The sequence below is a fragment of the Bos mutus genome, chromosome 13 (assembly GCF_027580195.1).
Source record: "Bos mutus isolate GX-2022 chromosome 13, NWIPB_WYAK_1.1, whole genome shotgun sequence".
In the NCBI taxonomy this organism is placed as follows: Eukaryota; Metazoa; Chordata; class Mammalia; order Artiodactyla; family Bovidae; genus Bos; species Bos mutus.
In genome coordinates this window covers 49,028,494-49,286,705 of record NC_091629.1, presented here as the reverse complement: position 1 = coordinate 49,286,705, position 258,212 = coordinate 49,028,494, and the positions used below count along the sequence as shown (strand labels likewise).

General features: G+C 45.3%; 9 protein-coding genes across 26 annotated transcripts; 5 read left to right on the top strand and 4 right to left on the bottom strand.

The window, feature by feature from the left end:
• Positions 1–20,760: 20,760 nt before the first annotated feature.
• Positions 20,761–46,686, top strand: RBM39 (RNA binding motif protein 39). 6 transcript variants are annotated; one of them, XM_070381650.1, is made up of 18 exons: positions 20,762–21,072; positions 21,692–21,755; positions 23,504–23,553; positions 26,686–26,761; positions 27,891–28,082; positions 30,602–30,667; positions 30,764–30,817; positions 32,910–33,027; positions 33,340–33,492; positions 35,599–35,736; positions 37,649–37,714; positions 38,617–38,821; positions 39,373–39,450; positions 43,135–43,185; positions 45,389–45,470; positions 45,907–46,012; positions 46,263–46,341; positions 46,431–46,686. In XM_070381650.1, the coding sequence occupies exons 3-18, from the start codon at positions 23,535–23,537 to the stop codon at positions 46,529–46,531; spliced, it is 1,584 nt and encodes a 527-aa protein (XP_070237751.1). In that variant the 5' UTR covers positions 20,762–21,072; positions 21,692–21,755; positions 23,504–23,534; the 3' UTR covers positions 46,532–46,686. The 6 variants fall into 6 exon arrangements, with proteins under 6 accessions (XP_070237753.1, XP_070237755.1, XP_070237754.1 ...); XM_070381651.1 differs by lacking the exon at positions 20,762–21,072 and adding an exon at positions 21,982–22,054; XM_070381652.1 differs by lacking the exon at positions 26,686–26,761 and having other exon boundaries at positions 20,761–21,072; positions 27,888–28,082; positions 43,153–43,185.
• A 2,426-nt stretch (positions 46,687–49,112) lies between these two features.
• ROMO1 (reactive oxygen species modulator 1) lies at positions 49,113–50,709 on the bottom strand. 2 transcript variants are annotated; one of them, XM_005900034.3, is made up of 3 exons: positions 50,568–50,709; positions 50,248–50,378; positions 49,113–49,310 (listed from the first exon to the last, which is right to left on the bottom strand). In XM_005900034.3, exons 2-3 carry the CDS (start codon positions 50,376–50,378, stop codon positions 49,202–49,204), a joined length of 240 nt encoding a protein of 79 aa, XP_005900096.1. In that variant the 5' UTR covers positions 50,568–50,709; the 3' UTR covers positions 49,113–49,201. The 2 variants fall into 2 exon arrangements, with proteins under 2 accessions (XP_005900096.1, XP_014334990.1); XM_014479504.2 differs by having other exon boundaries at positions 50,248–50,476; positions 50,568–50,700.
• NFS1 (NFS1 cysteine desulfurase) lies at positions 50,595–68,282 on the top strand. The gene is made up of 13 exons (XM_005900035.3): positions 50,595–50,827; positions 51,440–51,549; positions 52,259–52,375; positions 53,075–53,158; positions 56,931–57,083; positions 59,927–60,020; positions 61,324–61,458; positions 63,037–63,194; positions 63,798–63,903; positions 63,983–64,064; positions 64,701–64,784; positions 65,383–65,472; positions 67,543–68,282. Exons 1-13 carry the CDS (start codon positions 50,731–50,733, stop codon positions 67,604–67,606), a joined length of 1,374 nt encoding a protein of 457 aa, XP_005900097.1. The 5' UTR covers positions 50,595–50,730; the 3' UTR covers positions 67,607–68,282.
• A 2,710-nt stretch (positions 68,283–70,992) lies between these two features.
• RBM12 (RNA binding motif protein 12) lies at positions 70,993–82,518 on the top strand. Of its 4 annotated transcripts, none has more exons than XM_070381647.1 (4): positions 70,993–71,169; positions 73,227–73,336; positions 76,473–76,525; positions 79,128–82,518. In XM_070381647.1, exon 4 carries the CDS (start codon positions 79,150–79,152, stop codon positions 82,009–82,011), a length of 2,862 nt encoding a protein of 953 aa, XP_070237748.1. In that variant the 5' UTR covers positions 70,993–71,169; positions 73,227–73,336; positions 76,473–76,525; positions 79,128–79,149; the 3' UTR covers positions 82,012–82,518. The 4 variants fall into 4 exon arrangements, with proteins under 4 accessions (XP_070237748.1, XP_070237747.1, XP_014334988.2 ...); XM_070381646.1 differs by having other exon boundaries at positions 76,441–76,525; XM_014479502.2 differs by lacking the exon at positions 73,227–73,336.
• CPNE1 (copine 1) lies at positions 80,805–108,752 on the top strand. Its single transcript, XM_014479499.2, is given in 17 exon segments — positions 80,805–80,944; positions 100,241–100,369; positions 100,469–100,648; positions 100,793–100,867; positions 100,955–101,026; positions 101,174–101,254; positions 101,421–101,510; positions 101,624–101,710; positions 101,842–101,884; positions 101,887–101,927; positions 102,021–102,080; positions 102,161–102,294; positions 102,398–102,452; positions 102,711–102,762; positions 106,021–106,154; positions 106,303–106,539; positions 106,750–108,752. Coding segments are annotated over 17 exon segments (1,626 nt in total). The 5' UTR covers positions 80,805–80,929; the 3' UTR covers positions 106,891–108,752.
• A 1,545-nt stretch (positions 108,753–110,297) lies between these two features.
• On the bottom strand, positions 110,298–114,835 carry SPAG4 (sperm associated antigen 4). 2 transcript variants are annotated; one of them, XM_005900030.2, is made up of 12 exons: positions 114,526–114,835; positions 113,903–113,986; positions 113,508–113,574; positions 113,262–113,323; positions 112,984–113,027; positions 112,650–112,675; positions 112,413–112,521; positions 112,150–112,225; positions 111,889–112,004; positions 111,156–111,323; positions 110,564–110,653; positions 110,298–110,447 (listed from the first exon to the last, which is right to left on the bottom strand). In XM_005900030.2, exons 1-12 carry the CDS (start codon positions 114,833–114,835, stop codon positions 110,298–110,300), a joined length of 1,302 nt encoding a protein of 433 aa, XP_005900092.2. The 2 variants fall into 2 exon arrangements, with proteins under 2 accessions (XP_005900092.2, XP_005900093.2); XM_005900031.2 differs by having other exon boundaries at positions 113,903–114,007; positions 114,545–114,750.
• Positions 114,836–117,372: 2,537 nt separating this feature from the next.
• LOC102288206 (fer-1-like protein 4) lies at positions 117,373–164,054 on the top strand. The gene is given in 47 exon segments (XM_005900046.2): positions 117,373–117,379; positions 118,740–118,913; positions 119,194–119,249; positions 119,616–119,704; positions 119,801–119,900; positions 121,484–121,575; positions 121,744–121,785; positions 122,049–122,207; positions 122,751–122,811; positions 122,928–123,059; positions 123,345–123,407; positions 123,487–123,571; positions 123,837–123,996; positions 124,117–124,300; positions 124,386–124,572; positions 125,435–125,796; positions 126,179–126,287; positions 126,474–126,651; positions 126,746–126,866; positions 127,248–127,348; positions 132,915–133,002; positions 133,076–133,192; positions 135,000–135,109; positions 135,111–135,150; positions 136,264–136,417; positions 136,566–136,690; positions 136,920–137,054; positions 137,179–137,352; positions 137,798–137,914; positions 138,001–138,162; positions 141,852–142,047; positions 142,193–142,248; positions 142,337–142,468; positions 143,317–143,359; positions 144,104–144,204; positions 144,281–144,418; positions 144,523–144,639; positions 158,220–158,347; positions 158,528–158,698; positions 159,123–159,277; positions 159,858–160,018; positions 160,516–160,601; positions 161,698–161,796; positions 162,036–162,277; positions 162,930–163,207; positions 163,304–163,404; positions 163,517–164,054. Coding segments are annotated over 47 exon segments (6,081 nt in total). The 3' UTR covers positions 163,710–164,054.
• A 1,407-nt stretch (positions 164,055–165,461) lies between these two features.
• Positions 165,462–179,398, bottom strand: ERGIC3 (ERGIC and golgi 3). Its single transcript, XM_005900027.3, has 13 exons — positions 179,240–179,398; positions 179,032–179,102; positions 178,831–178,918; positions 178,501–178,620; positions 173,402–173,495; positions 172,381–172,546; positions 172,177–172,234; positions 167,841–167,872; positions 166,993–167,089; positions 166,852–166,916; positions 166,025–166,161; positions 165,893–165,948; positions 165,462–165,696 (listed from the first exon to the last, which is right to left on the bottom strand). The coding sequence occupies exons 1-13, from the start codon at positions 179,325–179,327 to the stop codon at positions 165,617–165,619; spliced, it is 1,152 nt and encodes a 383-aa protein (XP_005900089.1). The 5' UTR covers positions 179,328–179,398; the 3' UTR covers positions 165,462–165,616.
• Positions 179,399–201,709: 22,311 nt separating this feature from the next.
• On the bottom strand, positions 201,710–256,408 carry CEP250 (centrosomal protein 250). Of its 8 annotated transcripts, none has more exons than XM_070381638.1 (33): positions 256,182–256,408; positions 248,684–248,972; positions 248,166–248,222; positions 246,258–246,340; positions 245,867–246,032; positions 244,980–245,086; positions 244,478–244,732; positions 242,953–243,049; positions 240,365–240,466; positions 239,703–239,864; positions 238,983–239,161; positions 238,225–238,407; positions 236,168–236,312; positions 235,211–235,357; positions 233,869–234,099; positions 232,703–232,896; positions 232,354–232,481; positions 231,750–231,919; positions 229,261–229,428; positions 228,716–228,850; positions 226,810–226,953; positions 225,820–225,953; positions 224,559–224,697; positions 223,104–223,446; positions 222,373–222,494; positions 220,756–220,876; positions 219,435–219,556; positions 216,397–218,982; positions 212,974–213,087; positions 212,628–212,783; positions 212,080–212,181; positions 210,999–211,061; positions 201,711–209,674 (listed from the first exon to the last, which is right to left on the bottom strand). In XM_070381638.1, the coding sequence occupies exons 2-33, from the start codon at positions 248,867–248,869 to the stop codon at positions 209,411–209,413; spliced, it is 7,305 nt and encodes a 2,434-aa protein (XP_070237739.1). In that variant the 5' UTR covers positions 248,870–248,972; positions 256,182–256,408; the 3' UTR covers positions 201,711–209,410. The 8 variants fall into 8 exon arrangements, with proteins under 8 accessions (XP_070237742.1, XP_070237744.1, XP_070237745.1 ...); XM_070381639.1 differs by having other exon boundaries at positions 256,187–256,408; XM_070381641.1 differs by lacking the exon at positions 256,182–256,408 and having other exon boundaries at positions 201,710–209,674; positions 245,867–246,037; positions 248,684–248,893.
• Positions 256,409–258,212: the final 1,804 nt, after the last annotated feature.

The window sequence follows — 258,212 nt, the reverse complement described above, 5'->3', positions numbered from 1 at the left end:
GTCTGTACTAACTTGCCTCTCTCATATTCACGCGCATTCAACTCCTCCACTTTCTCAAGCCTCTTTCAAGTCCTCACACAAGTCAGGTTCCTTCCCGACCTAGAGTCTTTGAACCGCTCCTCCTGCGCTTTACCTCATTAACTCCTTGGAAGGGATTCCAATTGCTGGTGTGAAGAGAAGCTGTATTCTACCTCCGGGGACCAAGGTCAGAGTTGCAGCCACCCACAAAGGGTCTGAAAAGTTTTCCCAGTGGGACTTGGGAAGTTCCAAAGAGGAATGCTAAATATTTGTTATTTAGGAAGGCAATAACGATTTTATTTTACCTTGGAAAAACAGGGCAGCTAGATTGCACCTCTTCAAATGTAAATGTAATCATGTCACCGCCCGGCTTAAAACAACCAACCTTTCCATCACATCCTCCACCCTTGCTGTCTGGCCATACTAAGTTGCTATCATTTCTGTGGTTCTCTGCAAGGTCTTTCCAGGCACTGGGCCATGGACTAAGCTGTTACTTTTTGCAAAACTGACTCTTTAAAAGGTCTCAGTTTGTCATCTCCTCAGTAAGGTACTCTTTGACCACATAATCTAGAAGTGCTCCCCTTGATCTCCTGCTTCAAACAGGGCAATTGCTCTCTACCTTATCAATGTTTGTTTTCAGCAGAGTACTTAACACAGCTTGTAATTATTTAATTGGTTTGTTCTCTTTGTTTTATTTTTTCCCCCCTGAGTTAGAGTTAGGGACTATCTTGTATCTACTGCATTGTCAGAACCTGACAAATAGTAGATGTTCATTGTTTATCTGTGGAAGGACTGAAAGGGAAGAGAATACTGGGGCGGGGGGATGATAATTGAAAATAACGAGTAGATGGGACTTCCCTGGTGGTACAGTGGATAAGAATCCATCTGCCAGTGCAGGGGACATGGGTTCCATCCCTGATCTGGGAAGACTCCACATGCCACAGAGCAGCTAAGCTCAGTACTAAGTACTGAGCCCACATGCTGCAACTACTGAAACCCTCAGATGCAGGAAGAAAGGATCTTCCCAGGACCCTCTGTGTTTATGTTTATTAACATGAAATTGCCCAGATTTTAGTGGCTATTATAGGATATAGAGAATTTTTTGCCCCACCACCACAGTAATGTCAAGAATTCATGACCCCATATAAATACAGCATGTTTCTTTACTTATTCAACCTGTACATATTGAGACCTAGGCTTGAGCTGGGCATCAAAGATACAGAGTAGGGAACTTCCCTGGCAGTCCAGTGAATATGACTCAGCACTTCCACTGCAGAGGGAATGGGTTTGATCCCTGGTCTGATCCCACATGCTGCGTGGTGCAGGCAGAAAAAAAAAAAAAAAGATGCAGAGGGCTTCCACGATGGCTCAGTGGTTACAATGCAGGAGACTCCAGAGACAAGGGTTCAATCACTGAGTCATGAAAGATCCCGTAGAGGAGGAAATGGCAACCCACTCCAGTATTCTTGCCTGAAAAATCCCGTGGACAGAGGAGCCTGGTGGGCTACAGTCCAAAGTGTCACAAAGATTGGACATGACTGAGCATGAACACAGGACACAGGACAGAGCAGCATGAGGTTTAGGCCCTGCTGTCAAGGAGTTTACTTCCTGGTAAAGAAATCATCACAATTTGTAAATTAAAATTCTTCTTATCTATTGCAAGAACAAATACTGACACTGTTGCAAGGACAAGCAAAAGAGAAATATATTACAAGAATGTTTGAGGGCCCAGACCATGGATAGGAAAACAAGAGGCACAAGAGCAGCTCTGTCAAGAAGCAACAGCTTCTGCTGCCAGCAGCACCACAGGCCACAGCTGGGATTCAATCCCAACATCCCTTTGTTTCTGAGTCACTCACTCAAGAGGCAAAGTCTTGACCAGGGGCTGATGGTGACTGGTCAATCTCAGGTCACATGGATTAGTCCAGGCTGTCAGGGGACAAGAGGAATAATTTGCCCCCAAGGATATCCCCCCAAATGAAAATGAGGGGAGGACTGATGCTGGTCAGGCAAAAATAACTCTATACAAATATGAATAAAATACCTTGGGAGTCAAGCCGAAGCTCCTGATCATCAAGTCAAACCTGTGGAAACCTGGTTTGCTAGCTTCTGAACAGCCACTGGCTGCTTGCCATAGAGCTCCAATTTGCAAAGTTCTGGTCTAAAGTCCAGGTCTTAGGACTTCCCTGGTGGTCCAGTGGCTAAGATTCTGTGCTCCCAATGCAGGGCACCTGGGTTCTATCTCTGGTCAGGGAACTAGATCCCACATGCCTTGACTAAGAGTTCACATGCCACAATTGAAGATCCCAAGTGCTGCAACTAAAACCTGGCACAGCCAAATAAATAAATAAATACTTTAAAAATCAAAATTAAAAAATAATAAAGTCCAGGTCTCATCACTGCCTGTTTAGCAGCATCCACCATTCTGCTTTAAGGTCTTCCCCATCATTTCACTAGTAGTTGATTTCAACCATCCAATTGTTTTAAACTTAGAACCTTTCTTTGTTGAAATAGGCGCTCAAGTAATAGTTGTGACTCTGTGAATGAGTGAAAGAATGAATGTACAGCAGCCTCAACTACAGAAAATAGTATCTCTCTAACCATTTTAGAACTGTGGTCCCAGGACATAAGATGACAGCTCCACATACACTGCATACACATAAGCATATACAGAAGCACCAGAGACTACTATGTCTCTGCATGGAAGAGTCCTTTCTCTCCCTAAGCATCACTTTTCTTCAACTACAAAGTGGGATGATCTTTACTCTCATTCACGAACTTGTCACAATTAAGTGAAACATGTGAGAGTGTATTGTAAACTGCAAAGTTCTGTGTAAATGATTTTCTGATTGCTTTCTTACTAGATTCATTGTCTGCTGCTGCTGCTAAGTCACTTCAGTCGTGTCCGACTCTGTGCAACCCCATAGATGTCAGCCCACCAGGCTCTCCCGCCCCTGGGATTCTCCAGGCAAGAACACTGGAGTGGGTTGCCATTTCCCTCTCCAATGCATGAAAGTGAAAAGGGAAAGTGAAGTCGCTCAGTCGTGTCTGACTCTTAGCGACCCCATGGACTGCAGCCTACCAGACTCCTCCATGGGATTTTCCAGGCAAGAGTACTGGAGTGGGATGCCATTGCCTTCTCCGGATTCATTGTCCAGAGTATTTAAAATGTCCCTAGTAAAGGAACAGCAGAACTAAAGATCTGAGATGGGATATTCAGTTAGAAAACTGATCTTTCTCAGCCTCTACCCAGCAAACCTTTATACTCTGTCCTAAGGCAACCCCAAGGCATTTACAATGAATCTGTCAAGGGGAAGGGGGAAAGTTAAAACAGAAAAGCAAGTTCTTTGGCTGTGATTCACACCCACAGACCCCATGTACACAGAGTATCACCAAGCTTGAGGATGTCAGTCTCCAAAGCAGGAACTGGGGTAAAATATCTGCAGCACAAAGCCGAGTGTGAGAACTCAGGAAGCCGGAAACCACAGTCACAGCTGTATCTGAGAAGTCCAAGAACCTCCACAAGGCACCAGGGGCCCAAGGGAAGTGGATTGAGTTGACCCTGGCCTGAGGTCTCTCCAATCTGAGCCTGATGGAAAGTTTCTGAGCTCCTCAAGCCTTATTGCTCTCCAGTGAGGGGGAGGAGAATTATGTAGGAATTCCAATATATTTCCAGCATTTTGCAAGATTCTAAGGAGGGAGGGAGAATGAGGGGGAGAGGCAGAGAGAGGAGGACATTTTTTGTTCTTGTCCTGGCCACTAAAGAGACTGATAAAATCCACCTGGACCACTTCAAGGGCAGGGACTGTGTCCTGTTCTCTGTCCCTTGGGAGTCCTAGTACCTAGCACAGTTCCCTGTAATTTAATACTTCAAGCTTGTTTCTTGTGGTTGACACTCCTGCCAGTTTAGAGATAAAGAGACAAGGGAGGAGTTTAGCCCCAGGGACTACTGGAATGGAGATTATAAAGAAGTCCATTAAAGAAACAGTCTCTAAGTCTGCTAGACTCCGGATGACTCCCCAAATTTCTTGCAATTTAATTTTAGATAGTGATGCTATCCCACGACTCAAAGGCCAAAAATTATATAAAAGATAAACAATACAAAATCTCCCTCAAATTTTTGTTCCTCGTTTGTTTTGTTTCTACTGGTAACCACTTTCTTATGAATCCAGTACCCCACTCCTTTTCTTTTGGCTGCTCTAGGTAGCATGCTGGATCTTAGTTCCCTGACCAGGGATGGAAACCTGGAACTACTGGATTGCCAGGAAGTCCCCCTTTCAGCATTTCTTTATGAGGATATGCAAAGTTGAATATAAGTTCAAATCTATTATGAACCTTTTACACAACAGAAAGCTTTGATACATGGTGTTCTACACCTCAATTTTGTCACTAAACACATTTTGGACCCCTTACACTACATCTTTTATAATGATACAAAAATAACTCTCATTATCTTGTTTTATTTTACTGCTACGCAGTATTTCTTGTGTGGATGTACTGTAACTTGCTTAATCAGTCCCTTATTTGAGGACATTTGAGTTGTTTCCAATCCCTGGTAACTTAAAAACTATGTTCCATTTACAAATAGTTCAACACATGTGTGCAGAGAGAACTGTAGTCTAAATTCTCTGAAATAGGAGATCTGAGCCACAGTGGTGTATATATTTATAATTTTGATAGAGTTTGCAAGTCATCATTACTCGTAACATTTAAAATCTCCAATGTACTTACAGTTTAAGGATTATTTCAAGATTATTCCCATAATGTTATTCTCACTTACTTGCATTCTTGATAGAAATGAGTGAAGTTGCAGTTATCCAGCTAGGAATGTGTACAACCTACTGCCACATATTTGTCACACATGTCATCATCATGCGTCTTTTTTTTTGGCTACACCTCACAGCTTGCAGGATCCTAGTTTCCCAACCAGGGATGGAACCCAGGGCACTGGCAGTGAGAATGGACTAACCACCAAAAAGGGAATACACACCATGTGTCTTTAGAAGAAATTATCTTGATGTAGGGGGAAATGCAAAGGACAAACATTAAGGAAAATACCATTAATTCGACAACATAAAAAAATTCTATTCTATCCATGAAAATATGTCTACACATGGATGGATGGTTGGGACTATGGGGGAAGAAGAAAAGGAATGGAGGCTAAGGAAGAGTAATTCAGAGGGACCATTTACTTTGTTTCCAATGTTTATAAACAATGTTGCAATGAGTAATTCCCTTCCTGGTGATCATTCACAATGTTTCCAGTTGCTACAGACAATGCTACAATAAAGAGCCTTGGACATTCAAAAAAGGAAAAACAGGGACTTCTCTGGTGGTCCAGTGGCTAAGATCCCCAGCTCCCAATGCAGGAGGTCCAGGTTCAATCCCTGGTCAGGGAACTAGAGCCCACATGCTGCAGCTAAGAGTTGGTATGCTGCAAAAAATGGATCCCACATGTCATAATGAAAAGATCTTACCTGCCACAACTAAGACCCAGTGTGGGGAAATATATAGATAAATAAAATATTTTTAAAAAGGAAAAAGAGGGAAATCTGGGGCTGTGTCTCGATTATCAATTATCAGTTGAAGCTCTGCCCCTTACATTCCTCTGCAGTCCTTCTTGCCTGCTTATTGACTCACTAAGACCCCAAAACTCTCTCCTCTTCCTCTTCTATTACACAGTTGTAAGTTTGAAATCTCACCTCCTTGACGTCACCCTACTCGACCCAGCCCATAGTTCCTCTGGGCCTAAAAAAGTATCTTAACTGCAATCTCAATTCCAAATTCTAGGCTGGAAATAGTTATCACCAAAGAAAGTCCCTAAATGACAATTATGGAAAAACAGGTAATCACAGGTTCGCTCACACCTTACTCTACTTCCCCTGATATCCTTGCCTATATCATGGTCTTTTTTTTCCCCCTCTCTACTTCATAAGCTTTTTTAAGCCCTTTATGCTTTTCAAAGGTTTATTTAACCTACACGCTGAATCATCACCACTTCCCTTCCCACTCATCTCCTTCTATTTCCAGGGGAGCCTTTTTATTGTAGGAGGTAAAACAGAAACCTGACTAAAGTAGAAGTTAAAGGTGCTGTGAAACTCCCAATGCTGAAACCTTATGAATCCAGAGAGCACTGGCTCTTGTCCGCTTTGAACTCTTCCTGCCCTAGAGAGCCTGTATCTTCCCACCATGTAAGTTGGGGTAAAACCACTGGCCAAATGGAGAAATAAGTTATATTTCCTGCAGATTTTCCAAATTTCCCTTTTATCTCTACATACCACACCTACCTTTGCCTGTCCCCCCTTCCGATTCTACTTCAAATTTTTATCCCTTTTGGAAAAAAAAAAAATAACGACAATATTTATTGAATTTTCACTGTTTGCTAGACACTGTGCTAAGTGAATTATTTCATTATAAATTTCATTATAAATTATTTCATCATAATTACATGAATTATTTCATTTAATAACCCTTGAAGAAAGTCCCTTGTAATGGAGCCCCAGAGAAGTTACTTGTCTAAGGTCACATCACTAAGAATAATTTAAGTACCAACAATTTAATTCCAGATCTCATGCTTATTAATCCTAAACTAACCAGATTCTGAGGAGAGTCTTCCTCTTGTTCCTCTGCCCTCAAACTCTTTCCAATCTGGCCTATTCTCCAAACTATTCAAATTGCCATTCTAACATAACAGTAGTAATAAATAAAGTGATGCTTTAAAAACAGGTTGGGACTTCCCCGTCGGTCCAGTGGCTAAGGCTCTGAGTTCCCAGTGCAGGGGGCTGGGGTTCAATCTCTGGTCAGGGAACTAGAATCCACATGCTGTAACTGAGTTTACATCCCACAACTAAAGGATCCTACATGCCACAGTGAAGATGGAAGATCACTTGTGATGCAACTGAGACTCAGCACAGCCAAAATAAATAAATATATTTTAAAAATAATTTTAAAATAACCATATCATCCACTCCCCTACACAAATCCCTCTAATGCTATGCCCTCTCTAACTGAAAGTAAATCCAAAATCTTTACCCACCAGCCATTCTTGATCTGCCTCTTGTGTTCCCCAGCTCTCTGACCTCCAATTCTCTTCCCTCTGCTTTGCTCACTCCAGTTACATGAGCATCCTTGCTTTTTCTTGAGCAGGCTAAGTTCACTTCTACTGGGGTTTTGTACTTGCTGTTCCCTCTACCTGGAAAAATCTACCCTCAGATACTCATAAAACTTAGCACTTTGTTTCTTTCTGGTCTCTGTTCAAGTGTATATATATATATATATATATTTTATGATATATATATATATATTTTTTATAGAAGCTGCCTCCTAAATACAACAGTATCCTGTCTTTCTCTCTCTCCCTTAATCTCATTTATTCTTCTTCAAAGCACTTATCACCATCTGGCATATTACCTATGTATTTTTTGTTAATCTGTTTCATATCTTTAGAATTTAAAAAATTCCTGAGGTCAGGGACTTTGTTTTGTTTACTGCTATATCCCCAGTGCATGGAATGATACCCAGCATAAAATAGGTGTTTAATATTTTGCATGAATAATAAAATTAAACTATTTTTTGAGTACTTCCATTACACCAGGTATTCTATATACATCACCTATGAATTTTCTCATTTAATCTTTATAATAATCTTATGAGATTTAACCTTTTAAATATGATGTCCAAAACTTTTCAGTAGTTTATGAACAACTAATTCTCTGAGAAAAAAAAAGAAAAGATTGAGTTGTAGCATTTGTGATATCTGTGATATAATATTCACACTCTGGCTGATTTAAGACTACCAATATGAGGTCAATCAGCTCACTAAATTTCTGGGCACTTATAGAATCACAAACTGGTATGAGTCTGCTCCAGCATGCCATTGCTACTGCTATTAGGCAAGCATAGAAAGCTCTTCACAAATTACCCCTTACTCATCTTTCCAATGGAATCTCCTCTGACTCTCCAACTCACCCACACAGCCCACTTTCAAATCATGAAGAATTCCTATCTGTGTAAGAACATGCCCTGCTTGTTCTATATTTGTCATTGGGCAATGTGCTTTATTTCTGAGAAGTTCTTTCATCCTTCCTTAGTTTGGCTCTGTACTGGTGTGTCTTCAAAGCAACATCAACCAATTCAACAAATAGTAGTTAAGCAACCAGCCCATTCCAGGCAGGATGTTAGGAGCTGAGGGATAGAAGTAAAGGAGAAGCAGTTGTTGATATTCCCAGAGTGGCTCACAATCTGGTAGTGAAGGCAAATGCATAAGCAATGAAGCCGAATTATAGCCTAAGAGAAGTAATAATGAGGGATTAAATGAGTCTAGCAAGGGTGGGCAGGATCAAGACCAACCTTCTAAAGGAAAGTAAAGGAGACTTTACTTCCTTTACTTCTAAGGAAGTAAAACACAGACATCTTTCCAGATAGACATTTCAAGGCAGGGAGATACAAGCAATTGGAGACTTCTGGAGAAGATCGAGAAAGTGCTATAGGATGGACAGTTATGCTTCCTGAACTCCTTTTTGCGTCCCAAACCCTCAGTGGGTAACTCGATTCCACTCCATTATAGCAGAATTGCCAATGGGCAAGAGGTCAAAATCGATGAACAGTCACAAACACAAGAGGAAATACAATAATATCAACATTTTGAGAAATGTTTACCAAAATTTTATACATACTGTTGGGTTACTAGCAAACCATGGCCAACAAACTAGGTGGCCATGGATCAAAGAATACCAGAGAACTCAATTGACCTGTTCAATCAGTTACAAACATTGGAAAATATAGCAAAAATAATTGGAAATGACAAATCAATATTGGTGGGATGTGGAGAAAAGTACATTTAATAAATATGTACTAAAATTAAACTATGTGTCAGCCACTGATTTGTGTGCTTTACTTGTTTAACTCATTTAACTTATGTCACAATTTTATAAAACAGGTTCTCTTTTTTCACTGATTTCAATTTATTTTTGTGACTGTACTGGGTTTTTGTCACTGTGTGGGCTTTTCTCTAGTTGTGTTGAGCAGGCCTACTCTCTAGTTGCGGTGCACAGGCTTCTCAATGCAATGGCTTCTCCTGTTGCAGAGCACAGGCTCTAGGGTGCGAGTGCTTCAGTAATTGTAGTGTGAGGGCTCGTAGTTGCGGTTCCCAGGCTTTAGAGCACAAGCTCAATAGCTGTGGGTCGTGGGCTTAGTTGCTCAGAGGCATGGGGGTCTTCCCGGACTAGGGATCAAACTTATGTCTCCTGCATTGGCAGGTGAATTCTTTACCACTGAGCCACCAGGGAAGCCCCCAAAACAGTTTATATTATTATCCCACAGATATTTCACTAAGAAAACAGAACTTAAGACAGGGCAAATAACCCATTCAGTGTCAGACATTCAGTGGGATGCTGGATCAGTCTGTACTGGCTTGTAAGAGCTGATTATTATTAATAAATATTCAGTTGGCAGCTTAAAATAGGCCCTAAGTGAAAATATTTACACTACGAACATTGGCAAACATCAGACCTCTTTTTTTTAACAGCAAAATTATCTGCACACCATTAGTAGTCTTTGGTAGTATTCCAGGCCCTGGGGATATAACAATAAACAAAATAAAAATCTCTGCTTTCATGAACTTTATAGTCTAATGGTGGGAGATAAATAATGAACAAACACATAAATAAAATACATGGTATATCAGATGATGACAAGGGCTATGGAGAAAAATAAGTGAAAATGGGGTAAAAGTATGCCATCCCTTTTTATTTATTTTTGGCTGTGCTGCATGGCATGCAGGATCCCAGTTCCCTGACCAGGAACTGAACCCATGCTTTCTACATTTGAAGCATGAACTCTTAACCACTAGACCCCCAGGGAAGTCCCATGCTCCCATTTTTTAAAAATGATTATTACTGGAGTACAGTTGCTTTACAGTGTTGTATTAGTTTCTGCTGTACAACAAAATGAATGAGCTATACGTATACATACCTATCCTCTTTTTTGGATTTCTTTCCCATTTAGGTCACCACAGAACAATTAATAACATTCCCTGTGCTATAGTGCAGGCTCTGAGTTCTATTTTATACATACTCTAGTATGTATATGTATACAGATACTAGTGTATGTATAAAATTGGGATTGCCATCAATCCAAATCTCCCAATGCATCCCAACCTCAACCCCATGCTATCATTTTAAATAGGATGGTCAGGGAAGGCCTCACTAAGAAGGTAATGTCTGATTATGACCTTAAGGAAATAGGAAGGAGCAAGACATGCATCTGTTTTGGAGCAGAGTGTCCTACGTAAAGCTTCAGCAAATGCCAAGACTCTAAGAAGCACAGACATGCCTTGGGTATTTAAGGAATAGCAAAGAGGCCAGTTGACTGGAAACAGACAGGATGAGGGGAAATCTGCAAGGGAGAGTGTGATAAGTGTACCTAGGTGTTATTTTTTAACTCAAAAAAAAAAAGACCTTGGAACACATAGCTGGATAAACCACAAACTAATAGCAAAAATAATAACTCATGTGTGTGTTTTTTTTTTCCAAATTTATTGACTATTTCCTGTGAGTTCAGCTCAGTTCAGTTCAGTTGCTCAGTCAGGACTCTTTGAGACCCCATAGATTGCAGCACACCAGGCTTCCCTGTCCATCACCAACTCCTAGCGTTTACTCAAACTCATGTCCATTGAATCAGTGATGCCATCCAACCATCTCATTCTCTGTCGTCCCCTTCTCTCTCTGCCTTCAATCTTTCCCAGCATCAGGGTCTTTTCCAATGAGTCAGCTCTTCGCATCAGGGGGCCAAAGTATTGGAGTTTCAGCTTCAGCATCAGTCCTTCCAATGAATATTCAGGACTGATTTCCTTTAGGATGGACTGGTTGGATCTCCTTACAGTCCAAGGGACTCTCAAGAGTCTTCTGCAACACCACAGTTCAAACGCATCAATTCTTCGGCCCTCAGCTTTCTTTATAGTCCAACTCTCACATCCATACGTGACTACCAGGAAAACCGTAGCTTTGACTAGACAGACCTTTGTCAGCAAAATAATGTCTCTGCTTTTGAATATGCTGTCTTGGTTGGTCATAGCTTTTCTTCCAAGGAGCAAGCGTCTTTTAATTCATGGCTGAAGTCACCATCTGCAGTGATTTTGGAGCCCAAGAAAATAAAGTCTCTGTTTCCACTGTTTCCCCATCTACTTGGCATGAAGTGATGGGACTAGATGCCATGATCTTAGTTTTCTGAATGTTGAGCTTTAAGCCAACTTTTTCACTCTCCTCTTTCACTTTCATCAAGAGGCTCTTTAGTTCTTCCTATGAATTAGGCCACTGTAAGCATTTCACGTACATTATCGTACTAAATTTTCTCCATATTATTTTACTTAATCCTCAGATCAGACTGTGAGGCTGGGGAAACTGAAACAACTGTGAGTTTAAGTAAATTGAACAGAACTATACTATGTAGGGGAACAGATGAGAGCCCATATCTATTCTTGCTTGCTCTATACCTACCCTTCTCTATTAGAATTGTTGGGTGAATCTATTATATTCCATATGATTAATCTGCGTGAAGATGCTTCACTGTAATTGTAGGGCATTATTATTATTAGGTACATGGATGTGACTTGGCATATGATCATGAAAACAAAAGCTATAGACCTTAAGAAGGGCACTAAGAATTAAGTGGAGATATAATTTTAACTGAGGGTAATTGGAAAAGACATACAAAGCAGGTAGCATTTGAGCTGAACCTTGAAGAACTTCCCTGATAGCTCAGCTGGTAAAAGAATCTGCCTGCAATGCAGGATACCCAGCTTCAATTCCTGGGTCAGGAAGATCCACTGGAGAAGGGATAGGCTATCCAACCCAGTATTCTTGGGCTCCCCTGGTAGCTCAACTGGTAAAGAATCTGCCTGCAATGCAGGAGACCTGGGTTTGATCCTTGGGTTGGGAAGATCTGCTGGAGAAAGGAAAGGCTACCCACTCCAGTATTCTAGCCTGGAGAATTACATGGACTGTGTAGTCCATAGGGTTGCAAAGAGTTGGACAAAACTGAATGACTTTCACTCACTTTCATGTATTAGTCAAGTTCATGGAGGGAGGTAGAGACCACCTGTTACCTGAAGAGAGACAATTTGATATAATGTATTATCAACCATGTAACTGAAGAAGTAAAAGAAGAAATCTAAGCTATCGTGAAGGCAGTGATTGTTAATTGTAGGAACACCTACAATGCTTAGGGCTGAGAGCAAAGGGAAGAGGTTGGAATGATTAAAACGCATACACTTAGAGGAAGTGCTAAACAGAACTGAAACAGACCTCTGAAGAGGAGGCCATACTTGGTGTGTGCTTGTGTCTCTGAACTCAGAGGGGTTGGGACCAAGACCTTTGTGAAGGAGTCACTGGGCAGTCAGTGCTAACGAGACTGATCCTGTAAGCATTGTAAAATTACAAACTGGTTTCCAGAAGGGAGGGAGATTGGGAGTGGAGAGAAATAAATAAGGAGATTAAGACATACAAACTTTCAGTTGCAAAATAGATGAGTCATGGGTATGAAATATAGTGTGACGAATATAGTCAATAATTATGTAATATCTTTGTAAGGCAACAGGTAATAACTAGACTTATCAAGGTGTATATTTTGAAACATACAGAAATGTTAAATCATTATATCGTGTAACAGTAACTAACATAGCCTTGTAGGTCAATTATACATCAAAAACAAGCAAACATGGGACTTCCTTGGTGGTCTAGTGGTTAAGACTGCACTCCCAAAGCAGGAGGCCCAGTTTTGATCCCTGGTCAGGGAACTTGATCCCACATGTCACACCTAAGGATCCTACATGCCGCAACTGAGACCTGACACAGCCAAATAAATAAACAAATAAAAATGTATATTAAAAAAAGAAAAAAAAAACAAGCAAACATTTCTTTAAAATGGATAACCAACAAGGACCTACTGTATAGCAAAGGGAACTCTGCTCAGTGTTTTGCGGTAGCCTGGATGGGAGGGGAGTTTGAGGGACCATAGATACATGTTTCCGTATGGCTGAGTCCTTTGCTGTCCACCTGAAACTATCACAACATAGTTAATCAGCTATACCCCAATACAAGATAAAAAGTTAGGAAAACAACAAAAAGCAAACAAACATAGGGCATGAGATCAGATTTGTGGCTAACAGAGGGAAGGAGTTCAGGGGAGAGGAAATGGGGTGAAGGAAGTGAAAAGGTACAAACTTCCAGTTATAAGATAAATAAATGGACTTCTCTGGCGGTCGAGTAGTAAAAAATCTGCCTGCCAGTTCAGAAGATATGGGTTCAACCCCTGGTCCAGGAAAATTCCACATGCCTTGAATCACTGAAGCCCATGTACCACAACTATTGAACCTGTGCTCTGGAGTCTTCCAGCCACAACCACTGAAACCACAGGCTGCACCTACCGAGCCTGCTGCTTAGAGCCCACACTCCCTCACAAGAGAAGCCACCACAGTGAGGAGCCAGGGCGCTGCAACTGGAGAGAGCCCACACGCAGCACTGTGTGCTTGTATACTTGTTTACACAATGCAAACATACACTGTTTCAATATCCTGAAAATAGGGAAACATACGATGTGATCCAGGAACCAGGGATTTGGGGGACTTTCATCTCCCTGCAGCATTTTGTTATAGAATCTAGGGGTCCTTAGATGACCGTTCTCTTTCTTTCCTCCTTTTTAAGACTGAGGTAAAATTCATATAACACAAAAGAAAATTAACAATGAGTCATGCTAAACTATACATTTTTTGGCATTTCCTACATTCATAATATTGTGCAACCATCTCTAGTCATTAGTTCCAGAGCAATTTCAACAGTCTAAAAGGAAATCTCATACTCATTAAGTAGTTATTCCCCACTCCTCCTTCTTCCTAGCCCCTGGAAACTGCTAATCTGCTGTTTTCTGTCTCCATGAATGTATCTATTTTAAATGTTTCATATACATGAAATTATGTGACATTTTGTGTCTGGCATCTTTCATTTAGCAGAATGTTTTTGAGGTTCATCTACTTGGTAGCATGTATCAGTACTTCAATAGTTTTCATGGCTGAATAATACTCTCCTGTATGGATATAGCACTTTCAGTTTATATAGTTATCACTTGATGGACATTTGTGTTGAGTTCATTTTTTACTATTATGAATAATACTGTTATGAATATTTGTGTACAGCTATTTGTTTGAAGACAGGCTTTCAATTCTCTTGGGTCTATACTTAGAAGTGGAATTGCAGATCATATGATATTTCTATACTTAACTACTTAACTTTTTGAGGAGCTGCTGAATTGTTTTCTACAACAGTTGTACCATTTTACATTCACACAGCAATGTCTAGAAAGTTCTACTTCCTCCACATTCTTACCAAAATCTCCTTTCTTTTACAGCAACTGCACACAAGTCATGTTCACACTGCCCATATTGCAACTCTGATGCTTCATCTCTATACTGAGTTAGGACTTGCTTGTTTAGAGATGTTTGTGCATATCATGTCCCTTTGGGTCTCCTCCAGAAAATGATTGTTAAGGACTTTTTTTTCCTTGCTCAAAAACAAACAGAAAAATTGAGACTATTAGATACACCCTTTCAGAGATGTTGTCTTTCTGGGCTATTCATTTTCATTCACTCATATGGAATTACATGCTTTTTATTTAAAATCACTGTGGTTTGATGATTCTTTGGTTTTTCATCCATCACTTTCAAGGTGTAGCTCCATCTTGTGATGCTTATCAGCAGAATCTTCCTCTCCATTGCTAGATTTGCTTAAATTCCAAATCTTTTGCAATATTATGTTTGATTGCATTTCTTTTTGCTTCTGTGAGCAGATGTTTTAAACAATACTCTGCCTCCTAATTTTCAATGTTTTATCTATTTCTCTGGTTGTTGAATCATATTTTGGAATAAAACATATTGCTTTTGTGGTCCTCTAAGCTTGCTTCTGCCATTCCTTCATTTTAAAGAAAATTAATATTGCCCAATTTATATGCATTTGTGAAAACTCATATATTAGCACAATTAAGATTTTTCATTTCACTGTATGTAAAATTTATCTCACTAAAAAAAAAAAAAAGTGAACAACTACTAAATTCTCTGGATAAGGAAAGGCATCCCACTCCAGTGTTCTTGGCTGGAAAATTACATGGACAGAAGAGCCTGGTGGGATATAGTCCATGGGGTTGCAAAGAGTTGGACACGACTTAGCAACTGAGCACTGAGCACTGCTGCTGCTAAGCTGCTAAGTCGCTTCAGTTGTGTCCGACTCTGTGCAACCCCATTGACGGCAGCCCAACAGGCTCCCTGTCCCTGGGATTCTCCAGGCAAGAACACTGGAGTGGGTTGCCATTTCCTTCTCCAATGCATGAAAGTGAAAAGTGAAAGTGAAGTCGCTCAGTCATGTCCGACTCTTAGCGACCCCATGGACTGCAACCTACCAGGCTCCTCCGTCCATGGGATTTTCCAGGCAAGAGTACTGGAGTGGGGTGCCATTGCCTTCTCCAACTGAGGACTAAACTCTAGTTAAAAATACGCAATGCTGAAGAGTTTAGAGATGGTATGCATTAATGTCTGAAATTGTGAAAAGCATTAAAAAATTAAGCTGAATACCTGGATGGAAAGAGGGATAGGCCGATGAATAGATATGTAGTAAAACAAATATTGAAAAATGTTAAATTCAAAATCATTGGTAAGCATATATATTATTTTCTCAGCCTGTTTCATAATTCTCGTTGTAAAATTAAAAAAAAAAACTTCTTAATTGCTCTGATGACTTATGTCAATCAGTTCTTTGTAGAAGATTCTGTGATGATTTCCATCATAGTCTGAACCCATCAATTTATTTCATCCAATTCAAGTAAATAAACAACATTTAGAGGAATAAATGAGAATGTATAGAAAATGGTTTGTAAACTGTGTAAACTATATAACCATGCCATTATTAATTCTATGATGGTCAAGGGATTGAGCCTGTGTAAAATCTTAATACAAAACACTATCCCAAACATATTCCCTGGCGGTCCAATGGTTAGGACTCTGAATTCTCACTGCCAAGGGCCCAGGTTCAACCCCTGACCAGGGAACTAAGATCCTGCAAGCCACGTGGTATGGCAAAAAAAAAAAAAAAAATCAAATAAAAAAAAAAAAAAGAAGAGTTCTCTAACTAAACTGGAAAGTCTTAAAGGAAAGAGATTGTGTTTTTTATTTATTTGGTTCTCACAAATTGTCCACTGAGTACCAAAAATTCAAAAGGTACTAAGCACAGAATGAATCAGTAAATGGCACATTTCATAGATAAAACTCTAAAAGAAAAGGGGACAAGGGACGTCCCTGGTGGTCCAGTGGTTAAGAATCTGCCTTCCAATGCAGGGAGCCTGGGTTCTATCCCTGGTTGGGGAACTAAAATGCCAGATGTGAGGGGGCAATTAAGTTCTTGCAACCAGAACCCATGCATCACATGAGGAGGAGCTCATGCAACTCAAGGAAGACCCAGGGCAGCCAAAAACAAAAGGGGAGGGGCAAAACAGGGCTATTAAGAGGTACTAACTGTTCTTTATAAAATAAGCTATCAGGATATATTGTACAGCATAGGCCATATAGCAAATATTTTATAATAACTATAAATGTAGTATAACCTATAAAAGTTTTGAATCAATATATAGTGAACCTAGAACAACATACTTCAATCAAATAAACCTCTAAAGGAATGTTTTAAATTTGTTATGGCTTATTAAATTTTTGCCATTTTTATGTTTAATCTAAAATAATGTTTGTTTTTTAAATAGTTTTTTGAGGGAGTTCCCTCATAGCCTAGTAGTTAGAAATCCACGTTCAATCTCTGATCAGGAAACTGAGATCCCACAAGCTGGGTGGTGTGGCCAAGAAATAAATAGTATCTTGCATAATCTTTTTTATCATGGGATGGAGAGATGGACAAATAAGTGGCTGTTGATATACCCCTGAAACAGCTCTTAAGGACGAATTTATGCAAATTCCTTTTGGATATGTCACTACAATGCCCCTGACATTATGGCCAGCAGTCAGGCAAGTATTTGAAATCAATGCCAAATTCAACCTTTAAGTAGATTGATTATACAATCAAGTCTAAATGAGGGTGGAGGGGGATGATTTGATCCTCCCAAATCAGGCAAAAGTCATAAGGCTGGCAAAATTACCTCCACTAGTATGAAATGGGATTAAGTTTCTCATTGTTACAGAGACATTGTTACAGAGGGAAAAAAGAAAGTTCACAGTGTCCCCAGCGGCTCAACAATTGCTGGAATCTGTCAGGTAAAGTATGCAAACAGTTGTTGGTTCAGGTCAGAAACTCTGGCCAATCAGAAACCTTGGTCCTCTGAGATAATATCTGAATTCTCTTGGAATGTTAATATCAAAAATTTTTGAGATAATAAAACCTTTCTGTTATAAGCATCTTTTTATACAGGGAAATTTCAATTTAAAGACTTAAAACTTTCATATTAAGAATGCTTTGTACATATATATGTTATATGTTAGTCACTCAGTTGTGTCTGACTCTTTGTGACCCCAAGGACTGCAGCCTGCAAGGCTCTTCTGTCCAGGGAATTCTCCAGGCAAGAATACTGGAGTTGGTAGCCATTCCCTTCTCCAGGGGACCTTCCTGACCCAGAGATCTATTCAGGTCTCCTGCATTGCAGGTGGATTCTTTACCATCTGAGCCACCAGTGAAATCTACTGTATACATTTCTGTATTTAAATTGTAATGTTTAAAGGAACTTGAGGTACTAGAGATTCAGGTAAAAAAATATGATTAAGTAACTGACGAGGTTTGTCATTTTAATTGGAAAAGTATAAGACTACATTAGAATATTTTAAGAAATTTAAAACACCATATTTGTGATTTTAATTTTTTAGGTTTAGAAGAGTTTATATACTTGTAAAAGTTTTAAAGTACTCAAAAATAACACATTAAAAAAAAACCACCATGACAAAAGCATACTAAATTTGAGGACATTTATCTAACATAAATGGGACTGATTTTTTGAAGGGAGTTTAGTCCATTTAATTTGAATTCAACACAATATTAACAGAAAAAGTGAAGATGATTCTAATATTCTAGTTAGATTTATAAATAAAACAAATTTTCTAAGTCAGTCTTAAAGTCTCAAGGAAACTAGATTAAAATGCACTTATTCTATACATTGAATGTTAACTTTTAAAATGCAAGTATGAAAAATAGCATCTTCTGTCCATAGAAGTCATACACGAATGTTAAAAAACTCACATTGGCAAAATATATTTAATTATCAGCCAAATTCTCTAAGCATAACATCTGCTACCTTCTTTATCCCAGGCCCTTAGTTAGCCTGTGGTCCTCTCTTCACAAGTTTTAAGATAGAGTGATATTCTTGGTGGTGATGATTTAACCCAATTAACTTCGAGGCAAAAGAATTGAGAACATAATGATGAAAGGGGAAGGAGTCCATGAGCCAGACAGAGTGAGAGTTTTGCATGGTGAATAAAAAGCATATCATATTTTTAATATTTTTTTAAATACATAAAAATACTTTCATTTTAGAGACTGAGTTTTCCAGTTGGTGTTTCTTGTTTGTGTGCTAAATTGCCAGGTTCACTCTGATCATTCTGGGACAGAAAACAATTTAAGGGATATTCAATACTCAAGTACGGAGAAGGCAGTGGCAACCCATTCCAGTACTCTTGCCTGGAAAATCCCATGGACGGAGGAGCCTGGTAGGCTGCAGTCCATGGGGTCGCAAAGAGTCAGACACAACTGAGCGACTTCACTTTCACACATTGGAGAAGGAAATGGCACCCCACTCCAGTATTCTTGCCTGCAGAATCCCAGAGATGGTGGAGCCTGTTGGGCTGCCGTCTATGGGGTCGCACAGATTCAGACACTGCTGAAGCGACTTAGCAGCAGCAGCAATACTCAAGTAACTGAGAGCTTAAAATATTTCTCTTCTCAAATAAGTCTAGAGATTAAAGTCAGATTCTGTGCAGTCATATTCCCAAACAAAATTAAGTAGGGGCCACCATCTATGTTTTAATATTTTCACAATTAACAAGTCACAACACTAGAATTAAAGGGAAAAACAAAGGCAAACGTTAGCTTGTCTTTTCTAAAATAATTGTGTTTCAATATAATGTGATGATTTTCAACATTCAAAAAATGAAAAGCATCTGAGTTTTCAGGAAAAGAAGTTAAGGGAATATTAATAATTATGCAAAATCTACTAATTCTCTAAAAGAAACACCTAAGTGCAAAGTTAATCTGAAATGCAAAGCCTCTTTACACCAAGAGTTTCTCTAAATATTTTATTCAGAGATAATAGAAGTTAACTTTTTTGAGGATTAAATATTTGCCAGGCATTTTACATGGCAAAAGAGGCTATTACCTCATTCAATCCTTTCTATACTCCTATTAGCAAGCCTTCATTCATCCATTCATTGATTTAATGAGTTTCTACCTGCGCATCTGGCTAAGTGCTGACAGTTCACTAGTGAGCATTACTGGCCTTCCTCACTAACAAGCAGTTTAGTAATTATACTCTTCTTCACAGAAATGGAGGGCAGGTTCATTTACTTGTCCAAGGTCACAGTATTGGAGCAGCTAGACAAACTCATCTCAAAGCTTTGCAGTCAATCATTAAGCTGTCAACAGACTTCTAGATTTTCTCTCTCAAGATTTTTTTGTTTTTAATTTTTTTCTCTCTAAATTTTTTCAATCATTTTTATCTTAAAGTCTTGTAGACAATGATCTCTGTGCTCTCCGCTTTTTCACCGTGTAGACCAAAGAACAAGTGGTGACTGTACATTGTAACTGCCATGCATCTGGGAGACTTCAGGGACAAGGAGCCAAGTCCCAGGGGATTACTGTTCACTCGCTAAGACGTGTCCAACTTTTTGCGAGCACATAAAATGCAGGTTTCCTTGTCCTTCACTTTGCTCAGCTTCATGTCCATTGAGTACATACCCAGGGGAATGGGGTACATTTCTGAAGAAACAATAGCAACCCCCACACAAGGTCAGATTATAAATTCGAGGGGCACAGAACTGGACCACGCCAAGGGATGCAGTGTTTTTTCACCTTCTCTTTGCCTTTGCCCACTACTTCCAAGGATATTTTGAAGCTAGGCAGCCAACGCGGTGCCTGGTCCACTGGCTCCACAGGCCGAGAAATCTTTTTGTTTCACACTCTTAGCCCCCTACCCCTGAACGTCTCTTTTCATCTTCTCTCTTGCTTGCTTTTCACTCCGTCTTCACCCTTGGCAGATAATCTGTATAAGAGCCTTTTCGTTTTATTCTAGAGCCATATGGACTAGATTGGTTTACGGCGACCTTGACAGACACCTGGGTGGGAGGCCCGGGGGAGGGGGCAGCCGTCATCTCAGAAACCTTCTGATAGCTCTGGGGCGGTGGCCACGAGGAGGCGGCGACCACTGAACTCCACTCAGTGATGAGTTTTCTGGAAGATTGACAGTACGTGTACCAACTGTCTTTGCGCTAGCAGGTTGCGCGATCTCGCGAGATGTGGACGCTGATCTGGAGTATGGACTCAAAGGCGCCTTTCTGAGTGGGGGATGGGAATATCTGTGGCGCAATCATTGCGCGAGATTGGGCCATAGTCGCTGGGGGCCGATGCTTAAATCTCGCGATATTTCCGCTGCTCCGGACTGGAATTAGGAGGTGCTTCTCGCGAGAGCCCGTGCTGAGGGCTCTGTGAGGCCCCGTGTGTTTGTGTGTGTGTATGTGTGTTGGTGACTGTGAGTACGGGGAAGCTGCGGCCGCCATTTCAGAGAGCTTGCCGACACTGTCGCAGGGGTGGATCCTGAGCCGCCGAAGCCGCCGTCCTGAACTCCCGCGCGGGCTCCTCTAATCCCATTGTCTCTTTTAGATTCGCTTGGGCCTGTCCGCTCTCTGAGCCCGAAATTCGGGCTGGGTGGTACCGCGGCCTGGGCCTAGCGGCTTAACAGTAGCAACAGCGGCGGCAGCCACAGCCCCCCTTTTTCTGAACACGAGCACCGCAAGGACCCGGAAAGCCCGCACAGGTGAGGAGGCATCGCGGACCCGCGTATTTTCAGGGCTTTTTTGAGGTTTGGTTCTTTTCTGGATTGAGGGGCACTCTTTAGGCGATTTTAAGCGCCCGGGTTGGGGGTGGGTGGGGGGAGGTTTTTTAAAAATCGTCGTCTTTTCGACGACCGCGCCCTTTTCCGGCCGAATATTTTTCAGGGTTTTCGGGTGGCGTGGGCTCGAGAGAGGCTTCGGGCGGATGGCGACCTGTCCCTTCGAGGCCCGGGCCGACCGCGACCTCCCAACATGGCGCCAGCCGAACGCTGCCTTGGCACACAACCCCTCCCAGCCGAGGGAGTTTCCCTTTGCCCCTAAAATGGCAGCGCGGGGTTTTGCGCGAAAGCGGCGCTTTGGCTCGAGATTCTTGGGTTCTGTTTTTTGAGGCGCTGTAGGCTTTTTAAAAATACAGTACCTAATCTGTCTAGCGTGTTTGATGTTGGGGACATTTTAGATTAATTTCCAAGCCTACTAAAGTGGTCCCGCTTTAGTCATTCTGTGGCACCTCTTTGAGGTTTTGGAATATGTCCGGTAAAAAGGAAATTTAGCACAATTTAAAATTGTTTACTCACCAAATTTTCATTCTTGCTTTTTACCTAGTCGTTTAGAGAAAATGGCAGACGATATTGATATTGAAGCAATGCTTGAGGCTCCTTACAAGAAGGTGAGAAAAAACAAGTCGGTGAGGTTTATCTATTTCTTAATTTAGCATTATTCACGAAACTACTGCTGAAATGTAAACTAACCTCCCCGGAGCCCTCTTGATTTACCTTATCAGAGATGCATTACATGTAACTTACAAAAGTAAATATATGCTATTGATGTAATAATATTGTGCAGTAGTTTCACTTCAGCGTGATGAATAAATGCCCATCTATCTCTCTTTGTAGACTTGCCTAACGATATCTCACCTCTACTCCCATGAATTCACCTTTGATTCCAGTGTGAACTGTCAATCATAAGGTAGTAATTGAGTGACTTATCGCTGTACCGTGGTCCCCTAGGTAAAATGACTCAACTAAGAATTACCAGCTCCAGTTTGGTATAGCAAAAAGGTGAATGTAGTGGTTTGGGAAAACAGCAGGGGTCCAAGAATAACCAAGCATAACCAGTCTGTGGCAAGTAAATCTTTAAATAAGACAAGTCTTACAAGAAGAAATGGGTGAGATTTAAAATTTATCCTATACATAAGACTGGTGATAGTAAATATTAAAACAGGCAGGTGATGATCTGCTGCTCAGTTAAAAATTACTAAAATTCTTGGATCCCTGAACAGAAAAAATTTAAAGCAAAAGAGGCAATATCACAACTTAGAGTCACTTGATGACTGTTTAACTGTTCTCCATATTGTTTTATTTTTAATTCGTCCCTGCCATAATATTTCACACTAAAAACTACAAAGGAGTTATTTTTGCTAATAACGTAGATCCATTTCAGTATCACAGTAAAAGTAAAGTGTCTTTTCATTCTTTCACCACCAGTTGGTGGTGAAAATAGCAGTATGCATGCGTTATCACTGATGTCACAAACTGTAAGCTTTGTAAGTTAGCACTTATACTCTATACTCCTTTAGCTGATGTGATCAAACTTGAAAATAAACATTTCGCTAAACCTTTTAAAAATAATACATTTGTTTTGGAGTGTATAGCTCGACCATGTGGTACCAATTTGGATGAATTCTTTAAAGCTTTGAATAGTGTACTTAGTTTGTAATACTTAGACTCTTGAAGCTCTACTTTCTATTTTAATGTTAAGATTCTGTCTTAGTTTAACATGGATGTAATTCCATGTGAACAGGTATGGAAGTAGGACTGGTGGATTATTAATTGACTTTCTTGGGTTCTTGGGAGTCAACATTACTAAAGCAGTGTGAATCCCTGTTTGCTTCAGGGCGAGATGTGTGACAGAGGTGGCATCAAGCTCTTACAGTCCCAACCCTCCAACGGAAATGGGCGAAGATCTCAGGAATGGCATCGGTCACAGGAAATCGATAGTGGCTGGCTGCTAGCATGGCCACTTGGGGCTTAGGCAGAAATAGAGCCATGGTACTGATCAAAGGGGCCATAGCACATGGAATAAAACTCAAAACAGGACTTCATTCATGTTTTATAGAAATTCTATTTAACCACTTCAACACTGTAAATCTGGATAACTTAATATCTAACTATATAAGAAAATTTAACATGTTAATATGCATCTTTATTTTTGTATCTTGATGACTTAATTTGTAAGCAACAAAGTGGTTAAACATACATCCATCTAAATTTTTTTATAGCCTTCCATGTTAAACTGTAAATAAGTAATTAGTTTTAAAATTGTTTTGTATTTTCTTATTCCTATTCCCTTTACCCTTTGACAACTTGAAATGTTACCACTTCGTCCTCATGATGTTCTTCTATCAACCCTGCTTAGGATGAGAACAAGTTGAGCAGTGCTAACGGCCATGAAGAACGTAGCAAAAAGTAAGTTTCAAGAAGGGACCTGGGTTGGGGGGGAGGTGCTTTACATGATTGAGACTTTTAAGTTGTACCCCTGTGGTTAAAGCGTTCTCTCCTGAAGCTTTTCTTTGCCTGTTTTAGAAAAGTGGGTTCTTTTGGGAAGAGACTATTTGAGGATGTAAAACTATGGACTCTTTCCTTAGATTTCAGGAATTGGTGTCATTGGACATCTTCCCCTCCAAGTCCATCCATGACAATCTGGAGGAGTTCTTATATTCGAACTTGTCTAAAATTCGTTAACTTTGGCTTAATATTTATTACTTAATGTCATCAATAAAGCTATTATATCCACTGAAGATGTGTTAGAAAGAAGGTGATAACTGTGAGAAATGTATTTTGCCCTAAATTACTGAAGGAGTCAGAGCTATGAATTATTCATGCTCCTTGATGTTTTAAGATTCTTTCTGTAATAATGTTACAGCATACTTTAGTACTTCTTAATCTTAATGTTCTTACATGGCTTTCATTGTCTTAAGCTTTTTAAACTCCGATCGAGTTAATAGAATGGAATTTCAGAAAATTATGCATGTTATTTGTGCAAATAACTAACCCTTAATAGGAACTCAGTGACAGATGAGTACAGAATACAGTGTGAAAGAAGTTTAAATAATAGTATAAACCAAATGCACTTTATAAGATTTGATCCTATTGAGTTTTCTTTAGCTCTGAAGTAAATGATGTTAGCATCACATGTTCTATATCATAAGCATTAAGATGTTTTATTATTTTTGTGATGTCATACTCAAATGTTTTGTTACATTCATGACCTCATAATACGTAACAAAAAATGATGGTAATGTGAGTCACTTACTTGATTCTTTTTGGCTCTTCCAAGAGCTCAAAGTGTTTCATAGTATACCACCTCAGTATCTCACAAGAAGTTTGTAAGGTAGGTTAATAAAATTTCATAAAATGGTTGAGATTGTCTAGACTGGATTGTTCAGGCTTTGCTGCACCAGTATTCTTACCCTCTAGAGTATTGTAGGAATTGATAAAAATGGTAAAATTTGTAGGATATTTCCTGTATTTTTTCTGCATGGGTGGGAGTCTGTTATCTCTCTTCACTAATCACATGTTATGGGTATTGAGTTGGGTTTAGTCTTGAATTGTTTGAGGCAGTCAGCCAACCAATCATTGCATGGTTTAGTGTCCTTTAATTTTATACTTTTTACCAAAGTATGTTTCCTAATTAACAGTTCTGATTTGCAATTCTGCAATTAAAAGGTAGGAAGGGGTATCTATATAAATTGAAATTATCCAGTCTCTAGATAACATGCCTAGTGGACCAATAAAGATCTCATCTATAATGAAGACATTGGTAGTGCACATGCTTTCTTTGTTGTACCATCTTTAGATGTCTTGTTACTAATACCATCTTTACCTGTTATCTTCCTGCAACTAAAGACTACCAAACTTTTACCAGAAAATTGAGCATCAAGCTCTCAATGGCTGGTGCTTAGTGGCTTTTATATAAAGTGTGAAGTCTTACAAGACGAAATAGAAGAATGGACAATTTTCTTTAATTGGCCATAGGAGTCTTTAAGGAAAGAATATTTACAAAACTTCAACTGTCATCTGGTTTCTTTTTAAATGTACAAATTATTTCTGTCAGACTTCTCATACTCAGTTGAAGCTGACTCCCTTATTTTTCCTGAAGGGAATTAATCTTTCAAATTAATTTGAAAGTTATTTAGAAGAAAATTTTGTTTAGTTATAAATCATAAAACAGTGTCCTGTGCATTAGTCTTTAGTGTGAATAAATTAAGTCTCTTAACCAAAGGAAGGTGCCACGTTGGCAGATTTTTCATTCTGAAACTTCATTGTTCTTTAAAAGCCATTGGGTATTGGGATGTAGTTTTAAGGTAGTAAGAAAATGCACATTCTGAGAAATTGAGAGTTGACTGACTAGTAAATGTTTTCTTCTAAAAAACAGTATAATTCTCAGTACATACACTCAATTGATTTCAGGTAATAAGCTTAACACAAATTGTTTATCTTAGTCTTTCTGAAAAGCTATATCCCTGAACTTGGCAAGACCTCAAAGTATGCCTTTTTAAGTACCTGAGCTTGCCTTCGTAGGAGTATTATTAGTATAACCAGTTCTGCAAAGTCTCAACCAGCATCCATTCAGCTCTTTTGGAATTAATTACTCAAAAAGGATTAAAAAAGAAAAAAATGACACAGTTGAAATATATTGGCTACTGTGGTGTGGATTATCTATAAATTTTGGAATAAATGACTTTTCTATTTTTTTTTCTTATTTTCCAGAGTACTTTGCATTTAATATTTAGATCTTCTTACATGGAAGAGGTCAAATCCAGTTATAGCAAAACACCTTTTCAGCAGAGACCATATAACCAAAAAGTCCAAAGGCCCAGCCCAGTGGACCATTTACTTCAATGATGTTCAGTACAAAATTCCACTGCCACTAAAGACTTTGGAAAGTCCCTTTTAAGTTGTAACAGGATTTGACTATTAGTATGGATTTTGATAACCCTTCTTTAGTTAACTTAATAAATGTTCTTTGAAGCTTCATTATATTGTAGAGAAGTATTCTGCTTTCTTGCACCCTTAAATTTTTGTCTGGGCTTTCATAAAGAGGATTATATTTCTGAATGTCTTAGTATGTTGCTGTCTTTTTACCTGTCTGGGGTTGCCTTCAGATGTGCGTGGGGGCTCATTTATGAAAAGTCCTAGGAAGACCTTAAGTTGAAATTAGTTCTTCAATTTTTGAGTCCTTTTCCTTTGGCACAATAAATTTTCTGCCTAAAAAGAGGTAAATTGGAAGGTTGGCTGCCTCTATGCAGTGGGCCATCTATGAGCAGAGCAAATCTTTGTCCTTTTTGTGAGGGATGGAGTGTTAACTTTGTCCCCTACTTGATAATATTTAGGATTTTTGATAGCTATCTCACAGAATTCTTTAGTCTAAGAGATAGTTTCAGGTTTTTAGGTAACAAAAATGGAATGTTATCTGTTGCCCTTCTGGGCATTGCTTTGATAACGTCTATAAAAGTAATGAGTGTAGCCTAATTTTCTGTCATGTGCTACCTAGCATATACATTTCTGACAGTCAGGTGGATTATCTTGAAATTTTAGACAAAGTTTCTGCCTCCTTGGAAAGCTCTACATCTCCTTGTGATTGGAGTGTGGGTTTCAAGATTCCAGAAGGTGGGTGTCTTCATTTTCTATTTTCAATGCACTCTAAGATGACCTGCTTTACAGGTTCTCTGAGGCAGACTTCAGTTGCTCGTTGTGCTAAGCTTGCTTTGCTAAGGACTAAGTTAAATTTCCAAATGATGTAGTTGTCACAGTGTTTAATCTTTTTGCCACTACAAAATGACCTTTAAGTGGATAAGTTTAATTTGAAATGTCTTTCAATTTATATTGAAATATCTGAAGGCACCTCTAAAATTTAGGTGATGACAGAGGTATGAAATAGATGGGTGGTATGCTGTGAGGAATACAGAAATGAACAGGAAAAGATAATACTGACAGACTTTTCTACCTTTCAGAGTTTGAAAATTTATAATGTAAAGATTTATAAAGGTGTTGATTCTTGTTGATTGTATCCCACAGGCTTTATAAACTGGCATAAAAATGGCATGCTCCAGTATCTGGTGTACTCACTGTAACTTTAAAAAGAAATTATTTGAAATGGTCACATTAAAGTCTAGGAGTGTCAGAGTGCATTTTACTGTGTTAGTTTGTCGTTTATTGTTATATGTAACAATTTTGCCCATGAACTCCAAAACAGTGATGCTTGTATGGCCCTTTGAAAGTATAAAATACTCATATGTGCAAATTGGGTCAAAATAGGCTTTACTTAAGAGAAATTAGTGGGTTAATGACAATTTTTATGTATGATCCAGCACTAATACTTGATGTAAGAGTATTCTGTCGTTAACTTTGATTTCATATTTTGTGGATTACAGTAATACTGGGTTGGCCAGTTACATGATTGGACTTCCTGTTTAAAAGTTCAGATTTGGATTTATACCTACCAGCAAGTCCTCTCCTTGTTAAAGCTATAGCTGACTCTCAAGAAATATCATTACAGTATCTGTCTCTCTCTCAAATGATTTATTATCAGCTGACTGCTGATTTTCAGTAGTAGAAGGCAAAGGTGGGGTGTTGTTTACCTTACCTTGGAATTATTTTTCCATAAGTGGTTATTATGTATCATTGTATGATAGGAAAAATAGCAAAATAATTTTACAAAGATGTTTCTGACCATAAAGGGAAGTATATTTTGGCAGATTCTTTAATCAGCAAGATGATGGTGACTTTTTTCTTCTCAGGAGGAAAAAAAGCAAGAGCAGAAGTCGTAGTCATGAACGAAAAAGAAGCAAAAGTAAGGAACGGAAGCGAAGTAGAGATAGAGAAAGGAAAAAGAGCAAAAGCCGTGAAAGGAAGCGAAGTAGAAGCAAAGAAAGGAGACGGAGCCGATCAAGAAGTCGAGATCGCAGATTCAGAGGCCGCTACAGAAGTCCTTAGTATGTAACTATAATTATGATGATACTGGTTTGAGAGATTTCTCTCGGTATCCAGAGCAATGTAACCAGAGTGATTTGAATTGTGGAATTTTATTTCTCACTATTATATAAGGATTTGGGCATCAAAAAAATCCAGTAGAAAAATAGTGTGTGGACAGATAATACTGGTTTTACTAGGCATACAGAACATTTTCTGTTTCTGCCATCTAAAAGTATTTTAACTGTGTGCCATTCCAAACTAGACTAAAGCACTAAAGTGCTTTTAAAAGAAGATTTGATATTGTAGTGCCAAATATGTGAAAGCTTAAAGTCTGTGAGCTATTAACAGTATTTTTTACTGAACATAAATTATTTAAAAATTTAAAACTCAGTTGGATACAAATTATAAATATATATAATTAGTCATGTACTTAATTAGTTAGCAATCTTGTCTGGCTGTTTTCAGCTGAAATGACAAGCTAATTGTGAATTTTGTGTATGCTTTTTTTATATTCGTGGGGGGGTGCTCATCACACATCTTAAAGGTATTTTAATAGCAAGAATGCAGTAAAAGTGCTCTTGAAGGTTAAATCACTGTGGAAATTTGGATGTGGTTATTTGAACCAGTTGGAAATGTTTCATTATAGTTATTTTTTAAAAAGCTAAACTGTACTAATGACTTTGGAAAGAGCCTTACAACTCTTAAGCAGGGATTGAATCTTAACAGTCCCTAGTGCTTTATAATGTTCTTTCGTATTAATAAATATATTGTTGTAAGCACTGGACTATATTAAAATTAAGTTTTAACTGAATTTGATTGAATTCAGAGAGAGTCCTCGATCAGAGCCTTGGCTTTTTCACTTGGTTAAAAAGGATTCTTAAGCTTTAGTTTTCTCATCTTTTAAGAAGGAGGTGTAACTACTGATATAAGCTTTGAATGAGAAGAGGTTGTAAATTAAAGCACCCACAATACTTAGTGCTATTGATGAAATGTTTTGGTATTACTTGAAGCAGATAAAGTTAGTAACACTTAGACTTCTGATTCTGATTCTTCAATGAAAAGAATTCCACTCCTTGTTCTTCAGGGTCCTCTTAGCTGATTATTTTACAAACTTTGTAACAGTTTAAAAAGGACCACAGTGTTGTTTTAAGTGCTCTTTTGGGAAAATACTTTGCTTTTTGTCCAGTTTATCGAAATTTACTTCATTCTTTTTTTACCGGAATGAACTTAATATTGGGGAAGATTAATAATTCTGAATACTGTTATTTCTCATCCGTGATGGATACTTAAAAGTCAGCCTGTGATTCTGGTCTGACTTAAAATTGACTTGGTTCTTATGTTTGGTTTCAGGTGATTTTTAACTACCAAGGCAGTAATTGGAACTTTTATAATTAAAGGGGAAAGAAAGAAAATAGCTTATAGACTTACTTAACCACTAAATGTATATTCTTAATTGTCACTTTAAGTGTGATTTGCAAAGGACCTGTTTAATACAATTTTATTTGGGACTTCTTGGGTGTAATAGGTACATGTAGAGTCCATGACAACAAATCTCAGTGTGAATTGAGGACCACCATATATTTTCATTTTGCTACCCATCTGGTAAAGGATAGCAGGATGAGCACTAAGAGACATCTGACCTGACCTTTTAAGTTAGTTTGGTCTTTCAAAATAAAAGGGCCATAAAATACTGGGCCTTTTTAAAGTGTTTCAAATTACAGAGTAAAGCTTTGAAAACACACTTTTAATATAATCAAGTTCTGAAAAGAAATTTTCCTGAGGGGTTGATGAACTTCCCTCACATCTTCAGTACTGACTGTTTTGTCACTAAGAACTGAAGTCTACGACATGCTTAAATATGCCTATGTGCAGTTTTGGAGACTTAACTGTTAAGTGAAAAAATTGGAATTGAATGTAAAGAATTAGTCCCCTATTTTTTAAAAGAAGCTTCTCAAGGGAATTCCCTGACAGTCCAGTAGTTAGGACTGTGCACTTTTACTGCCTGTGGCCTGGATTCAATCCCTGGACAGGGAACTATGATCCCACAAACCATGCAGCACGGCCAAAAAACGTTAACTCAAAACATGAATATTGTATATGTATGTATATATAAACATGTATATTCCTGAGGAAGGATCTGCAGAGATGCACACCAAGTTGTTAATTATACTTATTCCTGGTGTGAGGGAAGTTCAGGATAATTTTCACTACATGTGCTTCCCCCAACCCCCAAACCTCAGGAATGTACTCATAAATATGTAATCAGAGAAAACTAGACTGAAAATTTAAGCATTTTCAGAATATTAAAAATTTTGAGGCTGTAACCTTTGGTCTTGGCACCTCTCAGTGGTCCAGGATGGATAACTGTAAGAACAGTTTGCCTGGGATAGAGTTGAAAAGAAAGTCTTTTATTTCCTCTTCATAATTGAGGTGGAAAACAAACAGCCTAAACAATGTTAAACTTGCTGGAGAGCGCATGAACGCGATCTTAGCAAGACCCTAACCCTGTAACTAGTGTAATTTTGTGTTTCCTTTTTAGCTCCGGACCAAAATTTAACAGTGCCATCCGAGGAAAGATTGGGTTGCCTCATAGCATCAAATTAAGGTTTTTAAACATACTTCTGAATTGTTTAAATTGTTTTTCAAGGAACTAATGTGGTGTACTTGCTTGGGTAACTTTTGAAATTTTTTAACTTTGCAGCAGACGACGTTCTCGAAGCAAAAGTCCGTTCAGAAAAGACAAGAGCCCTGTGAGGTAATTGTCTCCATTTCTTTTCTTTTGCATTTTTAGCTTTTATGCTACTGCAAAATTTAATGACATTTGCTAACTTGGATCATATTAAATCATTATTTGGTTTGCAGTCCTAGTGTTATTAATGTGAATTGCAAAGTTTTCAGTAACTTGTATCTAAGAAGAATGGGCAAAAATGATCACTTTAATTGTAGATATTTCATGTGCTTTTATTGCTCTTTATAGTAACTAAAAATTTTTTAATGGTAGCTATTGGAAACTTCAGACTTGATTTACCTTTGGAAATAATGAGTTTTTGAAATAACTTCCTGTAGGAAAATAGTGAAAATAGTCATGAGTTTTATCATTTGGCTCCCTTTACATGAGAGAAGTGTTTAATCTCCAAACTCTTAACTGAATTGACTTGTGCTTTTTACTGTTTTTGACTTTCTGTGAGGTATTTTTCTTGACTGACCTAATGCAATCTACAATTTTGGTTCAAGGAACATTTTGTTACATGATAGGGTTGTTTTTTACTTCTGGTTTCCCTTAAAGGGTGTCTTTTAACTAAGTATCTTGTTATTTGGCATATAATGATTTTAAAGGGTTTCTGTAACAAATATTGAGTTTTTACTCTTTTAATAGTTTTCTCTTGTGAGAAGACTCATTTTTAGTTCTCATTCTTTGGATCTAGTCGGCTTTGTATCTCTGTTTTATAGTAATAGGTTTAAAATAACTGCAGATTTCCCAAGGGATGTACCTGAGGTTTGTAGGTGGAGTGTTTCAAAAATACTTCCTGAGAATGTCAGAACATGGTTAAGAAAGAGCATATTTATGTTTATATTTTTAAGGATTAAAACCTTAATCATAGTGAAATTTTATAATAGTTTTAGTAGTGGACATTGTTATTTTTCTTTGACTTTCATGATGTTAAATTTCATCTACTATGTTCTTTTCTCACTTATTGGGCATTTAAGTTTGCTCAGTCAATTTAGAAGTATAAACATTTGTAAATATGAGTAAATTAAATCCCACTGTTACTTGTCTCCATACCTCCTGCTTTTTACTTTTGATTTGCTCATTGTTAGTGTCTCTATGCTATAAGAAGTATAAGTGTTTTTTTCAGTTACTGAATTTGTAGTCTTAGTAAGACCAATCTAATCTAGTAAACAGCTACCTCGCTATTCTTTATGATTATCTGAGTTGGTGAAATAAAATTCTTAAGAGTCAAAATCAGTTCAGTTCAGCCACTCAGCTGTGTTCGACTCTTTGCGACCCCATGGACTGCAGCACACCAGGCTTCCCTGTCCATCAACAACTCTGGAGCTTGCTCGAACTCATGTCCATCGAGTCTGTGATGCCATCCAGAGTCTGTGATGCCATCCAACCATCTTATCCTCTGTCATCCCCTTCTCCCACCTTCAAGCTTTCCCAGAATCAGGGTCATTTCCAGTGAGTCAGTTCTTTGCATCAGGTGGCCAAAGTGTTAGAGCTTCAGCGTCAGTTAATGAGTATTCAGGACTGATTTCCATTGGGATTGAATCTTTGATCTTGGAGTCCAAGGGACTTTGAAGAGTCTTCTCCAACACCACAGTTCAAAAGCATCAATTCTTAAGCGCTCAGCTTTCTTTATTGTCCAACTCATAGAGTCAAAGTAGTTTTCATCATTTGGGGTTTACTTTCAAGTTATTGTTTGTGATTATGAAACTTAGTTTTATTTTATGATTTCTTTTTGGGGAAACATCCTTTCTGCTAGTTTGGACCAGTTAAACATTTGTGTCTAGTCGGGTTATTAATTGTGAATGTCAAACTCTTTGGCTTCTGATTGGCTGTTTATTATGCTGGAGAGAATAACATTTGTAAGATTGAAAGACCAATGGACTTTGGTTCTGATAATGTAAGATAGTATCAGAAGAAACTTTAGAAACTCATGTTGAAGGCGTTTGGGTCACATTGAATTATTTTATGAGCATTTTTTATATATTGTAGTGAAAATGGGCTTGGGGGTAGTGACAGACTGGTTTCAGGAAAGTTTATTCTGTTTACTAAAAATAGGTATTAAATGTTACTTTGAAAGACGTTATAAAGTTAATTCTATACTTTTTATTCCTGTTAGGGAGCCTATTGATAATCTCACTCCTGAGGAAAGAGATGCAAGGACTGTTTTCTGCATGCAGCTGGCAGCAAGAATTCGGCCAAGGGATTTGGAAGAGTTTTTCTCTACAGTTGGGAAGGTAATCTAAGCTTATCTATGGAGCTAATTTAAGTAGAAGTTGCAAGCCACAGTTTAATAATTGTCAGTGTGACAGATGAAATGAGAAAAAAATCTAAACCAAATGTGTTTGGTGGAATTTAGTTAGGGAATTTATGTTTATTTTTAGAAATTGATGTATTTTGATAAATGAATTGAACCTACGAATTTGCCTCTTTTTAATTGCTTGCTTCATAATATTGTTTATGTGCCTCTTGTCTTTTGAAATGATTATACTTAATTGTGAATGGTTGCATAAACAGAACCCTGTGTTAAGTGTGTGTTTTCTTTTTAGGTTCGTGATGTGAGGATGATTTCTGACAGAAATTCAAGACGTTCCAAAGGAATTGCTTATGTGGAGTTTGTTGATGTTAGCTCAGTGCCTCTAGCAATAGGATTAACTGGTCAGCGGGTTTTAGGAGTGCCAATCATAGTACAAGCATCACAGGTAACTTCCTATTTAAGAATTCGAGCATTGATAGTGCTAGAAACCTGCTGTTGCTTAGTGTTGTAGTGCCTTGAGCCTTATAAAATCACCTCTTACTACCTTGAATTAGATGTTCTCAGGACAGCTTTTAAAAACAAAAAAAAGCTGATTCCTTTGATGTATTTGTATTCTCACAATTCTCTTTTTCTGTCTTAATATAAGTTGTAAATATTTATTTCATGCTGAAGAATTGAACTTGTTTTAGAATTTTATTGATTTGTGATGACTTGGGGATAGAGGCATCTAAGCACATGTTTTCCTCTTTCTAATGGAATGTTTTTCACATTTTTAATATATTTTCACAATTTTTATGAAATTCTAACATTTGAAAGTAAGATGTTTCAGACTAATTTAGAAAATGTTTTTTAAGATAATCCAAGTTATAATGTAATTTCTCTTTGCTGATTCTTCACAATGATTGAGTGTTGCGTTTGGAAAAATGAAATTAGGGTTAATATTTTAGTTCATTTAGATATGGAAAAATTGAAATACATTGCTGCTGCTGCTAAGTCACTTCAGTTGTATCCGAGTCTGTGCGACCCCATAGACGGCAGCCCATCAGGCTCCTCTGTCCCTGGGATTCTCCAGGCAAGAACACTGGAGTGGGTTGCCATTTCCTTCTCCAATGCAGGCAAGTGAAAAGTGAAAGTGAAGTCGCTCAGTCATGTCCGACTCTTAGCGACCCCATGGACTGCAGCCTACCAGGCTCCTCCGTCCATGGGATTTTCCAGGCAAGAGTACTGGAGTGGGGTGCCATTGCCTTCTCCACTACTGAGTATCTAATATGGAAATACTTTTAGGATTTATCATCAGTACCTATTTATACTAAGAAACAAGTTAGTTTCTGTGACTACCAGATAACTTAGCTTTTTAAAATGGAGAATATAGATCTTAAAGATCTTTTTTTGGTCTCATTGCATGGTTTGTGGAATCTACATTCCCCAACCAGGGATTGAACCTGGGCCATGGCAATGAAAACACCCAAATCCTAACTACTGTACCGCCAGGGAATTCCCAAGGATTTTAAAAATATTTTCTGAGCAATATGAGATAACGGTATAGTTATGCTCATTCCTTTTCAGACCCCAGAAATAAGTACTTCACATAACTTCTGAAAAATCTGGTTGCTCACCAAAAGCTTTTAATACTTTATAGTTAGGCACAGGATTTAACCGAGTCTGAAGTGAAATTGCAGTTTTCACTGTTAAACTCAAAATTTGGTCAAGTTACTACCATCTATCTAATGTTTTAGGATTATGTAACATTGTTGAGTACCATTTGATTATAGGTAAACAGTAGGAGCCCAGGGCTTCCTTGGTGGCTCAGATGGTAAATAATTGTTAAGGAGCAGGCTGTGGGTATCATTGTTCAATTCATTTCATGTGACGGAGGACAAACCTTATAATAGTGTGTACTTTGTCCTGGCGAAGGCTGAGAAGAATCAAATTTATAAATGAGGTTTTGAATTCATTTTTTTAACCTCCTGTGGTGCCCCAGTTTGTTAGAGTTTGTGTTAGAATGTAAATTGAGAACTGTTTAGTTTGAGAAGGACTTGATAGGAGAAAAATGACTGCTAAACTGAATGGTTTAGTTTGATTTATATTGCAGAAGTTCTTTAAGATGGATAGCCAGTTGGTATACTGTATATTGAGTAACAGTGATCTTGAGAACACATTTTAGTGAATGAGTATATTTAGTTCCAGGAAGTAATCTTAAATTTCTACATTTACTACATCTGATACCAGGATGCTGCTTTATCAGTTTTATATATGCTCTTAAATCTAAAATTTTTTTTTTTTTACTGGAAAATACAGTAAAATCTAAAATTTTAATTTAAAAATTTGGCTTTGGAACCATTTTAGGTGTACCATTCAGTCAGTGTCAGTACTGACAAGCATATGAGGTGGAATCATACAATATTTGTCCTTTTATGTGTGAAGTAACACTTAGCATAATTTGATATCAGTTGTAATTAAGCAAAGCTAAGATGTGTGTGGGATTTACTATGTTGAAAACGGTACTTACTCATTGTAAATTGATGTGCATTTTGTCTTATCTAACTTGTAGGCAGAAAAAAACAGAGCTGCAGCAATGGCAAACAATCTACAAAAGGGAAGTGCTGGACCTATGAGGCTTTATGTGGGCTCATTACATTTTAACATAACTGAAGATATGCTTCGAGGGATTTTTGAGCCATTTGGAAGGGTAAGTCTCAAGTTTTTAAATGGATCCTAAATAGGTTCTTGAAACAAATGTAGCTGCATAATTTATCTGCTTTGTGATGTTTCTAAGACACTAATGTTAAGATGGGAGGGAGTGGTTCTATTAGAATTTTTTAAAAGTCAACCTGAATGATAAAATGTACTGTACATTGGAGCAAGAGGGTTTCCCCCCCTTGGTTTATTTTGGGATACTTTTCTTACTGAAAGTTTAGGAGTGTGTAATATAATTTTAGCATAGCACTATATAAGCTTCAGCTGTAAATGCAATAGTTTGACTTACATCATGAAATTAGTACTGTAATAGGTGCAGTGAACATCTATCATCTCATCCAGATACATTATTAAAGAAATAGATAAAGTTTTTTCTCTTGTGATGAGAACTCTAAGCCTTACTCTCCTTACTCTAAGCTTTACTCTTGGAGCCTTAGTTTATGACATATAGCTGTGTAAATATGTGTAAATAAAAATATAGCTGTGTAAGTTCTAGACATTGCATTTCTAGAACTTAAAACTGGAAGTTTGTACCTTATGACTACTTCAGTCTAACTCTTCTCCACTCATACCTCTGTTAGCCGCAAATGTAATGTTATTTTTCCATGAGTTTGTTTTTGAAGTACAGTTAAACTGCAACACTATTTTCCTGGTACACAGCATAGACTTTTTTGATATTTCTATATATTTATCAAAATAATCACCAGGATAAGTGTAGTTCTCATTTTAGAAGAATGTTTAGAATAAATGTTATCAGTAGGCTGGTGTGGTGGTGGAGGAGGATTAGTGGCTAAGTTGTGTCTGACTGTTTGCGACCCCATAGACTGTAGCCCACCAGGCTCCTCTCTGTGCGTGGAATTTCCCAGACAAAAATACTGGAGTGGGTTGCCATTTCTTTCTCCAAGGGATCTTCCCAACCCAGGAATTGAACCCACCTCTCTTATTTGGCAGGTGGATTCTTTATCACTGAACTACCTGGCTGCTCTGGATTAAACTTTTTGTGTGGCCATGAATAAAAATCTCAGTTCCTGTTGTACTTTATCCACTACTTAATCTTTATTGCTTTTGGATATATAGTTCATTGTTTTCTTTTGCTATCCCACTCAACTCCTTTGTTAAATTGTTTTGGGAAAAAATAGAGAAAGTGTTAGTCACTTAGTTGTGTCTGACTCCCTGCGACTCCATGGACTGTAGCCTGCCAGGCTACTCTAGCCATGGGATTCTCCAGGCAAGAATACTGGAGTGGGTAGCCATTTCCTTCTCTGGGAGATCTTCCTGACCTAGGTGGAGCCCTGGTCTCCTGCATTGCAGGCCCGTTTTTTGCCACCTGAGACCAGGTAAGGCCTAAATTGGGAAACCCTAAATTATTTTAAGTGTTAATAATGAGAACATTTGGCTGTTGATTTTTAAGTTTTCATGCTTCCTCTGTGTGGCTTGCTTTGTTGCAATATTGTGATGTAACTACAGTTCCTTCCTTTGTAATAACACAGTTCCCTCATTTAAGGTGCATAGTCACTATGTAGCAGATGCACAGAGTTGTACAAACTATCAACCGCATCCAGTTGTTATTTTTAATTATTCCAACATTTGTGGCAGTCCATTATGTCTGGCATAATTGCATATTAATGTTTGGTATATTTTAGCATAATGTGAAGGAAACATGTTGATTTGGTTTTTTAACATATTCTCCAAAGAATTTCAGATTGTGTTTTTTCCTAGGAAAGATTAAAGGTTGTTCCCCTGCTTAGTATGTTCCCAGGCCTCTGGAAAGAAGATATTCTGGGCATGAGGGATTTTTATGTTTTCGATTTCTTTCAGGGGAGACATTTTAAAATTGTACTTTAAGAAATTTTTTGCTCCTCCTTTTCACTTGCATAAATAATAATTATGGTTTTCATTTTTAGATTGAAAGTATCCAGCTCATGATGGATAGTGAAACAGGTCGATCCAAGGGATATGGATTTATTACGGTAAGCAGTTAACCATGATTAACATAATGACTTGAACTTTTTTTTTATCTGAGTAGCAAAGTGTAAAACTTGATTAGTTATTCATAGTGGGGAAGGGATAAAGTTACTATTTTCAAGTGGTTTAAATTAGTTTGCTGTTAGTGGCCAATTTTTAGTAGTTGAAAATATCTTCTCAAATGCAGAACTTCCAAGTACTTTGCTATCTTCTTGTTTATGGACAGTTTGTTTAGCCAACTCCTCATGTAATTGAAGGCAGTCACTTCTTCAGTTTGACTAGTGTGACCCAAGATGTTAGTTGCATTAAAGTCTTTTGGAATTCATTTTTACTCTTTAATATAGACATAATATGGTTTGACATACCATGACCAGAATTTCCTTAAGTAGCTGACCATTGAAACCCTGTCCTTGATAGGGTATGAAGTGGCAGCTGGAATAATTGTGAATAGAGGTGTCCTTTTAAAAGTAAACTTGTACTTGTAGTTAGTTCATTTAGTTTTGTACATTTGCAGTCCAATTACATGATAGCAATTTTTCAAATTATCATTTATCCCTGGAAAGTACTGGAAACACATTTTTAGTTTAAAATATAAATACTTGTCACCGTTGCCACCTTTATAGATAAAGTTTTAAAAATAGATCCCAGATTTTATCAGGAAATTACAATTGGATCTTATCCAAATTCAAGTAAAATTTAAACCTGTTCTGTACAACAGATAGCAATCTGTTGCATTGATTGCTTTAGTTTACATTTAGGTTACATTGATTACATTATGTGACAAGCCTGAGCTTGTTACTCTTATCATCCTTCCAGATGTAATTATTGAATATACTAGATTAATAAGTTGAGGTTTCTTTGCCTTGCATATAAGTAATTACCTTTTATCCCCCTCTCAATTGTATAGTTTTCTGATTCAGAATGTGCCAAGAAAGCTTTGGAACAACTTAATGGATTTGAGCTAGCAGGAAGGCCCATGAAAGTTGGTCATGTTACTGAACGTACTGATGCTTCCAGTGCTAGCTCATTTTTGGACAGTGATGAACTGGAAAGGACTGGAATTGACTTGGGAACAACTGGTCGTCTCCAGTTAATGGCAAGACTTGCAGAGGGTAAGTTTATCCTACTGTTGTGAATATAGTAACGAGAACCATAACTGTGCAAACAACTGGAAAAGCATGCAAACAAATGGAAAATGATTTTTTCTTATTTTGAGGTTGACTGTTTTCATTGAGCAGCACACATGGTTTCATAGGCAAAATCCTTTGCCTTTAAGTTCTAAAGTTCTAAGAATCTACTTTATGATGGTGCTTTTTGAATGCCACAACACGTTACAGGATTCCTTTTGTGTTTTATAATAATTAATACCCTTCTACTTTAGTTGCAGCGTTTACTCTATGTCCTGCTTGTACAGTTGGCCTTCTGTATCTGTAGGTTCAGTATCCTTGAGTACGGAGGGCAAACTGTACCACAGCTCTTTAAATATGGGATTTCAGCATTTGTGGAGTTTGACAACCAACGGGATCCTGGAAACATTCTTACCCACCTGGCTACCAAAGGGCCACTGTAATTTTTAAAAATTGACTTTGGTATTAAGCAATCAGAAAACTAGGATTTTCCCACTCTTAACGAAGCAGGAACATTAAGACCTATTCTTTTACAGGTACAGGTTTGCAGATCCCGCCAGCAGCACAGCAAGCTTTGCAAATGAGTGGCTCTTTGGCATTTGGTGCTGTGGCAGGTAGGAATTGAATCTTTTCTATTTGAAATCATTGTTTTTTTTCACCTAATTCGAAAATTTTCCAAATTTTTGCATTTAAAAGGACTTACTGAGAATTCAATTCATCAAGTACTTTTTTAACTTAGAAATTTCAAGAGTTAATGTAAGGAAACGGTGATATAGGACAGACTTAGCTACTGATCATAATCAAATGTCAGGGTATTATTGAACCCTGCATACCAGTTTGTTTTTAGTAGAAAGTGATGTAAATTGTTAAATCTTTAAATGTATCACTTTTGTTGAAAACCAGAAAGCTCCTATTGTTTCAAAGGAAAAATGTTTTATAATGTTTGAGATTAGAAAGTTTTATTTTAAAGGCCTTTAAATAAAGCTTTATTTTAAATAATTGAGTGCAGAAAAAACCGCTTTTCTAATTAGAACATAACTACAATTGACCCTTGAACAACACAGGTTTGAACTGCAAGGGTTATTTAGACATGTGCCTTTATTTTCAATAGTAAGTACTACTGTACCATATGATTTATGGTGGTTAAAAGCATGATTTTGGAAGGACCAAGGATATGGAGAGCCAAATAAAAGTTACATATGTATTTTAAGTTACTCAGATGGTTGGTGTCTCTAATTCCTTAAATGTGAAGGCCAACTGTATTTTGAGATTTTGACTTATAGAATGAAGTTCCTAGGGAGGTGAGGGGAAGGAAAAGGGAGTTGATAGTTTGTTACAATTATGTAACAATGGGCTTAGTTTATGAACACTTTGTTTTTTGTCTTTTTGTGGCTCAGTTACTTGAAATTAACCCAAATCTATTAGCTAAGATAACATTAAATTTTAATGTTAGAAGACTTGCTTGCAGAATATATGAGAGTAAACCATTGTATTGGACTTCAGATGACAAACACTAATCTAAGAAAGTATGGTCATTTTCAGTTACACATTGGTCCTATGATCTTATCTAGCTATAAAGTGAGACTCTGTCAATATGTAAAATATATAGGATCGTGGTACCACATCTGAATATAGGGAAAGTTCCATGTCGTTGCTTCATGATTTCCGTTTCAATTGAAAACCCATTAATTAAAGGAGACAAGATTATTTCTGCCTCTATATTATTATTTATTGTGGGCGCTTCTGTGTTTTCCTTTTTTTAGTTGAATATTTGAGAGCTTGTTTTCTCTTCAGCATCTCATGGTTCCTCTCAAACTGACTTAAATTTTGAAATCCGATAGGTAAAGTTCTTTATAAACAACCATGCTAGTGTATCCACATAAGAAAAATTGCAACTATTAAGCATTTCTGTAATTAAGAGTCATTTGGTGACTCCAGGTTTTTCTGTATTGTTTTGGTTTGACTTTTTGAACAAGTATTAGTCATTTCATTTCTTCATAGTGAACACGTAGTTATTGAATGCCACCTAGTGTAATTGAAGATACTAAATAAACCCATCACTGCAGAAATACATCGTAGTCTCTGGTTTTCAGTTACTGTTTTCTGAAAACATGTGTCCTCCTATTGCTTCCCATTGTTAGGTCATTTGAATAATTTAGAAAAATGCTTGATGATTTACCATAGTCTTGGTTTTTCGATAGAGGCTGATACCTTTAGGGATTTAATACAAAGACACACAATTCATTTTTTAAACAATCTTACCTTATATCCTGGGTGCTGTATCAAGTATATTGATTTGGTTTGTTAACAGTATCTTTGCCGAATTATAGATTCTCTGTGTTGTGGACGTTACTTCCCTCAGTTCTTTCTTCTGGTGAATGAAGAATGATTACACTTGCCTGGGCACATTTATTGTGTAGTTTACATTAAGGCTGATAATGCTAAACATCCATATGGGTTGCTTAAAAAATAGCCACATAGTTACCTATTTGTTATATTCCCACTTTTTCCCCCCACTTTTTATTATTTATTGATGTGCTGTACTTAATGAGTTGCTCAGTCATGTCCAACTCTTTGTGACCCCATGGACTGTATATAGCCTGCCAGGCTTCTCTGTTCATGAGATTTTCCAGGCAAAAATACTGGAGTGGGTTGCCATGCCCTCCTCCAGGGGATCGTCCCAATCTGGGGATTGAACCCAGGTGTCCCGCATTGCAGGCGGATTCTTTATCGGCTGAGCCACTAGGGAAGCCCATTGTTCATTGATAGATGAGTCTGTTTTCTTAGAACTTCCAATAAATTGCTATTCTGAATTAGTAATCACATATTTGCATAACTGGGTATATTTCTCTTGACTGTCATTAAAATTGTACACATTCGGTATTAAGTCGCTGAATGTTAATGTATTTGAGGGCCTTGGTCTCCTAAGTTCTTTAAAGCTGTTTTTTGAAACCCAAGAGTGGCCCATCCCTATATCAACGTGTCTTTTGTTCTGAAAGTATAATAGCTATTTTCTAAGATAAGTTCTTATCTTTATGAAACCCATGCTTTGTTTCCTAACTGGTTACAAATGACCTGAAGAATCATTTTTGAAATTTTGATTTATATACACTTAATATAGCATGGATTTCTGATGCTTATACATTTTTTCCCATTTTAGGAAAAAAAACAAATTGTGTTAAAATTTAAAGTTTATTCCTATGGTCATATCTTCAAGTTCCTTCAGTATACACCAGTTACATTTCTTCAACTCCCTGAGATGCCAATTTTGAGCACCTAGGACCCAGGTATTCTTACATCCCTGTATGACTTGGGCTGCTGATCCCTTTTCATTTTTGCCCATGTTTTATGATTTTCTATACTCAGCAAGAAACCCAGATAGTAATAAAGTATGCAACTGAGTCACATGTTATTGAAAATTAGGTAACGGAATCCAATTTCTTTGTTGTATTATTTTAAACTTAAAAAGATAGCTTAAATACTATGACATTCTGTTTACTATTCATATTTCTGTTTTCATTTGAAATTAAGAAAGCTGCAGCTTTCTCTTAATTTGCCTTCTCATGTAGAATTTTAATGATTATATATGAGAAAACTATATTAGAAATCACTATTATGTTCATTTTTAATAGAGACTAGATGCTTAAATTTTTCTAGTAATACATAGATTATAGTAAATCTAACTAGATTTCATTCATGCCTCATTAAATTTTCAAAATAGGCTAGGAAACCAGGCCTAACAAAACTATCACCTTCTGGGCTGGACATGACAATTTAAAACTTAAAGGACTTAAAAAATAGTATATACATATGGTTAGAGTAGTGTCACTACTTATTGACAGTGTTTGACATTTACTGTTGCAGTATTTATTCTTTTACTAGTAACTTTTAAATGTAAAATGCTTACCGACACTGATAGAATAATAAAAAGTTGAATAACCCAAGTACTTGGAATTGAATTCTCAAGATCAGGGTTTTCATGCATTTTCTGACCGGTGTGCTTCCCTTTCCCCATTTCCCATTATTCCCAAATGAATAGTAGTATAGTGGAATCCATTGAGATGTGAAAGAGTTATAGGACTAGGAAGAGAAAGGCATAAGTAAGTTTCCTAGGATAGGAGGAAAAGAAAAAGGCCCCAAAGCCTTGTCAATGAGGAATGGGGAAGGAGGTTTGGCTGCCAGGTTTTACTATAAGTTCGTTTTGATAAACCCTGCTACCATAGTCCTCTTTTATTAATGCTCTCCTGACATTTACCCTGTTAGTTGAGGCTCTTCATTGTTCCTGCACTGAGCTGTAGAATTCTCTTTTGTTATAGATTTGCAAACAAGACTTTCCCAACAGACTGAAGGTGAGTTGAGTTTTTTATTTGTTTTTTTTGTTGTTCGTTTGTTTTTAAAGTGGATATATAAATGTAGTATAAGACATAGTTGTGTGTATACATATATCATTATTATTGTAGTTTGTCTTTTTGGCCCAATTTTGTCAGAATGACATACAGTGTCATTAACCATAAGCTATCTGGTAATTCATACAAAGAAGGCCTAATATGCATCATTAGAGTTACATGGATAAAGATGGTAAATGTCTGTGCCTTTTTTTTTTTTTTGCTGTAACTTAGAGTTTTTTTCAGCTTTGTATGCTTATCTTTGTGTTCTCATTATAAGTTTTATATAGATATCAGACAATGAAACTTGTCATTTAAGTAGACAGGGAGTCTGAATTTAAGGTCAGGAATAACTTAACTCCAGTGATTTGCATTAACAAATCACTGATAGGATGCAACTTCCTGTTGACTCCCAATTTTGAATGTAATCTTTAGAATTATCTAGTATCTTTTTTTTTTTTTTTAGAATTATCTAGTATCATTTTAACGAATGCGAGTTTTAATTTCGTTGCATCATTTGTTGTTACTCCATTACTATAAACAGTACCAAGCAATGAGAAGATTATCCAGAACTAAGTTGCATGCAGATTTCAGAGTTTGAAACAGTTTATAAATAACCTGTTTTTTTCTTGGTCTTTATTATCAAGTAAATTCTGCCATTTTATAGAGTATTCTGTTACAGTAATTTGGAATCTTACAGGATATACTTTAAAGTCTTCTGAGTAAATCTGTATTATAAAGGTCTATCCTTATTACTCGACAGTCAGGAATTGAATGTGTATCTTTTTTGGCAAATGAGACAATTGTATTCAATCTTTTTTTTTCCTAACAGATTTTTGAAAGTAGAATTGGTGGATTTTCCTTAGCTATATATTTCTATGCTGAATTCGTTGTGTTCTGCATTCATCTAGGCTGAGCTGGAATATTTGCATCATACATTTTCTAGTATTTTTCAGTATTGATAGTCTATAATGACCTTGTAGTATTTTTTCCAAGCATACTACTTTGTTTTATGATAAGGTACACCGTGGGCTTCATTTTTTTTTTTTTTTTTTTTTGTAATACAGGCACACTTGCATCTTTAAATTTCTCCAGTAGAATTTGACGTTAGTTATTTCAGTATTTTTATTTTCATAGTTTTATGAAAGACAAATATTTGTTTATCAAAATAAAGAAGTGAAAAGCAGTTGTTATTCTACCAGAAATTTTTATGATGTATTCATGCACAGCCCTAATTTTTATTCAATGGAATATTTCTGATACTTCTCAGGTTATTGTTCAAGTACCATAATTTCTAATGTACTGTTTTATCCGTAGCTTTTTTTATTGTTGTTATGTATTGGAATGAAATTTGATCAAATATTATGATTACGGTGAGTTCTGTATCAGTTACTGGTAATGTTTTTTAAGTCACGTAAAAGCAATGGATCAAATGTCTTGGAAAATGCTGTCACTTCAAAATTAAAACCAATATTGGTTTAAATTTGCTCCTAAATATGAGTATCAGTAGTTTTTTTTAATTTTCAACAGTGACTATTAGAGATACATGTTACTCTTTTTAGTGTTTCAAGACTGTGAGACTTTGTTGTGGTAGATTTTATAGTCCCAGGATATTAAATCTTTAATAATCTTTAAATGCTTGGATGATTTTTATGTATATTATTTTTTAAATGTCATCCTTTCTTATAATGGTTGTATATTTATAAGAAAATATGTGACTATATATTCATGGGCAGATAACCTAACAAAATTTTTATTTAGATTTAGTCAGGATTTTAAAGATTGTGTTTTCATCACCCCCTGAGTATAAACTCTTAACAGTCAGTACTGTTTCCTTGAACTGTATTGATATTTGTCTAACTGAATTAATATTTGCTACACTTGAGGTTTAATTTCCCTTATAAAGATAAAATTCCCAATTTATTCAAGATCAATTATCTGAAATACTAAGTTGCCTCTGCTTTCTGGCAACATTTTAAAATAGAATGTTGATATATATGTTGATACTTGATAGCATTATCAAATATGGGGAATTAGTAAATGAACTGATGGCCCTATTTTCACTTGGGTCCAGTGGTTATATTTGGTTTTGTTTTATTCATAGGGATATACTCTGATGCATTTTCCATGAAACTAATTTCTGGTTTTTGGGTGTTTTTTTTTTTAGCTTCAGCATTAGCTGCAGCTGCCTCTGTTCAACCTCTGGCAACACAGTGTTTCCAACTCTCTAACATGTTTAATCCTCAAACGTAAGTAATTTACTTTGGTCGAGTTCAAAGGGTCTTAAATTATCTGTAACTTGTCTAAGTTACTACTTAGGGTGTTTCAACATATTTCATAGTTCAAGTATTGCTACAATTCTGGTCATTTTACTGCCGTTATTTTTATGCACATAACTATTTCCCTTGAATGTGTTAGTAAGGTTGGAATTCAGTTGAAAACTTTGCATTTTGTTTTCCATTTATACCTAGTAGTTTTTCTGTGAAGTTTGTATCAGTATTTAATTTGTATTAACAGGATAGTGTTCCTAATCCTGTGAAATGATGATAAACTTGGTATAAGTATCTTTTGAAAGATGTCAGTTAACCATTTTAAAAGGCCCATGATTTTTAAAATAGATTAGAATATATATTGTATCATTTCATCAGTTTGAGTTGTTCTAATGGACTTAATACTTTGTTACAGAGAAGAAGAAGTTGGATGGGATACAGAGATTAAAGATGATGTGATTGAAGAATGTAATAAACATGGAGGAGTTATTCATATTTATGTTGACAAAAATTCAGCTCAGGTATTTTAACTGTTACTTTCTTGTGTTTAATTTTCAAACATACTTGGGTTGTGGTTTTTCCTTAAAGAAGATAGTTACATGGCTAGTTTTGTGGATAATAAACTATTTTCAGTAAATTTCTAGGTACATATTAGCTAGTGGGGCAATTATATGGTTATAGAGCTGTTTTTGTACAGTCAATTTGAATAGTCCTATTGGTATCCATGTTGTATATATCACAGCACGTTAAATATTTTTTGTTGTATTTTAGGGCAATGTGTATGTGAAGTGCCCATCAATTGCTGCAGCCATTGCTGCTGTCAATGCATTGCATGGCAGGTGGTTTGCGGGTGAGTTTGACCTTTTTCTGAGTGATTTTTTTTTTTTTTTTGACGGTCTAAGTGAAGATGCTAATCATCATATCTATTTCTTTCAACAGGTAAAATGATAACAGCAGCATATGTACCTCTTCCAACTTATCACAACCTCTTCCCTGATTCTATGACAGCAACACAACTACTGGTTCCAAGTAGACGATGAAGGAAAAGATAGTCCTTTATGTACATAGCTTTTTTTCTTTCTTGAGAATTCATCTTGAGTTATCTTTTATTTAGATAAAAAATAAAGAGGCAAGGGTCTACTGTCATTTGTATACAATTCCTGTTACCTTGGAAAAATAAAAATGTTAACAGGAATGCAGTGTGCTCATTCTCCCTAACTAGCAAATCCCACTGTATACAAAGCTGTTCTCTTGTTCTGCCTTTTAAATGTACATGTAGAAAATTACATTAAGGATCTATAGGAATAGTTGTAGGGGAACAAATGTGCTTAACATAAAAAGGCAGACAGGGATGTAATATTTTTAATGTTTCAGAAGCCTAACTTTTTACACAGCAGTTACATTTCACTAATGTTGATATTTGGTTAATGGTTTAGCAGAGGTTTCTGGAATACCTAGTTTATGGAAATTCAAGACAGCTAAACGGGCTGTTTAACATGTCATCTTGCATTCTGATCAATTGGCAAGAAAAGGTTTCAAAAATACATTTCTGGATGGTATCTTTTCAATTAATGTATCTGTAAAAGTTTCTTTGTAAATATTATGTGTTCTGGTGTGTCATAAGATTCCAAACAAAATGATCCCTGCATTTCCTCAAGATGTTTAGTGACAGTCTGGTAAGCAAAGCAGTCTGAGCAAGAAATAGGAAATGCAGAAATAGGTTTTGTCTGGTTGCATATAATCTTTGCTCTTTTTAAGCTCTGTGAGCTCTGAAATATATTTTTGGGTTACTTCAGTGTGTTTGACAAGACAGCTTGATATTTCTATCAAACAAATGACTTTCATATTGCAACAATCTTTGTAAGAACCACTCAAATAAAATTCTCTTAAAAAGGCCACAAGAAATCTTCATTTTTGAGACGTTTTAAAGTCATAGAAACTTGGAAATTACAATAGACTATTAGTTTCTCTGACTTTTTTAGTTGATTCTTCAGAACTTAAGTGAAACTGTTGTCCTCAAGTTGTCCCTCTACATTCCTCTGTATTAGTTTTAATACACTTGTTATTTAGGATAGTGTATAAAAATTGAGGGATTTATGATACAAAGAAAAGCCAAACAGGTTTGCTCAGGCTTCAAATCTGGGCATTAAGTTTCTCCTGTGTTGTCTGGGCATTTTGGGCCAGGCGGGCTTCATTATTTAAATAATTGGGTAGATTCAAAGTGGTTTCCCAAATTAACTGCAGTTTTAAGCTTTAATTTCACTTGGGCAGCAACCCTTCCCAATTCATACTCTGAACTCTGCTTCAAGTTTTTGTATCTAGATTGAATCTGAGTAGGTGGTGCTACTCCTAGTTACACCTTCCAATATGGATTTCCTCACCTGATTTCTAAACCCTTAAAATTGTTAGGGATGAAGGACAAGTATTACAAATTTAGTCAGGTATCAAAATAACTGGTTTGACTTTGGAGGCATCACAGTTTTCTACCACCCCTTTTGAGAGATGTTTGTAATTTCTTTTCAATTATTTAACCTGGAGAAAAAAATTCAAGATAATCTTTATTTGTGAACACGGAGCCTCAGTTTTTGGGTAGCAGAGACATGACAACTTTTTTTTTTTCTCCAAACTATCAGTATCTTTGTAATTAAAGACTTTATTCTTGAATCAAGTACTAGCAGGTTTCTTTCTAGGGAACTGGGCCAGCAAAGGTAACTTCAGGTATTTAATCTCATGAAAACAGTTAACTACCATTTTTTATTGTTTTATTTGGCTGTGTAATGAGGCATCTTAGTTCTGGACCAGGGAGGGATTGAGCCCATGCCCTGAGCACTGGGAGTGTTGAGTCTTAACCCACACACCCAGGGTAGTCCCACCATTTTCTTAATGACAAATACTTGAGGGGCAACTTAGAACAGTATCAAGGAATATGTTGCCTGTACAGGTGAGGAGCACATCTCATGATGGAGAAACTACCTTAACAAGCCAGTTAAAAGGAGGGAGAGTCAGCTAATAAGTTTACATCCTCATTGATGACTGGTTAGAAAATCATCTGAGATGAACCTGTGTGAGCTGCGTGCCAGGTTGCTTAAGTTGTGGCCAGCTGCAAACTCAGGCCTCTGCCCATGGGATTCTCCAGGCAAGAGTAGGGTAGTGGGTTGCCAGGCCCTGCTCCAGGGGGTCTTCCCAACCCAGAGACTGAACCTGTCTCATGCCTCCTGCATCAGCAGGTGGATTCTTGACCGCTAGTGCCATCTGAACTTGTGAGGCTACAAAAGTGGTTTGAATTTGTTCTTTTCCTGATCAAGTCATATCTGAAGACAATATTTGGGTATACAACGTAATAGCACTGGAAATACGGCTGGTTAATCTTGCACTGTGACCTTGAGGAAATGTAGACTTAACAGTTTAAAGGTGAGAAACTAAGCATCAACCTTAAAGGGCTGAATAATAAGGATTTCCAAGAATCTATGAACAGTCTTAATGCATGATAAATCATTCCAAGTTTGGATTAACAGAGAAAGCTCTTGTGAAACAAGAAACCAAACCTCAGGCCACCTCCGAAGATCTTTAAGCAAGCTGGGTAACGGGCTTTGAGAGGAAAAAATGCTTCTAAACAGAAACTCCGAATACTCAAAGACTTGCTTTATTATAGTACACATGGGATGGAACTGGTGGGATGGGGTGGATGTTGTGGGCAACCACTGCCCTGATTAGCATCGGATGCCCATCCCGATGGCCATGAATGTGCCAAAGGTGCCGCCACTCTGCATCATGGTTTTTCCGATGCCGCCCATCAGCTCCCGACCCCGCATTCCGATCCTGAGGGAGGAGGAAACCAAGATGGGGCCACTTGAGAACAACAATACAGGGAGGAGCATTAACCCTTTCCAATTCATAATCAGGCACTGCTGAAGTCTGGCAGGACATTATTACCTCTTGACACATGGAGTGAGTAATGCTAAGGACAAGGATCCATTAGGATCTCTGGGCAACTGACGGGTTTGTGGGAGGCAACAGAAGCAGTATAAAGTACAGAAACAGGGAAATCATTTTTGGGTGCTGGTTTTGCCTCCAGGGTATACATGATCCAATACAACATTTTTTAGATGGTGTTAAAACAATGATTGGGGGCTCAGACCTGGGGTCAAGAACTACGTGCAATTTACAGGCTGTGTCAAGTGTATAATGAGGCTCTTAACATTCACAGCAGTGTTGTGATAACAGGGCATTCACTGACAGTAGACGCTCGGTAAACGATAATTTATTTACCAGGAACAATAGCATCTTTTATGTGTGAAAACTAGAGTGTAGAGTTTATCTGCTTAATTTCTACATCCTGTTCCCAGTGCAGTGAAATTAAGTTTGTTTCGCCATGAGCCTAACAGGAGTAAAACAGAACAGCCATTTATTGAGCACTTAATATGTGCCAGGTTCTCTGTTAAGTGTGGTCTGATTTGAGCTTAGAATTCTACATGATGTAGAGGTTTACTGACCTCATTTCTACGTGAAACCCGGGCTCCTACTTGCCTAAGGTTACAGAATAAGGGTCAGAAAGCAGTTTGAATCAGAGCTCGTATTCTCAACCATTTAGATTATCAACTGTCCTCCCAGACTGAAGGTGCTTAGGAAAATAGTCTCGTTCGTTACAGGGCAGAGACAGAACTGGAAAGTAGTAAGCTCTATTCGGGCTGTAGGCCGAGAGCTGTGGGCTGGGAAAATCAGGTAGTCCCCAGAGATCACCGCCCGCGCCCCTCACCTGAGACAGGAAAAGGTGCCGAAGAGCGCCCCCGCCGCCATGCCCACGGCGCAACCCATCACGAAGCCCATCTTCACGCGGTCGAAACAGCTTGGCTGGGACTGTCCATAGGGACCCACGGCCACCGGCATCTGCGGGGTTCGAAGGTTAGGGAAGTGTGGGCCTAGCCGCCAGCCCGAGACTCCAGCAGAGGCCAGAGGAGGTGCGATAGGGAACCGGCCCAGGGGTTCTGGGAAATCCGAGAAAGAAAAGAAGGGTGTAGCCCGACTCCATCACCCACTGTGCGTTCGAGTCCCCGCGCCACGGTGCCCCCACCTCACCTCGTTCGTGGCTTCGGTCGCTCAGATCTACGTCTTACACGGAACGCGAGCTGGTGCGCACTCCAGATCCGAGGAAGCGCTTCCGGGGCGCGGAGTAGTACTTCCGGGATCCTGTAGCTGAGGACTGTAGCGGCTTCGGGCGGGGGGCTCTGCCACCGGGACCATGCTGCTGCGAACCGCTTGGAGGCGGGTGGCCACGGCCGCGCCCGCGGCTCCGGGGCCGAGGGCCAAGCCGCCCATTCGGGGGCTGCGCCTGCGCGGTACGCTCGGGGGCCCGCTCGCCGCCACCTTCCTGGAGGCGCGGAACTTTCTCCTGGGCTAGGCGACTTACCTGCATATTCAGGAGTCTTCCTCTTCCGCTACCCCGACCCTCTGACCCTTCCTCTTGACTGCATCCCTCAGGTTTTCTCATACCGGCTCTCTGAACCGTTGACTTCGCCGCATCCCCCCACCCGCACTTCACATCCTGCACCGCAGGCCCTCAGAGCCCTAAAACTCGGCCATCGGACCTCTCCTGACCCAATTGTAGAGATGCTAGTGGTCCAGCCAGTAACCTCTGAAGGAGATCTTACCTACCGTCTCCACGTTCCTTCTCAGGGGCTTTGCCCTTTCGGAGATTTCCTCACTCCAACGACGCAATTTGAATGTTGTCTCAGCACCCTACCCTAAGAACCCTGTCTCTCTCCCTTACCTCTTTTTTTACAGTTTGCTCAACTTTTCCGATGTTCTGTTTCCTTTTGCGTTGAGATTCGCTCAGCATCGCTTAAACTTATGTCACCTCCGTCCAGCCTTTCCATTCTGTTGTTTGGGATGCCCTGTGTGCAGAGTTGGATCCTCTCTCACCTGGCCCCTCCGTTCCATTTTTTTGTCAGGCATAGACCTTACTCCCCAGTCTGCTGTTGCCTCTGATGCAGCCATTGCTCTGGAGGCGGAGTCAGTGCTGCGACCTCTGTACATGGATGTGCAAGCTACAACTCCTCTGGTAAGGATGGAGGGGCAGCTTTCCCTGAGCTGTTTAGTGGAGTTATACTGTAGAAGTGGCAGTACACAGAAATGGCTGAATCCCTGTAGAGGTGAGAGCCATTGAGAAGTGTGTGCTGGGAAAGCAATGAGCCAGGAGACTGGAGGCTTACATTGTAGTCCACTAGAAGTGTCTTTACGGCTTACTAGCTATTGATCTTGGTCAAGTCACTTCATTGCCGGCACTCTCCTAGTAGTTAAAAGCATAGGGTCTGGAATTACTGGACCACTGCTTACTATACGCATTTGGGCAAGAATTAAATAGGTTAAAAGATATAAAGCAGCCCTTAGAATAGTGCCTGGCACATGATGAGCACTGGAATATTAATACACGTTTTCATCAACATCCTCTCCTAGATATCACATTGCTTGGCAGTGAAAACACCTACAGACACAACTGTCAGGAAAAAGCAGTGTTTGTAGATTATCTGAGGAGATGGTAGAATAAAATGATTTAAGACAGATTGGGAAAAAAAAGACAGATTGGGAGGAGAGTGTATTAAGATAATATTTGGTTAGAACCTGAGGGGATGGGAGAATGTTTGAGGCCTAATCTAGGCAGGGTCTGAAGGATTGGGGGTGTGTTGAGGCAGGTTGGGTAGGTCAGGGGATGGAGTGGGGCCCGAGTTAACTATGGGCTCAAGGAGACTGGTCTGTTCTGTTTTGTCCAGGACCCTCGGGTGCTTGATGCCATGCTCCCTTACCTAGTCAACTACTATGGAAACCCACACTCCCGGACACATGCTTATGGCTGGGAGAGTGAGGCTGCCATGGAATGTGCTCGCCAGGTTAGTACAGAGGACTCTAGGAAGTTCTGATGTCAGAGGTTTCAGTGACCTGTGGGTGGCTTTTTTTTTTTTTTTTTTAGTATCTGTGGGTGAAGGTGGAAATGGTTTGGGGCTCTCTCAGCAAGAGATTCAAAGGACAGGCCTTTGGAGTCCCTCTGAAGGCATTCGATTAGTTTCCACATTTCCTGGCTAACTGACCTTTGTTATTTTGTTATCTGACTTCTCGAAGCTTCAGTTTCCTCACATTGAAAATGGAGGTTGAGGGGAGTCCAGTGGATAGAATTCTGGGCTTTCGCTCCTGGGGGTCTCGATTTGATCTCTGTTCAGGAACTAAGATCCAGCAAACTGTGTGGCATGTCCAAAAGAAAATGGAGATTGTAGTAGTTCCTACTCCTTAAGGTTTTGGGGTGGATTAAATCAGACAATACTAGTGATGTGTTTGTAGACATGATGCCTGTGCACACTAAGAACTCATAAGTGCTTTTTCAAAAACACCAAAGTTGTTATTAATTGGATTTGGGATGTAGTTGAATATATCCCTTTGTCTGATCCTAGTGGGTACAGAACTGCTTCTTGAGCAGTTGACAGATTGCGGTTCAGCTCTTCATGCTCCAGACTGCTGTCTTAGTTGTCACCACAGCCCCATTCCTGCTGAGGAAACTAATGCTCCTTATTTCTGCTTCTTGTCTTGACTTGCAGCAAGTAGCATCTCTGATTGGGGCTGATCCTCGTGAGATCATTTTCACTAGCGGTGCTACTGAATCCAACAACATAGCAATTAAGGTAAGAGAACCAGAAGGCATATCTGGGCTTTCCTGACCTGGGAGATGGTTTCCTGCCATCAGTTAGGCTCATGTGTCTTTCCCAGTCACCCACCTTCATCATATCATGAAAAAAGACACAGACACATCACCCTTTTTCTAATTTGTTGCTTCCTTCAGCCCTGTGTAGTTGACTGTATCTAAAGTTTGCTCCTGGTGAACTGAATTCAGTCACGTAGTTGGATAGGAAAGGAGGTGGCTCTTGGGTCATCAACCACGTGGTGTTTTGGATGACAGCTACTTCAGAGGATAAATGGTGACTCAATCCTTTTTCCCATCCTTTAGATCTACTCACAATGAAGTCCAGAATACACTCGTAATTGAATAGATTTCTCTGCTTCTTATTACCAAGTTTACCCTTATATCTATGATTTCAGGGCTGCCTTTTTCTCAGCCTTCCTTTTCTCTCCAGTGAGATCTGTTTGCAGCAAGTTCTTCCTGTTTCTTTAGATGTCCCTGTTTTTAAGTCCTGGTTGCCTAGGTGCTGTCTGAAGACATTTACTTAATCACCTGTTCTGAGATTAGTCACTCTGTCCTTGGGACGTCTTTGATGCTAACGAAAGTAAAATTCCACTCTCAGTAATCATGTCAGTGTTTCATAGAACATAGTCATGCCTGACTGGGGCCTGGTTACCAGGGTCACTTGTGTAAATACCAAGGCTCTGATAAATTGTGGGCTGCTGTAGGTTCAGTGCTGGCTCTATCCCCTCTCATCATGGTCTCTCACCTGTGTTGCCAGTATTGTTTTTTCTGACCTTGGACTCTGTAGGAGGCCTAGGCCTGGGCCAGGTTCCAGAGTCATCAGCACTCACCGGATCCTGTTAACAGGAGTGTCCTTCCTTGGGACTGCAGAGACCTCAGAGCCATGCGTGTGGTCTCTTCAAAGATGAGGATGGTTTCTGGAATGGGGAGCGTTTTCAAAACTTTGAAAATATTTGCTTTGAAAGCTTCCACAGATTCTCAGACCTCAAGGTCAAGGATTGCTAAGAGTGGTTGTGACCGTTTTCCCCTTAGACTCCTGGATGGGTAAATATCTGTCTGCTGGTAGAGGATTCAACATTCTGGGTAACTGAGATAGGAGGAGGGGGAGGGACCTTTTAAATGTTTTCATTTTTATGTTCCTTGTCCCTAAGAACATTTTTATGTAGTCATAATTTTGGCCTAATTAGTTTCATATTCTGCTTTTAACATAGTACCCTGGGAGGGGTGGGGTTGCACCTTTTATTTAAGTTTTTTAAGGAATTCATGTATATGCAGTGAAATTTTTTTAACCCTATGGAAAGATTTATTTATTAATTTTTACCAGAGTATAGTTGCTTTACAATGTTGTGTTTATACTGTACAGTGAAGTGAATCAGCTATAAATACACATATATCCCCTCTTTTTTAGATTTCCTTCCCATTTAGATCACCACAGAGTACTGAGTAGAGTTCCCTGAGCTATACAGTAGGTTCTTATTATATGGAAAGGTTTAAACTTGAGTGTAGATCTTCCATTTCCTCGTCCCTACCAAAGAGACCTCAAGTCTGTTTAGTATTGTTCCAGAAAACAAATTGTACACACATATGCGTTTGCTTTTAATAGTTTCACATATTGTAGCATCCACATTTATTTTTCCATAGCCAATAATAACATATGTTTTTCCATTTTAAACTCCATAATATTTAATATACCTACGTTATTTTTCATGGAGTTGTATTATTGCAGTTTACTCTTTATTCCTCTATTGTTGGATGTGTTTAATCTCTCCATTTTTTTTAAGGATTGTGAATACAATGAAAGCATATTTTGTCTCTATAGTATCATCTATGCTTTGAAATATTTCCCTAAATTCCCAAAAGAGGAGTCACAGTAAAGAGTGCTAATACAGCTTTTTAAAAAATTTATTTATTTTTTAATTGAAGGATAGTTGCTTTGCAGAATTTTGTTAATACAGCTTTTAAGACATCTTTATAAATAATTCTCTGAAGAGTTTGTAGTGTAAGTACTGCCATCAGCAAGGAATGAGTATATGAGTTTTACTTCTACACTGCCAGCTTTAGGTATCAGTATCACCATATTTATATGTTTTGTTGTTTACACAGAAATAAAACATATATACCCTACCATGTGTAAAATAGATAGCTAGTTGGAAGCTGCTATAATAGCACAGGAGCTCAGCCCCGTGCTCTGTGATGACCTAGAGGGGTGGGATGGGGGTGGAGTGGGAGGGAGGCTCTAGAGAGAGGGAATATATGAATGTTGTTGTTTAGTCTCTAAATTGGTCTGACTCTTTGCAAACCCATGGACTGTAGTCTGCCAGATTCCTGTGTCCATGGGATTTTTTTAGGCAAGATACTGGAGTGGGTTGCCATTTCCTTCTACAGGGGATCTTCTTGATCCATGGATCAAACCTACTTCTCTTATACTGGCAGATGGATTCTTTATCACTGAGCCACCAATTCCTGCTGATTCATTTGTAGTACAGCAGAAACTGTTACTAATACAACATTGTAAAACAGTTATCCTCCAATTAAAAAAAAAAAGAAATAAATGAGAAACACTTTTCCTGGGATACAAGGATAGGGATGTTTTCCATTTTCCATCTATGATATAATAAAAAATGTATTTGGTCTTTGTTCTCTGTTCCTAGCACAGGGCTTCAAAAACCCTTGTAGTTTCCTGAATACTAGGAATGTCTTTGTTATTCATAATAAGCCCCCTTGGACCATAATGTGTTTCTGGTGATGAAGTGATTCTTGGTGGGCCCTTAGATAGTTTTAAGATGTAGGCTGGTCACTCCAGAAGGACGAAGAAGATGTGATTAGAGGGTTGTAACTTTGATCTGGGGAAGAAAGGGGGTTGGAGATTGAGTCTAGTCATATGGCCAGTGATTTAATCAGTCACGCCTGTGTTATATGAAACCACTGTAAAAACTGGAAAATGAGGGGGAATTCCCTGGTGGTCCAGTGGCTGGGACTCCATGCTCCCAATGCAGGGGGCCCAAGTTCGATCCCTGGTCAGGGAACTAGGTCCCACATGCCACAACTAAGACCCCAGTACAGCCAAATAAATAAATAAAAATAAATATTAAAAAACAAAACAAAACTGGGAAACAAGAGTCAGAGGAGCTTCCAGGTTAGCTAACATGTGGATGTCCTGGCGGGTGGCATGCTTGATGCTCTGAGCCCTTCCCTGCCTCAGACCTCATCCTGTGCAGCTCTTCCGTTTGGCCATTCATGGGCTCTATCTTCTGTGATAAAGCTATGATAGTAAGTGTAGTGTTTTCAGTGAATTCTGTGAATCATAGGGGATTACTGAATCTTAGGGGGCTATGCATCACCAGCTCAATGGACATGAGTTTGAACAAACTCCCTGAGATAGTGAAGGACAGGAAAGCCTAGAGTTTTGCAGTCCATTGTGTCACAAAGAGCTGACTTAGTGATTAAACAACAACAACAAGGGGGCTGTGGGAGGTCTTTTATTTGTAGCCATCTGGGGAAATATGGATGGGGAGCTTGTGACATCTAGGCCTCACAGCTGGCATCTGAAGTGGAGGCAGACCTGTGAGACTGAGGCACTTAACCTGTGGGATTTTCACTAGTGGGATAGTTAGTGTCAGAATTAAGTTGAATTGTAAGACACACAGTTGTCAGAGAATTGATGTTGGGCCATACCGCCCTTATCCACTTACTCAAGTCACTGCTGTCTCTCTGAGTATATTCTTCATTTTTCCACCACCACCAACTTCTAGGGAGTGGCCAGGTTCTACAGGTCCCGGAAAAAGCACTTGATTACCACACAGACAGAACACAAATGTGTCTTGGACTCCTGCCGTTCACTGGAAGCTGAGGGCTTTAAAGTCACCTACCTCCCGGTGAAGAAGAGTGGAATCATTGACCTGAAGGTAAGAGGGCATGATAGGGGGAGCCTGGCTTCAATCTATAAAACTGTCTCTTTAGCCTCAGCTGGAGCTTGAAAGACTAGATCTAATGGTGAGGGAGGGCTTTAGAGAAATAGGTCTCTCAGTGGGACCCAGAGTATGTTCTCCTTGAGAGGGCACCATCTTCCTTTTGTCTGGAGGATTTGTTTCTCAGCTTAGTTGGTGCTTCCTGGTCTGTGTGAGAGCCACTGACCATGTATGCAGGATGCCAGAGACTATCACTCACCGTGGGAAAGCTTTGGCCTCCTTCACCCTTCACTGATGTTTCTCATCCTTCAAAAGGGTAGGTGTAGTTTTGTGAAGAATATTTCCCTTTGGGACCCGTATAGATGTTTTTAAATTTTATTTATTGATTCATTAATTTCTGGCTGCGCTGGGTCTTGGTTGCCTTGTGTGGGTTCCCTGTAGTTGTGGTGCACAGGCTCCTCACTGTGGTGGCTTCTTTCGTTGTGGACGATGGGCTCTAGGTGCATGGACTCAGTAGTTGCAGCACATGGGCTCAATAGCTGCAGCTTGAAGGCTCTAGAATGTGGGCTTAGAAGTTGTGGTGCACAGCTTAGTTGCTCTACAGCACGTGGGATCTTCCCGGACCAGGAATCGAACCCTTATCCCCTGCATTGGTGGGCAGATTCATATCCACTGTGTCAGGAAAATCTGATTCACAATTTTCAAAAGGTATATTCCATTTATAGTTATTACAAAATATTGGCTATATTCCCTGTGTTGTACAATATATCCTTATAACTTATTTTATACAGTTTTTGCCTATTTTTATTTTATTATTTTAAAATTTTGGGCTGCACCCTGTAGCATGTAGGATCTTAGTTCCTTAACCAGGGATCAAACCCACACCCCCTGCATTGGAATTCTTTAACCACTGGACTGCCTGGGAAGTCCCTTATTATTTTTATTCCAACAGGTTTGTTTTTTTTTTTTTTGCTGCACCTTGAGGCATGTAGGTTCTCCGTTCCCTGATCAGGGATCCAGCCATTCCCTTTATTTTATTTAATGGCTTTTTACTTCTTTGCTCTGTTGTGTGCCTGTGCCTATTTTTCCACTAGGCTTAGCTTCCTGAACTTGGGGAGTGCATATTTTCTGTATTTTCATTTCTCGTAATACTTAACATAATGTCTTTCTTTCACTCTCTACTATTTATTGTGTCATAGTGCCAGGCACTGGGGATAAAGGGACGAATAAGACAAGCCTAGTCTGTGCTTTCAAGGAGCTTATATTCTAGTGAAAGGACAGGTAACATGTAAACAAATGTATAAATAATTATGAATTGGGATATATACTATAAAGGAAGTAAAGAAGAAGCTGAGAGAAATGAAACATTGAGAACTTCCATTAGACCAGTGTCAGGGAAAGCATCATAGATGCTGGGAGGTTGATTACTAGTTTCTTTAGGATAAATGTTTCCGTCAGATGTGGTCCCTATGTCAATGTTAATAGTAACCTTGTTTTTTACTACTTATTTTGTTCTTTGCCACTTACTCTGACAACCTTATGTAGGAAAGGCTCCCCCTCTTTTTTTTTAATGAAGTTTTTAATTTTTAAATTATAGATTCTCATGTAGTTGTCAGAAGTAATATAGACAGATCTCATGTATCCTTTATTCATTTCCCTTAATGATAACATCTAGCAAAAGTATAGTATAATATTACAACCAGGATATTGATGTTGATACAATCTCCTGGTCTTGTTCTGATTTCCCTGGTTTTACTTGTACTCACTTGTGTGTGTGTGTTTAGTTCTATGCATTCTAGTTTCATCACATGTGTAGGTTTATGTAACTATCACCACAGTGATGCCTTATTTTTTTTTTCTAAATATGTATTTAGTTTTGGCTATGCTGGGTCTTCATTGCTGCCTGGAGGCTTTCTCTAGTGGTGAGCGGGGGCTACTCTAGTTGTGTTGTATAGTCATCTGATTGCAGTGGCTTCCCTGCTGCAGAGCACAGACTCTGTGGTGTGCGGGCTTCAGTAGTTGAGACATGTGGGCTCAATATTTGTGGCTCGAGGACTCCAGAGAACAGACTCAGTAGTCGTGGTGCATGGGGTAGTTGCTCCATGGCATGTGTGATCCTCCCGGACCAGGGGTTGAAGCAGTGTCCCCTGCATTGCCAGGTGGATTCTTAACCACTGGACTACCAGGGAAGTCCCATGGAATTCTTTTAAAACCACTAATTTGATCACCATTTCTTTAATTTTGTCATTTCAGTAATGTTATGTAAATGAAATGTTAGTAATATAGTGTGTAACCTTTTGGGATTGGCTATTTTCGCTTAGCATAAGTCTTAGGCGAATCGTTTAAGTTGTCGCCTGTCTCTGTAGTCTGTTCCTTTTTGTTGCTGAGTAGTAGTCCACAGAATGGAAGTACCACAGTTTCTTTAGCCATTTCCCTATTGAAGGACCTCTGGCTTGTTTTAGATTTTGGCTATTAAGAGTAAAGTAATCATGGTCATTTATAGGTTTCTTATGTGAATTTAAGCTTGCATTTCCCCAAGGTAATGCCCAAGAGTGCAGTTACTGGGTCATATGGTAATTTCATGTTCAGTTTTATAAGAAACCAAAGCTGCCAAACTGTTTTCCAGTGTGGTTGTACCATTTTATATTCCCGTCAGTAGTGTATGAGTGATTCGGTTTCTTTGCATCCTAGCCAGCATTTTGTGTCATTGCTATTTTAATTTTACTCACTCTTGTAGGTGTGTAGTGAAAGGCCCCTGTTCGCAACTAAGCTTGCTTACATTCTGAGTTAGAGACGACTCTGTTCATACTATATGGTCTCTTTACTCCTGATATTCTTAGGAACTAGAGGCTGCCATCCAGCCAGATACCAGCCTGGTCTCAGTCATGACTGTGAACAATGAAATTGGAGTGAAGCAGCCCATTAAGGAAATAGGTAAGTATCATGGGTGGACCCTGATGCTTGCCCAGCACTGGGATCCATCTGAGGAGCAGGACTGGACTAGGAGCTGAAAGACTATATAGAGTGCAATAAGGAAACCTAGGGAAAGAGGGCTTCAGTTCCTTGTTCAAGGACATATTGTAAATGGCACAGCTAGTATTTGAACCCAGGTCTTATACCACTTGAGCTTCCCAGATGGTGCAGTGGTAAAGAATCTGCCTGCCAGTGCAAGAGACGCAAGAGCCTTGGGTTCGACCCCTGGGTTGAGAAGATCCCCTGGAGGAAGAAATGGCAACTCATTGCAGTATTCTTGCTGGGAAAATCCCATGGACAGAGAAGCCTGGGGGGCTACAGTCCCCGTGGTCATAGAAGAGTGGGACACGACTGAGCACACATGCACTGCACTGCTGTCCTTTTCATTTTACCGCAGCTGGTGCAGAAAGCAAAACAAAGAACCTCCACCTTTTTTTCTCTTCCTCTTTTAACTTTTTCGTTTTAGAACATCTGTTCACTGTGCTCATTTGGAGCCAGAGACATGTACCCCGTAACTTCTTAGGTACATTAGCAAATAGATCTATTAATTTTTGCTTCTTTTAAATCAATAAGGATCTAAAAATTAATCTGGTATATTGAAAGGCCAGTGTTAATGAGGTAGGAAGAGTCTTATGAATCAGAATATTGGATGTATTTTGATTTGATGCTTTGTGCTTTTTTTTTGACCACCATAACTTTTATTATTTTTGTAAGTTGGACTGTAATTGCTTTACAATGTTGTGTTAGTTTCTGCTGTACAATGAAGTGAATCAGTTGTATGTTTACATATGATCCCCTCTTTCTTGGACCTCCCTCTGACGCCCCTCCCCCCAACCATCCCACCCATCTAGGTCATCAGAGAGCACCAAGCTGAGCTTCTTGTACTTTACATTGGTTCCCGCTAGCTATCTATTTTACAGGTGGTAGTGTATATGTGTCAATCCTAATCTCTCAATTAATGGACATTATGTGGAATCTAGAAAAATGGTACAGAGGAACCTATTTCCAGGCTAGGAGTAGAGATGCAGGCATAGAGAATGGATGTGTGCACTTGCCCTTATTTATTCTAGTCAAGGACACGAGAGCTGAGAATGAGAGAGAGAGAGAGAGAAAGAGAGAGAGAGAAAGAGAGAAGTGATTTACTACGTGGCTAGGGCCAATACCAGATGTAATTTTGCCTCAGAACTCATAGTATATTATAGGACCACTGCCAGGTTACTTCCTAACATTGTGTTCTGGTTCTTCCCCTCTATTGTTTTCTCAGGGCAGATTTGCAGTTCCAGAAAGGTGTATTTCCATACCGATGCAGCCCAGGCTGTTGGAAAAATCCCACTTGACGTCAATGACATGAAAATTGATCTCATGAGCATCAGTGGTCACAAAATCTATGGTCCCAAAGGTACTAGCCCCTCCTAGATTTCCTCCTCTCTGCACCACCCAACCCTTTGACAGGTGTTCCTGAGATTCATTTGGGACTCTCACTGCTCTCAGAGGAAGAGTGCTCTGCAGAATGCAGGTGTCATTTAATAATAGCCAGGAACAGTTGCCTATTTGCAGATTCTAGCAGTTACTATAAGCAGTCCATCCTTCACTGGTCTCTTTAGAAAATCCTTTCATGTAGATGTTAATTCGGTTGAGGAACAAAGGTTTTGTCATATCAAATTAGCTTGATAAGTCCAGTTATCTTGTCTAATCAACTGTGATTTGCAGATCAATATTCTTTTTTTTTTTTTTTTTTGACTGTGTGGCATGTGGGATTATAGTTCCCTGACCAGGGATTGAACCCATGGCCCCTGAAGTAGAAGCCTGGAGTCCTAACCACTGGACCTCCAGGGAAGTCTCAGATCAATATTCTTTGAGTCCTTTATTCCCTCGTGTTTTGCTTTAGCCTTAGGGGAAGATTGTATGGGCTTTTATGTGTTTTGGTGTTTGTTCCTAGCTTTATTAGTCTTTGCTCCTGTTAATCTCTCAAGGTACTTGTCTGTGTCCTATGGTCCTATTGGCATAGGAATATTTTCCAGCTGGAATTCTGCCTTTGCATGCCAGCCTTTGGGAAGAGACTGTTGTCCTCTGTTTTATGGAGGTAGCCATCCAAAATGAACAACTCTTCCTCTCTTTCCTGGGTGAGGGCCTGTGGTGGTTGGTTATGCCAGTATGCTTTCTGTGTCTGCAGGGTGTGTCATCCAGATGGACACCCTATGGGAAAAGGTGTGATAATTCCTGAAAGTACATAAGATGGCTTCTTCTAAAGCAGTAGTCCCCAGCCTTTTTGGCAGCAGGGACCAGTTTCATGGAAGACAGTTTTTCCATGGACCAGGGATAGGGGGCAGGATGGTTTCAGGATCCAAGTGCATTACATTTAATGTGGACTTTGTTTCTGTTATTAGTACATCAGTTCCACCTCAGATCATCAGATATTAGATCCCAGAGGTTGTGCTTCCAGAGGTTGTAAACAGTGTGTTTTTAAGTTAATTGTTTTTAAAAGCTCAACAGTCATTCTATCTTTAACTAAAATTGGCTTACTGGCTTTTATTGTAGATAAATTTGTTTTAATAAAACTAATTAACTCATATTGAGCAGAAGCTCTGTTCAGCACTAAAATGTATGCAAGTATCCCTCACTATCCAAACTCTTGCTTTTTGGACTCAGAATCTAAATAGATTTAGACGACATGGTAGCCCTCACTCTCCAGATGTAGTGTCTGAGCCCTTACTCTCTGAACTTGGGAACTGCAGAGACTCAGATAGTGTCAGATACCTGAATATGATTTTATTTTCATGGGGAAATGGAATATGTCTTAATAAATGCAGTTTGGTACATCCTGCATTAGTGTCCCCCACCCCCAACATTTTTTATTTTGAAAATTTTGGAGCTAACAGAAAAGTTGAAAGAATTTTTTGACCCCTTTGGAAAGTGATATTTTGTTTCATCTGCCTTTTCCTTTTTCTCTTTTTTTGTAACAAACTTTGTTTCCCAGGGGTCGGTGCCATCTACATTCGCCGGCGGCCCCGTGTGCGTGTGGAGGCCCTGCAGAGTGGAGGGGGGCAGGAGCGGGGTATGCGGTCTGGGACAGTACCCACACCCTTGGTGGTGGGGCTGGGGGCTGCGTGTGAGGTGGCACAGCAAGAGATGGAGGTATGGGGAAAGCAGTTCCCTCCCACAAATTCTTCCCCTGTGCTGGGTCTCCTGTTTAGCAGCTTCTTGGCATGACTGGGTCAGATCTTTGCCAGAAGAGGTGGTTTAAGAAAACCGCCTTTCTCTGAGTGCTGCTGGCATCCTGTTCTGAGGGAGGTGTCGTCGTTGCTGTTTAGTCACTCGGTCGTGTCCGACTCTTTGCGATCCCTTGAACTGCAGCCCATCAGGTTCCTCTGTCCATGGGGTTTCCCGGGCAGGCATACTGGAGTGGCTTGCCATTTTCTTCTCTAGGGGACCTTCCTGACCCAGGATCAAACCCGCATCTCCTGCATTGTAGGCGGATTCTTTGCTGCTGGGCCAGCTGGGAAGCCCTGAGGGAGGTCTTATGGGCTCCAAATTCCAGGTGCTTTACTGGAACCACGTGTCCAGTATTTGAGCACCTCTGTGCTCACTGCTGTGGATACAGTGGTCTCCATGAGTAACACAAGACCATAGATGGTTAAATGCACAGTCACTTCTGGGCACAGGGTAGGGTTCCTCATCCTTTATGTCTCTGAGCTGTTAATGGTCACTATGCTTAGTCCTCCCTTGCCTGCTCCTCAGTATGACCACAAGCGAATCTCAAAGTTAGCTGAGCGACTGATACGGAAGATAATGAAGAGCCTTCCAGATGTGGTGATGAATGGGGACCCTGAGCACCATTACCCAGGTATGGTTGTGCCCATTCTGTCCTCGCCTGGAAAAGCCCTAGACTCTGAGCCTCCTCTCACAGTAGTTCTCTCTTTCAGGCTGTATCAACCTCTCCTTTGCGTATGTGGAAGGGGAGAGTCTGTTGATGGCACTTAAGGATGTTGCCTTATCCTCAGGGAGGTGAGTTGGACTGGATAAGCAGGGTCTGTGGCAGGACCAGTTAGTCTGGCTTTAAGTGTCGGGTTAATAAGCTTCCCATTGTGGAGATGACACGCACAGGAGCTTTTGGTTGAGAATAAAAGTCATTTTGTAAGCACCTATTTTTAGCCAGTTGGGCACAGGCTAAAGTTTGCCACCTTCGGAGGGCTTCCTGTGGTAGAGCTTTGTGCCTTTTGTGGTCCCAGGAGATGCCTGTATCTGTTCTAATGTTATTCTAGTAGTTCTGTTATAGCCCTCTAGAATTCAAGGATGTTCCAGAAGATACCAAGTGTTTAGCTGCTGTCTAGGCTGCTACAGATGATGCATTTGGTTGTAGGGAAGTGATCCCATGGTTCTCTGCCACTTCTTGTTACACTCAGCTCTTGTGGTATCACACTCTGTCATGCTTTGGCTGTGTCCTTGCTCATGGAAGATATCCTCCACAGGGGCCAGAGGAGCTCGATCCACACACTAGAAGGTGCAAGCAGCATCTGTCTCTTTAGCTCTGTCAGATGAGAATGTCTCTTTTGTCGTGATATGACTTCAGGGCTCTGGGGGTTTGTGGCCAGAAGGAGATTGGATGCTGAACTGAGCGAGGCTTTGTGTCTTTCTCCTTAGTGCCTGCACCTCTGCATCCCTGGAGCCCTCTTACGTCCTTCGAGCAATTGGCACTGATGAGGATTTAGCTCACTCTTCTATCAGGTTAGTCAACTGAGCTGCAGCATTTATGAAAGGTGTGCTCTTTTGTATTATTCATTTCCTGTTAGAGTCTTCCTCAGTCTAGTGTTTTTTTGTTTTTTTTTTTTTAACAAAAAAGTACCTATTTTTTATTTGGCTGCTCAGGGTCTCAGTTGTGGAATGCAGGATCTTAATTATGGCATGTGGGATCTAGTTTCCTGACCAGGGATAGAGCCCAAGCCCCCTGCATTGGGAGTGGAAAGTCTTAGCTGCTGGACCAATCTAGGGAAATACCCAATCTAGTTTTTCTTATCCCTTCATTCTTCACGAGTTTCTCAAGCAGTGGTTCTCAGACTTCACTGACTGTCACCTGGGAAGTTTGTGAATGATGAAGAGGTCTGAGTGCTGCACTCGAGATTCTGATTTGCTAGGTTTGGAGTAGGAAACTTCTTCTTGGATGATTCTCAGGTGACCCACAGACCATGTTTGGAGAAACTGTCCTGCAGGGGAAGGACTGTGTCTCTCCACGTCTTGTGGAGTAGAGCCTCATTGGGTACTTGCTGAATGAACTTACCCTGGTGCCACAGGTCTGATGCAGAGTTCCTCTCTGCGTCTTTTTCAGGTTTGGCATTGGCCGTTTCACTACAGAGGAGGAAGTGGACTACACAGTGGAGAAGTGCATTCACCATGTGAAGCGTCTTCGAGAAATGAGGTATGCACTCTTGTTCCAGAGACTCTTTGGAAGAAACTGCAGTGGTAGCTCCTTTCTTGTCCTCAAGCTATATATTCACCCTGCCAGAAACCAAAGTTTGAAAATCCTTGGCTTTCAGGATTTAGAGGAAGTCCTAAGGCAGGAAAGTGGATTTTCTTGGCTGCTTGTAAGAAAATGAAAAGGTGTCTTTAAAAACTAAAGAACCACATAAATTCAGATTGTTTTCATTATTTTATTAATTTATTTATTTGGCCTTGAGGCTTGCAGGATCTTAGTCCCCTGACCAGAATCCAACTGTGCTCCCTGCAGTGGAAGCACAGAGTCCTAACCACTGGACCTCCAGGGAATTCCCCGTCATTTTATTGATAATATTAATCGTGGTCTTGCATTTACTGATAATATTAATCGTGGTCTTGCAGCCATATCAATGCAGAATTCATGACTTGTAGACTAAGTTTAGGAAAACTCTATGAGATAGGGATTCTTAATTTGGGTTCTGTGGCTGAACTTCAGGATAACCCTGAAATTGTATGCTGTGTTTTACAGTTGTGCATTTTCTATGGAAGAAAGTCCATAGTTTTCATCAGATACTCAAAAGGTTAAGAACTTTTACTCAGTTTGCTTTGTAAAGATGCTTACAAAGGTCAAGATCCTTTACCAACCAGCTGCTACTAGGGGTTCTCCTAATAATCATAGGCTCTATGTTCATGGGAACATAAAGGCCTCTGGAATTCTTCAGAACTCTGTTCTGGTTCAGTTTGACTTTCAGGATTTTCTTGGTCTAGTTGGCAAGAGTGAGGTAGTTCAGGTACATACTGCTTTCCTTTGTGAGCTCCCCAGCCTTTCTAGGCTGTGAATTTTCCTTCACAGAGTCTGGTTGTATTGCTTAAATATCTATAGCTTGCTTAGCTTTGTTAGGCTCAGGAGTCCTCCTTGGCTTGGCTCTCTCGTACTCTCTCACTTGGCACACTCAGGGGGCATTTCTACTGACTATGCTGCCAAGTGAGACATTCCTCATAACTGTGTGTTTTCAGCATCTTCACCCTATTCCTTCTGATGCCTTGCAAACAATTTCAACCTCGTCCCATTAGCCCTCAGCCAGAGTTTTATTTTGTGAGCCTGTGATATTAAGTCACCTTCCCTAAAGAGAAGGCTAACTTCAGAGTCTTGGAAAATGTCAAATAGAAAGGTGCTGGGGGACTTCCCTGACAGTCCAGTGGTTAAGACTGTGCTTCCACCGCAGGGCACACAGATCTGTACCTGGTCGGGAAATTAAGATCCCAGCATACCATGTGGTACAGCCAAAAATTTAAAAAAAAAAAAAAAAAAGTGTGCTTGGAATGCATAGTGTAATGGAGAGAGATAAACCAAGTTAACTGGAGAACTCCAAAATCCTATGGTTGTAACACATTGAAGTAATATCTGGTCTGGGAACATTATCTAAGGCATTCAAGCTGAAGGGGATCAGAGTTTAGCAGAGATCTCTCAGCAGCTGTTCTTGTATGAAATGGGATGCCCAAGTCCAAGACTCAGAAGATCCTTTTGAATTGGAGGTGGGGATGTTGGAAGTAGAGTCACCTCTGGGGAGATGAATCTTGTGGGAGTTGGATAATGGTGATACATACCCAGGTGATTTAGGGCCAGGTTCTGAGAAGTAGAGCAAAACCAAGAAGCAGGTGCCGAAAAGTCCATTTGTGTTTGGGGTTAGTAGAGAGGCTGAAACTTGCTGCTTATACTTGCTCTAAGGGTCTTGGTTCTCCCAGGGAAACTGTGTCCATAGCCTCTCACAAGTGGCTTGAGAGCTCCATGAATATAACCACACTTGACACTCTTGGAGTGGCTTCATTGGAGCTGAGCCTGGGGTACCTAGTTATTAATGTTGGCAGCTGGGGAGAGGCTAGAGCTGACAAGGACTTTCTCAGACATCTGAGAAAGACTTGATAACCTCTTGTTTTGGGGTTATCAGGGTAGGAAGTAGAGGACAGACAAGAACAGATGGAGGCAAGTTAGGGCTCAGTGCTATCTGCTTCCTAAGCCTTCACTCATCCAAATACCTCTTCTCTTTGGCAGCCCTCTCTGGGAGATGGTGCAGGATGGCATTGACCTCAAGAGCATCAAGTGGACCCAACACTAGAAGAGTGGGCCTCTAAGTTTGTGCTGGCTCCTCCTGCCTCATCAACTCATGCACAGCCAGGCATTTCGTTACCCCAGTGGCTGCTCCATGTTCAAACCAGAACTGGTGTAGCCCACCTGACTTCAGCATTGGCCTGCCTCTAAGACAGAAACATGAGAAAACTGTCTTTCTCTGGCCTCAGCTCCTTTGGTGGGGAACATTCCCCATTTCTTTCCAGGAATCCTTCTCTGGTCTTATAGTGAGTGGATGTTCTTATCCTGAACCAGGAGGGACATTTGCTATGAGCTGCTGCTGGACACATCTGTATCCTTGGTGGAGAGAGCCAGAGGAACTACAAAAACGCTTTTGTTCAGGGACCCTGATGCCCTGGGTGGATGGACATTTGAGTTGTTGCTTACCGCTGCTGAGAGACTCACTTCTTCCGATAGAAGCATAATCATCTATGACTTCATCTTTTTTGTGGCTCCAAAGACTACCTCTTCATATCGTCTATAGACTGAACTGCAAGTTTCTTAGAAGGCTTGTCTCCTCTGTGTTCTTGTCCTTCTTTTCTTTTGACCTAATGGAGCTAGAAATATCTGTATGACTGAGTCTACCTAGTCTTGTAGTAATTTATGTTTCTTTTTAAAAAAAATTGTTAATTTGAAGATTAGAGGAATAAAATCATCTTCCTGTATTTATTCTATGAGATGCTCAAGGAGAATTCCTGGAGAAGGAAATGGCAATCCACTCCAGTGTTCTTGCCTGGAGAATCCCAGGGACAGGGGAGCCTTGTGGGCTGCCATCTCGGGTTGCACAGAGTCGAACACGACTGAAGCGACTGAGCAGCAGCAGCAAGGAGAATTCCAAGCTTGGGAATCGTAGGGCAGACTACTTCTTGATGTCAACAGATGAGTCTGCTTGCTTATTTCTTTAGTCAGCAATTATTTGGGTGCCTCTCAGGTGCCTGACATTATTCTGGATATTTGGGATACACTGGTTAACAATACCAAAAAGTACTCTCGGTGAACTTTCATTCTAGCAGACAGAAAGAAAATAATAATTAAATAAGGCTATTATTATAGACTGTGATGAGTGCTGTGGCAGAAATTGAGTGGTAGAGAAAGTAACAGGGAAAGAACCTACCATGCTGGGTATACTAGGAAAGCTTTTTTGAGGAGGTGTTACTTAAGCACAAACATGATTTCTAGCCATCAAAAGAACTGGGGATTGGTGAGGAATAAGAAGGAACAGTAACAGCAAAGGGCCTGAGGCATGAAAAAGCATGGTGTTTGAGAAACAGAGGTCAAAACAGCCAGAGTAGAGTTTTGCGATTTGCGGGTCTGAAACCGTAAGTGGGAGGTTACCAGCATTAAAAGGGGGAAGAAAGAAATTTTATTAGAGTACATCACATGTAAATATTTAAAAATTTTATTGAAGTATAGTTGATTTAAAATGTTACATTAATTTTTGCTGAAGAGCAAAGTTACTCAGTTATATGTATCTTCGTATTTTCCATTATGGTTTATCACAGGACATTGAGTATAGTTCCCTATGAAATACAGTAGGACTTTGTTGTTTATCCATCCTGTATATATACTAGCTTGTATCTGCTAATCCCAAACACCTGATCTTTTTCTTCCCTACTTGCCTTCCCCTTGGCACCTGCAATTCTGTTCTCTGTATCTTCCTCTAGTGTACAACAGGTGGTCAAGATGACATCTATGTCCTGCCAGTTCAGACCGAAAGCCACTCTGAGTCCTCTGAATTCTCAAATAAAATTGGTGGGTTCCTGACTAAAAGATCTGAATTTAGTTTCGACTTGTAACATATCAGACATAGGAAAGGAGAAATGAACTGAAACAGTGTCCGTTTCTCCATCGGCCATCTCAAGGAGAAGCAAAAGATTTTCAGGGAGTTGAGGGTGTTCCTGAGGGGAATCTTAGTTTCTGATTCAAACCCCTGCAGGCATGGCCCCCCCAAAAAAATCAACATATGGGTACAAATATCTTTCTGAATTATAATTTTACTTGGGTATATGCCCAATACTGGGATACTGGATCATATGGCAACTCTAGTTTTAGTTTTGTGAGGAAGTTCCATACTGTTTTCCGTAATGGCTGCACCAATTTACACTCCCACCAACAGTATAGCACATATGTTAAGTATCTTATTTTTATCACAGATTTTAATGAGTTTACAGGTTGCAAATATATTTCTTATGTGAGTGATACTCAAAGTTTGAAGGCCACTAGGCTCAAGTATGGTAAATGCAGACAAATGAGGAGGAGGAGATGGAATTAATAGTTTTCTGAATAAATTGTTTTATTTTGAATAATCTTAGATTTAGAGAAATGTTGCAAAGACAGTATAGAGTTGCATGTCTATCACCCAATTTCCTCTAATTTTTAACATCTTACTTAAAACTATGATGTCAAAACTAAGAGACTGACATCTATACATCAGTATTAACTAAACTTCAGATTTCATTCAGATTTCACCAGTTTCCCCACTAATGTCCTTTTTCTACTCCAGGATTCAATCCTGGGTACCATGTTGTACTTAGTAGATTTTGTTCTTAACGCACTGCATTTTACCTGCAAAAAGTATATATAATGAAGTACCAGTCGCTCAGTCGTGTCCGACTCTTTGCGACCCCATGAACCCCAGCATGCCAGGCCTCCCCGTCCTTCACCGACTTCCGGAGTCCACCCAAACTCAAGTCCATTGTGTCGGCGATGCCATCCAACCATCTCATCCTCTGTCGTCCCCTTCCCCTCCTGCCCTCAGTCTTTCCCAGTATCATACATTTGTTTAAAAGCGTGATCTGTTTTAAGTCACACTCAGCTAGCACCAGGCTAGTCTGCAACACAAATCTTCCCCAAACTTGGGAGTTTTGGGGAATTTAGTCTCTGATTTTGTTAGTCAATTGCCTCTTTTTCTGCCTTGGAAGATTAGTTCAATTATGGTAACATTAATCAAGAGATAGGATATATACGAGCGAGTGGAGTCTGCGAGGCTTAGGACCTAAGCAGCACAAGAATAATTTTTTCTATAATAAAACCATACCAAAGTGCAGTCGTGGAGAGGTTAACGAGGACTGGTAAGGCTCCCCGGGCTGAAAATTTTAAATTTCACCACCTGGTCCTTTTAATCTCAAAACAATTCTGCGAGGTAGGCAGTATTTTCCTCCTTTCGCAGAGGCTCGAAAAGAAGAAACTGCTTGAACCCAGGCGCCAAATACTTGAGCGGATCCCATCAAGCAGCGTCGCTCCCCTAAAGGCGAAGCTAGTGCGCAAACGTCGCAAACTTCTCACAAGAAACACAGGCAACTTCCGGGAGCTTCCCGAGATGCTCAGCCCGCTTGCGCCGCTCCGCCCCGTGACGTCAGTCACTCCGCCCCGCCCTTTCTGGAACGCTGAGCTGCGGAGCGGGCCGGCGGCCATCTTGTGAAGCGGAGAAGAAGGAGGTGGCTGCTCTGGGCTCCGGGAAGCCGTTCGGGCTGGGGCTGCCGGCCGCGGGGCGGAGGCACTCGCGCGGGGGGTAACTCGGGTCTGGGTTCAGGTGCCGCGCAGCTCTCGCCGGTAAGACTCCTGCAGCCCCGGAACGGGCGGGGCTGTGCGGGGCTCGAGCCGCCCCTTGATGGCCCGGGGCGGGGCCTTCGAAGGCCTCGGAGCCCGCCGCAGCGAGCGCCCTACACAAAAGGGTCGGGGCTTAGCTAAGGGGGTCTTGGGGCGCCACTTGCGCCTCTCAGTCCTGAGAGGATGGTCTGCCTATCGAAGAGGGCCCGAGGCCATAGCGAGGACGCCCCCGTTGTCTGAGAGGGGAGGAAGCCAGAGCTGGGTGCTCCAGCTGCCCGCAAACGAACGGGAACTGCAGTGAAAACACGCTACATTCCGAATGAACAAGATTCTCTATGCTCTCATGTGGGGCAGAGATTATATCTGTGTCCCGAAGTAAGGGGGTAATCATTGTGAGGACACTCCCTCCACCGGAAGTGGGATGGAGGCCCCTGAAAAAAGGGACTGGACACACCTGTGGGGAGGGAGCTGTAGTCGGTTCTCTCCCTTGAGTGTAGGAAGGAAGTCAGAATTGGCCGGCCGCCATGGAGGCCTGAAGGTAGAGGGGGTTGCTTGAAAAGCTGCTGAGGCCCAGCGTTGGGGCGGGGCTTGTTCTCCGGTGTGTAGTTAATTGGAGAAGGCCGCACGGGTAGCATGGGGTTGAGTCCGCCTCGCGAGCCTTATGAGAATTGTTAAGACGTTAGGCCCTTGGTTCCCGCGTAGGGAAGGGTCTGCTAAGAGCATCACTTTACGTGTCCCTTGGGAGAGATCCTCCAGCATTTAAGGTGGAGGAGGTTCAATGGGATGCGGAGACTGGGTGATTTTGATGGAGAGTGAACTGAGTTTTTGATTGAAGGCTGGAGATGGTAGTTTGCGGCCACGTGAAAAAAATGAGTGGGAGCGGCTTTGATAATCCACAGGTTAGTGACAGGAAGATCACTAGTGCAGGGGGCTTAGTTGCTAGATTGTAAGTGCGTGGACTATGTTTGCCGTATAGTGGAAAATTTGAGCTCCTGTGAGGGTTACTCTGGGTTATTCAGCTCTGAACGTACCGAAAGCTGTGTAGTGGAAATAGACAACATAAGCGAGGTTTCTGGATCTTAAAACCCTTCTTGCTCCGGATTCCCAGAGATGACATAATGTAAATTGGGATAGTTGACAGGAACCAAAATATACAAGATTAAGGTGATGCCAGTCGATATAACCTACTAAAAAACTGATTGCAACTGAAGGTTTTGTTGAAGGAGAGACTTCGGACAAGTATTTGTTTTAGAGCTTCTTGTATGGTTTTAAATGGTGTAATTTTTGTAAAATGCAGTACTAACATGAATTTCCTTGGATTTTATTATCTAATTTACATTGTTAATGCATTTCAGAGCATTTGCAATTGAAAAAAATAATCTTAGAAGTCTGGACATATAGGCCATTCTCGTTGCGTTTTGTATTTTAATTATAGGCATACACTAGACTGGGTCGTACTTGGTAGTTTTGATAGCGTGGAGGATTTCTGGATTTAGTGGAAGGAAATTGTGTTCAGCCGTTTTCTAAGAATATTAAAAAGCTGGGAGGAACTGTTACAGGAGGTTAAAAAATTATGTTTATGGTAATTAATCCCTGAAGAAAATGGTATGTTTGGCTTGTTTTGTAAAAGTTGAGGATGTGCTCGGGATTATTACTGGAAAATTTTAATGAAGCAGGGAATACATTTTTATATCACTTTTATATGCTCTATTATTGGTTATTTTGTTTATGGATTGTGATGCATAATTTCAGTTTTTTTATGTTCATATCTGTTAGGTGAAAAATGTGAAGCTTTAGAAACCATCATGGTAGTTACTTGGATATATTGTTATACGCTGATTCCAGAAAACTCCAGACTTCTTTCATTTTTTTTGACATACCAAATGACTTGATTTTTGCATGATGAGTTTGGGGGTTGTTGGTACAATTTTTAGACGTGAAACTTGATTTTGTGGGCCAGTGTTTTCCAGGTGTTGAAATTCAGCGACAGTATTCATGGTGTTTTTATTCCATTTTGTAGATAGTCACTCCATCCTTCTATTGAATATTTTCTTCTCTAGATGAAATAGGAAGAACTTCTGTCAGTAACGGTTGCGCAAAAGATGTTTTTAGATATCCCTGCCTAAAACGCAGTGACTATCTTCCATTTCTCTGATCTTCTGCCTGGCCAGTAAGTGCTTGATAAATGTTTGTGGGAAAAGTGAATGTTGTTGTGTTTTAGGTCAACTAAGAAAAATCACTTATAGTTTTGTCAGATTTTACTACCACCACACATACACCTTTTGGTTTGCATAGAGTTTAGTTCATTAAATTTAAAGCCTTAAAACCAGTAGTGAGGGTGAATGTGGTTGGCTAGATTAGAAGAAATATTGTTTCTTTGAAGTCTAAAGCCAGTAAGACAATGAACTTTGTTGGCATTTGGGGGGATATAAAAAATAATATAGTCTTTTTTGCAAGAGCGTAAATATCATATTTAGAAATGTCTTTTTGATTCACTGCCTTTGAATACTGACTGGAGATAAATGAGAAAGTGGAGAAATATGCTATTAAATGTTTATATCTCCCTCAATGTCAGAAAATTTGTTTTAAGACTGGTCCCAGAACCTGAAATGTGATCCATTTGGGGATGGAGACAAAATTAAGTCGATGAAGCTATGTTCTTTTTCATAATGCATACCATGATATGGTTATGTTGCGTGTAGCATGGTGCCCGTTGTAATTGGTTCTCTATTACTCATCTGTGTGGTGAACATTCAAAGGGTGCTTATGTTTGTTTTCTTTTGAATCTGAAGATCTTAGATTGTACCTGTACCCTGGTTCTTGTGATCAAAAACTGATTAAACCAAGTTAAAATTCACTTTTGGATGTTTATTACCAAATGAATAGTGGAAATGGTCAAGTTCCTATCTATGCCTTGGCTTCCTGGTAAAGAAGATTGTTGTCAGACATTTTATCCTGAAATTCCAAGTTTTTTGAATGGCTAGTAAATAAGAAAATCTGTCTTCTCATAATAATATGCTAAAATTTTGTAGCAAATATTTGTGCGTGTATCTGGTATTTGTAAAGTGGAAACAAAGCCACTGTGAGTTAATCCTCAAGATAAAGTGCCAAAGTATACTAAAGCAAGCTTCTTGTTTTAGTTCTAAAATATATGAGTGGATTTAATGGCAAATCAAGCCCATTTTCTCTTTCCCTTAGCTCTATGAGAAGGTAAAACATGAATTTTAGATGTTTTGTTGCTTAGAATTGTTTCATTGCTTAGAATTGTTTTCAGTCTTTCTAAAATTCATTAAAGCTTAAGGTGATTGGAATGAATATTTCATTTTGGTATCCTACTTTTAGTTGCTTGCTGACATTTAGAATGCAGGAATGAGTAGGTTCCTAATGCTTCTATTAAACAGTAATGCTTCTATTAAATCATTGAGTCCCTTTCCAAGTGAGATGTTGAAAACAAAAGTACTTTAGTTCTCAGGATTTCTATTTGAAGGAAAGGATGTAGTACGAAGAGTTCTGAAGTTCTGGCTTCTAGCCTGAGCTTCCTGTGTACTTTTCTTTGGTATGGGATGAGGTGGAGCTTCTCTTTTGCTGAAATAGTGAAGATTAACAATTTATGTCTTGATTGATTTTGTAACATGTAAATTCAACATGTTACATACACTTCAGCTAGAGATTTGTCAAATTCAGCTGGTTCTTTTAACTTTTCTCCTTGTTTAGTAATTTTTGGCAACCCTGTAGACATTTTTGGGAGTAGATATAGCATGTTCCCTTTGGGCTTAACTGGCTGATACCAAGCTTGTTCCTCTGTGGGTGGACATATCTTACTTACCTTCTCTGGTCTGAAAGGGAGGAGGCTGAGGAACTTGTTTCCCTTGCCTTCAGGGCACATGGACTGACACCGACCCCCCTCCCGTACCAGACCTTTTGAATTGGAATCTCCAGTAGGAATCATCACAAGTGCTTAACTAGAAAATTACCCTAGTCAAACTTGTACATTTAGGGGAAAAAACCTGCAATAATTCATGCTCTTCTTTGAACATAAACTTTATGTAAAGCAAGCTTTTTTCTGTTTTACATTGCCTTTTGTGACCTGTTAAACTACTGGATGTGGCTTTTTAAATAAAGAGTTTTAGAATTCTACACAAATTAGTATTGATTGTACAACTATTAAAAGATTTAACACAATGCTCTGGACTTTTGTAAGTGTTGTTTATGACATACAGCATAACTTTGTGGCAAAACAATCTCAGTGTTCTTTAGTAATTTGAGTGGATGTTGATGTTTATTTTAGCTTGTTCTTCAGAAAAGTTTGGAGTAACACTGAAACTTTTGAATATGTCTTTCCAGTGATGCATATTAAGCTCAGTGGTGGTATCTTGATCTTGACAGATAGCTAAAAATAGGCATCATCATTCTAAGTAGGCTTCTGTGGGTAATCTTAATACCTAACAGTGACAATTTTCTTCTACTCTTGAATATAGTTGTCTAATCGTTTGGTCATATAAATTGCTTGTGAATTGTTCATAACTTCACCAGTTTGGGAGAAATTGCAGTGAAAGATGAGTGATGTGTTTTTACTTTGGAAGTACTCTTTAATATGCTGGATTTTTTTTTTTTAACAAGTTTCTTGGGACAAGTTTGGTATGTTAGAAGAAAAAAACTTTCCCTTAATATTTTGAACTCTGGTGGTTTTAACTAGGAATTACTCCTACAGCCAGAACTTTTACTTCATTTGTGTTTTTTTGTTGTTTGATTGCTATTTTGGTGCAAAGGAAAATATCTTGAAAGAGTAACGGCAGTAATTTCCATGAATACGCTTGAGTTGATGACTTAATTTGTCCAGTAACTGTTACTTTGTGAATTTGTGCTTTTTCGTAAAAATTTGATGGGAATCTGAGGAGATAGATTGCAGTTGGACTTGTGTTATGGAATTTTCTGGACTGGTTTAATCATCAAGTGATTAAAGCAATTACCAGATGTGAAGTTGAGCTTTGTGACTGTTTTAGTTTTCAATTGATTCATTCTTCTTGGGCTAATTTATGACACATTCTTGATGTGTGTAAATATATAATATTTTGAGAGAAAGCATTTGAAAGCAATACCAAATAATAAATAATAAACATGTGGGATTTTGGTATCTATATTTTTTTCTAATACTTCATAAAGATGTACTCCAGTGGTTTCATACTCGCCTTCGTAATATACAGTTCAGTGTGGCCTGTGCGTATTTTTGTGTTTCCTGCATTGATTTTTGCCTCCATTTATTCTCTATTGCAGTCTAAAAGTTGGTTTTAATTGGTTGCCCACAGGATTGACTTGACCTCTACTTCTTGTTAAGAAAATACATCTCTTGTTTTATCAGGTAAGAGAATTTGAATAGAGGGTTTGTTTTTATACAAAATAAAATGAGATAGCTTATTAAATAACATGAAAATACATATAATAACTGTGTTTTTTATTCTTTGTTTTTAAACAAGCTTATTTGAGGGATGGTTTTGGGGTGGATGGGTGTCTTGAACATTGTTGATTCCTTTGGGAGTCAGTTTCCTATGGATGCATTTCTCCTGCTGAATTCCTCATTATTAGGAAGTAAGTCGCTGTTTTCTTTCCTCGGTATCATTTTAGACCACCTACAAATAGAGGTGCTTATTATTGGTATGGTTTTTTTAATATTCCTTTGTGGAATAGGTAGAGAAAATGGTAGAAGTATATATGTCATATGTTTTAGAGTACAAATTGACTTTAGATGGAACCTTATTGATTGGAATCTGACCCTCTTGTTAAATAACTAGGATATGCTCAAGCAAGATAGATTGAAATGACTCATCTGTCAGACAGGTACTTTGTAGCAGAATAGCAGATTTTATTTCATGTTTTTTCAGAACCTAAAACCTTCTCCCTTTTTGGATGGCTGTGTGAATAAATCTTGTGCGCTACTTTGGTTTACTCAGCCCTTTTCTAGATGGTAATCTGGGCAGACCTTCAACATCATGTTTTCGTATGTACCTTGTACAGACTTTGACTAAATCCCCTCTCTCAGCGGCAGATGGTTTGAAGACTTAACTGTGTATGTCACTTTAGCCCTGTGTTTAATTCTTGGGACATATTAAAATTCTCATCTTACTGTCCTAATGCAAACTAACATACTCTTTGTCTCTCTCTCAAGTTTTGGGGATTTAGATTACCCAAGATGTTTCCCCCAATTAGTGATTAAGTGATTTTTGAAGTTGAATGGATTATTGTCTTAGCTTTGCTGTATAGCCAATCTTTTAGAATTAGTAAGGAACAAGAATTTGATTTAATGAATCAGAACCTTCTTGATGAACTTCTTAGAGACTGCTAAATAGTAAATAAGGGCAAAAGAGTCTATCAGTGTGATGTGTTTAGTATTAATTTTTCTTACTGATCCTTTCGACCAAAAATGAAAAGCTTCCCCCCCCTCTTTTCAGATTTCTAGTGTTTTATATGGTTTTATTTTGTGTTTGCCAATCCATCTTTCTAGGTTAAATTTGAAGGTGGCTTTTATTTTTGTGTAGGTGTGTGTGAGAAAAGCGTCTGAAAGCCAAACAATGTATTTCTCTTGTGTACAGCAGTCGTAATATTGAGATATAATTGCAGATTTTGTTGCCTCAAATTAGTATTCATGTAATATTTGACATTGGAAAGCTGCTTTCATGGAGTTAGTATCCTTAGAACTTGCAGCAGGAAACTTTGCTCTTCTTTGTTCTTATTTGAGAAGTGATGAAGCCACAGCTCACATAATTTATCATTTTCCTAAGATCACAGAGCCAGTTTAATAGATTTATGTTTCAAAGTCGATTTTTAAAATGGCTTGGAAAACATCCTATGTTGTTGACCACATAAATTTCAAATTAATATATTTTTTCAGCCCCAAGAATTTGTTTTGGATCACTTTACAAATGGCTGCTTTTGCACTTATTCTTAGAAACTATACGAACTGAAATACTGAAATTTTATTTAAGTCTGGGAGAAATTTTTCTTTTTGATTATATCAAAATGGACATTATCTATGGAGATGAGTGAGCACCCAGAAATACCATAGGAGTTATGTTGGGTCACAATCACTGAATAAAGTTCATTCACTAGTTCAAAAACAAAAAATAGCTCTTTTTCATTATCAGCCCTCTCTGTGGGATAAACAAGACCTTATTAAATGAGGGTTTGAGAATGAGTCCTTGGACCTGAGTTTTAACTGGAACAGCCATGTTGAATGGCGCTGTAACCAGGTTCTACTTTTTGGAGTGATGACTTCAGATATCTAACATTTTGGCTATTTTATTCAGTATTTCTTTGGGATACTTAGTATGTGTTAAACTTATATGTAATGCATAATCCCATGTATCATTTTTTTAATAAAAATATTTTTTTAATAAATTGTTTCATCCTAGGGTGAAATATGGAACCACTTATTTGAGACTTGAATCTGCTTTAGTGTTATTTGAAATTCATTGTTATGAGATCAAGCCATATAGAATAATTTTACAATAGTTCTACAAAGTTATTAAGTTTATAAGGAAGATTCTGAGCCAGTTTTAACTATTACCTTTGACACATTCTTTGTATCTTTCCCCTGTAGATAAACTTTGTTTCCTGATTTGACATGCACATTTCTTTTAAATCTTATTGAATAATTAGTGGCCAGACTGATGAAATAATTGGTGGTTTTATTGTCCTTTGGTGGTTTTTTCCCCTGAAACTTTTGAGTCTTGAACTTTTAATTGTTTTCAGAATTAATGTCTTTTGGACGTTGAAATTGGGTTTTACATTGTAAATGGCATATAGTACCCAGTTTTTAGAATATCCACATTTTAAAAAATGACATTGCTTGTGATAGTTTAAGGGACTACTTGAGGGCCTAATACGGTAGCTGGTCATTCTTATAGCTGAAAACTTGGTGTGATAAACAGGAGTCTGACCTGGCCGTTGCCTTTTCTCATCTGCAGGTGTGTGTGGTTTCAGCGCAGCATGGCTGTGGTCATCCGTTTGCAAGGTCTCCCAATTGTGGCGGGGACCATGGACATTCGCCACTTCTTCTCTGGATTGACCATTCCTGATGGGGGCGTGCATATTGTAGGGGGTGAACTGGGTGAGGCTTTCATCGTTTTTGCCACTGATGAAGATGCAAGGCTTGGTATGATGCGCACAGGTGGTACAATTAAAGGGTCAAAAGTAACACTGTTGTTGAGTAGTAAAACGGAAATGCAGAATATGATTGAACTGAGTCGTAGGCGTTTTGAAACTGCCAACCTAGATATACCACCGGCAAATGCTAGTAGATCAGGACCGCCACCTAGCTCAGGAATGAGTGGCAGGGTGAACTTGCCTACAACAGTACCCAACTTTAATAATCCTTCACCCAGTGTAGTTACTGCCACCACTTCTGTTCATGAAAGCAGCAAAAACATACAGACATTTTCCACAGCCAGCATAGGAACGGCTCCTCCAAATATGGGGGCTTCCTTTGGGAGCCCAACGTTTAGCTCAACTGTTCCGAGCACAGCCTCTCCGATGAACACAGTCCCACCTCCACCAATTCCTCCAATCCCAGCGATGCCATCTTTGCCGCCAATGCCGTCTATTCCCCCAATTCCAGTTCCTCCTCCGGTACCTACAATGCCTCCTGTGCCTCCTGTGCCCCCAATTCCCCCAGTCCCTTCTGTGCCACCCATGACCCCACTGCCACCCATGTCAGGCATGCCACCTTTGAACCCACCGCCTGTGGCACCTCTACCTGCTGGAATGAATGGCTCTGGAGCACCTGTGAATCTGAACAATAACCTGAACCCTGTGTTTCTGGGTCCATTGAATCCTGTTAACCCTGTCCAGATGAACTCGCAAAGCAGTGTGAAACCACTTCCCATCAACCCTGATGATCTGTATGTCAGTGTGCATGGAATGCCCTTTTCTGCAATGGAAAATGATGTCCGAGATTTTTTCCATGGGCTCCGCGTTGATGCGGTGCATTTGTTGAAAGATCATGTAGGTCGAAATAATGGGAATGGATTGGTTAAGTTTCTCTCCCCTCAAGATACATTTGAAGCTTTGAAACGAAACAGAATGCTGATGATTCAACGCTATGTGGAAGTTAGTCCTGCCACAGAGAGACAGTGGGTAGCTGCTGGAGGCCATATCACTTTTAAGCAAAGTATAGGACCTTCTGGACAAACCCATCCCCCTCCTCAGCCACTTCCCAGGTCAAAATCGCCCAGTGGGCAGAAAAGGTCAAGGTCAAGATCACCACATGAGGCTGGTTTTTGTGTTTACTTGAAAGGGCTGCCATTTGAAGCAGAAAACAAACATGTCATTGATTTTTTTAAAAAGTTGGATATTGTGGAAGATAGTATTTATATTGCTTATGGACCCAATGGGAAAGCAACGGGTGAAGGCTTCGTAGAGTTCAGGAATGAGGCTGACTATAAGGCTGCTCTGTGTCGTCATAAACAATACATGGGTAATCGCTTTATTCAAGTTCATCCAATTACCAAGAAAGGTATGCTAGAAAAGATAGATATGATTCGAAAAAGACTGCAGAACTTCAGCTATGACCAGAGGGAAATGATCTTAAATCCGGAGGGGGATGTCACCTCTGCCAAAGTCTGTGCCCATATAACAAATATTCCCTTCAGCATTACCAAGATGGATGTTCTTCAGTTCCTAGAAGGAATCCCAGTGGATGAAAATGCTGTACATGTTCTTGTTGATAACAATGGGCAAGGTCTAGGACAGGCATTGGTTCAGTTTAAAAATGAAGATGATGCACGTAAGTCTGAACGCTTACACCGTAAAAAACTTAATGGGAGAGAAGCTTTTGTTCATGTAGTTACTTTAGAAGATATGAGAGAGATTGAGAAAAATCCTCCTGCCCAAGGAAAAAAGGGGTTAAAGATGTCTGTGCCAGGTAATCCTGCAGTTCCAGGAATTCCCAATGTGGGAATGCCCAATGCGGGATTGCCCAGTTCAGGAATGCCCAGTGCGGGACTGCCTAATGCGGGAATGCCCAATGCAGGAATACCTGCTGCGGGAATGCCCAATTCGGGAATGCCTGCTGCAGGAATGCCTAATGCAGGAATTCCCAGTGCAGGAATGCCTGCTGCGGGAATGCCTGGTGTGGGAATGCCCAGTGCGGGAATGCCTAGTGCAGGAGGTGAAGAGCATGCCTTCTTGGCTGTAGGATCTAAGGAGGCCAACAGTGGGCCTCCATTTAACTTTCCTGGTAATTTTGGTGGGTCAAATGCCTTTGGACCACCACTCCCTCCTCCAGGATTAGGAGGGGCCTTTGGTGATGCTAGGCCTGGAATGCCTTCAGTTGGAAATAGTGGTTTGCCTGGTCTAGGACTGGATGTTCCAGGTTTTGGAGGTGGACCAAATAATTTAAGTGGACCAGGATTTGGAGGGGGCCCTCAGAATTTTGGAAATGGCCCTGGTAGCTTAGGTGGCCCCCCTGGCTTTGGAAGTGGGCCCCCTGGCCTTGGAAATGCCCCTGGGCATTTGAGTGGCCCTCCAGCCTTTGGTCCTGGTCCTGGTCCTGGCCCTGGCCCAATCCACATTGGTGGTCCTCCTGGCTTTGGATCTAGTTCTGGAAAACCAGGACCAACAATAATTAAAGTACAGAACATGCCCTTCACTGTGTCTATTGATGAGATTTTAGATTTCTTTTACGGTTATCAAGTGATCCCAGGCTCAGTGTGTTTAAAGTACAATGAAAAAGGTATGCCCACCGGTGAAGCTATGGTGGCTTTCGAATCTCGGGATGAAGCCACAGCTGCTGTCATTGACTTAAATGACAGACCTATTGGCTCTAGGAAAGTAAAACTTGTATTAGGGTAGCTGTTCACATCATTCTTCATAGGGTAGATATAGTCTTCATAGTGCTGTGATTAATGCATTCAGATTGTTTTTCTAGTGTTTCCAGGTTAGAACCTGTGGATTGTTTCAATTGCATATAGATTGGTTTCCATGACATAGAGTGTTGGTTGACTGTTTACAGAAGACTCACTACCGAGATAAACATTGCTGTATGTTATAGTAAAGCTGTCTCGAGAGAACACAAAAATGATTTTGGCATACCATTAGAGAAACCATTTGTAAAACTCAAATGACCACATAAAGCTTATCAAGGAGTCTAGATTGGTTTTTGTTTTATACCATATGGATGAAGAAGATAGAAATGTCAATAGAGCTCATTAAGGGTGCTCTTGCCAGCTGCTGAAAAATAGAAGCTGGCTACTCTTGGAATTTGGTTCAAAGCTGGACAGATTTGCTTTGTTATAGGGTCAAAGCATTGTCTAAAGTTCTCGTTTTCTTTTAAAATTGAATAAAATCTCTGTATACAGATTCACTGTATGTACCTTTATTGCTTCTTGAGGGTTCTTGCTGTATAGACAGTCCTGCTTCTGAAGTTGCTGCTTTGTTTGCCTCATTGACTCATTTGTAAATGAGCAGAACTGCTTTGTTGTTGTTTTTCTATTATAAAACTCCACACTTGGTTTCTGCTATAACCTTGAACTTTTAATTTCTATTGTCACACTTAAAACTGTGTGGAATAAGACATTTGCCACAAAAGTAAAACAGAGTCCTCTACCTACCAGAGCCTTTTTGGTTTGACCGCCGAGTTGTAGTTTAGTCAGTTTAAAAATCGTGCCTGTTGTTTGGACGGCATAAAAAACCAGAAACCACTTTCAGTAATCATTGTTTAAGATGCCTAAGTTGAAATCCTGCCCAAGATGGACTCTAATGTTCTGGCAATTTCCTCCTGTCCCAAATTTATCTGAAATGACTTATAAAACTAAATAATCGTCCATTCATAAGAAAGCATCATTATATATAGGTTTTTTAAATTGAAGTTGCAGTTGTTAGTTTTGTTAACTATTAATAGTGTGATAGGAAAAGATCCATAAACTAGCCCATAGATTGATATGTACTTAATCCTGTTACTTGGAGGCTTTTTGGTCTAGTTGATTGATCAGGAGCCTGTTTGCAAAAATTCTAAAGAGTACAAGTGCCGCTGTTAGAGGGGAGAGAACTGAGACTTCTTGCCCTTTCATACTTTGGCATTCAGGACACTAAGGCAGGAGGACCACATGGGTTCTGGTTGGTGAGTGTCCTTGTCATGAAAACATTTGCCTTACAACGTCCTACTCACTGCCGCAAAAGGCTCTACTTATGGTTACTTTTCTTAAAATGCTCTAAAGATGTGTCACATATTATAAACGGAATGGGAGATTGGTGAGATATCATGAAAAACAAATTTGTCTTTTACATGGGCCTCTGTCTTGGTTTGAAACATCCCCAACATTTCCTACAAATCAATGTACTTGTAAAGGGGTCAGCCTTTTAAAAGAAGTATTTTCTATTTAAGAAAAATAGTGCCTTTTTGGTGTTGCAATTCAGCAGAACGCTTAAATACAGCGTCTCTTGTAATTTAGAGTTAAGAATGGCAACAGTTTCATTTGTGTGGTAAGATTTGGAAAGCCTTTTCATCACTACAATCTTAGAGGATTGACAGTACAGGATTTTTTGTTTAGGGAAAGGATTATTTAGACTTTCAAAGACGAGATGGCTGTGTTGTGGGTCTTTTGGTAATTCACGAATACAAATTTGCTTTGACAGATCACTAGATAATTGCCTCCTCAACTAAAAAAGCAATATGTTTATATATGCTGTTCAATTTAAGTTTTCTGTTAAGTAATCATTTCTCATTCCAAAGACAGAGAGTGCAGAAAACTTCAGCACTGCTTGGGAATCTTATTTCAACTGCAGATTTTTTTCCCAATTGGAAAGCTATTTTCATTTTAGAAAAATGGGTTGTTTGAAGATGAAAGTCTTTATTTTTCACAATTTATTTTGGTTATGTGTTCATAAATTCTTATTAAATATTTCATATACTTCATTGCAACTACTTTGTTATTCCTACATTTTAGATAAATGCTAAAAAGGAAAACTTGATTTCATTGTTTACCAAATTAAATAAATTTAAAAAATAGTGGTTTGTGTAGAAATTGGAGAGAATTGTGTTTCATATTTGGTCTCACAACAGTGCTTCTCTTGTTGTGAAATGTAATTAAATACTTTGCCCTCTGGAACTTGATTTTTGTGTATCTAAGACTTATTAACATAGTGCTAACTGCTAAGCATACTGTTCATCTAGTTCTGATTGGAGTTTGAGTTTTTAAAAAATTCTTGAAAATATGTTCTGTGAAACTATTCATACCTCTCTTCCTGCAAATTTTCTCCTAAGAATAAGGTTTGGGATGAAAATTTACATTATTTTCTCATTTGCTTTGTATGGTATGAAGGATTTGTAAAGCTTTGCTCAAAGTTTTGTGCATTTGTTAACACTATCATGATGTTTTCAATCTTCTGTGTAAACTTTATTGCCTGTTTTTGGTGACTCTGACATTAATAGAAGAGAAACTTTTAGATTTAGTGGGTCCCCCCTCCATTTTTTTTTATGTTTTTTATTTTTTTTTTTAGTTTAAAGGGTTAGTGAAATCTATAAAATGTATTTTATAAATAAGCAAACTTGTAAACTTTTCTTGAACTTCAGTGAAACATTTAGTTCCAAAGCAACATTTGGAGGTGTGTTCTGTGTGCACTGTAGTTTGGATGTAGAATTAGTGGCTTTTTTTTTTTTTAACAACACTACTAAGTGATAAGTTTCTAGTTTTGTGCTTCAAGTTGTCAAAGCATTGATAGTGGAAATTCCATTAGGAAACTTTATTTGGAATTTCAGAGAGTAATACTCAGTGTAATTAGGTCAGTCTTAACCCACTGGATGAAAATATAGGGCTGTGTATGGAAGTAAACAGACATACATTTTGGATGGAAGTACCTTGGATGAAAATAAGGATGCACAAAAGCCTTAATCAAGCTGAGTCCCTTTTATTGGGTTCTGTCATTGTGTACAGGTGTGGGTCAAGTGTTTAAAAATGAATCCACCAATCAGTTGAAGAACACTTTAAAAATGAGTAAAGAAGATGTAAAATTGCTGCTAGTTAAATTTTCTGGAAGAATTTCTGGCAGTGATTACTTTAAAAAATTATTTCCCACTCTTGCAAACATTTAAATTGTTTTACTGGCAGTTCTATAGTAGTACAAACTTTAGAAAGCAGACACAATAAAATGACTTATTGCCAATATGGCCACAACATTGCCAGCAAAATACTGCCTTGGCTTCATTCAGCAGAGACTTTTGTTTTTATAGATGAAGTCTTGAATATTGTTCAATAAACTTGTCACGAAATAAAACAGGCTGATGCTTTTAATGCTTTAACTGCACAGACGTACTCTATTGAGCTATACCATTAGATATTTTGGGGTCTTTTAAAAACTCTTGAAAATATTTTGTGCCTTTGGAAACGTGGCTTTGGTGATCTTGGAGATAACGATTGTTGCTTATCCTTGTCTGCTAATGCTGAAGTATGGAAAGAAGAGGATACCTGGAACTGCAGGGAGGAATCTTGATTCTAGGTCGTATCTGTGGTATCCACTTTTTCAGACTTACTATGTGTGTTTTGCTAGCAAGCCACTTTTTTAATGTGGACTGAGAAAGAACTGGAAACCAGATGCTCCTTTTCATGAAAGGAGTCTTAAAGGGGGCTGTGAATTTTTTTTTTTTAATGGTTAGGAAATGGGAAAAGAAATATTCAGAATATATTGTCACTTGCACATATCTTTAAAACTTTGTTTTCCTTCTTTGTTTTTGCATGAGTATGTTAGGTATTTGAAGTGGGGAAGTGGGGCTAGAAATCAAAAATATTGCTGGTTTCTGACACTGATGCTCTGATTTTGTCCATTCCACGTTTGTTCAACTTCTGGAAAAAAATTAGCAAATAAAAAGTTTGCATAAACTCCATAGAGTCTCTTTAAAAAACAAAAAACTGAATTGGAGTTGCAGAGAAAATAGCGGGCTGTTCCTTTTAACCAGAACTCTTGAAAAATGTTTATAACTTTTTTCTTTATCTTAAAAGTTTTAGCCTGAATTTGAGTTTGAATTCCCAGCTTGTTTGAGAAAGTTTTAGACTAGACGTAATAAATTCCAGATAGTTGCTGAGCTGTTTTTAAAATCATGACAGTTTGACTAAGCATTTGAAAAATTACAGAATGAAATCAGCTGTTTGGAATATCCAGAAATATCTAGAATGGTCTTTACCATCTTAAAAGGGTGGACTGTGTGCTAATATGTCTCCTTTTCTTGCTCAGGAGAGATTACTCAATTTCTATAACTCACGGTTGTCTGCTTTCCATTGTTTTACAGCAAGTAATTATCTGTCAATTATGTACATTTCCACCATTCTCCTTACTCCCAAAAGTGGAGTTTTTATGGGATATGGTAGACTCCAAACTTAATGGCTATTCTTTTTAATTAAAAAAATTGCTTGATATTCCGCTTCTTCTTTTTAGCATGGAATCTGGTAGATGACATTAACTTATTTTAAAATGCTCTTGGAAGAGTGTACTCTGGTGGTGGCACAATCCTCTGATGCTGTGGTGACTTTAGGGAACCTGTTCAACCAGTAAGCAGGCTCATCTCTTGTTGGTGCCTGCTTGTGTAAATCTTAATTCTTCACTGTGCTGTTCTTGGATTTGTTATTGGTGCCTTAGCTATTTTGTGCCAGAGGATCTCACAAGCGTATGGCTCCTTTTTTGCATCACCATAACTAGCAACTAGCAACCAAGGCACTGCTTTTCTACATACTGTTCTCCTACTGAAGGGGAAAAAGCCACCTGGGGCAAACATTCCAGCCCCAGCGACCAAAGGGCAGCACTCTTAAAACTCCGGAGAAAGGAAAGTAGTGCTCATTAACCATATTCCATAAATTCTGTTGAGAGCCCCAGGAACCTCTCGCCAGCAAAAATATTGACCATTAGGTCATAGAGACTAAACAAACACCAGCTGTAGAGAAGTGGGTAAACAGCACAGCAGAACATTGGAGTTGGCCCTCTAGCTGCTCCAGACATCTGGACTCGGATTTTAGCGACTTAATAGTCTTATCAGTTTTCCTAGTCAACCGATGGCTTGCCGTTTCATGTCAAGCAAAGGAGGTGGTGCCTATTTGGGGAAAATAGAGCCATGACCAGGCAGAGAACATAATTCAATATGGACAGAGTCAAAGATGTTAAATAATCATAACACATCCCAGTATTCCAGTATCACACTGCTCCTTGGTGTTCGATTCCCTATTTTGATGCTGTCAATTTTACCCTTTTACATGCTTATACAGTAAGCTTGCCTAGTAACCAGCACTATTAAATTTTACTTAGACTGAAGCCCCCTCACCGCTCTCTCTAACCCTAACTTAATTGAGTTGGAGTGAGTGTGAGTTCACCTACCGCTCTTGATTAGTGAAATAAGATTTGTCATTTATGCATTTGCGCTACACATCAAATGTAACCACCACATTGTACAAGAAGTCACTTGTTAGCCCTTGCAGAGTGGGAAAGTCTTAAGGAAGTTCAGTTACTTAGGGTGGTCTTAAACCATACTAACAGGTGGTATTGCTAATTTCCTCTTTTGTCTTTTGTTCCGCACTTCCCTATGTGTTGGGTTGCAATACAAAAAATGTCATATCCTTTATACATAACTCCTTTCTGTGGTGTGGGCCCGGGAGGATCCCTCTGCTATAAATCTGGCTTAGGTGGTAGAAAGACTTGCATTAGTTGCATTACTCTTACTGAAGTAAATAATGCTAATCATCTTTGCTTCTCTGACCACTGAATTGGCAGGTTGGAACTGGAAACATATTTTACCGACAGTTTCATATGGATATACAGCCTAGCCATTTAACTCATGCTAAGTAAGTGTTTTGTGCAGTGTTGTGCATCTAGCACTTACACATTGTTTTGGAAAAGGGAGTATAAAAGATAACCTGTTCTTCAGTGTCTTAAAGACTAAAATGATTTAAAAAAGTCTAAAGACTTAAGTTTTAAATGATACAAGTGCTCAGTTGTGCTTGTATATATACAAGGTATATACTCATGACCCACTGGAACTTTCAATAGATAAAGGGATTCCTAACCAGTTGCTAAATGGTGGGACAGAAACAAGTGTAATGGAAGCCTTACGTGTGATCTCTTAACTAGGGTTCTTGGGGACACAATATTTGTTAGTTTAGTAGAATGAAATGATTGAGGCAACACAGTGGCAGTATCTCAAATTCTGCCTGTCCTGAGAGCTTTTAAGTTATCCCATAACAGCATAGCTTGAGGTTCCAGCAGCCTAAAGTGGTATGACTGAGCTGAATGGTCTGCAGGGCAGGCAGACAAGGCAAGCGTTGGTTCTAGGGATGTGTTGACCTAGCCGAAGGCCAGAATCTTTTCCCTTTTTAACAGTCTTTTGAGTATCTGCCAGATTACACTTTTTATAAACAAGCGGTCTAAGAAGACATTGATAAACACTTCAGAATTGTGAATTTCTCCTTCAACTTAACCACTTACATGCATAGTAGTTATGCATTCCTTTCTGGGCTTAGATACATTTCAAAACAGTCTTAGCTTTTCTGTGTAAAATGTCTACCTTTTAGTTCTTGTTCTTAACCAGCACTGTCCAGTAGAATTTTCTGCAGTGGAAGTGTTCTCATCTGCACTAATGCAGTAATTGAATTATATGTGACTAGTGGCTACAGTACTGAGCAGCACAAGTGTAGAGATCTTGGGCAGCACTGTCCAATAGAAAAAAGAATCAGTGTCATTTAAAATTTTCCAGTAGCCACATTTAAAAGGTTGAAACAAGTGAAATTTAAGGATATAATTTATCCCAGTAGATGTTAAATGTTACAATTTCTTTAAATATACTCAATACAAGATTATTGAACTATTTTACATTCCTTTTTTTGTACTAAGATTTCAAGATTCAGTGTATATTTTATAGCACATTATGACTTGAACTAAGCATATTTTAGGTGGTGAACAGCCACATGTGGTTCAAAACTACCCTTTCGGACAGCCCAGATTTACAGTATAAAAAAAGTTATTCCCTGTCATTTCTCTCTTAGTTCTGCTGCCTCTTTCAGCTGTTTCTTCACTTTTGGGTGTTCAAATGTTGTTGCATTCCTGCTCACTTTTACCCCTCCTGTTGTGTTTGCAGGTTTGTTTTTGAGAGCTTGCCTCAGTTACCTTTCTTATTCGTTGCACTGGAGGTTAACTAGGTGACAGCTTTATATTGTAAAAGCCCTGATCCTGCAACCAGCAGCAGCCACAGAGCTAGAATCTCCCTCCACCCACACCCCATCCACAATGGCAAGTGGGCAAATCCGCGTGTGTCTGTAATGTGTTTTCATTTTTCAAATCCTCATTTTAACTTCTCAACTTCCCTAACATAGAAATTCTGCAGATCCACCCATCTTAAGTTCTCCTGTGTATGCCTTGTAAATTTATTCCAGTGAGGGGGCTTACATTATCAACTGTAGGTAGGACTCAAGGGCTCTGGTTCTGCTGCTTTTGTTCATTAACTAAGCTCCTTTTGTGCCGTTGGTCACATTGCACACTGCAGATGCACAAGTTCTTGTTGATGTCCTTGTCCTGGAGATGCTGAGGAAGGTGGTCTAGTACTGTTGTCTCAGACATACACTGCAGGCAATAGAGGCAGATGTCTCATTTAAAGAACATGGATTAATACATAGATTCCAGCAGGGCAGGTTGAAGGCAGAAGTGACTGCCCAGTTGGTGTTCTTTGAAATTTTGGGTATAATTCATTTTCTGAAGCAAATTCTACTTTATGTGCTATATTCATGCTTGTAATTTAAAGTTTATTCCTTTGAAAAAATGTAATAAATATGGAGTACCACAGTGTCTCCATTCCTGCCTTGGCAGACAAATAACGAAAGAAAACGTGTGGTGGATGCAGAATTATTTTCGATCTGTGTGCGAAGTTAGTGTAGATGGAGGCCACATGAGCCCACTGCTCTTTCAGTGGCCAAGTGGGTTTTGGATTGAATTGGATTACAAAGTGTGGGGGATGTTGGTAAAATGGGTGGAAACCACATCCTCAGGGAGTCAAGTTGTGGTTCACCCAAGTTACTGTGTGTCCCAGGACTAATCATTTCCTTTCTCTGTCTTCAGTGGGATTAATAGGATTAATAAACAAAATGGGATTAAGTTAGATAATCTCATTATATCTGGTTTTAAACTTCTGTGAACCCAGCCATTTCATTTCTTTCTGGAAATCTGTAGTTAATTTGAACCTTGAATGAAACACCAGTGGAACTAAAAATATTGGTCTGGCTATCGCTTTATGGCTTTTCCTGAGTGATAGCATTTTCACATTTAAGCTTGAAGATTTCATTAGGAGAGGAAAGGGTCTTCGTTTCCCTTGCTGTTCCTTTCCTGCCAGTTAAGTTCTCTGGAGCAGGTAGACCAGAGATGTCAACCACCAAATAGGTAATTAAACAGTAAAAGGAACCATTTATGAGCACTGAACAGAGGAGTAGTCAACACATGTAGGGCACTTTCCACAGTTGATCCCATTAAAGTCTCACAACGATCCTGTAAAGTTGATGTTATTATTATCCCCACTTTACAGATGGAGAAATCCAGGCAAAGAGAAGCAAAATAACTTGCCCAAAGTCTCTTTGATAAGGGAAAGAATTAAATGATCATCTGTCTGTGTGACTCGAGGCAGAGCCCCTCCTTTCCTTAGCTGTTTCCTGCCTCTCCTTGACCTTTGGGGGTTGGGGTGCAGGGAGGTGCATGATGCCATTGGCATCACTCTTCTCATGGATCCTGAGCCAGCTGGGGAAGGGGCTCCAGCCTTGTGCCCATACTCCAGTTGCTCATTTTGAAGTTAGAAGGTGGAGGCTTTGTTTAAGCTCATTCAGTCATGAGGAAAACCTTCCACTCTGATACAGCCTTATTTTGCTTTGAAGGCTGTGTGTTCCTTGGTTTTATTCCTTCCCCATATTCTCTCCTTAAGCTAGATTTCCTTTGGAGAGTTGGACACAAATGGTTGGATTTGCCCATATTTGGACAAGTCTTTTTGGGACATTGGCGTTGGATCAGTGGCCTTCAAACTTCTTTGACCGCAGAAATATAGCAGGATGAGAAACCCTGCGACCATTTACTATACCACATTTTCCCATTTTTCACTTTTTATGTAAACATGCATATCTTAAGCTTTTTAGTATTGCCAAGTACTGCATGACAACCAGACTTCTTAATATATGGATCTAAACCAAATTATTGTTTATGATTTTAGTTTATAAACACAATTTTAGTAGCCATTAAATGAATAAAGAATTTTGTAGTAAGGCTTTATCTATTTGGTTCAGCTTGTGACACAAGAGGACTGTCCCTTAGGCTACTGATTTAAATTTGGGGGATTCCTGAGTTACAGAGGGAGAGGCAGGGGTAGAAATACTTGTCCTCCTTCATGTCCCTTGATGCAGAGAAGGAAAGGAAGAGTGGTGGCGGTGGGTGTAATTTGTCTTTTCAATCTTACGAGAAGAGAGTATTCCATGAGTGGTCTTCTCCCCATTGGGAGCTTATGGAGACCTTCCTGATGGGTTTTCAAGATTTGATCCAGCATGTGAGCTGCTGCAGCGTGCCAAGGTAGGCAACAGGAGTGAGAGCATGGCCCTGGTTTGTGAATGAGTGATCCTGCCATACAGATGGGTGCTCTTTTCTTCCTCACAGCCTGGAAATAGGGTTGAAGGCTGGTGCCTTGCCTTGTTAGGCTTTTGGGAAAGGAGGAAGGCAGTGAAATAACTCCTGAGTGTGAAGGACTGATGAGTTTCAGCTCGATTGGCACTGAATTGAATCCATCTGGATCCAGGAGGAAAGATCTGTTCTTGGTTTATGAAGAGCCAAGTTAAAATCTCACAAGGTAGGGGTAGGGGAAGCCAAAGAAAATACAGAGTGAGTTACTCCAGGTTGGCAGACAGTGGGATTCCCTATCAACAGTTGAGTGCTAGTTAACTGGCTCAAAGGGGAAGGGAAGCCCTGATTTTAGCATTTGCCCGGTTTCTGTGGTTCAAACTTTTAAGGAGGCCACCTACTTAGAAAATTTGTTTACAGTCCTCTCGTAAACTATACAACCCTGCCCCAGCACACTACTGCAAGCCTCCCTCAGGTGTTTTGAATTCCCATTGTGTGCTCAGATCTGTGCCCTGTGACATAGATACTGAAGCAGTATCTTCTAAAGAAACTTGTTATTTCATTGACAGGCCAGGAGGGTTGTGTGGATCGAGTATAGTAGTCCCGAGTGAGAAGTTGAGTGCTGGAAAGATCATGACAAGGGGACATTTGAGAGCTAGACTTGAAGGATAATAGTAACAGCTAACGTTTATTGGTAATAATAGTATCTGAGTCTGTACTAAGCATCTTGCATACATTATTTATGATGTTGTTCTTTTTTTAGAAATAGATAATACCTCCCACTTTACACATGAGGAACCTAAGATTTAGTGAAAAAGAATTCTGCCCAAATTGCATAGATGAGACATTTTGGTGGGTGTGTAGTAGTATCATTGTGGCTAGAAAGGAGTAAAGCGAGTACTTGCAGCCTGGTCACTTCACTGCAGAACTCATACTCTTGCCCACTGTATCATATCACTATTAATAGAAGAAGGAAGGTTCTTTCAGTGGAGAAGGGTATAACTACAGCCCAAAGTCTTGGGACTAGATGGGAGTCAGCATATTTGAGTTCTAGTCCTCATTTTACTTACCCATGGATGTCTCTTTACCAAATCACACCTTTCCTCTTCATCTTGAATTGAGAATCAGATGATCACTCAGTTTCTTTTTATTTCTAACGTGAGTTTTAAGTTATAAAAATGAGAGTATAGTTTCTTTAAGGAGCAGTGGGAAAAGTATCCTGTCGGTATGAGGCGTGGGAAGCTCTAAGTTTGGCTGGTGATGGGGTAAGCAGAGGAAAGCAAGCTACAAGGGCAAATGAAAGGAATGAGACTCCCAAGTGGTGGAAAGCAGAAGCAGAAAAAGTGGTTGCTGAACACTCAGTTGTTTCCATTTGCAATTCCCCAGGTGGAAAGATGTGAATTGTGGGTGCACAGAGAGAGAACAAGCTAGTCTTTTGTATTGGATGTTCCTAGACTGCTCACTTCTCCCTTGATGGCTTTAGCATCAGGCCAGGGCTTTATTTGGGTTATTTCTGAGGATCCTTAAGTTACCACTCCTTTCTTTTAGCATTAACTTAGCAGTTATTTATAAAGCACCTGCTATGTATGAGTCACTGGAATGGAAATAAGACAAATCTGGTCCATCCCCTGTTGAATTTATAATTTGGTAGGGGGAATAGATAGTATGCAAGTAAGTTACACATTTTGATAGGTTTGTGAGAAGCTGGGATTTGTTGGTTGGAGTCAGGGAAGATTTCTGACTTCACCGTGGAAAACAGATGGGAAAGGACCAAGAGTGGAAATGGGGAGACCAGTTAGATGATTACAGACATCCAGGCAAGATGCGCTGATTCAGAAGCAAGTACACAAAAGACCTGACAAATATTAGCCAGATCTCTTGCAAAAATAAATGAAAAAATTCTTGAGATTCTTTTATTGACACACTTAAATCTTATATTTAATAAAGTTTTATAAAATTCCAATCTCTATAAAGGATACTGAAAATCCCATGAGATTAATGACCGTAGTTGAAAAGTAAATGAGATTGGTGTAAAGTATGTGGCTGTTAAAGGGATATGAGATAGAAGAGTGACACGGACTAGTTTTAACTGTAGAAAATTTCCAAATGGGCAGGTTTGGAGATGAAATTTAAAGGAGATAAACAGGATTTAGGAGAATAAACCCATGCATTTGAAAGTTTAAAGGCAATATGACTCAAAGGATGGAAAACTGCACATTATAAAATTAGCTTATAAGAAGCACTATGAGAAAGTAAAAATCAGATTTGTGAAAAAACAAAACTAGTTATCCAGGAAGCTCTGACCTCTCAGAATGAAAGCCAGCCCTGTATGCTTCTGAGACAGATATGGGCCCACAGCACTCCGATTGTGGTTTTAGTTTGGGCAGAGAAGAAACAAACAAGATTAGGACCAGCTGTGAAGAAGGTGGTTTTGGTAACAGACCAGAAATAGAAGGCTCTGGCCTACCAGAAATTGAGGCCTGGCACAAGAGGAAGCTCCTTACTCCCCCCATGTGTTTGACTCAGCTCAAAAGCATCTTTTTCTGGGATCTTTTAAGAAGTTATAGAGGGGAAGAGCCACAGGTCCAGTTGTTGTCTATGATCTTACCACCACAGTTAACTGCTGCTAATGCTCTTATAGTTCACTCAGAGTATCAGGAATAAACCTGTAGTCTTCCATTTAAGTTTTTCCCTCATCATTGTTTTATTTAAAAAAAATTCTTTTGATTGTATCAGGTCTCAGTTGCAGCACACAGGACCTTTGTTGCATCATGCAGATCTTTCATTGCAGTATGCGGGCTCAGTAGTTGTGGCAAAAGGGTGCTCTAGTTGTGGCGCACAAGCTTCGTTCCCCCATGGCATGTGGGATCTCAGTTCCCCAACTAGGGATCAAACCTGTGTCCCTTGAATTGGAAAGCAGATTCTTAACCACTGGACCACCAGGGAAGTCCCCTTCCATTTTTCTCCCACTCCCTAGCATTTTATTACGAAAACTTTGAACAAACAGAAAAGTTGGAAAAATTATACAGTGAATTCCCATATACCCACCGCTTAGATTGTATAGTTTAAAATTTCGCATATTTTACTACATCTATCCATTCCATAAATCATTTTAATTTTTGGTGCATTTCAAAGTAGTTGCAAGCATCAGCGTACTTCACCCATAAACATTTCAGTATGCCTTGAGTTGAATATAGTTTATGAGTTTTGGGACAGAGGTTGATACAATTTACATATAATAAGATGAATATAACTTCAGTGTACCATTAGATGAAAAGGGCAAATACACCTGTGACTCACATTCCCATCTAGGTGAAGAACTTACATTCTCCCTAGAATTGTCTTCTGCCTCTTCACAGTTAATACCTGCTTTTCCCCTGGGCAACAGGGGAAGAACAATCACTATTCTGAATTTTTTTTGTAATAGTTTTTGCCTGTCCTAAAACTTGATAGAGTGTAAGTGCATTTTATGCTTCTGATTCATTCATGTTGCAGATATGAATAGTCTGTTTCTGTTTTTGCTGAGCAGTTTTCTCTTACATATCCAAACATACCGTTCTTATACTGATGGATACCTGGGCTGTTTCAACTTTTTGGCTATTATGAATAAAGCTGCCATGAACATTCATGTACAAGTCTTTTCGTGAACATAATGTTTTTATTTATTTTGGATAAAAGACTAGGACGTGGGTGCTCTTAGACTAGGTATGTGTTTGGTTTTCTAATAAGCTCCCAGACCATCAAAGCAGTACCTTTCACACCTTCGCTTACACCGTGTGAGGGTTTCACATCCTTGCCAAGATTTGGCGTTGTCAGTTTTTTTACTTTTAGCCATTGTGACGGGTAGGTAATAATATCTCACTGTGGTTTTAATTTTTATTTCCCTGGTAACCAGTGCTATTAATGACTTCTTCCTTAGATTATTTCCAGTTCATATGTTTTCCTTTGTGAAGTATCAGATCAGAATTTTTTTTTACCCATTTTTTAAGTTGACTTGTCATTTAACATTGAGTTCTAGGAGTCCTGCCTCTAAATTGTAAAGGCTAGTTTGTAGAAGAGTACAACTTCTGTGTTACTGCCTGACATTAGTTCAAATGGAAGAGGCCTGAAGGTTTGAGTTGAGCAGAAGCTCTTAATCAGTGAATGTACCTTTTAATCAGTGAATGGTTGAGTACCAACTAAGCACTAGTATTAAGGATGCAGAAATAATACCTACCCCTAGCTCCAAGGAGTCCAGATTATGAAGGTAGACAAAAATAAAAATTCTGATGTAATGGTTTCAACATTAAGTCACTAAATATTTGCTGAGTTCTTACTATAGGATGGGTACTATTGTAGGTATTATACATAAAGAGATAGGCAAACCAGACATAGTTCCTACTCTAATACAGCTTATTTATTTTCTGGAGTATATATGGGGGAAGTATTCTTGCTTGGAATCTCCCATGGATGGAGGACCCTGGAGGGCTAGAGTCAGTGGGGTCCCAAAGAGTCAGACACAACTGAGCGACTAACACTTTCACAGGGGGGAAGATAGTGCAGAGAGGCTCTGAAGTGAAGAATGAGATGGATGTTGAGTGTATGTGGATCAGAAATGAAACCTGTCTGGAAGGTACATAACAAGATGATGAGTTAGGTGAGGGTCAGCTCTTGCAGGGCCTTGTAGACTGTGGTAAGAACTTTGGATTATTTTATTTTGAGCATTTTGGGAAGCCATTCCAGAGTTTTAAGCAGAGAAATGGCATGAGCTGGTTTCTGTTTGGCTGATGAATTTTGTGTGTGTGTATGCCTGCATGTGTGCACATGTATATACAGAAAAGCTGCTGAAGAAACTGCTGCAGTCATCCACAGGAGAGAGAAATCCGACCTGGGGAAGGTGGGCAAGACTTCGGAAAGGAATAATGTCATAGCATAACCATGGATGACAAGGCATTTGCTAGGGAAGAAACTCAGAGGTATCAGCAAGTGTGTGTGGCTGTGTGTGTGTTTGAGGATCAAGAAATAGCCTTCAATGACTAGTTGGGTCGGTGGTAGAATGACAGGAGGTAGAACAATCAGAAAAGGCTTTGAAGGTTGCATTATAGATGCAAAATCATCATGTTACACAGTTACTTAATTCTGTATAGATTGGTCCTCTAGAGTTGGGCCACGAGGTGGCTGTGCTAGGGAATTAGGCTTTGAACCTAAGGGCCGTGAGCAGATATATATACAGGGCTTCTAGTTAGCGTGGAGACTTTCAGGAAAGTGTCAAGGACGACTAGGTAAGACACTGAGAGGATGAAAAAACAGGAGGCAGGAAACAAAGCGGTCTGGAGTTATGTGCAAGGTGTTATGTGTGGAGGCTTGGGGTTAGGATATTGTCAGGAGGACCTGGAGGAGTGGATTGGGGGAAAAAGTTGAGTCCCTTTAAAAAATACAAAATAGTTTGAAATATTGAAATAATATAGAAGTGTCTGTGCGTGAGAGTTGCTCAGTTGTGTCCAACTCTTTGTGGCCCCATGGGCTGTAGCCCGCCAGGCTCCTCTGTCCATGGGATTCTCCAGGCAAGAACACTGGAGTGGGTTGCGATTTCCTTCTCCAGGGGGTCTTCCTGACCGAGGGATCAAACCTGCGTCTCCTGAATTGGCAGGCAGATTCTTTACCACTGTGCCACCTAGGCTGTTGTTTAGAAGTGTCTAAGAGTATATAAAATTACCACCTTTATTCTATTCCTCTGAAGTGTACCTAAAAGTTGCATTTATTTGGTGTGTCTTCCATTTTTTAATGTGACTGTATTTATTTTGCATATATATTTAAATCTATTGTGTATTCACATACAACTGAAGTTTGAAATGGGGTTAACTTTTCTTACCATTTTTTGCAACTTTATTTTTTCATATGCTATCAATATACTTCTGCCTTAATTGTTTATTTACTTGCTGCTCAGCATTCCATTGACTAATTACCGTAATTTACTTAGTCACCACCTAACTGATAGACCTTTAAGCTGTCTCACGTTTTCCACTTTTTAGCAGTAGTGAAATGAGCATTCTTCCTTGTCTCCGTACTGTGCGAACACTGCCTGAGAGAACGTGCAAAGTGAGAAGTGTGGGGTCCAGTTATGACCTGGGCTTAAGTTACAGTCCCATTCCCTTAGGGAGTATGTGTCGTTCTCTGAGATCTGTCCTGGGGAATCTGCAAAGCAGTGACTTCTGGTCAGAAGTCTAAAATCCACATTTTGGTGGCAATATTCAAAAGAACTAGGGCTATTTCTCCAGATTTTAGCTTGGGGTTCACTGCTTCCAGGTTTTAGATGGTTCTCAGAGGGCGATGAAATAAAGCTTTCTTGTCGAATTTTAGATTGAAGAAATAGGAATAATGTATAGAAGTGAGAATTCACTTGGGTTGATTTGGATAGAACTTGATAGAGCAGGACTTTCTGATAATTGAATTATAAGAGTGGTGGGTTTTCCATCATTGGATACATTCAAGCAAAGGCTCAGATGCTATGGAAGGACAGTATATGAAGCAGATTGAACTCTTAAAAATCATTCCAGTTTTGCTTGATAACAGCATTTGAGATGGAGACCGTGAGGCACCAAGATAGGAATAGCACTGACTGTGGGCTGGGTTGGGCAAGGGATTGACTTGAGGGTTGATTTAGGGGAGGCTGAGGCTAGAGGCATCCTGGGGTATAGTGCTGGGAAACCTGGGATGCTAGATGAGGCTAGGTGAGGGATCTGACCTCATCTGCACTCTTGGCACAGATGGTCTGCAGGTGTATTGGTCAGCGGGGACAGAGGGTTAGTGAAGAGTCTGAGGATAACTGTTATAGTGACTTAGGAAAATGGGTTTATATGGATGTCATGGTGATCCATGCAAGAAGATAGTGTTTCTAGCAAAGGAGATGGATGAACCGGAGATGCTTTGGTGCTGTTTGACAGCCAATCAGTTTAGACCAGGCTGAGATGGAAGCAGGGGCTGGAGATGGCCTTTCAGATTTCATGCAACAAATACTATCTAGGTGCTTGAGATAGAGCAGTGGAAAGAACAGATAAGTATCCCTTCCCTCATGGAGTGTACATTCTAATGGGGAAGACAAAGCATATAAATATATACAGTATGTTGGTGATAAATACTAAAGAGAAAAAAAGCAGGAAATAAGTATGTGATGTATCAGTAGAAGTAGAGTTGAAATTTCAGAATGGCCAGAAAAGGAGAACCTTTTCATTCAAAATAGAGAAGATGGTTTTGAATAGAGACCTAGAGACATTGTAAGGCAAAAGCAAGCCATGTGGATTAAAAGAGGGAAGAACCTTCTGGATGTTGAGGTAGAAACAAGCATATTTGTGGAATGACAAGCAGACTGTGTGGCCGGAACAGAATGAGCAAGAGGGGTCAAGTCAGATCTAGATCTTTCAAGACCTTGTTAGTGTGTGCTTGTGTGTGTGCACAGTCACTCAGTGGTGTCCGACTCTGAGCAACCCCATGGACTGTAACTCACTAGGCTCCTCTGTCTGTGGGATTTCCCAGGCAAGAATACTGGAGTGAATTGCCATCCTCCAGGGGATCTTCCTGACCTAGGGATTGAACCTTCATCTCCTGCAGCTTCTGCATTGGCAGGCAGATTCTTTACCACTACATGACCTTGTAGGCCAACACAGAGTTTGGGTTTTTTCTAAGGAATGGGAAATCTTTATTGGGTTTTGGTAGAGGTATGACATGACCCGTGTTTTAACAGGGTCACCATAGTTGCTGTATTGAGAGTAACCTGTTGGTGTGAGGATGAGAAGAGGTGAGAATGGCATAGGTAGGCTAAGGAGACCTCTTAAAAGGTGACGCAGTAAGGCTGGTGAGAGGTGATGGGCTTGGACTAGGTTGTGCAAATAGGAGCTGGACCTGAACAGCTGATTAGAGGCTAGGAGAATCAGCATGAGGATTGTAACACTACCTCAAGATGTAGATCCCCAGGGTTAGTGGGGAATCACTGAAGGAAGAGACTTTGGGAAGCAGAATCTGGATCACGGTTGTATTTTGGGCAGTGTTGGGCTTAGAACTCGGACTCAGGTCTGATCTGAGGCCAGTAAAGGCATCAGAGTGAGATTGATTGGTCTCTGAGAAGATCAAGTTTGGGGTCCAGGTCCAGGGAGCATTATTGGGATTAGGACCCAATTTGGGGCTGAGGACTAGTTTCGGGTCAGAGTTGTTGATGGAGGCCAGTACACTGTTTGTGCATTTTACCGTAATTTTCTTGGATCAGGGTTGGCTGTAATCGCCATCTCCCATCCCATTGAGCCTACCCAAGGGGATTGGAGGAGTTTGGAACCTATAGGGCCGTCTTTTCCTTAGGTGTCATGGGGATAGACACAGGCTCAGCCTTGCCTGGCTAAAGCTGACTGGCTTTACAAGTTGGGACCTACAGTCAGGGAAAGGTGGAAAAGGGTCCTCGGTGGCTAATTTGTGTCTTTTCCGACCCCCCCGCCCCCAGATGGCCCACTGTGTGACCTTGGTTCAGCTGTCTGTTTCATGTGACCACCTCATCGACAAGGACATCGGCTCCAAGTCTGACCCACTCTGTGTCCTTTTGCAGGATGTGGGAGGGGGTAACTGGACTGAGGTGAGAAGGACTATGGGGGTTAAAGTCGTGGAGGGATGCTAGGACTGTTTGAGGGTGGAAGGTACATGACTGTAATGCTTATTGGCTTCTTGCCCACAGCTTGGCCGGACTGAGCGAGTACAGAACTGCTCGAGCCCTGAGTTCTCCAAGACTCTGCAGCTTGAGTACCACTTTGAAACAGTCCAAAAGCTCCGATTTGGCATCTATGACATAGACAACAAGACACCTGAGCTGGGGGACGATGACTTCCTAGGAGGAGCTGAGTGTTCCCTGGGACAGGTATGTAGGTCCAAGGATTAGAATCCTTCAGACACAGGTTGAGTCAGAGCCCTGTGAAATAACCCAGAAAGCCTAGAACTTGGAGGTGGGGGTCAACAGGACCTAACCTTGTCTGAGATCTTGTTCCCCCATCCCCTGCCCTAGATTGTATCCAGTCGGATGCTAACTCTGCCCTTGATGCTGAAGCCTGGAAAGCCTGCTGGGCGGGGGACCATCACGGTAAGGCTGGGGTTTGGTGGGGGAGTGTGCTCATATCAGTGAGGAGGAATTCATGAGACGATACAGTCTCCTGCCTCCCCTACCTAGGTCTCAGCTCAGGAGTTGAAAGATAATCTTGTAGTGACCATGGAGGTGGAAGCCAGAAACCTGGATAAGAAGGTGTGTATGGAAGGAGGCCCTGGGGGTTCAAGAATTAAGCAGACAGGGGTGGTGCATTGGAGGTGGGAGGGTGGGAGGGGATAAAGGTCTTTCATAGTGTTTGTCTCTGCCTGAGTCTTATAACTAGGGTCTCTGTGACATTGACAGGACTTCCTGGGAAAATCGGATCCGTTCTTGGAGTTTTTCCGTCAGGGTGATGGGAAATGGCACCTGGCATACAGATCAGAGGTGTGAGCCCCCTGGGATTGGGTGTGATGGAGCAGGAGAGAATCTCCTGGGGTTTGTGACTACCAAGATTTGGAGCACAGGGAGGAGCCTGCTTATGGCTAGGGAAGGATGGCAGCTCCCACATGCCAACTCAGCGCTCACTGGAAGCTTTGTACTCCACCCTCAGGTCATCAAGAACAACCTGAATCCTACTTGGAAACGGTTCTCTGTTCCCCTTCAACATTTCTGTGGGGGAGATGCCAGTACACCCATCCAGGTGAGGAGCTTGCCTTCTGAATGGACTGAGCAGGGGCAGAGTCTAGGGAGGGATGTATTCTCACCTGCCACCCGCCTCCTGGTCTTTACATACACACACGCCTTCCCTCCTAGGTGCGATGCTCCGATTATGACAGTGATGGTTCACATGACCTCATTGGTACCTTCCACACCAGCTTGGCTCAGCTGCAGGCAGCCCCAGTGAGTGCTGGCTCAGGGATATTGAGGTGGACTTAGGGACTGCAGCCTCAGGAATAGAGGGAATGCACGGCAGCTCCCATCCTGGCTGAGGCTCTGGAAGTTTTCTACTCTAATTTTTCTTTCCTTACCAGGCTGAGTTTGAATGCATTCATCCTGAGAAACAGCAGAAAAAAAAAGTTACAAGAACTCTGGAACTATCTGTGTCAAGATGTGTCAGGTGAGACAGTAGCCCATGTGACCCAGCCTTTGACTCCTAAGGTTCATGACCCCAATCCCTTCACTCCAGCTATAACCCTGGTTTCAACTACAGGTAGAAACAGAACATTCATTCCTGGACTATGTGATGGGAGGCTGTCAAATCAACTTCACTGTAAGTTGCTTCATCAGGGGCAAGAAGACAGATCTGGGGCTCGAAGATGGCCTTCAACTCTGCTCCTCCCTTCCCCGCAGGTGGGCGTGGACTTCACAGGCTCCAACGGAGACCCTTCCTCACCTGATTCTCTGCACTACCTGAGCCCAACAGGGGTCAATGAGTACCTTACAGCACTGTGGAGCGTGGGCAGTGTGGTTCAGGACTATGACTCGTAAGCAGCTTTGTCTTACTCCTCGCCGCTCCCTGCAGACGCTCTTAGCTCTGGGCTTGTGGTCCTCTCACTGCCTCTTCCCCCCTTTGCTGTCTTCTCACAGGGACAAGCTGTTCCCAGCATTTGGATTTGGGGCCCAGGTACCCCCTGACTGGCAGGTGAGTGTTTTCTCCCCTCCACTGCTCCTGTTTTTGGTTTCATGGTCCTGATCAGGGGGGATGTGGTAAACTTGCTACTTGGCACCCAGCTTTATGTGGAATTGCAGGGAGTCATCCGTACAGGCATGTATACAACAGATGCTCAGGACTGAATACCTCCTAAATAACACTTTGTACATATCCTAGTGCCCTTTTTCTTAGCACACAAGTGGTCATGGGGAAAGAACCTCATTACCTCAGTTCTATTCTTGCCCTCAGGTTTCCCATGAATTTGCTTTGAACTTCAACCCCAGTAACCCCTTTTGTGCAGGTAAGCCCCCCATCCTCCAGCATAAGGTGTATCTGTCCAATCTCTGCCAAGTTCGTGTGGGCAAGGGAGAATGAGGGTGGGGAGACAGACACCTGACTCCATTGTCTAGAGTAGTGGATTTTACAACTAGGCCTCTGGAGTCAAATCTTCATCCTGCCACTTGATAATCATGTGACTTGGGGCCAGTTGCTTAGCTTCTGTGTGCTTTGGCTTCTTAGTAAGAAATATTATAGGATATTGAATATTTTAAGAAGATGCATATAAAGCTTGAAGCAGTAATCCTGGTACATCATAAGTGTTCTCTAAACTATGGTAGCTGTTATATTATCATTATTATCTTTGCCTAGAGGCTCACAGGTACTTACTTGGGCATCAGTAGAAGCATTGGTGCCTCCTTGCAGCTCTATTCAGGGTACTTTTTGCTCCAGGTTCTTTTGTCTAGAGAGGACCAAACCCCATGTTTCCCTAGCCTCCCGCATGTAAACAAGCTGAAGTTGAAAACTTGACTTGATCTAATCTGATTTTTACTAAGATTACAGGTCAGTTAATATGTAGAATGTCCTTCAGTTTGGGTTTACCTATTTCCTCATAGTTAGATTCAAGTTACGCATTTTTGGTGGGAATACCACAGAAGCCATGCTTTATGTTCCGGAGGCACATGTTGATTTCTCCTCTTACCAGTCTTATTAACTTTGATCATTTGGTTGAGGCGGAATCTACCAGGTTTCTCTTCTATACAAGTACAGTTTTTTTCTTTATATGTAATTTTAAACATTTTTAATTGAAGGATAGTTTATGTACAATGTTGTATTAGTTCCTAATGTACAGCAGAATGATTCAGTTTATATATATAAACATATTCTTTTCCATTATCATTTATTACAGGATATTGAATATAGTTCCCTGTGTTATAAAGGAGGACCTTGTTGTTTATTTTATATATAGTAATTTGTATCTGCTGATCTCAGACTCCTAATTTACCACTCCACTATGCTCTTTCCTCTTTGTTAACCATAAATTTGTTTTCTTTGTCTGTTTCTGTTTTGTATACAGGCTCATATGTATCGTATTTTAATTCTAAATACCACACATCCTATGGCATTTGTCTTTCTGGATTACTTAGTGTGCTAATCTCTAGGTCCATCCATGTTGCTGCAAATGGCAATATCTCATTCCTTTATACACACACACACACACACATTTAACTAATTTTTATTCATTTTTAGTTTAAAAAATATTCTCTTTTTTGGTCGTGCCATGCAGCATGTGGGAACTTAGTTTCTATGGATCATACCCAGGCACCCTGCAGTGGAAGTGTGGATTCCTAACCGCTGGACCACCAGGGAATTCCCTTTGTTTTTTTAAAGAAACAGTTAAGACACATTATCTTTCTCAAAATTATTTGAATCTATTTTTTATTTTAGTATTTTTTAATTGAAGTATAGTTGATTTATAATGTGTTAATTTCTGCTGTATACCAAAGTGATTCAGTTATACATATATATATATTCTTTTTTAATACTCTTTTCCATTATGGTTTATCATAAGATATTTAATATAGTAATCAGTGCTATTATATAGTAGGACTTGTTTATCCATTCTGTATATAAAAGCTTAAATCTGCTAACCCCAACCTCCCACTCGCATCCCTCCCCCAACACCTTCCCGCTTGGCAACCACTAGTGTATCTCTCTGTGGTTCTGTTTCTGTTTCGTAGACAGCTTTATTCATATACCACAGCTTTCTTCATCTGTTGATGGACATCTAGGATGCTTCCATGTCTTGGCAACTGTAAATAATGCTGCTATGAACATTGGGGTGTATGTATCTTTTTGAATTAGTGTTTTCTTCAAATAATATGCCCAGGAGTGGGATTGCTGGATCATTTGGCAACTATATTTTTAGGTTTTTAAGGAGCCTCCATACTGTTTCCCTAGTGGCCGCACCAATTTTACATTCCCACTAATAGTGTAGAATTCCCTTTCTTCCACATCTTTCCAGCATTTGTTACTTGTAAATTTTTTAATGATGGCCCTTCTGACTAGTGTGAGGGGATACCTTACTGTAATTTTGATTTGCAGCTCTTCACTTGTGGGGGGCCATGCCACACAGCATGCAGAATCCTAGTTCCTTACCAGGGATCAAACATGTGCCCCCTGCAGTGGAAGCAGAGTCCTAACCACTGGACCGTCAGGAAATTCCCTGCATTTCTCTAATAATTACCAATGTTGAGCATCTTTTCATGTGACTACTGGCCATCTGTATCTTCTTTGAAGATTTGTCTATTTAGGTCTTTTGCCCACTTTTTGATTGGATTATTTGGGTTTTGATACTGAGTTGTATGAGCTATTTGTATATTTTGGAATTTAAGCCCTTGTTGATCACATCATTTCCAAACATTTTTTCACAGTCTGTAGTTTGTCTTCTTGTTTATAGTTTCCTTTGCTGTACTGAAGCTTGTAAGTTTGATTAAATCCCATTTGTTTAGTTTTGCTTTTATTCCTATTTCCTTGAGAAATGTTTTGCCTATATTCCTTTTTAGTTTTATGGTGTCATGTTTTATATTTAAGTCTTTAGGCCATTTAGAGTTTATTTTTACATATGGTATGAGGGAGTGTTCTAACTTCATTCGTTTACTTGTGGCAGTTGAGCTTTTCCAGCACCACTTGGTGAAGATACTGTCTTTTATCCGTTGTATGTTTTTGCCTCCTTTGTTAATTGACTGTGGGTGAGTGGGCCTGTTTTTTTTGTTTTTTTTTTTTAACTAATAATCATCATCCTTTGGGAGGATGCTTTAAGACTATATAAATATCCAATCACTCATCAATTTTTACCTTTTGGCATCCATTGATGATCCTTGCCTTAATCAATTATCTCTGATTGTCAAATGATTCTATAATTTCTTCTACATTAAGAGCTTTTCCTTGTCTATTATATCTCTGTGGATTCTTATTTTATAAAATGGGTTATAATTCATTAGGTGCATTATAATTTGATGCTCAACTCTCCTGCATTTGTTCAGGGGATTCCCCCAATCTGGATTTTAATTCAAGCTGTGGTTCAGGGCACGTGCCCTTCCTCTCTTTGGCCCTAATTTTTTCATCTGTAGGGTAAGGTTAAGAACGTTGGGTTACAGGGGCGAGTGAATGAAATGCACCCAAGTTCCCAAATCTCCATGGCCAGGATAAAGTGTCATCAGGGCTGGCAGAACCCCAAGAGGCCCAGTGTCTTATGGTATTTTTTGCTTTGCTTCTCTAGGCATCCAGGGCATTGTGGATGCCTACCGCCAGGCCCTGCCCCAAGTTCGGCTCTATGGTCCCACCAACTTTGCACCCATCATCAACCATGTGGCTAGGTTTGCAGCCCAGGCTGCAAATCAGAGGAATGCTTCGGTGAGGGTTATGGGATGTAGTGGGCGAGGAAGGGGAGGGGGGGTGCTCCCTTGAGGACTGTTTAACAAGAGACTTCTTGTCAGTGTGGGAATGTGTAGCTGGGATGTTTAGAGGGTCTGCCTCAATATATGAATGGACTTGCTTTTAGCAATACTTCGTGCTGTTGCTGCTGACTGATGGTGCTGTGACAGATGTGGAGGCCACACGTGAGGCTGTGGTTCGTGCTTCCTACCTGCCCATGTCAGTGATCATAGTGGGTGTGGGTTGTGCTGACTTCGAGGCCATGGAGCAGCTGGACGCTGATGGTGGACCCCTGCACACACGCTCCGGGGAGGCAGCCGCTCGTGACATAGTGCAGTTTGTGCCCTTCCGGCGTTTCCAGAATGTGAGTAGGGGCAAGCTTGGGGACAGAACAGAGCTGGGAGTTCAGCCTTCCACCTCTCCCTGATGTGTGTGGGGATACTTATCCCTTCACCTGAGCCTGGGGCAGGGTTAGGTTTTGGATTCTGTATCCTTTCTTGGGTGTGAAATGTAGACCTTGTACAAATGAAGCCGTTATGGCCCATCACTGAACTTGCCCCTCTTCTCCTGGCAGGCCCCTCGAGAGGCACTGGCGCAGACTGTACTTGCAGAAGTACCCACGCAACTGGTCTCCTACTTCAGGGCCCAAGGTTGGGCCCCATTCAAGCCACCTCCACCTGCAGCCAAGGGCCCTGCACAGGCCCCCCAGGCTTAGATTCCCTTGAAGGGGTCGACCGTGGCCATTTCTCAGTCCCATGTTAAGGTCCCCAGCCCTGAATACACATTCCCTCGTGCTTGTACTTAGGTTTTATACTTTTATACTTAATCCTGCTGTTGCTGCCCTCGATCTCACCTGCTTGCCCCTGGAATCCCTCATTCAATAAAGATGAAGACCACTCCTTTGCTACTACTCTGTGTTTTAGGTGGGAATCTGCTATTAGCCATGGTTAGTTCTCCTCTCTGAACTTACTTGTTGACTTTAGGGGTTGTTGGAGTGAAGGAGTCCTCTGACATAATAGCCCCCACTCAAAGAAATTGGGTATTCCCTGCCAGATATCTAGAGACACTGACTCTGTTTTGGAAAATGCAAAGACTGAGTATAAGCCAAACACCTAGCCTAACCTGCGTCAGAAAAGACTGAGTATAAGCCAAACACCTAGCCCAACCTGCGTCAGAGCAGAGCTGAGCTGGGAACACAGACAAGGTGGAAAGTGTTAGGGGAGGGGATCAAGGGCTATGCCTGACTCCTTGGAAGGTGGAGCAGTGGTGGTTCTAGTTCTAAAAATAGGCTACAAGCCTCACTTTTTTTATTAGCTATTCTTTTTCTTACTAGAAAATTAATATGTATATTCATTATAGGGAAAAATACCACCCAAACTCCCGTGTCCCATTAAAATATTTGGTGCATATTTTTTAATACTTTATACATATTTACAGTGATGCATGTTTTTTTACAGAATTGGGACCATACTGTATGTACTATTTTTGTATGCCTTAACTGTGTTTTAAATGTATGCTAGTTAGTACAAAATGATTTCACATGTATGAGATAGATAATGGGCAGGGTGTTATTTCCTACGTCTGACAAATTTTTTTCTCTAAATTACTACACTGTTTGCACTTTGTTTTATTGTATTTTGGGTATTTTACCCATTAGAACTTATTACTGACTTCATTCTTTTTAATGCCTATAGATTACTCTGTGTATGAGTGTATTATAGCTTACTTGCTGCTGCTGCTGCTAAGTCACTTCAGTCGTGTCCGACTCTGTGCAACCCTATAGACAGCAGCCCACCAGGCTCCCCCATCCCTGGGATTCTCCAGGCAAGAATACTGGAGTGGGTTGCCATTTCCTTCTCGAATGCGTGAAAGTGAAGTCGCTCAGTCGTGTCCAACTCTTAGCAACCCCATGGACTGCAGCCTACCAGGCTCCTCCATCCATGGGATTTTCCAGGCAAGAGTACTGGAGTGATAGCTTACTTAGCCAATCCCTAATTTATCAAGATTTGGGTCCCTTCTGGTTTTCTTCCATTACAACAAACAATGCTGTAAGGAATATCCTAATACATTTATCTGTGCGTTTATATAGTAATATTTCTGAAAATTTTATTCCTACAAGTGAAAATGTTCAATCAAAAGATATGAATACGTAATATTTTAATAGATACTGTAAATTGCATTTCATAACAGTTTTTTACCCATTTCATTAATATGACAGGCAAAAAAACCCCTCAGTTTTAGTTGAATTTATTGAATTACAAAGGCTGGGTATCATTTTATATGTTTACTTTTCAATTGTATCTCTTATGAATAGCTTTATTGTTATAGTTATTCAGCAAACCTTTATCTCTTATACATGTCAAAAATATTTCCTCCCAGGCTATTATCTTTTCAGTTATAGTGTCTTTTGGTCTATGTAACTCTTTTGATATGGAAATTTAAAAATTTTATGTATGTCAGCCTAGCTTGCTTTTGTGTATGTATGTTTGTGTATGTAACCTAGCTTGGTTTTTAAAAAATTATCCATGTATTATTACTTACTTTTCATGACATTAAACAGTCTCTTATATTACCATTTCTATTGGCTACATATTATTTTTATAGTGTACTTTATCTTCTTAGATACTATTTCCATTTTTTCCTTTATAAACAATAGTGTGTTCGACATCCTTAAAGTAGTAACTTAGATTATATCTGTGTATCCTTTGGATCCATTCTTAGAAATGGAATTGCTGTGATTAAAAAGTATAAAAAAGTTAAGACTTTTCAGCACCTATTGTGAAAATGCCCCCTCCAGAAAAGTTGTATTAGTTCATTAGTTAGAAAACTTGAGACTTTTAAGAGTACTCAATAGATTCTTTTCCCTCTGTCTTCAAATTACAAAAGTAATAATCCCCAAACTTAAAGGGATACATGTTCCATCCTCACACATACTCTTGCATTCCACTTCCTAGAGGTACAGCACTGTTGATAGTCTGTAGATTCTTCCAAAACATGAACACACGGGAAAGGATCCTAACAGTCAAGATGTTGCATGTGTTTCTTTGACACTTCCCCTTTTCGAGCCCTCTGCCCGGGTAGAACTCATTACTCCTTTGATGTGCGTCTCCTCCATCTTTTTCCCTCCAATTCTACTTTTGACCCTTGGAATGAAGAGTTCTTGGATCAATAAATGAATGGTCCCATTTTCTGGAGCGTCTTCTGTTCCCTGTCAGGCTTCTGGAGGGCAGGGACTGGTCAACACTCTACCACCTGTACTGTTCCTAGCATAGTTGAACACTCAAGTTTTAGTGAAAACAGCCTGAGTAGGGACAATCAGGCCTGCATCATTTCTGACTCAAATGCCCCCTACAGGTTCTCAAGTCTCCCTAGGATTTTACCTGAAAAAAGGGAAGGTTCTGCCTCCACCTGCACCTAGCAAGAGTTGGGGTGAGAAGTGAGGGGCACAGCACAGCTTCATGCCGACTGGTGGCTCTGCAAGAAGGCAACCTCCAGAGAAAGGTCGGAGAAGGCCATGGCACCCCACTCTTGCCTGGAAAATCCCATGGATGGCAAAGCCTGGTAGGCTGCAGTCCACGGGGTAGCTAAGAGTCAGACGTGACTGAGCGACTTCACTTTCACTTTTCACTTTCATGCATTGGAGAAGGAAATGGCAGCCCACTCCAGTGTTCTTGCCTGGAGAATCCCAGGGACGGGGAGCCTGGTGGGCTTCCGTCTATGGGGTCCCACAGAGTCGGACACGACTGAAGCGACTTAGCAGCAGCAGCAGCAGAGAAAGGTAGGCTCAGGGTCCCACTGTGGCTCAGGTCTTCACTAGCTGTGTGACCTTGCAACTTTCCTGATCTGAGCGGTTTCTCCCTCTGTGGTTGTGAAGATTAGTTAGAGAAGGCATGTAACATCCAGAGTACTATCTTAGGTGCATGGTAAACACTCCACACACACTAACTACTGCTGCTGCTGTACTGATCTGGGCTTCTCCAAGAAGGCACTTTGATAGACGCCCCCCACCACATTTATGTACCAAAGGCAACTAGAGTGCCAGCCTCCCTGCCCACAACAGACCTCCCAGCACTGATCAGCTTCTTTCAGCAGACTTCCACTCTACTCCAACAATCAGCATGTTTAATGGGCTCCCCCTGTGGCACTGTCCCCTGCCCCCTCTGAGGTTCGAATACCATGGGCTCGGACTCGATACAAGCATGTGAAACGAGGGTGGCCCCAGTTGCTTAGAATCTGGATCTTCACCTTGGGAAAGGCAGCTGGGGGGTCATTCTGGAGAGAAAAATGGATGATGCCAGTGTCTGCTCTCCCAAGGGGCTGCCTTCCTCCCCTATCTTCCCTTACTGTCCCATTCTCTTAGACCCTTCACCTCCCAGAGACCAACATACCTGTAGGTGGAAAGTCTGAATCTCAGATTTCTCCACGTCAAAGGTAAATTTCCCCAAGAAGACCTCAGTCTCGCCGTCAACTTGGAGGCCCTGATAAGTGAAGAATGAGTGGAGGAACAGAGACAGGTGAAAGTGGAGGTGTTGAGAACCTACTTTGTGTTCAGTAGTTGTATGCACACTCTCATTTATTTTTCAGTGTTAGGATGATAGAGTGTGGAATCTGGGCTCAAAGAAATCAAGTTGCAAATTTAAGCCTGACCACTTGTTAGCTGTGTGACCTTGGGCAAGTTACCTCCCCTATCTGAGAATTACTTTTTCTCATCTATGAAGGGGGGAGATAGCACTTCATAGGTTGTGTGGATGCAAGGATATATAATCCATGTAAAGTACTCAAAACAGATTAAGGACTCAATAAACCATAACCGATATTTGAGTATGGTATGGTTATTTAAGACCTATGGCAACCCTGAGAGGCAAGTGGTAGTATCTCCATTTATGGATGAGCAAGCAAAGACTCAGTAGCCCCAGTTTTCATGCCTGCCTTGTGCTCTGTAGGAAAATCCCCCACCTCCTTGGCCTCAGCCCCACTTACATAGACTGCAAAGTCACGGGGGGCGCTGTTAGCTCCCCGGGTGTGTGCCACAGTGGGCGGTGGATGCTGCAGAGTGATGTCGCTCAGCTGCACACGACCCGGCAACCGGATCACCACCTGGCCCTGGTCGCCTTCAAAAGCCCAGCAATTTCCAGGGAACACGTCTGGCTGCAGTGGGGGTGGATAGATCTTCAGAACCACAGGACTGAGCAACTGTGGCCCTTCCCCACCCTCCCGGGCATTTGTTCTGGTAGGCCCCTCCATCAGTTTGACCCTATCAAGGGCCCACCCAGGACTCCGGTCCCTAGCAGTGCCAGAAAGTGTTAGTTGCTCAGTCGTGTCCGACTCTTTGTGACCCCATGGAGTAGCCCGCCAGGCTCCTCTGTCCATGGAACTCTCCAGGCAAGAAAACTGGAATGGGTAGCCATTCCCTTCTCCATGGGATCTTCCTGACGCAGGGATCGAACCCAGCATTGCAGGCAGATTCCTCACCGTCTGAGCCACCAGGAAGCACTGCCAGGTCTCTCCAGTATTATGTTGTCCTCCACCTCACCCAGAGTCTCACCCCAGGCAAGCCAGGCCCGCCTCCGCCTCCGGGCGGCCAAATTATGCCCAGCAGGGTCTCCCTGGTGCCACACCCTCAGCTAAGTCAGGTCCAACCCCAGGAAGCTGTGGGATCCTTTCTCCAGAATCCGCCCCTGGTTCCTTTTTGGGATCTGCGTTCCAGGCCCACCTCCAGGATAACCGTGGGCGGTCGCGCGTAGTTCCAGAAGCTGAAGCGATTCCAGAAGTAGGCAGTGTTCGCATCCTCATAGTCCTGGGATGTCTTCTCTAGGTCGATGGAGGCTCCTAGAACAGGAAGAAGCAACTAGTCAGGGGCTCTCAGGCCAGACCCACAGCAAAGGCAGTGTCCGTCTGAGGTCGGTCTGTCTGGGCCGATCTTGTGCATAGTTCTGTCTGCGTCTCTGAGTCTCAGTCCCTGCCTGGGTCTTACCGACAGAACTCAGCGCATAGTCGGGTTTCCGCACAAAGTCCTCACTCAGCCTCTGGAATACGAGTTGGGCCACTCTCTGAAAAGAGAGAGGGCGGAGCCTGGAGGGGCGGGCTTGCGGGCAGGTTTTATACAGGTTCTCCGGGGCTCTGGTTCGGGCCTTAACACTCTGGAGGGCCTTAAGACTCAGGGCGGAGGGAGCATGGTTCCCAGCTGCCGAGCTCCTGGACCGGGTTCTGAGGGCAGGCTGCGTCTGCGGGACTCACCTCGCTGTTGGCGGCGCGAACGCTGGACATCTCCTTGTGGAGTTTAACCAGTTCAGCCTGGAGCTGCTGCAGCTGCTGCCCCTGGGAGCGCACGCGCTCGTGGTATTCGCTGCAGGCAGAAGGTTGGCACGCTGCAGTTGGCTCCCTGTCCCCCTGGCCACTTTCCGTAGGATCTCCCCACCCCCAACAGAAGCACCTTTGAGGCCCCCAATTCCCCACCCCAGTGCCCTCTTTCACCTTAAAGTCAGCATCTCCTTAGGTTCCTATTGGAGGGAGGGACAAAAAACAGCAATGCTTAGCTCCCACCTCAGAGTGGGAGTGGCCAGATACAAAAGGCCTTCTCTCTGAGGACTGCCTACCCCTTTTTCCTGATCTTCCAGCATCTCTCCAAGACAGACCCTCAAGCACCTCTGCGCACAATCCCCCAGAAATCTCCTGTTTATAGCCAGCCTTTCCTTAGGGTGATAGCCTCCGGCACTGTCCCCCTCCCCAGTGGCCCAGGGGACTCCCCACAACCTCCAGGTTTATAGCCTGCCAACCATCCAAACCCAGGACAGTTTCCCCGACTCACATTTTCCAAAGGAGGGGCGAGGTATAGGAGTCCCCACCAGAGTGCTGGAGAAAGAAGGAGTGGTCTCAGGGGAAGGGAAGGGAGGAGGTTTCTCAGTCGAAAAGGGGACAGTGGGGGCAAAGAGGCTTGAAGGAGCTCGGTCTGAGGAGGGAAGGCTCTGAAGGGGAGTGTGAAGAACTGTGAGCCTCTGAAGGGACTGAGTGGGCTGAAGGAAAGTGTACCAGGTTTGGCTTCAAAGCTTCCAGGGCTGGGGCCCTGGGAACTGATCACCCTCTCACCTGCCAGAAAGAGGCTCAGCAGTGACACAGCCGTGAGCAGGAAGCGGATGGAACAGACCTCCCTGAGGAACCGAAGGGAGGCTGAGGCTGGGAGACCCCAGAGAATCCCCAGCCCCCACCCCAGGGTCCTAGACCCAGCTCCTGTGAACACAGGTATGAATCGGCTCAAGCCTCAGCTGGGTCTGGCCCTGCTCCCCACCCCCTCCAAAGAGCAGCCCCTGGGGCTCCCCCTTCCCTCCCTCTGACCTGTACACACTGACCAGCACGTCTCCTACCAGGGATAACAACACGCTCAGCACCTGGAAGAGTAGGCCTGAGAAGAAGAAAGGGGGCTCAGGGAAGGAACTAGGCTTAGGGAGGGAAAGAGATGGTGGGGGAGGAGCTCACAGAGTGGTGTTGGAGGTTCAGAAAAACCTAGGAAGTGGACTCAGGAAGAGAGGGGTGGGCTAGGAGACTTAGGTGGGGAGAAGGAAAATGGATTCTCATTCTTGGAGAAGGTGGGTCGGGCTCTGGGAACGGGCTAGACAATCAGACATGGGCCGGGGGCTCAGAACTGAAAACAGGGCTTCAGAGGTGAGAAATGGAGTTCGGAGAAGGGAGCCAGAGGGGTCAGAGGGGATCTGGGCTGGCTTGACCCGTACTCAGGAAGCTCTTGGACACTTGCGGGGAAGGCATCTCCTGCCTCAGATCCAGAGTCGGGAGAAGGTCGAGCTGCTCCTCAGAGACTGCGGGAGAGCCAGCCGGTTCTGTGGGAGCCCAAGGGCTCCATTGGGGCCTTGTGCACCGCAGGCCCACTGTTTCCTCAGGACCTGGCTGCAGGTTCTCTTAGCCCAGAAGCAGGGCAGCCTCACAGGTTTTGGCCGCACAGAATCCACAACCCTGGGGTCCTGCAGCACTCTGAGGCCACCCCCACCCCCACCCCCCACCACCCCGGGAAGCTCAGTCTAGCCGTTGTCCCAACCCGCAAACAGTGGTGCCGCCCCCAGCTTTAGGTCTTGATGCGGCCCTATTTGCCTGGTAGCCGCTGAAGCTAACAACCGAGGCCACGCCTCCTAGGCGGTGCCCAATCACAAGCTTTTCCACGCCCCTTCCCAGGACCATCCACCTCACCAAGACCCTCTTATTCATTGCCTACTCTTTTTTGCCCCCTTCAGGCCCCGCCCCCTAGGTGGTGCCCAGATAGTTTTATCCCACTTCCGCGCCAAACCCCACCCTCTAGGTCCCAGCCCTTCCCTCCGCTCACCCGGGTTCGACCCGCCCGCACCCGAGGCCCCGCCCCTCACGGTTGCCGCGCCACAGGCGGTCTGCCCATTGTGGCTCCGAGGCGCCGGCTTCTGCCGAGAGCTTCCAGCCCATGTGGTTCCTCCGGGCACTCCAGCGCTCAAGGCGGGCTCACCGCAGCTCGAGCCCCGGGCTCGTCTGCCCTCGGGCTCCCCGGGCCCCGGCCCAGCTGACCGGTGCCCGCAGCTGTCCCCCGAGGTGACGCTCACAGAGCTGTTGCTGTTGTCGCTGTAGAAGTTGGGCGTGTGCTTGTGCTGGGACGCGGCTGAACCCGGGCGGGGGCTTCGCCGCATCCTGACCCGGGGCTGTGGCCTTCCGACGCCAAAGGCACCGTCGTGGCCTCCAAGGCCCTCAGCCCTCCAGCTGGTGCGCGCCGCCCGGACCCCTCAACCCTGCGTGCAGCCGGTGGGCCCCGTGGCCTGCCGCAACCCTCTCCTTTGTAACTGGGCCTGGCTGCTGACTTCATAGAGGAGACCACCGTCTCCGAGGAACGCCCTGGCCGGCGTCACAGAGCCAGTCGTGACGTCCCTGGGAGCCTTGGCAGTCTCCCTTATTCTTTCCCAAGTTAAAGCAAGCAATGACATTACAGCATTTTCCAAAACACCCTGTCTAAAACTACTGCTTAACATGAAAGAGTTTCTGTCCCCTTCCTGCTTTGTTTTTCCCCTTAGCACTTAGGTGTTTTATTTCATTCTTCATTACGTGTCACTCCCAGTAGAGCAGTAAGTTTATGAAGGCAGAGATTTTTGTTGTGTTCACTACTGTATCTTTCAGCACCGCGATAGATAGTTTCTATCTAGCATGTAGTGTCGATCAGTCGCTCAGTGGTGTCTGACTCTTTGTGACCCCATGAAATGTAGCATGTGGTAGGTACTCATGTATCTATGAAGGAACAGATGTTAAGAAGGGGCAAGGGCTCACCCCCATGTGGCACTTCTCAATACAGTCTTTTTAGTCTCTTTTGCTCTAAAAACACTTCAGGCTCCTCCTTCTCTCATCCTAGTCATCAGGCCAGAGAACTCTGACCTCAGGGATCTGTGATCTCTTCTGGACCCATATTCACCAGGGGTCTTTGGGGAATTCAGTACCCCTCAATCACCATATCTTTTTGTTCTTTTATACAATTGATACCTTCAAACTGTGATGCTGAAGACTCCTGACAGTCCCTAGGACAGCAAGGAGATCAAACCAGTCAATCTTAAGGGAAATCAACCCTAAATACTTGTTGGAAAAACTGATGCTGAAGCTGAAGTATTTTGGTCATCTGATTCGAACAGCCGTCTCATTGGAAAAGTCCCTGATGCTGGGAAAGATTGAGGGCAGAAGGAGAAGAGGGCGTCAGAGGATGAGATGGCTGGATGGCATCACCAATGCAATGGACAAGAACTTGGCAAACTTCGGGAGATGGTGAGGGACATGGAGGTCTGGCGTGCTGCAGTCCATGGGGTTGCAAAGAGTCAGACACGACTGGGTGACTAAACAACAACAACAATCTCCATACAGACACTCAGACCATCTGAGTCACCTAGAACAGAAAGGAACCACACTTAGTCACAGTCAAGAGACCAGATGTTCCCAAATTCCTGCTGTGCAGCAGAATAGTACCAGAGTGGCTTCTGAAAATTTAGGTCCCAGCCACACCTTAAGATACTACGTTAGCATTTCTAGAGTGGGAGCAAGAATGTGCATTTTTAACAAGCACGTATGATCCTGACCACACTTTGAAAAGCAGTGCAGTTCATCCTGTGCATATTACACAGTGGGCAACCAGGCCCAGAGAGGAGAAAGGATTTTCTGGAAACCACACAATAAGTGACAGCAGTTGGAATTCCAAAACCTTGCCCTGGAGTTTAGTATTCTTTCCACCACATCCTATTTTTGTTGGAATGTTAGGACGTGGATGTAGGAGTTCTTAAAGGGTCGAGGCCCAGGGAACCTGCCACGGTGTGTTTCAACCCAAAGAGGAGCCACCTGTGTTAGCTTCCAGAGGCATCAATAACTCACTTGAGGGACTTCCATGGTGGCCCAGTGGTTAAGAATCCACCTTCCAATGCAGGGGAGATGGGTTCAATCCCTGGTTAGGGAACTAAGATCCCACATGCCGTGGGGCAACTAAACCTACACTCTGCAACTACAGAGCCCGCTCACCCCAACTAGAGAGAAGCCCACAAACTGCAGTGAAAGATCTGGTGTGCTGCAACTAAGACCCCATCCAGCCAAAAAATAATAATAAAATAAATTTAAAAAAAGAAAAAAAAAAAACAAAGCAAAAATACCTTGCTTGACTAGATGCCACAGAGCTCAAGGGAGGGAGGGAAGACAAGACCAAAGCAGTGACACCTAATAATTCTGGACCCCTTTCCACCCTCCTTTGGGTCCCAGTGTCTCTATCTGTCAAATGGGGAGATGAAGCCCTCAATGTCTGAGAGCTTTGAGGTGTAACCTTGTTTAAGAATAGACTCACCCATGCCTCTTGTCTGGTATTGTATAGGCCCAAAAACTCATTTGAGCATGTTACACCTGGGGAATAGGCAGAATGAGACTCTCTCTCAGTACAGTTATCCCTTGCTTTTTACAAAAGACCTATTTTAGTACTGGTTTTTGCTGACCAAAAGAAACCCGAAGATTTTCACTCTCACAAAAAAGGCAAAAAGCAAAGATAGCATTCCCAGTGAGCTGTTACAAAGGCATCTCGCACCCAGAGCTGCAAGACTGGCACCGCAAGCTCCTTCCCCAAGAACTACAAACTCAGCATAAAGCCTCCATAGCCTTGAACTGTCTGTGAACGTCTGTGCTTCATTCAGATTTATTTTAAACATCCAATAGCAAGATGTATCGTAGGGCGACTGCTTTTTCACTTTCTGCCACTTTGCCTTAGGACAGCAGGGGAAATCTGTGCTGAGATGGAGCAGCCGAAGCACAGGAAGTGACCACCTCTGGTTCAAGGAACCAGCAAGACCCAGCTCCTCTGACTGCCTCCTCTTATCTGCTGCTGCCGCCTGATACATTCCTTGTACTCTGGCCATACTGAACAAATCATAGGTCCTGGAACATGCCCGGCATTCCTTCCCACTTCCTACATGCCCTTCTCTGCTGAACTGCTGTCCTCAAAGCCCAATTTAAGCAGTCGCTCCTCAAGGAAGCCCCTTTGGCCTCCCTCCCCTGAGTAGTGTAGCCCTGACCCTCTCCCGCTCTGATGGGGATCTAGGCTTTGTTTGGTGTTGGAGTCCGTGAAGCGATTTGGAAGAAATGCCTGAATCACCTCTGTGGTGGCACCTCCTCCCCGCCTCCGCCAAGAGTGACACAGCATGTGTTCTGTATACAGGCAGTGTCACCGATGGCCCTGAGATGCACTCAACACAGAGTTACCGTCACTCATGGGTTCAGACTGTGAGACACAGTCATTCCTTCATTCATTCAAAGTACTTCACATCTGTTTCAGGATTAATAACCTAACCTAGGAGGACTATGTCCAGAAAAATGCACACATGCTCAAAATTTTAGACAATTTCAAGTGTTTGCACACTCCCTGGAGACCATCTATGGTCCCACCAGTAAACCCAAAGATATTGGTTAAGAAATGTTCTGGGACTTCCCTGGCGGTCCAGTGGTTAATCTGCCTTACAATGCAGGGGACATGTGCTCTATCCCTGGTTGGGGAAGATCCCACATGCTGTGGAGCAACTAAGCCCATGTGCCACAACTACTTTGCTGCGTGCAGCAGCAAAGACCCATGACAGCCAAAAAATAAAAATAAATAGCTAAATAAATCTTAAAAAAAAGAAGAAGCGTTTTGAATACCTGCTATATGCAAGCTAGGGACACACGTTCAGTCATTAATTCAAAAATATGTTGAGTGCCTACATGCTAATGTTGGGGGCTAGGGGATTTACTTTTCTTTTTTTTTTAATGTTTTAATTTGTTTGACTGAGAGGTGAACAGGGAACAACATGAGGCCCCATGTCCTTGAGTCCTCACAGGCTAGCAGAGGCCAGACTGGGTCCAGCCCTCTCCCCTTGCCTCCATCCCCACCTGGTCGCATCTGCCCCTGCCAATAAGGATGCAGGACAGAGGCTGAAGCTGGGGAAGGCAAAGAGGACTAAATTGACCACAGGGACCTTACTTACCCCTATCTTTCTGTTCTTTCACTCCCTCCCTACTGACCCCCAGGCCTGCTGATTTTGTGTTTGACTAAAGGGCAGGGATTGCTGAACCTGCTGGGTGAGTCCAGTGAGTCAAAGGCGATTCAGGTGGGCAGGAGGGCAGGCGGGGAGAGGCATTGCCCTGGGACAGTGGCTCTGACTGTGTGTGTGCGGCGACTAACAGGGCTGCCAGGCACCCACGACCGACAAGTGAGGCTCAGCTTTCGAGGTGAGGTCTGCAGGGATGCTCTGAGAATTTTTAGATACGGGAAGCTCTGGCCCCTCCTATCCGCAGGTCCCCCACTTCATCTCTGGGCATCTCTACAGTTTGTCTCCTTTGTCCTTGAGCCCAATGTCTCCATCTCTCTGCCTCCCTCCCTCCGTATCTTCTATGGCTCTTTGAGGGTGAGTCCAGGGAGTTCGGACTCTGGGCCAAGAGTGGATGGAGAGATGATTTGTGTGTGTGTAGGGGGAGGAGGTGATAAATGACTATATTCAATTCTGAGTAGGTTTTACCCAGAAAACGAGGAGAATTCACTGTGGTCGAGAAGCAGATATAGGTGAGGTGAGTGGGGTTGGGTTCTGGATGGGGAAAAGCTGGTCTGTACCCCATCTGAGTCCATCCTTGGGCTGGGAGGCTTATTCCTGAATTTGGAGAGGTGGTACAGTTTCAGGAGGTGGGGTTGTCTAATGCTCTAGAGGTTAGACTCAGCATGGGACAAGTCAGGATCAAGACTGGGGAGATTAGTTCTTGATTGATAGTTAGCCCCAGATCAGCCCTAATTGGGGAGGACTGGTTCCTGGTTTAGGAGATCAGCCGTGGAGTTAGCTCTCAATTTGTTGGCTCCTATTTCAGGTTTGGGAATAGGCTATGGATTGGGGGTCAGTGTCAGCCCAGCACTGGGTGTTACAAGGTTCTTCCTATTCCCAGCTCTTCCGTTGGCCACACTATGGGGCTCCTCTGGCTGGGGAGTGTCTGTCTGTTCAGGTGGTCAATTGTAGCTGTGTGTTCAGCCCCAGGTGAGTAGGCCTGGGGAACCAAGGATGCAAACGGGGTAGAGGGGGCCTTGGGGCCATTCTCCTGGGTCATTCTTTTATTTCGTGCCGCACCCCCAGGTCTCTGGGGACACTTGTGATCTCCCTGCAGCAGCTACAGACTGCTGGGCATTTGGTGCTGCGGGAGGCCTTAGTGGACAAGAATCTGTGTGTGTCTCCAGTGAGTTCTGCCAGCCCCCCAGAGCCTGAGGGTCCCTCTAGAAGTGGGTTCCATTTCTCAGAGAGGAAAATTCAGACTGAGACAGGAGTGGTAACACGGCCCCCGAGTCAGGGTGTCTTGGATTACAGCTCTGGGGGCCAAGAATCAGGTTCAGCTCTGAGGGCCAGGGGTGTGGCAAGGGGAGAAGATAAGAAGTTCTCGCCCGTGACCCTGCACCAGGCGCAGTCCTTGTAGGGAGGCAAAGATGAGCCTGGATGGATTTTTCTGGTGTTTCACGGGGAGTCAGCGTAGCCTCATAGAAGTGAACTTGGGTTCAAATCTCAAGTCCTCCACTTCCCATCTGAGACCTTAGCCAAGTTATTCAGCTTCTCTAGGCAGTTTCCTCACTTACCTTATGTGGAGTCCTACAAAATGTCAAGCTTTTCACTCAGCCTGCCGTCATTTGTTATGCTCCGATTACAAGCAAGTGCAGTTCTAAGCAATGAGGATTGAGTGGTGAGCAAAGCCAGATAAGGACTTGCCCTCTTAGAACTCCATATCGACAGAGAGAGGCAAACATTAAACAAATATTCAGGGACTTCTCTGGTAGTCCCATGGCTAAGATTCCATGCTCCCAATGCAGGCGGCTGGAGTTTGATCCCTGGTCAGGGAACAAGATCCCACAAGCTGTAACGAAATGTTCAGATGCTGCAACTAAAGATCCTGTGAGCTGCAATGAAGACCTGGCACAGTAAAAAAAAAAAAAAAAAAGAGTTAAAAAAGAATATTCACAAAAATGAATGTAAAAATGCCTGTGAAGGATGTTATAAAATAGCAGATAGGGGGCTGGAAGAATGTATATCGGAGAGACGTGACCTATATAGGGTTCAGAAAAGGCTCCCTGAGGAAGTAGTGTTTGAGCTTAGAATTGAAAGATATGATAGGAGTTAAATACATGGGAGGAGAGACTGTTCCAGGCGGAAGAACCAGCATATTCAAAAGCCCAGCACCCTGAGATAGCGTAACTGGGGTGCAGGGCAAAGCAGATCCCCTAACAGATGCGGCTGGAAAGTTTGGCAGGGCCCAGACCATGCAGAGCTGTGAAGGCACATTAGTGTATTTCCAAGAGCAATGAGATTATTTTGGAGTTGTGTTGGGCCCCTTCAAGAAGTTACTTGCGCTTGGTAAGTTCTTAATAGCTTGTGAGTAGTCACTATTATTTGGGGCTTCCCTGGTGACTCAGATGCTAAAGAATCTGCCTGCAGTGTGGGAGACCTGGGTTTTGCCCCTAGGTCAGGAAGATCCTGGGAGAAGAGAATGGCTACCCACTCCAATATTCTTGCCTGGGAAATCCCATGGACAGAGGAGCGTGGCAAGCTACAGTCCATAAGTCCATGGGGTCACAAAGAGTCAGACACAACTGAGTGACTAACACTTTCACACTTTCACCCACTACTAGTAATGATCAGAGAGGAACCAAAGTCACCACAGATGAGGCCAGGAGGGTCTCTGTTTATAGATAGAGAAAAAGGCACTGTCTTTGGGGTTTTCCTAGCCTCAGGGTAGCCTCAGTAGCCTGAGGCCCACTGTGGATCTGGTTTTAGGTCCAGGTAGAACTTGACCTGAAGTACCAGCCTCCAGAGGTTGCAACTGGAGTCTGGGCACAAGAGGACTTTGGAGCACCCATTTGGGACAGGTAAACCTCCCACCCACCTAAGCAAGACCCAGGCAGGCCTCAGTAAAGGACAATGGTAACCAGTTGCCCTGTGGATCTGCTGGATGTGATGACTCTTGGACCCATGCTGCCCAGTTTGTAACTCTGTAGTCAGACCTGGCCCTCTCCTGTCATTCCTCTTTCTCCCAGCTCAGAGCTGATCATCCCCAACGTGGGCTTCCAGGAGCTGGAGTAAGTATGTGGGGATGACCTGGGTTACAGGGTCAGTCTTGGGATTGGGACCCAGTGATATGAGGTCAATTCCTGGGTCTGGGATCAGTACTGGACCAATTCCAGGGTGAGAAGTCAGTCCTAGAATAAGGGGTCAATTCTGGAATTAGAGGGCTCTCAGGTTCAGAGTCAGAGATGGGTCCTAGAGTCAGGGACATCAGAGATGGGTGTCCAGAGATGGGTGAGAGGTCCCAGACATGTTCCTGGAGGGCCTTTCCTGTCAGACCTGGGGAGGCCCAGCTGGAGCGGCGGGCAGTGGCACTGGGCCGCAGGCTAGCTCAAGGAGCAGGTCAGCAGGACGATGAGGACAATGAGCTGGCGCTGGAGCTGGATGATGAGCCTGATGTGGAGCTTTCTGGCGTCGTGTTCAGCCCACTCAAAAGGTAACTTGTAGCCCTGCACACCTGCTCCCACAGCCTACCAGTGTGTCTGTCAACCTCACCTGCTCATACCTGCAGGCCCATGCCTGTCCACCCTCACAAACACAAGGTTCCAAGGGTATGGGTGGGGAGTGGATATCCTGGGGTCAAGGGTCATTCACTCTTCGGCATAGACACTGCCACATTCAGACAGTTACACTGACTCACACATGGCTTCTGGAACCCATGAAGGTGATGCCAGCTTGATGAGGGCAAGGAGTTTAACCTCTTTTGTTCTCTGCAGTGTTCCAGTGCCTAGAACAGAGTTGGTTCTAGGCGCCTGCATATAGCAGGCGCACCATCAGTCTTTGTTGAATGAACAAACGGTTTTAGGGCTCCAGAAATGAGTCGAATTCTGAGTGTAGAGTTGAGATGGCGGCCAGACAAGACTGGAAGGACTTAGAAACCAAAGTTTAGGGGGAGAAATCTCAGCACCAGCACAAGCAAGAGTGTGTGTACAGAGGGGGAGGAAGTGAAGTGAGAGCTGACCCTAACCCCTCTCTGCAGCCGAGCTCGGGGCCTGGCCCGCGGGGATCCTTTCCAGGTGTCCAGGGCCCAGGACTTCCAGGTACGGCTCTCCCTCCAGGCCCAAACCCTTGGGGAGTACCATCAGCTCTCCACACACGTTCTTCCCTCAAACCATGGCAGGTTGGCTTCCTTTCCTCTTCCTTCCTCACCCTTCAGGTCGGGGTCACGGTGCTGGAGGCCCAGAAGCTGGTGGGAGTCAACATTAACCCTTATGTGGCCGTGCGCGTTGGAGAGCAACGCCGAAAGACCGCCAGGCAGCGCGGCACCAATTGCCCCTTCTACAATGAGGTGGGCGCAACCAGGGAAGGAGGAGACTGAGAGAGTGGGCGGGACCCAGGGGAAGAACTGTGAGCCGAGGGGACGTGGCCTGGGGCTGGGGAAATGAGCCTATTGGCTGGCCTGGGGCCAAGCGCTCGGTGCTGGAAAGGGTTCAAAGGGGTATGGTCACCGAATTGGGGTGGAGTGGGGAAGGGGGAAACAGGGCCTTCTCTTTACAAGGGCTAGGGGCCAGAGGGTGTGAACCCTTCACGTATAACCTGCTGTCAATTCTCTTGCTTCCCCACTTTAACCCAGTACTTCTTGTTTGAATTTCACGAGACCCGGCTTCACCTCCAGAACTGGCTCCTGGAGATCACGGTGAGAGGGTTAGGGGTGAGAGGTTGCCGTCAGAAAAGGAGAGATGCCGAAGATCCAGTCTAAAGCCACCTTTCCCCAGGCTTTTCATTCGCAGACCCTTCCCTTTATGGCCACTCGGATCGGCACCTTCAGGATGGACCTGGGCATGATCTTCGAACAGCCAGGTACTGAACACCCCCTGCCCCTGCCCCTGTCACTGAAACTCCTCTGCGTGGACAAAGGAAGCAGACCCGCTGGCCACCGAGCCCAGAGTACTAACTTGTAAGACAGCTATCTCTTTCGACGTCTGACTGGCATGTACTCCTGCTCCTCCCTCCTGAGCCAGACTTGAACCCAGGCTATTGTCCAGCATTCTAATCCCAGCCTCCACAACCACCCTGCGCATCCCGCCGGGCCCCCTGACCCCTGGGCCCGCTCCTCTGTCCCCAGATGGCCACTTCTATCAGAAATGGGCCCCACTGCACGACCCCCGGGACACCCGCGCCGGGACCAAAGGCTTCGTCAAGGTCACTTTGTCCGTGAGTGCGCGCGGGGACCTGCCCCCTCCACTGCCACCCCCGGACCCTGGCCACAGTTCGAACATCGAGAAGTGAGCTGGGGTGGAGAGTGGGGAGGGGGAAGAGTAGGACCGGGCGAGGCTTCCTGGATGCGGAAAAGGCAAGGGGCCGAGCCTAGGGCTTCTGGGCCCCTCAGCGCCCGGCTCCCCTAGGAACCTGTTGCTGCCGCGTTGGGTGCCAGCGGAGAGGCCGTGGGCGCGCCTGCGAGTGCGCGTGTACCGCGCGGAGGGGCTTCCGGCGCTGCGCCCCGGGCTGCTGGGCAGCCTGGCCCATGCCCTGCTGGACCAGCGCGTCCCCGTGGACCCCTACGTGAGGGTGTCTTTCCTGGGGCAGCAGGTAAGTCCCTCCCGTCCCCATTCAGCGGAGGCCCAGGCCGGGATCCGCACAGACCGCTCGCCGCCTGTCTTCACCGCATGCTCAGGGCGAGACTTCGGTACGCAGTGAGACCACTGCGCCCAAGTGGAACGAGCAGCTGAGCTTCGTGGAGCTCTTCCCGCCGCTAACGCGCGGCCTTAGTCTGCAGCTACGGGACGACGCGCCCCTCGTCGACGCGGCCCTCGCCACGCACGTGCTGGACCTGACACAGATCTCGCATTCCGGCCGCGCAGGTAAGTGCATCCTGCCGACGCGTGCCGCGCCTCCTCCCTGGCCCTGTGTGCCCAGGGTCCCGCCCCCGACGGCAAACCCCATCCTCCCGACCCAACTCCGCTTAGAAAGTCTGGTCTATGCCAAGTGACTATATCGCTCCAAGCCGACCCCTCCCTTCACAGTCCCACTTGTTGCCCGCAGACTACAGACCCTACACTTGGTTTGGTTCTGTTGACAAGAATCCTAATTACAGCTGAATATCCAGTAATCCCTGCAGCCCAGTTCTTCTTACAGATTGACCTGCAGGAAAACAAGCCCTGACCACATTAACCGTTTACTCCGGACCCCTACCGGGTCACCCGTAGCTCCACCCCAATGCTGACTCCACCTCCAGGTCTTTGGCTCCGCCCCCAGGGCATCTTTCCTGTTGAACTGCTCCCAGGGCACTTCCCTGGTGGTCCAGTGGTTGGGAATCCTCCTGCCCATGCAGGGGACACGGGTTCAGTCCCTGGTCCGGGAAGATTCCGCATACCCGGGGCAACTAAGCCGGTGCTCCACAACTACTGAAGCCCACGCCCTAGAGCCTGTGCTCTGAAGAGAAGCTACGCTAATGAGAAGCCAGAGCACCGCAATTAGAGAAAGGCTGTAGGCAGCAACAAAGATCCAGTGCAGCCAAAAGCAAACGACTAAATAATAGTTGTTTTTAAAAAATAGTTCTCCCAGGTCTTGGTCCTTAGCTCTTGGGCCCTAACTGTTCGAAGGCTTTCCTTCCAGAGGTCCAGAGGTTCAATCTGACACCCCTCTTCCTTAGCATAGACTAGTACCCACCTGCTCCACACTTCCCTCCAAAACACTGTTTTTGTCCCCTTCATTTCCCCACAGCGGGGTTTAACCCCACCTTCGGCCCGGCCTGGGTACCTCTCTATGGCTCACCCCCCAGTACGGGTCTCCGGGATGGTCTTCAGAATCTCAATGAAGGCATTGGCCAAGGCATTTGTTTCCGAGGCCGACTGCTGGTGGCCGTGTCCATGGAAGTGTTGGAAGGGAGAGCTGAACCCGAGCCTCCCCAGGCCCCACAGGTGTCCAGGTTGTCTCGGCTCACAGGAAAGAAGAAGAAGAAAGCCAGGCGTGGCCAGATTCCTGCAGGGATACAGCCGCACCCGGATGCCAGCTCCAGTGTTGATGCACCTGAGATTCCTAGTGCCATGGAGGTGGAAGTGGAGGAATTGCTGCTGCTGCCAGAGGTGGGGCTGAAGTTTAGTAAGGGGGCCGGGTACACATTCTCAGTTCTGGAGTGTGTACCCGGCTCCCAGGCCTTTAAACACTGGGGCAGGGGGGTGTCTCAACTTGGTGACCTGGGTGAAGACTGCACTGTGTGTACACATGTGCCCCTATGTATATTACACACAGGGAAAGAGGAGGGTGACGACTCAGAGATGAACCAGAGAGGAACCAAGTCCCAGGTCCGAAGAACTGGGACAACAAGGGGCAGAGGGAGGCAGGACGCCAGCAGCGAATCTTCTAGGCCTTCATTGCATGTCCTTCTGTGGGCATTGTGACCAAGCATAGTCCAGGCTGCAAACTGGGAGGGTGGGGGCTGACTCCATCCTGACCCGCCTTTTCCAGAATGCCCTGGCGCCCTGTGAAGATTTCCTGCTCTTCCCTGTGCTCTTCGAGGCCACCATGATCGATCTGGCCATGGCTGCCCAGCCCATCAGCTTTGAGATCTCCATCGGTGTGAGACCTAACCAAAGCCCTAAGGGCAGTGGGTTTGAGGGTGGTCACTCTTGTTCCAGACTTAGGCCACTGGAAGGAACAGTTGACCTTCAGTAAGGGGTGGGCTCTGACTTAACTACTGAGACAAAGATTGAGGGAGGGAACCCTCAGGCTGGTGCCCACTGACCCTTGTGGCTCCCGGCAGGTGATGCAGGTCACAGAAAGGAGCAGTTGAGCCAAGGATCCAGGGTGGGGGAGGAAGCAGAGGACACAGAAGGGGAGAAACAGCTCCTGCTGGAGTCAGACATGGGAGTCGGGCCAGTGGAGGAGGAGGAGGAGCTGGGAACCCCAGCTCAGCGGCCTGAGCCCATGGATGGCAGTGGGTGAGTGCTCCCGGTGGCTGGAAGGAAGGCGTTGGGGGATTCCCAGCGGCCCAGGACTGCCCGTTACAGACTCTGCTCCTCTGCATGTGCCCAGGCCTTACTTCTGCTTGCCCCTACGTCACCACAAGCCTTGTGTGTGCGTGTGGAGCCGCTGGGAGAATCACTTGTGGCGCCTGCAGAGCAGTAACTGTGTGCGGAGAGTGGCCGAGAGGCTGGTGAGAGCAAGGCGGGTGCTCACAGGGCGAGGCCAGGATAGAGGGGGCATTCCGGACACCCTGACCTGTGAAGGGGGAGCAGATGGGTAAAGCAGCAGGGTTACCCAACACCTCATCAGGTGCAAGCTTCCGGGAGAGCTGAGAAGGCCAGAAACTGTGGGAGGGCTGGAATTCAGAACGTTGGACCCAGGAAGAACAAGAGTAGAGCTCCTGGGGCCTGGACTCACAGCCATGGAGCCAGCCCAGGGCTTGAGAAACTGAACCCAGAATTAGTTGGCGTCAAAGAAGGGTGGGGCCAAGAGGAAGTCATGAGTGGGCGGGGCCTTGGGATGAGGGTGTGGTCTAAAGGAGGTGGAGGCTGACCCTCTCCCTTTGGCACAGGACCAGGGGTTGCAGGAGGTTGAGACTCTGCAGCGCCGGCCAGGACCTGGGGCCTGCACACGGCTGAAGCAGGCACTGGAAGAGCTGGTGGTAGGCAGCAGGTGAGCGGAGAGCCTCCCCTTCCTTGCTGCAGACTCTAGGGTAAGGGAAACCCATGATAGCTGTCTGGACCCAAGGGCCCTGGATGCTGCAGTCTGATCAGCACTTTACAGGAGAGTGAGGAGATGATTGTGGAGGGAACTTGATGGAAATTATTGGGTGTTAGGCCACTCCCCTTCAATAAACTCTTTCCTCCTCTCCTCTAATCTCCACACACCTTCCAGTTCCTCAGATGAGGAGCCACTGAAGATTTTGAAAAGAAAAGGGATGTACTCTAACCTATCCCTAAAAAGGATCAGTGGGGGAGGGATGATATGAGAGGAAGCAGAGGTAATAACTGAGGTGATGGTTGAATTGAATCTAGGATGGACACAGAGTGACGGGACTGGATTCAAAGGCAGTGTAGGTCTGTGAAAGTGACATCTCAAGACTCACTAATGAATAGTCTTAGGGGACTTGGGAAATGTGCAGAGAGGAGTTATGAATGACTCCTACGATTTTGACTTGAATAACTATGTAGATGGTGCCATTTACTGAGCTATGGAAAATGAGAGGAGAGAAGTTATGGTGGGAGGGGAGGGAATATCATAAGCTCATTTTGGGACTTGTTAACTCTGTGAAGAGGAACTAAAAAGCCTCTTGATGAAAGTGAAAGTGGAGAGTGAAAAAGTTGGCTTAAAGCTCAACATTCAGAAAACAAAGATCATGGCATCCAGTCCCATCACTTCATGGGAAATAGATGGGAAACAGTGGAAACAGTGTCAGACATTATTTTTGGGGGCTCCAAAATCACTGCAGATGGTGACTGCAGCCATGAAATTAAAAGACACTTACTCCTTGGAAGGAAAGTTATGTCCAACCTAGATAGCATATTCAAAAGCAGAGACATCACTTTGCCAACAAAGGTCCATCTAGTCAAGGCTATGGTTTTTCCTGTGGTCATGTATGGATGTGAGAGTTGGACTGTGAAGAAGGCTGAGCGCCGAAGAATTGATGCTTTTGAAGTGTGGTGTTGGAGAAGACTCTTGAGAGTCCCTTGGACTGCAAGACTCTCCATTCTAAAGGAGATCAGCCCTGGGTGTTCTTTGGAAGGAATGATGCTGAAGCTGAAACTCCAGTACTTTGGCCACCTCATGGGAAGAGTTGACTCATTGGAAAAGACTCTGATGCTGGGAGGGATTGGGGGCAGGAGGAGAACGGGACGACAGAGGATGAGATGGCTGGATGGCATCACCGACTCAATGGACTTGAGTTTGAGTGAACACCGGGAGTTGGTGATGGACAGGGAGGCCTGGCGTTCCGCAATTCATGGGGTCACAAAGAGTCAGACACGACTGAGCGACTGAACTGAACTGAGCTCTAGGGAGAGTTCAAAGCTTAAAATGTAAAATTGGGAGGTGTTAATACAGAGATGGGACTGGATAAGATCATCTAGAGAGCAAAAAAAGGGAAAAAGAAAATTCCAGGGACCTGGCAAGCTCCAGCGTTTAGAGGGAGGGAGGAAGAGGAGAACTCAGCTAAACTTGGTTATTGGTGGTTACTTTTCTTTCTTTATCTCGATCAACCTTTCAGTTCAGTGAAACACTGAGGTGAACACAGTTGACCCCACCCTCCTTCTTGAAAGACTCTCCTGTTGACTTCCATGTCCCTGGTTTTCATTGGGCTTCCCTGGCCATTCTTTCTCATCTCTTTTGCTGGTTCCCTATCTTCTTGACCTCTGAATGTTACAAATTTCATATACTGTGTCCCTGGGCTTCACTGTAAGGCTCTCTTCTCTGTCTATGTTCTCTATGTCTCCAAAAGAGCAACCATATTTAATCCAGTTTAATTACTTGCTTGATTTTTTTATATGATGCAATGAAACTATTTCCATTTTCACTTCACTGATTTATTTTTTTGAAAGTTTTAATTGCTTAGTCGTGTCTGATTCTTTGTGACTCCATGGAACTGTAGCCTGCCAGGCTCCTCTGTCCATGGAATTCTCCAGGCAAGAATACTGGAGAGGGTTACCATTTCCTCCTGCATTGCAGGAGGATTCTTTACCATCTGAGCCACAAAGGAAGTCCTAGTTATCTTATTACTAAAATTATTCTTTAGCAGGGAAATTTCAATGAAAGATTTACTCATATAATATTTCACTTTTTATAGCTTTATCCAGTGTGGTTTTGTGTGTGTGTATGCTGCTGTTATTTCTATCACATCTAATTTTCCTGAATCCAATTTTGTGGATCTAAATCTTATTAAGAATATATTTTTCTCTTGTCAATTTTTAATCAATAGCAATGTTAATAAGTGAAGTTTTAAAAATTATACAGTTCAGTTCAGTTCATTTCAGTCGCTCAGTCTTGTCCAAATCTTTGAGACCCCATAAACTGCAGCACGCTAGGCCTCCCTGTCCATCACCAACTCCCGGAGTCCACCCAAAGCCATGTCCATTGAGTCGGTGATGACATCCAACCATCTCATCCTCTGTCGTCCCCTTCTTCTCCTGCCCTCAATCTTTCCCGGCATCAGGGTCTTTTCAAATGAGTCAGCTCTCCGAATCAGGTGACCAAAGTATTGGAGTTTCAGCTTCAACATCAGTCCTTCCAATGAACACCCAGGACTGATCTCCTTTAGGATGGACTGGTTGGATCTCCTTCCTGTCCAAGGGACTCAAGAGTCTTCTCCAACACCACAGTTCAAAAGCATCAAATCTTCAGTGCTCAGCTTTCTTTATAGTCCAACTTTCACATCCATACATGACCACTGGAAAAACCATAGCCTTGACTAGACAGACCTTTGTTGACAAAATAATGTCTCTGCTTTTTAATATGCTGTCTAGGTTGGTCATAACTTTCCTTCCAAAGAGTAAGTGTCTTTTAATTTCATGGCTGCAATCACCATCTGCAGTGATTTTGGAGCCCCCCAAAATAAAGTCAGCCACTGTTTCCACTGTTTTCCCATCTATTTGCCATGAAGTGATGGGACCAGATGCCATCATCTTAGTTTTCTGAATGTTGAGCTTTAAGCCAACTTTTTCACTCTCTTCTTTCACTTTCATCAAGAGGCTCTTTAGTTCTTCTTCACTTACTTCCATAAGGGTGGTGTCATCTGCATATCTGAGGTTATTGATATTTCTCCTGGCAATCTTGATTCCAGCTTGTGCTTCCTCCAGCACAGCATTTCTCATGATGTACTCTGCATATAAGTTAAATAAGCAGGGTGACAATATACAGCCTTGACGTACTCCTTTTCCTATTTGGAACCAATCTGTTGTTCCATGTCCAGTTCTAACTGTTGCTTCCTCACCTGCATACGGGTTTCTCAAGAGGCAGGTGCAGTTTTGACCCTTGTCAGTCAAATTGTGTCTGTCAGTAGAAGTCTTGGAGTAAAGAGCATTATAAGTTAAAAAGATAAGCTCTGGGAGCAGTATTAGGTGAAAAATCCTTGAGTCACTTATTTTATATATATATATATAATATGTATATATATTTAAATTTCCACAATAAAAAGTTAAGAAATCATTGAGGAGGGGTCAAAAAGGGGCCCAAATTCCATGGATTAAAATCATTTTACTTAACCCAACAAGTGTCTTTTGAGCATCTATTAGGTGCCAGGCCCTGAGGATACAGTGGTAATCAAAATGAAGTCCCTGCCATAGCTAACATTCTATTTAGAGAGACAGAAAAAGCAGAGATGAAGATGGAGAAAGTGGGAGGGGTTGTTGAGATGGGATGACCAGGGAAGGTCTGTGAAGAGGTATTTGAGCAAAGCCTTAACAAAGAAGGGGAGAATGAGCTATGGAAAGGTCTAGGCCAAACATTGCAGCATAGGGAGCAGCTGATAAGAGGCCGTGAGGTCACAGGCTTGGGGTATTCAAGGAGGAGCAAAAAGGCCAGGGTGACTGTAGGGCTGAGCTTGAGGGGAGAGTAATATTTGATGAAGACAGGGAACTACAGAGAAATAGAGCATGTAGGGCCTTTTAGGCCATTTAAAAAATATTTTTATGTGTTTATTTTGCTTCACCAGGTCTTAGTAGGCCTGTGGGATCTTCTGTCCTCATTTGGCTTATGGGGTCTTTAGTTGTGGCATGGGAACTCCTAGCTGCAGCAGGTGGGATCGAGTTCCCTGACCAGGGATTGAACCCGGGGCCTCTGCATCGGAAGCACCAAGTCTCAGTCACTGGACCACCAGGGAAATCTCCCCATTAAGACCATTTTAAGTCTTTTGTTTTTAACTCTGAGATGAGAAACTTCTGGGGAGGAGTGAAATGGTCTGAAAAGCATTGGATAACTCATTTTGGACGCTGTATTGAGAACATTCTGTAGGCCCGAGGGTAAGAGTGGAAGAAGTGGGAACAGCCAGGTGGCTCTTGCAATAATCTTGGTGAGAAGCGATGGTGGCTTAGACCTGGGTGGGCCTGGAAAAGGAGGAAAGTGGTCAGACTCTGAATGCATTTTGAAAATAGAGCCTAAGTGATATGCTAAGTGATATGACATGTTCATTAGATCTCAGAGTCAGACACGACAGCAACTGAACAGGAAGTGATATGCTGATGGGTTGATGTGGAATGTGCGTGAGAGAAAGAGCAGTGAAGGAGACTTGGAAGTTTGGAAGTGAAGCAGGGTTTGCTTTTAGACGGATAGGGCGGGGCAGTCACTGGAACTCGTGCCCTTGGTTTGGGCATGCATTGTCGGAACTATCTTTAGTCCATGTTGGAACTGTCAAGTACAGCCCACGTGAGCCTTTAATATGCACTTGAATCCTCCGAGTATAAACATGCAGATTTCTGACAGAGAAGGTCAGGGTGGGGCTGAGATTCTGTGTTCTCACTAAGTCATACCAGTCCTGTTGGGCCTGGGCTACACTGAGTAGCCAGGGCAGTAAATAGTTAATTTCTAGTACATTCTAGGGCTCCAGAGTGATGCTGGCCTTGATGAGTTGGGAAATGGTCCAAATACAGAAGGCATCCTTAACTGAGGAAGGATGCCTGTTATTTTTTACTTTTTAAAAAATTAATTTAATTGGAGGATAATTACTTTACAATCTTGTGGTGGTTTTTGCCATATATCCCCATGAATCAGCCTCGGGTGCATGCATCCCCCCATCCTGAACCCCCCTCCCACCTCCCTCTCCACCCATCCCTCTGGGTTGCCCCAGGGCTGTTATTTTTCTCTTTTAAAGATTACTTTATTGTTTGGCTGTGGTGGATCGTCCTGGCTCTGGTTGCGGCGTGCAGGCTTCTCACTGTTGCGGCTTCTCTTGCTGCAGAGCATGGGTTCTGGGGGCCTCAGTGGTTGCAGCTTGTGGGCTCTAGAGCACTGCTTCAGTAGTAGTTGTGGCGCACGGGCTTAGTTGTTCCATGGCACGTGGTGGGATCTTCCCAGACCAGGGATGGAACCCACGTCCCTAAAATTACAAGGCGGATTCTTAACCGCTGGACCACCAGGGAAGCCCCAAGGATGCCTGTTTGTGAACAAGACTGAGAGGAGCTGTGAGGGAGGCTGGTGTGGGAGGCCTGCTCTGAGGAAGGTGGCCCCTAACGGACGGTGTTCCCACCTGCCACGCCTGCCCCTGCTCACGCAGACAGTTTTGCCACGGTGCTGAGCGCAGGACGATGACCCGGCCCAACGCCCTGGACCGATGCCGAGGGAAACTGCTGGTGTATAGCCTGGTACGATCTGGGGAAGGGGATCAGGGGCACCCAGCAGAGACCCGCCATTCATGTTCTCTTCCTGACTTTTCAGAACCTGTTGGCAAAGCAAGGATTGCGGCTCCTACGGGGCCTGAGGCAGAGAAACGTGCCAGAGAAAGTGGCACTGGCCAAGAAGCTCCTGGTGAAATTGCGCTTCCTGGCCCAGGAGGTAATGCCTTATGCATCCATTTTTCCACCCTGAATACCCTTTCTCCTAAGCCTACCAGGGCCTTTGGGTAGGACTGACCTAATATTAGTCCTGTGGATCCATGCCCGGCCATAGGATCCGTTGCTCTGAATAGAGGACCAAGTTCCATTTGGAGCAGCTAAGGGTACTGTACATTCTGGGACCCAGCAGGGATGCAGGGAACAGTCAGGATCTCTTCGGAAGAAAATTTGAGAGTACACTCCTTGGCATGACTTCCCTGGTCCGAAGCTCTGAACACAACACATGGGAAGGGTAAAGGAAGTTCACATTTTGAGAAAGTTTCCTTTGCTGAGTATCTGCATGTGTTATCCTATGTAATTCAACAACCTTGGGAAGACGTACCTCATTTGACAAGCGCAGACACTAAGGCTTAGAGAAGGAAAGTGACGGATCCACCATGTCATGGCTGATTAAGTGGCAGAGTTAGACTTCAAAGCCATTTCTGCTCCACTCTGAAGCTCAGTCATTCCAAAGGCACAGAAAGTTTTGACCACCAGAACCAATATGTCCTTAGGGTCAATGAGTGAGGAGCTGGATATTGGTCTCAGGTTTTGTTTTTTTCAAAAAATCATATTTATGTATTTGTTTATGGCTGGGCTGGATCTTTGTTGCTGCATATCAGCTTTCTCTAGTTGCAGTGCATGCGTTTCTCATTGCGGTGGCTTCTCTTGTTATGGAGCATGAAGTGTGGGCTCAGAAGTTACGGCACATGGGTTTAGTTACTCCTTGGCATGTGGGATCTTCCCAACCTAGGGATAGAACCAATATCTCCTGCATTGGCAGGAGGATGCTTAAATATTGGACCACCAGGGAAGTCCTTGGTCTCAGATCTCGAAGGGCATGTTGGAGTTTGGCAAGTATGAAAGAATAAAGAACATGTGCAAAGGGACAGCTGGAAAGCAGAGTGGTGGAAGGAGAGGTGGGGATCACTGCAGAGAAATCAGGCTGGGAGGAGGGAAAACTAAGGAAATCAAGCTAACCCATGCTCCAACATGGTGAACCTTGAAGACTTTATGATAAATGAAAAAAAGCCAATCAGAAAAGGGCAAATACATATGATTCCACTGATATGAAGTACCTAGAATAGTCAAATTCATAGAGAGATAGTAAGATAGTTATTGTCAGGGCTGGGAGGGGGAAATGGGAAGTTAGTGTTTAATGGCTACAGAGTGTCGGTCCTACTGATGAAGAAAGTTGAAGAAGCTTCTGGAGGTGGGCAACAGTGATAGTCTCACGACAATGTGAATGTCCTGCCTAGCTGTACACTTAACAGTGGCTGAGATGGGAAATTTTACATTATGTGTGAGTGAAAGTGTGGCAGTGTTAGCTGCTCAGTCGTGTCTGACTCTTTGCAACCCCATGACTGTAGCTCACCAGGCTCCTCTGTCCATGGAATTCTCCAGGCAGGAATACTGGAGAGGGTTGCCATTCCCTCCTCCAGGGGATCTGCCCAACCCAGAGATTGAACCTGGGTCTCCTGCACTGCAAGAAGATTCTTTTCTGCCTGAGCCACCAGGGAAGCCCATGTTTTGTGTATTTTAACATAATTAAAAAAATAAATAGAGAGAACAGGAAAAAAAAAGTCAGGCCTGTAGGGGTATGGCATCCAGGGGAGAGATGTCCAGGACGTAGGTGGCCAGATGGACCTGCAGTCTGGGGAGAGGTCAGGGCTGGAGGTGGACATCTGGCCCGTCCGTCCAGTGGAAGCTGCGGGAGCAGGTGGTCTCAACTCCAAGCTCGCTGCTGTAACCCAGTTCTCTGCCTGCAGCCCCAGCCGCCCCTCCCAGATGTGCTGCTCTGGATGCTCAGTGGGCGGCGCTGTGTGGCCTGGGCCCGGATTCCTGCCCAGGATGTGCTGTTCTCTGTGGTGGAGGAGGAACGGGCGGGACTGTGGGAAGATCCAGAGCCTGCTGCTCACAGTGAGGGGTCCTGGGGGGTGAGGGTGCTGGGGATTGGAGTGGGGTGAGGCTCTTAGGGTGGCACAGGCGTTGGGGTGGAGCCACACGGTGCACAGTAGGAGTTCCAAACTCTTTATTTTTTTATTTATAATTGTTGGCTTCACCATGTTGCCTGTGGGATCTTAGTTCCTGGACCGGTGATCCAACTCGTGTCCTTGGCAGTGAAAGTGCTGAGGCCTAACCACTGAACAGCCAGGGAATTCCCTTAAAACTCTTTATTTAATTTTAAAAATTTTTTTAATTAAAATTTTTAGTCAAAAATTCTAATTAAAAATTTTTATTTGATTTTTAAACTTTTAACAAATTAAAATGTTTCCATTAGAAATTTATTATTATTAAAAATAAAGTATATCACATGTTGTGCCATTGGCAAAAAAACTTAAAAAAGGATACCAAACTCTTAATTATCTAAAATGCCAAAAGGAAATTGTGCCTTTACCCAGGTGAGCTTTGATGTGAGATAAACAGCAGATGTTGTCATCTCTGAGCATGAACTTGCCCAGACTAGGCTCTGACAGATGGGCTGGGTTATGAAAATGGGACTGGTTGCTGATAAGTCCAGCTGATGTGGGGTAGAGTATTTCTAAATGAGGCGTCCTTGGGACAGACACCAGCAGGGGTCCCTGGTGGTGAGTTGTGACCTCTGGGTAAGGGACAGGGAATTTCATGTGCTGGGAATGAGGGGACACAGGGCTGAGTGTGGGGTAGCAGAGTGCAGAACTCAGAGCATGGTTTGGGGTCTGAGGTTTGGGGCATAGGAGGGGCAGTGTTGGCGCAGGGGGGACAGGGAATGGAAGTTAAGGATAATGGAGTCTCAGGTGGAGGGCATGAAGAGGGTCAGGTACAGGGAGTGCTGTTTGTTTTTTTGTTTGGTTTTTATTGTGGCCATGCTGCCAGGCAAGTAGGATCTTAGGTTCCTGACCAGGGATCGAATCCATGTCCCCTCCATGGGAGTGCTGTTTGGATTAGGGATCTGGTGATACAGAGAGCAGAGCCCTGCCTTGGAGGAGCAAGATGATTGGTCTCGCAGGGGTAGTAAGAGGTGGGGCTCTAACATGGCTCCTCCCACAACAGGCACCAGGGGCAGCCCCTGGTGAAGTCTGTGCCAAGCTGGAGCTCTTCCTGTGGCTGGGGCTGGGCAAGCAAGCCAAGGCCTGCACTGCAGAGCTCCCCGGGGACCTGCTGCCTGAGCCCTCAGCTGGGCTGCCCCACAGCCTGTACCGGGACGGTGAGTGCAGGCTGTGAGGTGGGCAGGCTGGCTCTCCATCTGCCTCAGGTGTGGGGCTAGATGCTTAGCTGGGGATTCGGAGGGGTCTGAGGTCAGGGACTCCAGTGGTCCCTGAGCTCACACTGCCCCTTCCTTCCCTCCACCCCAGACTTCAGCTACTTCCAGCTCCGGGCCCACTTGTACCAGGCCCGAGGGGTGTTGGCAGCAGATGACAGTGGGCTCTCGGACCCCTTTGCTCGAGTCCTCATCTCTACGCAGTGCCAGACCACGCAGGTGAGGGCTGGGCTGGGAGGTGGGTGGTGGAGGGGCACTGGGAGACAAGGTGGGTGGGAACTGAGTTTCTTCCAAGGCTCCCAGTCTCTCTTCTGCCCTCTATTTTCAGGATGGGATGTTGGATCAGATCGCCCTGATTTAGGGGGTGGTGTAGAACCAGGGGCTCTTAGGGGTGATGGGTTCTCCTGATACTACCTGCTGTTACCTCCCTTCCTGCACGGCCGTCAAGGTCCTGGAGCAGACGCTGAGCCCTCTGTGGAATGAGCTCTTGGTATTTGATCAACTGATCGTGGACGGGAGGAGGGAGCACCTGCAGGATGAGCCCCTGCTGGTGATTGTCAATGTCTTTGACCACAATAAGTTCGTGAGTGTGACCTGGGCCCCACCTGGGTTCCCACCCCAAAGATCCTCCTCTCCTCGTCTCGATGCACCCTCCCGGGGTTCCTGAGCCTCTTCTACTTTTGTCTTCACTGCTCTGCTCCCCGCAGGGCCCCGATGTGTTCCTGGGCAGGGCGCTGGCCGCCCCGAGGGTGAAGTTGATGGAGGACCCTTACCAACATCCCGAACTGCAGTTCTTCCCCCTGAGGAAGGGGCCCCGGGCAGCGGGGGAGCTAATCACCACCTTTGAGCTCATTGAACTGGACTACAGTAGTGGGCTTGAGGTCAGAGTGCTGGGGTCTAGTTGGGACACCCCGTGGACCACTCCTGCAATTCCTCCAGGTCCTCTCGCTCTGGGAATGTGGGCACATCCCAGGGTTACTCCTCCAACTTCTGTACCCCCATAGAATGCGGGCTGCAGGTCTGTCCTGGGGCCACCTCACTGGACCTCCAGACTCCAGCGAATACTCGAAGTAGACCTTCCCTCGGTTCACCTTGCCAGGCCTCCAACCCCAGAGGACCCAGGCTATGGGTCGATCCCCTTGCTCAGACACCCATCCTCTCCCTGTACATGGCTGTTCCTGACACAACCCCCTCCTGCCAATCTAGCCTTGTCAGGTTCCTCTGGATTTCTATCTCACCAGCAGTCCTCCATGTCTTTACCCTGAGTCCAGACTTGCCCTCCTCCTGCCCAATTCCTCTCTGAGCTCTGATCTCACCTCCCTGCAGCCCTCAGTGCCCAGCGATGTGGAGCTCCAGGACCTGAGCCTCCTGGCTGAGCCCTTCTCTGGATGCCTGTCCTTGCCACCCCACGTGCACCCGGTGCTCAGGGAATTCCGCGTTGAGGTAGTGAACTCACTACCTGCCTTCCCCCCGTCTGGGTGTCCTTCAGTGAGGTACAGGCCCCTGAATCTTCCCCTTCCCAACTTCAGGTACTGTTCTGGGGTCTCAGGGGCCTTGGCCGCGTGCATCTGTTCGAGGTGGAGCGGCCCCAGGTTGTGCTGGAGGTGGCGGGTCGGCGAGTGGAGTCTGAGGTCCTGGCCAGTTACCGTGAGAATCCCAATTTCACCGAGCTCGTCAAGCATCTGACGGTGGTGAGGACATGGGCTGGGGCCAAGAAGTGCTGGGCTGGGAAATGGAATAGGCAGTGAGATGGTGCATTCCTGGCTGGTTATACTAGATTAACCCAGGGGTCACCAGACTTTCTATAAGGGTGTGTGTACTCAATTGCTCAGTTGTGTTTGACTCTTTTGTGACCCCACAGACTGTAGCCTGCCAGGCTCCTCTGTCCATGGAATTTTTCGGGCAAGAATACTGGAGTGGTTTGCCATTTCCTCCTCAAAGGGATCTTCCCAACCCAGGGGTTGAATCTACATTTCCTGTGTCTCCTGCATTGCTGGTGGATTCTTTACCACCGACCCACCAGGGAAGCTCCTCTATAAACGGCAAGTTAGTGAAGATTTTAGGCTTTGTGGGCTATACAGTCTCAGTTGCAATTACTCAACTCTGCTTTTATACACAGTCTTAAGAAACAAGGAAATGAATGAGTATGACTGTTCCAAGAAAACTTTGCTTACAAAAACTGGCAACAGGCTAGACTTGGTTTAAGGCAATGATTAGCCAATCCCTGGATTAATCCATGAACTGGTGATGCTCTATTGGCTCTATTGATTGAGTGGATTAGCCAAAAGTCATGTGTGAGTCTGAAGGAAACTGAGACACCAGGGAGTTAGAAAGATAAATACATTCTTTGTTTAATTTATAATTACCATACTGTAGTGTGGGCTTGGAGTCAAATTCTGGCAGTGTCACTTAAGTGCTTGTCAAATCACTTGTCTGATTTGAGCTTTAATTTGTCTGCTTGTTTGTTTGAAAAAGGGACAGAAGTGTGTTATGAGGAGCCAATGAAATAAGGGCTCTTTAATATTTATTTATTTATTTTCAGGTGCACTGGGTCTTCGTTGCTGTGAGCAGGCTTTTCTCTCGTTGCAGCGAGCAGTGGCTACTCTCTAGTTGTGGTGACTGGGCTTCTCATTGCCCTGACTTTGCTCACTGTAGAGAACGGGCTCTAGGGCACGTGGGCTTCAGCAGTTGCCGCACACAGGCTCAGATGCCCCATGGCATGAGAATCTTCCCAGATAAGGGATGGAAAGGAACCCTTGTTCCCTGCATTAGCAGGTGGATTCTTAACCACTGGGTCACCAGATCAGATCAGATCAGTCGCTCAGTCGTGTCTGACTCTTTGCGACCCCATGAATCGCAGCACGCCAGGCCTCCCTGTCCATCACTCCCGGAGTTCACTGAGACTCACGTCCATCGAGTCAGTGATGCCATCCAGCCATCTCATCCTTTGTCGTCCCCTTCTCCTCTTGCCCCCAATCCCTCCCAGCATCAGAGTCTTTTCCAATGAGTCAACTCTCCCCATGAGGTGACCAAAGTACTGGAGTTTCAGCTTTAGCATCATTCCTTCCAAAGAAATCCCAGGGCTGATCTCCTTCAGAATGGACTGGTTGGATCTCCTTGCAGTCCAAGGGACTCTCAAGAGTCTTCTCCAACACCACAGTTCAAAAGCATCAATTCTTCGGCACTCAGCCTTCTTCACAGTCCAACTCTCACATCCATACATGACCACAGGAAAAACCATAGCCTTGACTAGACGGACCTTTGTTGGCAAAGTAATGTCTCTGCTTTTTAATATGCTATCTAGCGTGGTCATAACTTTCCTTCCAAGGAGTAAGCGTCTTTTAATTTCATGGCTGCAATCACCATCTGCAGTGATTTTGGAGCCCAGAAAAATAAAGTCTGACACTGTTTCCACTGTTTCCTCATCTATTTCCCATGAAGTGATGGGACTGGATGCCATGATCTTCGTTTTCTGAATGTTGAACTTTAAGCCAACTTTTTCACTCTCCACTTTCACTTTCATCAAGAGGCTTTTGAATTCCTCTTCACTTTCTGCCATAAGGGTGGTGTCATCTGCATATCTGAGGTTATTGATATTTCTCCCAGAAATCTTGATTCCAGCTTGTGCTTCTTCCAGTCCAGCATTTCTCATGATGTACTCTGCATATAAGTTAAATATACAGGGTGACAATATACAGCCTTGACATACTCCTTTTCCTATTGGAACCAGTCTGTTGTTACATGTCCAGTTCTAACTGTTGCTTCCTGACCTGCATACAAATTTCTCAAGAGGCAGATCAGGTGGTCTGGTATTCCCATCTCTTTCAGAATTTTCCACAGTTTATTGTGATCCACACAGTCAAAGGCTTTGGCATAGTCAATAAAGCAGAAATAGATGTTTTTCTGGAACTCTCTTGCTTTTTCCATGATCCAGTGGATGTTGGCAATTTGATCTCTGGTTCCTCTACCTTTTCTAAAACCAGCTTGAACATCAGGAAGTTCACAGTTCACATATTGATGAAGCCTGGCTTGGAGAATTTTGAGCATTACTTTACTAGCATATGAGATGAGTGCAATTGTGCGGTAGTTTGAGCATTCTTTGGCATTGCCTTTCTTTGGGATTGGAATGAAAACTGACCTTTTCCAGTCCTGTGGCCACTGCTGAGTTTTCCAAATTTGCTGGCATATTGAGTGCAGCACTTTCACAGCATCATCTTTCAGGATTTGAAATAGCTCAACTGGAATTCTATCACCTCCACTAGCTTTGTTCGTAGTGATGCTTTCTAAGGCCCACTTGACTTCACATTCCAGGATGTCTGGCTCTAGGTCCGTGATCACACCATCATGATTATCTGGATTGTGAAGATCTTTTTTGTACAGTTCTTCTGTGTATTCTTGCCATCTCTTCTTAATATCTTCTGCTTCTGTTAGGTCCATACCATTTGTGTCCTTTATCGAGCCCATCTTTGCATGAAATGTTCCCTTGGTATCTCTGATTTTCTTGAAGAGATGTCTAGTCTTTCCCATTCTGTTGTTTTCCTCTATTTCTTTGCATTGATCGCTGAAGAAGGCTTTCTTGTCTCTTCTTGCTATTCTTTGGAACTCTGCATTCAGATGTTTATATCTTTCCTTTTTTCCTTGGAAGTCCTTAATGTTATTACCGATATGGTTGGATTTACATTTGCCACTTTGCTATTTGTTTTCTATACATTTCATTTATTTTTTGTTCCTCCTTTACTGTCTTCTTTTGTATTAAATAGACATTTGTTAGTATACTACTTTAATTCCTTAGTTGATATTTACTTAGTTGCTCCAGGGATTACAGTATGCATACTGATTTTTCACTGTCTGTTTCAGATTAATACTGATTTAGTTTCAGTAAAATAGAAATACTTTGCTCAATTATAACTCCATTTCTCTCTCTTTTGTGCTGTGATTGTCACATATATGTAAAATAAAACCAACAATACAGTATTATAACTGTGTTCCCCCTCCCCACTCAGGATCCACTGATAGACATAGAATTTCTGGATTAAAGGGTATATATAATTTTTATGGTTCTAAGTCTATATTAGCAAACTGAGTATTTCTCCTTTACATAATAATAACAACAACCTCATGTTTCTGATAGCACTTTGTAGGCTCCAAATTACTTTTGTATCTGTTATGTCATGTGATGCAATAGCCTTTCCAATCCAGGACTGTGTCCCCTTTTTAGCTGGGGAGTGGATTGGGAAGGCAGTGACTCACCACAGATGACTCAGTGGGGCTGTGGACTTCGAATACACATTTAGCTGCCTTGTTTTCTCACCTGTCTCTGCTGCGGCCTTTTCCTCCTCCCCGAGTCTGCGGAGATCCAGGTCCCCTCTCCCACCCCCAGGACTTGCCGGAACAGCCTTACCTGCAGCCCCCTCTCAGTGTCCTGGTGATCGAGCGCCGGGCCTTTGGCCGCACAGTGCTTGTGGGGTCCCACGTTGTCCCCCACATGCTGAGATTCACTCTCCGGGGTCAAGAGGATGCCCCTGAGGAGCAAGAAGAGGACGAGACAGGGGACTTGGTCCCCAAGGAACCTCGAGGTAAGGGGCTCTCCCCCTAGGGGCCACCAGACAGAAGTCTTCATCTAATTCCTGGCTGAGATGGCTCCCGGAGACCCTCCAGTGGGACATGGAGTCTGATTTCTACCTGCCTGTCCTTCTCCTGGTGTCGTTTGTCCCCTCTCAGGACAGAGGTCCCTGGACCCCTTCAAGGCCGACAGGACACCCAGACGGCTCCTGAAGGTGATGGAGTGGGGGGAATGTATGAAGAACGGGCTGGCAGGGCTTGGGGTGGTACTGGGCTAGGGGCACTGAGTTCTTGCTCCCCCAGGCTCCTCTGAAGAAGCTGCCTCTGGGAGGCCTCCTGAATCGAGGCCCAGGGCTGGAGGAGGACATCCCAGAGCCTGAAGAGCTTGACTGGTGGTCCAAGTACTGTGCATCACTGCAGGAGCTCCAGGGCCAGGTGGGAGCAGGGGAAGGTTCTGGGGGTGGGAGTGGTGGAGCTGGAGGCAGAGGAGGGTGAATGGTAAGAAGAAGGATCTCATCAAACATGGAGCTCTACAGATTTTCAAAACTGTTACAGCCATCTTTGCTCATCTTTACCACAGTTTGAGAAGTTGGGGACTATTAACTCCATTATCTAGAGCTGTGTTGTCCAACAGAAATATCATGTGAGCCACGTATGCAATTTTAACTTTTGTAGCAGCCGCATATTTAAAAAAGTGAAAGGAACCAGTTGAAGTTGATTTTTAATAATATGTTTTATTAACCTAGTATAGCTACAATAGCATTTCAAGAAGTAACTATCAAAAACAATTAATAATGAAATAATTTACAGTCTTAATTTAGACTAGTCTTTGACATCCAGTGTGTAGTTTGCACTTGGAGCACAGCTCAGTTTGGACCAGCCACATTTCAAGTGCTCAGCAGTTCCACATGTAACTGATGGTTACATATCAGGACTACATGATAAACTAAGGCTTTGGAAACACGAGGGCACTAAGGCTGTCACCAGTATACCAGCTCCAAATAAATATAATATGCCTAGCTGCTGTTAACAGAGAAGGCAATGGCACCCCACTCCAGTACTCTTGCCTGGAAAATCCCATGGATGGAGGGCCTGGTGGGCTGTAGTCCATGGGGTTGCTAAGAGTTGGACATGACTGAGCGACTTCACTTTCACTTTGAAAACACAAGTAGGCTTACCCAGCTGGAACTTGAACTAAAGTTTCCCAGCTCCCTATCCTGGGAAGGGGTAGATGAAGGAGGTGAAAGGAAGGGAAGGATCTCTGACCTGCCCATTGATTTCAGGCCAACTTTGATGAGGATGAAATGGATGACCCTGGGGATTCAGGTAAGAGATGGGCTTTCTCCCTTTTCCTCTTTCTGTCTCCCTCCCTTTCCCAACACCATGCTTCTTTCTTTCTCTCTTTTTAAGATTTATTTATTTATTTTTGGCTGTGCTGGGCCTTCGTTGCTGTGTGCAAGGCTTTCTCTAGTTTCTGGGGGCTCCTCTTTCTCGTGGAGCACGGGCTTCTCATCCTGGTGGCTCCTCTCGTGGAGCACGGGCTTCTCATCCTGGTGGCTCCTCTCGTGGAGCACGGGCTTCTCATCCTGGTGGCTCCTCTCGTGGAGCACGGGCTTCTCATCCTGGTGGCTCCTCTGTCTCGTGGAGCACGGGCTTCTCATCCTGGTGGCTCCTCTCGTGGAGCACGGGCTTCTCATCCTGGTGGCTCCTCTCGTGGAGCACGGGCTTCTCATCCTGGTGGCTCCTCTCGTGGAGCACGGGCTTCTCATCCTGGTGGCTCCTCTCGTGGAGCACGGGCTTCTCATCCTGGTGGCTCCTCTCGTGGAGCGCGGGCTCTAGGCACATGGACTTCAGCAGTTGCAGCGTGGGGGCTCCGTAGTTGCGACTTGCAGGCTCTAGAGCGCAGGCTCAGTGGTTGTGGTGCACGGGCTTAGTTGCTCCACGGCACGTGGGATCTTCCCGGACTAGGGATCAGATCTGTGGCCCCTGCATCGGCAGGTGATTTTTAACCACTAGATCACCAGTGAAGCCCCACACCAGTTTCTAATGGGGCATTTCTGCTATTCCCAGATGGGATTCACCCCATTTCTGTGGATGGGGAAGCCCACGACCAGAGTGAGCCTGAAGTCAAAGGCCTTGTATCCCAGAAAAAAGCACTCACCACTCTCAAGGTAACTGGGTCTTGGGAGAGGGAATTTTGCTCCCATTCTGAGACATCGGGCTGTCACTGAGGCCCTTGCCTTTCAGATTTACAACACCTCCCTGGAGGAAGAGTTTAACCACTTTGAAGACTGGCTGAATGTGTTTCCCCTGTACCGTGGGCAGGGGGGTCAGGGTGGAGATGGAGAGGATGAAGAGTCTGGAAAGCTTGTGGGCAAGTTCAAGGTATGTTTGGGGGAGGAATGGGAGACCAGGGAGCACAGACAGGAATGCAGGAGGAAGTCTCTCTTAGCAGTGTTTTTTCTGCTCCCCACTCCCATCCCACCCAGGGCTCCTTCCTCATTTACCCAGAATCAGAGGCAGTGTCCTTCTCTGAGCCCCAGATCTCCCGGGGAATCCCACAGAACCGGCCCATCAAGCTCCTGGTTAGAGTATATGTTGTAAAGGTGAGCATCCGTTGACCCTGCACGCCTCTAAGTCGAACAAAGGTAATGTACACAAAACCTACAGACAGAAGGGATCGGAGTCCAGCTTTTTCACTTTTCAGGTGGGAAATCTTAGGCACAAAGTTAAGAGACTCCCCAAGGTTACACAACTTGCTCATGGCAGAACCTGAATTTACTGCTTAGATCTTCTGACTCCTTATTTGTAGTTCTAGTCTCATATTAAAAGAATGGGGAGAGTAATTCCAGGAAGAGCACAACCCATAAAGCTTCGTGATGGCCTCCCACCAAAGCCTTTGTACAGGTCTTCCCATTGTTGCAGGATTTTTTTTTACTTAAAAAAAAAAAATCAATCATTGAATGAATTAACTACTTTTGGCTGCCCTGGGTCTTCATTGCTATGCGAGGGCTTTCTCTAGTTGCGGTGAACAGGGGCTACTCTTCGTTGCAGCGCACAGGCTTCTCACTGCGGTGGCTTTTCTTGTTACGGAGCACGGGCTTCGGTAGTCACAGCACGTGGGCTTAGGTGCTCCGTGGCATGTGGGATCTTCTCGGACCAGGGATTGAACTTGTATCCCCTGGATTGGCAAGTGGATTCTTAACCACTGGACCGTCAGGGTTTTCACTCAGCAGGGCCCTGAAGTTTCCTTAAAAGCATCTCAGAGAATGAAGGGAGTGAGGGGGTTGCTACACATTTACTCCCAGCACAGAACAGATGCTGTACTTTTATCTAGTTTAAATATAGGGATTCTAAGGTGTAATTTAAAGAAACATTCTGTGGCACTCTTCTGCCATAATCTAAGCATCCTAGTGCATACACTAGATAATGTGAATTACTTGGCTGTTTTTCCTTTAATGTTTCATAGGCAGGGACAATACAGTATGTTCTGTATCTAATTATAATGGCTTATTTTCTGTGAACAGTTTTCTTTTTGTTTTTTGTTGTCTCTAGCCCTGAATACAAGCTGTAAAGAGGAACAGCTTTGCATCACCTATGAACTGTGTAACTTTGGGCACAAAGCTTTGCTTTTTTAAAAAAGCATTTTTATTTTGGTTTTTTTTTTGGGCTCAGCTGGGTCTTCATTGCAGCGTGCAGGCTTCTCTAGTCATGGTGCAAGGGTGACATGTAGGATCTAGTTCCCTGACCAGGGATCAAATCTGGACCTCCTACACTGGGAGTGCGGAGTCAGCTCCTGGACCACCAGGGAAGTCCCACTATGCTTTGTTCTGGGACTCAGTATCCTTATCTGTCTACAGGCAGGTAAGATATGCTGTCTTCAGAGCAATTGGAAAATCAAATGAGATGATGCATCAGTAACTTGGCCTAGTTTGTTAGACTACTAGTAGACTAGACATACTAGCTTGGTAATTATCCTTATTTTATAGGTGTTTTGGTACCTGTGGAAAAATCCAGACTCCCTTGGCCCACTCCCCTCTTCCTTCTGCTCCCACTTCCCGTATCTCAGTCCCAACAGTACATTCATCCTAGACAATAGGAAAGAAGGTCCTTTCCCTTCTATTTATTTATTTATTTATTGTTTTTCAAATTTTGGCTACACTGGGTATTCATTGCAGTGCTTGCGCTTAGTTGCCCCATGGCATGTGGGTCTTAGTTCCCTGACCTGGGATTGAACCCCGCATAACAAGGTAGATTGTTAACCACTGCAGCACCAGGGAAGTACCTCCCTTCTATTTATATCATAAAACACCTGTTTCCTGAAGTCTCTGGAGACCTTGCAGTCATCTGGACCTTCTGCTTCTAACAGTATTGCAGCATAGATGGTCTGAAATAACTTCCTGACATAATGCATCTAGAAATACTAGATAAGCAGTCTTTTATACAAATGCTGAACTCATAAGAAGGGGAATTCTCAACGGCCAAATGAGGAATTGGCAGGAATCCCTGAACAAGCCCTGAAGTCAGATTCTCTTGAGAAGATTTCTCCATATCTGGACCCCAAGCCTTAGGTTCTAATACCGAACATCCTATACAAGGTGGGAGACACAACTAAGAAACTTGCCTAAAGCAGGACCCAGGAAGGGCTCTACTGTCAGCGAAAGGTAGTCAAGAGGAAGCCCACCCACTGGAAAAGGAGCCTGTAAGGTAAATGGTCTGTGTTAGCCTCTGTTCCAACTGGGTGAAACACAAAAAATACTTTTCCTGAGGATTTAGTATTAGAGTTTTGCCCTCACATTGATTTAGGACTTGAATTTTTTTTTTAATGTATTTCTTTACTTGGCTGCGTCAGATCTCAGTTTCGGCATTCGGGATCTATGTTGTGTCACGGGGCATCTTCGTGTTGTGATACAGACTCTAGTTGTGGTGCACGGGCTCAGTAGCTGCAGCTCACTGGCTGAGTTGCTCTGCAGCGTGTGGGATCTTAGTTCCCCAATCAGGGATCCAATCCATGTCCCCTACGTTGTAAGGTGAATTCTTAACCACAGGACCACCAAGGAAATCCCTAAGACTTGAGATTTTATTGTCTGCATAATCCAGAAAACTCAAAGCTGAGAAATCGGCTTAAAGTGGTTCCAAATCAGGCTTTACAGACTCCAGAGATTTAGACAACCAAATTTGGGTTCACAATCCCAAATGACAATCTATATAAGAAAACAATCATCAGGAAAAATTGTGAGAAAGAAATAACACAAAGAAGAATTAGATCTCTAAAGGCTTTGGATGTTAGAGTTTTCAAATATTAAAATACAAAACAGCTGTTTAAAATGATTGCACAGGCAGAGAACAAAAGGCTATAGAAATTGACTGGGCAGGACTTCCCTGGTGGACTAGTGGCTAAGACTCTGCTCTTCCAATGCAGAGGGCCCGGGTTTGATCTCTGATCAGGGATCTAGATCCCACAGGCTGCAATTAAGACCCAGTGCAGCCTGGTGAACTATGGACGGAGGTTCGTGACATTGTACAGGAGGCAGGGATCAAGACCATCCCCAAGGAAAAGAAATGCAAAAAAGCAAAATGGCTGTCTGAGGAGGTCTTACAAATAGCTGTGAAAAGAAGTGAAAAGCAAAGGAGAAAAGGAAAGATATAAGCATCTGGATGCAGAGTTACAAAGAATAGCAAGGAGAAATAAGAAAGCCTTCTTCAGTGATCAGTGCAAAGAAATAGAGGAAAACAACAGAATGGGAAAGACTAGACATCTCTTCAAGAACATTAGAGATAACAAGGGAACATTTCATGCAAAGATGGGCTCGATAAAGGACAGAAATGGTATAGACCTAACAGAAGCAGAAGATACTAAGAAAAGGTGGCAAGAATACACAGAAGAACTGTACAAAAAAGATCTTCACGACCAAGATAATCATGATGGTGTGATCACTGACCTAGAGCCAGACATCCTGGAATGTGAAGTCAAGTGGGCCTTAGAAAGCATCACTACGAACAAAGCTAGTGGAGGTGATGGAATTCCAGTTGAGCTATTTCAAATCCTGGAAGATGATGCTGTGAAAGTACTGCACTCAATATGCCAGCAAATTTGGAAAACTCAGCAGTGGCCACAGGACTGGAAAAGGTCAGTTTTCATTCCCATCCCAAAGAAAGGCAATGCCAAAGAATGCTCAAATTACTGCACAATTGCATTCATCTCACACATTAGTAAAGTAATGCTCAAAATTCTCCAAGCCAGGCTTCAGCAATACGTGAACCATGAACTTCCAAATGTTCAAGCTGGTTTTAGAAAAGGTAGAGGAACCAGAGATCAAATTGCCAACATCCACTGGATCATGGAAAAAGCAAGAGAGTTCCAGAAAAACATCCATTTCTGCTTTATTGACTATGCCAAAGCCTTTGACTGTGTGGATCACAATAAACAGTGGAAAATTCTGAAAGAGATGGGAATACCAGACCACCTGACCTGCCTCTTGAGAAACCTATATGCAGGTCAGGAAGCAACAGTTAGAAATGGACATGGAACAACAGACTGGTTCCAAATAGGAAAAGGAGTACGTTAAGGCTGTGTATTGTCACCCTGTTTATTTAACTTATATGCAGAGTACATCATGAGAAACGTTGGGCTGGAAGAAGCACAAGCTGGAATCAAGATTTCTGGGAGAAATATCAATAACCTCAGATATGCAGATGACACCACCCTTATGGCAGAAAGTGAAGAGGAACTAAAAAGCCTCTTGATGAAAGTTAAAGAGGAGAGTGAAAAAGTTGGCTTAAAGCTCAACATTCAGAAAATGAAGATCATGGCATCTGGTCCCATCACTTCATGGGAAATAGACGGGGAAACAGTGGAAACAGTATCAGACGTTATTTTTCTGGGCTCCAAAATCACTGCAGATGGTGATTGCAGCCATGAAATTAAAAGACGCTTACTCCTTGGAAGGAAAGTTATGACCAACCTAGATAGCATATTCAAAAGCAGAGACATTATTTTGTCAGCAAAGGTCCATCTAGTCAAGGCTATGGTTTTTCCTGTGGTCATGTATGGATGTGAGAGTTGGACTGTGAAGAAGGCTGAGTGCCGAAGAATTGATGCTTTTGAACTGTGGTGTTGGAGAAGACTCTTGAGAGTCCCTTTGACTGCAAGGAGATCCAACCAGTCCATCCTAAAGGAGATCAGTCCTGGGTGTTCATTGGAAGGACTGATGTTGAAGCTGAAACTCCAATACTTTGGCCACCTCATGCGAAGAGTTGACTCATTTGAAAAGACCCTGATGCTGGGAGGGATTGGGGGCAGGAGGAGAAGGGGACAACAGAGGATGAGATGGTTGGATGTCATCACCGACTCGATGGACGTGGGTTTGGGTGGACTCCAGGAGTTGGTGATGGACAGGGAGGCCTGGTGTGCTGCCATTCATGGGGTCTCAAAGAGTCAGACATGACAGTGACTGAACTGAACTGCAGCCAAATAAATAAATAATATTTTAAAAAATTTGCTGGGCAGTTTTGAAATAAGGGCTTCCCTGGTGGCTCAGCTGGTAAAGAATCCACCTGCAATGCAGGAGACCTGGGTTCGATCGCTGGGTTGGGAAGATCCCGTGGAGAAGGAAATGATTTCCCACTCCAGTATTTTGGCCTGGAGAATTCCATGGACCACAGTCCATGGAGTCGCAAAGAGTCAAACATGACTGAGAGACTTCCACTTTCACTTTTCACTTTCCCTTTGAAAATAATAAAATTTCTAAAGCTGGAGTCCCATTAAAAATCAAATGTCATTTTTTGTTTTATTTTTTAAATTTATTATTTATTTTGGCTGTGCTGGGTCTTCTTTACAACATGTTGTACTTTGCAACATGTGAGCTTAGTTGCAGTATGTGGGATCTTAGTTCTCCAACCAGGGATTGATCTTGGGCCCCCTGCATTTGGAGCGCAGAATCTTATCCACTGGACCACCAGGGAAATCCCCAAATCAAATCTTATTAAATGCACATACATAGCAGAATGGGTGAATAAACTATGGTAAGTCCACACACCAGTGTACCATGCAGCTGTAAAAAAGAATGAAGAAGATCTTGACCTGAGATGGAGTGATTTCCAAGACACGGTATAAAGTGAAAAAAGCAGAATACAAAGAATACCTACAGGGTGCTGCTCTCCATGTAAGAAAGAAAAAGATCCAAGGAATTTACATAGTTGTTCCTCTGTGCACCAGAAATACCAGAAGAATAAACTAGAAACTAAAGGGGCTGGTTTACCTAAAGAGTGTGGATGGTTAAAAGTGGAAAGAAAGCGAGAATGCAATTCAAATGGTGTGGTGTGTACTATAAGCCAGGCACAAGGCTAAGGGTTGCTACCCTGGAATTAAAAAGCTAATTCTAAAATTTCCATGGAAGAACAAAATACCAAGAGTAGTCAAGACAGTTTTGAAGGACAGTGTAGGAAGACAAGAATTCTTATAAGCTATGGTAATTAAGGCAGTGTGGTTTTGGCATGGGAACAGATGATTAGGCCAATGGGACAGGGTAGAAGTTAAAAAAAAAGACAGACACAGATGGGAATTCCCTGGTGGTCCAGTGGTTAGGACTCCATGCTTCCACTGCTGGGAGTCCAGGTTTGATCCCTGGTCGGGGAACTAAGATCCTGCAAGCTGTTCATCTGACCAAAAGGGAAAAAAAAAAACCAGACATAGAAATTTACACCAGAGTTGGCACTGCAGATCATTTGGGGGGAAAACGAGACTGTTCTGTAAGTGGTCCCATGAAGATGGATTATTTGTGTGGAAAAAATAAAATGAAATGAAATTCCTAACTTGTAGCATCCACAAAAAAATCCAGCCAAATCTGATATTTGATTGTGAAAAGCGAAACTATAAGGAAATATTAAGATATCTTTATGATCTTGGGTGGGGGGAAGTTTTCCTAAATTAGGGAAAAAATAATACATGTTGACTCCATTCAGACTAAACTTCTAGGCATCCATAAACATGTTCGATTAAATGACAGCCTAAACACAGGCTGGGTCAGATATTTACCCTATGAATAATCAATAAAGGGCTAGTGTCTGCAATATACTTAAGTAACTCCTGCAAATCTGTAAGAAAACCAAAAAGAAAAATTGAGAAAAAAATATGAAAAGGGAATTAACTGAAGAAGAAATTCCAATGATCAATAAACATATTAACAAGTCTTACAACTTAGGACTCCCCTGGCGGTCCAGTGGTTAAAACTCTGTGCTTCCAATGCGGGGGTGGCGGGTACGGGGTGGGAGGTGGTGAGGGTTCGATTGATCCCACAGGCTGCCCAGGAACTAAGATCCCACAAAGAAATAAAAGAACAACAACAAAACCTGCACCTTAACTGTAATCTGACAGGCAAATAATTGAAACCATCAGAAATTTCCCTCCCTTTGATTGGCAAGATTAGACCGGGGAGGGGCAGCTGTAGAACTCTACCGCAGTGCTGGTAGAAGGAGGCATTAGTTCTCTTTGCTGCTGCAACCAGTTACCACATACTTACCATCTATCATCTTACTGTTCGGAAGAGCAGAAATCCAAAACAGGTTGCACTGGGTTGAAATCAAGGTGTTGGCCCAACTGCTTTCCTTCTACAGGCTCTTGCAAACAATCATTTACTTGTCTTCTTGACCTTCTACAGGCAGCCTGTGTATCTTGGCTCATGACCTCTTCCTCCATCTTCAAAATCAGCAGTGTAGCACCTTCAAATCTCTCTCCCTGACTCTCTCATCTCCCTCTTTCACTTATAAAAACCTTTGTGATTATATTGGACTCACCTGGATAATCTAGGCTACTTCCTTCATCTTGTGATCTTTAATCGCATCTGCAAAGTCTCTTTTACTATGTAACGTAAGATATTCATAGGTTCAGGGATACTTGGATATCTTGTGGGGTGATTTATTCTGCCTGCCACCGAATGTAAATTGTTATAACAACTTTGGAGAACAGTTTGTAGTAAGATGTACAATATGTTGTCAAATGGAAGATTCTCATAGCCAATACCCAGTAATTATGCTTCTAGATAAAATCTTAGAAAAATTTTCATATAATGTGTCTAAGAAAGCATATATGTTCATTCTAGTATTATTTGTAATAATAAAAAATTTAGAAATAACCTATGCTATGCTATGCTATGCTAAGTCACTTCAGTTGTGTCCGACTCTGTGCGACCCCATAGACGGCATCCCACCAGGCTCCTCCGTCCCTGGGATTCTCCAGGCAAGAACACTGCAGTGGGTTGCCATTTCCTTCTCCAGTTCAGGAAAGTGAAAAGTGAAAGTGAAGTTGCTCAGTCGTGTCTGACTCTTCACGACCCCATGGACTGTAGCCTACCAGGCTCCTCCGTCCATGGGATTTTCCAGGCAAGAGTACTGGAGTGGGTTGCCATTGCCTTCTCCTAAAGTGTTCCTAAATAGGAGAGAGAGTGTGTGTGTATCAGTCATATAACAAATACTACAGTTAAACTGAACGAACTACAGTAACATGTGTCAATAAGGATACATCTCCCAACAGAAATTTGGATGAAGTAAGCAAGTTTCATGATTTCCAGTTTGTGGAAGGTGGCACCAATGGGGCATTTCCCCTTCTTTTTCCTGAAAATCACCCCCAAACAAGAACAATTAACAAAAAATCTGAGTTCCAGTTATGCTGAAATCAGAGCCTTAAAACTGCAACCACCAGGGCAGCTGAAGAGCCTCCAAGAGCTGTGCAGATAGAGTCATGTGCATGAAGGAAGGGAGAGAGGACATCACTCATCAGAGCTCAAGGTCAGCAGAGTCTGTGTCTCAAGAGGGAAGAGCACACCCTGAGGATTAAAGCTAGCATCACTCACCAAAAGCTAAAAATGCTGGATCAAATTTTAAAGACATCTTAAAAATTTTTTTTAAAAATTCATTGAATCATAGCTGATTTACAATGTTGTGTTAATTTCTGATGTAAAACAAAGTGATTCAGTTATACATATATATATACATATATATTCCTTTTCATGTGTCCATTATGGTTTATCACAGGATATTTAATACAGTTCCCTGTGCTACACAGTAGGACCTTGTTTATCCATCCTACATATAATAGTTTGCATCTGCTAATCCCCAACTCCCAACCCATCCCTTCCCCACCTGCTCCCCCTTGGCAACCACAGTCTGTTCTCTATGTCTGTGAGTCTGTTTCTGTTTCATAAATAAGTTTGTTTGTGTCATCTTTTAGATTCCACATATAAGTGATATCATATGGTATTTGTCTTTCTCTTTCTGACTTACTTCACTTAATATGGCAATCTCTAGCTCTATCCATGTTGCTGCAAATAGCAGTACTTCATTATGTTTTTATGCTGAATCGTATTCCATTGTGTGTGTATATATATGATATATATATATGTGTGTATATCATATCTTCTTTATCCATTCATCTGTCAATGGAAATTTAGGTTGTTTCCATGTCTTGATTATTGTGAATAGCGCTGCTATGAACACACGAGTGAATATATCTTTTTTGTTGTTGTTATATTTTCTCTATTTCTTTTTGGCCATGCCAAGAGGCATGCAGGATCTTAATTCCTTGACCATGGATCAAACCTTTGCTCCCTGTAGTGGAAGCAAAGAGTCCCAACCACTGGACTGCAGGGAATTCCCTGTATCTTTTTGAAGTGCAGTTTTTTTCTGGGTATACGCCCAGGAGTGGGATTGCTGGATCATATCGCAACTCTATTTTCAGTTTTTTGAGAAACTTTCAGACTTCAAAAACATCTTTTAAATGCAATGCTGAGCTTCCAAGAAAGTACGAGATTTTTAGAGTAGAAAAAAACCCAAAGTAAAAGCAGGAACTGCTTTAAAATGCACCCACGGTTTTGTTATTATCCACGTATGGCGAAGCTGACAGATCAGATGGCTGCCATTGAAAAGATTGTTGTTTGTTTCAGTTTTCTAGAGGTGGGGCAGGCTGTGCCTTGCAGGGTTACCCAGGAAACATGAGGCCAGTCCGAAGGCAGAAGGAACAAGGGAAGTGTGAGGGCCAGAGCCTTTGTTGTGCGTGTTTTTTTTGTTTTTGTTTTTGATGGAAAGACGGGGCAAGGCAGCATAAGCAGGTTTATGACTGGCTAGTTTGAATAATTCCTATAGGCTTTAGGGTACAGGAGTTGTCTCGCTGTCTCTAGCTGTCTGAACCTGGCCGTGGAGATGATAAAAGCAGAGGAATATTACTTTCTGGAGTAGAAAGGCCAGATAGAGGAGGTGGTTGGATGTTGTATGGGGTCTGGATTAGTTGGTTTGTATATGAAAAGTACTCTGGCAAATATGTTGCCTGCTAACTCTGGGAATTAGTAGCCTTGGCAGGGGCAGTCTCTCCAGCGTCAGTACAGCCCCAGATACCAGAGCATCAAGAATACAGAAAATCAGACTGGTGGTCCAGTGGTTAAGAATCTGTCTGCCAGTGCAGGGGACACAGGGTTCGATCCCTGATCCGGGAAGATTCCACATGCCTTGGGGCAACTGAGCCCTCCACCACAACTCCTGAGCTCCAGAGCTGGGGAGCCATAACAAGAGAAGCCACCACAATGAGAAGCCCACAAATCACAATAAAGAGTAGCCCCTGCACAGCCAAAAACAAATAAAAGAATACAGAAAACATGGAAGTGTAGCTAATACAGGAACTAAGAGAAAAGGAGCGGTAAAGCAGGCTTTCACCCCACACTCACTGCTGACCGGAGAGACCTCCTCTTCCTCATGCCAGGCAGTGAGGACGGAAGATGAAATCCCAGGGCCACCTGGAGCCCCCCCACCTACACCTTCAGCATAAGGATGAACGAAGATAGAAACTTGCAAGGCAGAAGGAGACACCAAGGCAGCTTGCCTGCCTTAACCCTGGCATTGGTTAGAGGGGAAAAGTCTCCCTAAGCATCCACGACCACACGCTGCCTTCTCACCTCTGGTGTGATCCCCACAACCTCAGTTAGAAGATTTCATTCATCATTTACCTGCTTCTTGTTTTTGGTTGCTATGGGCCTCTGTTGTTGTGAGAGGTCTTTCTCTAGTTGAGGCGCACAGGCTCCTCATTCTGGTGGCTCCTATTGTGGAGCGTGGGATCTAGGGCAAGGGCTTCAGTAGTTGCAGCACTCAGGCTCAGTAGTTGCAGCGTGTGGGCTCCAGGGCTCCAGGGCTTGGAGGATTTAATTTAAAGTGGCTGCAGGTTGGTAGTTTGCCTAGGGAACTGGCAGAGTGAAAACAAACCCTCTTTGGCAGAGAACACCCACAACAAGCCCTCAGCATGAGTCATACCAAATATGAGTCAGGATTAAAAAGTACCCAAAGAAAAAGACCATCAGGAGTAAGAATTAGCAAAAATAACAGATTCAGACCCCAAGGCCGTTGATATTGGAATGACTAGATAGAGAATGTGAAATGTTTAAAGAAATAGAATGAAATTAAAATGATCAAGGAACAAGAGACCATTACAAATAAACAGCAAGTTTGAAGGACCAGTTAGAATGTTTAGAAATTAAAAATGTAATATTGAAAATTATAAACTCAATGATGGAGCAAAAGATTTGAAGTCATTTCACAAAAGCAAATATATATATATGTGTGTTTCCCTGCTGATGAAGCACGTTGAGCTTTTTTTTTTTTCACTTTTGAATGTGCTTATTAGCCTTGTGTGTGTCAAGGCTAATAAGCACATTCAAAAGTGAAAAAAAAAAAAAAAGCTCAACGTGCTTCATCAGCAGGGAAACACAAATTAAACCCCAGTGAGCTTCAATTTTACATGGATGAGAATGATGAAAATAAAAAAGATTGACAATACCAAGTGCTGGGAAAGATGAGGAGCAACTGGAACTCTGCTGTGTATAAATTCTATTTCAGTAATTTATGCATAAGTTATATATCTACTAAATTACATAGTTTTCAAAAATATAAAAAGTAAGTTTACTACATACAGTTTAAACCATGAAAGATGATAAGATCATGCTGTATATTGCTTAGGGATGCATGTATATGTAACAGAAGTATATTTTCTTTTTGTGTGTGTGTGTGTGAGAAACCCTAATTAAAAAACCCCAAATAAAGGGTTCTCCCTACTTTAGAGATGTAAAGGGAATTAAATCCACTCAGGGACTGAAGACATTTGTCTGTAGTGTTTTATTTACGAAGCTGGGCACACACATGCTCATTGTATTATTTTTTTATTTAGCTAAAATATTCTTAATTTAACAAAAGAGGACTTCCCTGGTGGTCCAGTGGTTAAGAACCAACCTTGCAATGCAGGGGACACGAGTTTGATCCCTGGTCCTGGAACAGCCCACATGCCATGGAGCAGCTAAGCCCGGATGCTGCAGCTCCTGAAGCCTACACGCCAACCTTGCAATGCAGGGGACACGAGTTTGATCCCTGGTCCTGGAAGAGCCCACATGCCATGGAGCAGCTAAGCCCGGATGCTGCAGCTCCTGAAGCCTACACGCCCTAGAGCCCGTGCTCCACAAAAGAAAAGCTGCTGCAGCGAGAAGCCCGAGCCCCACATGAAGACTATTGCCCCCTCACAGCGCAGAGAAATCAGTGTGCCCAGCAACCCAGACTCAGCGCAGCCAAAAATAAAAAAATCAAATAAATTAAAAACAAAACAAAAAAAGGGATAAAAAGTAAAATAAAGTAAAAATAAAATGAAAGTAAAATATGCTCATTGCGAAAGAGTGAAACTCAAATGATATGGAAAGTTATGAATTGAATAGTAAGTCCCTTGTACAATGGAAAGAGTGAGAAACTTTATTTTTTGGGGCTCCAAAATCACTGCAGGTGGTGACTGCAGCCATGAAATTAAAAGATGCTTACTCCTTGGAAGAAAAGCTATGATCATCCTAGACAGCATATTAAAAAGCAGAGACATTAATTTGCTAACAAAAGTCCGTCTAGACAAAGCTATGGTTTTTTCCAATAGTCATGTATGAATGTGAGAGTTGGACTATAAAGAAAGCTGAGCACTGAAAAATTGATGCTTTTGAACTATGGTGTTGGAGAAGACTCTTGAGAGTCCCTTGGACTACAAGGAGATCAAACCAGTCCATCCTAAAGGAAATCAGTCCTGAATATTCATTGCAAGGACTAATACTGAAGCTGAAACTTCAATATTTTGGCCACCTGATGCGAAGGACTAACTCACTAGAAAAGACCCTGATGCTGGGAAAGATTGAAGGCAGGAGGAGAAGGGGACAACAGAAGAGGAGATGATTGTATGGCATCACAGTTTGAGAAGGCTCCAGGAGTTGGTGATGGACAGGGAGGCCTGGCTGGAGAAGGCAATGGCACCCCACTCCAGTACTCTTGCCTGGAAAATCCCATGGGCGGAGGAGCCTGGTAGGCTGTAGTCCATGGGGTTGCAAAGAGTCGGACACGACTGAGCGATTTCACTTTCACTTTCACTTTTCACTTTCACTCATTGGAGAAGGAAATGGCAACCCATTCCAGTGTTCTTGCCTGGAGAATCTCAGGGACGGAGGAGCCTGGTGGGCTGCCGTCTATGGGGTCTCACAGAGTCAGACACGACTGAAGCGACTTAGCAGCAGCAGCAGCAGGGAGGCCTGGTGTGCTGCAGCCCATGCGGTCGCAAAGAGTCACACACAACTGAGCGACTGAACTGACTATACATGTTTCCATGTATTTTGTTTCATTATATATATATTTTAAGTTTATTTATTTATGGCTGCACTGGGTCTTCGTTGCTGCACACAGGCTTCCTCTAGTTGTGGCAAGCAGGGGCTCCTCACTAGTTGCGGTGTGTTGGCTTCTCATTGCAGTGGCTTCTCAGTTGAGGCTTGTGGGCTCCAGAGTGCAAGGTCAGTTGTGGTGCACAGGCTCAGTTGCCCCTTGACACATGGAGTCTTCATGGACCAGGAATTGAATCCGTGTCCCCTGCATTGTCAGGTGGATTCTTAACCACTGGACCACCAGGGCAGCCTTCATTATATTCCTGTTATACCTATTTGTATGACAGTAATTACTGTATTTCAATAATTAAGTTAAAAGAAAGTAAGTCACCTCATCCAACCTCTCAGCTAACATCTTGCAGTGGAAGAATTTTCTGTGGTAACTTTCTGTTTTTACTAAATGGGAGAGTAGGCCCAGCAAGGGCAACCTTGGGTTTTGACGTTTCTCTCATTTCCACCCCGTACTGTCTCCCTAGGCTACCAACCTGGCTCCTGCAGACCCCAATGGCAAGGCAGACCCCTATGTGGTGGTGAGCGCTGGCCGGGAGCGGCTGGACACCAAGGAACGATACATCCCCAAGCAGCTGAATCCCATCTTTGGAGAGTGAGGCTGGGCCCTGGGCTTGGGGATGGGGAGTAACTTTGCCATCTGGCCCTGTGACTCTCACTCAGGCAGCTAGTAGTGATGGTGGGGGAATGGACAGGGGTGCTGAGTCCACCCCTTCCCCCGCAGGACCATCCCCAGGGTGTGGAGGTGTTCTCAGCTGTGCTCTCTACTTGCCAGGGTCCTGGAACTCAGCATTTCTCTCCCTGCTGAGCCTGAGCTGACCGTAGCTGTGTATGATCATGACCTCGTGGGTTCTGATGACCTCATCGGAGAGACCCACATTGATTTGGAAAACCGATTCTATAGCCACCACAGGGCGAACTGTGGGCTGGCATCCCAGTATGACATGTGAGTCCCACAGGGCCCTCGGGAGTCATTCTAAGTCTGACCAAAGACTTTAAAGTTCACATCCCACCTGAAGGTCCAGATCCTTTAATTTCATAGCAGGGGACTCCCCTGCAACCAAGACATTATAGCTTATTGGTCAAGAAATGGGCTTGGGAGTTGGGATCTGTAACTAATAAGTCACTTGACTTCCTTGAGCTTCAGTTTCCTCATCTGCAAAATGGGGGTAATAATATCAGTATCTCTTTCATAGGAGCATTTGGCATGCATACTTGATTTTCGCCATTACTGTAAGCGAGGACTAACCTGTTCTCCAGGGAGTTATGAACCTGAATCCTAAGTCCTCAAGGGCCCCCATCCCTGCCCCTGTGCCCAACTATGTTTACGTGCTGGATCCAACTGAGGCACCTTCCATCTCCGCCCACAGGGATGGGTACAATGCCTGGCGTGATGCATTCCGGCCTTCACAGATCCTGGTGGGGCTATGCCAACGCTGTGGCCTCCCCCCACCTGAATATCGAGTCGAGGCTGTCAAAGTGGGCAGCAAACTCTTTCTGACACCGCCAGAGACCCTGCCCTCGGGTACCAGTCTCTCTCTGTTGGACAATCCAGAGGGGGCAAGATGGTAGAGCAAGGTATGGGGGAGGCCACTGATGATCAGCCTAATGTGTCCCCAAAGATGCCACCTCCCTCTGCAAGCAGAGGAGGTGAGTTTGGCTGAGTAAGGACAATAGTGGAGAGAAAATGGTCTTTGTTGGTGAGTGTGAGATCTCCGGGGAGCCCTAGTGAACCCCTCAGAGCCTTAGCTAATTGAGGACACAGGAGTCCCATGCAATATACAATATGGTGCAGAATTTAGCTTGTGCTTCATACATGGCCAGTGGTCTGTACTCTAAACAAGGTTTGCACAAAGGCCACAGCCCCTCCAATCCCACTGTCCCCCTACTGCTGGCTTTTCATTGGCAAAAGTTGTTACAGCAGCATCCGCCACTTTCTATGCATTGTGGACATGCCCTTCCAGGAAATGGGTTTGTCCAGTACAGCAGTTGCCTCAGCCCAGAGCGTCTATTGAGGGCAGGGGGTGGGGGGGCGGTGGTGGTGGGAAGGAGGGAGCAGAGTTGGGAACTGTGTGGAACCCAAGCTCATGAACCTCTTGTTGTAGGTATCAGGGGCTCCAAGGCGGCAAAGGATGTCTCTGAGGAGGCCCAGGCATTACTGGTACTGCGGCGCTGGCAGGAGATGCCAGGGTTTGGGATCCAGCTGGTACCTGAGCACGTAGAAACACGGCCCCTCTACCATCCCCGCAGCCCAGGGCTGCTGCAGGTGAAGGAGGGCTCAGGGCACATCCCCAGAGCCCCAGGACTCCCACCTGGTCCTGGACCTGGGCACGGTCACTTCTGACTCTGGCTCTTGATCCTGGTCCCCACCGTCCCCATTCCAGTCTTGGACTTCCATCCTGGACCCCCTCCCCTCATCCCAGACTCTGGTTCTGAAGGAGTCCCAGCCCTGGCCTACCAAGGCTCAGATGTGGCACTCCCAACCTGACCTCTACCCCAGATTTCTAGGATCTGGACCTGGGAACACTGGATCTCACTTTTGATCTCAGCCTTCCACTTCCAGGGCCTCATCTCTGAACCCCCAGTCTAACCTCAACCCTGGAATCCCCAGTTCAGACCCTGCCTTCATCCTCATCCCCCAGGATCTACCCCCCTGACTCCAGCTCTCCTTTCCACCTGGGGCAAGGCACAACCTCCGGCCCCAGGGCTGTTAGGGGAGGTGGGACCCCTGGAAGACCCTTCAGCCCAGTCCTGTGCCCCCAGGGGTCTCTTCACATGTGGATTGACATCTTCCCCAGAGATGTGCCTGACCAACCCCCAGTTGACATCAAGCCTCGGCAGCCAATCAGGTAAGAGGAGTCCTGGCCCCTCCTCCCATGGGGCGGGGACATCTTGGCCAGCCTGGACAAGGGCCCCTGGTGAAGCAGGCAGAGCTGACCCAGGCTTCAGGTAGGTGAGCCATTATTCTTTTTTTTTTCATAAGCCACTGTGAGTTGGGTGACACTTGAAACTGAAGAGAGTCCAAGTACCAGTTAACTACCTTCTGACCTAAGCTGGTCCGAGTGGGGAGTGTGTGCACTTCAGATTTCATCAGCAATCTGTCACTTCCTGCCTCTGGGCTCTGCTTTCCTTGGTGTCAGTCTCATGGAAGCTTTCGCAGTCTGGAGTCAAAGTGACTTTTAACAGCGCAAGCTTATATCTTACCAACCAGACCACTTGAGCAGAAAAATAAACACCTCTTTCCCAGTTAGAGCAAGTGTCTTGGGCTAACTATCATTGGACCAGCTTGGGTCAAATGGTGATTCCTGAACCAATCACTGTGATCAGGGGGCTGTAATACACTGATTGGTCAGTCCTGGGTGATGTCCCCTAGGTGACAGACCCACCAGTATGACACAGTGGACAGTAGTGGGGGTAGGGTCACCCACAGAAAATCAAGGTGCTGTCGACAAATGAGGGGAAATTAACACTGGGCAAAACAACAGATGAAACCATTTGACAGCCCAGGACAGGGCTACCTGGGGTAGGATCAAGAATGTCACAGCCCCTCCTCTGTCCCTTAGGGGCTTCATGCTCTCATCCCCACTTAGTGTTTCTCTGCAGACTGGCTCTCTCCGCTTGCACAGCACTTAAGCTTGTGGTAGCTCCAGATCTACATCTGATGCTTTGGGACTCACGTTTTCAGGGTCTTGATTCCAAATTTATGGGAGGGAAAAATCTCATTGACCCAGCGTGGGTCAGCAGACCATTCCTGGTGCCAACTGCAGTGGCTGGGGTGGTCAGTGATACCTGGGGCTGCCCCTTCAAGGGACCACGGACATCTGATCACCTGGCTAGGCACACTCCGGTTGCTGAGTGTCAGTGGCCCTGCCCAGGTCCTTCCTGCAGCTCCTCCCAAGACCCCTCTCGAGAGTCTGAAAACCCTCCCCCCAATACATCCCTCAGCTATGAGCTCTGAGTCATCATCTGGAACACGGAGGATGTAGTTCTGGATGACGTGAACCCTCTCACTGGAGACATGTCGAGTGACATCTATGTGAAAAGGTAGGCGTGCAGGCCGAGCTGGGCGCATGGCTGTGTACTGAGGTGACTGCGAACAGGGCCTTGGGTCCTGGGCTGAGCCAGAGCCCTGCCTGTCCTCTGGGCCCTGGATGGCGCCCGGAGCTGGGTGGAGGGACCGACCTGAGGGTGAGCGGACGGGCATGCTGGGTGAGGAGCAGATTCTGGACTCGGCCCTGCGCGCATGCCCACCCTCTTGGCCTGTACCTTTCCCCCGGTCCCAGCTGGGTGAAGGGGCTGGAGCACGACAAGCAGGAGACAGACGTTCACTTCAACTCTCTGACTGGGGAGGGCAACTTCAACTGGCGCTTCGTGTTCCGCTTTGAGTACCTGCGCACGGAGCGCGAGGTGAGCGTCCGGCGCCGCCCTGGACGCTTTGCCCTGGAAGAAGCCGAATTCCGGCAGCCGGCTGTGCTGGTCCTGCAGGTCTGGGACTATGACCGCATCTCCGCCAACGACTTCCTCCGTACTGCTGAGCTGTCCTCCCACCTCCATCCTAGCTCCCATTTCTGCCCTCATTGCCGCGCCCTTGGCCCCTGGTTTCCCTACTCTAACCAACCCTGAATCCTGGATTTCAGATCCAAGTCACCAACTTTTGCTTTCTGGCCTAATAATGTATTGAGTTTATTCAGCTCTGAGCATCATAAGCTCCATTCCCACCCAGTCTCCAATTCAATCCTCTCATTTGACCTGAGCTCAGGTTACTCTGGCCCCACAGCTGTTAGTCCCTGCTGTGCCTTGTCCCATAGGACAACCCGCTGACATTTGGGCTGCGGTGTGTGGTGCATAGCTGTGGCCTGACAACTACATCCTAGCTTCTTAAAAAAATGTGTCTTCGGGAGGTGTCATAGTTGTCACGCCTGGGACTTTTGTTGCAGCATCGGGATCTAGTTCCTTGACCAGGGATTGGACCTGGGGCCCCTGCACTGGGAGTGCAGTCTTAACCACTGGACTGCCATTCTAACTCTACATGCCTTGCCTTCCGTCTCCAGGGATTCGGTCAGGCATCAGTCACTTTCTAGCTCTGGGCTCTGCTTTCCTTGGAGTCACTCTCAGGGATAGGAGGTTGGCTCAGACAGACCTGCTCCTGCCTAACCTGGAGCGCTCTGGACTTGCAGGATCCCTGGAGCTGCAGCTACTGGACATGGTGCGAGGGGCCCGGGGCCCCGAGCTCTGCTCCGTGCGGCTGGCCCGGGACGGGGCCGCACCCAGGTGTAACTTGTTTCACTGCCACCGCTTGCAGGGCTGGTGGCCGGTAGTGAAGCTGCGGGAGCCGGAGGACGAGGAGCAGGAACAGCGGGAGGCTCAGACCGGCAAGAAGAGGAGGAAGAAGAGGAAAGGCCGGTGGGAAGACTTAGAGTTCTCGGACTCAGGAGGCAATGTCTACTTCCTCACGGTGGGCAGGAATGGGGATGGGAGGGGTGGGAGGATCGGGGGTCGAGGGTCGGCCTGAGGCCACCCAAGAACTTGGCTTCTGTCCCTTCTTTTCCAGGGAAAGGTTGAGGCAGAATTTGAGCTGCTGACTGTGGAGGAGGCTGAGAAATGGCCAGTGGGGAAGGGGCGCAAGGAGCCTGAGCCCTTGGAGAAGCCCAAGTGAGTGGGGGGCGCAGGAGGCGGGGCCAGATCCGGGGTAGGGGGCGGGGGTGGTGGTGGTGTAGACAGGTGGGGGTTTCCTCCTCATCTGACACCACCTGCTCCCCGACAGCCGCCCCAAAACCTCCTTCAACTGGTTTGTGAACCCGCTGAAGACCTTCGTCTTCTTCATCTGGTGCCGGTACTGGCGCATCTTGGTGCTGCTGCTGCTGCTGGCACTGATCACTGTCTTCCTCCTCCTCGTCTTTTATACCATGCCCGGGCAGATCAGCCAGGTCATCTTCCGCCCCCTCCACCGCCCCTAACTCACCGTGGACACTCATCCCGTAATGCCAGCTCTGGCCTCCTTCCCACCAACAGGAGCCATCCTGGAGTTGCCCTGTTTCCTCTGCCCAAACCTTCCAGGGAATCCACTCTTGTTACCTGCACACCCACGGCAGATAATAAATAACGCTCGGGGCAGAGAATAGAGGTGTTCCTGGGTGACCTTGGGTGTTGGGGGTCACTGGACTAATACACAGGATGGGGGCGGTGCTGCCCACATGGCCCTACTGCCAGGAGGAATAGGACCCAGGGGAGGTTCCCTGCTGAGGAGGCCTGGCCACTGAGGGGTCAGGCCCCCTGAGCAGCCCCCCTGCCCTGCCAGTGGCTGCTGCTGCTCCATGACAGCTAAACCCTCGGTGTGCTTCATGAACTTGTAACCGTGAGAGTAGGCAGGTCACTCAGGACACTTGGTTCCAAGTGACAGAAATCCCAACCCAAGCTGGCTGAAGCAAAAAGGGACTGTTGTGGCTTCCACAGTGGTAATTCCCAGGATGTGGTGGGTTTCAGGCGCTGTTGGTCACAGGGTTCAGACAATGTCACTGAGACTGGTTCTCTGCCTCTGAGCCTGGCGCTGCTGTTCTCAGGGGAAGCTCATTTACGAAGATGGTCTGTCCCTGGAAGTATAGGATGGCTGCAGCAACCCCGACTCTCCCCATCTTCACGTCCAGGAGGAAAGATTTCCTAGTCCTGGTGGAGCCTGGCTTGTTCTGGGTCACTGGGGCCAGCAGGGATGGGGCATGCTGACTGAGGCCCTCCCCTGGAGCTTAGGGTGGGAAATCAACCCTCCTCAAAAATCACACAAGCTGACGGGGTGGGCAGGGAGGTGCCCAGAGGAAACCCAGGATACTGTTAATAGGGGAAATGGTTCCTGGGTGACCAAAAAAACAGGACTCACTGAAGTTGACAACATCATCCACAATTTATAGACAAGTGCCCATCAATAACACGTCCAAGGTCACAGCTCACAAGTGGCCAAGTCAGAGCTGGGTCTCATGTCCGTCTGCTTCAAGAAGTATTCTGGCCATTGCTCTACTTTGTTTCTCCCCCCTCTACTGTCTTACACTGAAACTCCCCAGCTTTTAAAATCCCTGGTTCCCTAGGCTGTGCAGTAGTGAGGTCTTACGACTGGTTCCCCACACGTCTGAAGGGCTCTGATGAAAAGCCCTGACGAGGCCCAGAGCCAAGGTCTAATGCTGGCCCTGGCAGCACCACTACCTTCCCTCCCTGTTTTTCAGTTCTGTGTCCACCCAGGGAATTGCAAAGGACCTGGCTGGACCCCCCTTGGACACCAGGAGCCAGGAGGGGCTTGGCACGGAGCAGGGTCATTAAGCAGGAGAGGATCAGGTGACTGTGCCCAGGGTGGCAGGGAGGGGCCCCAGCTTTAGCCACCACTAGGGGGGCAAGTCCCAGCCTGCACACAGGACCCGTAACCAATAGGGTCGGAAACTCACAAGCTTGGGAGCTCCGGTGACTTGAAGCTCATCCTGGAAAGTTCCATCTTAGCCCTGGGGCTGAACCCAAAAAGCCCGAAGACCACAGTGGGAGGACTGACGACAGGGCTGTGGAGTGGACATCAGTCTGGTTTGAATAATAATAAGCTGGGGATGTCCACATGGGGCTCCCAGAGCCACCTGCTCTGATCTGCTAGTCCTGACTGCCTTCAGTAAGTGGCTGCAATGAGGGGTTGTTCCCACACTCCAGCGAGACCCAAGAACCACACTGAGACCAGCGAGTATATCACAATCAATAGATTTACCAACAACCGGGAGCTGCAACTGCCTCTTTGAATGGGGGTGGGGTGGGGGAGTAGGGTAAGAAGAGGCTGGGAAAATGACCCCAAAGTCAAAGAGAAACAGGAAAAAGAGGGGAGGAGTGGGGAGACAGACAACTATGTTGTCTTCCCTAGATCAATTTTCTTCTGGATGGCTCGAGCTGAGTGGTAGATGAGAGAGTCAATGAGTCCGGCCACTGGGGAGAGAGACAAAGGCTGGCACTGGCCCAGGTGGGCCCTTGGTTTGACCTCCGGGCCTTGTCACCTGACTGGCCAGGGGCCCTTCAAGTGCCCCTCCTCCCTCCACCAAAACCCGATTGGGCGGAGGGGGTGTCAAGCTTTCCACTCCCCACCACGCCCTCAACCCCAGACAGACACCCCACAGCTTCTGACCTGTGAACATGCCCCCGATGATGGCGCACACGCCGGTCAGGAAGTGTGTGAAGGACCTGGCAGAAGGGCAGGGGAGGTCAGCAGGCACCCTGCTCCCTGCAGGCCCAGGCCCCTCCCTTCCCCGGCCCTCACCTGTGCTTCTCTGTCAACTTCACCATCATGGGCGAGAGCTCGTACAGCACGAAGACGCCGGGAAGCCCCTGATCGCCCATCAGCCCGTTGGCGACCTTCTCATGTCTAGTCACAGAGAACTGATTTGTCCTCAGCACCTGGCACAGGAGGGGAGACTGGACCAGGGCCAGGTCTGTGACCTGGCTCCCAACCCCGCAGTCCTACCCGCTGCTCTGGGCCCTGGTTTGGCAGTGCCTTGACTGTGTGGAGGAGAAAGCGAGGCCCCGTGCTGGAATCAAACACCGCAAGGCCCGGGGACCACCTCAACGCCCTCGTGCAGCCTGACCATCCCCGCTTTCCCTCCAGTCACCAGCTCTTTATGGGTTACCAATCCCAGCTCCGCATGGTGGACCCTCTTAGCTGGGGAGAATAGCAACTCTTCAAGGCTGCACCGTGAACCCCGGGCAATGCTAGGCCTGGCATCCTCTCCACTCAGTCCTCACACATTCTACCCGTCTGCAGAGATGCTGCTCCACAGGCCACAGGAGAGACAGGAGGGAGGGGCATGGAAGGGTCAGCCTGGCTAGCCCCTGGCCCAGGGCAGACTGTGGGGGACAGAGAGGCGGACAGTGTACACGGGAGGAGTGGACGGCAAGTAGAAAAAGTGCTCTGAAATCTGACAGCCTGGGGCCTGAGCTCTAGCTATGGGGCAAATCACCCAGCCCCCTCCGAGCCTCAGCCTGTCACCCATCATATGGGGTAAGAGCAGGCCGTCACTTCCCAGGTTGAAGGAATTCACGGGCTTGGCACCAGAGGGTGCCCTGAAGTCTGGGCCCCCTCGGACTCACCTCTCCATCTACCTTCATGTACACTGTGGGCACCACCTTCACAAAATACTGAAACATCATGGAGGCTGTGGGGAGAAGAGGGCACTGGGCGTGGGTGCGAGCAGGGCTTGGGCCGCTGGGGGCTACCTCCCGGGCTGGTACCTTGGGGTGCCGTGACATTGGTGTGGTCCAGGGGGTTCACAATGCCCGGGTAGTCCTCCCCAAATGACAGGTGCCGGATGTAGTGGGTCATGTTGATCTGCAAGCAACACCAGCCCTGGGCCTCCGAGCACCTGAGGCCCCAACAGGCCCCACCCTCTCAAAGGCTTTTCACACAGGGGCCCCTGGGTCTGGGGAGTGGGTGTGCGGAGATGGGTCTTCCCTTGGAGAACCTGCCTGAGACAGACACTCCCAACCCCCACCTAGGAACTCCTTCCTCAGGGTCTGGGGGCTCATGGGGCTGCAGAGTTTGAGGTTGTGGCTGCACCCACACGTGAGACAATCACAGCACACACTCTTGGTCGCCTAGGCTGAAGGGGCCCCGGATCTCCCAGCTCCCTCCCCTGTTCTGCTCCTGTTGAGTCAAACAGCCACTAGAGGGATCTTTTAAAAACTATGCAAATCTGATTCCATTATGACCCTGCTTGAAGTAGGCCAACAGCCTCCCACTGCTCAGGAAAGACACAGACTCCCCTGAATAGCACATGGCCTGTCAGCCCTCCAGGCTCATCCTCAACCAACCACACAGCCCTGTTTTTCCTCAGAAGTGCCCCCTGACCTCACTCCAGGCTCCCTCTGCCCGGATGCTCTTGTCCAAGCTCATCCCCCATCTCCAGCCTATGCAGGTCTCAGTTCAAAAGTCACAGCAGTGATCCTCACACTGCACCCGTCAGACCGTGGTTCATTGTTCTGTATCTGCTCCCCCATCCCAGGATGTCTCTACAGAGAATGAAGGCAGCGACTAGGCCTCCACCTCCATCCACCCTCCATGGTTTCCACCTGGTACGTACGTTGTCGAGGCCGAAGCTCTGCAGGTCGTGGACTAGGAGAGAAGGGAGAAGGTGTCAGCAGGGGAGCAGGCTCTCCAGACCCTTGCTCGGGCCTCCCCACTCCTCCTGCTGGACCATGACCTGCCTGGCTCGTCTTCCACCCCTCAATCACTCACCAACCCGGCCCTGCTTGAGGGCAGCCAGAGGGCCTGCTGTGGGCCTGCATGAGAGGTGAGAGTTCATGCCCTCTACAGGGCCCACTTCTTCCCTCGCATGTGCAGGGAGCCCTTCATGGGCACCACTCCAGACCTCTGCTCCCACCAAGGCCCGAGGCCCTGCATCTCAGGAGATAAAGCCCATTGACTCAGGTCTTTCAGGACTAGAGCCGATGGGCCAGTCACTGAACCCCAAAGCGAGGTGGGACTTAAGAATGTGGTCTAATTTCTTTCCAGGCCTCCTCTGCTCCCACCCTCAAGCCACCAAAGGGAGCCCAGCAGGCACCCTACACCTCCTGTTCCAGAACAAATTCCTCCTGCCCTTGAACCCTGATCCCTCCCACTACAAGGAACCCCAGCTAATGGATACACTTACTGCTAGTTATAGTCACCCAGCCGTCAGGCCAGAGAAGGCCCCCCACCCAGGCCCACCCACACCCACCCCTCTTCTTGGGAGGACAGGCTGCCCCAGAAATGGGGGCTTGGCTTCCCTGGGGGTAGGGCCACTTACTCTCCACAGCGTGTACTGCAGCATGGGGGAGAGAAGGAGAGAGAAGGGAGGAAGAGAAAAAAGATTCAAAGCTTCACAGTGAGAACCACAGAGCTGGACATGTGGTAGAAGGGAGGACCAGATGTTCCTGCCTCAGTAGCGGGGTCTGGACTCAGCTAACAGGCCTCCTCCCAGTCCCCTCCCCTGGCCAGAGAAGAGTGCAAGGGGGCTTGGGCAGAACTGTGGTCGCCTAGGAAGAACAAAAGACCTAGAGCCCAGAGGGTCACTTCCTAGCTGTGTGACCTTGGGCAGGTCACGTATTCTCTCTGAGCCTTGGTGCCCTCTGAAGACCAGGTAGGATCTAAGATAAACTTTACAATCTTCCCCTCTCCTCCCCTAAATCAACATGATGTCAGAAACTAGCTTCCAGGCCTTCAGTTCAGCCTCTGGCCTTGGGCATCTGTAGCTCTGTGTTTCGAATATCCCTCGAGGGTATGGCGGACCCTTTGCCCTGGGCTCCCTGCTCTGACAACAGCCAGACGGAGAGGCAGAGATGGGTCACCTCTCACTGAGTGCCCACAGGCCCTATGCCCACAGAGCCACATTAATCGTCTTCCTACAACCCCAGTGAGACCACCTTCCCTGGCCCCTCCAGATGCACCTGCCTGCCCCAACGTTCAGGCGCACCCCTGCAGACCGCTGTGAAGACCAGCGAGGCCATCTTCACCAAGCCCGTTACTTCTGTCCTTTGTTACCAGGCAGCTCAGGACTGCCGGGTCATCTCTTCCCTGGACTCTTACCACCATGTGGCTCTGTATGTCCTCGAGTACAATCCTGACTCCCATCCCTTCTAGGTCCTTCCACACGCCCTGTTACTCATCAGCAAAACCCCAACATCTCCAACCTCCACACCTCCCTCCTGCTCACACTTTGGCCACAGCCCAGCTTGCCCTTGCAGCCCCCAAGCAGTGACTCCTTCTCTCCCACACCTGTCCTCCTTCCTGGCCTAACAGAGGTCCTCCTTGCTCCTCAATGCCATTTCTAGATCACTTCATTTCCCTTGATTTTCCCTAAAAATCTCAGGTCTACAGCTCATGGCACTGCACCACCTTCCATCCCCATTTGTTTGAATCGCCTGGAAACCCACACAGAACCACCAGTCAGTCCTCTCACACTGGCGCCCGAGAGTTTTGGCCACTCGCTGTCACACTGTCTTAGACAATGGCCCTGTCACAACTCCTGATGATTTCCATGTCACTCTGCTGCCAACCGACCTGTACCTATGCAGGTCCGCCTTCCCTCCTGTTGCCAAATTGGGACTTTCTACACCTCTAAGGCATTACATTGTCTTCCTTTTCCTTCTCAAAGACTTCACTCCAGCAAATGTCCCTCTCGGCTACAGGGCATCACTTCTGTTCTCTCCACTAGGCAATTTCCGACAGCATGTTGACACATGGCTACACCACACGTCTTACAAAACTCCCGCCTGACTTCCATTCTCTCCAGCGACGGGCCCCTCTCCCCTTCCCCTTGAGAGCAAGCCCCACAAGGGCTGCCTCTGTTCACCGCCTGCAGCTCCTCTCACACGCCCTCCTGAACCACGCAGTGGGTGCTTCCCGGCCCAAACTACTCTGTTCGGGTCACAATGACCACTGCCGCATTAGACACGCCACGGTCATTCTACCTGACATCCAGAAGCACCCGACAGAGTTCTGGAGACACATCCGCCCCTTAGCTTTCAGGATATCACCCTCCGGGTCACACTCTCACCTCCCCAGTGTCTCCGCTGCTGCTTCCTTCTGTCCTCTAATTTCGGGGGCCCGGCGCTTAGACCCCTGAACTCTCCTCCTCTACATCTACCCTCACCTCCATCTGAAAGGTGACTCATCCAGTCTCATGGTTTTAAACACATAGATGACTCCAACATGTGTATCCCTAGGCCAGACCTCTCTCCTGAACTCCAGACTTGGAGTGGCCAATTGCTTACTTGACATCTGGGGTGATATCCCATTGGTCTGAACATATCAAAGGCGGCTTCATGTTCTCACTCCAACCGTCTAAACCTGTTCCTCTGAGCCTCCCCTTCTCACTAAATAGTAACTTCATCCTACAGAGTCATCTTTACTCCTCTTTTCCTCACCTTCTCATCTGTTGGCAACCCCTCTCAGCTCTACCTTTGAAATATCCACGGTCACTTCTCACCACCTCCACCCCCACTCCAGCCCAGCCCCCAAAATCGGGTGCCTTGACTGATCACTGCGACAGCCTCCTAACTGGCCTCTCTTGCCCACTCTGCCCCCTCACCCACAACCCACCAGTCTCCTTAACGAAGCAAAATGCTGCCTGTCAGAGTTAAGTCAAAGTTAAGTCAGATCACATGAAACTTCCTCAGAGCCCTACAACACCCTCCCATCTCACGCAAAGTAAAAGCCCAAGTCCCTGCAATGCCCTCCCGGGCCCTACACGACAGGGCCCTGTTACCTCCCTCACCTTATTTCCTAACCATGCAGCTCAGCTCACCGTGCTCCAGTCACCCTAACTTCCTCCCTGCACCCTGAGTTCACCAAGCGCATTCCTGCATTCGCTATTCTAGGGCTTTGCATTCGCTATTCTATTTGAGAAGGAAATGGCAACCCACTCCAGTACTCTTGCCTAGAAAATTCCATGGATGGAGGAGCCTGATGGGCTACAGTCCATGGGGTCACAAAGAGTCAAACACGACTGAGTGACTTCACTCACTCATTCTATTTGAAACACTTCCCCACAGTCATTCACATGGCCAGGCCCTGTACTCACTTCAGATCTTCACTCAGATGTTACCCATCAGTCTTCCCTGACACCCTCCATGGAACAGCACACACATACCATCTCACCCAAGCCTCTCACGTCACTCATTCTTATCCTGGCTTTATTGGGTTTGAGTTGCTTAAATACATTCTTGATATACCATATCTTTATATGTACTTGTTGACTGTCTCTTTCTTTACTAGAATGTTCTGAGGGCAGGGATTTTGTTTGGATTGCTGCTGTATCCTTAGCACCTGGACTAGCACATGACAAGACAATCACGATAGGTGATTACTAAGCATCTAGTGAATGAATGAATGAAAAAAGGAATGAGAATAAATCTCCATTTATTCATCCTTGTGAACAACACTGTAAGGCAAGTACTATTTCAGGCCCATTTTACAGAAGAAGAAACCGAGTAGGGCTCAATATGTCCCAATTTAACACAGCCTAAGAGCGGCAGAACCTGGGTTCCAAACCGGCTCTGCTTCCGTCAAAGTCTCACACGCGGGTTACTTGACGCTGGGGCTGCCACTGGAACAAGTACCTACCACATGCCAGGTTCCCTGCTGTCATCTTAAACCTGCCCAAACAGCGTAGGAGATAAGTACTATCATCGCCACTTTAGAAAGGAGGAAACTGAAGCTAAGAAAGTAAAGGAACTTTCCCAAAGTTGCAGATAACCTGGAAGGTCTAAGACTGAACTCTGAAGCCAGACAGTCTGGCTCCTTGGCATGTGCCCTTAACCGTTTACCAAACCACTGCCCTGAGACGAGGCTCTGCTCTGGGCCAAGACAGAAGTGCATCAGGCAGGGGAAGGGACCCTCCAACTCGCCAGGTGTGCCGGCTGCTCTGGGGCGCTTACCGTGCACGTGGGACTGCTGGAAGCTCTTCCCGGGGGCAAAGTGGAAGTTTCCGGCCACCTGGGGGGAGATGCCCGCTCATCCTCCAGCGTTTCCTCCTTTCCCTTTGTCCTTTGTCCCCTGAGGGCAAGTGTGCCCTCGAGTCACAGTGGACTGGGGCCCACCCACAGCCCAGCTGGCCTGTCCCGCCTCGGGTCCTCCTGTACCTTGTTGACCTCCAGGAAGCCGTACACCTGGCAGCCTTCGTTCTTCTGCTCCTGCATTTTCTGGCTGAAGCCCTCCCGCCGGCACTGCTCAATGGTGTCCGGGTTCTTGAAGGCCCAGCCTCGACGGCGATATGCCTCCCGCACGTCCTCACAGGAGTTACAGCACCTGAAGAGGGGAGGTGCGGGGGGAGCGTCAGAGAGGCACCCGAAAAGTGCTGGCACCTTGGGAAACAAGGCAGTGCCGCCCACTAACAAAGCCTCCCCCAGCCTCATCTTTGATCATCCAGCGTCCTCCAGGTATGTTTCCTCAGCGGCAGCAGGGCTGTTGAAACATACATACTCCCATTCTGTTTGGGGTGATGAGAAGTTTAAACCGGATCATGGTGATGGCCACACAGGGCTATGCATGTAGTTAACACTACCAGATGGCACATATGAAAACAGTCAAAATGGTACATTTCATGTCACGTATATTTTACCTCAATTAAAAAAAAGATTGTAAATGCATACTCCCAGGCTCTACCCTAGACCTGCTGAACCAGGGGTCTCTCAGGGGTCAGGGCCTGAGAAACAAAACAGCAGCTGCCACATAAGGAAGGCTTAAGAGCCCGGGCTGAGCCTTCCAATCTCAGTGCCGTACATAGAAAATACATTTATTCCCTAGGTAAGTCTTCTGAGAAAGGCGTCCTTTTCACCCCCTTCACAAGGATTATGTAGTTTGGCCCAAGGACACATAGGTGGAACCCAGGCAGCTGGACTCCAGAGACTACCACTGAGCCAGAACAAGGATCACTTTGACCTCGTCCCCAGCTCTTGAGCCTGACACCTGACCTGGGATCAGTGATCAGGGCACATAGCCCATGCCATCTAAATTCTTGGCCAAGACCACCACACACACACACACACACACACACACACACACACACACGGCATCCAACAGAGGCTGGGGATGACTGACAAAAAGCACCTGATGGGAGCCCTGCTCCCCACCCCCCAGCTTGACCCCCTGACCCTGGCTCACTTGATGTCTTCCATCTCAGCACCATAGCAGCTCTCACAGCGATCAGGGTCCAAGGAATCAGGGTCAAACACCTTCACCTCGACTTTCCCGAGCTCTAAGGGGAAGGCAAGAGGCAGGGCCATGAGCCAGGGGCAGGCGCAGTGAAATCACTACCCCTAACCCTCGCATGGACTTCCCTGGTGGCTTAGACAGTAAAGAATCTGCCTGCAATGAGGGAGACCTGGGTTTGATGCCTGGGTTAGGAAGATCCCCTGGAGGAGGGCATGGCAACCCACTTCAGTATTATTGCCTAGAGAATCCACATGGACAGAGGAGCCTAGAGGGCTATAGTCCGTGGGATGACAAAGAGTCAGACATGGCTAAGTGACTAGGCACAGCACAACCCTTGCATGGGCCCTCTGGCCTGTGGCTTAGGAATAATAAACATTGTAATACCTAATATTTACATAATGCATACTATGTATGTGTCAGACACTAAGCATTTCCACACATGTTGCATTTCTTTTAATAAAAGGTAATAGCAATAAAACAATAAAAGTGAATACCAAAGATTAGCTGAATACAGGTCACTGTACTTTACACAGTCTCTTTTCAACCCCACACGACTCTGTGAAGGTGGAGGTTACTATCCCCACAGTACTGAGAAGGTGCTGAGGCTCAGAGTGAAAAGTGATTTCGCCAGTGCAACACTGTAAGCGGCAGAGTTCAGTGCTGAACCCCAAGTGTAAGCCCTAACCCCTTGCCCTGGTGCCTCTCAGACTGCTCTCTCTGCACCTGGCTCCCCGCCTTTAACTACCTCACTGTAACTGGCGGTTTCAATATTCAGAACCCTGACTTCTAGTCCTCCAGTAATCTTTTTATTTTTGTCAACCATCCTCAACCAGCCATTTCCATACTCAGTTACTACCAGTGGTCACAAACCTTCCAGAATTCAATGTCATAATCCCAATCTTAAATCTTATCTTTTTTTCCAGCTCGCTCTCTCTGGTACCCAGAAGCCACCGATTCTTTGTTACCAATATCACCCCTTCATACTCTCACTTCCCTCTTTATTTAAGTTCTATGGTTCAAATGGGTAATGAACTACCTCCTTATTAAATGGTGCTGGAAAAAACAGATATTCACATGCAAAAGAAGGAAATCACACCCCTATTTTACACCACTTGCAAAAATTAACTCAAAATGGATTAAAGACTTAAATGTAAAACTTGATACTGCAAAACTCCTAGGAAGAAAACATAGGGAAAGAACTCCTTGATACTGGTCTTGGCAATGATTTTTTGGATACAACACGAAAAGCACAAGCAACAAAAGCAAAAAGAAATAAGTGCTACTACATCAAAAGAAACAGCTTCTGCACAGCAAACAAACTATTAACAAAATGAAAGGGCAACCTATGGAACAAAGGAAATATTTACAAAAAGTATCTCTGATAAGGGATATCAAAAACATTGGAGGAACTGATATAACTCAATAGCAGAAAACCCAATTTGTCCAATTAAAAATGGGCAAAGCAGTTGAATAAACATTTTTCAAAAGAAGACATACAGATGGTCAACAGGGACACGAAAAGGTGCTCAACGTTACTCATCATCGGGGAAATGCAAATCAAAACCACTAGGTATCACCTCACATCTGTTAGAATGGCTATTATTGGAAAAAACAAAAACAAAAAATAAAATAACATTGTCGACAAAGCAGAGAAAAGGGAACCCTTGTGCACTGTTAGTGGGAGTGTAAATTGGTATAGCCATTATGGCATCCGGTCCCACCACTTCATGGGAAATAGATGGGGAAACAGTGGAAACAGTGTCAGACTATTTTTCTGGGCTCCAAAATCACTACAGATGGTGACTGCAGCCATGAAATTAAAAGACGCTTACTCCTTGGAAGGAAAGTTATGACCAACCTAGATAGCATATTCAAAAGCAGAGACATTACTTTGCCAACAAAGGTCCGTCTAGTCAAGGCTATGGTTTTTCCAGTGGTCACGTATGGATGTGAGAGTTGGACTGTGAAGAAGGCTGAGTGCCAAAGAATTGATGCTTTTGAACTGTGGTGTTGGAGAAGACTCTTGAGAGTCCCTTGGACTGCAAGGAGATCCAACCAGTCCATTCTGAAGGAGATCAGCCCTGGGATTTCTTTGGAAGGAATGATGCTGAAGCTGAAACTCCAGTACTTTGGCCACCTCATGCGAAGAGTTGACTCACTGGAAAAGACTCTGATGCTGGGAGGGATTGGGGGCAGGAGGAGAAGGGGACGACAGAGGATGAGATGGCTGGATGGCATCACTGACTCGATGGACGTGAGTCTCAGTGAACTCCGGGAGTTGGTGATGGACAGGGAGGCCTGGCGTGCTGCGATTCATGGGGCTGCAAAGAGTCGGACACGACTGAGCGACTGATCTGATCTGATTATGGAAAACAATATGGAAGTCCTTCAAAAAATTAAAAATAGAATTGCCAGATGTCCCAGCAATCCCCATCTCTAGGTATATATACAAAAAAGAAAGAAAGAAATCACCATCTTGAAGAGATATCTGTAGCTCATGTTTACTGTAGTACTATCCACAATAATCAAGACGTGAAAACAACATGAGTCAATCAACAAATGAATGGATAAAGAAACTGTGACTTGTGCGCCTCTCTGTAAGTGTGTGTATGCATATATATATACATACACACATATTTATACACATACAGAGCTATATACATATATATGGTATATATATGTAATGTTCCAATATATATATAGGAATATATTGGAATATTATATATTCTGAACATCTTATGGAGAAACCTGAACAAAGTTTTTGCCCAAACCAATATATATTATGTATATGTATACGTGGGTGTGTGTGCTTAGTCATTCAGTCACGTCCAACTCTTTGTGACTCCATGGACTGTAGCCCACCAAGCTCCTCTGTTCACAGAATTTTCCAGGCAAGGACAATGGAGTGGTTGCCATTTCTTCCTCCAGGGGATCTTTCTGACCGAAGGATCGAACCTGTGTCTCTTGTGTCTCTTGTATTGGCAGGTGGATTCTTTACCATTGGGCCACTTGGGAAGCTCTGTATGTGTATATATTGGAATATTATTCAGCCATTAAAAAGAAGAATATCCTACCATTTTCAACAACATGGATGAACCTGAGGATATTATATTAAGTGAAATAAGTGAGACAGAGAAAGACAAATACTGTTATGGTCTCATTTACATATAATCTAAAAATAACAAATTCATAGAAAGACAGTAGATTGTTGGCTGCCAGGGGTTCAGGGGTAGGGAAAATGGGGAAATGTTGGTCAAAGGGCACAGACTTTCACTTATAAGATGAATAAGTTCTGGGGATCTAACAGCATGGGGACTATAGTTAACGATGTTGTAAACTTGAAAGTTGCTAAGAGTAGATCTTAAATGTTCTCACCTCATATACAAAAAAGGTAACTGTGAGGTAATGGCCGTTACCCTACTACGGTAATCATCTTACAATATGTATGTATGTAAATCATCATGAACTTACATGATGCTACATTCCAAGTACACAGCCACAAAGCTGGAAAAAAAATCTCTAGTCCTCTGCTGTAATTCTTCTCTTGCACACAAGCACAAGTCACTTGTTCCTCTCTCCCCTCGTTGTATAAGAATAGCAAAACCCACCTTCCAGCTGAGTTCAACTCTCTGTGCCTACTTCTTCCTGTGCCTCCCTTAAGACTGCCTGGCAATCCTACTTCCTTTCACTAATGCCTTTCACTCTTCCATTCTCTGAGATGACTAATTTATATCTTTTCCTCTCTCCTTAGGCTTCCAAAATCCCTTCCCCTTTCTCCACTCTCAGCTAATGACCTTGCTTTCAATCTCCACTAAAAAGACAGAAGCAACAGGACCTGGCTAAATCTCAACACCAAACCAACCAACCCACATGCACTCTCTTCCAGTCCCCACCCCACTTTTCTGCTTTCTCTTACAGCTAAACTCCCAGAAGGGTTATCTATACTTGATGTCTCCATTTCCTTTTCTGCTCTGTAATTAGATTTTCATCCCCAACAGTATCAAAACTATTCTATTCAGTTTCCAGTGACCTCCATGTTGCCAACTGCAATGGTCAGAACAACCCAACCAAGCTGCTCCCAAATTCCTGACCCACAGAAACTGACAAAAACAAATGTTTGTTAAATTAAATCACTAACTTTTGGGGTTACTTGTTACACAGTAGTGGAGATATATATATTCCCCCACCTCTCCCACCCATACACAAAAGTCCTCTTCCTTCTCTGGTCATTAAATCATTCACTCACTCAGACCAAAACCTTGGAATCGACCTTGACTCCATATCCAATCCTAAAGCAAATTCTATTTGTTTTACTGGTGTTCAACATTTGAATGAACAAATGATAAAGCTGACCAACAAAGCAATCTCTAAGGTGTGAAAAAATCAGAGCTTTCAGGAAGGTTTTGTTATGGAGGGAAACTGAGTTAATGGAGGCACTGGGAGGACACAGAGAAAAGAAAGGAAGCTAAAAGTGAACAACACTCTGAACTAGGCATTATACATGTATTACTTCATTTGATCCTGCAATTCCATGTGGTAGGTACAACTGTTTATCACCATTTTAAGAGCCAAGGGCACGGACTGCAAAAGACAAAGCTACATCTGAACTCAGGCAATCTAATTCAAGGACAAAGACTTAAACTTAAGCCTTCCTGCATTCCAAGAGGGAAGAGCATTATGGGCTGAAGTCAGTCTGTGGGACAGGGAAGTAGACAGCCAGAGAAGCCTGGGTCCACCTACAGGAGTTCCGCCAAGGCACATAGGACTCATCCTCCGACTTCTGTTACTAAACCACAATAGGCAGGGATTCGGGACCTTAGAATGACAGCCACGTAGAGTACTCTCCTCAATACACAGAGGCTAAAAAGCCAGCATTTCAGCCCACCCTGACTCTTAACAGCTGGGGGACCCTTGGAAAGCCACTTGACTCCTCTGGGTCCTAGATGCTTCACGTATCACTGAGTCAGTCACAGCCCACTTGCCAGAAGGTAGGGCTTGGGCATGTCCAGCTCTGGGATTTGAGATCTGGCCTCTTCCCCCCAAGTTACCATGACGCTCTGCCTCTGAGCTCACGGGAAAGCCATCCTTATCAAGCCGTTTTTTGAACAGGTTGTGCTCCACATCCAGCTGCTGCTCCCCAGCCACATCCATGGCATCGATGCTCAGATCTGGAAGCAGGAGGTCAGGGTAAAGGGCTGTGTCCTAAGGGTAAGGGTTTTGGAGAGTAAGGGGACGCTGAGCTTGTTTCGGGGCGGCAGTGGACTAGGGGAAGGAGGCTCTCCTGGAGTCCAGTCCAGAACCTAAGGCTGGAGCTGTGAACCTGGAAGCCATCTGAGAACCCTGGGGCTTGCCATTCCCACCCATGGTGAGGTACTCACAAGCACAAGGCATGTGCGGAAAGAGCACATTGATGTTGATCTTCAGTTTATCCCCCCGTGACTTGTCCACGTAGAGTTCAGGATGCACCTGGGGCAGGACTACCTTAGTAAGATTTCACCTCAACCCTCTCTTGCCCCATTCCATAAGCTCCTACCACTATAATGCCAAGCCCCGCCCACCTACTAGGCCCCGCCCCTTACCTCTGTGGTGAGGTAATACTGCAGCTCTGACAGGAACAATAGTAGCATAAGAAGGCCACTGACAATGGTCACTGCAGGGCAGGGAGCGAGGGTCAGAATGGCCTCTGTCCCTCTCCCTCTGCCCCCGGCAGGCCGGACAGGTTCCAGGCGCCCCGGCCAACCTCCAGGACACCCCACTCCCCGCGACCTCGACCCCGCCACGCCCTACCCGTGGCGCCCCCGCAGGTCTTGACCCGGAAGTCCTCCAGAGTCTTGGGATAGGCATCGAACTGCTTCAGCTTCCCCAGCGCCTCCATGGGGACCAGCCGGAAAGGGGAAGCCAGAGGGCCCGCCCCGGCAGCCTCCCGCTTCCGGCCTGGAGCTTGGGCCACGCCCCCTCTTTCGGCACGCAGGCGCAGCAATGCCCACGCTTGGCCCCACCCCTTGCTGCGTTCTCACTCAGGCCGCCCCGCCCACCTGTGCTGCTCCTGCCTTTGGCGGCTGGAACCGGCTCCGGTGGGGTGGTTGAGGGGGTGAAGAAATAAGGGGTTAGGTTTTCTGTGGAGCAGAGTGCCTGGAAGAGGACTCAACCGGATAGACACAGTAATAGCAGCATTCGCTTGCCTTGTGCCCCGAGCTGCACCTCGAGTTTCACATCAGACTCTTGGAACCTCCTAGAACAGTGGTTTTCACAGTGTCCTCAATGGGCAGCCTCATTATCATCTGAAATTGGTTAGGAATGCACACTATTGTGCCCTGACACAAACCTGCTGATCAGAAACTCTAGGAATGACTCCCAGGCGATTTCCTGCAGTTAACAGCTTGAGAATCACCTCTGTAAAGTCGGTGTGACTTTTATATCCATTTTTCTCAAGGATAAACTGTGGCCGTGGAAAAGCTAAGTAACTTGCCCTGTGTGTGTGTGTGTGTGTGTGTGTGTGTGTGTGTGTGTTGCTCACTAGTGTCTGACTCTTTGCTTTCCCATAGACTATAGCCCGCCAGGCTCCTCTGTTCTTGGGATTCTCTCAGTTCAGTTCAGTTCAGTCGCTCAGTCGTGTCCGACTCTTTTCGACCTCATGAATTGCAGCACTCCAGGCCTCCCTGTCCATCACCAACTCCCAGAGTTCACTCATTCTCACGTCCATCGAGTCGGTGATGCCATCCAGTCATCTCATCCTGCCCCCAATCCCTCCCAGCATCAGTCTTTTCCAGTGAGTCAACTCTTCGCATGAGGTGGCCAAAGTACTGGAGTTTCAGCTTCAGCATCATTCCCTCCAAAGAAATCCCAGGGCTGATCTCCTTCAGAATGGACTGGTTGGATCTCCTTGCAATCCAAGGGACTCTCAAGAATCTTCACCAACACCACAGTTCAAAAGCATCAATTCTTTGGCGCTCAGCCTTCTTCACAGTCCGACTCTCACATCCATACATGACCACTGGAAAAACTATAGCCTTGACTAGATAGATCTTTGTTGGCAAAGTAATGTCTCTGCTTTTGAATATGCTATCTAGGTTGGTCATAACTTTCCTTCCAAGGAGTAAGCGTCTTTTAATTTCATGGCTGCAGTCACCATCTGCAGTGATTTTGGAGCCCCCAAAAATAAAGTCTGACACTGTTTCCACTGTTTCCCCATCTATTTGCCATGAAGTGATGGGATCAGATGCCATGATCTTCATTTTCTGAATGTTGAGCTTTAAGCCAACTTTTTCACTCTCCTCTTTCACTTTCATCAAGAGGCTTTTTAGTTCCTCTTCACTTTCTGCCATAAGGGATTCTCTAGGCAAGAATACTAGTAGTGGGTTGCCATTCCCTTCGCCAGGGGATCTTCCAAACCCAGGGGTTGAATTCAGGTCTCCTGCATTGCAGGCAGATTCTTTACTATCTGAGCCACCAGGAAAGCCAACTTGGCCTAGATGGTAGGAATTAATGGCAGAGCCTGATTCCAACCCATTTCTTCTGGACCTCAAAGTACTCTGGGACCAAGAGGCTTTGGGGTTAATTCTACCCAAACAGCCTCTCAGTGCTTTTCCTCAGCATGGCTAGTGGAGGTGCCTAGCTCAAATCATTTCAGTAGCATTAGATCAGAGCTTCTGGGCTTTCCACGTGGCTCTAGTGGTAAAGAACCCATCTGCCAAAATCCCATGGACGGAGGAGCCTGGTGGGCTGCAGTCCATGGGGTTGCTAGGAGTTGGACACGACTGAGCGACTTCACTTTCACTTTTCACTTTCATGCATTGGAGAAGGAAATGGCAACCCACTGCAGTGTTCTTGCCTGGAGAATCCCAGGGACTGGGGAGCCTGGTGGGCTGCCATCTATGGGGTCGCACAGAGTTGGACACGACTGAAGCAGACTCAGCAGCAACAGCAGCAGCCACTGCAGGAGATGCAGGTTCAGTCCCTGGGTTGGGAAGATTCCCTGGAGTAGGATATGGCAACCCGCTCCAATATTCTTACCTGAAAAATTCCATGGACCGAGGAGCCTGGTGGGCTACAACTTATAGACTTGCAAAAAGTCAGACACAACTGAGCAACTAACACACACACACACACAGACCAGAACTTTGTAAAGAGGGGTTCAGGGAACTCTGGAGAGTCCATAGAAGAAAATTACTGACACATTGGGTCAGGGAAGGCTTCCAGGAGAAAGAGAAGGGACACAAGCTGGGTGCATTGTGGCAGTCCGACTCAGGAGAAGCTGAGTCCCCCTTTCTGTCTGCAGGCTACAGCCTGCTAGGAATGGAAGAAGGAAAGGGCTAATGCATATTAATTGAAAACTGACAACATGCCAATTACTGTTACCCATTCTGCATCAGCCTGGAGAAGGGAATGGCAACCCACTCCAGTATTCTTGACTGGAGAATCCCATGGACAGAGGAGCCTGATGAGCTACAGTCCATGGGGTCACAAAGAGACATGATTGAGCGACTGAGCATATTCTACATCAGAACAGCCCTGGCAAGTCGATGCTATTTCAAACCCCATTTTGTAGATAAAGAAGCCAAGAGTTGGACTGACTTTGCCCGAGGTTGCAGGGGGAGTTAACAGGGCAAAGCTGGGCTTCAAGGCCTGATTTTTCTGACTCCAGAGCATGGGTCTTTCCCACACATTAGCTACCACCACCAAGTGCAAGAGAAGTCTATGCTCAGTTGGATGCCCATGAACAGTGTTGACAGAAATTATCCTCTCCTCTCTGTCATATGTCCATTCTATGCCCATTCATGTTTGACTTCCAAGCCCTCCTTCCTCAGTGGGGTTCCCCGCTAAAACACACTTCTTCACTCCCTTTTCTTGTATCCCCTGTTATGCAATACCATGGTGAGTAACAAAGATGTGAGTCATACTTACTCTTGAGGAGCTTTCAGTGGGGAGTAGGAAGAGGTAAACAACAACAAAATGTATGGATGTTATATAAACCACTGAACTGTGCTCTGAAAATGGTTACGATGGTAACTTTTATGTTATGTGTATTTTACCATAATAAAATTTTTTGGAAAAAAAATAAAGTAATTAATTAACTACCTAAATAAAGGAGAATGTGCCTTGCACTGTGAAGGAAAAATCAGGGAATGTAATAGGGACAGCAAAGTGGAGAGACTTTCTGCTTTAGGAATTCTAGAAGTAGGTAGTCCTTTCTCTTCATAGAGTTCTTCTAGGTGAGCATGATGCAGAAGTCACAGGATACCAAGACGCTGACCAGTTGGAAACTTAGCTCTTCACAATGTCAGGCTTCCCCTTAATGCTTCCAGTCCTCCCCCATCAACATGAGGTCCTTTGGCCACGGGAGCAGTTGGATCCTGTACGGGAGTGCCTCACTGCACACTGGGTTGCAGGAAGAGGGGGTCACTGGTCACATGTAGATGCAGCCTAAGCCTGACCAGAGAAGGGAAGGTTTCAGGCCCTTTCCTTGGTTCATTCTGCCCAGTCACAGCCTTCTTTCACCTTACATGAGACTCGGATAAATGAACTTTTCCTTAAATCATCGAAGAAATAAGTATATTTGAGGGTTTCCCTGGTGGTCCAGTGGTGAAGAATCCGCCTACCGATGCAGAAGATATGGGCTGGGAAGATCCCACATGCTGCAGAGTCACTAAGCCCATGCACCACAACTAGTGAGCCTGTGCTCTAGAGCCCAGGGGCCACAACTAATGAGCCCACGCACTCTGGAGCTCATGCTCCACCACGGAAGACACAGCAATGAGAAGCCTGTGCACCGCAGCTAGAGAATAGCCCCCTCTCGCCACAATTAGAGAAAAGCCTGAGCAGCAGCAAAGACCCAGCACAGCAAAAACTAAATAAATATTAATAAAATTATTTTTAGAAGAAATAAGTATATTTGGAACTTTCCTGATGGTCCAATGGCTAAGACTCTGGGCTCCCAATTCACGGGGCCTGGATTCAATCCCTGGTCAGAGGAAGTTCAACGAAGTGCAACAAAGTTCAAAGATCCCATGTGCTGCAACTAAGACCAGGCACAGCCAAATAAATAAATAGATAAATATTTTTTTAAAACAATGAAACTGTGCAAAATTATCAGAACAATCACCTTCAGTTCAATTCAGTCCCTCAGTCGTGTCTGACTCTTTGCGACCCGATGAATCGCAGCACACCAGGCCTCCCTGTCCATCACCAACTCCCAGAGTTCGCTCAAACTCAATATGGCAGCAAATTTGGGAAACTCAGCAGTGGCCACGGGACTGGAAAAGGTCAGTTTTCATTCCAGTCCCAAGAAAGGCAATGCCAAAGAATGCTCAAACTACCGCACAATTACACTCATTTCACACGATAGTAACTGCTACTGCTAAGTCGCTTCAGTTGTGTCAGACTCTGTGCAACCCCATAGACGGCAGCCCACCAGGCTCCACCGTCCCTGGGATTCTCCAGGCAAGAACACTGGAGAGGGTTGCCATTCCCTTCTCCAATGCATGAAAGTGAAAAGTGAAAGTGAAGTTGCTCAGTCGTGTCCGACTCTTTGTGACCCCATGGACTGCAGCCTACCAGGCTTCTCCACCCATGGGATTTTCCAGGCAAGAGTACTGGAGTGGGTTGCCATTGCCTTCTCCGAAGGCAGGTCAGGTTGCTTCCTGACCTGCATATAGGTTTCTCAAGAGGCAGGTCAGGTGGTCTGGTATTCCCATCTGTTTCAGAATTTTCCACTGTTTATTGTGATCCACACAGTCAAAGGCTTTGACATAGTTAATAAAGCAGAAATAGATGTCTTTCCGGAACTCTCTTGCTTTTTTGATGATCCAGCAGATGTTGGCAATTTGATCTCTGGTTCCTCTGCCTTTTCTAAAACCAGCTTGAACATCTGGAAGTTCACGGTTCATGTATTGCTGAAGCCTGCCTTGGAGAATTTTGAGCATTATTTTACTAGCGTGAGAGATGAGTGCAATTGTGCAGCAGTTTGAGCATTCTTTGCCATTGCCTTTCTTGGGACTGGAATGCAAACTGACCTTTTCTAGTCCTGTGGCCACTGCTGAGTTTTCCAAATTTGCTGGCATATTGAGTGCAGCACTTTTACAGCATCATCTTTCAGGATTTGAAATAGCTCAACCGGAATTCCATCATCTCCACTAGCTTTGTTCATAGTGATGCTTTCTAAGGCCCACTTGACTTCACATTCCAGGATGTCTGGCTCTAGGTCCGTGATCACACCATCATGATTATCTTGGTCGTGAAGATCTTTTTTGTACAATTCTTCTGTGTATTCTTGCCACCTCTTCTTAATATCTTCTGCTTCTGTTAGGTCTATACCATTTCTGTCCTTTATTGAGCCCATCTTTGCATGAAATGTTCCCTTGGTATCTCTAATGTTCTTCAAGATATGTCTAGTCTTTCCCATTCTGTTGTTTTCCTCTATTTCTTTGCATTGATCACTGAGGAAGCCTTTCTTATCTCTCCTTGCTATTCTTTGGAACTCTCCATTCAGATGCTTATTATCTTTCCTTTTCTCCTTTGCTTTTCACTTCTTTTCACAGCTATTTGTAAGGCCTCCTCAGACAGTCATTTTGCTTTTTTACATTTCTTTTTCTTGGGGATGGTCTTCATCCCTGTCTCCTGTACAGTGTCACAAACCTCCATCCATAGTTCATCAGGCACTCTATCAGATCTAGTCCCTTAAATCTATTTCTCATTTCCACTGAATAATCATAAGGGATTTGATTTAGGTCATACCTGAGTGGTCTAGTGGTTTTCCCTACTTTCTTCAATTTGTCTAAATTTGGCAATAAGGAGTTCATGATCTGAGCCACAGTCAGCTCTCAGTCTTGTTTTTGCTGACTATATAGAGCTTCTCCATCTTTGGCTGCAAAGAATATAATCAATCTGATTTCTGTGTTGACCATCTAGTGATGTCCATGTGTAGAGTCTTCACTAGAATAGCTATAATCAAAAAGACAGACAAAACCAAATGTCATTGAGAATGTGGAAAAATTGCAACCTTTATACATTACTGGTGATAAGTGTAAAATGCTGCTGCCACTTTGGAAAATACTTTGAAAGATTTTTCTTAACTTAAATATAAATGCACATGTAAACCAACAATTCCTAGCTGTCTACCCAAGAGAAATGAAAATGCATGTTCCTGCAAAAACTTGTAAACAAATGTTCATAGGAGCATTATTCATAATAGCCAAAAAGTGGAAACAATTCAAATGTCCATCAGCTGGTGAGTGGATAAACACAATGCGATCTAGCCACACAGTGGAATACTACTCAACAGCAGGAGTTAACTCCTGGTGCATGACACATTATAAATTTTAAAAATAATATGCTGAGGAAAAGAAATCAGATATGAGAAACTGCATATTGTATTATTCCATTTATAAACACGGCAAATCTTTAGGGAAAGTGGGGTAGTGGTTGCCTGGAATGAGGAGTGGCATTGACTGCAGATGCAAATAGGGATTTCTGATGGAAATGTCCTAAAACTGGGTTGTGGTGATGCTTATACAGCTGTCTACATTTATTGAATCATACACTTAAAATGTGTGAATTTTATGGCATGTGAATTGTGCCTTGATAAAATTGCTAAAACGCAAAACCAAAGCTAATGTTTCAGGATGTTTTTAAAAGGTTATATTTTGCTAGGGCTGCATAAGAAAGGAATGGGGAACGACTGCTTAATGGGTATGGGGTTTCCACTTGGGATGATGAGTATGTTCTGTAATTAGGTAGTGGTGATGGCTGCATTATGGTGTGAATGTCCTAAATGTCATTGATTTATTGTATACTTTAAAAAGGTTTAAGTGGTAAGTTTTTGAGTATTTCACAACAAAAATATTATGTTAGTTCATGTAAGTGAAACACCAATAAAGCTTACTATGCATCTATTTCTAGATGATTTTTTAAAACCTTTTTATTTTAAAATAGGTATAGGCATATAAAAAATTATAAAAATAGTAAAAAGAGATCCCATGTACCCATCACCCCATTTCTCTTGATGTATCGTCTTACATTACACAAACCAGGGAATTGACATTGACACAATTAATTAGTCTGCAGTCAGTTCAGTCACTCAGTCGTGTCCAACTCTTTGCGACCCATGGGCTGCACCTCTCCAGGCTTCCCTGTCCATCACCAAATCCCAGAGCTTGCTCAAACTCATATCCATCGAGTTGGTGATGCCATCCAACCATCTTATCCTCTGTCGTCCCCTTCTCCTCCTGCCTTCAATTTTCCCCAGCATCAAGGTCTTTTCTAATGAGTCAGTTATTTGCATCAGGAGGCCTAAGTATTGGATTTTCAGCTTCAGCATCAGTCCTTCCAATGAATATTCAGGACTGATTTCCTTTAGGATTGACTGAATCTTCTTGAAGTCCAAGGGACTCTCAAGAGTCTTCTCCAACACTGCAGTTCAAAAGCATCAATTAGTCTACAGACCTTACTCAAATTTTTTGGTGATTTTTTTTTGTTGTTGTTGCTGTATTTATATGGGATCTAGTTCTCCGACCAAGGGTCAAACCCATAGTCCCTGCAGTGGAATCTTGGAGCCTTAACCACTGGACTGCCAGAAAAATCCCCTGGTGAATTTTTTAAAGCAATAAAATACCCACTGCAGATTTTCACTAGTTATGACAACTGTTTTCCTGTTCTTATCCCATGGAAGAAAACATTTTGATTTTTTGAAAAAATGGGTTTCTAACCCCACCCCTTTATTAAAAACCTTAAAAACAACTCAGTTTTTCATTTTGTTTTTTAACATCTTCCACAGGCCAGGGTTGAATTAAGAGAGTGACGCTGGAGATGAGGAAGGTTGTTTGGAGACAGAAACAAAAGGATTAAAAATGGATTTGGAAATCATGGGAGAGGGAGGAGTCAAGGATAGCATATGGGTTTCTGGCTGCAGCAAGAGGTGAGTGGAGGAGCATCTGCTGAGATACAGAAGTCTTGGGAAGGGTTTGGTTTAAAAGGAGCAACATGAGTTCAGTCTCAGGCTTGTCCGGGGTGATGGGTCTCTGAGACAGCTAAGTCAGGGTGCGACAGACTGCCGGGTTTGGGGGTCTAGAGGACAGAAGTGAAGTCTGAGACGAAGTTGAGCAATTGCAGAGGGGCCGTCACACATAAATAATACTTAAGTTTCCCTGTCCACTCTGTTCCTATATCCCATAAATATTTATTAAATGATTAAGTCTTAGGGATTCAGAGGTGAAAAAGGTAATCACAGGACTTCCCTGACGGTCCAGTGTTTAAGGATCCACCTTCCAGTACAGGGGACGTGGATTTGATCCCTGGCTGGGAAACTAAGATCTCACGTGCCATGGGGGCAATAAACCTGCTTGCCGCAACCACTGAACCTGTGTGCTCTGGAGCCCACGTGCCACAACTAGAGAGAAGCCCACACACCATAATAAAAGATTCCGTGTGACACAACTAAGACCCGAGGCAGCCAAGAAAAAAAAAAAAAAATATATATATATAAATATATATAAAAATGTAAAGGTCAGTCCTTGTCTATGTGGATCTTGCACTCAAGGCAGGCAGCTTGAGTGTGACAGACAGGATAGGGTGGTGGCTTTGTGCCTAAAGGAGGGAGGTCACAATGTGTACTTTGTGATGAGATCTGTAATATACCCCTTGGCAGGGAGGACCCCACTGAGAGCTCAACCTCCTTCTGTGGGAAGGATCAGGGACACACCATATGTTACCTCTCTGCCCTCACACCTTCCATCCCAGGCCCAGTTGGAGGGCCCTTTGGGGATAAGCAAATGGACAGAGAAGTGGGAGATGAGGGCTTGGCAGGAGGTGTGGTGTGGAGGTCTGGGGAGCCACGGAGGCCCACAGGACAGAGAGTTGGGGGGCTGTCTACGACCTCAGGTCCTCACCCCTCCCAGTCCCAGGTAGAGGAACCAGTTGGCCACCTGCCACTGGAGCCATCGCCTGGGCCACACATAAGGCGCTGGTGGCAGATTTTTGTCCTGTGCGTCTTCTGGATGCTCCTCTTGTGGCTGGTGACCCCCTGCCTGGATCTGAAGACTGACTCGGCACCCCAGGAAAAATGGATGGACGTGGCACCACGGCGTTGCAGCTGCCCTTGGTTCAAATTCAGGCAATGTGGCTGCCCGTCCGGGAGTCTCAATCACTCTGTCTGCCACCACACAGCTGGAGAGCACCAGTTTGATGCAGGCTATGAAAAGATGAGGGGGTCCCTGATGGGAGGAGCAGAGTCTATGCGCCCTGGTGCTGTGCTCTGGTGGTCGGTCAGTGGTCAACACTGGGGTGTCCCATCCCGTCCTCCCCTGGGCCCAGGTCACCTCCCACTTTCTGTCCCAAACCTCTGCCCTTGGCCCTGACTTAGAGTGCCTCCCATCTTCACAGCTTCAACTCCCGATCTCCCGATGGAGGTCTCACCCACTCAGATCTGCTTCCCGTCCTCCAGGAGCCAATACCTGGGTCTTGGCCCCCCATCTCTTCTCTCCTGCTGTTTTCAGGACCTGAACGCAGCAAGTGAGCTGGGCAGAGTGTGGAAGAAGCTGCTTGAGGTGATTCCCCAACTCTCAATGAGCTATTTTGATCTCTTCTGTGGGACTTGTGCCCTGATGGGGAATTCGAAGATCCTGCGGGCTGCCAGTATCAGCAACAATGTCAACCAACTCAGCATGGTCTCCAGGTGAGCCTCGAGGAAAGGGCAGGGGACTGGATGGCCAGACCTGCCCCTAGAGTTCTTTCAGTTTCTATTCTCTTTTCTCAGGATGAACCAGGTCCCTGTTCAGGGCATTGAGATGCTGGGGAACCAAACCACGAGATGCTCCGTCTCCCATAGGAATGCCAGGGGCCAGGGTTCTTGGAGGCAAGTGCTGTTGCTGCTCCTGCAGCTCTTTGATCTCGCGTGGACTTCAGATGCTCTGAGTGAGGAGATGGTGGTCTGGGAACCCAGACATTCTTAGTATGGCAGGTAAGGAGAGGGCACTGCAGCAGATGACAGAGGGGCCTCCAAGGAGACTCTCCTGGCTTACTGGGCACACCTGCCAGAGCTTCCCAGGTCTCAGGGGCTGCTGAAACCCCTCCACTTCCTAATTCTTCCTTAGATTTCTGAAGGTGGTCCAGTTCCCTAGCAGAATGGAAGAGAGAAAAGGCCAGGTAAGGGTTTGACAGGTGGGAAGATGTGGCTGTGGGTCGCTGTGGACTGGGACCCAGGTTGGCCACCTCCCATTCCTCTCCAAGTCCTGGCGATCAGCCCCACCTTCCTCCAGTACAACCGGGGCACTCTCCATCTTGGGGGCTCATGGCTCTGTTCTGGGCCTTGCGTACCTGTGACTCAATAAAGATTCTTGTTCTTTCCTCACTTAAAACTTTTCCCTGCTGGTGGTCCAGTGCTTAAGGCTCCACACTTTCAATGCAGGGGATGCAGGTTTGATCCCTAGTCGGGTAACTAAGATCCTACATGCTTTGTGGTATGGCCAAAAAATTAACAAAACAAAACTTTTCCAAGCTATGCCTTCAGCATAGAGTCTAAAAGTTTCTGCCTAGCTTCCAAGACCCTGTGTGGTCTGACCTCTCGCCTCCCCTCATCTCTCCCAGGCTCACACCACGGGTTTCTCAGTTCCGCACACATGCCAGCTGCCTCATGCCTTTTCACACGCTGCTCCCTCTGCCTGGGATGCCCTCCTCTTGTCTCCCCAAAGAACCTTCTCTTATTCCAGTACGATGAGAATCATATGATGCTCTTTTCCAGGGTCTGGGGTCACACTGTGTGCTCAGACTCTGTCTCCCCTGGGGAAGGTGAGCTCCATTCTCCTAGCTTCAGGAGGCAGCTGGTCACCCTTGATGTTGAATGAAGGGCGGTGGGATGAAGACAGGATTCAACCTGCTGATGCATACATCCCTCTCTCATCCACTAGGATTCCCGCTTTGGATCTGGATCAGAAAAGCAAAGGAGGTGGTCCCCTTACTGGGAGGATGCTAATCAGACCAACAGAGATTCTGTCCATGCTCAGCAAGAAGCGGAAATGGAGGTCAGCTAGAGTGGACAAGCTCGCTGTTCACACAAGTCCACACAAGTCCTTGTCCTTTGGGCCTGAATGCAAGGGAGTCTTGGAGTTGCGGCAGGACTCTGGGGACATTCAGGGATAAAGGGCAAGAGGAAATTGTATAGTGATCAGTCTGATGCTGAATAAAATCCTGGCCTGATTCTCCTCCCTTCGAGGACGGTGTTGGGGAGGAAGGGCCCGACTTGACTTTCGTAGCTCAGGGACAATATCTGTATTAATTTCTATGCCTGGTCCCCTGGATCATGCAGGTGGTGTAAATTAGAGCCAGCTCCATGCCAAGTGCAGACCCAGACTGAGTATCCAGAGAAGTTCATTTCCCACTGGACAAAAGAGATAAGCTTGCTTATATCATCCTATGCTGGTGGGTGAATTTTGGGGGAGCCCAGCTTTTCACCAAAGATTCAGCTGTTTGAGGTTCCCAGTGTTTTGTGGGGGCCTCTGTTCTGATTCTCTGCCTCCCCTAGGATCAAGGTCCTCTGCCTGCATGAGCATTAAACTTCTAAGTTTCTGAGCAGCCCCTTAAGCATCTTAAGCACCCCCCCATACTGTTTTTCAGTTCTCTCTTCATTTCTGACATCTAGGGACTTCCTGTTTTCTTTTAACCTCTGGTCTGCATTTAAAATACTTTTTATTAAACACTATAGATGTACATGCTTGCAAAATTACCAATTAACTCAGGAAAGAATTAGACAAGACACTTGAGTGGTAGTTGCCTCTGGGGAAGAGACTGGGTAGGAGGGGAGCAAGAAAGGGACAGAATCCTTCTTTTCACTTACTTTTTATACCTTTTGGACTATGTCCCACAGACCCATATTATACATTCAATAATAAATATAATTTTTAAAAGTTAAAACTATGTTTTGACCAGCAGACTGGATTTTTATTGTAGGAAAGTTTTTAGGTTATCTTTTACTTCATTAATTTGCTAGATCTGGAATCAAAACTAAGTCTTTGTAGCTCTTCTGCAGTTCCATGAACTTGGTGAGTATGTGATAAAGTTAGTGAGTTCTATGGGCAGCAGCTCAGTGCCTCATTCCTATGGAAAATAACCTGGCAGTTCATCAGAAAGTTAAACATAGAATTACCATGTAAGCCAGCAATTCCACTCTTAGGTAGGTCCCCAAGAGAAATGAAAACATGTCTGCCCAGAAACTCGAACCCAAATGTCTATAGCAGTACTATTCATGATAGCCTAAAGGTGGAAACAATCCAAATGTCTCTCAAATGGTGAATAGACAAACTGTGGCATGTCCATACAGTGGAATATTATTTAGCCATCAGAAGAGGGCAGAGTATTAACACATGCTACAACTTGGAAGAACCGCAAAAACATGATAAGTAAAAGAAGCTGGAATAGGAGGGAAGGGGACAGGGCATAACTTTTAAAAGAATGACATAGCCATTGAAGATACAATATAAATTGGTTAGAACCAACTAGGTCCAAGAAGGCAGAAGATTCAACTTCCAGTGGATCTTGAGCCTCATTATACACTCCTTGTAATACATCAACATTTGCTAAGTGACACCGCCCACAGGCACCATGACAGTTCTAACAGGGCTAAAAAGTGAGCAGTGGCCTGAATCCTGGAAATTTCTGTGCCTTCCCCAAAACAGTTGGAATGAGCCTCCCTTTTGTTAGCCTATGAGCTTACCCAGCCCGTAAAAACCGATCTAAAGCCTTTTGAGATGGATTGCATTCTGTCTATGGAATGTGTAACCTTCCAGGGTTTTGCCTCTGAGATGGCTCACACTCTGTCCATAGAGAGTGTATCTGTCTCCACAAACAAATAAATCTACTTCTTACTTATCACTTTGCCTCTTGCTGAATTCCTTCTGCACTGAGACATAAAGAGCCTGAGGTTCATTAAGTCCTGAGACCAAGTGTGTGGTTTCAATTAAAAGGCAGTTGTAAAGAAACTAACACAACACTGTAAAGCAATTAGGCTCCAATTAAAATAAATAAGTAAATAAAAGGCGGTGGATTCGAGGGAATCCCTGGTGATCCACGGTGAGGACTGGATGCTTTCACTGCTGAGGGCCCGGGTTTAGTCCCTAGCTGGGGAACAAAAATCCCACAAGTCATGTGGTATGGCAAATAAAACCAAAAAAACACAGATTTCTCTGGTAGTTCAGTGGTTAGGACTCCATGCTTCCAACGCAGGGGAAGTAGGTTTGATGCCTGGTCTGGGAAGTCATATCCCATATGCCACGTGGTAGCACCATCCCCCCCAACCTGAATTTTGCCTGGGTTCGAATCCCATCTGAGTTGTGCAGTTTCAAAGACAGACACAAAAGGTCACATATCGTATGATTCATTTTGTGTGATGTACCCACGATGGGCAAATTCTTAGAAGCAGGAAACAGATGCATGGTTACCAGGGGTTGAGGGTTAGGCAGAACAGTGAGTGATTATTTGATTGGCATGGTGTGTTTTTATGGGGTGTTGAATGAAGAAGTCTTGAAAGTAGAGGGAGCTGCTGGCTGCGTGACACTGAATACACTAAATGCCACAGAAATGTGTTCTTAAATGGCTCAGTGTATGTAATGTGAATTTCACCTCAAGAAGAAAAGCACTTGCATGAAAACACATATGATTATATCCATAACTTTTAAAAACACAAAATTAAATAATATATTGTTTAGTTATACATAGATTTTTAAACAAATTTTGGCTGTACTGGGTCTCTGTTGCTGCACAGGTGCGGGCTACTCTCTAGCTGCAGTGCGCGGGTTTTTCATTGCAGTGGCTTCTCTTGTTGCAAAGCATTGGCTTTAGGGTGGGCTTCAGTATTCAGCTTGAGGGCCCCAGAGCATGGACTTAGTTGCCCCTTGGCATGTGGGATTGAAAGGTTGTTGTTGAATCACGCGAATACACCGGGATTCTTGGCCCCCGGAGGAGAAGAATTCAATCCCGGGCCAGAGACGAGGCTTGATCGCTCAGAGCTTTTGTGTAATAAAGTTTTATTAAAGTATAAAGGAGATAGAGAAAGCTTCTGACAAAGGCATCAGAAGGGGGCAGAAAGAGTACCCCCCTGCTAATCTTCAGCTGGATGTTATATAGTCACTAGCAATCTGTTAATGAAAGAAAGGAATGTCTTAAAATTCAGAATGGCACCAGGCCCCTCACCCATAAGATGCATTTTGGGATAATCTTGGCGCCAAATGGTTTCTCCTGGGCCATAAAATGATTAACTTGAATCTTGAAGAAGGGCAGACCACCATACAAATAGTTTCATTTACATAGATTAGGGGAACAATATCCATACTGGTTTGTCAAGTAGGTTCTGGGCCGAGAGGCGGAACCGACTTGGAGACAGAGTTTGAGGTAAAGGCATAGTACATTAGCATAGCTTAAGACGGACATTTCCATAAGAAAAAGGCAATGGTTATCTCTAGGCGAAACCAGGTGTCATTATGGCAACACAGTATTTTAAGAGAAACCTCCCTTTAAATTTGTATAGAGAAGGAAAAAATATTGCTAGTTTGTTTCCTCCTGCCGCTTAAGAGATAAAAATGTCTGACACTTGCAGGCTATTTCCTCCATTTGGAGACCCCTGGCCTTCCTGCCTGTTACCCTCTCAGGATCTTCCTGGACCAGGGATCAAATCTGTATCCCCTGCATTGGCAGATGGATTCTTAAACACTGGACTACTAGGAAGTCCTTGTTATATATAGATGTTGCAAAAAGAAAAAGCCAACGGAATGAAAAACACAAAATTCCTGGTGGTGTTATCATCTGGTGGGGGAAAAAGAGCACCCAGTGTCTTCAATGGTATTAATGTTCTTTAAAAAAAATTTTTATTGGAGTATAGTTTATTTACAATTGATTTACAAATGTGTTAGTTTCTGCTGTACAGCAAAATGAATCAGTTATACAAATACATATATCCACTCTTTTTTAGTTTCTTTTGGAATGGATGGCTGGAGTTGTTGGAGGCTAAGCCTCTCTCTCTGTGAAATCTTTCACCGCAGACTTCTTCAATGATGGAGGAGGTATTATAAGATTGGAAACTGCAAGGCTGAGGCTAGACATCACACAGTGTCACTGACACAGTATTCCATTGGTTACGTCAAGTCATACAATGACTCCAGATTCAAGAATTGGGGAAATGGACTCCTATTCCTAATGTAACAAGCCAAAAAGAATTTGTGGCCATACTTAAACTACCATTGTGTCCCACAGCGTCAAGGGTTCTATTTTGTTATCCTTGGCCCTTCCTGGAAGAGTCATTGGCTACATCTTGCCTCCTTTGGTTAGAGCCTCACCCCGGTTCTCTAGCTTTCACATCTATTCTGTAAGCTTCTTGATATTTAACCAGTGAATTGTCTTTCTAGTTAAGTTTACCACAGTCTGTTTCTGAGACCAAGAATTCCAACTGCTACAGTTAAAAAGGATCAAAAAATCGTACTCTCACCAACAGTAATGAAGGTTAGACGATGACAGAACATTCTTTTTGGTTTTTGTTTTAACCTATACTCCTTTATACCCAAACTATCAATCAAACCCAAAGGCATTGTATTAGTTTCCTAGGGTTGCCATAACAAATTACCACTAACTAGGTAATTTAAAGGGGCTTCCCAGGTGACTCAGTGGTAAATAACCTGCCTGCCGATGCAGGAAACGTAAGAGATGTTGGTTTGATCCCTGGATCAGGAAGATTGCTTGGAAAAGGAAATGCAACCTGCTCCAGTATTCTTGCCTGGAAAATCTCATGGACAGAGGAACCTGGCAGGCTACAGTCCATGCACGCATGTTAAGTCACTTCAGTTGTGTCCAGCTCTTTTCGACTCTATGGACTGTAGCCTGCCAGCCTCCTCTGCCCATGGAATTCTCCAGGCAAGAATACTGAAGTAGGTTGCTATGCCATCCTCCAGGGGATCTTCCCAACCCAGGGATCAAACCCACTCTCTTGTCTTCTGCATTGGCAGGCAGGTTCTCTACCACTACCGCCACCTGAGAAGCCTAGGTTACAGTCCTGCTGCTGCTGCTGCTGCTGCTGCTGCTAAGTCACTTCAGTCGTGTCCTACTCTGTGCGACCCCATAGACGTCAGCCCACCAGGCTCCCCGTCCCTGGGATTCTCCAGGCAAGAACACTGGAGTGGGTTGCCATTTCCTTCTTCAATGCATGAAAGTGAAAAGTGAAAGTGAAGTCGCTCAGTCGTGTCCGACTCTTAGCGATCCCATGGACCGCACCCTACCAGACTCCTCCATCCGTGGGATTTTCCAGGCAAGAGTACTGGAGTGGGTTGCCATTGCCTTCTCCGAGGTTACAGTCTATGGGGTCGCAAAAGAGTCAGACACGACTTAGCGACTAAGCAACAACAACTGGTAGCTTAAAACAACAGAAATTTATTATCTTACAGTTCTGGAGGCTAGAAGTCCAAACTTCAGGTTGATGTCCTTTGCGGGATCTGAGTGAGAATTTGTCCCATGCCTCTCTCCCAGCTTCTGGTGGTTGCTAGCAATTCTTACCATTTTGATCTTGTAGACAGACACAGCAATCTACTCTCTGCCTCCATCTTCACATGGCACTCTCCCCCTGTGTCTTCTCTTCCTACATTTTCCCTTTTTCATAAGGACACCAGTCATTGGATTAGGGCCCTTCCTAAACCAGTATGAACTCACTTTAACCTGCAAAGACCTTATTTCCAAACAAGGTCACATTCACTGGTACCAGAGGTCCAGACTTGAAGCTAATTTTTTGGAGGGGGACACAGTGCTACTCACAATAGGCAGAATAATGACTTTTCTAGATGTACAAAGATTTAGAAATTTCATTTCTTACATAGCTTTTTTCCTAGGGAATTTTAATGAATGACTACAGATGGTGACTGCAGCCATGAAATTAAAAGATACTCCTTGGGAGGAAAGTTATGACCAATCTAGATAGCATATTCAAAAGCAGAGACATTACTTTGCCAACAAAGGTTCGTCTAGTCAAGGCTATATGGTTTTTCCTGTGGTCATGTATGGATGTGAGAGTTGGACTGTGAAGAAAGCTGAGCGCCAAAGAATTGATGCTTTTGAGCTGTGGTGTTGGAGAAGACTCTTGAGAGTCCCTTGGACTGCAAGGAGATCCAACCAGTCCATTCTCAAGGAGATCAGCCCTGGGATTTCTTTGGAAGGAATGAAGCTAAAGCTGAAACTCCAGTACTTTGGCCACCTCATGCGAAGAGTTGACTCATTGGAAAAGACTCTGATGCTGGGAGGGATTGGGGGCAGGAGGAGAAGGGGATGACAGAGGATGAGATGGCTGGATGGCATCACTGACTCGATGGACGTGAGTCTGAGTGAACTCTGGGAGTTGGTGATGGACAGGGAGGCCTGGCGTGCTGCAATTCATGGGGTCGGAAAGAGTTGGACACGACTGAGTGACTGATCTGATCTGATCTGATCTGAAGAGGAAAGTAGCCCTAGTTTACTACTAGATTATTTAGGAAACAATGCTTACCTAGTTGCAATATTATAAACACTAAGAACAGACATTTGACTTTCAGAATCAGCCTATAATCCTCTGCCATTCAGTATGGTGGAAGAGTTAGTGAATGTATCTAGTGAGAAATTGAAATTTTAATTAATTATTTTTGGGGGCTGTGGCACACAGCATGTGGGATCTTAGTTCCCTGACCAGGGATTGAACCCATGCCCCCTGTGGTGGAAGCATGAGGCCTTAACTGCTGGACCACCAAGGAATTTCTAACTGAGACTTTCCCTGACCTTCCAGTGATTAAGAATCCATGCTTCCACCACAGGAGCTGTGAATTTGATTCCCTGGTTGGGGAACGAAGATCCCAAATGTGGCATGGTAAGGCCAAAAAAGAAATACAACAAAAAATTAATTTTAAACAATCTAAAATTTAAGATGAATGCAATTCAGTTTTTGGAACACTTCTAAGTATACTTTGTTTAACTGGAGTTTGCAGATCTACTTTTCAGGTTGTAAAATTTTTTTAAATAGATCATGTATTTTTGATGAAAACTGAATGTTAAGATTTAGATATACTGTGAATACTGTGAGTGTAAAATACAATTCTTATTTAGAAGACTTAGTTTCAATAAAGAATGCAAAATTTTAATATTTTGTATCAAGAACGTGTTGAAATGATAATATATAGACATACTGGGTTAAATATATTATTCAAATTTATTTTCTCCACTTCCTTTTATTTTTTTATTAGACTACGGCCACTAGAAAATTATACATGTGGCTTGAATATTTCTTTTGGATGGCATTGCTATAAACAAAGCATGTGAAAAGTAATGATACAACAGATTGCTTACACAACAGAATCTGAATGTTATCCTTGATGATGTAAAGTTTCACTTGCCAATGTTGGGAAGTACAAAAAGGAAAAAATTGGCGAATAGAAGTATACAGACACAGGGCTCCCCTGGTGGTCCAGTGGCTAAGACTTTACACTCCTAATGCAGGAGGCCTGGGTTCAATCCCTAGTCAGGGAACTGGATCCCACATACTGCAACTAAGACCTGGCACAGGGAAATAAATAAGCACTTAAAAAAGAGAAGCGTACAGACACAATATCCTCATCTCAGAGAACAAGGCTTTAAGAAACCTTGTCTTGATGTGACAGAATGAGAAACAGAGAGTCCAATGTGTAAAGTCACGAAGTGAGCAGGTGGTTATTACTAAACATAATGATATGATTATTTACAGCAGGTAGTCTGTATGTAATATCACGATACAGTTATGTAAGCATATTATTTAGACATATGGAAACAAATGCCCGGAGAATAGTTAGAAGAGGAGGCCTCTGAGGAGGGGCCTCAGGGTAAGAAGTCAGGGAGGCTGGGAGGCTGGGAGGCTGCCACTCCACATTAGAAGTCTTTCTGAATCCTGCGATTTTTTTGGGAAAAAGTTTTCAAATACTTATCTTGGTAACAACCTTAAAGGAAAAAAAAAAGAAGAAATTCAACTCCTGAGAGATTTCAAGGGGTGACTACACCAAATATTCACTTTTGTCAAAATGGTAAATTCTCTCTGACCAAAAAAAAGGTTCCAGGGCTTCTCTGGTGGCTCAGATGGTAGAATCTGCCTGCATTGCAGGAGACCCAGGTTCAGTCCCTGGGTTGGGAAGATCCCCCTGGAGAAGGGAGTGGCTACCCACTACAGTATTCTTGCCTGGAGAGTCCCATGGACAGAGGAGCCTGGTGGGCTACAGTCCATGGGTTCAGAAAGAGTTGGACATGACTGAGTGACCAAGTCATGTCCTTGCCTTCTGGATCTCCTGTTCCTCCACAGCAGACTTGGCACATGGCCACTGCTCCCTCACCCTCCTGTCCCCTTGAGCTTAAATCCATACCTCCTTTGTCAGCCTGACTCTGTGTGTGTTGGTGGGGGTGGGGCGTTTGTCAAGAGGCCTGTGCAGAGGAGGTCACAATGCATTCTCTGTGATGAGGCCCCGGATATAACCGGGCCAGTGTGAAAGACCTCATTGGATACCAGTCTCCCTGGGAGACCACCGAGCTCACCAATCGACACCTCTCCTGTCCTTTCAGCCTTGAGCCCAGGCCTTGGCAGGGTTCCTTCCAGTGCTTAGCAGGTGGCTGAGGAGGTGAGAGGTAAGGTGTTGAGAGGGTGTGTGGTGTGAAGGGTTGGAGAAGGAATGGAAGCTTCTAGGACAAGGGACGCTGGGGATGTCTGATGACCCCAGCCCTTTTTCCTTCCCAGTACATGATGTCAGAGCCAATCTACTGCCTGCTGGGGCACCAGCGTCTGGGCCAGAGATGAGGGTTCCATATCTGAAGCTGCATCTGCTAGCCACCTGTGTGCCTACCTTGTGGATGATGGTCTTCCTTCTGGACCAGAAGTCTAGCCAGAATGACCTTCGTAAGATGCCCGGAAATCACTCAAAGACCTGCGACTGCCCCCAGAACTCTTTAAGAAAGTGTATCTGTTCATCTGAGGTCCATGAGTGCTCCACCTGCCTCGGCATTCCCGGAGAGTCTGTCTGGTTTGACGAACGCTTTGAGATGGACACTGAGCCCTTGATGAGGTCAGAAGTGCCCATGTCCTTTGATGCTTTGCTATTGTGGTTGGTCAGTGCACATTCTTGGTCTCTGTCCAGTCCCCACCCCCAAGCCCAAGCCCTGGCTGTCTCTCTCTCCATGGCCCCAGGCTCTAACCTTCTTCTATAGGTGGTGGGAGCCTGGGAAAACCCCCTATATCTCTCCCTCCTGCATTCCTATGAACTTTAGGGCATGGAGTCAGAGGAGTTTGGGAATCAGAATCAGCAGCCACCCAAAGGGCCTTCCACACACCCACTGGACCGTGTGGGGTGCTGGACTTGTGCAGGTTGGAAACTCAAAGTTCCTATTGGACTCTGGCCTTGGCCTAAAGATTGACCAACATGACGTGGTCCTCAGGTGAGTGCAGGGTGAAAGGTGGAGATCAGGAAGGTCACGACAAATCCTCCTCCTCCCCAAAACGTCTATCCTGCTTTTCTCTCCAGGATGAACCAGGCACCTGTCCAAGGCTTTGAGGCGGACGTGGGAAAAAGGACCACTGTGTGCATTACATACCCCAAGATAGACAGCCCTCAGGATCCTGGTGCCCAGCTGCTGCTGCTTCCTCTGAATTCATCTGGTCTGAAGTGCGTCATGGACACAGTGCAGAAAGACAGCATCATTCAGAAGGCAGAAAATCCTGGGTATGGTGGTGGAGGGTAGGACATTGTAAGGAGGATAGTGGGAACTCTGGAGAGACCCTTGCTATCTATCAGGGCACCCCCCAGGCTTACCTAAGTTTGGGGACGGCTGTGTCAAATGATGCTGAAACTCCCCCACCTCAATCTTGTTTTAGATTTCGGATAGTCCAGGTCACCCGTGGAAGTAATGAGAAGGAAGACAAGGTGAGGGACCCAGGAGGGAAAAGGGGAAGGAGTAAAATGCAGTGGGTCGGGTTGGGCGGCCACTGGATGGACATCAGGTCACCACCCTCCTCCGTCTCCCCAGGTCTCAGTGATCAGCCTGAGCTTCCTTTAGTACATCCAGCGGAGATGGCTGGGAAAACACGGTCACTTTCCATCTCTGGGGTTCATAACTCTGTTGTATGCCTTGCACACCTGTGACCAGGTATAAGACGCGGTCTGCAGCTCATAGAACTTCATCCCTTTGCCACTAAAAGTGTTTGTTTTCCCAGGGACTTCAGGTTAAGCCCAAAGTTGTCTGGCTGGTTTTCAAGATCCTGCGTGGTCTGACCCTTCCACTCCCCTCATCTCTACCAGCACTCTCTATGGGCTTCTCGGTTCTCTAAACATCTGCCTTGGGCCTTTCACATGCTGTTCCCCTGCCTGCAGTGCCCTCCTCTTGTCTCCCCAAGGAATCCTCTCTTTTCCTTCAACATGATGAGAATCAACTCTCTTTCCTGGGCTCTGTGTGTTCAGAGTCTTCCCTGGGGAAGGTGAGCTCTGTTCTTCTCCCAGCTCCAGGAAACAGCCTGTCGCCCTTCACGTTAAGTGAATGTTTGGTGAAGGAATGCTCAGTGGGTGTGGAGGCAGCCTGGGATCCAGCCTGCTACCCCAGAGCCCTCTTCTCTCTTACCCCATCTCCCAGGTATCCTTGTTTGGTTTTGGGACAGACCAGCTCATGAGGTGGTCCCATTACTGGGATGATAAATATTGGTTCAAGACCAACACACACAGTTTTAAAGAAGAGCAACAGGTCATCCTTAAGCTGCAGTGTGAGGGGAAGGTTGCTGTTTACAACTGAGATGGCCTCCAGCCAGTTCAGCCCACTGGAGGCCCCCGGAGGCTGACAGGGGGTCAAGAGGACTCTGAGTGTCAGAGAGGGATAAGGGCTTCAGAAGTACCCTGGATGAAGATCACTCTGCTAGGAAACCCCACATGGTGACATTAAAGGACTACTTTCTCTTCTAGATTCTCAACAGTGAACATTTCATTATGTCACATATATATTTTTACCTTATCAAAAAGTAAAATTAAATGAAAAAGAGGAAAAAGCAAAGCCTAAAGTTGAAAACACATTAAGTGAACCCAACTATACATCAAATTGCTAACACAATCACCAGGGAAAGAGGTAAAGTTCCTTTAAAATTCAATACACTGTATATCCCTTGTAGCATAGATTCTGTGGACAAAAAGAACCACAAAGAAATTTTAAATTTTACTCAGTAGACTTTGATTATAATACTGTAATATTTTAATTTATTATAATATTATAAACTATATAATAAATACCATACAATAAATACGTAATTTTATTAATATTATTAGGAACCAAATACAAAATTGGACAGGGAGAGTAAAACCCCTGGGACATTATGAATTCAAACAGGAAATATCACTGTGAGCTCAATTTTATGTTATGTTTTATGGTAAAATATACATAAAAATGGTCATTTGAAGGTATACAGTTCAGTGGCATTAAGCATATTCACATTGTGTGCAACCACTCCCATCTCAAACTCACAGTTTTCAAAATACGTTGTTTGTGAGTCCAAAAGCCACACTAACATCCCAGAGACAACGATCAACTCTGGAATGTGGATTTCATTTTCTAAATACTTTTCCCCACTAATCTAAAAGTTTCAGGCCTGGACGAGAAAAGTACAAGGAAAACCTGCACAACAAATATGGGACAATTTGAGCATCAAAAATAGCAACTGTCACAGATGAGTCACAGTAGATATATAAAAAATCCTTGAGTCCATATTGACACTCAGAGAGATATCAAAACAATCAGAGGAAACTATTATATTAAATGGGACTGGGGGAGAAGCATTTATCTTGCCTTTTTGGTAGAAACAGTATTCAAGGTGAGCCAAGAACCTGTCAATGAGGGTTTTCAGTCACTGGGTATCCAAAACACACCCACTCCGTTCTTACTTTGGCCGCCCCACAACCACACATAACCTGACAAGATGAAAACATCCCTGGTACAGCTGAGAGCATGTTTACCTGCTCCCCTAAGGGCACAGAGGTGTGCTCAGTGTCTGGCTCAGAGCTAGAGCTCAAGAATTCCCAAAGGTGTGGGCAGTGCGCTTGTCACCATCTTGTTGCAGATAACTGGACCCATATGGCATCGTATAATCATCATTTAGAGGAATAAAGTTATCCACGATGAAAGCAGAGTTTAAAAAACTGGTTGCCCGCCTGGAAAGTGATTAGAAAAGAATGGAGTGGGAAACTGCTGCCTTCTTTTCTATTTCATTTTTAACCATGTGTGTGCAGTTGTTTCCTTGGAAATAAATGAAATCAAGGGTATTCCCTGGGTCCAGGGATTCCCTGATGGCTCAGATGGTAAAGAGTCTGCCTGCAATGCAGGAGACCTGGATTTGATCCCTGGGTCAGGAAGATCCCCTGGAGAAGGAAATGGCAACCCACTCCAGTATTCTTGCCTGGAAAAATCCCATGGATGGAGGAGCCAGGCAGTCTACAGTCCATGGGGTTGCAAAGAGTCGAACATGACTGAGTGACTTCACTACAGGTTTAGGACACCACGATTTTACTGCTGCAGCCCTGGGTTCAATCCCCGACCAAGGAACTAAGATTCCACAAAGTGAAAATGAAGTCGCTCAGTCGTGTCCGACTCTTTGCGATCCCATGGACTATAGCCTACCAGGCTCTCCCTCCATGGGATTCTCCAGGCAAGAGTACTGGAGTGAGTTGCCATTTCCTTCTCCGGGGAATCTTCCCAACCCAGGGATCGAACCCGAGTCTCCTGAATTCCAGGCAGACACTTTAACCTCTGAGCCACCAGGGAAGCCCGATTCCACAAAGCTCGTGACAAAAAAGCGAAAGCAAACAGAAAAACTACCCCCACCCCCAAAGTTTGGTTGGATAGAAATTTACTTTAACCACATTATATTTTCTTGTAGGTTCTTTGCTCAAGAGGGAACAAAGGCCCTCCTTTCCCCTCTCTGCCTCATACTTGACAAGTTCGTTTTGGGAGTAGCCAGCACCCCCTCACGGAGAAGGCAATGGCACCCCACTCCAGTACTCTTGCCTGGAAAATCCCATGGACGGAGGAGCCTGAAAGGCTGCAGTCCATGGGGTCGCTGAGGGTTGGACACGACTGAGTGACTTCACTTCCACTTTTCACTTTCATGCATTGGAGAAGGAAATGGCAACCCACTCCAGTGTTCTTGCCTGGAAAATCCCAGGGACAGGGGAGCCTGGTGGGCTGCCGTCTATGGGGTCACACAGTCCCACATGACTGAAGCGACTTAGCAGCAGCACCTCCTCAGAGAGGCACCACACAGGCCTTTCTTGCCTTTTTCATTCCTGTGCCCATTGTACTTGATTTCCATGCCCTCCCTTGTCAGCTGGACCCTGGGCTGAATGCCAAGGTGAAGGCAGTCTTACCCACAAAGCCTATATGCAAAAGCTCACAGTGTGACCTGTGCGGTGGGGTCCCTGATACTACTGGGCTAGCATGAAGGATCCCACTGGGCATCAACCCCTTTTCCTCTGGGGAGGTCACAGGATACACCAAAAGCACCTCTCCCCTCCCTCCTCTCAGCCTCCAGCAGAGCACCCTGCAGGGCTCAGCAGGTGGCTGGGGTGGTGAGAGATGTGTTATAAGGAGGTGTGGTGAACAGGGTTGAGGAAATGATGGAGGCCATGGGGCCGTGGATACTGCTGGAGTCTGTGGCCACAGCTTCCTCCTTTTCCAGTGCCTGCTGTCTGAGTCAGCCTGCCTCTTGGCCTGTGAGTTGTCCCATGGATAGGAATGAAGCCTTCATGATGGGCTCTAGGTTGGTGTGCTGCCTTGATGGCTCACCTGTGCCTGGTGCTTCTGCTCTTTGGTTGGAAAAGTCTCACCTGACGGGCTAGCTGGTACAACTCCCAGAGTGGCCATTGGTCCCAGGACCCACAGATGTAGCCCTTGACGCCACATACCCAGTGTACCCAACTGGCTTGGCAAACACTTTGAAAGGGCCCTGAAGCCCGCTCTTCCTCCAACATGTTCTGTGATGGTCTTCCTGGCCAGTGAGTCTCCTCCTGGCACCCAGGTCATGCTGAGTTTCTCTGCCACCAGGCCCTGGAGATGAGCTCCTCCTTTCAGTATGTGTTGTGAAGTTCTGTGACACACAGGTTTGATGAGTATTTGTCAAATGAATGAAAAGTTGGATTAGGAGCAGGGGGGAAGCAAGCAGCCCATTTGATGTCATCCATTGGATTTTCCCGTTTGGGCTTGGGCGGACTATCTGAAGAGGTGGCCCCGTATACAGGGAGGAGAGCTAGAGCCGAAGACTCCTGCATGGCTTGCAAAGCACCTTGCAATGGCAGAAGGCGAGAGATTCCACCAGCTCGTGTATGAGACAACTCTTAGCCAGCAACCAGCCTCAGACTCTTGGTAGGATTGGAATATGAAGAACAGGAGAGGGAATGACAGGGAACCAAGACAGGGGGTGCAGGAACAATGTACGGGTTATCAAGCCCTGAATAAGAGCTTCCCCTGACTCCTGCACCCCAACTAGTAGCAGTAAATAACTAAGGAAGAGCTAAATTTAAATACACATTCTTACCCTCTCCTGCCTCCACACAGATGACCACTAGCTGGGAACAGAGAGTGCCCGAACTCAGATGGACACATGACTGCCTTCCCTCATATCTCTCCTCTGACCATTGATCCATTCAAGGGGGTCAACTCTTTGCTTCCAAGTCCTTCCACCTGTGCCAAGCTTCAGGTGCTACGAAGGCATATAAAGAGCTGGGGACGTTAGTGACAAAGGACTAAGAAGAAAGAGGTCCTAGGGCTTCCCTGGGGGTCCAGTGGTTAAGACTTCGCTTTCCAGTGCAGGGGCTGTGGGTTCAAACCCTCAATGCAGAGGTGTGGGTTTGATCCCTGGTTGGGAAGCTAGGACCCCACATGCCTTGGGGCCAAAAAAAAAAAAGAAGGAAAAAAGATGTCATAATGTCCACTCCATACTGGGCTGCCAGTGTGTCAGGCAAGACTCTCAGCGGGGCCAGAGAACACAGTCCTTTTTTATCTGGAGAAGCCTCACTCCTCGCCTTCACCTCCGTCAGGGTCTAGGCAAATCCCTCTGGTCCCAGGAGCATAGAAAGTAAACTGCAGGGGGTCAGGGCCTTGAGACCCCTTGTTCTTGTCTTTCCTTCTCCTTGCCTGCTTTCTCAGCTTCCTGAGCAGAGCTAAGCTGCACCCCAGCATCAAGGGGTTGGGGGAGGGATCTCATGGCTCAGAGAACCCTGATGGCCCCTGCTCCTTCCTCCTCCCTGCCTCTGCTCACCATCCCCCAGGCTCTGCAGGACTCAGCATTTCCATATTGCTCAAGTAGTCCCTTCCTCAGCCATGGGAGTGAGTAGGTGGTCAGTGGGACAGGAAGTAGGAGGTGAGGTGTTGGGGGGAACAGCTAAAGGCCTCACGTGTCCTAAGATTAAACAACTAAACCAACTAGCTGCCCCAGGGTCTGGTTCCGTGAGCTGAGATGAGAGTAAAAAACCCTTAGATGCTCAGTCACGTCCGACTCTTTGTGACCCCACAGACCCACCTCCACTTCTATGCTGGCACACAGGGGTGAAGTGGTGAGTGGTCTGTCTCTTCTCCATGGGTATAAATGCTGGGAAACCTAACCCAGGTCCAGCCGGCCGAGGAGGAGCTATTCTAGCTGATACACAGGTCACAGCCATACCGAGTCCTGTTCATGCCTGTCCTGGGCTGTACGGTGGGGAATTCGGGATTACCATTGATGAGCACTGCATTGCACTCTGGGAGAGCAGGTGGGAGGGTGGTAAGTAGTGTGAGGCTGAGCCCCAGCACCTCCCTGACATTATCCTTTCCTATCTCTGCAGAATGAACCAGGCTGCATGTCTAGGCTCTGAGAACAGCGTGGGCAATGGAATCTCCCTGCACATACCCCACCGGAGAATGCCCTCCACCTGGAGGAATGCCCATGTTCTCCTGGAGTCAAAGCCTCCGGAGCTAGTGTGGGCTGCAGAGGGCATGAGCCAAGATGAAAGGGCTCCTTTCCTCAGCTGGAGACACAGAGTTGGAGCAGACAGCCCTCAGCCTTTAGGTGTAAGTGTTGATCTTGTCCTCACTCTGCAGTCTGATCAGACTCTCCCCACCGTCTTCACCGTCAGTGTATACTACCAGCTTTCCCTTCTCTACTTCATGCCAGGCAGCTTTTTCAGCCTTTAAGTTGCTGCTAGTCCCACATGGGGAAGCAGATGAGCAAAGTTAATTAGGTTGCGATGTGGTAACTGTTGCTCTTACATGCAAAGCATGAAGCGCAAGAGAACAGGGTGCAGCCCTCACCAGACCCAGCGCACCCTGCAAACAAGAACATTGCCCAGACTCCGACTCAGTTCTCACGTCCTCTGCTCTTAGGACTCTGGGGCCTCGAGCAGCTGCTATCAACGCAGAAAAGGAGAAGGCAGGATGGAGGGTGGGGATTTGTGGATGGAGAAGACCCACATGCTCAGCTCTGATCTCCATTCCCCTAGGTTCTGGAGATCAATCACACCGTCCTCAAGTGCACCCTTGAGAACCGGCTGGAAGATGAGACAGTGAATTCCCATCCGCCAGATTCACTGCACTTGTTATGACCTGTTGCATGTGACAAGAAGGAAAAGGACCTCTGGCCTGACGCCCTGGAGCAAGGTGGGGTGCTGCCCCGAAGACCCATACGCTTTCCTCCATGCTTCTCCAGATCGGATCTCTGGGTTTGGAGCAGATGAGAAGAGCAATTGGCTCCATGACTGGTAGGACTATCCAAACAGATGACCCTACTGTTGGCTAAACAAAGTGTATTATAGGGACTTCCCCAGTGTTCCAGTGGTAAAGAAACCACCTTCCAGAGCAGGGGATGCAGGTTTGATCTCTGGTTGGGGAATCAAGATCCCACATGCCCTTTGGCAACTAAGCCCATACTCTATAACTACCGAACTTGAGCTCTGGAGCTACAACTAGAGAGGAAAATCCCATGTGTTGCAACTAAGACCCAACACAGTCAAATAAATAGATATTAAAATGAAAAATGTGTTCTAGGAAGTTGGAGCAGAAAAGCATACACAAGCTAAGAAGGTGAAAGCAAGACGACAGTTAATAATTGAACAGAGGACTAAGCCTGATGGAATATCTGCTGGAGAGGGGAGCCCCAGGCCTGACATCCAGAGTGGGGTGAGGGGCTATTGAGGATTGGATGGGGAGGCAGAAGCAGGTATAGATTAACTATTTACTGGATGAAGACTTAGCTTGGCTGCCTCCAAAATGCCTTTCATCTGCTGGAAACTCTCTTCCTGGTCCCAGAAGGTGTATGGGGCTTAATGCCTCAGCTTACGACCTATAGATAATGGAACTGAGAAGAAACTCCAAGGCAGACAACAGGGTCCCTCTGTGAGCCTCTAAGCTAGAGAACCAGAGTTGGGGACCAAACAAAGTTAAGGACCCTAGAGAGATCAAGCTTGTCCCTGAGAACTTCTAGAGTAGAAAAGGCCAGGTAAGGATCCTGAGCCACGGGGAATCTGACTAGAGGTGGGGACCAGCCGGCATCTTGGGGGCTCCAGATTTAGCTCTGTGGGGGGGAGGGGGTGGTTAAACTGTAACTTTTTACAGAGCATCTGTGTTGAGTCCCATGCATGGGCTTTGAAACCAAGCTCCAGCAGTGGCAACGTCCTCCTTCCCACTCTGTGTGGTGCGATGGGATGTAATGGGGCCTGAGCCTTGGGGTAAATAGGTCTGGGGTACTGTGGCGCCGATCGCAAACCTCCCCACTCTTAGCCGGCCTTAGCTCCATTCCCAGGCTTAGGTAAGAGGAACCCCAGATTATGGTTGGAGGGCCAGAGGAAGGTCATGCCTGCTTCTCTGAAGAAGACTGTTCTCTTAGGCTTTGATGAAGCTGCCAATACTAGGCCTTAAGCCTACGCACTGCCTCCACCAAGGTCAGGCCACAAGTGATGAGTCCTGCCATTGTCCATCCTCCTTCCTGGTTTGACCCATGGCTGGACTACAGAGGACCAGAGTCGGTTGCATCTGATATGCCCCGAAAGGGACACCCTCAGGACACTCACCCAGCACAGAAGGGGAATGAGGCCAGATAGAACTTCTGAACATGACGACTGACTTTAGCCAAAAGCCCATTCAGTGTTTCTGAAGCCTAGACCAAGTTTTAAGTCAAGAACATATGACGGTTCCTCATTACCCCTGAGTTCAAATCTAGATCCCCAAGGCCCTCCCTCATCTCCCTCACTGCCCATCCCACAGGGCAGACCAGTCTTCTCACCAGAATGCTTGGCCACCCACCCGAGTCCTCTCCAGCCTTCGAGGGCCAGTTCATACCTTCCTGCCTCAGGCCCGGGCATTTCTACAGCACTTCTAGGCAGCACACAGAACTGACTCTGACTCAGGGATGGGCGTCTGCCTGGTCCTGTCAACAGGGCTCAAGCTTCCTGTGGACAGGGGCTCTGTCTTGTGAGCCTTCTGCAGCTCGTCTCTGTCAGAATGCAGGCAGATGACAAATTCATGCCGCTTGACAGGAATCTTTAGTGAAGCCTTCCTTAACAGATGCTCTTGATGTACTGCTGTTTCCCAGCTATACTGTAAAGACAGCAGCAGAAAACAAATGCCAAGACCCAGGGTTTATTACTGAAGGGGGAGGTGACAGAGGGTGAGGGACTGGATAATGAGTTCTCGCGAGAGGCTGCAGATACCCACTTGGCCAGGGCAAGGCATTCTCGGGGTGACTGCAGGTTGGCAACAAGTGTTGTGTCCTCATTCCCCTGTGAGTCAGGGCCTGCCTTCAGCCTTGTGGGTTTCCTCCCCTCTTCCTGGGAATGTCCGCAGACCTGGGGCTCCCAGGTTGGGTCACAGAGCCAGAACTTGTTCTGGCCAACTGCAACTGTGTGGAGCGGCCACAACCCACTCTACCGCCATCTTGTCTGTCTGCGTGCTCCCAGGCTGTGGCTGCTACCTGGAGGCGCCTTGAGCAGGGCTGGGGCTGGGGCACAGCAGGATGGGCCCGGGCGATGTCAGGCTTTGAGTCAGGGACTCATCCAGCTTGCGGGTCTCGGCCTCCAGGACAGTGGCCTCGGGGGCCTGGGCCACGGCCAGGAGGGAGTGAGAGAGGCTGTGGTGCAGGCCCGCCAGCTCACGGTTCGTCTGCACCGAGCGGGCGATGTAGTCCTGCTTCTGCTTCCGCTCCAAGGCCAGCTGGGCTCGCAGGAGGGCCACCTGGGGGGCAGGAAAACCAAGAGGGCAAGAGCCATGGAGGACCCTGAAGCTGCCCACCCCCTCCTTGCTTGGCTCCTGTGGTTCTTGTCAGACCAGCCTTTGAATCAACTCCACACCCATGAATCTCAGGATTAGGCTTTACAGTATATAGGGCAAGGGCTGTTGGGAATCAGAGAATCCAGTGATTGTCAATCCTGGCTGCACAGGAGGCTCAAAGAGGGAGCTTATAAAAAAACAAAACTATTCATGTGTTTACAGGTAATAAAATGCCCAGATTTTAAGTACATTTTAACATATTTCCTAACATACATATTCATGTATAACTACTATCTCAATCAAGATACAGAACGGTTTAATTGCTATAGAAAGCTCCATCATGCCCCTTTGGGAGATTTTAAGAAACATTCTGACTTAACTAGACAAGATGAGGCCTGAGCATCAGTAATTTTTTCAAAGCTCCCCAGATGATTCTAATGTGTATAAGGGTTGAGAATCACTGACTGATCCATTTCTCAGATGGGTACACTGAGGTGGAGTTATTGGGAGCTCAGGGCACATTCAGGATGAGGGTGGGGCAGGAGAGGCTCCTCGTCGAGTGCAAAACTTCAGGAGGTGCTCCAGGTCCAAAGGGAGGCCTGCCCTGCCTCATCCTAGTCTGGGCCTGTCTCAGCGATCACTTTATATGAGTCTAACAGAATTCAAAGTGAGAGCTTGAGGTATAGTCAGGGCCTTCCAGTAGTGACCACTGATTTCTGGCACAGGTTCTGAAATCAGAACTTCATAGTTTTAATTACTCCTGGGCCTTGCAAGACAGGGTGAATCTTCAGGTGAGACCTCAGAGGCAAAAAGGCACTTGAAACAGGTTCCTGGAGCTTGACCTGAGCTCTGGGGTATGGATCCTGGTGCCTGTGCCAGGCTGCTCTGCCTGGTGTGCTGATGACAGTCCTGCCTGCAAGCGTGCATGTGAGGGCGGAGGAGGCCTGGGTGCTTCTGCTTGGTTCAGGCTGTCCTGTGAGAATCCTCTGTCTGCTCCTCAGCCTTCTTCCCTTCCCTTTCTCAGTAGGCGGTCTGGGGCCTGGAGCATACTTTCTTCCCCGCTCCCACCCTAAGCATAGGAGAGGTTAAGTGCACTCAGTGTAGTAGGTAGAGCTGGGACGGCTCTGCTTGCCTCCCATGGGGTCTGCAGTTCTTTGAGGCACGAACTATCTTCCCCCTCCCTGCTGGACACGCACGAGGGACCAAGCACATAGCAGACACCAAAGCCTTGCTGTCAGAGTACCAGGGAGGGAAAGAGCCTTAGAAGATGGAACCTTCTGGAACGTACCTCTTTCTGCAGCTCAGCCACGTGCGTGGCATCCGAGGAGACTTTCTGTCCTCCTCTTCCATCCTGGGGGAGACAAATATTGTTCCAGGGGAACAGGCCTTCCATCCGGGGTTTGTGCAGGCCTCCCACAATCCTGGGGCACCAGGGCCTGGGGGCAGGAGAGGCCTCAGAGGGTCTAAACCAAACCAATGGGCAATGCCCATGGAGACTTGATGCCAAATGTCCCAGAGGTTTGGATGGGATTGGCTTCTTTGAGGCACCTCATTTAAAGTACACCGCACATCTGCCTCGTGCTGATCCCGGGCAGCGCGTGAAGGATGCAGAGGGGAAGTGGGACAAGGGCCCTGCCCTTGGGAAGCTCTCTTTAAAGGAAGGGGGATGGAGGGCTGGGACGTGCTCAGCCACTAGGGACAGTCCCTGCCTGCCAGGCTCCAGGACTGTCGACTGATGGGCATAACTCAGTCAAAAGAGTGGTTTGCGGTGTCTTCCCCTAAATCCTTCTGGCCACAGAAAAGATTGAGGGCAGGAGGAGAAGAGGGTAACCGAAGATGAGATGGTTGGATGGCATCACTGACTCAATGGGGAAGCCTGGCGTGCTGCAGTCCTTGGGCTTGCAAAGAGTCAGATGCGACTTAGTGACCAAACGACCACCAGGAAACACCTTGGACCCATATCTTGTTAATTCAGTATTGCAAAGGGCAAGGAAGTCTAAGAGGTCCACGAAGCTGCTATTGAGCCCCTAGGTACATCGGGATGTGGCAAGCACCACACACTGGGAGAGACCAGAAACCCATGAGCTTTGCTCCCAGGAGCCTGAAGCACTGGTCTTGGGGCAGATGGACTGAACATCAGCAAAGGCTGCTCAGAAGGCAGGGCTGCCAGCCTTGATTCAAGGCCCAGTCACTGATGCTGGGCCTCTTTCCTGGGTCAGGGACAGTGCTAGGCGGGGCAGAGCCTGGTCAGGACGGGCCCTCTGGACTGGCTGAATCGGCTTCTTGCCTTGGATACACATTGCAGAGGACTGTTTCTGGTGGCCGGGCTTGGGCTCTCCGGAAGCTGCAGTCAATGAAAATGGACAAACCTGGGGTGTGGGGGACGGTGTTGTGGCTCCACTGCTCTCTAGGACCCCTGCCCTCGACGCGCGCATGGACTCCCTCTTCAGTTTCCTCCGCTCTCGCTCCACCTGCAGAGATTGGGTATGAGTGAGAGCCCAGGGCTTGGGCTTGGCTCTGGGCTGCAGCTGAGCCGCCTTTTTGGGGAGCAGGCTGGTGTGAGGGGTGTGGTGTGAACATAAGGGGTCGTGAGAAGCTGAACTGCATGGAGGAGAGTCTGTGCTGGGACAGCCCTGAGTGCACAGTGCTGCTGCAACAGAGGACGTGGGGCCAGCCTCCTGGGCTTCCAAGCAGGGCCAGCAAGTCTTCTGTAGAACTTCAGGCACTGTGGGCCATTCAATCTTTGTCACAAATACTGGTGCATCCCCACTTAACTTTATTTTCAGAAATGGAGAGCAGGCCAAATCTGGTCCTGGGCTATCGTTTCCAAACCCCCCGCTCCGGGGGCTGCAGGAGAAGTGGAGATGTGCACCTTTCTTCAGACTGGGGGCAGGAGCCAAGGACTGGAGTCACCCACCTGCTCCAGGGTGGTCCGCAGCTGGGCGTTGTGGTGCTGCAGCCGGCTCCGGTCAACCTCCAGCTGCGCCACCGCTCGCTGCAGGTGTTCAAGCCTCTGCTCCCAGCGCTGCTTCTCCTCTGCCTCAGGACTCGGCTCCATCTTCACCTCTGAGACCTGAAGGAAAGAGACCTGTCAAGCTCACCAGGGCAGCCCCTGAGACAGGGGAAGGCGGGGGAGCTAGACAGAGGGCAAAGGATGAACCAGGCAGGTGTGCGATTCAGGGACCCAACTCTCAGGGGAAGGGGACAAGCCCCTGGACAGGCACTCCCTCCTGGGCCATCTGTTCTCCAGGCCCCCAGCTCACCTCTCCCAGCCGGATGCCGGGCTCTCCTCCAGGCCCCTGTTCTGCTTGGCTGGTCAGGCCCAGGCTGTGGAGTCGCTCCTTCTCCAGAGCTTGTCTGGTGAGCTCTAGTTCGTCCTGGGACATCAAGGTGCAGAGCAAGTCACATCATGGTGACCGCACATTCAGAAAGTGAGAGGAACATCCGCATGTCCACTCCACCCTCCATCGTCAACAATCTCATCAGGTTTATAGTCTTATTTTTCTTGGCACCTCTCAGCTATTCTAGTGCAGAACCTTCATTTTACAGACGGATAAAACAAAGGAACAGAGGAGGATCTTCCCAAGGATACACGGTGGTCTAGGACTAAAATCTGTCTCAGTTTATTTATTTTTATTTTTTGGCCATGTTGCATGGCTTGCAGGATCTCAGTTCCCCAACCAGGGGTTGAACCAGGGCCATGGCAGTGAAATCCCAAGCACTAAACCACCAGGGAACTGCCTGGACCTGTCTCATTTTAGATCTTGCCTAAGCTAAGTGACAACTGAGAGCACTAGGAATCACGCAGAGGTGGGAACTGTGTCATCGCTTACTGGCTATGTGACTTGGGTCAAGATAGGAGCTCTCTCCAGACCCCAACCACCTTTGTAAAATACAAAGCGTAGATCAAGCCTCTGGGGTTAAACCTTTTTGGATAAATGGGAAGACTAGTGTTTAGATTATTTTCTAGACGCTTGAGGGTTCATAAATAGCAAAGGTCAAGAGGGGAGACAGAGAAGAGAAGCAGATAGTCTACTTGTGTGTGGTGGCCGTCTGGGAGGGAGGAGAAACTCAGGAGTACGAGGCCATGCTTGAAAGTCAGCCTGCTTAGGTCTAATCCAAGTTCTGCCCATCATGAGCTGGATGATCACCGACAGGTTACTTAACCTCTTTTACGGGTTATTCCTCAACTATAAAATGAAGATATTAACTGTTCCTGCATCTCAGGGTTGTTGTAGAAAAAGAAAGTGAGAGAACAGTGCCTGGCATGTAAAATGCTTAAAATAAAAACTGATGCTACTGTATAAATGTCCATCGACAGATGAATGGATAAAGAAGAGATGGTAACTATATACAATGGAATGTTTTTGAATGGATAAAGAAGATGTGGTAAATATATATAATGGAGTGTTACTCAGCCATAAAAAGAATGAAACAATGTCATCTGCAGCAACATGGACAGCCTTAGTAAGTAAAGCAAGTCAGACAGGTAAAAACAAATATATCACTTATACTTAGAATCTAAAAAAATGATACAAATGAATTTATTTACAAAACAGAAGCAGACTCGCAGATACAGAAAGCAAACTTACGGTTACCAAAGAGGAAAGGGGGAAGAGGGATAAATTAGGAATTTGGGATTAACAGATATACACTACACTATTATATATAAAATAGATAAACAAGGATTTGCTTGTATTACACAGGGAACTATATTCACTATCTTATAATTACCTATTAATACAAGGGAAAAGAATCTGGAAAGAATATAGGTATATTCAGTTATATATATATATTAATATATATATACATATATACACACACACACACTCTGCTATGTACCTGAAACACTGTAAATCAACTATACCTCAATTTTAAATAATAATGCTACTGGGACTTCCCTGGTGGTCCAGTGGCTAAGACTCCTCGCTCCCAAGGCAGGGGACTCAGGCTTAATCCCACACGCCACAACTAAGGCCTGGCCCAGCCAAATAAATACTGTGACGCTACTAGGAAGCGGGCTCCTTCTGAAAAACGTCCTTGAGTATTTTGGGAATGGGGGTACCAACCTGAACTCCATTACTGAGTAAACACGGCTCAGTAATTCCCAAGTATAGAAAGTGCCTTCCCGCCCACCTATGTATCTGACTTTTTTCTGTGCCGGTAAGAATAGGCCTAGAAATAGGAGAGGAGTCCCACTTACTGAAAGCTTCTTTCTTGGGCACTTTATTTATATTATTGCTTTTTGGACTCAAAATGGCTGTATGGGGCTGATATTATCATTCCATATTTTATCAATGAGAAAAACGAGTCAGAGAAGAAAAAGCACTTACCCCAGGTCACACAGCTACTAAACTGCAGAACTGTATTTCAAATCCAAGAACTTGACTCCAAAGTTCATAAATGAAACCCTTTGTGTGCATATTGTATTTTAACCAGAACAGAGATTTGGGGGCTCCGGGAAGGCTAGTCCCTGCAGGGCTGTGTGTCTGAGGTCGGGGAGGGGGTTCTCCAGTGCTCACATCCAGTCAAGGGACCAGGATATAGAGTCGACTTATCAGGGAAAATGGGCTGGGCTCCTCTGGGTAAAATAGATAATACCTCTCTACGTCCAGCAGTAAACCCAGCTCTCCTGATGGCCCACTGTGTGCAGACCTTGTGCTCAGTGCAAACATGACTAAGACATGGCCCTGACCTGAGGATAAAGGTCATACTCTAAGGTCACTTCCTCTGCCGTTCAACATCCTGCCTAGAGGAGCCCACTTTTTCTAGCTGTTGATATCTCCCAAGTCTCTACCGCTGGCCTCAATCTCATCCTTTACCTTCAGCTCAGTTTACAGACCCGCCCACTGGACCTGTCCCCTTGCAGGTCCCACAGGTACATCACTCGTTTCCAAACTGACCACACTATTTCCCTCTTGTTCCCCAAACCCTCCTCTATCTCAGTGAGCAGAAACCTGGGCCCTGTCTTTACTTTGTCATTTCTTCGTGTCTCCATCCACACTTCCTATCTCAGGTCACCACCTCCCCGCTGACTCCCACTTACAGCCTCCTACTCAGTCTCCCCAGATCTCCAGCTGCTCCACAGGGCAGCCTGAGCCATCTTTATGAACTATTATATATCTGATTCTGTCATTCCCTGGGCCCAAACCCTTCATCCGCTTCCCACTGGTCATCCAGGTCCTCAACATGCTGACAAGCCCTAAACGATGGGCCCCTGCCATCCTCTCTGCTCTTGCCAGCCCCCTGCTCTACGTCCCAGGCAGCCTCAACTCCCTGACTGATATTCTACGTTCTCTCTCCCCTCCTTTTCTCCTCTCCCTCCCCTACCTGTGCTGGGCTACTTCCTTACCGGTCCCTTCAGATCTAATCTCAAACATCACTTTTACCAGGAAGCCTTTTGGGACCCAGGAAAGGCGGGGCATCCCTCTGGTTTGCTCAGAGCACACTAAACTAATCCTAATTAAGCACTAACCCCAAGAGCTGCATGCACGGCACAATAATCGCTCTCCCACTAGACCGTTAACTCTGGGAGGGCAGAGTCTGTGGGTGTCGCCTTGCCCCTCCCACCCCACACTAGCACACTAACTGGGATTCCACTGTGTTGAGGTGTCCGTGACCTCACCTTTACTTACACCCTGAGGTGCAGATGGCCCCGGAGTCTTACCCGCCACGACGTGACTCACCTGCAGCCTCTGCTGCTCCGAGTCCCGCTCCAGCACGGAGGCCTGTAGGAGCAGGGCCGCCTCCTGCAGACTGCTCACGCTGGCCTTGCTCTGGGCCAGGGACAGTGCCAGGTGCTGGGCCTTCTCCCTCCACTCGATCTCCCTGGCCTCCGTCTGCCTCAGGGCCCTCTGCAGTCGCTCCAGCTCCCGCTGCAGCCTGGGCCCTGAGGAGTCGAGTGGGGGAGACGGCTCCTCCCTGGGCGAGGTTTTGTGGCTGTGGGGTGCGTCCTCCAGATCCTTCCTTTGCTGGGCCTCCCGCAGCTCCAGGAGCTCGTCTTCCTTTTGAGCCAGGGTCCGCTGTAGCTCCCTGAGGCTCTCCCGGAGGCCCCTCACCTCTTCCCCTTCTCTCTCGTGCCTGCGCTCCTGCTTCTCTTGGGCCAGAGACTTCTCTAGCAGCTGCCCCTGCCTCCTCAGCTCTCTCAGCTCTTTGTCCCTCTGGGCAAGCGCCTGCTGGAGCTGCTGCACGGTCTCCTGGTGCCGGAGGTCCCCGTCTTGGATCTCACCTTCCCGCTTCCTCAGGGTCTCCTCGAGCTGCCGGGCTTGGGCCTGGCAGGAGTCCAGGGCGGCCTGCAAGGTGGCCGTGCTGGCCTCCAGGTTGCGGCTCAGTTCGGCCTGCCCATGAAGATGCTGCTCTTTCTCCCGCAGGGCGGCCTGAGCCTGGCCAAGGGCCTTCTGCAGAGCTTCAGCCTGGCCGCGGGCAGCCTCCTCCTGCCGTTGGGAGGCCTGGCCCTCTGCCCGTAGGGCCTCCAGCTCCCTGTCACGGGCGTCGAGCAGCGCCTCTGCCTGCAGCCAGCTGTCCCGCAGGCCCCGGACCTCCGCCTCATGCTCCTGGGCCTGCTCGGCACATTGCTGCTGGAGGGCCCGCAGCACCTTCTCCTGCTCCCGAGCCTCTGCCCGAAGGTCACCCAGCACCTCCTCCAGGGCCTGGCTCCGCCGCCCCTCCACTGCCAGCTCTTCCTGGAGCCTCCGCGCGTGTTCCTTGTGGTCCTCGAGCTCAGCCCGGCGCTCCTCCAGGGCAGCATGCGCCTGCTCCAGGGCGGTCTGCAGTGAGTCCGCCTGCTCCTTCACATTCTTCTCCTGGTCCTGGGCCTCTTGCTGCTGCAGGGCCTGGAGCTCCTGGGTCCTGTGCACCAGGACCCTCTGGGTCTCTTCCAGCCGCCCCTGAAGCTCCTGCTCTTTCAGCTGCCCCTGGTCCCGGGCTTCCTGCAGGTGCTGCTGCAGGACCGCAATCTCCTGCTCCCGCTGGGTCAAGAGGAGGCTGGTCTCACTCACCTTCCTGTGGAGGCCCTGGAGCTCCTGTTCCAGCTGGTCCCTGTGTTCCCGAAGCTCCTGGATGTGCTCCTGCTGGCACTCCACCTCCTTCTCCTTATCCCGCAGGATCAGCTTCATGTGCTCCAGGCTTCCACGCTGAGCTTTGCTCTGGCCCTTCCCTTCCTCTGCCCACTCCTGCCTCAGCTGCCGCTGCGAGACCAGCTCCCGGCCCCGCGCTCTCAGGGCCAGCTTGATCTGCTCCAGGTCTTCCTCCAGGATCTTGGTCTGCCGGCTCCTCTGATCTTCCAGGGCCTGCGTCCTCTCCTTCAGCAGCACTAGCTCCTGCTCCCTCCTCTCCAGGTCTTGACTCAGACGCTCTTTCTGCCTCTGCAGATCCCGGATCTGGTCTTGCTGGGCCATGGCCTCCTGCTCCTTCTCCTGGAGCTCACTAGCCAGGAGAGTGCTGTGGCCCTCCAGCTCCTGGATCCGGCTGCCCTGTGCCAGCAGTTCCTGGCTCCTTTCCTCCAGGTCCAGCGTTAGGTGGGTCAGAGCCACCCTCTGTGCTTCCCTCTGGCCCTCCAGCTCCTCTATCGCCTTTCGCTGGCTCTCCGTTTGGTGACGCTTCTCCTCGAGCTCCAGGGCCAGGCATTCCGTCGTAACCAGCTGCTTCTTCAGGTCCTGAATCTGGCCTTTCTGGGACTCGATCACTTGGACCTTCTTCTCAAGTTCCAGGAGATGATGCTCTAGGATGCTCGTCTGTGTCTCCCGGTCCTTCTCAAGTTCCCGGATCCGCTCTCTCTGCAGGGCCAGCTGCTGCTCTCGCTCCTGAACAGCCACGGGGAGATGCTCTAGCACAGACCTACACTCCTCCAGCTCCTGGATCTGTCCCTGCTGTAGATCCACCTCTCGGTTCCTCTTCTTCAGGTCCAGAGACAGCACTTCCAACACAGCCTTCTGCATTTCCCGTTGCTTCTCCAGTTCCTCGATTTTCCCCTGCAGAGTCTCCACCTCCCCTTCTCTTTCCGAGAGGGCCTGGGCCAGGCGAGCCAGATTCTCCTGCAGAGCCTTCCCCTGGGCCACTTTCAGCTCACCCTGCTCCTGCAGGGCCTGGGCTCGCTGGCGCTCACTCGCCACCTCCTCATTTTTCAGTTTCAGGGCTGAGCGCGCCATCCGCAGATCTTCCTCCAGGGCCACAGCAGCACTTGCCTGAGCCCTGGCTTCTGTGATAGAGGCTTGGAGATGTTCCACCTGGGCAGTCAGGCTCTCCTTGGCTGCCTGCAGTAACTTGCGCTCACTCTGGAAAACGAGATACAAAACCACCTTAAAGCTGTGCTTCCCTCAAACTGTCACTCCAACAAGGGCCTTTTCTTTCTTTCCTCTGTAGTGTCAGCCTTGTCAAGGATGTGAGCAAAAGGAACTGAGCATTCTACTCAGGCTGATGTTGTAAAAGAACATCCCGACCACACTTTTAGGCTCTGCTCTGCTCTGCTCAAAGAAAGTCTGATGCAAATCAGCCATCCCAGACTCTAGTCCTTCAGGTCAAGGATAAAGATCTCAACCTCAATGCAGAAAGAGCAATTAAAGGAGGATTCACTGAGGCCTTCATAATGGTCCTCAGGGCTGTGGGGACAGCCAGAGAAATGGAGCCACTGCTGAAGAAAGCTGGGCACTATATATGCATGGGGTTTGACCAGGGGCTAGGATGGGAGCCCCAGCCTTGGCGCCTCCCCAGTTCAGTACCACCTTACCTGGGCTTCCACTCCTTGCAGCTCTGCTTGCTGGAGGCGACTCTGTAAGGATGCCACAGTTTCACGCAGTTCCATCAGCTCAGATTCTAGGGAGTTCTGTTTGCCTTCCCACTTGGATTTCTCTTTGGGAAGAGATGGAGGAAGGCCCATGATTGGGGTGTTGGAAAAGAGGGATGTACAGGTAGATGGGAGAAGGGAAGCAGAAACAAAGGAGGAAAAGGCCAAGAAGGAGAGAATTACATCCAGTTTCATAGAGACATGACCCTTCTGCCCACTGCTCTGTTTGTCTAGGCTCCCTGCTGCTTCCAGACCCCTGTCTGCATCTGCTGCCTGACAATTGTGCCAACACTTCTCATCCCGATCACACAGGTTCTCAAGCCTGGATTCCAGACAGGGTTGAGCTTCATGACATGGGATGTCCTTTTCAGCCAGCAATTCTAGGATTTTGCAGGGGTTCCTAGAGACCAGGGCGGCTCTGCTGGGGCCCTCCATTTCTGCAAAAGGCACCAGAACTCAGCTCTGTGTATGGCTCTCACTGAGCCCTGTGGGACATTTTAAGACCCAGATCCACTCCCCATATTGTCTTCTTCTCTTCTGTAGTTGAGCCTTGAGCCTGAAGACACTCCTCTTTCTTTTCCTGGTGGTCAACACCCTTCCCAGCCTTAGTTGTAGCACAGATACATTCTCCCCAGGTTCCCCCCTTTTCTATTTCCCAAATAAGCTCAGGATCCTGCTGATCACTTTGAGAATAGTTGGGGATGACAAAATAAGTAACACTGATAAATGATAATGACAGAATTTTATGGTGTTCTTTGAGACTAGGCCTTAGGTAGCCAGTTTTTTCAACCTGCAGACAGAAAAAATGGAAGCCTAGCCAGCAACTTCCCTGAGTTCACCAAATCTGTTCCTCCTAATCTCTTCTGCCAGGATGGCTCTCAAAGGCTAAGCAAAGCATGAAAAGTAGTTCACGGGGTTCACCACTCCTTTGGAGATGCCTCTGGGGATCTTCTTGCAGCTGTGGGCAAGCAGTAAAGAGTGGTTCCCAGGCCGATCCCACCCCTCTGGGCCTTTCCTCACATTTTAGTCGTGTCTGACTCTTTGCAACCCTATGGACCATAGCCCGCCAGGCTCCTCTGTCTATGGGATCCACCAGACAAGAATACCGGCGTGGGTTGCCCTTTCCTCCTCCAGGGGATCTGCCCAACCCAGGGATCAAACCCAGGTCTCCTGCACTGCAGGTGGATTCTTTACCACTAGCGCCACCCGTGAAGTCTGCCATTCCTCTCTTCCCCTCAAACCCCTCCTGCCTTGAGCTTCTCACCTTCCTCATTCTGGGAGAGCTGTCTCTGCAGAGCCTGCAACTCTGTGTGGACCTGGCTCTTCTCGGCTTCCATATCACTGAGACGCTGTTCCAGCTTCTGGGCTTGATCCCGCAGATCATCCTGGGAAAGGAAGTGTGTGGAACTCAAGTGCCACGTCTTCCGGAAGTGTGTGGAACTCAAGCTCCACGTCTTCCATGATGTCGCCCCAGTCCAGGGCCTGAGCCCTCTAGTCCCTCAGGCTCTGTCAGGGTTTGCCATCGAGGACCTACTCTCAGATTGCTGGGTTATTTACCTCTGAATTCATGTGCATCTGGCTCCCAGAAGTGATGACAGGCTCTGCCCCAACTGGCTGGAGCCTGACTTCCCCTTCTGACCCGTCTGTCTTTGAAACAGAACTCCTACTGAAGTCTTAGCCCAGGATCCCTTTCCTCTTCCTGAATCACTTCACATTTTAGCTCAAAGGTCACTGCTTCCTTTCTTCCGACCCTCTCAAGTCAGATTGCACTGCCCCTACCTCCTATTATCAGAATGTGCACCTGTTACTGATCTAGTTAATTCTAGCAGCTCAGCTTTATCTCAGGACAAAGCTGGGTTGCTCAGCCCTGTCATGAGCCTTCCTGAGGGCAGAGAGCAGGTGTTTCTCCTTTCTGTATCCCTAGCTCAGAGTGCATGCTGCTGCTGCCGCTAAGTCGCTCCAGTCGTGTCCGACTCTGTGCGACCCCATAGACGGCAGCCCATTAGGCTCCCCCGTCCCTGGGATTCTCCAGGCAAGAACACTGGAGTGGGTTGCCATTTCCTTCTCCAATGCGTTAAAGTGAAAAGTGGAAGTGAAGTCGCTCAGTCGTATCCGACTCCCAGCGACCCCATGGACTGCAGCCCACCAGGCTCCTCCGTCCATGGGATTTTCCAGGCAAGTGTACTGGAGTGGGGTGCCATTGCCTTCTCCGTCAGAGTGCATATTGACACTCAATTTTCACTAACTGATAGGTTCACCATAAGGTGGGATTTGGAGGACATTTCATATTGTCTTGGGCCTACAATGTTCCTATAAACGGCAACCTCAAATCTCAGTGATCCCCATTTGTTGGTTTCTTCTTGGAGGTCTTGGCACCAAGAACAATTTGTGGCTGAGAGGAAAATGATGTAAAGCAATATCCCAGATCTACACAGAGTATCACGGTTTACAGGGCTCACCTGAGTCCCTCGCTCATTTAATCCTCAAAACCTGGTGAAGTGGGCACAGTGTACCCTAATTTACTAAAGAAACCAAGGTCCAGGAAGCTGAATGCTTTATTCACGGCTGCCAGGTAGTAAGCAATAGAGGCAGAACTCATTCCAACTTGATGTCAGAAATAAAACAGGTCAGGGACTTCCCTGGTGGTCCAAGGAACCACCAGGGGGTTAGCATGGCTAAGTCTCCACGTTCCCAATTCAAGATGCCTAGGTTCAATCCCCAGTTAGGGAACTAGATCCCACACCCCGCAACTAGTAAGACCCAGCACCATCAAATAAATAATTTTTTTTTTTTTAAAGAAGAAATAACACAGGTCAGACTATGCCATGAGCCTTTTTCAGGGGAGGTGAAGAGCCTGAGGAAGGAGAACAGAGACACATACCCGGGCCTGCTGCGTCTTCCACAGGTCTTGGTGAAGCTTGTGGAGGGCGGCCGCCACTGCCTCAACTGAGAGAGCCGTCAGGAGGGGCCCTCTCTTAAAGAGGATCCTAGCGCCATTCTGGTCTGAAAAACGAGGAAACGCCTCCTGACCTGGCTGCACTCTGACATGAAATAGCCACACCACACCACCCAGACATGGCCCTGGCCTTCCTATCCACCCCTCCTCTCCTCAAAGAGTCCCCCTCAGCAGTTTGTTCATCGTGCCCTGGTCTGCATACCTAGGTGCCAGGCGCTTTGATGCGCACTAGAAAATGCCAGCTATCATTTGTTAGGCATTTAATAAGTGCCAGGACAGGGAAGCCTGGCGTGCCGCAGTCCATGGGGTCGCAAAGAGTTGGACACGACTGAGCGTGTGAACAAGTGCCAGGGACTGAGCGGGTGATTTTATTTCTGTCATTTCATTAACTCCTCAGAAAAATCCCGAGAGGTGGGTACTTATAACACCCTCCTTTTATAGTTGAGAAAATCAAGCTCATACAGGAGAGGTCACTTGCCCAAGGACACATGTCTAGCAAATGGCAGAGCTGGGGTTCACACTCTGACTGAATCCATCCCAGAGGCTGGGCCTTGGCCTTGATGCAGTACTGCCTGGAGAACTGCACCCCTCTCCTCCACCCCTCGAGCTAGGCCTGGCTTTGCCCAAAGGCCTGAGGTCCTGGATGGCTCCCTCACCTGGCTCCGGGCCCCAGAGGGAGGGTGCTGAGTCTCCCCCGCCGTTTAGCTCCAGCCTGCTCTCGCAGGCAGACCCCAGGGCCTGCTGCAGGACAGAATAGAGGCTGGCCAGCTGGACCTGGGCCTGGTGCCCAGGCTGCTGCTCTGCCACCAGCGCCTCCAGCCGGCTCTCTGTGCTGCGCAGGCGCAGCTGTAGTTGGGCCACCTTGGTCTCCTGGGCCCACAAGGAAGCTCGGAGCTGTTGTTCGGTGACTCGAGACGCCTCAAGCTCCTCCAGCAGCTGAGTCTCCTGGGCCAGGAAGTCAGCCTCCTTTTCCTTCACCTCCTGCTTCAGTAATTCCACCTGCCAGAGAAGATGTATGGTCACTCCGAGCAGGGAGTGGACACCCTCTCCCTGGACCCTCCCAGGACCAGTCCCACTCGATCCCCAGGGTTGTGCGGTTGTCTGAGGCTGGGAGGATTTCAGGAGGCTCAGCTCTCCAGCAGGAAGGCAGGGTCTGGAATGAGTGTCACCCCAGATCTGACCTACGCACCTACCTAAGGACTCCTAACACGTGGGCCTGGGCTGTATGCTCATGGGCTCTGGCCCTGGTCCCCTTGGCAACTATGCCAGCTTCCTGCTGTGATTAGAAATCTGCCTGAGAGACCTCCCTGGTAGTCTAGTGTCTTAGACTCTGTGTTCCCAATGCAGGGGGCCTGGGTTCAATCCCTGGTCAGGGAACTAGATCCCACATGCTGCAACTAAAAATATTTTGCGTGTCACAACAAAGGTGACACCCAACTAAGATCTGGGGCAGCCGGAAAAAGAGAGAATTCTTCTTGAAACCCTGATACTGAGTCAAAAGAAGACGAGTCACAATAATAATGGCTACCATTTACTGAATGCTTACTGTGCTCCTGACACTTTCTATACTCCTACAATGATTAAGAATTATCACCCTCGTTTTAGGGATGAATAAAGCGTATTCACACAACCAAGCAGTAGGGCCAGGGTCACACCAGGACCGTCTAACAAGCAGACGGGTCCTGCGCTACCGCAGTCTATGTTTGGCTCTCACTCCCTTCGTGCTTTTCCTCCCAGTTCCATCTTTCCTCCGTGCACAGGTCTGGGGTCCTGCTGTGAACAGACCAAGTCCATGGAAGGCCTCTTGCTGCTGCGGACCCGAGGGAAGTAATATTTGTTCCCCTTGCTGTGTCTTGCCGGGCAGATGAGGCACACTTGGCAGTGGCCAGGCTTGAACAGGCCTGCGTGAGCCCTATCCTCTGGGTACCATGTTCCGGTCATCAGCGGCCTGTTCTTGACTCTGGGTCAGGTTCCCACGCTCCACCCCACCCAGTCCTGGCTTCCCTCTCCCACCGGGGCTGCCAAGGCCCCAGCATGACTGAGCAAGCACCCGCTGACTCCAGAGGCCGGCTTCCACCAGGGAAGAGATTTCCTGCTGGGGTGGGAGATACCTGGGTGCTGAGCTCTTTCTGCCCGGCCTGGGCCTCCTGCATGTCCTGGCGCAGGGAGCTCAGCTCTTGCTGTTGAACAGAGTCAGCCTCTTGCAGAACAAGGAGTCTCTGTTCCTTTTCCACCAGCGACAGAGTCAGGCTAAAAAGAGAAGGGTCAAGTGCAAGTTCGACGCATGAAGCAGGGCACTCAAAGCGGGTACTCTGGGACAACCCAGAGGAGTGGGGGTGGGGAGGGACATGGGAGGGGGGTTCAGGATGGGGGGATACATGTGCACCCGTGACTGATTCATGTCGATATATGGCAAAAACCACCACAATAGTGTAAAGTAATTATCCTCCAATTAAAATTAATAAATTAATTTTTTAAAAAAGAGAGGGAGCCGGAGGGCCAGGCCATTCTCTTAGGCAACGAAGAACTACCTTCTCATCTGACTGCTCTAACATAGCATGGATAGTAACAGTAATGATCATGATTACAGGCTAAGAATAAAAGCCTGTGTTTATTGAGTACCAACTGATTACTCCTAGGTTCTTCAACTTCACAATTTACTCTTTGGCAAATTCCAGAAATACCTACACAGTACCTCAAATTCAACACGTCCAATTCTTCCTGTCTCCTCTGCACCTCCCCTCCCCCCAGTCACCCCTGCTACATTCCCCAGCTCAGTGAATGGCCTCTCTATCCACCCTTAGAAGTCCTGACCACATCACAGAATTGTTCCCTCACTCTGCCTGTGAACATTCCAAGACTACATATAAACCGATCCCAACTCCCCTAACGTCCCTCAAACCCCTTCCCTCCTCCTCTTCCTTACCACCCCACCAGGGTTCCAGCTTTGGTATCTCTTATCTGGACATCTGTACCAGCCTCCCACCTCTAGTTTCATCAACAAAAGGGTTTCTCCCCACTCAGACTCCAGGTGACATAATCTGCCAATACCTTCCCTTGGAGATGATTTGATTAATGTCTTCTCCACAAAACCTTCAATTCTATTGCGACAGAGACCACATTGTCTTATTTAAACTATATCCCCAACCTCTGGCATAGTTTCTGGTGCGTGAGGCATGTTCTCCACTAAATGAATGAATGAATGAAGTGCGAGCTGCAGAGACAGGGACCATGCCCTCTCTACACAGTTACCTGTAGAGCCCAGAGCTGGAGACATGAGTGGTTAGGGGACCTGAGCAAAGAACTGTCAACCTCACTGTGACCCCTGGATCCAGACAGGCCAAAGCCAACTCCATGGCCTGTCGAGCCTACCTGGCTTTTTCTCTCTCCAGCTCCTTCTGAATTCGGCTACACTCCTGGGCCTCTCTCAGCTTTTCCTGAACCTCCTGGTCCACGAACCTCTGGGAGGCTTCTTTGGAAAGCAGCTGAGACTTCAAGTCTTCCACCTGGAAAGTCAAGAGCATGAAGGCTGGGGATAGGCGGCCAGTGGAAGGATGCTTCTCATCTAGGACTTAGGGTCCTTCAAGGTTTACCACAGTCACCAGCCCATTCCCAACGCCCTGGAGGGCCTGCCACCCCTTAGGTGCTGGTCTTAACTATCTCCCTCCGCCAGCCATTCATAAGCCCCTCCCTACCTTTCAGCCTCATCACCTGTCTCCCCAGCCTCACATACGGTGTATAAAGGAGGCACAAGGAAAAACCTTGGCTGAATATAACTCTGTCCAAAGGCCAAATGATTATATTTTTTAAAAATAAACAATCCGAATACCATCTGATACAGGATTCTGAGAAGGAAAAGCAACCTGGTATAAAAACACTGGCTCTGTGGGGGAGGTTGGATCAAGGAGGCTGCCAAAAAAATGTGAGGTTTGGGTTTTCCTGGTGGCTGAGACAGTAAAGAATCCGCCTGCCAAGGTAGGAGACGTGGGTTCGATCCCCAGGTTGGGAAGATCCCCTGGAGAAGGAAATGGCAACCCACTCCAGTATTCTTGTCTGGGAAATCCCAAGGACAGAGGAGCCTGGGGGGCTAAAGTTCATAGGATCACAAAGGATCGGACACCACTTAGTGACTAAACAATAATGACCATGGTCCCCACTGAAAGAGGTTACTAACTATCCCAGGGGCCTGGGAGGCACATGCTCAGTTCTGAGCACCCTTCACTTCTCACTTAATAGTGGGGCCCCCCCTCCCCACCCCAAGCTCAGGCAGCAGGGCCAAGGTTTCCCCGTCCTGCCAGGGGGAGTGGGAGGGCCCGGCTGTGCTGGGGAAGGGTTGTGGGGCTGGGAGAGAGGAGCAGGGACCTGCTTCTGCAGGTCTGTCTTATCCTGCAGCAGGACGCGGCCCTCCTGCTGGAGGGTCGCCAGACTGTCTCTGTGCTGCTGGGCTGCCTGCTCCAGTGCCTGCTGAGCCTCCTGGAGCTGGGTCTGCAGCATCCCAGTGGTCTCCTGCAAGGGGAGAAGAGAGCAGGGAGGGGAAGAAAGCTTCCTTGGTCACGAAATCTGTGTTGCAGAGATTGTGTCGTATAAGTACTGGTTTTTAGGTTGGGTTGGCAAAAGCCAAGGCAGGGCCCAGCTGAGTCATGTTGCTTCCATGATACCTTGTCACCTCAAGTCCTCACCTCCTTCTCCTGCTCCTCCCTCACCAAGCGCACTGCTCGCCCAGGCCTTCTTGGCCAGGGCACCTTACTCAGACCACTGCAGCAGCTCCTGCCGGGTGGCCCGACTTCCACTTCATGCTGCCACACCCACACGCACACGTGTACACACACACACAATTCTCCCCTCAGCGGCTAAAGTATTTTAAAAATACATATAGTAAATCATGTCCCACTCTGCTTTTTAGATATCATCCAACACATTCCAGCTGTCCTTAGAACAAAACTCAAGCTCCTTCCATGGCTGACAAAGGGCTCCTGCCCCCAAGCTTATCAAGGGACTTGTCCCAGGTCCTTGCTGCCTGTCCCAGGTCCTTACAACAGCTATTTCTACTGCCTGAACTGTTTTTCAAATGGCTGGCTTCTTTTCTTAATGGTTTTATTGAGACTGAGCTCATATATCCTGCAACTGACCCATTTAAAGCAGACAATTCAGTGGTATTTAGCATATTCACAGGGTCGTGCCACGGTTACTGTGATCATTTTTTACCATTTTTATCAGCTGCAGAAACAAACTGCATACCCTCCCCATCCCCCAGCCCCACTTCCAACCACTCTTCTACTCTCTGTCTTCGTAGATTTGCCTGTTTGGGCTACTGCCTACAAGCGGAATGATATCCCATGCGGTCTCTTGTAACTGGCTTCTTTCACTTGGCAAAATGCTTTTAAGGTTCACCCTTTTTCTTCTAAGGGCCTGATCTTCAACCTTCGTGGCTCAGCTCAAATGTCACTTTCTCAGTGAGGGCCCCGCTGACCACCTTTGTCCAAAGAGGCCTCCTCTGAATCCCTCTCAGTTAGCTCGGCCTATTCATTTCCTTTATGGCCCTTATCGCGACCTACAATTATCTCACTTATTCTGTGTCCTCTCTGCCACTGTAAAAAACACCATGACTGTCACGTTCACCATTGTGCCACACCTTTCTGTCGGTCGAGTGTCAGCAGCTAGCCTGGGGCCTGGTGCAAAGAAGTGCCAAACAGCAGGTCAAGGTGAAAGAGTGGGGACTTCCCTGGTGGTCCAGTGGCTAGGAATCCGCCTGCTAATGCAGGGGACATGGGTTCGATCCCTGGTCCAGGAAGACTGCTGGACGTGCTGCAGGGCAACTAAGCCCCACAACTGCTGAGCCCGTGCTCTAGAGAGGCCACCCCAACGAGAAGCCCGAGGACTACATTGAAGAATAGCCCCCACTCACAACTACAGAAAGCCTGCACATAGAAACCAAGACCCAGTGCGGACAAAAATAAATAAATAAACATTAAAAAAAAAAAGAATCCACCTGCCTATGCAGGGGACATGGGTTTGATCCCTGGTTGGGGAACTAAGATCCCATATAACAGGGCAGCTAAGCCCACCTGCTGCAACTACGGAGCCTGCACGCCGCAACTAGAGAGAAGCCTGCACACTGCAACGAAAGATCCCTATGGAAAGATCCCTGCACACTGCGGCTAAGACCTGACACAGCCCAATAAATAAATATTTAAAAAAGAAAAACAGAACAGTGTGAAGGAGTGAATCGCCACTCCCTTTCCTCCCTGCCCAGGACCACCCTCCATACCTGCTCCTTTAACTGCTGAACCTTCATGTCCTGCCTCAGCCGCTCCAGCTGTTGGCTGGCCTCTGCCAGCTCCTTCTGGGTCTGCAGCAGTGTCTCCAGGAGGGACATCCTCTCCTTCTCTGTCTCGAGCTGCATCTGTGAAGGGGCAGGAGGGCCAGGGCTTGTTGGGTCAGGGGTCACCATGCTCATCCATGAAGCCACAAGCGCACGCCAGCTGCTCTAGGTTCTTCTGGCAAATGGGGTTAGGGGGGCAGCGGTTGCTGAGGGCAAAGGAAGGTTGGGACCACTGACTGAGAACCAGGAAGTGTGAAGGTTGCCACTGGTTTGCAAGCTGACAGGATGTGGTAAACGGCGGCCCTCCCTCAGGAAGTAGGACACACAGCCAGCCCTGCAGTTAACGGTGCCGATCACCTGCTCACGCCCTAGAGTGAGTAGGGGCAGAGTGGGAGGCCTGGAAGCCCCTGTAGCCCCACTCCTGGGGAGCTGGAAGGAAGTGGTCCGAGGCAGGGGGTCACAGGGAACACGCAGCCCTCCCAGCTGCCCACCTGGCACAGGGCGCTCTCGGCCTCGGCCCGCTCTTCCTCCCTCTGCGCCCGCATAGCCTCCATTTCTGCCTGTTGTTCCCTCAGCCTCGCTTCCAGCTCCATCTTCTCCCTCTCCAGGCTCTCCAGAACCTTCTCCAGTTCCTGCCGGTGCCGGGAGCGCTCTTCTTCCTGGTCATACGAAGGAAACACCGATCGAGCTGAGAGGGTGAGGCGCGGAGGCAGAGAAGCACCGGATGAGAGTAAGAAGTCTACCGCTCACCAGCTGCGTGACCTCGGTGTCTTCCTTACCAAGCCTGTTTTCTCATCTGTGAGGTGAGGCTAATTATCCTGCTTTGCCTATCTTGCCAAGTTTTATGAGAATCAAGTGAGATTTATTAAAAAAAAAAAAAAAAAATCAGGGGTGTCCTTGGCAGTTCGATGGTTAAGACTCTACACTCCCAATACAGGGGGCATGGGTTCAATCCCTGGTCTGGGAAGATCCCACATGCCATGCGGCGACTAAGGCCATGCACCACAACCACTGAGCCTGTGAGCCACAGCTACGGAGCCCACGTGCTACAGTGACCAAAGCCTGTGCACCGAGAGCCTGTGCTCTGCAACAAGAGAAGCCACCGCAATGCAATGAAGAGTAGCCACTGCTTGTCGCAAATAGAGAAGGCCTGCGTGCAGCAATGAAGACCCAGCACAACCAAAAATAAAATACATAAATTGAGATAAAAAAAAAAAACACGGACATCCCTGGTGGTCCAGTTGTTAAGACTCTGTGTTCCCAATGCAGGGTTTGACCCTTGGTCAGGGAACTAAGATCCTGCATGCCATACCATACCACCAAAAAAAAAAAAAAGATATAATACATGTAACAGTGTTTTCTAAAGTACAAATGTCCCTCACATAAGCTACAAATATTTTAAAGCAACCACATCATGCTTGGTGGTTGTAACAGCAAACTGAAGTGGTGGACTCATTCTCTGCTGCCCCTCTCCCCTGCTCAGAGTGGCAGGGTCACCCTTCTGAAGAGCCAGCCCATGTCTAGCTATGATGTCTTCTACAGGATTCAAGACTGTCGGGATGGAACATCCCGGTCCTCCCAGAATCCATCAGTGACCAACGACTTTTCTGATTTCCTAGATGAATCCAGCCCCTCTGTCAGGATCTCAGGATGGTGGTGAGGGGCTGCCTGGGTTGGAGTCTTTACTCCAGCACTGCTAGTATGACCTCGGTTAATTTCTATCACATCTCTGTGCCTCCGTTTCCTCATCTATAAAAATGAGGATAGGGAATTCCCTGGCGGTCCAGTGGTTAGGACTCTGTGTTTTCATTACCGAGGGCACAGGTTCAATCCTTAGTCTGGGAACTAAGATCTTGCAAGCTGCACAGCATGGCCAAAATATAAATAAATAAATTCTGGGTCAAAAAATAAATGTTAGTCACTCAGTTGTGTCCGGACTCTTTGCGACCTCATGGACTGTAGTCTACCAGGCTCCTCTATCCATGGGATACTGGAGTTGGTTGCCATTTCCTCCTCTGGGGATCTTCCAGAACTAAGGACTTCCCTGGTGACTCAGACGGTAAAGAATCTGCCTGCAATGCAGGAGAGCAGGGTTTGATCCCTGGGTGAGGAACATCTCCTGGGAAGGAAATGGCAACCCACTGCAGTATTCTGGCCTGGGAAATCCCATGGACGGAGAAGCCTGGTGGGCTACAGTCCATGGCACCGCAAAAGAGTTGGATACGACTTAGTGACTAAACAACAACAAAAAGAATAAAAGTAAAACAGACATTTTCAGACAATTAAATACCAACATACCCTCACCAAAGGTTATCTTACTTCAAGAAGGAAAATAAATCCAAATAGAAAACCCGACATGCAAGAAGGAATGGTGAACAAAAACAAACCTTGTAAAATTTTCAGGATATCCAAACAATGATTGACTGTATAAAATAATCAAAAGGCATAACATATGGTGTTAACAAACTAGTAATAACTAAACACACTGACTAATACAGTTGATAGGTGAGGAGGAGTGAAAGCAGGTAAAATGTTCTGTGATCCTGTGTCATTCAGGAAAAGAGTAAATATACCAATTGACTTGAGATTCTATTAAGTATGTATTTTAAAATATTAAAGAATAACTAAAAGAATAAAAAACACAGTACATATCATCCAAAGTAGCAGAGAGAGAAAAAAGATAAGAAAAGAATACAGCTTAATCATTCAATATAATCCTCTAAAAGAAGTTAAGGTGATCTCCCGTCCCAAAAGGTAAAAGACAAGATGAATAGCAAAAGATGACAGAAATAAATCCAAACATACCTATAATAAAAGCAAATGGACACAATAAAAGCAAATGGACTAAATTATATAATTAAAAAGCAAAGGAAACACAGTTCTGAATTGGGCAAGAATTATCCAAGGTATTTCTCTGCTCCCTTTACACCCTGGAGACCAGGTCTGTCTCTCCCATCCCCTGGCCACATCCACCACCTACCCACTTCTCCTGGAGCCGATTCACCTCCTCCTCATGGGCCGACTTCAGCTGCTGCAGGGCAGCCTGCCCTTCTTGCTCAGCCTGGGCCAGCTGCCTGGCTGCTGTGTCCCGTGCCTGCTCTGCCCGGCTCCGTTCAGTGTCCAGTTCCAGCTGCAGGCACTTCACTTCCCCTAGGATGCCAGAGACAGGATCTGTCTGGTCTCTGAGCCTCTGCCCTCCCATCTTTCACCCTCCTCCCCAGGCCTCATGAGGAATTCCCATCTCAGAGGCTGGGGGTGTGTGTGTATGTGTGTGTGTGTGTGTTAGTCACTCAGTCATGTCAAACTCTTTGCAACTCCATGGACTGTAGGCCGCCAGACTCCTCTGTCCATGGGATTCTCCAGGCAAGAATACTGGAGTGGGTGGTCATTCCCTTCTCCAGGAGATCTGCCTGACCCAAGGATTGAACCTGGGTCTCATGCATTTCAGGCAGATTCGTTATCATCTGAGCCACCAGGGGAGCCCCCTCAGAGGCCCTGGGTCTGGCTCTAATAGCTTCCCACCGTCTTCCTGGCTTTTAACATCCCCATGGACTGAAGTGTGCCCATCCCAGCTGGATTCTCACCTTGGATTACTTCCTTGGCTTGCGTGACAGTTTGAATCTGGACCTCCAGCTGCCCTTTGGTGACCTCTGTCAGAGAATTTTGTTGCTGGGCCTCAAACAGACTGCTCTCCAGTACCTCCTTGGCTGAGCTGTCAGGTTCAGGAATCAGGAGAGTTCTTACCCATTAAGCCCCTTACCCTTCCTTAAGAGGAGTCGGGTTCTAACTTCTGGCCACCTAGAGAAGCTAGAGGGGCAATTACAAACTCATAACTCATTGAAACCCCCATACACTTTGGGCAAGGAACTCAGCTTGGCTACGCCTTGCTTTGCGAAGCTCTCTGCCCCTGGTAGAACTGGGGGTGGGCCCTACCTGAGCCCCAGAAGTTGTTCTGCGAGCTCCTGCCGGTCTCGCTCCACAGCCTGTAGCCGCACCTCGAGAGCTGCCTTCTCCCGTGCCAGAGCCTCCTTCTCCTGGACTTCTCGGGCGAGCATCTCTTCCTGGCGCGTTGTCTCTTGCTTTAGCTGTTCTATCTGAGCTGAAGCTGCCTCCTGCTGGTGATATGTCTGGGGGGACAGAACTGATGAGATGAGAGCAGAGGCAGGACCCCCCACTCCAGGCTGCTATCACCAGATTAGGGTCACTGGACCGACCTCTGTGAGCTGTGCCCTCTCACTCCAAGGGCCATATATCTATTTCCCTGATCTACACAGCGTGCCCAGACCAGGAAACATGCTCTAGGGTGGCAAGAGATCTACCTCTAAGGAGCTTTTAGTCTTAAGAAGTAAGACACACACACATTACCACTAAGAAGGTGATCAATGCCCTGAGAAAGACTCTGAGAAGGGAAAAGTGAAAGTGTTAGTCACTCAGTTGTGTCAGACTCTTTGTGACCCCATGAACTGTAGTCTGCCAGGCTCCTCTGTTCGTGGGATTTTCCATCAAGAATACTGGAGTGGGTTGCTATGCCCTTCTCCAGGGGATCTTCCTGACCCAGGGATCGAACCCCAGTCTCCTGGATTGCAGACAGATACTTTACTGTCAGAGCCACCAGGGAAGCCCTCTGAGAGGGGAGATTGCATATAATTATTAGGTCAATGAGATGTTTGGTAGAGAAGAAAGATCACTTTGAGTTGGGCCATTGGTTCAGAAAAAACTAATGGAGCCCCTTGCCATGTGTTAGACACTGTGCTAAAAGCTGGAGGGATTAAAAGCAAATAAGACATAGCCTTGCTTCAAGGAGCTTTTGGTGGAGATACATAAACAGATAATTATAATACAGTATGAAGGCTGTGGTGGTTGAATAAACGCGACGTATTATCAGAGAACACAGGAGAGGCATCTAACTCAAATTGATGGATGTGAAGCAATGGGGCATAAGCGAAGGATTCCTTTAGGAATTCTTTTAAGAAACTGGAAGATGTACCCCAAACTATTCATAGTAACACTGGTCATTTCCAGGAAATGAGATTTTCCCTTCCTGAATCATTTCTGTAGTGTTTTCGTTTTTTTACAGTGTGGCAGTTTTCTCTTCTCACCTCGCTTAGTTTCTCTTGAATTTCTTCCTTCTCTTCTTGGATGCCCCTGAGGTCCGCTTGCAGCTCCGCCCTGGTCTCCTCTGTTTTCTGCAGCTGGGCCTCCAGGTGGCTGTTCTTTTCCCACAGGGCTTCCCTGCTCCTCTCGGCCTCCGCCAGGTCCACCTGCAAAGTGCTTCTCGCCTGCTCTGCTGCCTCCATCCTCCTGCACACAGACTGCTTCTCCTGTTCTAACTACTGGCCAAAAAGGGAAGGGCATCAGAGACAAAGGGTTGTGGTTTAGAGATGAAGAGGTGAAGACAGAAGTCCACATGAAATACATGACTCTCTTCTCCACAGAAGGACACAGGAGTGCTTATGGGAGAGGAGGACTAACCACACATTTGGGGTCTAGAGCCTTTACTCCAGGTACTAGATGCTGGGGACAGAGACAAAAAAGGCAAAATCCTGGACTTCCCCAGCGGCTCAGTGAAGAATCCGCCTGCCAATGGGTTCGATCCCTGATCCAGGAAGATCCCACATGTCTTGGAGCAACTAAGCTCGTTTGCCACGACTATTGAACTTATGCTCTAGTGCCCGTGAGCTGCAACTACCGAAGCTCACATGTCATGCTGCCACAGAAGCCACAGAAGCCCTGCAGAGCAACCAGAGAAAAGCCTGGGCAGCAACAAAGACCTAGCACAGCCAAAAAAATGAATAAACAAAATTAAAAAAAAAAGCAAAATCCTGCTCTTGAAGAATTCAGAAAAGGGAACACAGAATATTTCTGGGGCTCAAGGGAACCAGAGTGATTCAACAGACAGTTAAGTCTGTTCTGTTTATTTTTCTAGCACCCTGAAGCATGCAGGATCTTAGTACCTCCACCAGGGATTGAACCCACGCCCCCTGCAGTGGAAGCTCAGAGTCTTAACCACTGGACCACCAGGGAAGTCTGAGACATGTTAAATTTTTAACCTCTAGAGAAGATTCTGAGGCTTGGGCTCTTCAGCAGATCCTTTTATGGTGGTTGGTGTTATCTCAAACAACAGGATTGAAGCCTAGTCTTCCTTCTAGAGGGCATGGACTTCCTTCCTGGCCCTGGTGATCTCACTGTAAAGCCCAAAGGGGGTCCTGCTGTAGATGTGGGAGGGGTCTACTTTTAATGGTTGAGCCCAGGCCTTATAATCTTTGCTTTCCTCTGCACTGTAAGTGTTCCTTTTGCTCATTCCAGGACTACATGGGAGCTGATCTGCCTTGGGCTGATCATTTGAGAACTGTTCCTTGTCACAGGCCATCAGCTGTGTCTGTCTCTTGCCCTCTCGGTTGGGGCCCAGTCCTACCCCATGTGTCAGAGATCTTTGCTCACCTGGAGAAGCTGCTGGTTCAGTCCAACTTTATCTAAGGCCAAAGCCTCATTTAAGGCGCTCAGTTTGACAGCTGCAGCCCGAAGATCAGCGACCTCAGCCTTCAAGCTGTTCTCAGCACTTGACAGCTCCACGATTGACTGTTCTGCCTAAAAACAGACAGTTAAAGAGTTTCTTTTCCCAGTTTTCCTGCAGCAGTGAACAGCTCACATCCCCAGTACCTGCTGCTTCCTGTGTACAGACAGGAGTTAACACTTCATCCCCTCCCTCACATTCTAAACTTTTCCCTTCATTCATCCATTCACTCTCCCATGCATTCATTGAAGAGTGAGAGAGGAACTCACACGAAAGAGACACAGACATTAGGATATATAAACAACCACAACTGTGGTGACAGCGCAGACAATGGAAACGCAAAGTGCTCTGGGACCTCAAAGAAAACATCAGTTCAATTTGAAAGAGTCAAAAAATGCTTGGTTGAAGAGTTCACAGTGAAGTTGGACACTGAGAGATAAGGAATGGTTTGCAGTTAAAGGAGAAGGAAAGAAGCAGTTCAGGCAAAGGGAAGAGTTCATACAGTGTTAGAGGCACAAGGGAATGGGTACCATGGAGAACACACTTAGTAAAGGCATGGGAGAAGTGAGGACAGGGATCTCGGGGGGAAAGGAGGCTAGAAAAGGTGGCAGGGGGCAGAGGGCTGTGAGTGTGACACCAAGGAGCTGGGGAGCCACTGAATGGTTTTAGGAAAGAGACTGCCACGACCAGATTTATACTTTAGAAAACCATTCTAATTCCAATAGTCTGTTGAGAGGGACAGAAACTAGGAATTGAGGCACAAAATAGGAAGGGCCATGGCTTATAAAGTGAAGAATGACGCAGGTTGTATACCCTTTTCCTAGAGACAATCAACTTTCCAAGCCGCCCGCCCCACCCCACCAGTGAGGGGGAGGCCCACGCACTCTGGCCAGCGCGGCGGTCACTTCTGTTTGCTCCTGCCTCAGCAGCTCCCCTTCCAGGCGACTGGACTCCAGGGCTTCCCGAAGGCAGATCAGTTCACTGAGGGACTCGGACTGTCTGGCTTCCAGGACCACCAGTGTCTCCTGACTAAGACGAAAAAAAGGAAATCTTAGGGAGTGGCTGTATCCCAAAAGATGTTGAAGCTGAAACTCCAATACTTTGGCCACCTGATGGGAAGAACTGACTCATTTGAAAAGACACTGATGCTGGGAAAGATTGAAGGTGAGAGAAGGGGACGACAGATGATGAGATGGTTGGATGGCATCACCGACTCACTGGACATGAGTTTGAGTAAACTCCAGGAGTTGACGATAGAGAGGGAGGCCTGGCGTGCTGCACTGCATGGGGTCGCAAAGAGTTGGACATGACTGAGTGACTGAACTGATTTGCCTTTGTGATACAAAAGAATGAAGGTGGTCTCTAAAAACTGATAAGGAGAGAGCTCCAAGACATAATGTGAAAAAAAGCAAGGTGCAGAACAGTATATGTGGCATGCTCTCTTTTATGCAAGAAACTGGGGGAAATACGAATATACACACACATTTGCATAAGGCACCACTAGAAATATGAATAAGAAATTAATTTAAGTGATTACACACAAAAGGAAGGGATACGGGATGGATGAAGTAGAAGGGACAAATACTCTCTCTGTGCATACCCTTTAAATTGTTTTGACTTTTGAATTATACAAAATTTTCTTGTTAGCCACACTATGTGGCATACATGGTCGTAACCCCCCCAGTCAGAGATCGAACCTGTGCCCCTTGCAGTAGAACTCTGGACTCTTAACCACTGGACCCACAGGGAAGCCCCTTGAATCATAGAAATACTAATAAATGTATTATTGAGTCAAACAATTTAAATTTAAAAACATAAAACTATCTTTGTGGATTGTTGGTTCTTTGCCTTGGTATGGGGAGACCCTTCCTTGCACCAGTCATGATCCTTAGAGGAGTCCCTTCAGGATTCCATCATTTATGACCATTAGGTGCAAGGAGCCGGGGAACAGGAAAGAAGAGGAGGTACCAAAGATGAAGAAGATCCAACCCGTTACCAGGTACTGAAGACCTACCACAGGCCACGCTCTGTGCTGGCATTTCGTAAAACACAGTTTTAATCCTCCCAATGACCCTTCAAGGGAAATATCACCACTCCTACTTTACAAATAAATTAATCCATCCAAGCGGTCAGAGCAATTATTTAAACCAAGCTTCTGCCCAGCTGTAAAGTCCTTGCTTTTTCTATGGTATAATATTGGGGAATTTATAGATAAGCTGGGTCCCTTTACTCTGGAATTTCCTTTTCTTAAAAAATATGTATTTATTTGGGTGTACCAGCTCTAAGTTGCAGCATGCTGGATCTTTAGTTGCAGGCTGAGGGATCTAGTTCTCTGACCAGGGATCAAACCCGGCTCTCCTGCATTGGGAGCTTGGAGTCTTAGCCACTGGATCACCAGGAATGTCCTTGGAATTCCCTTTCTTGACCAGCTCATTTCCCATTACTTCCCAGGATCAGTTCTACTCTTTGGCCAGCCCAGCCTCCTCTGAACATTCATTGCATCCTCCCACCTCCTTTTCTTTGCTAATCTATTCCTTTAGGCCTTGTCCTGCTCTCTGCCAATCAAAATACATTAAGGCCCAGCTCAGCAGCGACCCTCTTCTCTGAGCAGCTTTCAGAAACAAACTGTTACCCTTATTCTCCCAGAGGATCTAGCTTGAAGCTCTTTTTAGCTCATGCTTCACCTGGCCACGGTTTACTTGTCTGACTTCCCCATTATACTGCAAACTGCTTGAGGTCAGTGTCTTATTTGTTTCCCCCCACGGGGCCTCAGTTCCTCTAGGTGCTCAGCAAAGCCTGGATGAAATCTGTGCATTCATCCTTCTGCCAAGGGTAGAGCGGTAAGCTAAGCTGAACCCACTGCATGCCAGGTTTCTATTAACTCCGCTTTCTCAGGGTGGGGAGGGACAGGGCCAGGGAGAGAGGGGACTGTCACACGCACAGACGCTCCCTCTCTCGGACGGCCAGGTGCAGCTCCTCCTGCTGTTCCTCCTTCTCGCCCTGAGCAGAGTCGCCCTGCAGCTGGAGCTCCATGTTGGTCCTCCGCAGTCGCCACGCCTCCTGCTCCAGCACCTCCAGCTGCTGCTGCAGCTCCTCCCTGGTCTTCTGCAGGAGCTCTCGCTCCCTGGAAGGAGGCCAGACGTGAGCACAAACCCTGGAACCTAAAAACCCTCCTGGAAGCAGACAGCAGAGGGTCACAGGAGAGGGGTATCTGCTTCCTTTAAATATCTCATCTTCCCTTTAGAGAAGGAAACTGGTTTGTTTGGTTTTTTTAGTGTCTATTTATTTGGCTCCGACAGGTCTTAGTTGTGGCACACGGGATCTTTGTAGTGTCATGTGGACCTTTCGTTGGGGCACACGGACTCTGGTTGCCGCGTGTGGGCTCTCTAGTTTCGGTGCTTGGGCTTAGTTGCTCTGCGACATACGGGATCTTAGTTCCCCGACCAGGGATCAAACCCTGGTCCCTTACACTGCAAGGTGGATTCTTAACCACTGGACCACCAGGGAGGTCTCAAAACTGTTCCCCACCCCCCCCAAATCATCACAAAGACCCAAAAGTGAGTGAGCAGGAACCAGCAGAATGCAAAGCCAGGTGGTCCTGAACAGCCCTGGGTCTGCCAACCACACGATGGGAGTGGGAAAAGGCTGGGTGAGGACTGAGCCTGGGAGGAAGTAGGGGGACAAACAGCCCCCACTCACCTGCTGAGAGAGTCCACCTCTCCCTGCAGGTCCACCGTCTGCCCCGCCAGGGTGTCCCGCTCCCCTGTGAGCTGCTGCAGCCGCTGTCTCAGGGCTTCACCCTCTTCCTCCCACTGGTGATGCTGCTGTTGCCAGGAGCTCACAGCTTCCTGGCAGCCTGACAGCTGCTGCCTTAGGTCCTGCGGAGGGAGAGGGACAGAAAGGAGGTGGTGAGTAAGAGGGCAGGGCAGAGAAGGATGTCAGCAGCCTGGAAGCAGGGCTGGGCAAAGGGCGGGGGGACTGGTGTGACCAAGGTAAGTTGTGAATAAAGATGAGACCAGTCAAGGAGACAGAGCATCAGAGGTGACCGGGTTCTGTGGTCTCAGCATCTCAGAGTTCATCATTTTCAAATGTACCATGTGGAAGGTGGGGTTAGTAGTGAGTAGGGCTGGGACCCCTAGAACTGAAGAACACTTACCCACACTCCCCAGGGCTCCACTTTGCAGGGTGCAGTGAAAAGTGCATCAAAGCAGAGCGTGCCAGTGGCATGGGGAGCGTGCTGGCTCCCCCTCAGCACAGCTGGGGAGACCCAGAGATTCCAAAGGGCACTTCGGGGTGTTGACAAAACTCCTCATGTCAGGTCAATGTAGAGAAAGGGGCAGTCTGGGCTAGGAGGGTACCGGGGCCCAGATCAGTTTAGATACCGGTCCCCACGGCTGAGGAAGAGTGTGGGGTTCTTACCTGCACAGCCTGGCGTCTCTGAGTCAGTACCGAACGCACCAGAGAGACAGCCTTGTCTGGCTGCTGGGAATCAAACTGGGAAGAGAAGCCACCAGGGTCCAACTGCAAGGAGCTCTCGTGACTAGAACCTTGGGCCATACTGTCCTCTTCTTCTACCATGGCCTGAAACCCAACACGGCAGTGTCACCATCCCACTGACCAAGGCCTAGAGTCCATGCAGAGGACTCACACTCCAGCCTGGACAAACCTGATGTTTTCTCTCTCCCAGGTCCTCTCCCTGGGGGGTGGGAGGAGGCCATCTAAGAGCAAAAAAGGGTGGCTTCCTTCAATTCTTCAAATCACCTGTTTACCATTGGTCACCCAAACCCAGGATGAGCATCAGGGCTGGAGCACCCCTTGAACACTCCATGAATAAATGAAAGAAGAGGTTATTGAATCCCGCCGCTGTCTGAGAACTGCAGCCGGCAGTAAGAAGGAGGGCCTGTTTCAGCAGGCAGGGCCAGCCCACAGAAGCTTAGCTTAGGGTTCCAGTTTTCAAACATACCCAGAGAGCTCATCCACACAAAACCCAGTCCAAACTCCCCTAGGCACACCTCAGAGGACAGGGAGGCCTGGGTAAGGGCAGGCTGGACATGTCACCATGATGGGAGGCTGACTGGTACCTGGGTTATATCCTGGATCACTTGCTGTAAAGACAACTTCTCCTCTTGGGCGTTCCTACTAAGAGATGCCTCGTGTTCCATTAATTCTGCATGATTTGCCTCCTGAACAGGGAACAAAATGGAGCCTCTGAGCCAAACTTTCAGAGGAGGATTTATCATTTCGGGCCCCCAAATCAACCAGTCTCCTTCTGTCTCTTGTCACCCACACTTTTCCCCTGACCACACTGGAACGCTAACGGTGTCGTAGGACTCTGCGGACAATGTGATGGGGTGATTAAGAGTTCAGATTAAGGGATTAAGGGCTCCAAAGTAGGCTGTCCAGATTAGCATTCTCTCTCTGTCACTTTCTAGCCTGGTAACCTTAGGCAACTCCTTCTTTGAGCTTCCTTCTCTTTAAAATGGGAATAATTAACAGCAACTACTTCATAGATTTGTTCCCAGACTTGAATGAAAAAACTGCATGTAGGTTACTCAACACAGCGCCTGTCACAAAACAAATGTTCATTAAACGTGAGCCCTCATTGGATGAAGGATGGCTGCCGTCTCTGGACAGCAAATGGACGTGTGAGACCTAAGGCCAGAGGAACCTCTAGCCCCAAGGAAGGCCAGTAGTAAATCTGAACTCTCAAAATCTCGCTCATTCTTCCTACCTTACTGTGCTAGTGAAGACCTAAAGATAAAGATTTGCAGCTATGGGCTTTTTTGAGGTTTTTTTTGGCCTATGCAAAATCTGAACCAACATTTGTAAATTGAGAGATTTTTATAAGCTGAGAAATTCATAAAAATCTACATTTCTGGCATCTCTCAAAAAGTTAACAAATGGACCACACCAGTCCCACAGGCAGACGCTTTAACCTCTGAGCCACCAGGGAAGCCCATCACTGTTGCTATTATTGTTCAGTTGCTCAGTCGTGTCCAACTCTGTGACCCCATGGACTGCAGCAGGCCAGCCTTCCCTGTCCTTCACTATCTCCTGGAGTTTGCTCAAACTCATGTCTATCGAGTCACTGATGACATCCAACCATCTCATCCTCTGTCGCTCTCTTCTCCTGCCTTCAGTATTTCCCAGCATCAGGGTCTTTTCCAATGAGTTGGCTCTTTGCATCAGGTGGCCAAAGTATTGGAGATTCAGCTTCAGCATCAGTCCTTCCAATAAATATTCAGGACTGATTTCCTTTAGGATGGACTGGTTTGATCTCCTTGAAGTTCAAGGGACTCTCAGGAGTCTTCTCCAACATTACAGTTCAAAAGCATCAATTCTTCAGTGCTCAGCCTTCTTCATGGTCCAACTCTCACATCCATACATTGGAAAGACCATAGCTTTGACTAGACGGACCTAAGCCCTCATTCCTACATGGCAATTATTTCTTAAAGTTGAACAGTGGATGCCTCCTCCAGACAGGACAAATGTGTCTCAGGGTCCTGCAGTCCCCACTTCTCCTCTTTTTTTCCCTGTGTACTGAGATCAAGTGTCCCCTGTTGTACTAAATATGACAATATCGGAAAAATCAGAAATCTTACAGCTGAGCCTGCTTGACTCTTGGGCACGAGGACATCTGAATTTGCAAATTCCTGAACACAATGGAAGCAAAAAGGCATAAGCAAGTTTGCTTCCCAGCTGATCTCAGTTTGGATGAGAAGACTAGGGATATGCATAGCGATGGGGGTTCAGGATTCGCCTAGAGTCAAAGATACAAAAACTAGAGATGGAAGAAAACATGGAACCAAGCCAGAGGTTCTGACGTCCAACCTAAGAGAATCCCTTTGATAACATCCTTGGCAGATGTTATCATGGACTTCACTCCTTCCCAAAGAGGACTGTTAAAGTATCGAGCAGCTCTAGCTGCAGCCGAGGTCTACCTCCTGGTAACTTCTAGTCACTGGCAGGGCTTGTGGCCCCCTGGCATACATTAAAACAAACCAACTCTCTTCCCTGGTGTCAGTCCTTCAGTTACATGAAGGCAGTCATCATGTCTTCCTCAAGCCCTTCTCCGCCAGGCTACCCACTGCCATGCTCCTCAAGTGTTTCTTGTATGAGTAGGTTTTGAATCTCTCTACACATTTCCCTCCACCCTCTCCTACTTGGCCACTGCACCTCTTCACAAGTGTCCCACTCTTTCAGAAGAGGACATACTGCAAAGCTCCCCTAAGAAAGTAATAGGGATGATGCTGTTGTTGTTAAGTTCCTAGGTCGTGTCTGACTCTTTGTGACTCCATGGACAGTAGCCACCAGTCTCCTCTGTCCATGGAATCTTCCAAGCAAGGATATTGGAGTGGGTTGCCATTTCCTTCTCCAGGGGGATCTTCCTGACCCAGGGATCAAACCCACATCTCCTGCCTGCATTGCCAGGAAGATTCTTTACCACTGAGCCACTTGGGAAGCCCATAGTAGAAAGAGTAGACAGCTAATGTTTATTAATAGGTAAATGAATGAGTTAATTAATTTTCAGATGGAACCAAAATTAATTTTGTAGCTTCAGGGGATTTCATCAAGGAACATTTAACTGGTATCCTGCACTCTTTGTCCATAAAGGACAGGAACCCACAGGCCTACTCCCAACGCCTTCGCAGAACAAAGGATCACATACCAGGATCTCCATCGTCGCTCTCAGAGCCTTCACCATCTTTTCATAATCTTCATTTTGCTTCTGAGACTGGGTCAGCAGAGCAGAGAGCTCAGTCACCCTGATGAGAAGAGCACAGCACTGTCACCTGGGCACCCATGGATGTGGACAGAGCTATGCAGCACACCCCCAGCCCAACACAGACACCCCGCCTACAGGCACCCCAGAGTCCCTTGGGTGCCCCCAGCCCCTGTACTCCCTGAACACATGATGCTATAGCCTTGAACTCAGCAGGGGAAGCCAAATGCCACTCAGACACATGCAGGGATTTACCACATCTCAAGGCTGGAACACGTGTTTGGGGGCCCGAGAGCTGAAGGAAAGCCCTGGCACAGGCCCCTCCAGGCCCCACTTGATCTTGAAGTCAAGCACCCTGAAGCCAATGAGAACATCAGAATTGCCACATGGGATAGTTCCAAGGTCCCTCCAGCCCAAGGTTCTAACTCTGATAGAGGAAAAGGAGGGGCAATTTGGGAGAGATTACAGTCAACCTCCCTGATCTTAACCCCAAAGTTCAGGGAAATCACCAGGCCTCTATCACCTTTATCCTGGAGTGCACAGTACTTGGTATTATATGGGTAGCTTAACAAATATTTCTTGAATGAACTCATCCAGGAGTTTAATTTTTGTTTCAAAGTCTTCATAATTTGATTCTGCATCATCTTTAAGAGCCTGAACTCACTGTACAGCCACTCATTTAGTTATTGTATCACTAAATAAGCATTTACTAAGTGTCTACTATATGGCAGGTGAAGTGCAAAGCACTCGGTCACACAACTTGACTAAGACATTCTCTGTGCTTTCCAGTGCCTTCACAACCCAACAAAACAAACTGCAATTTACATACGCCACCGATAGGTGATGACACTACCCTAGCCATGGGGTATAAACGGACCTCTGTCCTGAGATGACTCAAATACAGCTCTTTGCTTATGTCCCTGCTCTTCCCATTTTTTTTATATTGATTTTATTACGATCCAAAAAATAAAAGAGCCTAGCCAAAAAGAGAAAAGAAAAAACTAAATAATCAATGAAATTAAAAAACTATTAATAATAGTTCTAAAGACCATGGTAGGGTACAGTAATGTAACAGGCTATTGAGGTCATTGAAGAGGTGACATTTGAACTATGCCTTAAAGGATAAGGCAGAGAGAGGAGGGAGGGAGGCATTCCAGGCCAAGGTCAGCATCTACAAAGGCAGGGAATGTGGAGGGACTTGGCTGTTCTGGGAATCACAAGTAGTTTGGTATAGAGTCACTGCCAGTTCTGTGAGTCAACAGGAGGAAAACTGAGCTGTGAGATAGTCTGAGGGCAGAGGGTAGCGACATAGCCCCAGCTGTGGCCCTGGGTTTCACACTAGACCCTCCTCTGGCACATCTCCTTCCCCTCTTGTGGGAAGAGGGCTCTTCAGGTCTCCCCCACCTGCTTGACTCCCCAAAGGAGTCGACTTTCCCCAGGCGATCCCCTCCTAGGACCCAGCCCATCTCACCGATCCTGAAGCTCTGCCTTCTCCAGATCCCCTTGACTCTTCAGCTGTATTAACTCCTGGCTCCTTTCATGGGCTTCCCTCTCCAGTTCCTGGGTCTTGGCTAGTAGCAGCATCAACTGGGATGGCTCGTTTCCATTCAGTCTCCCAGATCCATCAGACTCCCGAGATGGTGGTACTCCCACAGTCAGGCGCAGGCAAGAGGTCAACAGGGACCCCGAAAGCCTCGCGTGCTCAGCCTTGAGCTCCGTCAGGTCTCTGAGTCCAAGGAAGGAAAGAGCAGACTCCGGTAGGGACCAGGGATAGGAACGGGCATGTAGAGGTCACGCCCCAGGAAGAGTGGGTCTGGGGAAAACCATCTGAATCCAACAATTCCATCCCTCCCCACCAACTCTCCACCCCTGCCCTCCCCCCACAACCCGACCCCTCCCTTCTAAAGCAGCCCACTGTCACAAATCTGGAGTCAGCAGGGGCAAACCTTCTCCCATCTTATCCCCACACTGACCTGTCAGTGGCTGACTTCATTTCCAGAAAGTGGCGTCGGAAAGTCACCACCTCCCGCCATAGACCCAGAAGGCGACCGTGCTCCCCTTTCAGGTAGCCCTTGAAGAACTGTGTGTTCAGAAACCCAGGTCATATCAAAGGGCAGAGGACATCATTTGTCAACACAGGAGTCCTGGATCCCTCCCGACTATTGCAGGGAAGGGAAGGAGGGACTTACAGGAGACAGCTTACGAATGGGTGTCTATGTTCAGGTGATGCTGAAGTGTTTAATAAAATTAGCAGAGGGACTCAAGAGGTCAGAGGGCCTGGGATGCTATAAGGTCTTCCCTGAGCTAGATTAGAAGAGGATAAACAGTAGCTGCTCAACCAATGAGAGCTATTATCATCATCAGCACAGACTTACAATGAGGATTAAATGATACAACATATATAAATCACCTAATACAAAGCCTGGCACAGAGCAATGGCTCAAGCAACATTAGTTTCCTTTAACTGGGATCTGAAAATATCTTCCCATTCAATTTCAGTAGCTACCTCCTTGGCGTCTAGCTTGCAGACTTCCAGATGAGGGGAGTCTAAACTTTGAGATCCATTTAAAATCTGAGCAAGTCACTAATGCAGGAACGGAGCTGCTCTGAGCATCATGCTACCTGCCAGCAAAACCTCGACTGGGCAGGTAAGGACAGAATGAAGGTGACAGCCCTTCATTCAGCCCCTCAGCCCTGACAGCTCAGGGCTGAGCTGCCAGCATGAGTGCTAAGGATGGCCAGAGACTTAAACTACAGCTCAGTACCCATCCAGGTCCTGAAGGTAGCCCGTTCCTTCTGGCACTGACCAGGCCGTGCCCAACCTGCACTCCTCGCACTATTCCCACCCCGTTTCTCTTACCTCCTGCTCCATCTGCCACTGGCTCTCCTTCCTCATTAGCTCATCCCGGGCCCGGCTCCAGTCGACTGTCAATTTTTCCACATCTTCCCGAAGCGCTTTATTCACCACGTCAGCTTTTTCCATGTGCAGCCGAAGCTGGGTGTTCACCTCCGCTAGATTCTCACACCTGCACTGGGGAGGGGTAGGAGCAAGTACTAAACCAAGGTCTGAGCCAACCCCCTGGACCTCTTGGAGTAAGACGACAACCACTGGAACTTTCCACTGCCAGAGCTGGAGGGCTAAGGCTGAAGTCCTTGGTTCTAAACCATGTCAGCCCTCCAGACAGAGGTTTTCCATCAGCCTGCTCCGCCCGTCGGCCAACCACCCAGGCCAGAAAGTTGGGGCCCATCACCTCTGTTGTTCCTCTTCCAATCGGATTAGCAGCTGTTCCAGGTTTGGCTCTTCCACGCTTTCCCACCTTTGAGGGATCGGTCCCTTAGCCAGATAAAAGCAAGCCTTATTCACCTCCAAAGAGAACATCCTGCAGACCAAGTCTCTGATGCCCCCTTCTACAGCAGCCCACTTTTCTAAACTCACATTTTTATTTTTACTTTTGGCTGCGCCATGCAGCTTGCAAGATCTTAGTTCCCAGATTAGGGATCGAATCTGGGCCCTCAGTAGTGAAAGTGCAGAATCCTAGCCCCTGGACTGCCAGGGAATCCCCCTGCTTGCTTTTTATTCTTTCTCCCCTTTGTTAGCGATATGTCTCTTTTCTCAATCACTGCATCCTGCAAGTAAATCCACTGTATATCTCTCTCCAAATGTGAACCAGTGACTTCTCATGAAAGACAGCATTTGGTAGTGAAAAGAACTTTTGAGTTAAGAAGCATAAGATAACAGCTTCCAGGGATTTCCCTGGCAGTCCGGTGATTAAGATTTTGCCTTCCACTGCTGGGGGTGCAGGTTCGATCTCTGGCTGGGGAGTTAAGATCCCATATACCTCACAGCCAAAAAACTAAAAATGGAAGCAATATTGTAACAACACCAATAAAGATTAAAAAAATTTTTTTTTAATCTTTAAAAAAAAATAAACAAAATACATCTTTCACTAATGGCCTTGGCTTCTATTACACTAATCTTCAGACTTTGGGAAGTTATAACTTCTCTGATCCACAAGGTTTTCAGCTCCAAAGTGAAGGTGATATCATTCCCCTGAGAAAACTGCTTTGCAGGTAAAGTGACATAATTGTATGACAATGCCTAAGGGTGCCTACACAATGCCTACAGATTGGGACATACTAAGTCTCGGTCCTTCCCCTCCTCTGAGAGAACTCTTCTGAGGGTAACGTTAAGATGGTGCTGAGGGGAGCTAGAACAAAGGCAGATGGGTTTTTGAAAGGCAATTCGATCCTGCCCACAGCACAAATAAATCCATCTGCCACAAACACATCTTTTTTTTTTTTTCCCAAGTCTGTGAGGCACACATCTCTCCACAACGGATAAACACTGACACCTTCTGGAGGAAAAACGCATCTCTTCTCTTGGATTCCACACTCCTTCCAATCTGGTTCAGACGGTAAAGAATCCGCCTGCAGTGCAGGAGACCTGGGTTCAATCCCTGGGTCAGGAAGATCCCCTGGGAATGGCTACCTGCCCCAATATTCTTGCCTGGAGAATTCCAAGAACAGAGAAGCCTGGCGGGCTACAGTCCATGGGGTCACAAAGAGTCGGAGACGACTGAGTGACTTTCACTTTATTTCACTTCCAATCTGAAACCCTAAGTTTCTTAAAGCTGCATTTTGCCCTTAGAGAGCCCTGGGCTGGAGTCTGTCGGGGCAGGAATAGCCAGGTCCCATGAAGGTATCCGATAAAGCTCTCAGGGGACTTCCCTGGCGGTCCAGTGGCTAAGCCTCCACGCTCCCAATGCAAGGGGCCTGGGTTCAATCCCTGGTCAGAGATCTAGATCCCACATGCCTCAACTAAGAGTTCGCACGCCACAATCGAAAGATCCTGCATGCTGTAACTAAAGATTCCCCATGCTGCAACTAAAAAACAAAAAGAAAAGAAAAAGATCCTGTGTGCCATAACTAAAACCCAGTGCAGCCAAATAAATACTAAAAATATTTTTATTATTAAAATATTAAATATTTTAAAATTTTCCAAATATTAAAAAAAAGGCAAAAAGAATCTCTCAGGAGCTGATGAAAGAGCCGCTTCTACCAAACACCGCCTTACCTCTCCCCAGCCTCCCTCAGTCAGCAAACAGGGCCTAACCATACTCCCTGAGGGCCCGTGAGGAACACAGAACAGCCTCACTCACCCCAGTGGCTTCCAGCCGCTTCTCCAGCTCCTGGCACCAGCTCCGGTACTGTAACACCTGAGGCAAACGGGGCAGGACCGGGCAATGGGCCTGGCTGGTACCCATGGCCCAAAGCAGAGGTCCCCCCAGGGTCATGGGCAAACCCCTCGGTGAATCAGGGGCCAGGTGACAGGAGTGAGGGAAGGCCGTAACGTCTTACAGCTTCCGTCTGGTCATTTAATAATACATTCTCTGCAGCTCTTGTTATTGGAGAAGCAACAAGTTCGTGGGCTCAGGAACTGGCAAACCTAAGGTCAGGTCCTATTCTAGGAGAGCAAAGCTACATGACTGATGAAAGCCCCATGAAGGGCGTCTTTGAAAGGACGCGGTCAGCAGCTGGTGGAGAAGTTGGGAGCATCACAGGAGAGCTGTTTAGGTGTTGCCACCGTGTGGCTCTGGGCTCCGGCCAACCTCATCCATCTCAGCCCCCAGCCCCAGGGGTCCTCCTCTTCCCCTTCCTAAGAGAGTGGCCGCCTCACCTTGGCCTGCAGCTTCCTCACGAGAGCTGCTTGCCTCTGCTGGGCCTCCTGGGAGCTCTTCAGCTTCCTCCATGAGGCTGCCTGGTTCTCGGCCATCTGCTGCTGCAGTGCCAGCACTTGCTCTTCCAGCACCAGCTGCAGGGACCGGGGCTTCATATTGTTCAACCCAGGGCCCCCTGTCTCCATGGGGGCCCTGGACAGCAAGCCCACCGGCCCCTAAGCAGCCAGAGGCTGTTCACTCCCAGAGCAGTCTCTGAGCATCACTGTGTCACTTGGACCTCCTCTTGAGCTGGGGACCAAAGCACACATTGGAGTTGAGAGAACTGTCTAGATGACTCACATGTATTCAGCAAATACTGATAAACTCTGGCAGACTTGGATTGGACGAAGTAAATAGGTTCTTTTACTACAGGACTCCTCAGAGCTTTTAAAATACTAAGATGGACCTAATCACTACAGGGGGAGCCATGATGAGTGGCTAATCCCCAAAGTTATTGGACCATGACACAGGGACGCGTGTTTCCTGGCATGCCTTCCGAAACTCTGCACCCGACTAAGAGCTCCTAGTTTATCAGTGCATCCCTCGTGCCTGGCGCAGTGCCTAATAAACATCTGCTGAATGAATCACCAAAGGTGCTTTTAGGCTGGCTGGGGGATGGGTATAATTACAATACAGTGTGGTCTGTACAGTAATAATAGATCACAGGATAGTATGGGAAGACAACAGATGGGCATGTGACCCAACCTGGGGGACTGTGAAGGTGTGAATATCATCATCATTGTTTTGTACCTGCTAAGTCGCTTCAATCATGTCTGACTCCTTGCGACCCCATGGACTGTAGCCCGCCAGGCTCCTCTATCCATGGGATTCTCTAGGCAAGAATACTGTAGTGGGTTGCCATGCCCTCCTCCGGGGGATCTTCCTGATCATTGTTAATACTTGTTAAGTGCTTCTATGGGTCAGTCACTTTGTTAAGTGCCTTACACACACTATGTCAATTTGGCATCACAAGAATCTCAAAGCATTCCTATGACAGTTAAACATCAGTACTACTTTAACTCTTCATGCGTGGATGAGGACACTGAGGCTTATGAAAGTTAAGTCTTAGTTAAGAAACTAGAAAGATTAAACAATTTGTCCTATTTCATACAGTTGATGTTTGGTTGACTAGGGATTTGAACAAGAATTTTGACTCTCTGACACAGAATAGCAGGCATTTCGGGCAGGGGATCCAAAATAGAGAGGGAAGAAGGAACCAGCCTCAGGAGGATAGAGGAGGAGCAAACTCACCTCACCCGCCAGGAGCTGGGCCAGAACCAGGCAATGGGGGCCAGCGGGGGAGGCCAGCCTAACCAGTGACTTCAGAGAGAGCCAGGAGAGGGGAAGGCAAGATGGTCAAGAAGAGTTCGGGGTGCTCATCCAAGTTCTGTCTCTAAAGAGCTCTGTGACCTGGAGCAGCCTAGTTCCCTTTAAGGTTCCTCATCAAAAAAATGAGGGGAAAAAAAAATGACGCACCCAGCTGCATGACCTCTGAGTTTCTTAGTCCTCTAAAACAGCTAGGGCTGGCGGGGAGGTTATAGAGTTCTCTCATTTTATCAGCCCTGAGATACCCATCAGCAGGGCTGAGGAATATCTGTATTTCTAACTACCTATCAAGAAAAAGGTCTACTAGATCTGCCTTTTTGGCAGCATCAGTCTCCTAATCTGAAGAAAATGGCATATACAGCAAATGCAGATACAACATTTGCACATACAGTGGGAGTTTCAGGACCCCAAGTTCCTTTAATGCACCAAACTGTTGATTTCCCACCAATGCTACCTTCTATCAGGTCCTTCCAGATTTATTCAGGAATAACTAATCACTTTTATATGTTTTAAAATTTATATTTAATACACAGAGAGAATGTCTATATCTTATTATCTGGCTATCTTTTCCACTAATTTGTGAGTTCCTGATAAGGCAAGAGCTGACTAATTCATTTTGGTCCTTAGCCACCAGGGCTTCCCAGGTGGTGTTAGTGGTAAAAAACCTGCCTGCCAATGCAGGAGACAAAAGAGACGTGGGTTCGATCCCTGGGTCAAGGAAGATCCTTTGGAGGAGGGCACAGCAACCCAATCCAGTATTCTTGCCTGGAGAATCCCATGGACAGAGGAGCCTGGCGGGCTAGTCGACAGGGCCACACAGAGGCAGATACAACTGAAGTGACTTAGCACGAACATAGGTTGTCAATGATGCACAATGAAGAAATGCATGTGGGCCTCATTCCCGGCAGGTCTAAACCTTTAGCTAGAGGTTACAAGGTGGACTGCTGGTTCTTTTCAATCACTGTGTGGCCTGTACAATGATTTTTAAGAATTCAAATTAGATGCCAACATTTACCCTTGGGAAAATACACACAAAAGTTCATATTTCTGGTTCCTTTAGAAAATCAGAGTATCCAGTGAACCCTGACTCTCATTCCTACAAGGCCACAACCAGCTGCAGTGAAACAGCATCTGTCCCCTTTAGAGAAGGCACGCTCTTCAGTTCACCTCAGTCTTGGGCCCCTGCCTGGCTTTGCCTCTCTCTCATGTACTGATAGCAGATTTCAGTTGTCACGTCATTCTACTTGTGCTATTGTTTTTCTTACAGCAGTGTTAGAGAGGAATACTCAGCTTCCTAATTTATATCACCTCCTGAGCAACTGCAGACAGCTGAGTTTATAGAGATTCTACCAGACAGCAAGGAAACAGCATAACGTAGGAAGAGCAGAGTGGTACCAATAACAGCTTAGGGGCACCAGCACCCCAGGCTGCCTCTTCCTGGCTGACCAACTTGGTTGCTGTGCTGTGCTTAGTCTCTCAGTTGTGTCCAACTCTTAGCAACCCTCTGGACTGTAGCCTGCCAGGCTACATGGGGATTCTCCAGGCAAGAATACTGCAGTGGGTTGCCAAGCCCTCCTCCAGGGGATCCTCCCAACCCAGGGATTGAACCCAGGTCTCCTGCACTGTGGGTAGATTCTTTACTATCTGAGCCACGAGGGAAGCTAAGTCCTCCCTTTCTGCCCTTCCCTTCTGCCAACCCACCATGGCTGTGAAAAGCTGACTCAACCTGTCTCTTCTGGTTAGAGGCACAAAGCTGCTGGGAACAGCTCTTACTGCCAACATCACCAACAACAAGGGTAGCTCTCAGTTGCTTCAAGGGACCGGAAGAGCCTTTTCTCTCCTAACACTGTGGGGGCTGGGCCAGGCTTCTGCAGAGTCTCAGAGGCCCTCAAGACTCCCTTACCCTCCTCCTTTGAATCCTTTCCCTCAAAGCATTAGGCTGATCCATACGAAATTGCTGATACATGCCCTTTTTTAACCTATAAAAGATAATTTCATGTAATTCAACCTAATAATATTATATGTTGTATATATTTCTAATCATATATTTATGTATATGCATGCATGCTAAGTCGCTTCAGTCGTGTCCGACTCTGTGCGACCCTATGGACAGCAGCCCATCAGGCTCCTCTGTCCACGGGATTCTCTAGGCAAGAATACTAGAGTGGGTTGCCATTTTATACAAGCCTAATCTATAAGCAGCCCTCCCATTGTTTCTGGAATTCTATTAAATCTTCTTTTAGAATAAGGCTATTGTTAAAGTATATACACTATTTTAGAAAATGACAGTAACACTTCAATAAAGAAATGGAATTATATTAGAATTATATGATTATTTTACTTTAGCAGATAATTTAAAAATTTACAGCTATTTAAAAATTTAGTCCCAACCTCTCCTTTTACAGATAAGGAAACTGAGGCTTATGGAGATGAAGTGATTTCATTTTGATCATACTTTATTTATATGCCCCATTTACCTCACAAAATGACTTGACATTGTAGCAAATATACAATACTAACGTACAGACTGATGCTGGGAGGGATTGGGGGCAGGAGGAGAAGGGGATGACAGAGGATGAGATGGCTGGATGGCATCACTGACTCGATGGACGTGAGTCTGAGTGAACTCTGGGAGTTGGTGATGGACAGGGAGGCCTGGCGTGCTTCGATTCATGGGTCAGACCCGACTGAGCGACTGAACTGAACTGAACTGAACTGAACGTAAGATGTTACTAATAAAGGAAATTGGATGCAAGGTATATAGGAACTTGCTGTACTATGCAATTTTTCTGTAAATCCAAAATTGTTCCCCAAAATAAAGTTTATTTTAAAAATGATTTAAACAATTTTATGATTAACTCCACCACCACCAATTCCCACCCCACCCCACCCCCACTAAAACAAGAGTAAAAAGATGGAGGCAACAGAGAAAAACTACATCAGGAATTTTTCTGAAATTGAGATTTAGCTCGAGCTTCCTCAAGACACAGTCCAGCACCTTTCATTAACACACTGTCAGATCAGCCAGTGAATAAGTAAACTAGCATAGCTCCAAAAGAAAGGTAGGTTTCAATGTCTCTCAGGAAAGGAAAAGGTCAGTAGTTGGCAACAGGGAACAGGCTGACTTGCATTCAATGAGACAATGGATGTCGGTGTGCTTTGTAAACCGCAAACCATTGGATAGATGTTATCATTTCTGCAGGTAAAGGAAAAAGATTCCCTTCTTTCATAAATTAAGTTATCCTATAAACACTCATGAATTCCAGCTTAGTATCAGATAACTGGCCACAGTGATACAGAAATAAATAAGGCTAACTTCCAGCTTTTGCTAGGAACCAGATGGGGAAGGGCAGTGACCTCTGAACCTAGGGTGAAGAGTAACATAGGTTATATTTTGTCTTCTCTCATCTAGATTCTTTCAAAAAGTGATTTAAATAAACTTGAAATAGAAGCAATGCCACCTGAACTTGGAATACAGATATAAATGTTAGGAGGACTAAGCTGAGGACGGGTATTATTGAACAGGATTTGTCACTTAGAGCAAAAAAAGTAAAAACACTCGAGGCATGGACATTTTATCTCCTGAGAAAAGAAACGATATATATTTGTCCGCACAGACAATTTGTTTCTTATCCCAGAAAAAAAAAAAAAATTAGCATACAGCTCCTTATATAAATCGCATATGTTGGGGCTCTCTCTCTGTCCTCCTCCCACCTCTAAGGCTTTCCCTTTAGTCTCCTCTGCTGGTTCCTCCTCATCTCCCCACCATCTAAAGGCTGGAGGCCACATGCCATATGGCATGGCCAAAAAAATAAAACAAATAAATAAATAAATAAAAACTGAAATAGTGACTGATTAGGCCATTCAGAACCCTCCAGTGGCTAATCAAAGAGTAAAAACCACAATCACTATATTGGCTTACCCCGTCCTAAGTATTTGATCCCTGCCTCCAATTGTTTTAATTCCATTTCTTACTCCTCTCCCCTTTGCTCACATCCCTCCAGCCACACAGCCCTCCTTGATGTACCTGCTTGGAACACACCAAGCCACACACTCATCTAGGGCATCTTCTAGTTATTCTCATGATTGGCTCCCTTGCCACCTTCAGGTCTCTGTTCAAATGTCACCTTCTCAGTAAGGTATTCCCTAGCCACCCAATATAAAATACCACCACTCCTCCACACACACACAGGTATTTTTCTTTCTTTTTTTTAAATTGCCATACTATGTGCCATGTGGGAATCTCTTAGTACCCAGATCAGGTAAAGGAACCTGTGGCCCCTTCAGTGAAAACTTGGGAGTCTTGAACACTGGACTATCAGGAAAGTCCCTGGTATTTTTCTACTTAGCTTACCATGCTTTACATGTCCCTATCTGAGTATTATGTGTAATATAGCTAACACAATGCAAATTTCTCAAGAGCAAGAATATTGTTTTATTGACTGCTATATTCTCAGCTCCTGGTATATAGCAGGTACTCTTGAGGCATTTGACCAAATGAATGAATACAGGAACTCTAGGCAACACGATTCATATCAAACGTCTTGCAAAATGCTGATAGCTCTATAACCTTCTAAAGGGAAAAAATGAACAACAAAAAAGAAAGAGATCATGTAGTCTGCATAGCACTTTACTCCCTCACAACAATTGTTTGCAATCTTCATAAAAAAAGAAACCCTTTGAGAAGAAATTAGTGCCTTCATTTTATGGACAAGAAAACTAGGCTCGAAACACAGAAGGAACATAACTGGTCAGCAGTAGAGGAGACACTGAACCCCAATCTGCTTCCAAGGGCTTCCCAGGTGGAGCAGTAAAGGATCCGCCTGCCAAGAGAGGACACGGAAGAGACACAGGTTTGATCCCTGGGTCAGGAAGATCCCTTGGAGGAGGAAATGGCCACCAACTCCAGTATTCTTGCCTGGAGAATTCCATGGACAGAGAAGCCTGGCGGGCTACAGTCCATGGGGTGGCAAGGAGTCAGACACAACTGAGGACGCATGCATGCAGGCAATCTGCTTCCAACTCTGTGCCCTTCCCTTACATCATGCTTCCCCTAAGTCATGAAATATGAAATCACAATTCTGTGAGGGGCACTTTCTAAAGGATGTGAAATAATGAGTCCTGGGTCTTCAGCTCTTTGATGGAAAAGGATCAATGAAAGGCAGAATGTCCAGCAGCAGTTTCTGGCATTGGTTTGGTCATGAACTCACTCAATTCTTCTTTCTAAGCCTTCTCATGTGCATCATAACTCTGGCCTCCATAATTCATGGGCCTAAAGTGAACACCAATTTGACAGACATTTACCAAACCCAAACACAGTCTAGGAATTATCACATGCTCTGGGGAGGCATAGCCTAGAATTCATGTCCCAGCTTCATTCACTTTATTCTTTGTGGGACTCTAGGCAAATCGATGTAACAGAACCTTAGTTTCGTCATGCACAAGATGTGAAGCTATAGAACCCACCTTATGGAATTGCTCTGACGATTGAATGGGCCTTTACAGGTAATGGATTTAGTAGCACCTTTGTGACTATTCAGTAAATATTAGCTATTATTATGATCATCACGTGCTAGACCCTAGGATACAGCTGAAAAAGGCAAGGCAAAACGCCCCAACAAGTGCACGGCTGTAAAAGAGGAGGAAAAGCTAACTCGGTGCGATGTGTTCAAGAACACAGCAGCGAGCTTACTGCGACTGCAGAAAGCGGTTAGAAAGATTTCCAGGGAAGTAGTATTTAAGTTGGGTCGTGAAGAGTGAGAGTTCCAGAGTGGACCTGCCAGGTAGGACTGGACTTTCGGACAGATCACATGCAAAGCCCCAAGTGCAGAGGAAGCCGCAAAATTCTGGGATCCGGCAGCGGGACGCGCAGGAGAACACAGCGCCGCGTCTGATCACTTCGGGCTCGGGAAGATCCCTTTCTGCGCGCACTGGAGCCCAAAGTGGTGGCGGCAACAGGACGCGGACGCACCCGCCTAGGACAGGTCCCAGCCCCTCTGTGGGCCCTCAGGTTTCTCCCCGGGAATCGGAGGCCGCTGGCCAAACGAGATTCCTTAAGGCGCCCTGGGCAGGCCGATCAGTGGGCGTCGGACCGTTAACCCGGTACCTCCCGCCTTCCCTTGAGGCCCCCACCTCACCACGCTCGGCTCCTGCAGATTCCCAAGGTGCTTCTCAGCGCCAGAGCCGCCGAAGCCTCAGCTAAGGCCGGGCCGGGGGCGGGGGCCCACCGAGGGGCTGGGGCGTAGGCCCCGCCCCCCAAACTCCCGCCCTTTCGGAGGGCCCCGCCCCGCCGGGAAGCGTGCCTACGAGCGGACTGCCCCGCCTAGGGGGCCTCCGCCATGTTGAGTACTGGCAGCCGGTTTACAAGAGTGGCTTGTAGTGTCCCCTAAATGGGGACAGCTAGGGTTTCTGGATTCCAGCAAGGAAAGTTTTGGTAACAGAAATAAACTTGCCCTCAATCATACCCCTTTTGGCTTCGGGGTTACACAGTGCGCATGTGTAAGAGCGCCGGTTCTAGGTGCGCCTGCGCACTGCGCCGCCCACAAACCCGAGTACAATTAACAAATGCGTGAAGGATAAGCAAACTCGCTGCTGCGTCGCTATGCAACCTTAAGAACATGAAGCGCCAAGCAGCTTCAGGCAACACAACATTCACACCGTAGTTGCTCAATGTGGTTTGAACACGCATGGCATTGCACAGGGTTTCTTTTTGCTTGAATATCCTGCATCCGTTCGGAAAAATGCAGTTTGCTTGATTTTCTGCGTGAGCCTGACTTTGTAGAAGACTAGAAGCGTTATTCCCATAAGTTTTGTGCATAAATAATCAGTGCACTTTTCTAGCATTGTAAAATTCCATTTACCTGTCTCTCTTCTCCATTCAGTGGTTCTAAATTTCTGTGTGTGTGTGTGTGTTAGTAACTCAGTCGTGTCCTACTCTGAATCGTGGTAGCCCACCAGGATCCTCTGATCATGGGATTCTCCAGGCAAGAATACTGGAGTGGGTTGCCATTCCCTTCTCCAGGGGATCTTCCCTATCCAGGGATCCAACCCAGGACTCCCGCATTGCAGGCAGATTCTTTACCATCTCAGTCACCAGGACTTGGAAATTTTTAGTTGGAGTTAAAAAAAATAACTGGGGAACTTCTTCAAATGCAGACTCTCGGATTCTAACACTAGAGTCAGTGTTGTGAGGGAAGAAGAGATCCCAAACGTTTGACAGAGAAAAAGACTCAGTTGTGTGGGAATCAACACTGGAGAGATATTCCCCTAACAGGTTGTGTTTAAGTGTTCACTACAATATTTGGAATGTTACACACGTTAACTTAAGGGTTTTTGCACATACTTTTGCCATCTCCTGGATCAGTTTACCCCAAACTTTTGAATTAGCTGATAACATCTCCTCCTTCAGGTCTCAAACGATAATTCTTTAGCTAGATCTTCCCTGATCATGCTATTTAAAGTAATACCCTATCATTTTCTATCGCAGTTCTCTTTTCACAGTACTTTTTACTTGTTTTGGTTTACCTATTATTTTTCTCTCAGGTGGCCCTAGTGGTAAAGAGCCCGCCCACCAATGCAGGAGATGTTAAGAGACTAGGGTTCCATCCGTGGGTGGGGAAGATACCCTGGAGGAGGGCATGGCAACCCACTCCAGTATTCTTGCCTGGAGAATCATCTGGACAGAGGAGCCTGTTGGGGTACAGTTCATAGGGTCGCAAAGAGTCCAACACGACTGAAGTGACTTAGCACACACGCTCTTGAAAGCTTAAGCTTCATAAGAGTAGGAGACTGACTTATTCCTAGCATTTAACAAAGAGCCTGACACATGGTAGGTGCTAAACAAGCATCCATGGAATGAATGAAGTCAGATTCAGTGTTACAAAGGTAAATGACATAAAACCCATCAACGAACCACAGGATACACTTTAAGACCAAGAAGAATATAGGTTTCAGACTATCCAGACATAACAATAAAGGACAAATGGAATAGAGGAGTATTAAAACCAGGGCTTCCCAGGTGGCGCTAGTGGTAAAGAACCAGCCTGCCATTGCAGGAGACATAAGAGACGTGGGTTTGATCCCTGGGTTGGGAAAATCCCCTGGAGGAGGACATGGAAACCCACTCTAGTATTCTTGACTGGAGAATCCCATGGGGTGGTCCAC

What these genes read in the sequence shown, in the direction of transcription:
- RBM39 (XM_070381649.1), top strand. Translation starts at nt 21,705, where the DNA reads ATGGCAGACGATATTGATATTGAAGCAATGCTTGAGGCTCCTTACAAG. An exon ending in TTGAGGCTCCTTACAAGAAG is followed by an intron (nt 21,756 to 23,503) that starts GTGAGAAAAAAC and finishes AACCCTGCTTAG; the next exon opens with GATGAGAACAAGTTGAGCAG. An exon ending in CCTCATAGCATCAAATTAAG is followed by an intron (nt 30,668 to 30,763) that starts GTTTTTAAACAT and finishes TTAACTTTGCAG; the next exon opens with CAGACGACGTTCTCGAAGCA.
- ROMO1 (XM_005900034.3), bottom strand. Translation starts at nt 50,378, where the DNA reads ATGCCGGTGGCCGTGGGTCCCTATGGACAGTCCCAGCCAAGCTGTTTC. An exon ending in GGCACCTTTTCCTGTCTCAG is followed by an intron (nt 49,311 to 50,247) that starts GTGAGGGGCGCG and finishes CTCCTCCCTCAG; the next exon opens with GATCGGAATGCGGGGTCGGG.
- NFS1 (XM_005900035.3), top strand. Translation starts at nt 50,731, where the DNA reads ATGCTGCTGCGAACCGCTTGGAGGCGGGTGGCCACGGCCGCGCCCGCG. An exon ending in TGCAAGCTACAACTCCTCTG is followed by an intron (nt 51,550 to 52,258) that starts GTAAGGATGGAG and finishes TGTTTTGTCCAG; the next exon opens with GACCCTCGGGTGCTTGATGC. An exon ending in TGGCACAGCAAGAGATGGAG is followed by an intron (nt 63,195 to 63,797) that starts GTATGGGGAAAG and finishes CCTGCTCCTCAG; the next exon opens with TATGACCACAAGCGAATCTC.
- RBM12 (XM_014479502.2), top strand. Translation starts at nt 79,150, where the DNA reads ATGGCTGTGGTCATCCGTTTGCAAGGTCTCCCAATTGTGGCGGGGACC.
- SPAG4 (XM_005900030.2), bottom strand. Translation starts at nt 114,835, where the DNA reads ATGCGGCGAAGCCCCCGCCCGGGTTCAGCCGCGTCCCAGCACAAGCAC. An exon ending in GTGCTGGTCAGTGTGTACAG is followed by an intron (nt 113,324 to 113,507) that starts GTCAGAGGGAGG and finishes TCGGTTCCTCAG; the next exon opens with GGAGGTCTGTTCCATCCGCT. An exon ending in TTCAGACTTTCCACCTACAG is followed by an intron (nt 110,448 to 110,563) that starts GTATGTTGGTCT and finishes TTTTCTCTCCAG; the next exon opens with AATGACCCCCCAGCTGCCTT.
- ERGIC3 (XM_005900027.3), bottom strand. Translation starts at nt 179,327, where the DNA reads ATGGAGGCGCTGGGGAAGCTGAAGCAGTTCGATGCCTATCCCAAGACT. An exon ending in GACCTGCGGGGGCGCCACGG is followed by an intron (nt 179,103 to 179,239) that starts GTAGGGCGTGGC and finishes CCTGCCCTGCAG; the next exon opens with TGACCATTGTCAGTGGCCTT. An exon ending in CAATGTCACGGCACCCCAAG is followed by an intron (nt 166,917 to 166,992) that starts GTACCAGCCCGG and finishes TTCTCCCCACAG; the next exon opens with CCTCCATGATGTTTCAGTAT.
- CEP250 (XM_070381638.1), bottom strand. Translation starts at nt 248,869, where the DNA reads ATGGAGACAGGGGGCCCTGGGTTGAACAATATGAAGCCCCGGTCCCTG. An exon ending in CTGGAGAGAGAAAAAGCCAG is followed by an intron (nt 224,698 to 225,819) that starts GTAGGCTCGACA and finishes TTCTCTTTTTAG; the next exon opens with CCTGACTCTGTCGCTGGTGG. An exon ending in CACCGTCCCCCACACCCCAG is followed by an intron (nt 211,062 to 212,079) that starts GTTTGTCCATTT and finishes TGTCTCCCCCAG; the next exon opens with GATGGAAGAGGAGGACAGAA.